Genomic DNA, 217,158 nt, shown 5'->3' on the forward strand with positions numbered 1-217,158 from the left:
GTTGTAGAACTGCTTGAACATTTGTCCAATGTATTTGATTGTCTCCACATCCAAGTGGAAGTATTGAGTTTTAGGCCTGCCCTGTTCACCCATATTTGTTAGTAATTGGAGTGGAGAGCTATAATAATAACAGAATAACAGAGTTGGAGGAGACCTTGGGGTCTTCAAGCAGGAAACTATACCATTTCAGACAAATGGTTGTCCAAACTCTTCATAAAAAACTTCTAGTGTTGGAGCACCCACAAGTTCTGTTGGCAAGTCATTCCACTTATTAATTAGAATCTAACTGTCATAAAATTTCTCCTTGATTAGTTTCCATCCGTTGCTTCTTGTGTTGCCTTCAGGTGCTCTGGAAAATAGGTTGACCCCCTCTTCTTTGTGGCAGCCCCTTAGATATTGGAACCCTGCTGTCATAAAATATATAACTAGGTTAAAAATATAAGTGTCAAATGTGCAAGTGTGTTAAAGATATAAATGATATCAAATTACCATTATTTATTATTTAATAGTATTTATTTTCCTTATATATTTTAGGCTGCAAATGACATCAGAGCCGTGGTGGCACAGTGGTTAGAGTGCAGTACTGCAGGCTACTTCCGCTGGTTGCCAGCAGTTCAGTAGTTTGATCCTGACTGGCTCAGAATTGACTCCACCTTCCATCCTTCCGAGGTGGGTAAAATGAGGACCCAGATTGTTGCTAACTCTGTAAATCGCTTAGTAAAGCACTATGAAGTGAAATATGTCTAAGGGCTCTTGCTATTGCTACTTAAAGGCTTATAACCTTCTTATCCAGCTCCCAGCATATATTATTTTTAAACAATTGTTTTTCATTTTGTTTTTTCGTGTCATTGAACTTAAGTACTTTGAGGACAGTGTCAAGATTAAAAAACTTCTTGAAAAGATGGGATATGGGGCAAATCCCAGCAAGATGAATTTCTACAGAGACATACATGTGCAGACATACATTTCAGTAGGAAAAATCAAAGGCATGAATATAGGCTAAAGGGGAACACACTGAACAATAGACACCATGATTGCAATCTGAATATTTTGGCGGACCATATGGTGAACATGAGCCAACAGGGTGAGGCATCTGCCAAAAGTGTCCTAGTTTGTTTAATTAGGAAAAAAAACCAAGGTTAAGAAAAGTACATTATTTTCTATTCTGCATAAGTCAGAGTAAGACTATTGTATTTAGTTCCATGTTTTAGGAAGCTCGTTGATAAACTGCAGCATGTTCAATGCCTCACCACCCTCCAAGCCTTTCGCATAGCCCTTAAAACCTGGCTGTTCCGACAGGCCTGGGACTAAAGATTCGCTGCCCCTATCTCGAATGGTATGATTGTTGTGCTTTTTAACTATGTATAGTTTTGTGTTCTTGTTAAACTGTTTGTATCCCCCCTTCCCTTTTTGAGTTGTGAGCCGCCCTGAGTCCCCTTAGGGAAAAGGGCGGCATACAAATGAAATAAAACTCTAAACTCTAAACTCAATGGAGAGCAATCAAAATGACAAGAGAGCCAGAAAAACACTGCATGAGAAATGGTTGGATGTATTGGCATGTTTAACCAGAAGAAAAGATTGCAAGGAATTCTGATTGTTCTCTATAGTGGTGGAGGTAGCATCCAGGCTGGGTTGACCTTCATCCACTCATTGCGAGGACTGAGCCTGACAGTTAATTGAAACTACGCCCCTGTCACTAGGCAAAAGCCCACTTCTGACTCAGTCCCTCAATGAGGATGGATGCATCATCGTCTTGTTTCTAGGCTGAGAGGAATAGTTGTGATATTGGTCTTTGTGAGTACAGCGATCATCTTGCTGATTGTGACCCTGGCTGACTAAAGCTCCTCACAGAGCTAAATAGACTTTGTGAGTCGGTGTCTGTGAGTCCTCTTAGGGCGGGACAGCGTTATCGGGCAAGGGCGGTTTAAAGCGTTCCTTTATGGCTTGAAAAGCGAGGTTGGCTTGCATTGCTAATTGCCTGTAAGGCTAGCGCCCTTCCAGCCCACCACTGCTGCGCGTCCCTGCCTTCGCTGCCAGCTCCTCTCCGCTTGCGGTCCGGACCTGTCAGCTTCCCCTTTGAGCTCTGGACATTCTGTCACACCAGGAAACGCTCCACCGCTCCTGATTGCAGTAGAGCGACGAACCGTGGTAGCTTTGATTGATTGATTACCACTTGAGCGTATTTTAGCTATCGCAGAGCGACCCGAGCCTTCAAAAGCGAGGAATTCAACTTGCAGAGTGGCGCGCTGTTAAGAGAAAGATCTTGCTTCAGTGACCGGGACCGTTAGAGAAAAAAGGCGCGAAGTATTTGCACACCTTTTCTCCTGTCATAATGGTGGTCGCCACAGCCTCTGAAGCAACGGACGTTGGCAGGGAATCTACTGCCGAGGCTAGCATTCTCCAGGTGGTGGAAGAACAAGTGGGGACTTCCTCTCCCCACTGCCTCCACCTCTGCCTCCTCTAGCACCACCAGGGGGTGCGAGAAGCCCTTAAAAGCCTCAGCAAGAGCAGGCAAGTCAATCAAATCCTCTAGACCTGCTTCTCGTTATGAGAAGCAGAAAGAAAAAGCGTTAGAACGTATTTACAAGAAAGCTGCTTCCAAGGAGCCTTCCTCCTCCAATACTACTGATCCACCTCAGCTTGCCCAGATGCAGTTAGCCTTACAGCTTTCTCCTGGGAATAGACAGGGCAGTGAGGCTTCCCTTAACCCTCTCTTTCCCATTGATGTGTCAGGCATCAATGCAGGAGATAAATCCAGCTGTGACTCCTGCAGCATCACTGGCCCCTCCCACTTTACAGTATTCCATCTACTTCAGCAGGCATTGGCCAATCCAAGCCCCCCTGCATGGTCAATTTCCAGGACATCATTGCAACTGCCATCTCACAGGGCATTGCAGCAAATGCTGGTTTGCAGCATTTGCTGCAATGCCCTTTTGCAGCAAAGGGATGCTCAATCTAACAAGCAGCCAGCCCAAATGCAGGCAGCTGATAGACCTGCGGTGCCTCCACCTTTGGCAGCAGTGGAGCCTTCGGCCTCAGATGAGGAGGAATCAGACCACTCTTCTGAATCCGAGGAAGGGGAATGTCCAAGGATGAGGGCAGACCAGGAGACCTCTTCTGGCCTTTTTCCACCAACCCTTGTCCCTTCATTACTGTGCAAGGCCAAAATGGCTTCAAATATAGGCACGCAGACGGAAACCACCATTCTCTGCCTGGCAACTGTGTCCACAGACACCCTGTTTTCCAAGCAGGCTCCTCCATCAGAAACGATACCTATCCCAAAAATCTTCGTTGACCTGGTGCAGCGTCAGTGGGAGGCTCCCACCTCGGGCTGTCTCTATTGGCTTCTGACAAGAAATTCTTCAATGTGGCCAATGAATTGGCTCAGTTCCTGTCGATCCCAACCATCGACGCTCCATTGACTGCCCTCTATACTTCAGCCAATATGCTGGGGGCCCCAGAAGATGTCCTTAAGGCAGAGGACAAAAAAGCAGATCTCACTCTGCAGCGTGGCCACCAGGCAGCGGCATGGGCAGTCCAGGCCTCAATCACTGCCTCATTCTTCACCTGTTCCTGTCTTCTCTGGCTGCAGGACCTGCAACAGTGTATCCCCATCGCAGACCTCTATGCACATCAGGATATCGCCAAACTAGTGGCAGCGGTTCAGTTTACATCTGATGCCACCCTCTCATCTGCCAGATTCACCTCCCGAGCCTTGGCATCTTCTGTGGCATCTTGCAGACTGTTGTGGCTTCGCCAATGGGAGGCGGACATGCGCCACAAATGGCGTTTGGCTTCGGCCCCCTTCAAGGGCAAATCTCTCTTTGGGGATGCACTGGATCCTTTTCTCATCAAGAACAAGGAAAAGAGGAAGGTTCTGTCTACCATGCCCAAGAAAGGGTTCTCCCAACCTGCTCCCTATCCCAGGCAGTCTTCCTTTCGGGGCCAAGATGGGGGTTGTCCTTTTGGAACCAAGATTATGGTTCGTCCTTTCGGGGGGCGGACTACAGCAACTGGGGATATAGGCAGCAGGGAGGATATTCTTCTAGGCAGAGGGGGCAGTCAGACCACTACCAGAGGAGTAAGGCCTCCAAGCGCCCCTTTCGCGGGGGGCGGGGGATGTTTTTACCACCAGACCTAATTTACCGGCATCTAGTTGTCCCATTGGAAGCAGGTTGGCTTTTTTCGCTGATCAATGGGATAGAACCACCTCCGATGTTTGGGTTAGATCTACTGTTCGTTCAGGGCTCGCCCTCGAGTTTATCTCCAACCCAGCTAGGCTCTTCAGGGCCTGCCCGTTATCTAACAACCCAGCTCGATGACGCCTTATGCAAGAGGCGATTCAACATCTTCTGGACATAGGGGCAGTCCAGCCAGTGCCGGCGGACCAACACAGCCAAGAATTCAATTCTATACTTTTTGTCGTCCCCAAGGCCTTGGGGGTGGGGGTTGGAGAGCCATCCTTGATCTTAAGAAATTAAACAAGTTTATTTGTTATAAATGTTTCAAGATGCATTCCTTGCAGACTATTTTGAGTAGCATTAGACACAGAGATTTTCTAACATCTATTGATTTAACGGAGGCATACCTCCTGTTGTGGCCCAGCAGGAGCCGTTGGAGCTGCTGCCAGACTCCGACAGCGAGGGGTCTTATGAGTCGGCCTTGGAGGAGGTGGAGGACCCTGGACATGGTGTCGACTCCGAGCAGGGCAAGGAAAGACTGGTTGGCCACCAGGTGGCGGCGGAGCATTGGATCAAAGGGAAGGTTCAGGAAAACATTTGGGAGTTGTTTCAAGATGCATGCAGGCGAATGGCTACTCGAGGAAAGGAACAACTGCATAATTGTAGGAGATGATTGTGCTTAGCTGATGCTGATTAAGATCCTCTCCTGAGTATAAAATAGACTGTTTTTGCCATGCCCTGGTTGCAGGAGTCAACATTCTCATTCACAAATTGAGAGAAACCAACTTGGATAAGTGGTTTGCTGGGAGAAGCCTGTTTGCCGTGCGTGAGTTTATAGGACTTTTTGCCAGAGCGATTATCTATTTGTTTATTTTGGGCTTGCAGCCAACAAGAGTCTGGACTGATTAAAACATTCTTTCGTACATCTGTTTTGGCTTTTGTTCCTGGACGGAGAAGATGGGGTCAGAACACCTCCACATTCCCAATCCTACACCAGCATAGACAATTCTTATGTTTTTCCTATCTTGGACACCATTTTGAATATATAGCATTACCCTTTGGGCTGTCTTCCGCTCCTAGAGTGTTCACCAAGGTGCATGCGGCTCTGGTCGCTGCACTGAGAGAGGTACCTGTCAGGTTACAGGCATATTTAGATGACATTCTCATACAATCTTCATCACCTAGTCAGGCATGAAGGGACCTTGTGACCACTATGCAGGCCCTTCAGATCCATGGGTTTTCAATTAACATACCCAAGAGTCATCTCCATCTGACCACCAGGTTAGTGCACCTTGGTGCCTTAATAGACACAATTGAGTGTAGAATCTTCTTGTCACAGGAGTGCCAGGACTCCCTTAAATCATTGGCAGGCCAAGTGGCTAGGGGACACAGGGACTCCTTAGCCACACTTTCTAAATTGCTGGGCACCATGGTGTCCGCCATAGGGATTGTTCCTTGGACTCGTCTGCATTCCCGCAAGCTCCAATGGTTCCTCTTACCTTTTCAAAGGAGACTCTTAAGCTGTTCCCTGGCCAAGGTGTGTATCCCAGCGGAGGTTTCCAATTTCCTTTGGTGGACGTCTCAGGCCATCATCAAGGGCCGTCTGTTCAAGGATCAGGACTCGCTGACTCTCACCACAGATGCTAGCCTGTTTGGCTGGGGGGCCCACTTCCAAGGACAGATGGCCCAAGGCCAGTGGGACCAGGTGGACCAGACTCACAGTATAAACTGGCTAGAACTATGAGCGGTCCACCTGGCTCTCCGCCACTTCAAAGAAACAGTGGCAGGCAGGCACGTCTTGGTATTGATGGACAATATGTTGGTCAAGGCACATATAAACTGTCGGGGGGGGGGGTAGATCACGTTCCCTGATGGACGAAGCCATGCAGTTGGATCTCTGGGCTGAGAGGAATCTGCTGTCTATCACCGCGGAGCATATTTTGGGGGTGGCGAACTTCCAGGTGGACTGGCTCAGCCGTGGGGTTGTGGACAGTGCCGAATGGTGCCTGCACCTATCAATCTTCTGGGACATTGTGAACAGATTTGGCATGCCGGTGATCGATCTCTTCACCACTCCCCAGAACACCCAGCTCCCTCGGTTTTACTCTCAGTTCCCGGCTCAGCGGTTGGAAGGGGTGGCTGCCCTGAGGTACAGGTGGCCTTCGGGTCTGCTCTATGCCTTTCCCCCTCTTTCTCTCTTGCCTCACGTCATCCAGAAAATCATAGGAGAGAAGGTGGAGATGATCCTGATCACCCTGGCTGCGCAGGCATTGGACGTACGGACTCTTTCGGTGGACAGGCCCTGGAGGATCCCTTGGAACCAAATCTCCCTCAGCCAGGGGTCGCTGGAACACCCCGATCCCCAGTGGTTCCAGTTGACCACCTGGCACTTGAGCGGAGCATCCTGAGGGGGGACAATTTCTCCTCCAGGGTCATCTGGACGATCCAGGCCGCACCTCCACCGAACGAATCTACGATTCCACCTGGAGGTCCTTCTGTTCCTGCTGTGAGGGTAAGACCTTGGACCCCATTAGGGCCACCATCCCGCAAGTCCCGGAATTTCTACAGGACGGTTTAGATAAGGGTTTGGCCATTAACACCATCTGGCGTCATCTGGCAGCCATCTCATCCATTTTGACCTGTGGGGGTTCCCCTTCACTGTCCCAACAACCTATGGTATGTCATTTCCTTAAGGGGGCTTCCAACCTTAAACCGCCAGCGGTGCACAGATATGCCTCATGGGATTTACCCAGGGTCCTGGATGCGCTTACTTCAGCCCCATTTGAGCCCCTTCGAGAAACTTCTCTTAGGTTCTTGACTCTTGAAGGTATCCTTTCCGGTGGCCATTACCTCCACCAGGAGGTTTTCTGAACTACAAGCACTCTCGATCAGAGAAGACCTGTGTGTTTTCCATCCGGACCGGGTGGTACTACAGCTGGATCCCTCCTTCATTCCCAAGGTGTGCTCTTGTTTCCACAGAACACAGGAACTTGTGTTACCCAACTTCTGTCCCTGTCCTGCTCATCCTTTGGAACACAAGTGGCACACCTTGGACATGAGGAGGGCTCTAAGGATCTATTTGAAAAGAACTTGGCCCTTTCGATCCTCAGAATCACTTTTCGTGTCGTTCCAACCGTCCTCCTTGGGCAGAAAGGTATCGTCCGCCACCATAGGCAGGTGGTTACAGGCCTGTATAGCTATGGCATACCAATCCCACTCTGTTCCAATTCCACGTGGATTGACCACACATGCTACAAGGAGTGCTGCTGCTTCGGCGGCCTGGGTGGCCCAGACTTCCTTGGCGGAGATTTGCAGGGCAGCGACTCCATACCCCTTCATCAAAAACTATAAGCTGGACGTTTTTGCATCTGCGGATGCAGCTTTTGGGCGGCAGGTGCTTCAGTCGGTCCACAGGACTGGCAATCAGCAGAACCAGTCATAAGTCACCTGAGGGATGGTTACTGCTTTGGTACGTGCCAGCTTGGATGCTACCTCCACCACTATGGAGAAAGGGCGTTGGTCCTTATCTGAGACGCCTCTTCTCATAGGATGGAGGTAGCATCCAGCCCCTCCCAGGATAGGACTGGTTTCTTTGGTACCTTCTCTTGTTGGGGTTTTTTATCTCATTGCGGTTGTTTTTATGCATCTTCCTTTGTGACTGTTGTTTTAGAATTTACAATAGTACTTACTTGCATCAGATGATGAACATTTGGTGAACTGCTCAGATGATTGGCTTTTGACGGACTGGACCACGGGAGGCAATGATGCATCGAGTCTGACTACCTTCGTCGGAACTGGGCTTTTGCCTAGTGACAGGAGCGTGGTTTCAATTAACTGTCAGGCTCAGTCCTCGCAATGAGTGGATGAAGGTCAACCCAACCTGGATGCTACCTCCACCCTATGAGAAGAGGTGTCTCAGGTAAGGACTAATGCCTTTTTTAGTATATCAGAATGGCCTTCATGTAAAAGATAGGGCAGAATCGTTCAGTTGTTCTAAACCCTGGGAAAGAAACAAGAGAATTTAAATATTTCCCATATTTAAATCTGCAGATAATACAAAATTTGGCAGGGTAACTAATAACCAGTGGTGAGTTCTGGATCCTGTTGCAACCAGTAAGGTGCAACGCGGTCCGGCATCCTCCACATGAACACGTGTAGCACACGGATGCTTTCTTACCTCCTGCGATGCTCCGCGACGCTCCAGCTGCTCGGCAGAGCATCGCGTAGGCGCCGTACGCTGCATGCCCGGAAGCACCAAAGTGCTCAAATAAGTAAGGAGCACGAGCGGGCGGGTGGGCCCTCCGTAGTACCGGAACGGTACCCAGTGCTCCCGGCAGGCACCAGTACACCCTTACTGGGGTGTACCGGTCGTAACCCACCACTGCTAATAACCTAGAAGAGGGAAGTAACACTAAAAGCTATGTTATAGGTTAGAGACATGGGATGAAAATAACTGAATAAAATTTAAGAGAAACATGCAAAGTTCTTCACTTAGGAAATGGACATAAAAGTGGACAGGTAAAAAGCCTGAGTATGTGTGGATACCTGGTTTGGTAATAAGATGTGTGAAAAGAATAAGAGAGTGCAGTTGATCACAAGCTGAACATGAATGAGCTATGGCCCATGGTTGCTAAAATGGCCATTCACAACCAAATCCTGTTCAAACTACATTTCATACAATCTCCACCAGGATAGCTAAATTTATTAGTGGATTATGGGAATTGTTTGGGAAAGACTTTTCTAAAGTTCCTTTTCTCTGCAGTTTGGTTGCATAGATGCAGGATTTTTCTTCTGAGTTAGAATTATTGGATTTTTTTATTAAAGAAGCATTACAATGTTCTTGGTTATACTTTTTATTTTTCAAATCATAAGCATTTTATAGATTGTATTTTGTACTTAATTGTTTTTGTATTATCTTTAATTCAAAAATAATATGTTGCTATCTTCCAAATAGGAACCTTTAATATGGAACAGAATTCTGAACAAAAGAAGGATGCCTCTTTTTCTGATTGCCTGAATTTTCCAAGTTCTCCAGCAAGGTTGCAGCCTAGAAGACACTCAGCCATTTGGACAAACAAAGAGCTAGTCAACTGTGCAGATCAACCCATAACCAACTTAAATGTTATTCAAACAGAATATGCTAAGACTCTGCATTTAAAGAATATTGCTGTGCTTGACAATGATGAAAGGATAAGGTAAGCTTTCATTCTAGATTGAACACAATATCTTCTATGTTTTTTACATTACTCTTTTATCTTTTCTCTCAACATTTAAAAAAACAGTTTAAGGAGGTAGAAACAGAACAGTTTCGCAGTTGTGGATATTCCAGTTTCTTTTGAGAAGTAATATCCAAAATGCTTCAGAATTCTTCAAAATTTAACACCCAAACATCCCTTTTTTCAGTGGGAAACTTTGCACAGTATGTATTGTTTTGTAATATTAATGTGGTGTATAATGTCTTAACATATTGTTGGTTCATTAGGTAAAATCAAATTGATGTAATAAAAGTAGGATGCCAGTAAACTTAAGAAAGCAATTAGATTTTTCTCAAGTGATTATAGCTTGAAAATATACGCATTGATACTTATATTTTTTCAATTATGTTCATATTTCATGTTAATAAAGAGGTAGTCAATCTTTTGGGGTGGTTCTTTGAAATGGCAACCTTGTTTTGCCTTGCTTCCCACAAAATGGCTGCCAAGATGAGCATGGATTAGTCACAAACCTCCCATTAACCAGTGGATAAATTGGTGCAGTTGATCTGTTTCAGCAACCTACAAACACTTTTTTACCAAAATGTAAACCTAAAGCCGTTGAATTGAGTTTGACAGCATCCATGGATTTTTCTTGGTACCATTAAGGAAATGTAATCTAGACTTTGATCCTGTTACTGGGCACCTCTATCAACCATGCTTAGGTCCTTTGCCTGCTGAGACAACTTACTTTAGTAGTTTCTAACTTTCCTTTAAATGAGTTTGCATCCTTGGGTGGGCCTGTAACTGAATATAGTCTAGGCTCCCAATAATCAAGAAAAAGAGAAGAAAAGCAGGGACTTAGCACCTTAAGAAATATTGACCTGGATTTTAATGACTACAGTTATTGCCTACTGTTGAACACTGAAATCAGAGAAAGCTACGTCACTATGGCAGCACAATACAGTAACTTTAAAAAAAAATAGGCATGCCTCCGTTGTTACTATCTTGAATCAGAGTCTAATACCATCTTCCAGAGTACATTTAGAGGAAGCTCAGAGGAAGAAGAGTAAAATGAAATACTGTTCCAAGAAAAGTCAATTCAGGTAACATTAGGTGGTATCCCAGTTCTTTCATTTATAAGCAAGCATGCTCAGTTCCTTGTAAGTTGTTACAATAGTTACCAATCACATTGTAACTTGTTACATATGTATATGTTGTTTGTGAATGACTTGGGAAAATCCACGATAAGTGCATTTTTCTATTTCCTGGTTGCATAGCATACATACCAGGCCTTTAGTGTGAACAGTTCTCTGGTTTTTATTTTCATATCATATATTGCATATTCTAACTTTTCCTTTAGGCCTTTCAGGTTCAACCCTTTTTTATTTCTATTACATCCTCTCAAAATCAGTAGCAAATGATATGTTTTTTTTTAAAAAAAAACATTAAATACTGAATTTCTAAGGAGTCGAATTGAAGTAGGTCAATTTGCATTTTACTGTTTTGAACGTAACACAAATCTTAAGATGCCATGTGAAGTTGCGGCAATATCTGACATACATTGTTTCGAAATTGAGGACAGATGTTCATGACAGATGTCAAGAAATGAACCTGGACTCACTCTAGATTACGAACCATGTGTTCTGTACTCAGTGATGATCCTACCCTGAATTTGGCCCATTTGTGAGTGATTGGAAGATCCTTTTGAATTTGTCATTTTCCATTTCCTTTTTTATGTAGTACTTCTACTGAAAAACAAGAAGGAAAAGTCAACTCTGTGACTGCTAATCTAGATAAAGAAAGAATATTGCATTCCTTTTAAATGAATGGATGTTCTAAGGGCAAACAATAAGAAGGTACAACCTATTAATCTAGTCACAAATAACTGTATTCTTTATTCTAATTGACAATGTTCAGGATTTGTTGTTGTTGAAGAATGAATATTTATGATATAATTCATGATTTGTTGATTTTAGGATATTACTTTTGTTTCCTTGATGTGTTAATATTCTGTAAAGGAATCGGCTCTAGTAGAGGGCTTATGACTGTGATCTTGATCTTTTTTCCAAATGTTTCTCAAATTAAAGAAATTTGAGAGGATAGAAATTGTTCAGCATGTGCCACCATATAATTAAACATTTAGAATAATTTTAGTTGTAGATCAAGACAGATAAGGAATTACACACATATTAATCTGTTTAATCTACATTGATGGGTAGGAGATCCATTGTACATTACTGAATTTTACATTTCAACTGCATTGCAGTCAGTCTGTACAAACTCTTGGAAGTGAATTCATTGCTTAAACCATCCTACGAATTAGTGGTTGTTTACCTGTGTTCCATGTCCCCTGGAGGGCCATGATGGCATCACAGGACCAAGGCTTGAAGGAATCTTATGATTTAAATCTTCACTTGAAATAAGTGTTAGGGGTCTGTGGCCATGGTCCGTGGCCACAAAAGCAATGGTGAAATTGTTTACTACCAGTTCTGTGGGCGTGGCTTGGTGGGTGTGGCAGGGGAAGGATTCTGCAAAATCTCCATCCCCACTCCAGGGAAGGATACTGCAAAATCTCATTTCCATCCCACTCTGGGGCCAGCCAGAAGTGGTATTTGCCAGTTCTCTGAACTATTCAAAATTTCCACTACTGGTTCTCCAGATCCTGTCAGAACCTGCTGAATTTCACCCCTGCACAAAAGGTATTTAAAGGAGCCCCATGGTGAAGAAAAGATTAAGAACCACTGCTGTAAATGAATGATATTTTTTCATAACATTAAGATTTTCAACATATTATTTTTCCAATATATTAGCAGAACTTACTTATCAAAATCTCATTGTAAAATACAATTGAATATCCTCAAATAGGAGAAATCCAGAATGTTTCCTGAGTAGCAGAGGAAAAATATTGGAGAAATTGGGTGAAAATCATGGTTGTGGCTTCAATACTGAAAAATCAGATTGAATTATGTTATTACACAACTTAATTATTTATTATGAAATCATTTAATCAGTTTTGCTTATAGTTCTTTCTTGTTTTAGACCAGACTTCTATATCTAATGGTCTTCAGTGACCATGGAACTATAAACCTCAGGTTTCAAAATCAACATAGTCTTAGGATACTGAACATGAATGCTGGGAGTTGCAGTCCCAACCCCTCTGGTGGAGTAGAGAGCCTTGAAACCATGCTAAATTAAGTTTATTGATTTTAATAGCAGTGATTTAGCAATATTATTGTTCAAAAAGGACATGAGACAAAGACCTTTGGCTGTGCTTCTCAAAAACCTGAATTTCTGAAGCACTTATGACACCACCATGGTAGGTGGGAAAAGGATGGGTGAAAAAGCGCAGTTATCTATGTGGTTCTTGTAAGCTTCCATCTCTTCAGCACCAGAAATGCTTTTTCTGAACTTACTATTCACAATAGAGAATTCATTCAGTTATAAAATGAAGATTACTACCATTCAGAGGTGGTTCCTACCAGTTCGCACCTATTCGGTAGAACCGGTTCGTCAAATCTACCGAACCGGTTAGAAGAGGTTCCACCAGTGGACCCGGAAAGCAGGCACACCTACAGAAGAGGTTCCAAAATTTTTTGAAAACCCACCACTGGTCCTTGGATATGATTATTCTACACTATCATGTTCATATTTATAAAACTCAGTCCCTCTGTGAAAGGTAAGGATGGACTACTGTGTTTGTAGTGCAATCAGAACATTGCGGTGTGTTGAAGTTGTTTTAACGCAAACCAAAGATGCCTTTAAAAAACAAGTTACATCATATTCTTATGCATGCCAGTGCTGTGTCTGAGGTAATTTAAGGTGGTTCTGACAAGTGTTGTCGGCATCTTCATATCCGGTCACATGGGCAGCAAGCCACTCTCACAAAGGAGGCCACACCCACAGAGTAGGTTCAAACAATTTTTGAAAGCCCACCACTGCTACCATTTCATAAATCCTACTCAGTTGTTTATGACTGCAATCTTATACACCATCCCATTCACTTGGAGCACTAGTTTTTCAGCAGACTGCGTAGGAATCATGGCATCGTCATATGTGTCTGGGTCCCAGTATATAGTACTACCACAAAATACTCTTTCAAAATGAGCGATGCTGAGCAAATAACTGTAATTATTGATTTTCTTGGAAACAGAAATTTCTTTTTTTTCTTGTTTCCCATAAGAAATAAGTTTTAACTTCTTTTCTCATATGTATATATTGTAAATTAGGATGTGTCCATGTACTCTACATTTTACATTTGTATTTATATTTCACAATATATTTGTTCAATCTAGCTTCAGGATCAGCTGTTTGAAAAAGACAAGGAATTGAAGACACTAAAGCTGGACTTAGAGCTACAAGAGAGTATAGCAGAAGCCAAGATAGCAGAAAAGGCCTGCAGGTACTGTAGGCAAGCATTGAACAGATGGCAATATGGCTCTTGCATTTCACTTGGTTGCTATATGCATTTGATATATTTACCAAAGGAGGGGTGGCTTAGCTTTTTTTTTTTTTTTAATACGAGGCTGTTTAAAGTTGCTTAGAAAATAGGTGGCTTTAACATCCTGGTACCGGTATTAGTGGGAGCTTTACCTGTATTCATACTGATTTTGGCATTAAATGCATTGTTAACCCATGTCAATCCAATCACAAAAACATTATTGTTTGTTGGAAGTCCTGTACAAACAAGGGAAATAATGATTACCACGGTCACTACCTTTCCAGCAGCAGTTTCAAATATTCATTTATTGTTTTTAGCTCATTCAGAGGGATGTTGCCCCCACACATCTTGTTGGAGATACTCTTATAATCCCCCCAATGGGAGACCTGACCCTCATTTTGGTAGATGGAGAAATGTGATTTTTGATTAATGAAACCCGCTGTTTAAGGATGGTGGAAAAGTGGACGTAGATAAAAAAAAACAGATTATTCAGTTTGATAAAACTCAACTGAATTTTCCAGTGTGTTTCAATGACACCAATGAAAATAGGCTAGACACTGTACCCTTGGGGGAAAATATTATAAATCTATAAATCTATAATCTATAAATATATAGATTTCTTTTGTTTGTTTTTACAACTCTCATCCTAAAACACCTGAATAATAGTTATGTCTGGATTATCAATAAATTAAACAGTGCATGAACTGTTTGAATAAATTCCACAAATAACTGGTTTTTAGGGGCATTGAACAGAATTTTGGCTGTGTGTTTGTAATGGTGAAATGTTTTATTTTGTATTCTTTGTCATTGAATCCATGGAAGCAAACTGTGGATAGGAAATCCACATATTTTGATTCATCAGGCTAAGTTCATGCACAGAATTTAAATCCTGTTCAGATTGTCCTGGTTATTAGGACTTATTAGTGCAAGGTTTCAGAGGCAATCTCATAAAAATACTTTGGAGCTCATGAGAATAGACCTGTAGTGTCAGTTTGCAGACTTTAAAGCAACCATATAGTGTCTGATGTATAGTGAGGGACGTGACAGCTCAGAAGCTAAGACGCTGAGCTTGTCGATCAGAAAGGTTGGCAGTTCAGCAGTTCGAATCCCTAGCACCATGTAACAGAGTGAGCTCCCATTACTTGTCCCAGCTTCTGCCAACCTAGCAGTTCGAAAGCATGTAAAAATGCAAGTAGAAAAATAGAAACTACCTTTGGTGGGAAGGTAAAGTGTTCTGTGCGCCTTCGGCGTTTAGTCATGCCGGCCACATGACCACGGAGACGTCTTTGGACAGCACTGGCTCTTCAGCTTTGAAATGGAGATGAGCACCGCCCCATAGGGTTGGGAATGACTAGCACATATGTCCGAAGAGAACCTTTACCTTTATCTTATAGCGTTTGGGGCAGATGTGGCTGCTTTAAGGTATCCCGCATTCATAGCAACATACAAACATTAATGAAAGGTGCTTTCATTAATGAAAAGTCAGAAAAGGTAAAACATGTTTTGGAAATCAAATCTAGACCACTGCTCAGCCCAATGGGAATTGCTTTACCATATGTGTTTTGTTTCTTTGCTGAAATTTTATATTCATTCTCTGTCACATAAAAAATATCAAAAGTGATTTTAATATAAGAGTCTGGATCCAAATAATTTTATTTAATTTTTCTTTTTAGAAAAACTATCAAATGTTATTGAGATTTTTCTCTTTCTGTTAATTATTGTTCTTTACACATGATGGAAATAGACCAAGTTTCAGCTAGATGATATATGCACAGAAGTTAAGTTACACTGCATTTAAGACTCTGACAACATCACAAGATAATAAAGTGCACATAGACGTTGGGAAAAAATGTCAAAGAATAATAAAGTTTCCATGCTGGAAAGACATTGGTAATAAAAAAATTGACAGCAGAAAAAAAGCAAACTATTGTAGAAGCTGTCTGAGATATGAAGAAATGAAATTAGATTTTTACCTAACATCACTGATGAAGCAGGTTGCATCTGAAATTCGGAAATGTCTTGCCTGCAGTAGAAAGTTAACATTTCCAGCTTGTAGTCAGCTCTGCAGAGCATATGCTTATATCTTTTGCTGATATTTGAGAAGAGGTTAGGAGGAGGAAAGAGTATGGGGGAGCAGATGGAGAAATAAAAACTGCAAAGCAATAGGAAAACATCCCCCTAATATGGATGCCCATCTGTAGTTATCATACAGAGTAAATAGGCATAGATCCGAAGCTCAGAAGAAATGCAGCGAACAGGATGAGATACTTGGACACAGGACTGGTGTTCACACATTATCGAAGAAGCTAGTAATCCGACAGCTTTAAGAAGGAAGGAATTTATTTCTGCATTATTTCTGCAAGGAAATAATGACAAGAATGACTTAAAGGCAGAATAAGTGAAGAGAAGTGTCTTATGAAAAAAAACTGGCTCAAAATTATTATATTGATATACTTATCATGCTTTTATGTAAAGTTAAACTTTTGGGTTGGGTATCTTTGTCTGATTCTGCCTTTTTAGAATTGCTCTGACTTGATTGACTGTAGTCTAGCCAGTTCTCTTAACAGTCTCCGTTTTCTGGCCACTAGAGGGTACTGTTCCATCTTAGTGTTGGATTTTTAGAGGTTACCTCTTCATACTCTTTCCCAGCTTAACTGTGGTTGAAGAAAAAGCAATATATCTAAGGTGGGAAGTGAACTTACTACTACTTAGAGTGGAAAAAGAGGATTAAAACTAGAAAAATACAAACATGGGGGAAACAAGTATTAGTGTCTTTTTATTTTTTGTCAAACACTAGCTTTTCTTTTCTTCCCTTTCTTTATAGACTTTAAATGACTGAGTTAAAGGCTAGACCTTCATTGCCTCTATACAAACCTCTTGTACCCAATATCATACATTTCCTTAATTTAAATTCAATTTGGGGAAGAATCATGGATAAAAATGCAGGTTTGCTATTGCAGTGGGACGGTTTGCAGACATCACAAAAGATTTATCTATTAATTTGGTTACCATTTTGTTATGGTCCCTTGTATTTCCAAGGCAGCCTCAGGAATGGTTAGTAATAATGATGGTTGCAGCAAAACATCACCTGCAGACCAGTGCTGGGTTGCTCTTACCGTCACTACCAGTATGCTGATCGCGATCTGTTCGTACACATGCCAGACATGCGCTGTGCACACGCCTGACATGCACTGCGCACGCATGCGCAATCCACCCACCCCCCTATGACAACCAGCTGCTTGTTGGGGTTTGCACAGGCACTGCACGCTGTGCGCTTGTGCGCACTATGCCGTTTGCCATAAAAACTAGCTAAGAGAACGGGCAAGCAGGTGGGCCAAATGAGCCACCATACCGGTACACTCTCAGCTGCTCCCAGCCACTACACGGTATGGCTGTACCAGGCCGTACCCGCAGCAATCCACCTCTGCTGCAGACACGCAGCTAGAAAGGTTGTTCCAACTCAAAGAGAACCTAGCATGTTCAGAATCATCCCAGGAACAAAAGTGAACTAGATAATTCTTCTCTGAAAAACAATATTTGGAGATAATGTTGCCACCCTTCTTTTGCATCGTTTTCTCATTTTGAGCTCTTCTCTGTGGCCTTTGTTTTTATGCTGGTACTGGCCCCATGAAGGCTGACTGCTATTCTTTCCTAGTCTGCCTAGGAGCTGTTTTTTTCTCGATGCCATTGTTCACAGTCCTCCCTGTTTCTCTAGCCTGTCTCTCAGCAGCTCCATCACTCTGCTCCTGCTTGCTTTCCATTAGCTCCATCTCTATTGTTCCTCGCTCACCTGCTTCTGACATCTCTGCTCTTTGCTAACAGTGGGGGTAACATGCAGGCTTTCATTCTTTCAGCATTGTGCATGCTGTAGACGTTTACACTGGACAGCCAGTAGGACTTTCTGCCTGTCTTTTTTTTTAAGGCTCAAAAACTTGACACCAATTCCACTCAAGCTCTGGATGTAGAAACAACATAATTATGAAGGCACAATGACACAGAGATTATCCCACTTTCTTTTATGGCTTTTGGGCAGCTCTTACTGGATGTAACAGGGAAAATAGACACAAACTGTGTACATCTGAAAAGACCCATGGGCTCTGAATGACCGGGATATGCCGAGAGTTATTTTTTGCAGGCCTCTTCAATAAGATAACTGTACACTGCTTCAATAAATCTTATTAACCACCTTAAAACTCTTTTTAACTTTTTCCACACATACAATAACAGGGCAGGGTGTTCCAGATAAACACTGCCAGTCAGTGAGTTAATATTTGTTGTTTCATTAAAGTCCTTGGCACTTGGCCATGCTGTACTGAGAAAAGATATCGGCTGATTTAAGGGTCTGACAACCGCTACTGTTTGAAACAGAAATTACTATTTGGAGAATAATAAACAACTATCCTTCAAAACACCCCCCCACCACTGTATGTGGGAATATTGCCTCATCTCGCTAAGACCCTTCCGTCGTTATCATCATCATTATAAGCATATGCAACACAATATCAGTCTATAATCTTAAATGATAAGAAATAGAAGAGACTGTGAACCAAATATAAAATTTGACTTATATTCTTGAAGAGTAGATAATTTGCTGCATGGACCTTAGAACTGAAACAAAGCTATCTCAAATTCAAAATATAAAAAAATAGATTCTAAGCTAAATTTGTGTTTATTAATAATACCACTATTTTACATGAGATGAAATTCTGAGAAACTTTTTAAAATGTACAAAAGCTGCAATATGGAAGCAGTTTATTATTTTAAAACTATACAGTGGTTATATTTCATTTATTTAAATAAATGCATTTGCCTAAATATCTTACATTGTTATTTAGCAGTCTGGGCCATTGTGGCCTCACTATCTGGGGCCTTAAGATACTTCCTGTAAGGTAGTATTGGTCTAAATACAGAGAGAATATTCAGATTTATTTTGGCAGAGATGCAGATTCACATCTGTTCTTTGATGAACTTCCATATTGCCCCATTCAAAATTACTAACATTACTCTGCCGCTGTTCCTTTCAGCCCTTCAACTAAAGCATTAAAACTATGAAATAGGACAAATGGTTTGGTTTTTAAAATATTTATGCATCAAATTGAAACAATTTTATTGCAGTAAATAATAAGTTTGTGCTTGGTCCAGTCAGTAACAAGAAACAAATAGTGCTAAAGTTCTTTTAGCATGGATATTTCCTTTTCCCTTTTGTCTCCACTGAAAACAAAACTATATTTTTAGCTCACTTTGGTATTTCTTTTTAGAAGCCATTTATTTTTCCTTCTTGTATGTCATCCATTAAAGATTAGCTGTGGAAGGGTGAAGCATGGAGAGATTATGAATGACAGAACAACTGCCGCAGAATAATAATCAGTTTTTGATATTTAATGCTGTTTGACTTTTGCAGACACATTTCTTATTAACCTTTGCTACAAAGAGAAATCCAGGTTCCCGATACCTCATGGAGAAGATGAATTTAAGATCCTCTTCCAATTAAACTGAAATAAGGCCAATATTGGGCTTTAGCCAAAAGATCAGAATAGTTCCCAACCCTGTGTTTGTAAATCTAAATATCTATGACATTCTATTTTTGAAGTATGTAATATATTGTTTTTTTCCACATAATTCTATTTTTCTACATGCAGAATACACCCAGCCCTAGTTTTATTGTAGGATTGTTGTATTATGGAAATAAACTTTCTAAATCTTTCATTATACTTATCTTGACAAATTCCAAGACCTTTAATAAGCTATAGGTCCTGTTTCATTTCACTAAAATCAGTTGGAGTTTAACTAATGGACTTTAGGGAGAAGAGAATTTTTCTCTAAAGTTGTAAAACTCAATGCATCAGTATATAGGACAGAAATGCACTTTTCAAAAATTAGTATAAGGGGTCAAAAAATTATTTCTTCTGAAAGCTTATTTTGAAAATAAGGGTGTCCTGAAATGTGAATGTCTTTGTGGAATAACAGACATTCACACAGATTGAATAGTGCATTTTGATTGTATGGTGTGATTGATAATATAGCCCTATAGTTTCTCCTCCACATTCCCACCTCTACAAGCTAGCACTAGTCATTGAATGTGCTATTGGTTATTGCTATTGTTTTGTTTTTAACTGTAGGAATAATTGAGACTAGTATTTTAGTAGTAAATATTGTGTGTCGACCTTTCCTATCAGTAAAAAAAGAAAAACAAATCCAGGTGTTCACTGAGAAACAATCCTTTTAAGAGCTATTCGTTTATATACAATTCAGGTAGAATATATTGAGTTTAGTTGTGGAAATTTTAATGGATGTGTACATAGATGACTTTTGTCTTTAACTACTGTTGATAAGTGGTAGCACATAGGCTTTCATGACTACTAAAATGTGTATTTTAAAAGACGCAGCAAGTTTAGAGTTGCAGGGAACTGGTTTTACTAAAAAACTCAGAAATGTAAATACGGTGGAAGGAAACATATACATTCTTAGTTGCATGCCTTCTCTTTCATTTTCCCTCTGAGGATCTAAGTAAACAGGAAAACACCAGAGTGCAAAGTCTTTTCACTTACTTTTACAGGTATTGCTAAACAGTTTGGGTATAATCAATGCATTTATAGGACCAGAAATGTAGGATCAATTGAATGCCTCAAACTAAATATATACAAGGCAATAAAGGTGCTGGCATTTCTATCAGTGTTAATGCACATTGCTTTATCTTCTGAGCCACTTTAAAATGAAAATGATTTGCAGTCTGTAATATCTGGTTTTGTCCTCTTAAAATTGTTCTAATTCTGTTTCATTCATTTCTGCTGTAACACTTCTATATTTTAGTGATTTAATTAATGTCAATATAGTGTTTTATCAAATGGTTTATAGTGTCTGGAAACTACTGACGTTTGGTTATTTCATAAATTCCCAATCTGGAACCTAGATGATATTCCAGATTTGTCAGCGTTTTTCTAATGACATATATAGGTTAATAATTCGATATATAAACAAATAAATACTGTCGCATATTCTAACAATACTTCCACAAAGGCACCATGCACTCTTTTGAGTTGGAGACATTTGCTTAAACCTGTAGAAAAATCAAAATTTGTTCTGAGCTGAACCCATTTCCCTATCAATTTATTTTTTAAATTATGGGAATCTGTGATTCATATAATTCAATTTCAAATAAGCTTTATATTGCATTCTTTCCTGTTTATTTGAAACGGAGACAAAATTGGAAATGTTATTTGTTCAGTCTCAGTTCGTTTACATATTAACTCTCTATAGGTTGCCCTTGAAAATATTTTTCAGATTAGGAATGTTTTATCTTTACTAGGGATAGCTTGAAAATAAAAAGTAGCTCAGTAGTCCTTCATATTGACTCTTGTGGAGAAAGATATCTGTGTGAAGCCATTAAAAGTCTTGTGATCAGTCCTTAACCAGTTCTGAGGAAAATCCTGGGTCACACAGAGTTCAACAGTCCCTAATCTTGAATACTAACTCCAAAATCACAAAACTCTTATGACAATCTGAATGCTATGGCAGTACATTTATTTTTCACTTACCGAAAATACCTATAAGAAATATTGCAGCTAAAATAGAATAGAATAGAATTCTTTATTGGCCAAGTATGATTGGATATACAAGGAATTTGTCTTTGGTGCATATACTCTCGGTGTACATAAATAAAAATAGAATAGAATACATTCTCAATAATAATATCTCATCAAATATGCAAATTAAGGAATAATTATGGGGAAAATGGAAAATTTCTGAATATATAAAAACTCCTTGAAGGGAGATATGGTTATGCTGCCTTTTTATTCCAGAAAAATACAAAATAGTGCATCAGCATATTGACAAAGTATCTACAACAAAAGATTATTTTTTTAGAATTGCATGTTACAGCACAATTCAGAATATAGAATAGTATCTTAATTACCTTGGTTTATTTAGAAATCTTAACTATTGCCTAAAAGGTTAAAGCTGTATTTTTTCCCCTTCATAGCATGTGAGTTTTGCAGTACACTATCTAAAACTCCTAACTATTCCTTCTTTCCAGTATTTACTATTCAGTTTCTATATTTACACAGATGACCTCTAAGAAATCAGCAAACAGACATAGATGCCCTCTCTCTTTGCCTCATCCACCACCCCTTGCAAGTTTCTGTTGTTTGGAGAATCATGAACCAATGTTTATACTAGAATGATTTCTAACACCCTCTCTTGCTACTACTGTATTTTAAAGGTAGCCTGAAAGTGTGGCCAAAAGGTTTGCCAACAGAACTGGGTTTAGCTGAGAAAATATGTACACTGCTTTGACTCAGTAAACTTATACTGCAAATGATTCAGCTTCTTCATATTTGCTTTATCCCATATTAGAAAACAATTAGCTTACTAAACAAATTTGAGCATTTGGGGGTGGGGTAGAAAGATCTACTCTTAAGTTTCTGTAATTTGATTTAGAATTACAAAATATTTGATAAGCTTGTTTAAAAGTGTCCAAATATTATCGTAAACATCCAATGATTTGTTTTACCTGCAATATAAGTATTTTACTTAGTTGGCTTACATAGTAGCTAATAATATTTGTTAATGTAATTTAACTGCTGTGAACCTTTACTGAACAAATATTGAAATTTATACAAGTCAAAGAATAAGGATCTCTAATGACTTTTGTAAAGACTTCCTTTTAATAGTTAAAGAGAAAAGTTTATACAACACAGCCTATGTGATTAACAGCAGCTTTTACATTTAATAAAACAAAGAAATATATGTATTTGCTTTATTCATTCTCGTATAATTTGCATTACTGTTATGGGTATTTAATGAGCAAATTCCAACTAAAATGCTATGTTGATTTTCTAAGTGAACTTTGAAATAGCTATGTACCTTAACTGTTTACAGTTATTATCGATCTTAAAAGTACAAGTGTGTTAGTCTTGATGGATGTAGTACAATTATCTTTCAGGAAGCAAGCCATTTTGTAATCCAGATGTTTGGCTTGGAATGATACTCAAATTTTGATGGTCTGCTACTGCAGCAAGATAAGCTAAATTTACTTTACTAATAAAAATATGGGTTTTTTTCAGTCATCTTAAAATACGATACACAATTGATTTGTTGGGTCTACTTTTACTCCAGCTTACACTGAAAATAATAGATTTCTGCTTTGGCAATGTGACTGAAACCTTATTCCCTCCACATGACATTGAATATGCACATTTATTTCAAGAAGCTTCATATTTCAACTATAATGTCATTTAAAAAAATACTTAAACGAACTTGGTTTGGCTGAAATAGTTTGCCAAGATAAACCTAGGTGTTCCAGGAAATAGCAAAGGTGACTTTGATGCAATAGACCTGAAAATCTTTGCCCATTGTTCCAGTAAAGTCAAATGGATTACCCAGATTTATTTTCTTTTATCAGTGTGATTATTCTTCCCCCTCCCTCCATACAGCAGTTTGATCCAATTTAAAATACACTAGTATCCACTAAGTTACATGACTAACATTTTCCTAAAAATGGTTTGAGATGGACAATTTGATGCAGCAATTAAGGCATTGAATGAAAAACCAGTAACTTTTAGTTCTTGTGATTGTCACTCTTTTACAGCCCAAAACATTTCATGGAATATTTTTTGAGGAAAACATATATGCCACTTTTAGTTGTACAAGAGAAAATCAGGATATAAATCTCATAAAATACTAACTATTTTAATACCTTTTAAATACCTTTTGAAGATGCAGCTTCAGCTAATGCTAGTTGTTCAAAACACAGCTTGCGTGTATAATAATACAGTTTTCTCCAAAATTGTAACAAATTTGTCAGCAGTGTTTTTATCTGTAACCTGCTATATTTTGATTGGTTTTTTTACTTTTTAATTATGTTTATTGTACTTTCATTCCTCATTTTGCTCTAGAATCCTTTGGAGAAGATTTGCATCAATTGTGATTTAAGACTGGGCTATTATTTTCAGACTAAATAAGTACCCCATATTAGATACCATGATGTTAAAGAGGAGAAGGAGGGGGAGGAGGAAGATTAACTCTTCTATGATTTCAGTGATCTTGTCTTTATAATCTCGCATAGTTGCATACTATAACAACTAAATTTTTGCAATATCATTTCTCACTAAAAATCATGTAAAAGTTTGCTAATGGACCAAAAGTTTGGCCAATTTTGCATTTTCCCATCAAAAGTTTCATAGGCAAACATCGGAAAATACAAAATTGGTATGAGTTCAAAAATCTCACAAAAATTTGAGATTTGCATGTAGCTTGTCATGATATTTCAGACATTTTTAAAAAAACATTGTTACTGATTCATTTTAAACACGGGGAGGGGGATACCATCAGATTTATACAGTATTTCTTACCCCTTTACCCTCATATTCAGGCAAATATATAGAACCAAGGCGAAGAACAAATGCAATGAGTCTGCATCATGTCCTTTCTTTTACTAGAACTTTTCCCTAAAAAACGCTCAAGTTGCACTCCATGTGGAAAAAGATTATTCAAGTAGATGAGCCTTTGCTCTGATCCAGCATGGTTCTTTTTACATGGCAGCTTTAGATACAGCTTGGCATCTAGTAGAATCAGCATTTCCTTAAAACAGTGTTTTATAATCTTGACAACTAGCAAGGCTGGGCGGGGGAATTCTGGGAATTGAAATCCACACATCTTGAAGCTGCCAACATTGATAAACAGTGCCTTAAAGGAAAAACAATTCATTGAATGCTTTCATCTCTTTAGCATACTTAAATAACATATCTGCATTAAGTTCAGCAATTCCTTCATTTAATTTAGAAAATTTTAATTGGGTCCTGACTAATATGGGTGTCTGTCTGGAAATGATTAATATGGAAGACATTATAATTAGTTCCCATGGATAAATAAATATCTATTAATTTAGAAAAGTTAAAAACTGCTATAAAATATATAAATTTCCTTTGTGGGTCATACTCATACAATACATCCATTTACTATATTGCAGCTCTGGTAGAAGAAATTCATTCCGCACAACACGCCCATGATGAAGCCATCATGGCTAGGCTGAAGTTGGCCAGTGAGGAGAGGAATGATGCGTGTAAACAAGTAAGGCTACTGGAACAACCTCTCAAAACGTATGTACACATCTTATGCTTTATTCTGGCTGCTGAATGTCCACTGTCTTGTGAGAAAGCTGTATCTATCACACTTTCTTCATATGGCCATTATGCATATATGTATGCTCTACATACCTAATTCCATGCATACAGGCACACATTTATTTATTAGCTCCTAGTTTGCTATACATAGGAGAAAGTAGGAAGTACTTGGTGATATTTTTTTAAGCAATTATATAATGTTTCTAAGCTCTAGTTTGTGAAAGTAGCTTGTGAGGAATCTCTGTGGGCACATTCTCTTAAATTCTTGATTCTCCTCCTTGGAACGATTAGAAAGAGCTACATTTCTACAGGTCTTAAACAGGACACTGGTTTTATTTGCTACAGTTTAGATTAATTCACGTGTGATCTCAATCTTCATCCTGACATAGACAAGGTGATGATTGACTGCATATGTAAGAAAGGGTATTGATTTATGCATGGATAATTAAAGGAAATGTCACATTTCATCCAGGGGTTCAGAGTTTGACTACTAAGTTGTGAATTAGAAGTCTTACTTTATAGGAAGACAATTAGATCTTTTGAGGCCACTTTTCCATCAGAAATAAAGTGAAGCAAAATGAAGTATTTTGTTAATTTGAAATAGAATATTTTTTTCTGTTAAATTTACTTTATCTGGAAACCTTTTTTAAAGATGTTGCAAAATGATCCATTAAGTTGTTAATATGCATTTTTCTATGTTTTTGTTTATGCTATTTTTCAAAATATAGACATTTTGCAGTTTTCCTTAATGTGTATTTTATATTATTATATTATTTTCACAATAGTTACAGATATATTTCTGTAGTCTGATTTTTTTTGCATGTGGGCATGACAAAGTTTGAAAAAAATCTGTAATTTTAAGGTGCACTGAGTTTTCATTTGAAGTGCAAAATTAGATAAGCTTGCATAAAAGCACGAATGGAATGACTCCACCATCCCGTGCTGCAATATTAATAGGTAATTGAGGAATGCTATGCAGTATTTCTACCGCCTGCAGACTCTAGCTTCGTAGAAGCCTCCTAATCCCTGATTTGCATGATATCATAACTTGATTACTTGCTTTACTGATTGGTATAATTCAATTTTACGGAAAGGTTAAAATATATTTACAAGCTTTTCATTCAACCTTTTATAATGTTATATCTCTTTATTCATTACCATTGGTTTGGAAATGAGGTAGAACAAACGTTTTGAGCTAATACCATGCAGTTCTGCAGAAAGGTTTTGACCGAGCTAGTAACAACTGAAAAATGTGTCAGCTGAAGAAAATAGGGGCCCAAGTCTTTGTTCTTATCACATTGTTTCAGTCTGATTGTTTGGGGTTTTAGAGAAAGTTTAATTTCTTAAATTACTGTTAAGAAGTAAAAATCAATAGACTTTGTTCCACAGACTTATGATGGCAATTCCATGCAAATGTTCTTGAAGATTAATTTCATTAAAAACAGTGAGTCTCGGACATAGGTGTTAGGATTGGAGAGCTAGATATTTTTATTTTGCTTTGGACTTTGTTTTTTTCATGAAGGATGTGATAAAATTAAAATATATAATTTCTGCTGGAAGTTTATTTATGTATTTCAGTGGGTGCAGAATTAAATAAATAAAAGGTGCTTCGGTGCCCCTGCCGCTGGGGAACTTTCTTCATCTAAGCACATATGAACAATTGATCCTTGTAGTCATATATAGCAGTAAACATTAATAACTTAACATTCTGAAGTCAGTGCTGAAGATATGGAGCATTATTGAAAGATGGAATCGAGCAGGTGGCACTTTAATATGTTCAGTGTCATGGTTGACTCTAAAGACCAGTAGAATGAAATTACTTGAGGGTTCTAAAGATTTAAAAAGCGAATTCATTTTGCTGCACTAAGGAAATGCTACTGATCAGGCTTTCTGTGTCCTTTTTTCTAGGCTAGAAAATATTAACCCTGAAGAAAATGACATGGTAAGCCATTCTCTGAGGAGATTTCTTGATGTCAGTCTTATATCTTAGAGGCTTAAGTTCAATTGAGTGGGTTTCAGAAACTAAGATGTGGGAAAAAGAAGAATTGACACACTAATAATGTACATCTTTGCTGCAGTATGAAAATTCAATAACTTCACTCAGTCAATTTACAATTCACATGTGCCTATTAATTAAAACCCTATATTAAATAAAGTATATTAAAACTTCTTGTCTGACTAACATAGAATGCTGTTGGTAGACATTACAGGAATTACTGAACAGAATAAACAATGCAGACACCGGTATGGCGATATGGAGGACAGGAACTATAATTGTCGATCGCATATACAGGACCCAGAAACAGAAAAAGAAAATAACAGCTGAAGAAATTAATGCATTGATAGAAGAGCGAGATGCTGCACTGGCTCAAGTAAGTCTATGTTAGTTTATTTGCATCCATTCGCAGATATACCACCTCACCATCATTGGCAAAAATATGGAGGGTTTAATTTTTAAAAAAAATCTTGATAACCCTACAAAAAATATCACAGTGAAATAAGTTGTACACACACAGAGACATAAACGCATTCAATGCTGAATTTTTCAAAGTCATTTTTGAATTAATTTAAAATTATATAAGAAGTGGAAACTTCAAGAATTTTAAACTTTGAAGACTGAATCTAAATTCCAAATGTCATTGGAAATCAAAAGTGGGAACATGTAGAAAGGGGAAAAATACATTTAATAGAAACAGGAATAAAAGGAACAAGAAACTACATACTTATTTTTAAAATGTAAATGCAAGTAGTGAATAAAAGTGATTAAAGCTGTTGAAAAGCAACTCTGAATAGAATATTTATGTTGACCCTTTTTCCCAGAAGATTACTTTCCAGAAGAAGTAGGCTGCAAAGTGGACCCTCTATAGAAATGTGCTATTTCGATAGCGGATTTTTTTCTCTCTAAATTTTGTCTGTCTATTCTTTTTTTAAAATATGGAACACAAAAAGTGTAGGAGGAGACAACAGAAGGAAGGTTTATAATTGATCTATTCCACATTTGATATATTCAATATATCTTTTGCAATACATTTTCCAACATGCCTATAGAAAATTGCTCTGAATTATAAGTTGAAATGGTGCATAACTTCATCAGAAAGTCGGGTCCAAGCTTGTCTTTATAAAAGGCCTTTCTTTGAGCATTTTCTTGGCTCTGAGCTCTTGGCACCTTGAGATATGTACGTCTGTCACTGTAGTATATTGGAGTTTCAAGGAGATAGTGCAGGCCATAAATGCCACTTTTATCTTAAGTATACTGCACTCCAAATATTTGATTCCAAGCAGTACTGTTCTGCTTGATATATTTAAGAGTTAAGCCTATTTTATGGACTTCCCAGTTGTATAGTGCCAGGCAATTAACAATTTTATTACATCGGAACTTTCAAATTTTAGCTTTTAGTTTGTTCCAATAGAAGAGAGCATATGTTGCTCAGGGTTGAACTGTAGAGTCCTTGGTGCTTTCTGAAGTTCGTTATTTGCTTGCAGATATTTCATTACCCAACTAACTAATATAATCTTGCACACAAGTGTGGGGTTTGCTCCCTGTTTATATACAGTAGCTTGCCCTGCCAGTGTTGGTAAGAAAATTTTCTCCTTGATAATGCTTTGATTAAGGTATTATGAACCGTAGTGGTGCAGTGGTTAGAATGCAGTATTGCAGGCTACTTCTGCTGACTGCCCATTGCGAACAGTTTAGCAGTTTGGTTCTCACTGGCGTAAGGTTGACTCAGCTTTTCATTCTTCTGAAGTCGGTAAAATGGGGATCCAGATTGTTGTTGGCGGCAATATTCTGACTCTGTAAATTGCTTAGAGAGGATTGTAAAGCACTGTGAAGCAGTATAGGTCTACATGATATTGCTATGCTATTATACGCTTTTTGTCTGTTGGTGTTAATTCCTAATTCCAGGAAAAGTCGTATGTGGTTTTCCCTTGTGAATTTTATTCCTTTGAAAATGTTAGTCATTCATGTGTCTTCTCTACTTGTTCCTTTTTTTATTATGATGAAGGTGTCACTTGCATACCGAATCAATCAGTCAAAAGATATAATGAAAACTGTGTAATTTCAAAATTTATGGACAGACTCTTTTAACTGGAAAACCATGAGTATCATAAACCATATTAAATACAAAAAAGCTAAGGAATTCATGGAAATTCGGTATTTCCAAATTCCAGAATCAGCCATCAATCATCACATAGATATAAGCCACATTTACACAATGTTCAAAAAAAGCAATAAAAAACTGAAAATAAAACAAAAAGAACAGAATACATTCTCTCCAGCAATCAACACCCAAATAAACAGAAATTAAAACCAGATCAGCAATCAAGCAGAAAATTATACCTCAATTAAATAATTAGTGAGAGGAAAACCACACTTCCACCAATACTGGCAGAGAAAAATACTGTATTTGAACAGAGAACAAATTCCACATAAATAGCATTGATGATGTTACCTAGTCAGGTAATAAAATGTCTGCACACAAGCAACCAAGATCACAGCTCACCAGATATTCTATAGTAGTAGTTGTTTTCATGGTATTTAAGTGCATTTTGAAACTACCTTTAGTTTCTGTTTAGTCCTTATTTTTCTCTGAAGAGAATTTGACATACAGCACAGTATAATATTTATGTTCTCTACTGTTCTTTGTCCCAGACATGATTTGCCAAATAAACGACGGAAGGATTTTTATCTTGATGAAGAAAGGAATTAAGTTGTCCATGATCCTTTATTGTGTTGCTGATGTTGAGACAAATTATTATGAACTAGCTGGACAATTTGTGGATTATTGTCTTTAATAGCAAAAAAAGATTCTTCCATGCACCCCTAGTCCCCACCCCCGTGGTTTAATCCAAACATCAAATTTGGCAAGGTAATATTTATTTCACAGTTGATAGAAAATTAGATTGCTACCAGGCTACAAAAGGCTAAAGGCAGAGAATAGCAGCTGGTATCTTCCAGATGTTTTGGACAAGAATTTCCACATAACCTGGACAGCACACCTGGTCATCAGAAATGTGGGGATTTGTAATCCCCAAACTGGACAATACCAGTTTGAGTATCCCTGGCTGAACTTGTCCCTAGATCTATTCTATATGTATCACAGATAATGTGACTGCCAGATCTTATTTGGAATAAGTTGTTACTGGATATCTTTAGAGAGGACCAGTACTTGAACCTTACATGCTGACATTTATGCAAGTAGGCTATTTAACATTGCTTCTGAATGGATAGCTGTTAATATTGGCAACAGCTGTAGCCCCAGTGGCTCTTGAAGATCATTGATCAGTAAATTAAGGATTGGAGGGATATTTAAGAAAGATTGTGCTGTGGTGACTAACGTTGGGCCTTTGCCTTCAGTTCTAGTCATTTGGTATCAGACAAAAGACATTGCAGCAATCATATACTTTCATTATAGTTTGAGTTCAGCTGGCAAAATTTAATATTCTTTAGTAGCTACTGTAGTTGTTTATAAGTATGCAATTATGCCCTGGGTGATATCTGAACTAGTCTTGTGGGTATTGGCATTCCTGCCTTATATGATGCCAATTAAGTTGTAATTAGCTGATAATGAAGGTGCAAATATGCCCTTAGGAGTCTTAAATTAAAAGTGAAATTGAATGTTTTGAGTGTGGCCAGATACTTATTAAAAAAATGTATGTGTGCTATAGTCATCATAACAGAGTATAGTTTCTTCACAGGATTTAATGATACATGCATATATAATCAGTAATAGTTCACTAGATTACTGTACAAACATACAAATTACTTTTACTATGTGCAAAAACAAATAAAATGGCATAAATTCAAATATTTGATATCACATTCATATATATTTTCAAGTGACTATAAGCAAACAACAAAACTAAACATTGACAGCACTCTTGGTTATTCACTTTGTTTTTTTAGAAGAGAAAAACTGTTGACATTCAGTTGCCAAGTTGTATTTATTAGTGAAGAAGTACTGTGTGATCCCGTGGAATTTCTGTCATGGCTTTGCTCTTTGCAAAGGAAATGAGAAGACTGAGATAACGTGCTTAAATGAAAAAAAATATTTATATATCATTGGCATATATTATTATAAAAGCTAGTCCTTCTTCCCAGACATCTGTACTTCTGCTAATCATAAAAGGTATTGCTTACATAGCCCAAATGGGTAAATTGCTAGATAGCTAAAAGAACGGTAGAAAATAGACTATTATAGATCCTGTTTCTTCCCCCCCCCCCTTCATTTCAGAGTGATCAAAACAATTGGATTGTTTAGGGGGGTGGGAGAGAAAAAGATTTCTAATTAGCTCTTCCTCTCAATGGCTTTGGTTTGAATAAATGCATTTGCCAGTAGTGGGCAGTGTGATGAAATAACTCAAAACAGCTGCTGGCCTTTTGCCATTTACACCTTCTGAACAGGAATGTTTAACATGAGCAACTTGGCAGCCGAGCTGAAACCTGGTAACAGAGGAAGGGCTACTGCTAGTTTTCTCTTACTTGTTTGGGGGCAGAGAAATGGTTATTTTTCCTTTGCAAACAGGGAGTTCAACATTCTGAGCTGGGTGTTATTTTTTTCTTATACTCAGGACCTGTGATTACAGTCTAGCCAAAAGGCCAAAGATATTGAATTTGTTTTGTTGTGGTGGTTGTTAAAAGAAAAAAAACAACAGGTTTTTTTATAGCTGGTATGGCACTATTTGATACTCAGCACTGAAGCAATAACGTAATTGGCAAGCAAACCTGGTTTTCCAGCTCTGAATAGTTTGATCACATCCTGCTTTGCAGGAACATGCTCATGACTTTTCATGAGCAAAATTGGCACTTAACCAGTTCATCTGAAAAGAACTCAAGTCCCTTTCTCTAATCCTGGCATACTGCTTAAGGGGCCTGCAGCTCCTGAGGGAGCAAAGGTTTAAAAGTAGCATAGGTGACTTGCCCACCTTTCTCAGTCCCAGATAGCAGCTGATAAACAATAAGTATCAATAGAACTTGTGTGTTAGCTTTAAAACAACCTTTTCTAAGGGTCAGCTTATCAAAGGGAAGCATAACCGTCTTTTTTTCTTTTATACTTCCAAAGCATTCAAGCATTTTCGCCACAGGCAATTGAGCATTTCTCATAAAAGATCTGTACTATGAGGTACAGTAAGGGATTCCCCCCAGCAGTACATTAAAAGCTTTTAGAACTTGCCTTAAGACGCTTAGAATCAATCTTGAACTATAAGATGGATGGTAAATGAATTTGTTAAATAAGAAAGAAAGAAAGAAATAGAACAGGAATAAAAAGAGGGACCTTCATCTAGATTTAGGAATCTGTGCATTTTACTTTGAAACAGGCAAGTATTTAATGTCATGCTATTATATAGGCTATTTTAAGATATATTGAGAAGAACTTTCCTTATCAAGGACCAAGTGTTAGAATGTTAGATTAGGACTGGGCATATCCAGATTCCAATTGTCATCCAGAAAGTTCAGGACATATTGGTTAACTAGCAGTTAACTGAGTGTAAAGGCTAGATCCGTGATGGCGAACCTATGGCACATGTGCCACAGATGGCACATGGTCACAAAAGCTTAGTTCTGGCACACATGTGTATGCCAGCCAGCTGATTTTCAGGCCTTCTGGGCCTACCAGAAGTTGGGAAACAGGACGCTTTCAGCCTCCGGGGCTTGGGAAATGCCATTTTGGGGAGAGCAAAAAACGGACCTTCCGGTCCGACCAGAAGTTGGCAAACAGGCCATTTTCAGCTTCCGAAGGGCACCCAGGGGGAGGCCTTTTTCACCCTCCCCAGGCTCCTAGAAAGGATCTGTAGCCTGGGGAGAGTGAAAAATGGGTCCACCGTGCCATCGTGTGCCAAAAGTGGGAGGAGCACAGGGGTTTGTGCATGCATGTGCAGGGGGAATTGTGCGCAAATGCACGGGGGGAGAGCACATAGAATTATGACTGTGTGCGCACACACACTTCTCCCCCGCACTCCCCTCGTTTTTGGCACGTGGTGGCAAAAAGGTTAGCCATCACTGGATTAGATGTTTCGAAACATCTTTTCCAGAAGAACTCTTGTGTGTTTACACCATGGTCTCGCCTCCTGCTTTAATCTCCAGGAGACACATGGTTTTTACATCCTGACCCTGATACGTAAGAGAAATAGGACTCTCAAAGTTTTTGCTACTTTTATACCAATTAAAAAGTAAAAATATAACAGATAGATTAATTTCATTAGTGGTCATGTAATGTGAAGACATGTGAGTAAATGATTCAACCTTTCCTTTTCATATATTTGGAAAGAGACCAATCTCACAAGAGATGAAAAAATCATGTTTTATTTGGAAAAAAAAGAGATAACAATAAAATATTTTCCCTTTAAAATAAAATGTGGATAATTAATGTTGATAAAGATAAATGATGGGGCTGTTTAAATTACAGTGATACACTTGCCAACCTAAGAGGATATTTATCAAAAGAATTGCAGTGATCCTAGTTGACCATATATGCCTCTAGTCTGTTACAAATGGTTCATATAGCAATTTAATATTATAGACTGCAAAAATATTGTAAACAAACATGCCCAGCCTGAAAAATTAGTAAAAGATTGAGGTGCTGCTGCCAGCTCAATTTCCCAGAGAAATAAGAACATTGGACTTGACTTAGCACCACACAGAAAAAAGAAAGGGGGACCTAATGCAAATTCCTGGTTTGACTGGCACCTAATTCTATTGAAAATAACAATTTTCCAAACCAATGTCATTCTGCTTTATTTACTGGGACTTTCTCCAAATTTCTGAGGATTCTCCTTGCAATTGTATTCTCATGAGAAGATGGAATACCTCTTCTTCCAAAGCTTCAGTCATCAGCCTTCCTCCCAAGTGCTGTCTCCTGGATTTAAACCAGTTGGGCTCCTCTTTTTCCACCTGAAGTAAGATCTGGAATAAAGTGTGCATAAGCAGAGCATGTCTCTCTCCCTCAAGAAAATGAATAATATTATGTGCCTGAGTTTTCAACTTGTGTGAAAGTGACCTTTAGCCGGTAAGCATCTCTCAAGTATCTTTGGGTTCTCCCAGATTGGTACACTATATCCTAGAGTCTAGACCAAGTTGCATCAATAGTATTTTATGTGCAGAATAATAAACAATACAAAATCCATCAAAAATGAAATTCCATGGAATTCCATGGACCAGGACAATGTCCTTTTTGAAGTGTGCAATATTCTTTCCTATCAAAAGTGATGCTTTTGTGGAACTTTGTCACGAGTTGAGACTTCCTTTTCTCCTTCTTTTACAGCCCACAAATCTATCCTTAAAGGTCTTACAAGCTTCTAGAGTACATTTGCCGAGGCATTATTGAATACACATCATAGTTACAGTCCGGAAAATGCCAGGCTTAGAAACAACATGGATATTGTTTCCTTGTAATTGTCTTTATTTAATTAGCTTTGGTTGTATTGTTAATGTACTTATTCGCTTTGATTTGGTTTATTATAGTTTATTTGCTCTCAAGTTTCTGTTTTTATAATTGCTCTAAACTGTTATGAGTCATGACATTTGGCAGTATATACATTCAATAAATAAATACCTTCAGCAGATATAGGCTGAAATTGTCCAATTTAAAAAAGCAGTTTGAAAATCTAGATGTGATTTTTAAAAAGAAAAGAATGTGGCTTGAATTATATGAGTTGTGGAAGAGATTTGAGTTCAAAGCTGATCTCCGGCAAATATGAGTTTGACCTCTGTAACTAGTTTGTTTGTCTCAGATTTAAAGCTTCAGTAAATCTCATGGGGAGTTTTTCAGGGGAGTGGGAAGGAGCCAAGATTAGCTCAGAGATGCTTTCCCCACTTTGTCTGATAATTCATGAATCATCCCAGCAAGTAAAGTAAATTAATGTAACAATAAAAAATGCACAGTAAAATTAAAGGCTTCTTTGTTAGGATTTAATGTTGAAAGTATTCATTATAAAAAGTGTTTATATAGCTGTGACTGATAAATATGAATTTAAAGAAATGTAAAAAGGACTTGAAATCACAAATTTGGAAGAGGCCATATCAGGCCATCTTCCTGATATGGCCAAGTCTATCCCTCTGCTCAGTGCAGGAATCTATGATGGATGGTGCTTCAATCCTCTGCTAAATGCATCTGATGACAGGGAACCTGCCAACGTCCTGGGAAATTGCTCCCATTCAGTTGGAATCTGCCTTCCACATTATTCTGTATCCTGGAATGACTGAGAATAAACCTTGGTTTTTAAGGTATTTGAAGGGTGCCATCACACCATGTCTAGTTTCTCAAGGCAAAATATCTGTACTACCTTCATTTTCTTTTCATACAATGTCAGTTTCTAGCCTGTTTTCACTCTCATTTCCTTCTTTACTGCAGTCCCAATCCATCTAAAACTAAATAATTTCCAGCTTTGGTCTTGCCCTTCATCTTTCTCTTCACAATTTTCAGATAAAATCACTTGTTGGAGAGTCAGTCCAAAACAGTTGAGGAAATCTTTCTACATTTCCTATTAGTACTTCACCATTACTTTGAACAATTAATTCATTTATTCTTTTTGTTTCCCACTTTAGTTTTCCTAACATATGTGCAATTCTGCATTACTTGTGTGTGCTCTTCCTTGGTGACTTCTCCTTTCTCCATGTATCTTTTTCTTTCTTTCTTTCTTTCTTTCTTTCTTTCTTTCTTTCTTTCTTTCTCTCTTTCTTTCTTCCTTATTTTCTTTCAATGTCCTTAGCCACCTGGAAAACAGTTCTCCAGTACACAATAGTAGAAATAGTGGGTAGTTTTCCTTTCAGTTGGGTTTCAGGCCTGGTTACGGCACCGAAATTGCTTTGGTCGTGCTGATCGATGATCTCTGGCGGGCGAGGGATAGAGAACATTCCTCTATCCTAGTGCTTCTTGACCTCTCAGCGGCCTTCGATACCATCGACCATGGTATCCTTCTGCGACGGTTACAGGCACTGTTCCCTCTAAGGTGCACGGCTGCGCGGCCGCGCACGTGGCAAGAAAACCCCACACAGCAGTTTTTATCTGCCGCGCAGAGATTTCTTTAAAGCAAACGTGGGGAAGTCCTTTGCAGGCGGCTACAACAGACTTGTTTTGAAGAGCATGGCTCTTCAAAGGGGGATTCCTTCCTGTGAGACCCCGTCCAGAAAATGCGGGGAGCGGCAGCGGAGCCCCGGGGCTGCTTCTGCTGCGACCGCTGGACTGTGGGGCTTGGAAGGGGGTGGGAAGAGTGGCAGGGCTGGCGGTGGCCGGCAGTGGCAGGCTGGTTCGCCTCCTCCTCCTCCAAAAGCACTGCCGGATTTCCGCCCAATGCTGCAGGGGCGCCAGCAGGAGCTTTGGCGGCTTCACCTCAGCCGCAGTGCTGGGCAGCAAATGTGTTGGTGCTGTTGGAGGAGGAGGAGGCGGCGGCAGCAATAGCACCTGAGGACAGGACAAGAAGCAATGGAAACTTGTCAGAAGGAGACTCAAGCTGGAAATAAGGAGAAATCTGACAGTAAGAACAATTAAAATCAATGGAATCTTAATTCATTTGCTACAGGTTTTCAAAAGACTGGACGACCATTTGTCTCAGATGATATAAAGACTCCTGCCTTGGACAAGGGGCTGGACTAGAAGACCTCCAGTATCCCTTCTGATTCTATGATTTTAAAAACCACAAGCTTTTTACAGCTCGCTTGCAACTTTACCAAATTTAATTCAGCCATTTCCTTTTGTTATTAAATGGGTATTGCTAATTCAATGCACATGCGCTTCGCTTTTAAGATGCTGAAAAAATCCCCATGACCTGCAACAAAATTCATTCTTCCACTCTTATCTTGCCCTAACTTCTGATAAGTTCCTGAAATATAGATCTATAAAATTTAGTGAAAATATTTCTATCTATTTTAATACAGACTCGTAAAACAGATTGGGACAAATGACATTAGTGCTCTGGGATAATAGCAGGTTTACTCTATTTGGATTTTCAGATAAAAGGTATCGTTTGTGCTAAGTTCTAACAATGTAGTTCTCTAATGTAACTATGAAACAGTCCAAATATATAATTCCCCTCAGGGAGGAATTCTGGGAGTTGAAGTCCACAAGTCTTAAAGCTGTCACGTTTGAAGACCCCTGGGGGTTTTTTTCCCTAAAGGGTTAGGGGTGCAAGGGTCTTGTAACAACAGCTTTAAGACTTGCGTGCTTCAAATGCCAGACTTTCTGAGCCAACATTTTGGTTGCTAAGCAGGAGCGTTGTTAAGTGATACTGATATTATATAACACTTTTAATTAAGCGGGTACCTTGAATAAACATAACTTTGAGTTTCAAATAATACTGATTTCGTTGTTGTCTTAGGTGACATCTGTGAAAAAAATTCAGGTGCTCAGGCATGAAAATATGCCGCTCAAACACTATACTTTTCTGCTCACACTGAAAAAAAATTAGAGGGAACATTGGTTACGGGAGGTGGGAGTGGGAGGCACAGTCTTAAGGTGGTTCTCCTACCTCTCGGACAGGTCGCAGTCGGTATTGGTTGGGGGACAGAAATCGACCCCTAGGCCCCTCAAATATGGGGTGCCGCAGGGTTCGGTCCTGTCCCCCCTCCTATTTAATATCTACATGAAGCCGCTGGGTGAGATCATACACCGGAACGGGATCAAATATCATCAATATGTGGACGATACTCAATTGTATCTGTCCGCCCCGTGCCAACTCAGTGAAGCAGTTGAAGTGATGTGCCAGTGCCTGGAGGCTGTCAGGGTCTGGATGGGAACGAACAAGCTTGCACTCAATCCAGACAAGACCAAGTGGCTATTGATGCTGCCTCCCAAGGATGGTCCAGATATTCCACCTCTTAGCCTGGGGGGTGAAGTTATACACCCCTCGGAGAGGGCCCACAATCTGGGTGTCCTAGATCCACAGCTGACATTAGAACACCATCTGTCAGCTGTGACCAGGAGGGCCTTTGCCAGGTTCCCCTGGTGCACCAATTGTGGCCCTACCTGGACTGGGAGGCACTTCGAATGGTCACTCATGCCCTCATCACCTCAAGACTGGATTACTGTAACACGCTCTACATGGGGCTGCCCCTGAAGAGTGTTTGAAGACTACAGTTGGTTCAGAATGCAGTCACACGAGCGATAATGGGACTACCTAGAACAGTGATGGCGAACCTATGACACGCGTGTCAGTGCTGACACGCGTAGCTATTTGGGGTGACACGCACAGGATTTCATGCGATTCATCCTCGGCTCCTGCACGGCCGCCGAGGATGAAAGAATCTGTGCTGGAGGAACGGGGGGGGCGGGACGTGTGATCTCCCCCGCCCACACTCACTTACTGTATCGCCGCCGCCCCTTTCTGAGCGCAGGGGCTGCTGGTAAGGCGTGCATGCCGTGCGCACACACGTCATCAGCGCGGCGAGGGAGGACCCGCAGGAGAGGAGCGCGGGAACAGTGCGCACCTCTCTCCAGTCAGGCCGACACAGAGAGTCTACTCCTGGTTAGTTAAAGAATTCGCCCTCCCCCTCACTTATCTCAGTTCACGACAGGGCTGTGGAGTCTGCTGCTTCCAGCTCCACGTCCTCATCAACATGCCGCTCCGGCCCGCCCCCGCTATGAATATTCATATTCTTCGCCCTCGCGTCACTAGGAATATTCATAGCAGGGGCGGGCTGGAGCGGCATGTTGATGAGGACGTGGAGCTGGAAGCAGCCGACTCCACAGCCCTGGTTCACGGCACCCCAAACAAGTTCAATAATATCAAGGGCAACATACGAAATCGACTGATGAACAAAGAAGTTACTAAGCAGGTATGTTAAATAATTTGTTTTTGGTTTATTAAATACAATTATATATTGCAATTATACATTTTTGTAGTTTAAACTATAAATTGCGCAAAATTATGTTTTGTCGAAGTGACACACAACGCGAGTTATGCTCGATTTTTTGCCGATTTTTGACACACCACGCCAAAAAGGTTGCCCATCACTGACCTAGAAACACCCATGTTACACCTATCCTCCGCGAGCTGCACTGGCTCCCCATTGGTTTCCGGACGCGCTTCAAGGTGCTAGTCATTACTTTTAAAGCCCTACATGGTATAGGACCTGGCTACCTGAGAGACCGCCTCCTGCCATTCACCTCCCAACGACCAATAAGATCGCACAAGTTAGGCCTCCTCCGGGTGCCGTCAACCGGACAATGCCGGCTGGCGGCCCCCCGAGGGAGGGCCTTCTCTGTAGCTGCACCGGTCCTGTGGAACGATCTACCCGTAGAGATCCGGACCCTTACCACTCTCCCGGCCTTCCGTAAAGCGACCAAGACCTGGCTGTTCCGGCAGGCCTGGGGCTGTTGATTATATCCAGCCCCACTTAGACTGAATGGAGGGTGTATTATTTTAATATTGTATCTTTTCTTAAATTTTTTAAATGCTTTTATCTTGCTTGTGAGCCACCCAGAGTCCCAATGGGAGTGGGCGGCATACAAATTTTATTAAACTAAACTAAACTAGTATCACAAGTCATCTTAAACCAGATATAGTTCTAGGCATGGTCATTTTAACCAATTTTACTTCCATATTTATGGAATAACTCAATAGTTAATTGGTTCAGTGTTTAAATCAAAACAAAACTTACAGCTTTGTGGTTTATCTTAATGCGGTGCATGATCTTAACCAATGATTGTAATATATAACCATGGTTCACTAGATAATTTTTGAATTTGTGGAACTTTTTATGAACTTCAGTACTGGTATTTGTATAATATTCTGAACTTTAGTAAAGTAGAATAGCATCAATTGCTAACATTTCCAGCTATGACAGGAAAGAAAAATTGAAAACTTCAAGAGCCCATGACAGTCTAGAACTAAATAGAACAAGCATTTGAGTTATTGCAAGGTATACTCCCATATTGCTATATGTGAGAAAATATAACAGAGTTCTGTGCATGCATCAGAATCATCCTTGGTCAAGTTGTCATCAGGGAAAACTAAAGAAAAGGCCTTTCACAGCATTGATATCTAGGGCACCTTTAAAATCTTAAGGACTGAATGTAAGATTTTACAAATGGGATTTACAACAAATGGCATGCAAAGCCTTACATGGCTTGGGAACAAATTACATTCAGCTTCATCATCCTATCCACCTTGTGGTCTTAGCTTGTCAAAGGGCATCTTTTACAAATCCCATCATTAGTACAATACATTGCGCTTTTTCTTTGTGGCTGCTCAGCAAGAAGGGGAAAGCTTGTCTTTCTAGAACAGAAAGCAGATAAGTTGTTATCTCATAAATTGGATTAGTGCTTAGAGACAAAATTACTATGAGGAAGGAATAAAGTTAATTAACACCTATCAGGAAGCCTATGGAAAGGTTGATGTCCTACCAAGAGAATTGGATCAATTTGAGCAGAAAGAAAATCATATTAGTATATTAAGTGGGATGTTCGGTTTCTATCTTCAAGCAAGATCATTTCTGGGAATACGAAATTAGCTGGAATATGCAAAATATGCTTGTGATAGATTTTATTATAAAATTAATATATATTATATTATTATAACTGAGCCAATAAATATAAATAATAAATTGTGTTTTGTAAAGGTTGCCTTCCAGCAACTTCAGAAGTGTCTTCTTCTACTTTCTATAGCAATAGCACTTAGATGTGTATACCCCTCCATTGTGCTTTGCAGCCTTCTTTAAGCAGTTTACAGTGTCAGCATATTACTTCCAACAGTCTGGGTCCTCACTTTACTAATCTCAGAATGATGGAAGACTGAGTCAACCTTGAGCCGGTTAGGATCGCTCTCCTAGCTATGAACAGAGTTAGCCTGCAATACTACATTCTAACCACTGCACCATCACATCTCCTTCGATATTGCTTACACTATTCTGATTTTGTGTTTATGTGTCTGTACATGTATATACATATGCTTGCGCATATACATACAGTGTGGAATCCCAGAATTTTTCTCTTCTCCCTGCCTACACTTTATAAGCTTTTTACATAGTGTCACCAACTATCTAAATATGCAGCTATGAATATTTTTGAAGTCATTAGCCTATTTTGTTGAATTCTCCATTTATATTCACAATGTTAGCAAAATTCTGCCTTGGGATGCTAGTTATTTGTTTTATAAAATCACTAGTTGTATCTGTTCAAATAATGGTGTTGTGTGAAAATTGCATTTGTCTAGAGTTTCAGGGTACAATTGAACTATATCTTTAATTACAAACATTAATTACTTTTTAAAGTGTGTGATTCATCTTCTCTCTAATTCCTAAGAACTATTCTACCTTTTAAAAAAAGACTTTAGGAAATATCCCAAATTTGCATGAAAAGCTTGTTGGATTAATTGCTGTTTGACACTTCTATAGTAGTGTTAAGCACTAAGTTCATCAGAGCAAACTCCCTAACCACATTTTGGAAAGAATTCAAATATTTAATTTTGGAACCTTGGGAAGAAACAGGAAATAATTTTGTATTACTTGTAGTTTATATCAGCTTTTTTTTAGAAAGAACTCTGTGTATTTACAAATAGTGTACAGTAATATTACATAGCTCAAAATAAATATGTTTCATTTTCTTAAAGAGAAAAATAGATGGATCCTTTTATTCTTGGATTCCTTCTCTGAGTGATTCCAAAGGAGCAAGTCAGAAGGCACTGGTTTGGGCAACTTGACTAATGAACTATGAACTTTGTCTATTCTTTCTATGCTTAGGGACTCATTTGAAGGGGGAATTGGCCCAGCCTGTGGTTCAGTTTTGATAGAACTATTTGCATATGCAGAAATTTTACCCTATTTATATGAATCAATGATTTTTCCTTTGCTAGGATTGTGACCCCACTCCTAACGTTGTCATAGTGAGAGAAGGAGGAGCGCATTCCACGCATACTTTTGGCTGAAGTCAGATCTCAGATTACTGCAGCAGGCTTGGGAGGGGTTCACCTCATTGGGGAATGTGATTTATGACACAGATTGAGGGGAGGGAAGGAACATGGTTAAAGTTCAGCTATAACTCAAACAAAGCTTAGACCTGACTGCAAAAAGATCTTGCCTATGGTGCTCCTAATAAATGACTAGTTTTATATTGAAACTTGACTCAATACTCATTAATCAATTAGGGCATTTTTAGGAAACCTGACACCTTATCTAAGTCCTACTTTACAGAAAATTGGTAGGGCTACCAAAGAACAATATCATATTTGAAGGACTCTTTAGATAATTTAAACATAAAGAACCAGTAGAAGAAAAGCAGGCCTTTCAAGGTCTATTAGCAGTTCATACTGAAAGAATAGTCAAATAGGGTAGATCAATTTGGCAGCTTTCTGCACCATGGAGAAATGTATTGCTTTTTTATTTACATTATAGTACTGATTTCTAACTGTGTGTATACAGACAAATAAGTGTTCTATCACTTATCTAGTCTTTGGTTGAAGTGGAAGAGGCTAGCCTAAGATTACATGGACATATTTGTTCTGTTGAACAAAAGAACTGTGAAGATTACATGCTGTATTGTTCTAAAACTGAAGGATACCATATGCTATACAACTTTGTATGCTTTGCTTTAAACTCTGGAAAGGAAAATTAGATATAAATGTACTAAATTGATTCAAAACTCAACCAGTGTAAGAAAAATATTTTATTTTGAATCCCAAAAATAAAATGTTTCCTGTAATTCCTTTTTAGTTATTTGAACTTGAGGAAGTAAAATAAAATCTTTTCCCCTCATTTTGTCATTATGAATCGCATTTATGCATTTCCTCTTCTGATGTCATTCAGTTATAGAGAATGTAGAAAAGAGAAAAACTGAAGTAATAAAACAAAGCAGTCATTGAAGTGCTTGATCAGTGAACTTCAGCAATAAGGAAATGTATAAGGAGACCTGAAAGGTGCAAATCTGAGAATGAGGAAAGACAAAAAAGGGTGTGGGGACTCTCCCACACTATGGATTTTTCATGTAGTTTCACTTATGAGTCAATTGAAAGAGCTTTTGCCCATATAGAAAGTCAGTTTGGCTTGGTGAATTGTATCTATTTGTTGTTGTTAATTGTGAAGTTGTGTCCGACCCATCGCGAACCCATGGACAACGTTCTTCCAGGCCTTCCTGTCCTCTACCATCCTCTGGAGCCAATTTAAGCTCAGGCCTACTGCTTCAGTGACTCCATCCAGCCACCTCATTCTCTGTTGTCCCCTTCTTCTTTTGCCCTCAATGTTTCCCAGCATTAGGCTCTTCTCTAGTAAGTAAATCTTCATAGCAGATCCTTAAAGTGATTTGGGCTGAGAGACAGTCAATGGTCTAACAATATCTAATGAGCCTTCTTGGTTATATAATGGCTTCAATTGGTCTGCCCTAATCTAGCCAAACATACCTCATTACATTAGCCTCATATTTATCTAGCGATTTGAGCTTTACATGAAAGTAACTGATACAAGTGAGAAGTATCTTACTCTTTGATATTACTTTGGCATTGTTAATACTGGGAGTTTGTTCTTCTTTTAAGCTTTTAAGATATAAGGCAACAAGAACAAAAACCATAAATCCATACAATTACATCATGCTTCCATATTTGTTTTTCATTCCTTTTAATTCCATGTTCCATGAGGAAAAATTGCTCTGGCATATCCCAAACTGCTTTTAAAAATCTGGGCTGAGACACATGGAGGAAGTGGGAAAGCTGGAGATCTAAAACAAGTTTACATTTAAGGCAATCTTGGATGGATGGATAGACATGATATTCAAGCCCTTGGTACTGATTAATATAGTGATAAGTTGCACTGAAATCAGAAGGCTTTCTTTTGGTAATACATAACTATCATTGTAGTCTAGAATATTAAGAGAGGTCTGGTGGTTAAAAGTCTGGAGAAATTAAATGGTTCAAGAAGACAAAAATATTATGGGTATCAAAAAGAAACATGCTATATCTTAATATAACTCCTCTCAGCCTCAAAGAAATCGTCTGGGACCCTTGGGCAGCTACAGTAAAACTTCTAGTAGACTCCAAAATCCCTAGAGGGAGAAACCTTTTTTGCCTAATTTATGTGATTTCCACAGTTTTAAGAGTGGACACTGGACAATGTATGTATGTTTGCTTTGCACTGCTATTATTTCTAATTTTATTTTGGTATTTTTGCATCAAAACTTTGTACCAGAATCAGTGACTTTGCCACTAAAATTTTGGTGGCCCAGTGTTGGCCCATTGTCCAGGAGATTGGCTTGTTTATTAAGTGGAAATGAGTCTGCTTTACCTTGCAGACATTTGAAGACGCCCTTTCACTCTTGTTTTGATATTTGCACATCCAAAAACATGTAGTTGGAAATTTAGGCATGTCCGTGTGCCCTGGGGGCTGCAGGTATGATCACAGGAAGCTTACAAAGTGTAGTTGTCCCTTCCTATTATGGATAAATGCAATGCAAAGTGCATGGTGAAATAAAAAGTAAATGAGGTAGAACAAAACTAAAATAACTTAATTTTATATGCACCCCATGTAATGCAGAAACATTTTCTAAGTGCTGAAAATCTGATTTTCAATCTGACAAAGAGCCACAACTTACTGATCAGGGGTAAAGAGCAACTATACATTCCCTCAGTTCTGTAGTCTTGCTATATTTTATTTCTAGTTCAGCATTTTCATGAAGATATAATTACCTAGAAAGACTATTAAAAATTGTATGCATGTACCTATTGCTCATACAGCTAGATGATGTCTCTTAATTGACCTTAGATAATCTGGAAAAATTAAGTAGAGCCAGACTTGACTTTACTTGGATGGGAGAACCAGTAAATTCCAAGACTGTAATATAGACAGAGAGGTTAAACCTTGGAAGAACCCAGTGGCAAACAACTACTATGTGGTTGCCAAGAAAATTACATAATTACCAGGAATCAAATTTGATTCAAAAGAGACTTGGCTTTTACCTATTACAGTACAGTATTCGTTTGATGCTAGTCTTTGCTAGAAAATCCCCTACTGGCATAAATGCAAAGGCTTTAGGGACAGATTCTGTCCCTGCCAGCAGGTAATAGAAGTTCCAGTTTAACTTGCAAACATCAGATAAAAAGCTGCATTTATCACATGTATTTTAGTCTTCTGGCGTAATCTCGGAATTCACAGCATTTGCAGATCTTTTTTATTTTTATTTTATAACATCTGAGGTATAACAGTGCTTACTTAAAACACCAAAGCGAAAGTGAAATGCATAGAAAAGCTTTATAAAATTGCCTTGTGGCCAAATAAACAGAGAAAGAATTGCTGGAATGCTGTTTACAGAGCAAGGAGCTTGTAAAGCAGTGATGAGAGAGAGAATAAGGCTGAATGGCCAGCTTCTACCCATGGTTTTTTTTTTCTAGCCACACCCACACTTGAGTCTTCAGTGAATGCCTCCATCCCCTGCAGTCTCAATTCCTACATTGGGATTCCCCCACCCCAGGAAGGACTCTTTTAAGTGGAAAGACCTGTCTTGACATGTCATTAGCCCCAAATACAGTTCTTCGTATCACCATTTAAAATACATTCACTCTATCCAGACTGCCAAAGTTGTTAGCAGATTTGGCAGCTCAGATTTGGCACATCTCAAAGGTTTTTGTTTCTCTTGTTTTTTCATGGAAGCGTATTTGTAATTGGAAGTAACAGATTTCCAACCCAATGTCCAAGGATTCATCATCTCTAGGCAAGCAGACCTGGTTATAAAAGTGTCACCTATCAAGCCAAGGAGTCTTGTCCACTTTTCCTTGCTTGTAGGGGGAAAAAATCCTTAGCTGGCAGATTTGCTTCCCACTGCTAATGAGGAGCCTGGGTTCCACCACAAAACCGCGTTCGACTAAAGGGCGCTCGACGAAACCGCATAGCTGACGTCATCACAGCGCGACAACAGCGCGGAGAAAAAAGCATGCTGTAAACGCTAAACCTAAAATTAACCCCTAAACCTAACCCCCCTAAACCTAATCCTAAACCTAACCCTAAACCAATGATGGCGAACTTATGACACGCGTGTCAGTGCTGACACGCGTAGCCATTTGGGGTGACACGCACAGGATTTCATGCGATTCATCCTCGGCTCCTGCACGGCCGCCGAGGATGAAAGAATCTGTGCTGGAGGAACGGGGGGGCGGGACGTGTGATCTCCCCCGCCCACACTCACTTACTGTATCGTCACCGCCCCTTTCTGAGCGCAGGGGCTGCTGGTAAGGCGTGCGTGCCGTGCGCACACACGTCATCAGCGCGGCGAGGGAGGACCCGCAGAAGAGGAGCGCGGGAACAGTGCGCACCTCTCTCCAGTCAGGCCGACACAGAGAGTCTACTCCTGGTTAGTTAAAGAATTCGCCCTCCCCCTCACTTATCTCAGTTCACGACAGGGCTGTGGAGTCTGCTGCTTCCAGCTCCACGTCCTCATCAACATGCCGCTCCGGCCCGCCCCCGCTATGAATATTCATATTCTTCGCCCTCGCGTCACTAGGAATATTCATAGCAGGGGCGGGCTGGAGCGGCATGTTGATGAGGACGTGGAGCTGGAAGCAGCCGACTCCACAGCCCTGGTTCACGGCACCCCAAACAAGTTCAATAATATCAAGGGCAACATACGAAATCGACTGATGAACAAAGAAGTTACTAAGCAGGTATGTTAAATAATTTGTTTTTGGTTTATTAAATACAATTATATATTGCAATTATACATTTTTGTAGTTTAAACTATAAATTGCGCAAAATTATGTTTTGTCGAAGTGACACACAACGCGAGTTCTGCTCGATTTTTTGCCGATTTTTGACACACCACGCCAAAAAGGTTGCCCATCACTGACCTAAACCTAACCCTTAACATAACCCTAAACCTAACCCTAAACCTAACCCTTAACCTAACGCTAATCCTAACCCTTAACCTAACCCTAAACCTAACCCTAACCCTTAACCTAACCCTAACCCTAACCCTAACCCTTAACCTAACCCTAAACCTAACCCTTACCTTAACTTGAATCGGCTTGCTTTCAAAGCGCTATTTAAAGCGCCCTTCTTTCTCCACGCTCGCTGTTGTCGCCCTGTTGATGACATCAGCGACGCGGTTTAATCGGGCGCGCTTTAGTCGAGCGCGGTTTTGTCGTGCCACGAGGAGCCTGCAGGAGGAAGATTCATCACCCTATGGAGCACCTGCAAATATATGAATATATATATATATTATCAAGAAAATAGTAAATGGTTTAGTGGCTGTGACAAAGTAAGCCATGGTATATATTTCCTAAAGTAACGTTGAGATGTTTTACAAAGGACAAGAACTGTTCTTGTCCTCTTATGCTTAACGGCCAACTTAATATTTAGGCAATATCTTTGTTTGCATATGGATTGCCAGAAAATCCATTGAAGCTTATGTGAAAACCAGCTCATTAGAATGACAGATTGTTTACAGAACTTTATTTTCCTGTCCATCAATTTACCTTGGTGGTGTTCAACTGAGCAACAATTGCAGTTATATGGAAAAGCTGCTTATGTTCACATCAGCTCCCTCTGCATTAATCAAGGATTCTTCTATTTCATTGCTAAGGAATCACAGAACAAGCAACAGATTTAGCCAAATGTTTGCACTGAAATTATTGTCTAGAAAGGAGCAGGATACCTTTTCTGGGCTCAGTTGAACTCCCTCTTTCTCTCATATACATACATGCCCGCAAAAAGCTCTTTTCTCTAATGCTGGATATCGCAGTTCTTATTTCAGGGAAAGACACTTTGCATATGCTTTTATGACTTTCTCTTCATTACTTCAGCCTTCCAGAGTTAAAGCTCAATATTAAAAAAAAATCCAGCTCATCATAATTGCTAGTGAATATATTGCCATTTAATCTGTGAGACCTTTCTTTGTCTACTGTCTGTTGTGAAGGTAAGTTGCCAAAGGTTTGGGGAAGAGACAGGTCTAATCAGATCAATTTTAGTTGGGATAAGTGAGGCTCAGAAAATGTGGCCCAGTGAGTTTGTCGCATAAATTTACACCTGACTGTGTTAATTCACACACATTACCCTACATACCCTGTCATTGAAAAGGTTCATAACTTTAAGGGTTCCGGGTGAATTTGGCAGCATTTGGATAAATTGGCAGAAAGAACAGTGGAATGTTCCCTGGAACATAGATAATAAACATTTTCAATTCCAAAACATGACGTGTGCAAAATACTCTACATGCTAACATCCATGTCAAAAAATTGGTGACAGAATATGGCTTTTGTCATCAGTAATTTTTATAATCAAACCATTACTCTATCAGTATCAGTATCAATTTCTTTTGTTATGTATTGTAAAGAGAATTATTGGGAATGTTCCTAATTTCTAGGACGCACAGCCACATAAAAGCCACTGTAGTGCTCTGGGCACTGTTGTTCAAACAGTTCAAAGCCAGTTCATAGTCTCAGGATTTAGGAAATGTGTTTTATTTGAATGTTATGCCATTATAGAGCTTGAAAATGAAACAATCACAGAATAACAGAGCTGGGAGGGACCTTGGAGAGTTTCTAGTCCAGGGGTATCAAGCTTGTAGCTTCACGGTGGCGTCACGTGGAGTATCGGGTCTTTTTTCCCCTTTGCTAAACTGGGCATGGACATCCAGCCCATGGGCCACAAATTTGATAGCCCTGTTCTCGTCCAATCCCTGCTCAAGTAGGAGACCTATACCAGTGGTCCCCAACCTTTCTGTCTTGGCGGACCAGTGAGGGAGGAGGGGAGGGTTCTGTGCGAGCAGCAGATAGACGCAACTTCATTTGTGCAAGCAGTGAGCACACACACCTGACACTTGTGCGGCCTGGTTCTGAACGAGCCACTGCCCAGTACAGGGCTGCAGCCCAGGGGATGGAGACCTATACCATTCTGGACAAATAGCTGTCCAATCTCTTCTCAAAAACCTCCATTGATAGAGCACCTGCAATTTAGCCATTCCACTGATTAATTATTCTTGCTATCAAGAAATTTCTCCTTACTTCTAGGTTGGATCTCTCCTTAATAAGTTTCGATCTGACTCTGCCTAACTATTTTTTTTTAATTTTGACTGAATTTAGAGAAGCACCGTGAAGCAGGATATAAGTCTAAGTGCTATTGCTGTTCATCGCCATTGCAACTTTGAATACTCACTGAACAAGTAGTTGATAAGTGAGAACTACTTGTGCATTATTTTTATCTATCTATTTTTTATCTGCCCTCTCCAAAGTTATAATGCAAAGGGTAAATGAATATTAAATATGCAAAGCAATATAATAGCAGACAAACTAAGGACCAAATTTCAGAAAGTAATACAATTTAACTTGCTTCTTCAATGGCAGGAGGGTAGGAGATATCCTCATTCCTGTATATAATGTGTTCCAAAGAAAGGAGGCATTGAAAAGACATGTCATCTGTCCTATACCCTATGGAGATAGTGGAGTGGTGGGACCCTCGGTGGGCTCCTGTAAAATTTATATTGGCTGGGCACATTCTATCTTAGCAGGCATTGCCTGATATTACCTGGTACAACACAATGAAAGCTTTAAGATATGACTAGTGATTTGAATTGGGCCCTGTAGCATGCAAATTGACTCCATAGTCCTACATTCAGCCTGTATAGTTCTCTAACTGGAGTGATGATCAGGATGTGAGTGACCAGTGAGGAGCCAGTGGTAGGCTGAAACTGGTTTAACAACCGGTTCAGTGATTGTGCCTAACACACTTGCGCGCAGTGTTCAATATGCAGCAATTTGAAGCTCAGCTGCTTACCATCTAAGGCAGACCCAGTAATTGAACAGCGAAGGCATGGAATCAGCTGTGCTGTGGGAATCAGCTGAGCCAGAAAGAAGGAAATATAGGACAGGATAGGGCAGGGGCCGGGGCGAGCTGATCATTGGAACTATTGGTTCGTCTGAACAGGTCCGAACCGGCAGCATCCTACCACTGGTTGGGGCATAATTGACACAGCAGACAAAGATGAGCAATCATCTTGGCCATAGCGTTCCATCACAGATTCCAAACAGATTTCAAACAGTCTTCTTTCATCCAAATTGTTCAAATCATATATGCAAACATTACCTCCCTTTGTTGTTTGTCCCTGATAATCAGTGGAGAAGCTCAGAACCTCACATCTTTTTAAGCAAAATTTGGATTTGGATCTGTGTAAATTGGCTGAATCTGAAGAGAGTTTTTGGATCAATGTGATCAATTCATACCACTGGTAATCATTCCTTTCCCCTGCTTCTTATGGGGATGGAAGAGAAATGCCACAGTCAAAATAAAAGATCTGCTCATATTCATGCAAATAAAATTATCTGTGGAATTTTGCTCCTAAATGAGAATGGCATCTGAAATTCCTAACTTTCTTGAATGTGCTTTTATATGACTTTTCACAATAATTTTATATTTATTAGAATCAAATATATTAAAATTTCTTGGTTGTCTTGACAGCTTCAATTTCTGACTGGCTAGTAGTAATGAAAAGAAGGATTTCATTAGTTCTGGCTTCTGATTGGTAAAATATTAGAAATGCATCACTTTTTTAACTAAATCAAAATGTTTCTCTTCCTAATCAAATATAAATTTCTAAAAAAAAAGAGCAGATGTTCCTGGGGCCTGACCTTTACCAAAGCTCTTTTTCATTTCTTCTTTTTTTTTCATAGAAATTCAGGAGATTCAATACATCTGAGCACTGAAAAAATAATCAGTTAAACATTCTTGTTGACTGCTTGCCAGAACTATAAAGTTGTTACAATAAAAAAAAATAATTCAGAATTATGACCTAATTAAATAAATCTATGTAGACCCATTATTTAGTAAAGGGGAAAAATCAATTTCTTCAACATGGAAAAGAATAAAATCAATTTAGATAAATATAAGTGCTTCCAAACATCTGCTATTCAAAGTACATAACTCACATTGACACCAAAGGTTGGTTTGTGTTTTGACTGGAAGCGTTTGATATTATTTTTGTCTGCAAAGGAAAGAGTTGTGTAGCATCCAAGTGGTGAGATATTTGCCCTTTAGCCAATCATGGTGGATTTGGGACAAGGAGAAGACTGTGTTTTAAACACACACACACACACACACACACACACACACACACACACACACACACACATACACAGAGTGAAAAATACTTGCTTTCCTTTAGGAATCTTTTGAGGTATGAATTATCTTCATGTGCAAATCTTCCAAAAGAAAATAAAGAGAAGCAGAAGAGAATAATAAAAAATAGCTTAAATCTGTTAGACTCTCTTTTGTTTGACACAGAATTGTAGTCTGTCATGTGTGTTGACTCTCAGTTTGGATGGAAAGACATTTTAAAAATAAATCAACACCATTTAAGAACAAGCATGGTCTGCTTGAGATACAGTATTCAATGCATCTCCACAATATTACTCTTAGCACCATTGTTAATAAGCATCATTAATTTCTTTTGCTAATGGCATGATTTTAAATATGTTTCTTCAAAAAAAAACCTGGGTTCAGTGGGATTTACTGCCATGTTGAAAGGGTAGAATTGTTAGAATAACTGTTAGAAGCAGATTATACAGCCCTTTCCCATATCCATAAGGGCTGCCAATGGCAAAATGATGTGAGCGGCGTAGAAGTTCCATGCACAAAACACAGGTGCCAGAAGATGACGAAAAAGGGAAGTGATGGAGAATTGGATTGGCCCATATGTATATAAGGTGGCGCAGTGGTTAAATGCAGCACTGCAGGCTACTGCTAGATCAGCAGTTCAGCGGTTCAAATCTCACCGGCTCAGGGTTGACTCAGCCTTCCATCCTTCCGAGGTGGGTAAAATGAGGACCCAGATTGTTGGGGGCAATATGCTGCCTCTCTGTAAACCGCTTAGAGAGGGCTGAAAGCCCTATGAAGCGGTATATAAGTCTACTGCTATTGCTATTGCTATATAGAACTTGCATCTTAACTATTTAAAATCCTGTGGGTTTTTTCCCAGATTTGATTTGATTTGATTTTTGATTTTGAGTTGATTTGGTTTGTATGCCACCCCATTCCCGAGGGACTCAGGGCGGCTAACAATAAAAAGGGGAGGGGATACAAAAATAAAATAAAAAACAACAATTTAAAATTCAACAACAGTCGTAACCTCGAATGGGGCTGGATAGTTCAACAGCCTCAGGCCTGCCGGAACAGCCAGGTCTTAGTTGCTTTGCGGAAGGCCGGAAGGGTAGTAAGTGTCCGGATCTCAACGGGGAGATCGTTCCAGAGGGCCGGAGCAGCCACAGAGAAGGCCCTCCCCCGAGGAGTCACCAGCCAACATTGGCTGGCAGATGGAATTCGGAGGAGGCCTAGTCTGTGGGATCTTATAGGTCTTTGGGAGGTGACTGGCAGGAGGCAGTCTTTCAAGTACCCAGGTCTGATACCATGTAGGGCTTTAAAAGTAACAACTAGCACCTTGAAGTGTGTCCGGAGACCAATGGGCAGCCAGTGCAGCTCGCGGAGGATAGGTGTAACGTGGGTGTACCAAGGTGCACCCACGATGGCTCGCGCGGCTGCGTTTTGGACAAGCTGAAGTCTTTGAACACTCTTCAAGGGCAGCCCCATATAGAGCGCGTTACAGTTGATATTGATCAATATCAGTATTAAGGTATTTAAATTGCATATATTTTGGACTTTAATCTTTAATTTTCCCAATATCCAATTGAAGTTTATTTTCTTGTAATTTAAAATAATTGTTTCTTGTCCTGTTTTCTGAACAATTCTAAGAGGTTCTATTCCATCTTCCTGTATCCCTATAGTCTTCTCTTCTGACATTAAACCCAACACATCCAACTATTCCTTCCATTTTTCCTCCCAGATTTCTTACTATCTTGATTCTTTCCCTTATACCATATTTTAGATGCAGCATGAGCAATATGGAATACAGAGGAATAATGACTTACATTGGTCATGACAGCATTTGTTTCTGGTAATGCAACCTAGGATTGCATTTGCTTTGTTTCTCTTTTGTTTGTTTTTGTTGTGCTTTGTTGGGAGTTTTTTGGGGGTTTTAATGGGTTTTTTTTGTAGTTGGTGTTCAGCTTGTGATTATCCTTTAGAAATGTTTAGAAGGCATGGGATTGCCAATAACAAATAAAACAGTTCCTTTTTGATGGCATTGCTGCCTTATATGATCTCCACATTCTTTACTTCATATCTTTGATTTTTCCAACCCAAATATAGTGCATATTTGAAATTCATTCTGCTAATTTCGGCTCAGTGTCCCAGCATAGAGATTCTCCTAAATCTTGATATCATCCAGAGATGGGTTGCTACCAGTTTGGGTGAACCAGTAGTGTAATTGCGACTGGGTTGCCAAACCAGTAGGGACAGCAGTCTCGCCATGCCCCCGAACCGGTTCCCCGGTTGCCACGGCATGTTTTTTTTGATACTTTTAATGTTCTGCGCATGCACAGACCTATTTACAGGCAGCTGTGCATGCACACAAAGCATGCACGCAAATCACGTACACACCGAACTGGCAGTAATGTGGGCAGAAACCACCCCTGATATCATCCTATAATAATAGTACTACCTTTGTATCATCAGCAAATTTGAAAATATTTTTCTAAATCTTTCTTCTAGACATTCATAAATATGTTGAAGAACACAGTACATAGAATGGAATCCAGGTGCTTCTTGATACCTATAACTATTGACATATATTTGTTTTACTTTATTTTATTCAAAATCTGGGTAGTTAACAGTAATTAAAATACTCACTGAGCAGAATTGTTCAACCAGCTCTATATCCATCTAGTGGTAGCATGGTCTAGTTTGTATTTTGTCATCTTTCCCACTAGTATCTAGTTTTATAATTTTAATCAAAGTAGTCAGAACAAGGTTATGTTGGCATAAGAATGTAACAACAGAGCTTTGCTAGTGGGCACACAGTTGTTTGTTTTACCTTTACTACCGCGCCCCTGACTAGTGCAGCTGCTAAACCAACTACCCATGGTATATGGTCTAAATACAGGACATGTGATTGATTCTGGTTATAACTACCCCCCTCCCCCCGCAAAATAGTCAACTGCATACATACAGTACTCATTCTAAATACTGTTCATTCTGGGTGAAATGTTTACTATAAACCAGGGGTCAGCAATTTGCGGTTCTAGAGGTGCATGTGACTCTTTCATCCCTCTGCTGTGATTCCCTGTCGCTGGTCAGTGCCACAATTTTGAGAGGAGCTTCCAGTTGGCTTGCCACGAGGACACTATGGCAAGGGGCGGGTTTTCCAGTCAGTTCCACAATTGATAGGGCTTTTGATTAGGACAGGTAGTGGAAAAAGGATGCCACACTAGGAAGAGACTCTATGGTGGGGGGGGACCAGGCTGTCGGTCTCTCCAGAATTGAACAGGGGGCTTTGGGTTAGGACCTTTGTGGCTATTTGAGTGTTTTAGGTTGCCAATCCCTGCTATAAACAAACCACAGTCAAAAGAAGAAGCTACCAATTCTGTTTGCATTAATCAAGCATCTTAATGGGGAAGCTAGGTCTGTTTAAATAATCTATATTCTGTTTCTTGGGAAACCAATCATAACTTTTTAGTGGATTACTTCCCGCACAATGCTTAGAGTGACATGTAGAGCAACTATTTGTAGAGTTATGTAAAACTTTTCACAGAAAATATTCATTAGGAAGAAAATGAAATGAAGTTGCGCATATGTACATAAAACTGGGTGCAGTTTACAACACTGAGTGCAATTACTCAGGGTTGAACAGTGAAGTCTTTGGTATTCTCTAAGCTTAGTTGTTTGCTTGCAGATGTTTAATTACCTAGCTTGGTAACATCATACATGCTAGTGAATGGGCAGGGGAGGTGTTATTCCCTGTTTATATTCAGTACAATAGCCTGGCTTGTCAGTATTGAGGGAGTATGGTTCTCTCCTTGGTATTTCCTTGATTAGGGTATTGTTTACTTCTTAATTGTTTGTCTGTGTTAATCTCTGCTTATCTGGGCATTATTTGCTGGAAAGGATGTATTCTAATCTTTTTGTTTACTTCTTAAGTTTTTATTCTCTCTTTTGAATGGTGTAAATGTAGTTTATCTCTTCATATCTATTGATGCCAATTTTCTGGTTGCCAAACTTCTAGAAAATCCTTGCATTTTTTGGTTTTAGCTTGGTCACAGTTTCCCAGATGAAAATGTGGTTTAGTCTACCCATGTGTTGTGAATTTAAGAAGTTTCATGGTGTGTTCTATCTGGGTGTTCATGGGTGTATTCTGCTAGTGTTCTGCCTATCTGTCCTACACAGTGGCTGTTTACACCACCACCAGATCTGCAGAGCAGAGGATCAGAAAGTCATCAGGGCTTCCCAGGTGACAATTTCAACCCCATCATTCTTTTCATTCAGTAGGATACCCAGAAATTAGATTTCAATTCGATGGCTGAATGTATCCAATATCTTACACTTTGTCTTAACTGTTTAATTTCTTGGTGCATGCTCTTTATAGTTGCCATCTTAAATGGCATGAGATAATTTGTGTAATGCATAAAATCTGTTTTGTTTTGTTTCGTTTTATTTTAATATGCTAGATAATAATAGTATGTCTTTCCAATTTTTACATTTTACAATAGATATATTTTCTATGCATATACTGATATTGTAAAGTATGTCTCCCTTCTATCATGGACAACAAATTATCCCATTAATTTACATGTTGTGGTAAGCATTACACTTCCATTTTATCCTTCTTGATTGCAAAACTGTCCAGCAAGAGAATGGCCAATAATCATTTGAAGTCTGATTCAGTGCAATATTCCTTAGAATGAATGAGTGTATATCATTATGTGTATGTACACACACACATACTCGCCGTTTCCTTTACTTAATGGGATTCTTTCCTCGTTGCAGTGCAAACGGCTGGAGCAGGAGCTTCATCATATGAAAGAGCAGAACCAGACTTCTGCAAACAACCCTAGACATCTGACTGCTAAAAACAATCAAGAACGTGCTCTGAAGGTAAATCTCCATTCCTTCTAGCAGGCAAATTAAGGTTGTAAGCCCTGGGTGCCAGCTTTCTCTGCTGCATAGATCAGTTGTGTACATTTCAGCAGAAGTGAGCTGTGCTGTTTGCCAACAACCTCTTCTTTAAACACAGATACAGCACCCTTCTGTTATGGTATTATTTTGTGCTTTCTCTCTCTGTCTCTCTCTCTCTCTCTCTGTCTCTCTCTCAATGACAGCAAGTGTGAATGCAAGAAGATAAAGCAATATTTTTTTCAAATTTTGACCAGCTATCTTGTCCTAGCAAACATTAAATTGATACAAATTCTTTATAGCAAGCAGAATTGCAGATCTACCATATTTGGAGAGAAACTCTTGTTTGTCGAGTAGTGACTGTGTTTTTTAAAAGTATCTATCTGCTCTCCATGGCCCAAATATTATATGATGTATTAATAAAATTATTTATTTATTGTATTAGTAACTAAATTGTCGATACTGATGTTTGCAAATAGGTAGTTGATATTTTCCTCTTCCCAGTCCCAGGTTAAAAACAAATCTTATTGTAAAAGATAAAAGGGAGAAGCTCTGTAAAAAGGAGATGGAGCAAGAGATGTATCTTACTTCCTCATTAATGCTCTCAAGGAAGTTGGTAAAAGCCTTTGTTTTTAGGATGAAGTTTCTAAATAGAGTTTTCACTTTAGTATCTTAAAATATTCTTGTAACCAGTTTTTATTTTACATATTAGAGGAAGTTGGTGCTTGTTTGTTTTGATTGTTTGTAGTTAACTTTGGGAATCCTTAGGAGGAAAAGCAGGATCTAAAAATTTTCAGAGACTTTTCAGTCCCAATATTTTACATTTTGTTTTTAAAAAACCGAAAGAGGGAATTCTTAATTCATCTAAACAAGTATAAAGAAAAAAAAATCATTGTCAATAGGCCTATAATTTTTACCTCAATTCCTATCAATTTCTTCTGTTTAACTTTGTTTTCAGTAGACTAGCATACTTGCTATAGGTTTTAGAGGTAAATATAGTGTTACCTCTGTTTTATTTTTGAAATATGAAATAGGTGTCTATTAATAAATGGATTGTACCAACTCATAAAGCTGAGCTTATTCTTCTGACTTACTCTTAAGAGTTGAGCCCAGGCAACTTTCATGAGGCAACAGAGATAAATCTGCTGTCTGCTTGGTTGTCATGGGAATGTTCAAAAACCTCTTAGATGAGAGGGAAATTTAGGCAGCTGTCAGATAAAATGTAGTTCATCACCAATTGTTTCATTTATTTGTAGCTTTAATTCTTTCATTATCAAAATCATGGCTCACTTTTTAATGTTATAAAACTGTATTTGTTACATTGATCTAGCCTTTTTCCATGTTGCTACATTTAGATATTTTAAACCCATGGTGGCATGAGTATCATTACAACTCATCCAATTCATTTTTTTCATTTAAAACTTTAATTTAATTCTATATATTAATATATTTGAATTTATAGTCATTTAACAATGTGGGCAAATGTTTTTTCTACAGTTTAAAGGACCCACTATTTGAACCTACAATTTGAAAAATATTTTGTTTTATTAGTGCTAAAACATTTTGCAATAAATGTGGCAACTTACAATCTGGCTAAACTAAAATAATTAACATCATACTGTTGATCTCTGTAGTATTTCTTCCATGTGCAAGAGTTATAGTTCTTTGAAAAATATTATGTTCATTTTTTCAGCAATGGTAGGTATATGTAAGTCTAATAGCTATGTTTATTACAATACAGACTGGTTAGGATTTTAAAAATTCTCAGGGCAGTTTTTAACAGAATATAAATAAGCTGAAGATTATTTACAATAGGAACAAACAGATTTTGCTTACATTGATTGCTCAAACTATTGCTGCTTCTGAAAACCACTTGTTTCTGACACACATTTTACACAAGTAACACAAATAAACTATTAAGCCAATTGACCTATTTTACTTTTTTTCACTTTCAAGAGGAGAAAGACATCCACAGTGGAATTATGACTCAGCTGTTACTTGCGTGGTGCTTTCTTTTTCTGAATAGTACTATTTACTCATTAGAATTATTAATACTAACTGTATGTTTAAATGTCTGTTTCACTTAAAATTTAAAGTACAATACACATGGTTTAGCTTCTTATTGAATGGATCTTATGGTTAAGGAAATGATTTTATCAAGAAAAATGTATTTCTGAAACCAAAACAGATTATATGAAAGAGTGGTGTTAATCTTAGCAAAACTTTAGGCCTAAAGGGAGGAAATACAGTACAGAGCATTAACTTCTTTATTCATAAAGACAATAAAATTACATATCATAGAAAGGTTTTAGTATTGTTCCTACTTAGCTTTGGTTGTATGTTTCAAAAAAGGCCACATGTATCTAATTTAAATTTATAGACAATCAGAGCAACAGAACTCAATATATATTGGTGACCCATTTTTTATCATTTATTCCAAAATAATATTAAAAGGCTGATGATGACCAAGATAGTATGTCAGTTAAATGAAGTAATACAAGCTGAGGTTGTAGCTAGCAAAGGTTTCTTTTGAATAAGCTTGGAAAATCTAGTTGCTCTATAAGATCACAATATTACCTATCGTAGCCTTATTTGGTCAGATTCTTTTCTGATTTTTATTTAACTATCTCTAATTACATAGCTACCCATCTCACAAAGCAACTATGTGTTACAATTACAACTCATGACTCCTAGCTAGCTTAGTAATTGACAATATTAGCTGGGCTAATATTGATCTGCGATCCCATACATCTGGAGAGCCGCAGATATGTCAGCACTGATAGGGAATTCTGGGGTTTGTAGTCCCTATACAACTGAGGATTTATTGAAATTACAGGGATTGGGTAACAGAGAGGATTCAAATAGATTGCTAAATATGGGGAAAAAGAGGGGAATTTCCTCATTTCAGGCAGACATTGGTGAAGTATAGATGATTTAGGAAAACCCTAGAGAAATGTTCTTGGTTTTAGTGGAAAATACAGTGGAAACGCTGCCCTTCATGTGCTACAGAACTGAAAAAAACCCTGTTGGATAATAGTTAGGAAATATTGAGAAACGATTGAAATAAAATAGCAATTAATTTAAATTTCTTTATTTACCTTGAGTGCATAATGATATATTGTTGTTTGTCCTGCACAAAAAATGCTGTTAAGTGGTTTCCGAAACTCTTTACCCCAAAGGTAAGACATAGGAAGCTCTAAATAGCAAAGGTCTTTTTTTGACCGATCTCTGACCTTCTTATCTGAAATACCATTCCAAGTTAATAGAATCTACTTTCAGTCTCCAGTAGACACTGAGGAGACATAGGTGGGGCTAGTTTTATATAAATATTTTCAAGGTATGGGTTTTTAAAATAAATGGCACCTGAGCCCCTCTACCTGATAAAGTTCAGCTCTTGTGTGTTGTATGCCTTGAAATTTGTAAATGTCATGAATGAGGGTTTTTTTTTTCCTAGCAGGATGGGTCAGTAAAAGGGGAGGTCTTAATGTATTTCCAAAGCTTCAAACTGTCCTTGACAAGGCAGATATCACGTATTTGCATTTACCAAATCTCCTTTCGTTGCATATCACAAAACCAAATTCTAATTCACACAACCCTAACTTGTCCGCCAAATTCTGAAAGCAAAGTTAGCTAGGCAAATCTTATCCTGTGGCTCTCCATGAATAGATTTCATTCATACACTGTCATAATTATATAATTTAAGATGTCTCCCAGAATGTATACGGTAACTGTTTTCCACTGGAAAGTTGAAAAAGTATTAGAATACAAATGGAGCAAGAGTGAGCTGTATAAAGTAAATAACTTGCTACCAAAAAATCTAAAGTTGTATGGATTTTTAACAGAAATAATATTTATAATACTCATCGATGTTTATATTTAGATATAATTTGACTTTTAAAACCCTAAACAGCTGGTATCAAGTTGTTTGACCTCACCATGTAGTGTCTTCTCTGTTATGGCAGATTAATTTAAATGACTTTCCTGCTTGTTGCCTGTTTATGAGTAATGGGAAGCTGTTTTATTCTATGTGGCAAAGTCCAGCCAATGTTTTTACTTTGAAATAACTACCAGATTTTTGCTACTAAACTCATGAATCTGTGGTTTATTAAACTATGATTAAAAAGAAAAAAAGATCATAATATTATTTTAGGTTTTAAGAAATTCTCTCTAAACAATGGGCTGAAATTGTCCTAAATCTAAGCAGCAATGTGGTTTATTTGCTTTTGAATTACCATAAGGCAGGGCTGTCAAACTCCCAGCCTGCCAGTCAGATGCGTCATGTGCTGGCCACGCCCATGTCTGGTTTAGCAAAGGGGGGCAATGTAACATGATGCCGCCATGATAGTGGTGGTCCCAGCATCCTCCATATAAATGCACATGAGCACATGCATGCACACACGCGCAGTGTGCACATGCATCCTACCCACCAGCGATGCCTCTGCGAACCTCCGCAACGCTCCAGCTGCTCTTGCCAGAGCGACATGCTGTTGCTGTACGCATCATGCATGGAAGTGGAAGAACTGAAGAGTTTAAAGACAGGTAAGGAAAATGGGCACGCGGGTGGGCCCTCCGGAGCACCGGAACGGAACAGTACCTAGTGCTCCGGCAGTCACTGGTACGCCCATACCGGGGCGTACCGCCTGCAACCCACCACTGTGCCATGATGACATGAGCTTGATGCCCCTGCCATAAGGCATGGAATTATCATTCTAGCTTAATTACTAAGTAAGATTCATGTCACAGCTGAACAAACCACAATTCTCCAAATTAGGACATTATAGATAATACAGCTAGTTTTAAAGCTGTTGGCTCTTCCTCTAGTATACTAGAGAAAAAGTAGGAAATGAAGAAACATAAGTGTCAGGCATTACTAAATCATGGATGTCAACTCAAATAGTTCCAGAACAACTGACTTTAATCAAAGTTCCTCAAATGATAACAGCTTTTTGGATACACACACACATACACACGCACATTCAGTGCAGGAAGGAAGCCTTTGCACACACAGTTGTATTTTGGTTGGATTTTTACACAAGTCCAGACCTTGTTTCACTAGGCCTTGACTTGCACTGAAGCCAAAGTACAATCTCATAACATGAAGGTTTTCACCCTGTATTTATTTGTGCTAAATGTGTGGATATCAGCAGCATGCTAATATACTTTGAAGGATAGCTAAAGGAGAAAGAGGCATCGGTAAAATCTGGAGGTTTTTTCACAATGATGAAACATATTGTTGTGATATTACAACGCAGGTCACTTTCTTTATGGAAAAGGCATGCAATGCCAAGATGCACATACAAAGAGGTGCGGTCTGCTTTGTGATATAACTTTCCCAGTTTGGCTTTTGCCTTCCCCCATGACCACCCATGGATTCAGAAGTAACAAGAGGATGAGTAATGAAAGAAGACAAGTCCTGTGTTACCTGTAGATCTAGAAACCTCAGGTATAGTTCAAATATACACTACAACTTTTTTCTAAGATGTCAACTTTCTAGTAAGTTTGCTGTAATTCAAATTAGGGTGCACTTTGTAAGGGTACCATCAATTAAAAGTTGATGGTAAGTAGAAGTTCATCAACCATAGTTTTCCAGTCACAGTGGTGCAATTAGAGATTTTAAATGGTTGAATAACAGAAATATTGGCCCAAAATATTTTTTGCCTCCTCCACCTCTTTATGCTCAGCAGTCTCAAGCATCTTGCTGCAAGAGTGAAAGTCCAGGGAATTTGCTTCTATTTATTCTTCATTTGCCTAAATGGCAGGGTTGAATCAGACAAATTCAATTCTGAACACAGATGTATAGCAGGAAAGGGCAAAGGTAGTGTTCATTTAATGGCCTCTCTTTCAGCAACCATTCCAGGTTACGATGGTGGTGAATGAATGGTACTTAAAGTTTTAGCCATCCCAGCAACCCTGTGGTCACTTGGTCACAAGCTGGGTGCTTGGCAACTGGCTGTCACAATTGCAGAGTCCTGCACAAACGAAGGGGAGGTCCACAGAGAAAGGTGCTCTGGTAAACCACATACACCTCCCCTGCCCGGCAGCAGTCACTCATGCAACCAGGTTCTGCAGGGACCATGCAACCTCCGCCCTGGCAGCAGCCAGCCCCAGGCCCATCATGCTTATGCCACATCTCGCACCACATCTTCCCTGCCTGTGACTCGCTTAACGACCTTCAGTCCTTGCTTAACAAATGCAAGTCCTGAGATTGCCATCACTAAGCGATGACAATTGTACTTTACTATAGCATCACTTAGCAACAGAAATTCTGGTCCCAATTACTACCACTAACCAAAGACTATTGGTAATAGTTTTAATTGAAGATGTTGTATAACATGCTATGGAGTAAATATTTGCACAAATGGGAGTTGAATTGTATGAGTGTTGCCTTCCTTTACATCTGGGGGACGTGGAGTGGGGAAAAGTTAAAGTAGCCATTTTTCATTTTCATTTTTAAAAATAAAGCAAGTATGTTATTTTCTGTCACCCATTTATTTTACCCAAAATACTTTCCTAAACTAATTTTTTGGAATATCATCCCGGTCTAACAAGACAGAACCAGCTAAAGCAATAAGGTCCTGCTGGCTTGATTTCCAGTCTGGCACAATTTGTTAAAGCAGCTGGTCACTTTAACCTGTTCATGCTGATCTCCATCAGAGGCCACATCTAGGAGTGTTTTGTCCATATCTGATGAGTTTTGGCATTACACTCCCAACTCATTCTATGTCCATAGGACAAAAAATACCAGACGGGGACAAAATCAGTTGGTTTTTATTGTCAGTAGCTTTGAACTGTGTTGAAACTATTGAAAATAAATACTGCTGGCAATTGTTATTTGTATCAACATTATTGCTCTGTTGGACTGCTAAGTGTTGGCAGCCAAGTGAAAGTCCAATCCAGAGTTATTTGCTTCAGTATATTTCTTGGTATTTGAAGCTATTTCTAGGCATTTCCAGAATCCTTTCCCCACTTGCACCTAGCCACTCCATAAACATGCCTAAAAATGTTCCTGTTCCCTTATGGTTATATCCTCATATTCTTCATAATCCATAAATGGGATAGGTTTCTATTGTCTACAGCTATATGACATCAAAGTAGCATTTTTCTCCCCTATTCTTAATTGTTTAAGTGAGAGTCTTAAGATGTAAAGGACTTATAAAGCCCTTCATGGTATTGGACCTGGGTACTTGAGAGACCGCCTGCTGTCAATTACCTCCCAAAGACCCATTAGATCGCACAGGGTCGGCCTCCTCCGGGTTCCATCCAGCAGCCAATGCCATCTGGCTACGACCCGTAGCCAGGGCCTTCTCTGTCACAGCTCCGGCCCTTTGGAACGAACTCCCCGCGGAGATTCGGACCCTCACCTCTCTCCTGACTTTCCGAAAAGCCGTTAAGGCCTGGCTGTGCCGGCAGGCCTGGGGTTGATGAGCTCCCTTCCCCTCTCGACAGGTGTGGTTGTTGGTTATTTTAAATGTCTATTTTGTATTTGCATGTTCCCCTTCCCGTTGGAGTTGTTCGCCGCCCTGAGTCCCTTTTAGGGAATAGGATGGCATATAAATAAAATAAAACTTCAAACTTCAAACTAAAGTCTCTTAGGGTTTGTGCTCCATTACTGCAGGTGATTTCAGTGATTTCAGAAACAATTGGGAAGGGACAGGAAGGACAGTGGGCACCTAGTATAAACTATAGATCTCTTCAGATTCCAGATTCTTTCACAAAGATTAAGCACAATACCAAATATGACTACTCACAGGCAAGACAAGTAGAATGCAGACCCATTGTGTGGAAGATATTAAAACAGAGCAAATACTTGGAGATATCAGCAGAGGCTATATTAGGATGTGTCGTCCTTGCAGAACCTGATTGCTCAGTCCTTGAGTGTACTTTTATTTTATTGTACTTATACAGAAATGAATTATTCAATAGGAAGCAATAAGCTGAGAGACGTTCTTTCCTCTTATAAGGATAAGAGGAAAGAGTTCAATTTCAGTGCTTTGAATATTCTCTTAACAGTTGCATTTTCAACTTTTACCCTTCATTAGACAAAAAAATGCAAATGAAAAAAGCATGTAGAATCTTCGCCTGAAAGATAAACTAACACATCTCAGTGTAGAAGTAGAATTAACTGAACAAACACCTCTTTCCTAAAAGCTGTCCATCAAGACCCTTTCAGGTAATCCTAGTCCCTTTGCCCTGCAAAATCAAAATGACAATTAAGAAAACCCCAATTCACAAAGCACCTATGTTTAGATTTCTAAGTACAATAGATTGATAGCACAAGTAGGTCTATGTCTGCTCAAAAATAAAGCTCCATGGGTCTCGGTGGGATTTATTTCCATCTATGAAATACATGGAAGTGTATGATTGAAGCCTTATTCTGCTGGTAATTAAAAAATAAATAAATTAAAAATGGAAGAATCTCTGCAAACCAACTGCAAATTGAATATAACATTTTAAAAAGTTTTGATCTTGAAATTGAAATATAGGCACATCTGTGTATAGTGAGTACCAGTTCATAGAGACCCAAATATGAATATGTGTGTCCATGCAGACATGTGTGTCTGCGCCTGTGTGTTTAGCCAGAACCAATTCGCAAAGCAAAATTGGAAGTGGGGAAAAAAACAGAATTAGATTTTGCAAAACACAAATATTTCTACACAAATGGTAAGATTCATTCTTTGGTAAAAATTCTATGTTATTTCTTATATACTTTCTTATCAAGAAAATTACAATTTCCAAAAACCCTTGTATATAACATATATTATCTTCCTTTTATGACTGAGAAACAGAGATTAGAAGCCCAGGGCATACTTAGTATGCAGAAGTCCAAATTTAAATCCATGGTATTTCCAGTGAATTTAGGCCCTCCAAATGTTACTAAGCTACAATTCCCCCTACCCCCAGCCAGCAAAATTAGTGATGAGACATATTTAAAGTAGTAGTTCAGTACTATCTAGAGGGCCACAAGTTTACATCCCTGAACTAAAGTTCCTTAGAATTTGGATATGATTTGGATATGATTACCAGCTTAGTTCTAGGCTGCTCAAATATCAGAATATGAAAACCAATGACTGTAAGCATTGAGTGCCTGTTTTTTCTAGAAATGGGAGTGGAATACATTCTCACCCAAATATAGAAGTGATCGTATTTTGGTGTGTTGCCTGGAATTCATTCTTTTGTTACAGTATTAAACAGATATTGAATTTTATAATTAATGCGGTGCATGGTCTCTCTTGAAATCCCCTTAATTACAGATTGACTCCAAGGATTAGGCAGCATGGATTTTAATTTTAACTGAAACAAAAAAGAAAAAAAAGAAAGCTCCTTAAAAATTATTCTGGCAGATCAATTGTCAAAACACAAAACAATTTAAACATCTTTTGACAATGTGAGCTTGTCAGATTCAAAACACTAAAACAAAGTTAAGTGAACCTTTAAACCTAAATTGTGTCATGTCGTTTTCCAAATGTTTTATTAACTATGACCTTGTAGAGGAATGTCTAGCTCTCTCAAAGTTTTGTTTTTTCAGTTTTTCTTCAGAAAAATAGATCACACTCTTGCTGAGTTTTGTTTATGTTCAAAGGAAAATGACATCAGCTTTCATGTTTTCACAAACTTGCCCAGTGGAATTTAGTAGTAATAGCAGAAGCAGCTTAGATCACATCGTTCCAACTTCCTATATACATAGTTATAAAATGCAAGATAGTATCTTGGCTCTAGTTTACCAGATGTAATTCCAAGATTTTTTTTTCATAAAGTAATGCAGGGCTGTGAAATGTAGATTGGTAGATCAGCTCAGAAATACATGCTAATTGGTTTCATTTACTTATTAACTCATTTACTAGCCTGATTTTCTAAAACAAAAATTTATTTTTATAAATTTTATTTTATATTTTTCTGGTGTTAACATTAATAATCACATTACTAATAGTCTTGTATCTTTGTGCTTGACTCGTATAAACTGACATCAAAAAAACATACTAAAAATTTATGTTAAAAAAAAGATGGAAGGAAGACAGAGAGTACAAGTGCAGTTGTTAGCTAATAAATGAAGAAAGTCAAAGATCTAAATTAAAAATTCTAGAAAAAATATAGTAAATACAATTGGATTATTACAGCACAGAATCTCAAAACGTCAGAATTATTCAGATTAACCCTTGTTGTTGTTGTTGTTGTTACTCCAAGCAACATTAAGCCATTTAATAGAATGTGAACTGGTCGAAAAGTTCATTCTGAACTGAATTTATTTTGTTGAAGTAGATATGTAAGAAACACAGTTTCTTTTCATTTACAGCTGCTTGTCTTCCTCCACAATTGTGGCTCTGAACAGGCTTTCCAAAAAGGCAGGAAACTCTCTTGAGCAGCACAAACTGTGTCACTGGGACTGTAAGAAAAAGGCAATCATCTCAAACTGGACAAGACAAATTAGACAAAGCACTTCCACAGTTGGGAGAAATATTTTCCCCACATTTTGTTTCTCTTTGATAGATCAGATTGTTCCAGGAATCATTGTCCTTAACTATCCAGAGAAGTACCATTAAAATTAAGAAATGAGCTGCAGTTTTACACATCTGGAAAGCTTCTGCTTTACTTATATTAAATATTGTAAATTAGTTTCAGGCACTTTCAGCCCATTAAAATAATGCAATAATGAGAAAATAAAAACTTAATTCTAAACTTTTTAATGCAAATAAGCTAAAATCCCTGATCACAGATAGACTTTCTTTAATATGAAACTAATTAATATCTATTGTAATTGGAAAGGAATTAGGGAATCTCACTGTTCTTACTTTTCTGAAGCCAATGCAAACATTTTAGTTCTCCTTTACATACTTGCTCAGAGAGATTTGTTAGGGTTCCACATAATTTTGTATCAAAAGGATCCCTGTTTTGGTGTTTGGGGCATTCCAGATATTTTACCCACAACAACATCTTGTGATGTGTACAGAAGGAAAGACTCTGCTCATTCAACTGTGTGTTCCTAGGTTTCCATGGCCAGGGTCCTGCATTAACACAATCCTCTCCAGGGAAGTTGACAATATTTGAGGAATTTTGGCAAGAGACAGAATATACTGTAACTAGAGCTTTAAATAACCGTTTTTATGAATTGAGCTAAGGCAGGGACGTCATATGGCTGGCAAGCCACTCCCACCCAGTCACAATGCGGGCAAGGCACTCCCACAAAGCAGGCCACACCTACAGAAGAGGTTCTAAAAAAATTTGAAATCCACCACTGGTATTGAAGCTTAGGATTCTATCTCTAATAGTTTATTGACAGGTTGCTCTCAATTCCAGATAGCCCATAGAGAAAAGCAAGAAAGTTATTTTCATCTTACTTCTGTAACATGTAAAGATAATTTTGCATTTTCTCTTTGTATTCTAGAATTTAAATGATGCTATTCAATTTTGGGTCTGCAAATTTGTTGTGCAAACCTTTAAGCCAAATCATTAATGAAAATATTGAAAAGCATTGTTCCTAGGAAATCCTATGGCATGCCAATAGCACTTAGACTTATATACTGCTTCAGAATGATTTACATCCCTCTCTAAGCAGTTTACAGAGTCAGAATATTACCCTCAACAATCTGGGTCCTCATTCTACCAACCTAGGAAGGATAGAAGGTTGAGTCAACTTTGAGTAGATCGGGAACAAAGGAATTTAAGTCCTGGCAGACAGCTGAAGTAGCCTGCATTTTAACCCCTATGTCACCATAGCGTCTATGGTATCCCACTTAATTTCTCCTTCCAGGTTGATGAGGAGCCATTGATGAGCATTCTTGAGTATGATTTTTTTCAGATATCTGTGCAATTACCTAATAAATGACCAAGGTATCCCACATTTAGGTAGTTTATAGCTTCCTAATCAGAACGCAAAATTAGATATTATTGAGATACTTTGTTAAAAGCTAAGAGGTACCATATCCACAGAATTTTCAGAAGCTATTATTAGAAAATTACTGAATAAAAAATGATATATGTCTGGCAATATTGTTTAAGTCAGTAGGTATCCCCTGAGTTTGTTTCTTTCAAGCTCAAACTGGCATTCTCCTTCTTCGATACTTATTCACTCATTGTCTGGTAGAAGTTGACCTTTCTTTCACCACCAAAGTTGAGGCAGCTCTGCATTTTTTCCTTACTTATCTGTTATTCTTTTGCTATCTTCTCTAAACATCAATTATCCATAGTATCTGCTCGGCTGAGTCACTCTTTCCAGAATTGGCATGCTTTATATTTCTCTGGTAAACAATCTCATTTATTGGGACTCTGGACATGCCCCTTCTATAGCATTTTTGCCCTCTGTAGAATGAGATTCTTCTAAACTTTTAATGGCCCCCATTGTGAAAATTCTGTGGTTGAAGTAGACATGAAGATCTAACTCTTCATCCAGGCCTTTGATGAGAGAATGAGACCATTGGTGAGAGAGAATGAGATCATTGACTTTCTTCAATCAGATTTATCACACTTGCCATCTTTCATCTTATTTTGGTTTTATTGTAATTTCTTTGTTTGTTTGTGAGCCACCCAGATCTGTTGTAAATTGGGCAGCATACAAATTCAATAAATTATTATGATTGCCTTGCACAGTCAGCCAGATGTTTAAATTGGATTTGACATTTTATCCACTTATCAAATATTTTCCAAGGATCCTGGATAGGCAGATGTTGATGTTTGATGGTGTGCCAGCACCGTACTGGTTCACTTCGTGGGCACTTCGTGTTGCTTGTGCATGTTCAGTTCACTGTAAATTGTTCTGTGCATGAGCGAAGACATTAAAAGCTAATAAAAAACATGCCAGCAAAGGCAACGGAGACCTGGGGAACCGGTTGGGGGCCTAGCCAGCCTGAGTGGCTGCTGGTTCTGCGATCTAGGCCAAATTAACACTACCGGTCCGCGCAAACCAGTAGAAACCCACCTCTGATGTAAGCTGTTCTGAATAAAACTGCCTTTTGCAACTGATTGAAGATTTTTGTTAATGCAATGATATTCAAGTATTATTATTACTGTTGCTGTCTGTAGATCTTTTTGCTTTCATCAAATGACTGAGCAGCATTGCTCCATCACATTGTAAGCTCTATCCTGTTTGAACATGAGAGCAATGTCACAATATACATACAAAAGGAATGAGGACTGCATCAATGGCACGCTGCTTTTGACTTTCTGCTCCATTATGCCTCTTCCTGGATGCCACTGAATATTATACTTTTTTCTTAATATATTTTCATAAAACTACCTAGAGTCATTTAGGTGAGATTGGTGTGGAGAAATGTGATAGATAGATAAATAAAATATTTAAATATGCCTTTTGTTCTGTTAACATTTTTAATGTTAATAGATTTTTCATTCTGAGCTTCAGTTGTCCAGACTGGCTCAAGTTATAACTGACTAAGAGATCAGAGTTCATAAAAGAAAAAGAAGGACCCCATTGGGGACAAGGAATTAGCTAGCTAGTTTCCCGGATTGTGGCCTCTCTGCTTACCACATTAGTGCTTTCCAAGAAATTTATCTGCCAAATAAAGTAATTAGTAAAATAAAAATCATGACTAATTTTAACTTGGCTACATCTGAAAAGAAAGTTAGAAAAGGAACTTTTGCAAGAGATTTCCTAGACAATACTTTAAGCTCAGAGTTATTTTGAAGTGTTGAAAGGTGAAACATTGACATTTTCTTGTTAAGCTCTCCTTTTAAAAAGAGAGGGCGGAAAAGAGGCATAGCTACAGTCGAGGGAAGGGTGTTTGTGGTTGTCCATGACAGCGGCTCCAGTTTTAAAACACCTGTGTTTACTTTCCAGCTTTTCTCAATCTGCTGGAAGTGGCCAAAGAATGACACAGACAAACCTGCACCATGGCTGAAGTTGCCATCCAAAAGAAAGAGCAAGCGAGAGACAGATAGCAGGCCTTTAATGTAGCTAATCATTAATAATCCTTTTGACCCTAGTTCAAAATATTGTGAGCCTTTGCTGCATGTCTTTATGCTTATATGCTACCCTCAAGGGTAAAGTATCTATAGAATCTTTCCTGAAAAGGAAAATTAGCGTTGAAATATTTAATCATCTTTGAAAAATATACAGGTCAGCCTTTCAGTGTATATTTTTTTTTGCATTTAAACGAGGTGTCCCTGTGTGTGTAAAATCTTCCAGCTGAATTTGCTCTCAAAATTGGAATCGTGTAACCATAATTTAGTTTTCTCACAGATTTTATTTTTAGATGAATGAAAAGATGAATTAATAAATTATTTTTCTTGGGTTTATCATAAATACTATAATTTATTTGAAAAAGGTATTAAGAATGCCTCACTTTTGCTTTGCAATCTAATCAGTATCTTTTTCCCCAAATTATGTTAAATTAAAGATTTTAGTTAAGTCATACTGAAGTACAGCTTATTTTTTAGTATTACATAATACACCTTTGCTCTTACATGTGTTAACTTCTGATGTTTTTGAAATGCATTAGGAATCTACATAATGGGATCTTATAATAAGTTTCAACATATTGACGTCAAGGCAATCCATGAACGTCAATATTGGCATGTATTTAAAGATATAGATATTAAACTGCCTAAATATTAGAAAATGGCAATCTTTTTAATTTCATCAGAAAAAGGATGGATGAGTAGGGATGTATGTATGTTTGAGCTCTGCTGCTGAATATACATTTTTTATTGTCCTGTATGTTGCCAGTTTTAGAGGTTACTTAGGAGTCACAATTAAATAATTATTAAAACTTCATCATATGGCATTGTACCTGTTTAATTCATCTAAGAAAGCAAGACAGTATTTTTATCCAAGAAGAAAATGATCAAATTAGAAGATTTCATTAAAGGTAGTTTAACAAAATGTTTATCTACAGCAGAGGTGTTCAAACTTGGCAACTTTAAGACTTGTGGACTTCAACTCTAGAGAATTCTAGGAGTGGAAGTCCACAAGTCTTAAGTTGCCAAGATTGGGGACCTCTGAGCTACAGGGATACATGAATATGAAAGAATATGTACTTTCAAAACCAAAATTACAGCAATATCAGAAGTACTGGTCAGGTTTTTTGGTTCATTGGGGCAAAAACTAACATTTCAATAGGATAAACAATTAGAAAGAAAGATAGAAAGTAATTATCAAGATTTCAAATTATCTAGAAATCCTAGATAAATCTAGAAATCTTCAGAGATCCAGAAATGTGGGTCTGTTGCAATACACATATCTTTAGAATTAGAGTTCTGAGTCTATGAGCTAGTTTTGACTACCACAACTAAATTCCTCATCTTTTTCACATTTTCTCCACATTTTGCCACGTTGAGTACTTCCTAATCGAACTGAAAACGATTCAGCATTGCCTTCAATCCAATTCTGATTTAACAAATACTAACTGAAGTCAGACACGTTGAATAGCAATGCAGCCCTCAAAGGAGTGGTGTTCCATGGGCCGAATATCCTGTCATCCCGATATTCATCCCGAATATCATTTACAACTAGTGCAGCTACATTCTGTACCAGCCGAAGCTTCCAAATACTTCTCAAGGGTAGCTCCATGTAGAGCATGTTGCAGTAGTTCAGACAGGAAGTCATGAAGGCATGAATGACATTTCTTGATCCAGGATTGGTGGAACAAATCCAAATCCAAAGGTGTACTCTTAGACACATCTACTATGTGCTCTTTCAATAGGAGAGGACCCTTCTAGATTGCACACCAGATTCATCTAAGGCAGCATCACCCCATAGAAAAACCTTGGCATTGGAAGGCCCAAGCACACAAAGCCATATCTTTCTTGACTGAGCCAAAGCCCATTGTGCCCCATCTAAGCCCCTACAATCTTCAGGCACTGACATAGGATTTTATGAATCTGATACTAATTAGTAAGTCACATTATTTGCATGATGTCACAAGTACATGTTGTCATCTGCCACATTCATTTTCTTTATTTTCCAGCATAATCCACCTCTTCTATCATATTGAAGATGGTTTTTGTTACCCTGCCAACCAGTAAAGACAATCTGCCTGTTCATTTTTGCATTAATGTGAGAATCCATAAACTTGATAAAAAATACCCTTCATATATATTAATCAGCAGGGTCCCAGAGCACACACAGGTTAAGTTCCCACTTGGTAGATGTTCTTCATTTTCTACATGCTGTGAATTAAAAGCAGACTTCTGTACCTGTTTCTTTACTGTCTGGCAGGAAACAGTTTTACTCCAATAATGTGGTAGGGTTATTACTCTAATAAGGAGATAAGGAGCAGCTGCTCACTTGAGCAAATTGAAGGGCTCGAGATACAGATATGTAAAATAGGCTATATCTTGAAACTGTTGATTGTTAAACAGTCATTGGACTTAGAAATCAACTGTAACAAATGTCGGAAAGTGTGGCAAACAAATATTTCTATCTTGATCATAAAATCTTAATCATTAAATAAAGATATCCGTTTTGTGAAACATCTGTTGTTTTGAAAAGTTTCCTTGGAGATAAAGAAAAAGACCAGAAGTAAGAACATATCATTTAGAAAAAAAATGATTGGAAAACACTTCACTGATTTTTTAAAAAGCAACAACCCAATACTTCTTAGTTTTATAGTGTTGCATTCATCCTTAAGAAAGTGTTTTTGTGTGAAGATTTCAGAGGAATAACTTTACATAAAGCTCAGAAATGACTTCAAATAAATTTTAGCTAATCCAGTTTTAATTTTATGTAAAAATTAATTTTTAATTTAATCAACTGATTAAAAACAATCCTGAAATAAAGAAAAAAACTTTCCAAACCCTTTAAATCCCATTTTTAGTTACCAGTTGTAATCCATGAAATCAATGAAATACAAGTTTTCTTTCTTTTTTTTTAATGTTTACAGGTATTATAATCCTACCCTTGACCTCTTTTTCCTATCCTTATTGAAGCTTATGATTCAGCATGACTTATGGTTTCAGTGCCTGCAGCAACAAGTTTTTAAACCTTCATATCTCATCTACATAGATTTAATTGCAAATCACAAATAGCCCCTCTGAACAAAAAAAGCCTTGAATTGACAGTGCTGAGAATAGCATTGCAAAACTCAGTTTTGACCTTAGCACAATTGTTCTAAAGTGTATTCCCAAATATTCATTTCATTCATTTCATTTTATTGGTCTTGTATGCCGCCCACTCCCGAAGGACTCCGGGCGGCTTACAATAAACAAAGGAAGGGGGTAAATAGACAAATAGACAAACAACAATTTAAAATACACAACATTCATAGTTACAGTGGGGCTGGCTATTTCAACAGCCCCCCCAGCCTGCCGGAGCAGCCAGTTCTTGGTGGCTTTGCGGAAGGCCGGGAGAGTAGTAAGGGTCCGGATCTCCACGGGGAGCTCGTTCCAGACGGCTGGAGCTGCTACAGAGAAATTCATGCAGAATTAAAAATCTCATAATATTTATTAACAATTCTTAATGGCAGCTCAATCACATGCATTTTTAAAAAAAATCAGTATTCCTACTTTAATTCAGACTACAAATTACTAAATTAGACTAAAATTATGCCTCAGTTCTTGCCCATCTAGCGGTTCAAAAGTATGCGGATGCAAGTAGATAAATAGGTATCATTTCAGTGAGAAGGTAACAGTCCTCCATGACATCACGCTGGCCACATGACCACAGAAATGTCTTCAGACAACCCTGCCTCAATGGGCTTAAAACAGAGAGCAGCAATGACTAGCGGAGTAAAATCCGCAGGGACTCTTTTTACTAGATTTATGACATGATAATTACAATAAAATATATGAAATGTTTTAATAAAAAGCTCCATATTGAATTAAAAGGAACAAATTTTACTTTTAAAGCACAAGATGGATGCATGTTTATGAAACCAAGACATTCTTCCATACAGTTGTATCATAGTAGATTTTAACCATTAAGATTAATTCTGTAGAAATATTCCACAGTATATATCCTGTGCAAAAAACTTAGGTATCAAATAAAGGGAAATGGCTTGATGACTTACCCAAAAGAGAGTTCATTATTGGAAGTTATTGAATGCAGTTGAGAAAGAAACATAAATAATTACACCTTTAGCTTTATTTCAGAATTTATTTTGAAATGTAGTTTCAGAAGGAGATTGAAATTACCTTATAAGAAAATAGATTTGTAATATTAATGCTATATTCATCAAAAATTTAAATTAAACAATTAATTCTATTTATCTCCTAGAAGTTTTTTTTCACTCATTTTTTTCTGTTAATATGAAATTTTAGTAAATCCCAGCTGAAATCAGAGATATGTGCTTAATGGGATTATTTAATAAATAAATAAATCTTATGAGTATTTAGTTTGAGCTCTGATTCTACCTATTTAAAAAGAAAAAGCAAAATAATAAATCATGAATAAATCAAAATGCATCCTTTGAATAGAATAGAATTCTTTATTGACCAAGTATGATTTTGTTTTTTGTTAGTTACTACTGTTCAACTTAATATTAAAGTAATATGAACATGACACCAGAATCTGTTAAACATTTAGTTATTTTATCAAAGAGAAAAATTGATCCCTTTGGGAAAGTGGAATGAAGGCTCAAAATATTTATAATTAAAAATCAATGTAGAGTAAAACAATCCAGCTTTATAAACAAAAGTACTGCAATTTTAGAAAGCATAATGCTTTCTAAAGAAAGTTTAATGCTGGTTTTGGTTTGCTCTGTGTTTTAATATATTGAACCTTCAAACTGTGAGTTTTACAAACAATGCAGTAGAATACCTGTATCCCTTTGATCCAATTCTACTGTTACAGCTTATACTGCATATTCAAATTAAGCTTTTGTATGCTATGATTCAGTTATTACTTTATTTCTTTAGACATGGTTAACAGTCAATGCTTCAGGTATTCTTCACATCACTTGAGAAAAGAAACACACACTTATTAAGTACTTCATATTTATATTCTAGACCTGAAGTTCAAAATTAGAGCACCAATGTTATCTTTGATATATGATCAATAGGAATAATTTAAATTTTAAATTAAAATTAGCGTGACACTTAATGTAATGACACGCTGATTGATTATTTTTGGGGATAGGTTTATAGAAAACATGTTCTTTGTCCTCTTTATCCCTTGCTCACTATTTCATTCTTTTCATGTCAATTATTAACACTCTGACGTTGCTTGTTGCTGCAGTAACTTTGTTTCAATGCAACTGTTGCCAGGAGAATTTTGTTGTGAGCTTGATTGTAGTGCACATACGCACACACACACATATATACAAGCCAGTATTTTATTAGCTCTGTCAAGACCAAACGTATGGATAGCTTACAGCACTTCTAAGATTTTATTAAAATTTTCCTATTCTGTCTTCAGATGTCCTACAAACATCTTATACTATATGTATGTCCTAGTACCATTTTGAATGATATTTCTGGAAATAGGTATACTTTAGAGAAAAGAGAAAGAAGGGTATAGAGACAGTATTAATGAGATTCATACCCCTTTAAACTGTTTGAAGTCTCCCACTGGACTTCTGCAGTGCAAAATAATAGATTATATGTACTGTAGTTACAAGCAGTGCAAAGTACTGTATATTTCAAGAATGAGTCTCAGTACTCTTCATCTTTATGTGTATATCTATACAACTCTTATCTCAAAGGCCTGAGTGGTATAATTTGTGTACTTGCATCTTCAGGAGTTTTTTTTATTTTAATAGCCAGAAATCCATGAATTAAAATATTTAACCTTCCACTCATATTTGTTTAAGCTAGATTTATTCATACAGTAACTACTGTTAAATCCATTGCTTATAAATTAATGGTTAGAATTATCCTGATTATTGTCCAAACTACTGGTATCCCAGCTCAGGGTTGTCCTCTGGTAAGATGAGCAGTCAGTAAATTTAATAAATAAATAAATGAACTATGTTTCATGTGCAAAAGGAGAGTTCAGATATTCTGTAAATTAATTGATCCAATTATTTACGATACACTTCTAAGTTTCTCTGTTTAACATCCTGCAATAATTTTGATATTATGTTGAAAAGTTAAGTTGCTCAGAGCTATGACTTTATAAAATTGAATTTAGCCTATTTTAGAGCAGCAGCAACATGTTTTGACCTCTCGTAGAACCATTTGAATGGATCTATTATTATAAACTAGAATTGTTTGTATAAATTATATAGACCCTTTATTGATAAATTACATTATTTTATTGTTAAATTCACATGTTAGCATACATTTTCTTAAAATAATGACTGTAAAGAAATACATTTATGATATTATACTATATCTTTAAAAAGACCTCAAATTCCTATGTTTAAACAGCAATTAATACATTTAAACTTAAATTGTTGATTCTGATTTTTGCTCATATTCTTATTCCCTTAATTTTTTAATTAACAAGTATGTGATATTGTCAAGCTTAAAAGTTGTCTGAATAGGTTTTTTATACTAATTCTTCCGGAGACGTTAAAAAAGGACATGAAATGGATGCTTTAATCTTTATTGCAGTAAGACAGTGTATTTAAGTATGGACTATTTAGTTGAAAGATTTGAGTTCCTTTAGAGTACTCCTTTATTGGACTGCTTATATAAAAAGAAAAATTATTTTACAATCTTTCTATTCTTTTCCAAAATAAATGTTCTAGAATTATAATCTTTGCCTCTCAACTTTTAAGCAGACATCACTTGTTTTTGTTCAGGACAAAAACAAAACAAAAATCTGTAATTCATCATTCACATTTCATAACTGATTTAAATCCTGTTACAGTATTATTTCATGAAAGATTGATTTTCTATTTAAAACATTTTTTCTATTTAAGACTTTTTTTTATCTAGCACAATAATATCTAAAACAGGCTTGGTTCACAGAAGCCATGCTTAACCTATTTAGCTAAACTGAACCACAGATAATGTTGAGGTTGGATTGCTGCTACAACCATTTAAAGACTGCTGGCACAAATATTTAAGCGGGGTGGGGAATGAAGATAGAATCTTATTTTTAAACTGAAAACCAATAAAGTAAGTGTATTTTAGTTACTGAAACTCAAAGATAGAAACATTATGACATTTATCACCTGTATTATTAATAGGAGATAATTACTGCAAAACAGCTGGCTGTTGATTTTAGTGAGCATCAATTGTTCTCCTGCCCCAGCTGTGGGATAATAAGGACAGTCAACACATCTGTTTCAACAGCTGGTAATTAACAAAAGCTTAATTGCCACAACTCTTTTAACATCCAATCTGTGAAAAGAGTAAAGGGGGAATATTATTGACTTTGTATTCTGTACTTTCCTTTTTTCCCTCTTTCGTTTCCTTCTTTTCTTTCTTCCTTTTACATTGAACACCACAGCCTTTGTCTGATGCATTGAATGGCAGGATAACACAATATGGTAATCCAAAGCTTAGGATTTTCAGATCTTTGTTGGTGTTTCTTATTGCAACATTTCTTTGCTAAATTGCAAGAGCAAGTAAATTAAAATATTTTGTAGAGTTTCGTGCAATAACCAGAATCAGCAGCACTTGTGACCCATATCAGATGATGAGTGGAAGTTGCAGACTTGTGGCTTGTATATTTGTATCCTTTTCCCAAATAAATAGTGAATAATTTCACTGGCTGTCCCAAGCAATTCACTGCACCTATTTAACTATTTCAGTATAAAATTCCTTGTATAAATTAAATCAATGCCTATAAAGGCGAATTAGCAGCACTTTAGCCAAGGTTTTTGGTTGTCAAGTTTAGCTTACATTGTACTGGAATTGGGAAGCCAAAGTCTTACATAAACTTTAGAAATTTGCAATGGAAATGCATGAGAGAAACAAACCTAACCATACATGTGTTGCCATATTTTCTGTTAGCAATTTTCTTCAAAATGAATATCACTTTCCACTTGGAGCTTTGCAGGCCGGTCTGAAACTGTCTTAGCTAATTTGGCTACAAAGGCTATGGAGGTTATACCTGCCCAGATCTCTCTACAATAAGAATAGATCTAGTAAGAAATGTATGACAGACAGATTAGTAATTCAAACTAGGATTGTGAAAGTGAAAATGCACAAGATAGAACTATTTTTCAGTCATTTACTGGGTCAGCTCAATGCCCAGATGAAAGACTGCATTATTGGAGTATTTTGTCAGCCACTTTAAATTTCAGCTTAGATAAAAGTGAACTGGAAGAATTATTTGAATAATTTGTGATTATTCAAATATTTTTATTTACTTGAACAGCTTATTTGTTGTATCACTAATCCCAAAGGTGCATTTTCTAGAGGCAACTGGATTTTCTTGTTTTTTCTTTTGAAGACGTTTTGCTTTGCATCCAAGAAGCTTCTTCAGCTCTGACAAGCTAGTGGGCAATAGAAGAATATATATGACAATGAGTAAAACAGAGGTGTCAAACTCAAGTTGCCACAGCTGTGTCACATAATATATCAGTACTATTTTCTCCTTCACTAAATCAGGCATGGGCATGGCCAGTGCATGAGGGATCTGGCCTGTGGGCCGAGAGTTTGATATCCCTACTCTAAAAGGATACAGATTGCCAGGTGTCTGCAAAGAATATAAATCCTTCCATTCCCCATTATCCTGTCAGAGCTGAAGAAGTTTCTTGGATGAGAAGCGAAACATCTTCAAAAGAAAAAACAAGACAGTCCAGTTGCCTCCTGAAAAAGCATCCTTGGGACAACCATGACCTTGGATGACTGAGAATCTCTTCAGGTTTATAGCTCTCTAGTGTATTTATTCCACATTAATTTTTAATTATTTTAAACAGGATATGAATATAAGTCATAATCACAATTGCTAGTTTGCATGTTCTATTGTTGTTTACGATTTTATTTCTAGGCATTGTATTTTAATCATTTTTCTTATTTTGTACCGCACTTAGATACTTATAAGGAAATGTTTTATTAAAAATGAAAAAGAAAATAAGCATATGTCTTTAAACCTTTCCTAAAAGATATTTTGATATTGTTCAAATTATTAATCATTTCCTTCAGCAACTTAAGCAGCTAATAGAATATAATGAAAGTTAATTAATAATAAATATTGTTAGGGTTTTTTTCATCAACGTACTTTAATACTATTTAATAATATTGCAGTTGAATCTGATAAATTGTATTTATTGTTTCTTTTCTTTCTCTTATTTCCTTCCGTTCTCTCTTTAACCAAAAATAGTGTCATTCTATGGTATTCAAAAGTATTTGATTAAACTTTCTTCAATAACATTTCAGTTGGCAATTGCTACTGTACAGTCAGTTCCCAAAGTTGATTATGTTGAAAGCTATGGAGGAAATAGTACCCAAGTGCTTGCCATTCATTGAATGGTGATTGCCTAACATTAAAAACGTTTCTGGCATGACAGGTTCGCTTCAGCAGGTATTCAGGTGCTAAACTGTAAGGTAGTCACAGTGACCGCAGATGAAATACTTTGAACAAACAAAAGCAATATTATTGGCAAAGCCTCCAACAACAGAATATAATTGGCAGGTAGGCAAAAATTTTCAGTTTAATTTTAAAAGGGGTTTTATACTAAGATTATCACATCTGCACTGCAAAAATCCAGGTGACAACTAGGTTGCAGGAAAAAGCTATAGAAACGCCTAACTGTAGTTAGATGTTTCCATAACACATGTGGTATAGGCAGTCTTTGACTTATGACCACAATTGACCTCAAAATTTCTGCTTCTATGTGAGACTGTTGCTAAGTGAATTTTGCCCCATTGTACTACCTTACTTACCACTGTTATGTGAACCATTGCAATTAAGTTAGTAACATGGTTGTTAAGTAAATCTCACTTTCCCATTGAAGTTGCTTGTCAGAAGGTTGCAAAATGGATTACATGATCCTGGGGCACTGCAACCATCTTAAATATGAGTTAGTTGCCAAGCATTTGAACTCTTGATCATGTGACCAGAGAGATGTTGCAATAGTTGTAAGTGCGAAAAAGTCATTACTCACTTTTTCATTGCCATTGTAACTTTGAACGGCCATTAAATGAACTGTTGTAAGTTGAGGACTGCCTGTAATCATAAATGGTAACTTAGCCTGTGGTTAATAGCAATAGCACATAGATTTACATACCGCTTTACAGACCCCTCCAAACAGTTTATGGAGTCAGCATATTGCCCCCAACAATTGGGGTCCTCATTTTACCAACCTTGGAAGAGTGGAAGGCTGAGTCAACATTGAGGCGGTCAGGATCAAACCCCTGGCAGTCACTGATTTAGCCTACAATACTGCATTCTAACCACTGCACCACCATGGCTCTTAATGAAATTAGCTACTTGGTGTATTTTTCAAGATCACAACAAAACTACAAAAGGATATAAATATACTGCACAGAGTCTATAGCAACAAATGCTCACGAAGTCTGTTACTATATTTCTTCTGAATTCTACAGAAAAATACATGGAGGTTTTAATGGTCAGAATTTTACGATTTAAGACAGAGAATAACAACATTTTCATCTGATTGTATTTATCAGATATTCAAGCCTTCTACTACCAGGTTCCAAGAAGCTAGAAAAAATCAATACAGCACAAAATGTTATACTAAATCAACACAATCCTTGAGAACAAGTATAAGTGCCTTTGATAACCTATAAACTTGTGTATATAGTCATCATGCTATTCCCTTTTGGATAAATATACAAAATGCAGAAAAGAGTGATGAGCAGCAGACAAAAAGGGGGAGGACAGGGTGGGGGAATAAATCTAAATGTATCAGATTTACATCAACAGCATTCACTATACCTTTGTACCCCCAAGCGCTTTTTCAAAGGCAACTAGATTTTTTTTAATTGTTTTCCCTTGAAGATGTTTTGCTTCTCACCCAAGAAGCTGCATTCAATTTACTGAAGAAACTTCTTGGATGAGAAGCAAAATGTCTTGGAGGGGGTGGGGGGAACCTAGTTGCCTTGAAAAAGCAGCTTTGGGGCAACCATGACTGGCTTACTGAGAATCTCCTAGACATAGATCTTTCTATATCTTCCTATGCTTGTACGCCATACTTGTCTCCATCACATCCATATATCATACATTGACTTTTGTTCTTTAGGAATCTAATCAACTTCATCCAACACAGATTTACATTTTTAAGCCTTAATATACCCCTTGCCATACTATGTTTATTAATTATCTTTATGAAAACCAAACCATCTCAACCTACTTCTTTAATAGAAGTCACTAATTTTGTATTCATCCAGCAAAAATACATTTTTGACCCACCTCTTCCTCAGATGTGCATAATTAAGTATGCTGTTCCCATGCCATGGTATTCTACCAGTTCGCCCCAAACCGGTAGCTCTGACTTCAAGCCGAGAGCAAACTGGTTCTCTGTTTCTGTGAATGTGGGCCACCTGCCTGCCCCTGCACTATACAAAGCTTTATTTCTGTTTCTGAAACCAGCAGATTGAATTGCCACTCCTCAGTTGTTTTCCTTTCTCTTTCGTTGTTTTCAATGCAGAAGTTCTGCATTTTCTCTTAATTGTGCATGCGCACACAACACGCGTCAGACACGTTCTCTCAGCGAACCAGTAGTGAAGCCAGTAGGATCCCACACCTGGCCGTTCCACTGCATTTAACAGTTATATTCTCTTGATAATCCCATACAGCAAAGTAGAAATAAATGGTACCATAGAAAGCCATTTCATTTATTTTGATAACATTGTTGTGGACCACAGGCTACCTACTATATTTTAGAAACATTTGTACATTGTAGCATTTCTGTAGCTATGTAAATTCCTCTATTTGCATTTATTTTTCATTTGCAATCTGATTGCTCAGTGGGCATTACAACAACTTTGCTCTTTGATACATTCATTTTCAAATTTGTACTCCTTATTGCATCATACAATCAACAGAAAATTAAGTGCAAATCATTCAGATTTTCAGCACACAATATAGCATCATCTGCACATTCCAGGCACTATTATAACAGGCGTTTCAAACTCAGTTTCATTGAGCGCCACATCAGGATTGTGGTTGACCTCGAAGGGCCTGATGGGTGTGGCTGGGTGGTCACAGCAACCAGGTGGCATGGTGGGTGTGGCCAGTTTACCGTCGCTCATATCGGGGGTGCCTATGGCAATCCAGGCGAGGTGAAGGAGATCCATTGTCTCCAGCATGTGCCCAGGAGATGGGAGAACAGCCCCTCACTGTGTCCGGGGTTCCCCCCCCCCATATCTAAGGCTGGCCACGTTCTGGTCCAGATGGCCACCGCCAAATTTTAGATCAGCACTCAGCCAGCCTGGGCCAGGGTCAATGTGCAGGGGCCAGTCCTTTGCTGTTTCAGGGCAGCCCCACAGGCCAGATCTAACCACATCGTGAGCCAGATCTGGCCTGTGGGTCTTGAGTTTAACACCCAGGATCTATATAGTGGCGAAGTTTGTCTCTGGGACTATGATTATTGCCTATATCCCAAACTTGGAATTTTCTTTTTCCATTTTAATGCTTGCTACTATGTGCTTTTTTATCTATTCCATATCAACTTCCATCTTAGAATAGCATCAATATAAAGTGAAAAGCCTTCCAGCAGTGGTGCCACATTTCGGTTAAAAAAAAGAAGAAGACTGCTTCTGTTGCAAGAAGCTGAACCAGATTGTAAAAGCTGTTGGTATAACTTGCTTGTACATCATATTTGCCAGAAAAATATCTATGTGAATGCATGAATGTCCAACAAAAACAAGCTTTTCTACTTTTGTGGCTTTCTGACTAAGATATGTGAAAGCCTTCTTTTCTGAGCTCAGCATGGGAAATTCACACTTCCCTTTCTTCATGGCTAAGACTAAAAAGCAAGTAAGCTGTTGCAACAGCAGCAGCAACAACAACACAACTTTCTCACTCACGTGGATGGAATTCCTTGTCATTTCTGGCTCCAAATGTGCAAAATTGGGATAAGTGCCTTCTAAAGAGAGTCGTGTCAAAAGATAACCTTAATATATAAAAAGGTCTAAGATAGAATATCATTTTCAAGGCAACTATAATATATATGAGTTTTATATTGTTAATTTCCACTACGAATGCCTAACAGATTTCATGACTAAAATTGTAATGTTGAAAGCAGTTCTAATTTTTTTAAAAGCTGGAGCTTATTTATTTTCTTCCTGAAACTAACATGACATTGTAACTAATGAAAATTAAAAGTTATTTTTCATTGAAATATCACTTTAGTCATAATCCTGTTCAGTTTATATCAGAAGCCCCTATCTCAGTTCTCTAGTGCTATACCATCACCCTGTTTCTGGCTGTGTCATTACCATTATAATGATGGTTATCAACCAACAGGTGGAATTAAGGTGGAAAAATTGCACATCATACTCCTCTTTCTTCCAAGTAAGCCCAGAATCAAAGCGAAACCACTTCTATCCACCTACATCTCTGTTTTCAGTCTAGAAATCAGACTGAAGTACAGATACTTTTATGAAGGCTTCATTCTCGAGGTTTAGAAGAAAGGAGATTATGGGAACAAAGCAGTTTTCAAACACTGCTATAAAGAAGATGGAAAGCAATAGTTATTTATTGCAGTGAGAGTGGAGTGAAAGACAGCAGAGTTTTGAGTAAGTAATTTAAATAAACATTAAACAAAGGTTTCTAACAGAAAGATTAAGTCATAGAAACTTGTCAATGGACATTTTAAAGGAGGCCACAGATAAGCAATTGTTGGGGATTTTGAAGTACAATGATTTCTGTTTTAGTGCAGGAGAGCTGTACTGGATAATCCTTGAGATTCTTTCCAGCACGGCAATTCTAGGTAAACAATACTGCCCTTTAGCTTTCCTAAATACCATATTCAGTAAAACATCTCTCACTAAATTGTTCCATAATATAGTTAACACTAAAAAAATCTTTCAGTTATCACAGGCATCATCTCGCTTCAAAATTACTGTTCAACAATTTAATATAATATGTATCCCATACAAATAGTATTTCATTGTGTGAGTAATGCATGCTTCTAATCTTGCAAGCCTCTGCTTTCCAACTCAAATTCAGTATTTGTATGAAAATAGCACACAGATACCTTGGGATCTACAATAGGTCCATTTGGTATGATCAGATACAACCAAGATCTGATTCATGACTAGCTAATTAGTAAGTAGAAAGTAACCTAGATAAAAGTATAGATAGTCTTGGAGCATTTTAATTCCATAATGTTCTGACATTATGGCAAAATACACTATGCTATATTAAACTAAACAATGTCTGTATTTGCATTTGGTTTCTCATTGGCTAACTGATGCCTATGGGAAGTCCCAAGGACATGAATGTACATTAGCATGCATCCTATCCTATTCCCCCCAAACTCATTTTGAACTCTGAATGATATACTGAAACTGATATAGACCTGCAACGTTGCTGTAGTGAAATTTAGTGTCATCTGAAATTTTTTCATGTCCTTTAACCATATCATCATCATTATCATACGAGCCATGGTGGTGCAGTGGTTAGAATGCAGTACTGCAGGCTAACTCACTACTTACTCCAGGAGTTCAATTCTGAACGGCTCAAGATTGAGTCAACCTTCCATTCTTCCAAGATTGGTAAAATGAGGACCCAGATTTGCAATATGCTGATTCTGTAAATAGTTTAGAAAGGGCTGTAAAGCACTGGAAGCGGTATATAGGTCTAAGAGATATTGCTACCTAATGGTTTATAACCTTCTTACCCAGCTCCCAGCATGTATTATTTTTAAACAATTGTTTTCATTTGGTTTTTCAAGTCATTGAACATAAGCTCAAATCTCAAAATCTCTTTTGCGTGCCAAATTGATGAAAATTTATGTTCTTCTTTGAGTCTTCTTTGCACACATTCCCATTTCCTGAAGGGAGCTTTTTCACTCTGTAACAGTATCTTTGAAAAGGAACATTAATCATGCAAGTAACCATAGATTTGATGTTAACTTTCATATCATAGTATGCATTCTTGTTGATTTTCAATTATGGTGTTGTTGAGTATCCTTTAAAAATTTAGTTCTCTGAAATTTCCAGCTTAACTTACTTTTAAGTCTTCATTTTATAGAAATTTTCGGATTGAAAATTTTTTTTTAAAAATCCCTAGCAATTTGTGTTTACTATAAATTAAACTCAATAGCATTGTGGTAACTGTTTCTAATTAGCTCAATGGTATTCTATCTCACATTACATTTGGAGTTCTATATAACATTATGTCACACCTCTTTTTATTTATTTATTTAGTTTGGATGCCACCCAACTCCAACGGACCCTGGTGGCTCACAATAGAGAAACATTACATCACCAGCTGCGTCTAAGGCAGAATATTAAAAATGTTATAACTTCATCATGACCAAGACATGCTTGTACCCGGTAGATATAAACGTAGGTGAGGGTTCCCATAACTATAGCCACTTCTGGAGGTAGTGTTTTGCTCAAGGTATGTCCCAAGTACAAACTATTTTGGAACTTGGTATTTTAATCTATACAATCTCTATAAAGAAATCAGGTTCTGTTGAAGTTTTTTTGTCATACACTGTGATCTCTTAGATGTATAGAAAAGCACAATTACAGGTCTTTTTTTACAGCATTTAGATGATAGGATACTATATCCCTTTCATTATCTCCATTCTAATTCATTCAGCACTAGGACAGAAATGTATTGACAGTCACTTTGTGGTCATTATGAGGATTACGTATGTTGATGTCTGCACAATCACACTCCCAAATGCATGGGACAGAATTCATTTTGTACTTTTTATTATCTTATTTGACTATTGTATGAATTTTGTTACCTTAAGGTTGTAGCATTTTTAACATTTTAAAAAATCTGCAATGATTTTATATGATTTTTTAAAGGCTTAGGAGAGAAGGGGAAGCAGTAGGAGGGAACAGAAAAGGAAAGTTGAGAAGGATCAGATGGGGGAAATCAGGGAATACTGTAGAAGGCCTATAAGAATGTATAACTGTGTCAGGCCGTGGAAGAAGAATAACTTTACAGAGAAGAAGCAAAGGATGACAGGTATTAAATGCATGGTCCTATGGCAAGGCAAAAAGATATATTTGCTTGCAGGATATACCTGGCTCCCACCTGCTTTCTTAAGTACAAGCTTTGTTGGTTCTCTTTTGAGTTTGGGCAAGAATGTTGCATACTTGAAATGATTCACAGTTTTTGCCTATGTTGCACTTTTGCTAACAAGGGCAGTGCCATCTGAAGGGCATATGGCACTCTAGGCAACATTGACTAATGCTGCCACTTCCCATTGATACAAAGACTCGGATTTTAGAATGATTCAGAAGGAGGGGTGGAGTTGGCATCCACTCAGTTTTGTAGCCCTATACCAATGCCTAAGCTGGCCCTGAATCAGGGCAATAAATTTAATGTTGCTAATTGGGTTAACTTGGTCATGTATTTGACCGAAGTAAAAAGTATATAAAGGCACCCTGACCTATTTTTATGATGATACACTGACAGGATTATAGAAGCTATTTTATGATGATAACACTGACAGGGTTATGGAAGCTATGAAGATGATACAAAACTTTTCTGTGATGAGGAAACCTGCTGCATGCTTAGATAGATATGACTACGGGAATCATGGATGTACAGTAGGTAATCTTACCTACCTGAAGAATTAAATGATTCTCATTAATACTTGTACATAATCTGTTATCTGTAAATAAATGTTGCCGTAACTTGCTGAATATAGTTCATCATATATTTGCTCTGTTTCTGCCTTTTTATATTATATAACAATAATATATATTTCATTTATAATACCTAACCTAATGTACTTGTCTTTTTATAGCATCATCTCCTTTTCTCACTGTTATATTGGTTGAAGTTATTATTTTCACAGTTATTGCTATTAGATAATTAAGATATATATTACATATTTATTATGTAGGGTAAGATTATTGCTGCTTTTGAATACTGAAAAAATGTATATCTTTTGTATACTGTAAGGTTGAGAGAAATGTAAACGTAATATAGTTCTTCCCTTAAAAACAGTGGGTGACATGTTTATATTTTAGCTTTGCGGAAGATGGAAAAATTCTTTGTAGTGGTTATTGCTTGTGTGTCTGAACTGAGACCTTGTAAAGATCCCTACCCAGACTATTTATTTTATCTACCTTTTAAACTAAATAAGGATCCTATACTGCTAATATATTTATACGGATACATAAGAAAATAACTGCATGTGTAGCATTTTTGTCAGGCCATAGAAAGCTGTAATTCCAATTCTAAAACCTCTTAAGTCAAACTGGTGTTGAAATTTCTTTCAGATGTCTATATTTTTACATATAGATTATTCAGAAATTATTCTCTGATAAATTCCACTATAGTTTCCTTGAATCTCTCTTAGTTGCCCAGACAACAACTAAGAAGAATTTGTATCTTAAGTTTCACCAATTCAAGGGAAAGTAATACTCTCACAAAAATGAATTAAATCAAATTCTCCTTGAAAATGTAAAAGAGAAGCGTTCTAGTCTGTCTTGTTTACTAATATCTAATTTTCTCTATATTCCCTAATTCAGCATATTTATCCTGCAGTTGTAAGAAGCTTGACTGCTTTAATATGATCTAGACTTCTCTTACTAATATCATGCGCCTATCTCCTAGATTGGAAAGTTTCTTGCTTTTTCTGTTTCACTCAATGCTTCACTCCTATGTTGAAAAGATTACAGCAAGTTTAGGATTCCCCCCCCCCCTTCTGTATTGTTATGCTTCAATCAATTTACCCCAATTCTTTTCTCTCTTCTGTTGCTGTAATCTGGGAACTATTCTTCTGAAGTATTGCCAGGTCAGTAAGTGTATACTGTAAACTAAAAGAGGGTCAGAATTTATGTCTCCTGACCTTTATCCTAAAAGGGTATCAGGTGTGATACCTCTCTAAAGAATCTTGCTGGTAATCTCTTGTTGAGTGGGAGTGTCTGCCACAAACATTTCTCCCAGTCTAGCTTTCACTGGCACTTCACAGTACACTGAAAATTATCAGGGATGGTTAATTATGGCCTCTTGGAACAACCCACCCACTTTGATTCAGGCATGCTTTCCCCAATATTTAAGAAGGTTATTTAGCAACGTACAGTATAATTACGAAAATAGTTTGGGTTGGTTAACATTTTCATGTTTTGTATGTTTGGTTTACGAGTCTAAAAGCAGCTTCAGGTTCAAACTTTAAACGGCTCAGCATATGAGCAGAATTTTAACTGCTGAATGCCAGGAATCAAGATTGCCTGTTAGAACTCTGGAAGAATTGTATCACCGAAACTCATCAATAAAGGAACTTGTGATAGCAAGTTGGTGCCAGTACATTTAGAGCTGAGGTGGCCAATTAATTTTCCTAAAGGGCCACATGAGAAACCAGGACTGTTGTGGAGGACCAAGCCAATAGGGCTGTGAAGGTGCATAGGCCCACACTCACATACCTATGCATTTTTTTAAAAAAAATAGCAGTCACCTCCAAAATAAAATAATGCAGTTGTATTGCATGCATGGCATACACTTATTTACATTTCAGAGGTGGGTTCCTACCAGTTCGCACCTATTCGTAGAACCGGTTTGTCAAATCTACTGAACCGGTTAGAAGAGGTCCTACCAGTGGACCCGGAAAGCAGGCCACACCTACAGAAGAGGTTCCAGAAATTTTTGAAACCACCACTGTTACATTTGATTTCTAATTCTGATTGACCTCATATGGGCTGGACAGGGACAGCCCAAAGGGATGGATGGATGTGACTTAGGGTCCATAAAATACCCAGGTTTGATTTAGAGTGAATATTTTCTTACACATACATACTCCAATTCCCAACCTACTTATACCTGTATTTAATCACACGTACCTAAATATATTCTGTATTGTAAATAAATCTGAGGACTAGGACAAGATGACCATGCTAAAGGGAGAAAGAATCAAATGCTTTGGCTGTAATATGTTTTTTCATAATATTATTATACTGTTCCAGATAGAGTCTAGCAGCTTATTAGAAGTTATACTGTAGGTACCAGCTACCTTTGAAAACTTCAAGCAACCACAAAATGAAACTCCCTTGATATTGATAAAGTTGATTATTTTGTCAGAGATCTTATATTGATTTTAAACCTTCACTATTCATTGGTGTCTGAAATCTCCTGAAGATGGCTTTAAAGGCTATGTAATTTCAGTGCCAGATACTTGAAGGTTTGTTTTTCCACATTTGTGTTTAACTGTAAATTAAGCTTTTTCTCAGGGACCTGATCCATTTGTCCAGTTTATTTATTTTGTGGAGGGTTGCATACGATAGGATCAAGTGGTGGGATCAGTGATGGGTTTCAAACTTTTTTTAGAACCTCTTCTGTAGGTGTGGCCTACTATGTGGGAGTGGCTTGCTGGCCATGTGATTGGATGGGAGTGGCTTGCTGGCCAAGTAACTGGGCCAACTTGTAAAATGTGATGAAACTCACTTAACAACGCTCTTGCTTAGCAACCAAATGTTGGCTCAGAAACTCTGGCATTTGAAGCATACAAGTCTTAAAGCTGTCAAGTTTCAAGACCCCTAACCCTTTGGCAAAAAAAACCCAGGGGTGTTCAAACTTGACAGCTTTAAGACTTGTGGACTTCAACTCCCAGAATTCCTCCTCTTGTTTTTCACCTTGATGATGTGCTGATGGGCTGGGGAGGGAGCTGGAACCTGTTCTAAATGGTACGTAGATTTGTGGAACCTCTTCTATAGAAGAGGTTAGAACTAGCAGGAACCACCCCTGGGTGGGATTCACTTACCTTCACTACCAGTTCACAAATGTGAGCGCACAGAAGGTTGCGCATTACATCGGGGTGAGTGGCTGGAGCCTCCACCAGCTGCCGCTACTGATTAGAACCAGTAAGAACTGGTGGAATAACACCAATCTTATGGAACTCCTACCCTGCCCACCTTCCTCTCCACCTTAGACGGGTTAGAAAATTCTACAAAAATTTGAATCTACAATACATGGATTTCTGTTCAATATGTGTTGCTTTTCTAACTTTCTATATCCTGTTATAGAATATCATGCACTTTTGTTTGTTTATTTACTAGATTTGCCTCATGTGTTGCTCCAAGAGCCCAAGGCAATATATGGGGCAGGTGGAAGCGGGGGTTGGGGGTGGAACTCCTTTAATTTATCTGTACTGCAGCAACTTTATGAATGACTAGTCCCAATTCATATCCATGGCTAAGAATGCAATTTCAATATGTCCTGGTCCAATACCTAATTACATACTGCACTCATTTCTTGTGACTGATTATATATTTTCAATTCTTCTGAGATCTTATATAACTGCTTAAGTTATACAAAAGAATAATGGAAACAAATTATTCTGGAATAGCTAGAGTTTCTGAGTGGCTAGTAGCAATGTATACAAAGACTTTGACTATGCACAGCCTCTAGATTGTTGAACAGAATCAGTGAGAAAGATTTGTTATGTGATATCCTATTCACCGGTTCCTTAGGGGTACATGGTTGATTACTAATGGATTTGGGACATGTATAACATAACTTTTTACATTTGACTCCCAATGCACAATTACCTATGATTCCACTATACTAAAGTTACATTTATTTATCAGAAAATCTCTAAGATTTTCTATTCTCTATGCTGCCTGAAATGAAACACTCTGCCCGGAGTCCTCCGGGATTGGGCGGTCTATAAATCGATTTAATAAATAAATAAATAAATAAATAAACATAGTGCCATCTGTTGTAAAATGGTACTTTTTTCCATGTTTAAAATACACCTTCTTGTTCTATTTCTGCTCTTTCATAGGAAAAATTGCTTGTTATGCAACAAGAGAGAGAAGCTGCTATCATCAGTCTAAAAATCTAGAAGAGAACTGCAGACTCTTCGTATTTATTACAGGTAATGCCATTTCTTATATATATATAATTTTATTAAATTTATATGCAGCCCATCTCACTATCCAAAGCGACTCTGGGCAGTTACAGTACAATTGTAAATGTGGAAAAATAATGCAATATTATTCCTAAAGATTACAAATATGCAACAAAAATGAATTAATATTCCAGAATTCCAGTCCACATCCATATTTCTTTTTAATATCATTTCAGCTGACAAAGCTGTATCTTCAAATCTATATGGATGGCACTTTTCAAGCCTATTGTATTCCAAATGCCAGTGAACAAAGTGCCAAAGAACAGGAAGCATTTCTGATGTAACATAATTCTTGGACTGGAGGTTAATTTTGGGGGACCTCTGGTTTGCAGATCTTAGATTGCAGGTTGCCAAAGTCAGTCAGCATCAGGGCTGTTACTTAACATACGATATAGCAGACTCAAATATCTTCCCCTTTTCAGTTTTCAAATTTTCTCAGCTTATGCCTGCTGTTTAAGAACAAAATGAGAAAGAAAAAATATTTCATTTTCTTACCTAGAAAACTTTTTGAAAATATATAAAGAACCACTGACGTTTTATCCCCACAGTTACATTGCGAATATATAGCTTGCCTTTGACAAAATAGTTAGTTAAATCAAAAGTGAGTTTCATGAATATTAGCTTTTAGCTACATACATACATACATACATACACACACACACACACACACACACACACACACATACATACATGTCGGGCTTGTTATCCATTCCAATTCAAATTCCAATTGGTCTATTTTTCTGGGATATGGCGGAGATTTTATTGACAATAAGTCAAAATGCAATATAATAACAACAGCTAACATTTTAATTTACCATCAAAAGGCATTGCTTCAAATCTATAACAATTAAAGAAAGCTTCCAAAGAGATGGCAACTTGCCTTGATTACAAATTGTTTGCAAGAGCATCAATTAATATGTTGGTTTACAGGCAATGGACATAGACATAAACCATAACCATAACTATTCTTTCTTCTAACTTAAATCTATTCATAGATTTCAGAAAGTGCTTTTTTAAATGTTTGGTATGTTAAGAATCAAAACATCATCGATTTAAGTCACTTGGTCCAATTCTCTGCTCAATATTGGTATACAAATTATAGAGGAAACAGAGTACTACAAGCTATGGAACAGGTGGTATAACTGGCTCAAAAAGAGATGTAAAATCAATGCATAAGGAACACATTGCAAACACAATGAAAAGAGATGGCATATACTTAGAAAACAATAGAGATGGAAATATTGTATATAGGTGTATATATTGTAAAAATGAGAAAGGATGAAACAAAGAAGATATGTATGAGATAATAGAATGGAAAATGGAAACCCGAAATCAGAAAATGAACTACCGATAAGAAGCTGTAAAAGGTAATTGTGATTTTAATGTTTGGAAAAATGCCTCTTCCAAGTCATTCTAATGTTGAGCTGCTCTTATTGTAATGAACCTTTTCCATGACTCAACTGGAATTTGCCTCCCTGTAATATAAGCCCATGATTCCATGTGCTAGACTTTGGGACATAAATAACAAGTCTTGGCCTTTCTGTATGTGACATCCTTAAGCTCTATCTTTGAGCTCTATTTGCACATAATGTGAAGGTGTATGGGACAGGTTTTCAGCACAATTTGGCAACAGCAGGAATTATTCTGGAGCAGCTGCCAGAGATAGAATGCCATTACTACCTTCCTTAGGAACTCTAAGCATAATTTTGAAAGAAATGTGGGATATGTACAATACTCATGCAGCCGGGTCCTGTGAACTGTCCTTTAAATTCTCATCATCATTTCAGAAAGGCAGTACTTCACTGGCATTGTGGATAATAGATTAGGTACCCATTCAACTCTTAACAAAATGCTGTTTCTGTTTCTGTTAGAATAATGATTTAGAGCAGAATCACTTAAATTTTTATGGTAGACTTTGCCAAATTCTAGTTAAAGCATAGGATATACATCAAGCTTTAAATATACAAATCAGATATATTCTTTGCTCGTGTCTGTCCACTGACCAAATTAAACTTGCTATCATCAAGAACATTTTGACAATTTATGACAGGAAAGCCAGAATATGTAATTCTAAATTTAAATTTAATTTTTTTAAAAAATAGGACTTCTAAAAAAATTAATACAATCTCTTTTGTGTAAGAAGAAAAGTAGTAGTATAAAACAGTGCAAAAGAGGGGCTACCCAAATTCTGTGAAAATTGAGTCTTAATGAATGCATTCTGTTTAGTATTAATCATGAAAAGATTTTATTATCCTGATTCAATAATGGAGAACTATTCCTAAAAAAATACTTTGCATAACTGCCATAAACTATATATTGCCAGTTAAATATTCTAATTTTCTAACTGCTGTATTTCTTGGCAATGATTAATGCAAATAATAAAAACTGGATAGACAGGTAAATTATAATCCGTCTTCCTGTCAAAGGGAACAAAAATGAAACCAACAAAATCATAAAATATTGCAAAAATAATATATATTGTAGGCTTTAAAAAAAAAAGAATGATTAATCCCATAGAATGTGGGGTTATTCTTTTTATCTAAAATAATACAAAACCTTTGAGAGAGGTGTTTTGTAATGCACAGGAGAATGTAAGAAGCCCTCTCTTTTGGATTATTAAAGCAGCCATGTCTTTTGCAAGGCTCATGCAATTGCTTTGGAGCTGTTCTGTGTGCATGTGACAAATCAGGGCAGCTTTGCTTTAAACAATGATTTAATAATTCATTGTTTTAACATATCAGTCCTTTAACAAGTTGAAAATAGGGGCTTTGTATGTGTCCTTCTTCTTTCAAAGACTGCACTCTTCTGTTGGTTAAAGTCAGTCCCCAACTAGATAGTCCACCCATGTAGTTAATTTCATAGGAAGGCTAAAACTACTTTTAAGATTGGCTGTAAGAATAAAATCTGATTTGGGCTGTACTTTCCCCTGCTTCCTATAGTCCAGTGAATTAGGGAGATGTCTGTTTGAGCTACTTTTGAACATTATCATAACAGTCTGGACTTTAAAAATGATTTAGCCATTGAAATGACCACATGCACAAGTCTCAGCAAGTTGCTCACTTAATTTACCAGCCAATTCCCTGGACTATGCCCTTTTTCATTACATCTTTTGATACATGCCCAGAAAATATCTATTCACAGATTACTTAATTTTCAAAATGATGGTTTAAGAAAAATACCATGCTTTACTACTATTTCTTGGGAAAGAAATAAACAAGTTGCTATTCCTGCAAGAACAACATAGAACAATCTAGCCAAATTCAGTTCCCTCTGGAATGAACTCCCTGAAGAGATTCGGACCCATCACTCTCTCCAGGCCTTCCGAAAAGCCGTTAAAACCTGGCTGTGTCGGCAGGCCTGTGGTTGATGAGTTCCCTTCCCCTCTCGATTTGTGTGTCTGTTGGTTATTTTAAATGCTTGTATTTGTAGTTTTTGTGTTTCCCTTCCCCCTTGGGTTTGTGAGCCGCCCTGAGTCCCGCTGGGAATAGGGCGGCATATAAATAAAACGAAACCCCTAAACCCCTTATTTGCTCTCACCCTATAGACAGAATCTTGCCAGACTAAACCTATTTTACTACAAAGTTTAATCTATTCTCATTCACAGTACTCTGGGTAGTTCGTAGTCTGGAAATCGACATTCTAACAGAAGCTAAATATGCATTGAGCTATTGAAGGGATCTAACTATAGCAAAGAACTGATGATAATGTCTTCCATATCCAAATTGCATACCCTTTACTCAGAGAAAATGATCATCTTGTAGTCACCTACATGAGTACTGTGGTCCGCCAGCAGCCGGCAGAAGCTGGTAGCAGAGTCGGACAGCAAGGAGGTTGGGGAGGAACATGGGCCAGTCCTGGGAGTCTGGGGAAGGCTGGACGAGGGCTCTGGGTCAGAGGCAGAGCGGGGGCAGGGCCATCTAGGAGTTATGTGCTGCCTCCGGAGCCTCCAGAGTCAGACAGCAGCGAAGCAAAGGAACAGGCTACCCCGTTCCCAGTGCATGCACATGTAGAGCTGCTAGAAGCCAAGAACAGTTAGACAGAAGGGACAACTTGGGAGTAAGGCTTGCAGGTGGTTGGCCCCTCCCACAGGACATAAAGGAGGAGCAAAAGCACATGAGCCTTTGCAGGAAACAACTTGGTTCATGCTGCTCAGTTTACCTTCTGAAGCTCCATTTTGATTCTTTGCTCCATGTGGCCTTACTAAGCTAATTGCCAATTAAGTGTTTGGCAGCATTTCAAGGAAGATAAAGGTGGGTGCTTATCAGCCCTTATCTTGAAAGGCTTTGGCAGCCTACTGTAGGACTCTTTACAACTATTTGAGACTCATTACGGGCTGTGAATGAAGATAATTCACAACCTTGAAATAAAAAGAGGGTTTTGGGGACTAAGCATGTGCTTTTTACTGTATCAGGAAGCCTAGGTCAAAACTGGGACATGCCTATGATTACTAAGAAAGCTATGAATTCCTGAGTCTTTTCAGATCCTATCAACAGTTTCCCTAATTTGTCTCCACAGCCCAATTTATACCAGTCATCTGTGGAGTCAAATATGTCATAGCTGCAAACTCTCATGCAGGATTATTGCAACTCCATCCCTGGCCTGGAAACAATAGCTGCTAAAGTAGTCAAAACCCTGAAGGCTAAACCTTGAGATGCTCCCCAATAGGGAACATCCCCATCCTTGTCTTTAGTAGCCATGATGGCACAGTGGTTAGAATGCAGTACTGCAGGCTAACTCTTCCCCCAGCCAGGAGTTCAATCCTCATCGGCTCAAAGTTCACTCAGCCTTCCAGTGTTCCAAGGTCGGTAAAATGTGGACCATATTGTTGGGGGCAACATGCTGAAATTTGTAAAGTGCTTGGAGAGTTTACAGAAGCACCATGGAGCTATATAGAAGTCTAACTGCGTGGCTATTCAGCAAAGGGATGGGGTCATACAAACTAGAAAATTTGCTTACACTGAATGAATGTGTCAATATGGCTATTTAGTACTGTTCTCTTTACTCTATCTGTATGTGTGTCTATCTTCATACCATTTTGGAGATCACTTTGTAGAATAAGGATGAAAATTATTTACTGCACAAGCATACATAGATTAAAGAAAAAGTATTATATACAGTAGAAATGGTGTTTGGACTTGACAGTCTCATTTTATTCTTTAGAATGTTCCACAAAGACCCTTCACACTTATACAAGGTGGGAGGCTAAACACTGGGAAGGAATAATCTTTTCTCCTTTCCCATTAAGAGGAGGTCTTTGTTAACAACTCTCTACTGTGGGACACAATGTGATATGTCTCATTCTGTTAATATGAAAGAATGTAACCTAGTGCAACTTGATACAGCACAACTGAAATGGTGCGAAGAAAAAATAAGGTAGTGCTAAGTGTTAAATTATATCTTAATACGATGTATTTTAAAAAACAGTGTTCACAATGCCCTTTTTATGTAGTTTAATCTTAGGACGTTTCCGATCATGTTTGAAAAAGACTGGGAAGATCTCAACAGTCAGTTATTCTATTCATTTACTAACATTGCATGCACTAAATTCTAGATTAGGTATATGGCATGCAAAATGCACATTAAACTAAGATGCAAGCTATTGTATGGTTACAAAAAGGGACAGAAAAATTGAAAGCTTACTTGACTCGTGACCTCTGAAGACAAGTGTTTTTATTACAACAGGCTTTTCAGTGTTTGTTTTTGTATTGGTTAGGTTAGACATAGAAATTCCAAAAAGAACATGGGGTCCCAAGTCTGTGTTTCCCTTGTAATTGTTACTGCAGAGATTGGAAGTGACTTGCCGAGGAGAATCAGCAGGAAGAGGGACAACCCTTTCCGTGGTCCATAGATTTTCTCTTCCAAATGCCTCCCAACAGTTTCAATAGCTTTTTTTTTTATTCCTCTTCAACAGCTGGACTCCAAAATCTCAGAGTTCAGCTTCCTGAAGTATGCTAGATGTGGGGGAAGACATATTCAGAATGAATAATCATTGGAGGTGTTATAAAGCCCCTCTTTCCATCTTTGTTCCAAAGGTGCTTTTTCATGGACAACCATGACCTGGGTGACTGAGAATCTCTACAGTCTTTCCATCTTCTTTTCCAATAAGTCCCTGAATTTCCAATATCTGCATGACTATGTTATGCCTATGAATCTGTTATTGGCTTTATTAAGCTGTTCTTCTAGCAGTTTTCCACTATTCTTAATTATTAACTTGTTAACAGTATCATAGTATTTAAGCAGAAAAAAAGTAACAATAGTAATTGCACTTTCCTAGGAGTAGTTTACGATGAAGTAAATGAGTCTTATGTCTGAATAGGCATTAATAGGGGACACGGTGGCTCAGTGGCTAAGACGCTGAGCTTGTTGATCAGAAAGGTTGACAGTTCGGCGGTTCGAATCCTAACGCTGCATAACGGAGTGAGCTCCCACTACTTGTCCAGCTTCTGCCAACCTAGCAGTTTGAAAGCATGTAAAATGCAAGTAGAAAAATAGGATCACCTTTGGAGGGAAGGTAATTCCGTGCGCCTTTGGCATTTAGTCATGCTGGCCACCTGACCATGGAGATGTCTTTGGACAAGACTGGCTCTTCGGCTTTGAAATGGAGATGAGTACCTCTCCCTAGAGTCTGGAACGACGTGTGAGGTGAACCTTTACCTAGGAGTAGTTCACTATGAATTCAATGAGTCTTATGTCTGAGTAGGCGTAAATAGTTAGTGTCAGGGGATAACTTGATCTTTTCCATCTGCAGTGAGATTTCAGGTTTTTTTCAATGCTATCCAACAAATCAAGTCATGGGATTGTGATCCAAAGCATCTGGAGACACCAATAAGCAGGTGCATCAGCGGGATACACCTGCTGACAAAAGATCAGTTTGGAATCTATGTCAAGATTGAAACTCTGCCACTTTTTTAAATGCATCACATGCCAAGCATACAAAAATAATCTCATATAGCCACTATCTTGACTTTTTTGAACTTCCGACATGTCTGCCCCTGCATATCAGTAAGATATGTTTTCAGTTTAGTCATTCAACAGATGGATCAAATATCCCATTTTGGATAAGAATTAATTTTTAGTTGTATACACATTTCTCCAAATAAGTAATCACTTGTGATACTATATGTCATTGAAATTGAATATTTTGATAGAGATATCAGTAGTTAGATATCCAGTTAATATAACATTGCCATCAGTTTTACAGAGAGAGAGAGCGAGAGAGAGAGAGGGATGAGAGAGAGAGAGAGAGGAGAGAGAGAGAGAGAGAGAGATATTTTATTCTACTGTATGTATAATTTTATACTATGTGGGATTTTATTTTTTTAAAAACTGATTTCCTCAGCGGTTTGGCATGAATATTTCTACCCAGGAGCCCTTATCACTAGAGGAGGTGTATTGACTTTGAAATTTCTCAGTTTGACTATTTGTTTGTACATTGTAAAATCTTACCCACCTTTAAGTAAGGTTTTCTTAGTGCCTTCATAGAAACCTACAAGTTCTCGATATTCCAATTCCATTCCTATTATCTAGTACACTCTGTCTCCTCCATCAAATAATTCAAAGCAGCATCCCCAAAGCTTATCACCTGGGCACTGCTCCGCATCATCAAGTTATATCCCAGATTCATTCCCTTTTATTCATTTAATTAGATTTTTATCATATTTCATGGCCACTAACCATTCTAGTGGCTTGATTTTTCCCAATAGAAATGCCAAGTCTAAAAGTCTGAACTGCATCTATCTTTTCTTAGAACATTAGAATACCCCAAGGATATTGATCAGAGAATATTCATGTCTATCTCAGGACATAAAAAAATGTAGGCAAACCTGAGGTTCCAAAACTACCCAGAACTTGCCAAAGCCTTGTGTGTGACTCCCAGAACATCTCCAAAAGTGACTACTTAATAAATTTTTAACTTAACAAAAAGGAGAAAATACTAAATTGTTGTGGCCCAGCAGGATTTGGTTGAGCTGCTGATGGACTTGGATAGTGAGGAACCATATGAGTCTGCCAGGGAAGATGTGGAGGACCCTGGGCAGGGTTCAGACTCAGAGCAGGGACCAGAGAGGCTGGTTGGCCACCAGGAGGCGCCTGATGGATGGAGCAGTGGGGAGGATTCAAGGCAGTTTGTCCCTGACGCAAGACTAAGAAGGGTGGAGAAACGGAAGCAGCAGCTCCGGAGGTAGAGACGATTAAGCCCAGGTGGTTGTGGCCTGGCCCCTCCCAAGAGAGTATATAAGTGGAGAAGTTGGGAGGGGTCATTTGCAGGACACCACCGTTTGAAACAGTATTGGAAAACTCTGTCTGTCTTGTATCTGTGCCTGTTGGATTTTGGGTTGCTGCCAACTATTCTTGCATGTGAGTCTTGTCTGGGCCTTCAGCCAAGGAGTCGATAACTCCGTGATTAAAAAGTGGCAAACAGCCAATCCTGTGTCTGGGTGATTCGCAGGCCAGAGGAGGGGGGGGGGGGTCAGAACACTAAATACATAAAAATAATTTTTTTACTAAAGCTCCCATATAATATTTTGCAGTCTTCAATTGGGCAAAATGCTGAATCACAAAACAAAACTTTGTCAACAAAGATATCTCAATGAACTATCTTACAGATAGTTCTGGTACTCATTACTCCTAGGGGGTTTTTTTTGTTTTTGTTTTGCCATTTCATCATCTTTGCACTGAGTCTGCTCAGCACCGCCACCATACCGCTACTGTCAGTATGTAATTCTCATTTTCAACATTCCCTGACAGGCTTCCCACAAATTAATGGGAATGACTGCCAGCACTCCTTGCGACTTCCCAAAGTCTTTCCTTGAGAGAAGTTTTCAAGGAGAAAGTCAATGGCGCCAGCCATTCATCAGGATAGCAATAGCAATAGCACTTAGATTTAGGTACTACCCCTGGGAAGCACACTCTGGGAAGTTTACAATGTTTTTGCCCCTAACAATCTGGGTCCCCATTTTACTGATCTCTGAAAGATGGAAAGCTGAATCAATCTGAAACATCTCAGGATTGAACTCCAAACTGCAGACAGTGTTTGCATGCAATACTGCATTCTAACCACTGTACTAGGGTTCCTCATATATTCCCTAAGTCCATCCTCTACTCTGCAGTAGCCACTTACCTGCCTGCAACAGAGAAGGGAGGGGAGAGATTTTCAACATTCACTGCCAGTTTCCCACTACAAAACCCAATAGAGAAGCTAACCGAAGTAACGAAGTTGCTTCTGTTCCCACTGATTTTTTTACCTGCCCATGGTCGTATATTCTGGAGGTATAGCCCCCAACCTTATGCTCAAAGATCAAGACCATTCATTGGCCGAAATAAGATTGCCCACATGGCTGTGAAATGTGATTGTGAATATTGAAAGTCCTTAGGCACATTTGCAGAGGATTGCATTTCATTTTTAAATCAGTCATCTTGCCATCCAAGCTTCTTTCCTCAATTGCCCAGGCATCACACTTATCTTCTGGTCAGAGCTGAGAGAGGATGTACAAGGGCCAATACATAGCATCTCCAAAGGATTTGCATGACTTCACAAAGGCCATGCTTGTGTAAATAAATGTATAGCAATAGCAGTGGACTTATATACCGCTCATAGGCCTTTCAGGCCTCTCTAAGCGGTTTACAGAGAGTCAGCATATTGCCCCCAACAATCTGGGTCCTCATTTTACCCACCTCGGAAGGATGGAAGGCTGAGTCAACCCTGAGCCGGTGAGATTTGAAACCGCTGACCTGCTGATCTAGCAGTAGCCTGCAGTGCTGCATTTAACCACTGCGCCACCTTGGCTCTATGAAAATGGAAGCAGGAATATAAGCAACATAAGATATGCTAATGGGTGGTTTGTTCATTCCAACAAGGGCCATTCAATATGAAAACTTTCTATGCTCAGTTGAAGATGCTTTTATCAACTATAACTCTTGAATGACACTTTTACTTGAAGTCTTTAACTGATGTGAAATTTGTGTCATTTCTTATCTTGTTACAAGGCTTATGATCATTCTGTGAATTCTATTGCCCACCCACCCCAAAGCAAGATTATTCACTATGTTAGTTTCTACATTGCTGTAAATGAGGAATCTGTTGCTAACAGATTGTGAAATTGAAAGAAACTCAGATTTGTTCATATTGGTTTTATGTTGCTTCAGAAAAAGCTGCTTTAAATTCTTCAGCAATTCTTTGAGAGTATAATAGTAAAAAAGAAAAGCAGGGTTTAGAAGGAGGCCAGTGTGGAATCACAATAGTATGCCCACTGTTACAAGGCAGAAGGTAACAATAGTATCACAAAAGCTAATCTATACTGGTATTAAAACTAATGATGTTATAGATAATAGAAGTTCATCTGATCTTTAGGTTTCCAGGGTGCAGTTCTCTGACCCTAAGTTATTACTGAATAACTTCTCTAAAGTTGCCCCACCACCACACATACAAAAACATGCAACTTTAACAACTTTAGCTAGATGTATAATTTTATAATTTTTTAAGTATTTGAAAGTTTTTGGTTTCTATATTTTAATAATGGGAAGAAATGTGGTAATAGTACAATTAAAGAACTAGCAGAAATATTTTCGAAGATTTACATGCAAATTTCATGCTAATTTGTTCAGCTAAATTAGCTTATCCAGTAAGTTTTTTATCATATGTGGTATTGTTGTTTCTGAACTAAGCTCCGAATATATATTTATTATAGAAGTTTAATTCCTTAGAGAAGCAAAAGGATTAAAATTACCTCACATTGTGAATCTTAACTGAAATATAAAACATATTTTGTTGTTTTTTAAATTGCTATCTAATCAGGAAAAGAGGCCTATTTGTTTCTTTCAGTACTGGATATCATTGGACAGCAATCCAATGTGGTGCAATCTTAATCCCAATAGATTGTTTTTTTTAAATTTTCCTATCCAAAGAAAAGAGATCTGAGGGGAAATTGCATTATTGAGACCACTAATTTCAAATAAATATTGGGGAGAAACTAATCTGCAATCCCTTCCTGGACATAGCATGAGCAAGATCATTTCTGGCATTTTATTTCATGTAAGAATCATTGGGGCTTCTATCCCAATCTGACTTTCTCATCATTGGAAGTTTTGTTTCAGCAAAACTGATAACTCCCAAACAAATTAAAGGTATGATTTTATTTCCCCTGAAATCAGTTGGATATGTTTCACCTGAGAACTACTAAAATACATCGTATTAATGTAATGAATACTGGCAGACATGGATTATGAAACATTAAATTATGAATCTGTTGTTCTTAAATTGGTGGTTAGAACAGCAGGCATGCAAGCTGTTTGGTAGGTTGTGCTTTCTGAAAATCAAAATGATAACATAAATGGGAAATTCTAACAGTTTTTCCAGAACCCGTTGGCATCATACTTCCATATATTTACTTTCTTGGTTTATATACTGTAATCCCAAATAACATCCGAAATGGGTGGGAATCAATAGATATAGCATTCTGGAAAAAGAGGGTTTTTAAAGACAATTTATAAATTCCTAAAACTACTCTGGACAGTATGCAAAGATTAAAACAAGGACAGTAGTATTTCTCAACCTTTAAGATGTGTAGATTTCAACTCCCAGAATTCCCTAACCAACCATGCCAGCTGGGGAAGCCTGGGATTTGAAATCCATGCATCTTAAAGTTGCCAAGGTTGAGAAACACAGTTTTAACAAAACCCTAACAATCGAGACCACAAACACAATCCAAACTATAAGGGACAACATCAAACAACATTACCAGCAGAACATGACTAATCAAACAGAGCAAACACCTGGGAGGACAACTGGGTCTTTAATGCCTTAATGAAGGCTAACAGGAACAGGGCGTCCCTAATCTCTGAAGGATTGCTATTCCATGGGCCTTTTTTTTAACCTGCACTGAACTCAGACCTTCAGTTATTAGCACTCTGGGAGTTCCAGGCCAACAAGACAACATGCAGGCTCTATTCTGGCCACAGTATTATGCAGTGCCCAGTAATGAATTTGTTCCACAAAACTGGGTTATATTTACACACTGTTTCACTTCAGAACATGCTGCAACACTACTAGTGTTGTGTGTTGAGGGAAGGTTAAAGGGTTTTTTGGTAGCATCTTCACGGTACATGTATTGAACTTCACACTTAAATAGTCATCAAAGAAACTTATGCTAGAAAAGTTAGCTGAGAATGTAATAAAGGACTTGGCTCCAGTATGCATGTCAGTGCTATTCTTTTCAGCAACATGTGTTTAAGGGAGTTTGCTTTATGCCTTACATCTTTTAAAAGTATGTGGATGTGTTTTAACTGCCGCAAAATTCTCCAAGCCAGTCATGGCCGACTGACAGTGAATATACAAATAAAAGAAATGACCTTAAAATAACATTAGCAGTTTGACATATGCCTACAGAAGCTAGGCAAGTCAGAGTGATCCCATTAGCTCAATGTGATCCCATTAGTTGAATTGTTCTGTCTGTCTCTTTTCATCTAAGGAACAGTTCTCACATTCCATTTGTCAGTACTTGATGAGGCAGGCTGCTGAAATTCTTCTCCACTGGATAGTTGTTCACTCTTAGAAGTTTGAACTTTTCTCCTTGGGTGCCCCTGAGATCATCTTTAAAGTGCCCCAGAAAAAAATTTGAGGAAGAATGGTTTCATTTCAAGACAGAATTATGTGATATGCTTTAATTTTTGAGTGCACTTTTCTATGTTCCGGAAAATTACAGCACATTTAAGTCTCTTGTAAATCGCACAGCTTGGACAAAGAACGCCTTTCATTCCAAAAAGATAGTTTCTAGGATTGACAGCTTTTATTGTCTATTCACTTTTAATCACGAGCTTTCAGAACAATTTTGTTAGAATTATTCATTCTCAGAAGCATTACCGTATTTTTTGGAGTATAAGACGCACCCTTTTCCCCCCAAAAGAGAATGGAAATCTGGGTGCATCTTATACACTGAATACAGCATTTTGGCCTCCTGAAAGCTTGCCCCTTCACCAAAAGGGATGTGCAGAGGGTTTGGGAGGCCTGCAAAGTGCTCCTGGAGGCTGGGGAAAGCAAAAACCAGGCCATTTTTTGCTCTTTCTCCCCCCTCCAGCCCCCAGGAGCACTCTACAAGCCTCCTAAAGCTCTTTTTTTTTGTGCAAAAATGCCCTTTTTTTGGCAAAAATGCCCTTTTTTGGCAAAAAATGGGGCCATTTCATGAAAAACATGCTATTTTTTGCTCGTTTGGTGGGAAACAATCCCCAGGAGCACTTTGCAGGCCTCTCAAACTCTCTGCATGCTCTGTTTTTCACAAAAATTGAGGCATGCAGAGGGTTTTGGAGGTCTGCAGAGTGCAAAAACGTTTTTTTAAATTTACCTCTTCAAAATCTTGGTGCGTCTTATACTTTGAAAAATATGGTAGGTATTTTATAGGTGGAAGAGCTTATGTAAAAGTCATAATGACACAGTCTTGGTTCTTTCTAAAACATTTGTTTATAATCAAATTGTGAAGAAAATACACTACATTCTACATTAGCATTTGAATTGATTGGAATACATATACACCCACACATTCACACTCTCTCTCACTCAGACATAGTCTGCTTTCAATTCAGTCTCAACTGGTGATGATTGTGCTGGACAACTTCCTGCAGTTTTCTTGGCAAAGTTTCGTAAGTGGTTTGCCATTGCCTCTTTCATACTGCTGAGAAAGAATGACTGACCCAAAGTTGCCCAGATGTCTTTGCACCTAAGGTAGGATTAGAACTCACAGTCTCCCAATTTCTAGCCTGGTGCTTTAACCACCACACCAAATTGATTATCTGATAACATTTACGGTGAATCTATTGTTATTATGACTGGAAAGATGTTGAATTAGATTTAGGAAACAACCTGTTTTTTCATATAATTTAAAATAGGTGCTTCTAGACTTAATACATAATTAGTGGTTATGCCTAAGTAAGCCTGAAAATCTGTTTTGCTTAAAAATGGATATTAATGTTCTCCCAATCAACAGTATTTATTTCAGAGAATCTGGAATTATTCTTTGTTTTAATTTTGCTGAGAACTTTTGTTCTACTTATATCCTTATGCTGAGGGCACATATCTCTTTCTTAGGAAAGTGTATGTTTATACTGGTATATTGGTAGATGCGCTATAAGGAAATACACTTGTAATTGAGCAAACTCTGGCTGGTAACTTTCACCTTTTTGCAGGATATTATAATTAACATTAGCATTAACATACTGCAGAATTTATTTGAGTGTTAAAACATAAGGGGCAGGAGCAATTCCTTCACCAAATGACCTATACAATATTCATCTTGGGCTTGGGCTCTATTCCTTATCATATCATAACCATCAGTCTACTAGTGTTTATATGCACTAATGCCCTGTTCAATCACATTTGCTACCACTGGTAGCACCTAGATATTTAATTGTCTCTTTTACAAATGAGGAAGTGCGCCCTTTGGGGACATGTTTTATGCAAGAGATAAACCCAAACTTTGGAATACATTTTCCCATGCTCAAAAAGTAGAAATTAAAGCACTCTTCAAAATGTGCCTGAAATTCAGGGGAATCTTTGTCCTTGATTCTGTCCAAAACTCATATGTTAATTTACCTCTTTAGTTAGGTACTTATTTAAATGAAGAAAGCCACAGAAACTAAAGAAAATATCATTAGCCATGTAGCTGTAGCACTTTCAAATAAGTAAATATATAGATTCTGAATTATTAAAATAAGAACAGAATCCATCAATATGAGAGGATGCTTATCTAAAAAACCAACCAAGTGTAAACCAAATTACAGGTAATAATAACTGTTGACTTACAACAGTTTAGTGACCATTTAAAGTTACAGCACCACTGAAAAAACTGACAAGTTTTTCACACTATGACCGTTGTATCATCCTGATGGTCATGTGATCAAAATTCAGATACCTGGCAACTGACTCATATTTATGAAGGTTGCAGTGTCCCAGGGTCATGTGATCACCTTTTGTGACCTTCTGACAAGCAAAGCAAATGGGGAAGCCAGCCATGTCACTAACGTAATAATTTTCACTTAACAACTGTGGTAAGAAAGACCGTAAAATGAAGCAAAACTTACCTAACAAATATCTCACTTGGCAACATAAATTTTGGGCTCAATTATGGTCATAAGTCGAGGACTACCTGTATGTTATTAGAGTTACCTACTAAAAACAAAGGACATGGTGGCTCAGTCACTAAGATACTGAACTTGTCGATCAGAAAGGTTGGCAATTCAGAGGTTCATATCCCTAGCGCCGTGTAATGGAGTGAGCTCCCATTACTTGTCCCAGCTTTTGCCAACATAGCAATTTGAAAGCTTGTAAAAATGCAAGTAGAGAAATAGGAACCACCTTTGGTGGGAAGGTAACAGTGTTCCATGCACACAACGTTCTGGCCACATGACTACAGAGGCGTCTTTGGACAATGCTGGCTCCTCGGCTTTGAAATGGAGATGAGCACTGCCCTCCCCCCGAGTCGGGAATGACTAGGACAAATGTGCGTGGGGAACCTTTACCTTACTGAAAACAAGTAACTAGCTATAAAGCTTTGTAACTTTTCATGTAACACTGTTGCATTTTAAAATATAAAAATATGAACATTGGCATTTTTATTAATAGTATTATTCAGAAAAATGAAACAGTAGAACTTATCTAGACAAATGGAGATAGAGATAAAATTGCTGTTCTTTGTAAAATAATACCTGGTGAAAGGAGTGAATTATGTTGACACCATTTTTTATTTTTGTTTCAATGAAATCAGTGTAGACAATAGATTACACTTGTCTATTGGTAGCAAACAAAAGCTAACCTAATTAGCTTTTGCTAAGCTGTTATTTTGTTAAGTCTAAGGAAATAAGTTAAATTGTACATTGTATTAGTTTAGCTATTTATTCATCATACAATTAAAAGTACGAGCAAAAGTAGCGTTCTTCTGGGATATCATACACATTTCTGAATCAAGCTTTTGTCCTCCAAACAGACTTAGCGTTACAACAGCTTTTAGTGCAAGTTATTACAATTCTTTTTGCATAAAACAGGTCATTCAGAGTTCATCTGTAGGTGGAGCAGGGAAGGTGGATTGGGGGACAGTTCTAATAGATCTATTTCAATAATTAAGTCATGCATTTTTTTTCCTCAACAAAACCTGTAAGTCGGGTTTAGCCAGGTGGGAACTAGGTTTTTTTAATGGCTGTTATCTTTGTCAAAAGGAATATTATGAAAATAAGGAATTGCTGTGAATATTTTAACACTTGACTAAACAGAGGAATAATTCTACAATTTGTGAAACATACTTAGTTACCCACACCCTAAATTTAATGCAGTTTGTATTGATTATTCCTTTATTAAGCCCATTCAGTATCTTTGAAATTATTTAGTAAGTAGAATTAATGAGGTTAGCAGTAAACTAGTAGTACCACCTTTCTTGTGTATTATTATATTAATACTGTAATACTGGCATCAGTGGTGGGTTGCAGGCGGTACGCCCCGGTATGGGCGTACTGGAGCCTGCCCAGAGCACCGGGTACCATTCTGGTATAGTGCTCCGGAGGGCCAACCCGCCTGCCCGAGCTCCTTACCTGTTCTTTAAGCCTTTGGTGCTTCTGCACATGTATATGGCACCTGCGCAATGCTCTGCTGAGCAGCTGGAGCATCGCAGAGGCTTGCAGAAGCGTTGCAGGCACGTAACACACATCCGCGCATGCCCGCATCTATGTGGGCGACGCTGGGGCCATTCCAACCTTAGAGGTTGGAACGGAATCCGGAACCCACCACTGACTGGCATGTACTTGAATGAATCCATATTTCTTAAATCCATATTTTGGAAAAGGTGAACCACAAACCCACTTTAACTTTAGAAATTATGTCAGGAATATTTTCAAACCAGAATACTACACGGAACAATAGTAACATTATTCTTCTGTAGAATAAAAGATTTTATCATCTTTTATCCAGAGGAATGAAATAAAGAAGCTGCATTGGAAATAGTGGGTTCTGAACAATGTCCCCTGTGTTATTTTCATAGGGTAAATTTTATTAAGCTAATTAATGGCAAACCACTTCTGAAAAAAAATTGCTGAGGAAATTGCAGGGACTTGTCCAGACAATCTTCAAAAATTGGATAAGATTAAATGAAGAAAAAGATATCTCATAGATATTCACACATATTGAGTTATCAGAGTTCTTTAATATGAATGCAGAAGAGGCAACTAAAGATTAAGAGAATTGTTTTAATTAAAAATGATTGTAAACTTCTTTACAATAAACATTATGAAAAAAACCCAGAGTATTATGGCGCAGCATAAAACACACACAGTTTATATCACATTCTAAATGGGCAAATTCTGTCCATAAACACAAGCTCTCATTGTTAAGTAGAAAGCTGCAGATTCCCACCCCCTCCCAAAAAAATCCTCTACATTTATACCAGGGGTGGGTTCCTCCCGGTTCACACCGGTTCGCACGAACCGGTTCGTCGGTGAACCTGGAAGTAATTAACTTCTGGGAACGCCGGTACCTGTCCTGGCCCCTGTCGCTGCAAAGCGCCCTTTTGCCAGCGCGTCGCAGCTCACTTGCTAATTCCCCCGCCCATCCGCAGCTCGCTCCCCCGCCCATCCGCACTAAGCCCAGCCTGCCGCTCACTGATTGGCTGGAGGCCAGCCAATCAGTGAGCGGGCTGGAGGCGAAGCAAAGCTTTTTTCGCGCTTGACCTCCATTTGAAAATTCCCTTCGGCCTTCGCTTGCTACTTCCCCCACAGGTAAGCAACAAAGCCCAGCAGCGGGACTCGGGAGGCTTCGGGTGGGTGGCGGCAGCCCAGCTTTAGTGAGGGAAGGCCTCCAGGCCTTCGCTCACAAAAGCTGCGGGCTCGCGTGCACTACGCGGCCGAAGCTGGGAGGGGCGGTGGCGGCGGCGGCGTTAGTGGCGGTGGTGTTAGCGGCGGTAGCAGCAGTAGCGGCTGAAGTGGGGGGCAGCAGCTTAGCTTTCGCGAGGGAAGGCCTCCTGCACTACGCAGCCGAAGGCGGGGGTGGCGTTAGCGGCGGTGGCATTAGTGGCGGTGGCGTTAGCAGCAGTAGCGGCTGAAGTGGGGGCGGCGGCCTAGCTTTTGCGAGGAAAGGCCTCCAGGCCTTCCCTTGCAAAAGCCGCGGGCTCGCGTACACTACGCAGCCAAAGGCGGGGGGCGGTAGCAGCGGCGATAGCGGCGGCATTAGCAAGCCACTTTCATCCGGTCACATGGGTGGCAAGCCACACCCACAAAGGAGGCCACGCCCACCAAGTAGGTTCGAACAATTTTGAAACCCACCCCTGATTTATACGCAATATATAATTGAACTATGCATGTTGCTATAGCAAGCTGTCTAAAGTAAGGGCAAAAACATAGGATTCCTCAACTTTTTTTGAGCTAAAAAAACAATTCTGGAGACCGCAGACTTTTTTCAGAGAAATAGTAATACAAAATCATAATCATAATGTAGTTATTGCTATTACCATGGAAAAACAAAGAAAATGACTGCCATCGTGGCCAGTCAAAAAATATCCATTTGGTTTAACTGATGAGGCTATTCCTTGCTACCCTCTCTAACTTCCCACGATGCCCATGGCCCTTAAAAAACTTACTTTATCTGTTTACAACTTTTTAAAAAAATATAATGGATTTGGAGACATGGTGGCTGCCCAAGAAGTTACTATGATGTTATGTTGGTAATTCCAGCAGATAAATGTCTATGTTACCACATGCTAATGACTTTCTTCTGAATATACTACGGACCACCACCAAAAGACCATGTTTTCCTTTAAACTTTAACTAGGGTATCTGCTTTTTAGTTAAGTCCAGTCAATCTGACTCCAAGGACATGAACGTTTGATATTAATTGAAAGAAGAATAATGTAGTGGCCTGTTTCAAAAATTTTATTCTTGAGCCGTTAACATGATCAAAAAGATCCACTGATGAAAAGATTTCTCACTGTTCTAAAATGTGCAGCCAGATTGGTTACTTGTCTTGCATATGCCATGCCTGCCTGAACCTGGTGGACAAGGGGAATATTTTAAGCATTGTAGGTTTCCAGAGTAGCTGTGGGGTTGGGTAGCTTCAAAATCAAAATAATAAATAAATGAACAAATAAACACATACCAATCAGTAGATCAATTCCTGTGTTACCTAGATTGCTAATTATGTAGTATAAGCGGCTGAGGCGAATTTAACCTCAGTTGAAAACATTATTTTGGTTGCAACAAAGTTTAATACAGGTTTTTTGATCACTAAAATCTTTTCTCACTCAAAATCTGTATTCAGCATTGTACTTTTCAGTGTTTAAAAACTCCACCCTCCCAACTGCTTTCAGACAAATATGAAGTATATAAAGAGATGCTACTCTTTTTCATGCATTCCTGGATGGGGAGAGGGGCGGGGAATAGTATTTGGCCCAGCTGTTTCCATCTCATTTCCAATCACATATTTCTATTGAATTTTATGTGTTGAAGTTATCCTTCTTCAGTGACAAACTCCTAAATTTGTGTAGACTCCATACACAATTGAAAATCCTGCAATAACACCTGACTTAGCTATATGAGCTGGAATACCAATGAGATCATTTCCATTCTGCCCAAATTGCAACATGGTGGATGCATTAATATAATTATCTTCTCTGGGTCACATTTCTAGGCAATACTATTTTTTGTGAGATGGGCAGCTATAAATTTGATTGATAAATAATATAAGGATTGAACAAGAGTGTGCGCATTCTAAATATATGCCTAGGTTACCAATGAAAAATATAGTTTCCAAAATTTCTTCCATATCAAAAACATCTTTATCTTCCCTATTCCAAGAATTTTGCTTGAGGAAAATCTGTGCTGCACACAGGGGATTGGCTCCAAAGTTTTATTTATACTATTTAAAAGGTCTAATCCAATGACCAAGTACAGGAAGAAATAAATTAAATCAAAGAAATAAATTAAACAGTTTTAATACATAAGAAGAAAAAGAAAGTTAATAAATAAATCTGCAGTTAAGGAAAACAATTTGAGGACTAAAAAGTCTCAGATTTGAACTCAGTTCATGCCATTTTCTTGGCAGGAATATGGATGTGGTTTCCTATTGCCTTTGAGGGCTATTTTTGTAAACTCAGTCTGGTTTCAGCATGTAATTGGACTGTTTAATTGAACAAGAACAGGGATAGGCAAACTGATCTCACTTTTTCTCCAGATAGTTATCTAAGGAAGACTGTAGTTATAGCCCAAAATTCCTTGTGGCACAACATAGCCTATGTCTGATCCCCTAATTCAGTTTAAAACAATTAATTGCAACACTCCGAGCTTCAATCCAGCTTATTATTTACCCTCATGTTTTCAAAACAAAGCTCAGGTTTTGGAAGGCATTTTTTTTTAACAAAAGTCTTTTTAAAGTAGAGGATTTTCACTGATAGGTACAGAGGGCAGTTGAATATCCTTTATCCAAAGTCAGCTGAAATAAAAAAGCATTTTGTATCAGGGCCATATAATGACTGAACAAATTCTGAAAAGAGAAGGAAGATAAAAGTTCTTTTAAGAGTTCTTTAAGGTATCAGTTTGATAACAACCAAAACACCTTTACTGCCATTAAATATTTACCAAGACTTGGCTTTCAGGAGAGGGGCAGTTTAGAGTAGTGTGCTTGGCTCCATGCATTGGTATTGATTAGCTATCAGAAGGACATGGTTAATGAATAACTTTGGGTATCACTGAGCACTCAACATTGTTGTCAAGACTGCTCTTTTTTTCCTCTTCTCTTACCTGAAAATGACCTAAATTAAAGTCAGTTGGAATTGACACTAACCCTGCCACAGATTGCTCAAGAATCTTAGGGAATAAACAAAAGACTCTGGAAAATAAGTTGATTGATGCTTAAGCAATCCATTCTAGTGGCCCTTGTCATCCCTACTGGACTTTAGAACTAAACATGTTTACATTTAATTAGAAAGAACACACACTTTACATCACATGGAAGCTATCAATATCGAATTGGAATTGATTTCCACTTTGTCTCGCTAGTGAATCACTATTTCCTTCAAACTGTTTTTTATTTTCAAAACATCAGCTTGCAAAATGAGCTGTATAAATTTTAAAGCAGAATAAACCTATTACGTAGAGATGATAATGAAAGTAAACGGCAACTAGTACAGCTACAAATTGAGCTACTTTTTTTAGAGATGTTTCAACTGCTTGACGTGAATTGTAGTGCGAAGGAAACGGCACTGTTGGTTCCATAAATCTCCAAGATTTGGAGACCTTACTAAGATATTGCTGTTGAAACATTTAACTGAATGGGCCCTTCACCACCTTCTTCTTGGTGTGCTGTAAATTGGTAGAGCTATTAATTGAAATATATATTTTAAAGGGTGGACTCAAATGATACGTTGTTAGAATGTTTCTGCAGAGTTTAGATTTTACTTTTTTACCCTTTGTATCAAATTTGAATTATCATGTTTAGCTTTCCTAGTTGCGAACGTCATGCAGACATCTATTTAACATGCCGCCCACATGACCACGGAAAGTGTCTTCGGACAATGTTAGGACTTCAGCTGTGAATCGGAGATCAGTATCACTCTCTTAACGTTGAACACAACTGGCAAGGGGGACCTTTACCTTTTTTATAGTTGGGTATATAGCTTCATCCTATGAATCCTTTTGTAAATGCAAATCTCCACATGTAGCATTAAAAAATGAAATCTAAATTCTAGACTTCCATGAAATGCTTCTTTGATGTGATATGATAAATTTATGGAAGATAAAATGATCAGTGGCTATTAGTCTGAATGACCATATTGTGTCTATAGACTTTAAAGCAACATGTCCTGAACACCAATTATTAGGAACAAGTTTGTGAGCTTCTGTGATGCACCTGGATGGATATCTCAAATGTATTTTTTGAAAAAGCAACTGGACTGATTTTTTTCCTCATAAAAAAGTCAGTCCAGTTGCCTTTAAAAAAAAAAAACACCCCACCTTTGAGACAACTATAACCTGGATGACTGAGACACTTCTTAAACAACTGCATGATTATTCTGTAAGTTAGCTAGATTCACATGTTGTGTTGTTACATGATAAACATTATATGCCTTAGATGCATACCCAATCAGTTTGGTTTACCAACAAAAATGTTATGTGTATTCAGTCACAGAATGCTACCCTAAAATGGGCTTTGGTCTCTAATCCAATAAGATTCTTCTTTTAAAAAATTTAATATTTGAAAGTAGCATGCTTATTTCTTCAGCTTGTAGCTCAGGATACTACTTTGAAATGCTTTTTCTTTTTCACTTATGGCAAAATCATGTTTAATATATTTTATCTGTTATTCTTCTAGCTACTTTTTATTTCTTTATACATTATTTATAATTTCAAAATGTCCTTATTTAATTGAATAGATACTTCACATCATTTTCAAACAACCTCAGGTGGTAAGTGTAATGACATGCCAATTCCTTGACCTTTAACTTTTAGATTCCCATTAAATCAGCTGTATTTCACTTATGCATTCCTGGTGAGTTTTAATTTCTATATGAAATAGCAATCTGGTTGTGCTTCTTTTTTTGTTCAGAAATAAAAGGACATAGCCAATAAACTTAATACAGGATTTGTTTGTTCTTCTTGCTTTTCAGTAGAAAAAATAGTTTTTATTTCATTTTACACTTACACAGTAATTTAGATAAGTTCAGTCTATATACCCAATGTTTGTAAATGAACAAGCTTCTAACAAAACAGTGTACGATAAAAAATAACACTTATTTTGAAGAAAACATTTGTTTATAAATTTACTTTTGTTTTGGCTACGGTAATTAAAAACAATTCCAAAATTAGATATAAAAATTTCCATCCTAAGTTAATACAGGATTCCTGTTCAGTCATTAAAATGGGAGAAATCTGTAAACCACTTTCCTATTTCATAAAAATATTCCAAGAAAGAAATACTGAGGAATAACCCCAACTAATCTTCCCTGGGAAAATTTTAGGAAGGGTGAAATAAAATATATATAAAACCCAAAGGAGCTTTTGCAAGAGGCAACCTATATATACACATACATACATACATACATACATACATACATACATACATACATACATACATACATACATAGGTCTTGGCGTATTCGGGTCTTTTCCCGTGTAAGATTGACAATATCTTTGCAACGTTTCGACGAGGTCCCACTTGCCATCTTCAGGCTGGTGCCTTCAGCTTCGTGCTTGTGCGAGCAGAGCGTGATCGGAGCTGCCTTCTTTCTATAAATATTGGTGGGGGTGTGTGTGGAGTGTTGGCTTTGTTGCTGTAAGCGGGTTGGTTGGCTGTGTTGTTACATCTTGATTAGTTGATGGAATTGATGTATGCAGATTAGTCGGCTGTTTCATAACATCCTGTGTGGCTGAGGTACTAGCTGTGTGCCCATTAGTCTAACTAAAATTCCATTCTAAAACCTCAGCCCCCGAAAGGATCCTGAAAAGAACTGAATTAGTCCTAATCAGAAACGAACTCTACAGGAAAAGATACCTGTACCCGTGAAAATCTACATATATATATGTGTGTGTGTGTGTGTTTTCTGAGGTTTTCGCGGGTGTTAGTATGTACGTCTCTAGTTATTCGGGTTTTCTCCCACGTAAAATTGGAGATGTCTTGGCGACGTTTTGACGAAGTCTCATTCGTCATCTTCAGGCTCGGTGCTTCCAGGAGCAATGTGAGATCTCGGCTGTTTCTTCCTTTTAACCGCCAGTGGGGGTTTGAACTGATTGGGTGGGAGCTTAGCTGTGTCCTGATTGGGTGGAGGTGTGCCCTGATTGGGTGGAGGTGTGTTCTGATTGGTTGGGTGTTTGTGTTTCATGTAAGGATAGGAGGGGTTAAAAGAGGCTAATTGTGCATTTGCAGTCTGGCTTCTGGTCCTTGGTCGTGCCTCCTCATCAGTGTGGGTTTTTGTCTGCTTTCTTTGTGGATGTTTGGTGGTGATATCCTGTGTGGCTCTTGTGAGTGTGGGCCTGGTGTCATTCATCATGTTAGGGACGAGAGACCATCCAGACAGAACCCAATATTTTTTTTTAGTGTTGCCTTTTTGTTACATTTGTTATATTTGTGCTGATAAATAAATAAAGGGAGACTAGTATAGATCTATTTCAAGCTATTTAGCTCTCATCAGCTAGCCATACCCTTACTGGGAATCGAGCCTGTGCTGTATTGCCTCTAAGGCAGATGTGTTAACCATTCAGCCACAGAGCTCGACTCCTTATCAGCCATCCAGGGTGAAAGGTATCTATTTAGATTTTACAACCCCCAGTATGCCCAAATATGGGAGGAAGATCACTACTTCCATTCTCTGTCCTTCGGCTCGTCACAAGAGACCATCCAGACAGAACCCAATATTTTTTTTCGATTTACGGTTGCCTTTTTGTTACATTTGTTATATTTGTGCTGATAAATAAATAAAGGGAGACTAGTATAGATCTATTTCAAACTATTTAGCTCTCATCAGCTAGCCATACCCTTACTGGGAATCGAGCCTGTGCTGTACTGCCTCTAAGGCAGATGTGTTAACCATTGAGCCACAGAGCTCGACTCCTTATCAGCCAGCCAGGGTGAAAGGTATCTATTTAGATTTTACAATCCCCGGTATGCCCAAATATGGGAGGAAGATCACTCCTTCCATTCTCTGTCCTTCAGCTCGTCACAAGAGACCATCCCGACAGAACCCAATATTTTTTTTACTGTTGCCTTTTTGTTACATTTGTTATATTTGTGCTGATAAATAATATAAATATAAATAATACTACATATATGTGTGTGTGTGTGTGTGTGTGTATATAAGATTTTTTTTATTTTTTTATTTTTTGTTATATTTGTTATATTTGTGCTGATAAATAATATAAATATAAATAATACTACATATATATGTGTGTGTGTGTGTGTGTGTGTATAAGATTTTTTTTATTTTTTTTATTTTTTTACAACCCCTGGTAAGCCCCAATTATGGGAGGAAGCTAACTGCTTCCTTCAGCTGTCTATCGGCTCGTCACAAGAGTCCATCACGACAGAAACCCAATATTTTTACTGTTGCCTTTGTTATATTTGTGTTTTTTTTAAAATTTGTGCTTATAAATAAATAAAGGGAGACTAGTATAGATCTATTTCAAGCTATTTAGCTCTCATCAGCTAGCCATACCCTTACTGGGATTTGAACCTGGGCTATATTACATCCTAGGCAAACTTCTTAGCCATTAGGCCACAGGCTCTTATCCGTTATCAGCGAAGCCAGGGTGAAAGGTATCTATTAGATTTTTTTTTATTTTTTTATTTTTTTTTACAACCCCTGGTAAGCCCCAATTATGGGAGGAAGCTAACTGCTTCCATCATCTGTCTATCGGCTCATCACAAGAGTCCATCACGACAGAAACCCAATATTTTTACTGTTGCCTTTGTTATATTTGTGTTTTTTTTTAAATTTGTGCTGATAAATAAATAAAGGGAGACTAGTATAGATCTATTTCAAGCTATTTAGCTCTCATCAGCTAGCCATACCCTTACTGGGATTTGAACCTGGGCTATATTACATCCTAGGCAAACTTCTTAGCCATTAGGCCACAGGCTCTTATCCGTTATCAGCGAAGCCAGGGTGAAAGGTATCTATTAGATTTTTTTTTATTTTTTTATTTTTACAACCCCTGGTAAGCCCCAATTATGGGAGGAAGCTAACTGCTTCCATCATCTGTCTATCGGCTCGTCACAAGAGTCCATCACGACAGAAACCCAATATTTTTACTGTTGCCTTTGTTATATTTGTGTTTTTTTTTAATTTGTGCTAATAAATAAATAAAGGGAGACTAGTATAGATCTATTTCAAGCTATTTAGCTCTCATCAGCTAGCCATACCCTTACTGGGATTCGAACCTGTGCTGTATTGCTTCTTAGGCAAATGTCTTAGCCATTAAGCCACAGGTCTCCTCCTTATCAGCTGAAGCCAGGGAAGAAGGTATATATTTAGAGTCACAACCCCTGGTAAGCCCCAATTATGGGAAGAAGCTAACTGCTTCCATCATCTGTCAATCGGCTCGTCACAAGAGTCCATCACGACAGAAACCCAATATTTTTACTGTTGCCTTTGTTATATTTGTGTTTTTTTATTTGTGCTGATAAATAAATAAAGGGAGACTAGTATAGATCTATTTCAAGCTATTTAGCTCTCATCAGCTAGCCATACCCTTACTGGGATTCGAACCTGTGCTGTATTGCTTCTTAGGCAAATGTCTTAGCCATTAGCTTCAGCTGATAAGGAGGGGACCTGTGGCTTAATGGCTAAGACATTTGCCTAAGAAGCAATACAGCACAGGTTCGAATCCCAGTAAGGGTATGGCTAGCTGATGAGAGCTAAATAGCTTGAAATAGATCTATACTAGTCTCCCTTTATTTATTTATCAGCAGAAATTTAAAAAAAACCACAAATATAACAAAGGCAACAGTAAAAATATTGAGTTTCTGTCGTGATGGACTCTTGTGACGAGCCGATAGACAGATGATGGAAGCAGTTAGCTTCCTCCCATAATTGGGGCTTACCAGGGGTTGTAAAAAAAAATCTAATAGATACCTTTCACCCTGGCTTCGCTGATAACAGATAAGAGCCTGTGGCCTAATGGCTAAGAAGTTTGCCTAGGATGTAATATAGCCCAGGTTCAAATCCCAGTAAGGGTATGGCTAGCTGATGAGAGCTAAATAGCTTGAAATAGATCTATACTAGTCTCCCTTTATTTATTTATCAGCACAAATTAAATATATAATATATATATATTTATAATATATAAATATAAATATAAATATATAAATAAATAAATAAATAAAGTAAGTCACAACCCCTGGTATGGCCAAATATGGGAGGAAGTTCACTACTTCCATTCTCTGTCCATCGGCTCGTCATAAGAGACATCCAGACAGAAACCCAATATTTTTACTGTTGCCTTTGTTACAATTTGTGTTTCTGTCTGGATGGTCTCTTATGACGAGCCGATGGACAGAGAATGGAAGTAGTGAACTTCCTCCCACATTTGGGCATACCAGGGGTTGTGACTTTAAATATATACCTTTCTCCCTGGCTCAGCTGATAAGGGAGGACAGCCTGTGGCTTAGTGGTTAATACATCTTCCTAATATGTAATACAGCCCAGGTTTGATTCCCAGTAAGGGTATGGCTAGCTGATGAGAGCTAAATAGCTTGAAATAGATCTATACTAGTCTCCCTTTATTTATTTATCAGCACAAACACAACACACACACACACACACACACACACACACACACACACACACACACACACACATATATATATATATATATATATATATATATATATATATATATAGTTATTCGGGTTTTCTCCCGCGTAAAATTGGAGATGTCTTGGCGACGTTTCGACGAAGTCTCATTCGTCATCCTCAGGCCACTTCAGGCTTGGTGCCTCCAGGAGGATGGAGGATGACGAATGAGACTTCGTCGAAACGTCACCAAGACATCTCCAATTTTACGCAGGAGAAAACCCGAATAACTAGAGACCTACATACTAACACCCGTGAAAACCTCAGAAAACATACATACATACATACATTTTTATATATATATATATATATATATATATATATATATATATATATATATATACATACACACACACACACACACATACATACATATACATACATATATATACATATATACATATATATACATATATATATACATATACATACATATATATATACATATACATACATACATACATACATACATACATACATACATACATATATATATATATAGGCTTCCTGGGAGGAGCCTACTGGTGGAAGCAGCAAAAAATCAGCTGCCTCCGAATTCCTGGCTACGTACCTGATTAGAGGATCTTCCATCTGACGTCTTATCAGGTTTTCTTATCCTTCAGGCAAGAGGGAAAGAAGAAACTGTTTTGCTGGCAAATGCTCTTCGATTTTTGCAGCTTTTGTGCTTGCAAGGAAAGGGGGGCTAGCCCAAGGCAGAACGGCTGTCCGTGCTGGGAACTTCCAACTGCCTTGTGCAGGACAAAGTAGGTCTCTCCCACTCTGCTCTAAGTTTTGTTTGATTTAATCTTATCACGAGCTGAATCCGTTTACTGCGAGGACAATAATTGCTTATCAATATTTTAGCTTCTTCTCTTTTTCTCCTCCGAAAAATTATTTACTCAGAGGCTTTTAAAATGGCGCCGAGCAGGCTGGTTTCTCCGGTAATAACGAACACTTTTTGCTAATTCTCACAAGACTTCAAAAGAATTCAAAACAAAAGAGATAGCTTATCACATGTTTTGGTTTCACAATAGAAGAATTTTACTCCTTCATTAACTTTGCTTATTTGGAAGTTAAATGGTGATGAATCTGTTGAACGGTTTTGTTACAATGTTTACTCACTGAAACTTTTGCCAAGCCTTAAATTTCAAAATAAAAGCCTCTTTACTTAAAGCTGCATATTTAGGCAATAGAGTTTTATTAACTGCAGGCAGACAAATTTTGAAATGGCCTCAAAACCAAATATTAACTTGAAGACGTCACCCTCTACTTTCAGGGGCACATCCTCAGTGCCTGGTACAAAGCTGCAGCCTCCGCTTCCTACGCCCCCTGCTGGGGATGTGTTAACGAAAGAATTTTTTCTGAGTAATCTAAGCGAGGCTTTTAATGCACAGACAATTAAAATGGAAGATAAATTTAGAGATAATAGAGAGGAGAGAAAAGAGGAAATAAAAGAAATGAAAGAAGAAATTAAAAGTGAAATTAAAAGTGAAATAAAAGGACTTAAACAGGAGTTGTATGAGAAATTTGAGGCTAAGGTTGATAAAATTAGAGACGACATGCTGAGTCTTGTAACTGTATTAACAGAACATATTTCTGGAGTGGAAGATACTCTAGAGGTTCTTAATGATGCCAATGCTAACTTGACATTGAAAACAGAGGTGGTGGAACAAAAAGTGGAAAATGCTGAAAAAGAAATTATTATGATACAGTACCGACAAATGGAGTTCGCATTAAGAGTAAGGGGGCTGCGTGAGGAGAAACAGGAGAACCTGAAACAGATCCTATCGGAAGCTTTTGACCGCCTGATGGGAAGACCAGGGACCAACCAAGGCTGGCAAATTGACAAAGCTTACCGCGTTAACTCCTGGCTGGCAAAGCAGAAGCAGCTTCCTCGAGACATCGTTATATATTTTACTACAAGAGAGTTCAGAAATATGGTACTGCAAGCGTCTTATAACACTAAGCTTCAAATTGGCGGTCAAGACCTGGCTGTTTTGAAAGAGATACCACCTCAAATGTTAAGAGCCAGAAAAGACTACGCTTTTTTGGTCGAAGAACTCAGAAATCGTCAGATACAGTATAGATGGGATGCACCATTTGGCATCATATTTACATTTGATAAGCAAAGGTACCGCCTCAACTCTGTATGGAAAGCCCGAGATTTTTATTATAATATATTGAAGGCCGGACACCCTGCACCATCTGGACCTAGAGAAAGACCACAAGAAGGACAGGATAGACAGCAAACTACACAACCACCAGACAAGATGGAGCATCTCTCTTCTCTAGAAGTGCAAGGTGCTATGGAACCAAGACCTAGCCGCATGACTACTAGACGTATGGAGAAACAAGCTAAGAGGCAACAGCATCAACAATCATCGGCCATCGATCAAGGAACTACAACAACAAATCTGGAAGCAGTGGGAGGAGCTAGACCTAAGGTTAAACAGGCCGTGCAGGAAGCTCTAAAAATGCTTCAACCAACCAAAGATGACAACTAAGATTTTAACATGGAATGTCAACGGACTGAACTCTCCACAGAAGAGGAAGAAAATATTTCATTATCTTAAACAGTTTAAGAACGATGTAATTTGTTTGCAAGAAACTCATATCAAGTCAACTGATCAAAAATATTTGATCAACTCAAAACTTGGTCAACATTTTGCAGCTTCTGCTATGGAAAAGAAGAATGGTATAGTTGTATACTTAAGAAAAGATATGAAAGCTGAATTAATAGAAGCAGATCCCTTCGGAAGATATATTGCTTTAGACTTAATCTTAGAAGGGAAAAAGACATTACTTTTGGGAATTTATGCTCCCAATCAACAGCAAGATAGATTCTATAGAAATCTTCATGCTAAATTAGTACAGTGGGACTATAGTTCCTGTATACTATTGGGTGACTGGAATGGAGTGATAGATACTAAGAGAGATAAGAAGATTTCCCGCCTAAATACCAAGATGCGAGCAAAGTTACCCAAATCTTTCTTTGACATTATGGATGATTTTGAATTGAGAGATATCTGGCGAGAAAGAAATGCAGAGGAATATGACTTCACTTTCTTCTCGGACAGGCATCAATCCCTTTCAAGGATCGATTTTATTCTAACCACTAATGATTTGCTTCCTAGGGTCAAGAAAACAAAGATTGCAGCTAGAGTCCTTTCGGACCATAACCCAGTTTGGATGGAGTTGGGAAGGGTAGTGCAGGCAAGAAGGTCTTGGAGACTGAATGAAAATTTATTTAGATATGAAAACTATATTAATGATTGTAAAAAATTACTATCTGAATATTTTGTTTTGAATATGAATAAGGGTACATCTATGGAATTTGTATGGGATGCAAGCAAAGCGTATATGAGAGGAGTTTTGATGAATATAAATAAAACACATAGAAATAAGCAAGGGCTAAAACGAACAGAACTGGAAGAGGAAATTAAGAGAAAAGAGCTGGAGTTAACAAGGAAACCAGACGATACAAAGGTTAAGGAAGCTATTAACATATTAAAATCTCAATTTGACATGTTGATCTCTGACCAGGTAGCTACTAATTTATTATATGCAAAACACAATACTTTTTGTAATGCAAACAAACCTGGCAGATGGTTAGCTTATCAGATTAGGAAAAAAAGGAAAACTCGAAATATATCTAAACTGATTTACAGAGGGAAGGAGGTGTTCCAACAGGAAGAGATTCAAAAGGCTTTCTGGGAATTTTTTACAGAACTGTATAAAGGGGATAAAATTAATGGTTTAGACATAGACAAATATTTAGACAAGGAGAAAATACCTTCAGTTAGAGAAGAACACAGGCAAAAATTGAATCAACCAATAACCTCGGGGGAAATCCTGCAGGTAATTAAGCAATTAAAGCCAGGGAAAGCACCAGGTACAGATGGCTTGACAGCGGTTTACTACAAAAATTTACAGTTAGAAATGGTAGAACCTCTTAGAGAATTATTTAATATGATTCAAACGGAAGGTAAAGTCCCTCCATCTTGGAAGACAGCGTTTATATCTTTGATACCCAAAGAAGATCAAGATACTACTCAACCCAAAAATTATAGACCCATTTCATTACTGAATGTAGATTATAAAATTTTTACTAAAATATTAGCAAATAGGTTAATGTTGGTCATTCAACAATTGATACATACGGACCAAACAGGTTTTATACAAGGGAGACAGATGAAAAGTAATGTCAGATTAATTATTAATGCATTAGAATATTTGGGAAAGAACAACCAGATCCCTGCTGCGTTTATATTTTTGGATGCTGAGAAGGCCTTTGATCGAGTTAACTGGCAATTTCTGCTGAAGATATTGCAAAAAATGCAGATAGGAGATAATTTTTTACAGTCAATTAAAGCAATATACCAACAGCAAACAGCACAAATCATAGTCAATGGAAGTTTAACAGACTCTTTTCAAATTGGAAAAGGTACAAGACAGGGTTGTCCTTTGTCCCCATTATTGTTTATTATAACTTTGGAAGTATTGTTGAATAAAATACGGGGCTTGGATGGTTTAAAAGGGATCAAGATTAGGCAGCAAGAATATAGAGTCCGCGCTTTTGCGGATGATTTGGTCATAATATTGGAACAACCGCAGGAATCCAGTATGGTTTTAATGAATACGATTAATCAATATGGTCAAGTGTCTGGCTTTAAAATAAACTTAGGAAAAACCAAAATATTAGCTATAAATATGAATATTAAACAAAAGGAAGAATTAGGAGTGATGCTAGGATGTGAGGTAGTTAAAAAAGTCAAATATCTTGGAGTTAACATTTTAACTTCAAATGGGAAATTATATAAGCATAATTATGAACCACTTTGGCATAGCATACAGACAGAGATGAAAAAATGGGAGAAATTGCACTTATCTTTGCTGGGCAGGATAGCGGCAGTGAAAATGAACATTTTACCAAAATTTTTATTTCTTTTCCAAATGTTACCTATACTTAAAAAAGATGCGAACCTTTTAGAATGGCAGAAGGGTATCAACAAATTTGTGTGGGCAGGAAAGAAGCCGAGGGTAAAGATGAAAATAATGCAAGATGTACGTGAGAGAGGAGGATTGAAACTACCTAATTTAAAACTATATTATGATGCAGTGGCATTATCTGTAATTAGTGATTGGATTCATTTAACCAATGATAGAATATTGAACATTGAGGGACACGATCTGGTATTTGGTTGGCATGCTTACCTGTTATTCAACAAAAAATTGGATAAGAACTTTAAAAGTCATATTTTGAGAAATGCTTTATTGCGGGTTTGGAAGAAATACCAATATAAATTAAATGACAAGATACCCATGTGGGCAATTCCTAGACATGCAATTGAAAATATGAATACAGCACAAAAACAGGATAGATTTACTTACAGACAGCTTCTTACCTCGGAAAGGGGGGTATTACAATTAAAATCTTTAGAGGTATTAAAAGAGGAGAAGGTAGTTCAAACATGGTTCCAGTATGGGCAATTACAGGCTAGGTGGAAAATAGATCAAAAAATTGGCTTTATTCAAGTTGAGGATAATCTGTTTAAACAAATAAGAGATCAAAGCTTAATGCATATAAAGAGGATATATAATGTATTAATACAGATGGATTCGGAAACAGAATTAGTTAAAGATTGTATGATAAAATGGGCTCAAAATATTGAGGAACCAATAATGTTGGATACATGGGAAAGAATTTGGGTAAGAAATGTGAAATTTACACAAGCTCAAAATCTGAGAGAAAATTTTTACAAGATGTTTTATAGATGGCATTTAGATCCTAAAAAGTTGGCTTCTATGTATCCGAATGTACAGCCTAAATGTTGGAGGTGTGGTTCTCTCGATGCTACATATTATCATATATGGTGGACCTGTCAAAAGGTTAAGGCATTTTGGATAAAAATATGGTGGGTCATGCAAAATGTTTTTAAAAAAAGGATAAAGTTTATTCCTCAGTTATTTTTACTAGGTATATGTACTGATTTTACAGTGGTAGAGACCAATTTGATTCTGCACCTGATAACTGCAGCAAGACTGTTGGTGGCGCAATATTGGAAGAAGGAAGACTTGCCTACAATCCAAGAATGGACATTGAAAGTAACAAACTTAGCTGAAATGGCTAAAATATCGGCATATCTTAAAGATCATTCAAATGAGAGATATAAACGAGACTGGAAAAAATGGATTGACTATATACAAAATAAATACGGGACTAAGAAATTCCAGTTAGCCTATGCTTAAGATCAGAAATGATTTAAACTGTTAAAAGTTAGTTCAGTAAGAAGAAGCTAAGTTCAATCTAGAATGTCATTAATTTCTTTATTTCTTTTTTCTCAATAGATTTTAGACTGTGTTAGTTAAAAATCCATACCGTGTACGGGTTCTGGGAAGTCGGGGGGGGAAGGAGGAGGGGGGATGGGGGGGTGGAGGGAGGGAGGGGTACACACAACAAAAAAATTGTATTTCAATGTCTTAATGATTGACAAATGATGATATATTTGTGTTTGTTTTTTTTTTTAAAGAAAAATAAAAAAAGATTACATTTATATATATATATATATATATATATATATATATATATATATATATATATATATATATATATATATATATATATATATATATATATATATATATATATATATATGGGGGGGTTATGTTTAACAGCTGTTTTAAACATTTCTGTTTTTTATAATAACTAATTGTGATCAAAACTGAAGTCAGACTTTCACACATTGAAGTGTGCACATACTCAAGTGCAGTCACAGTCATATTCCTGATACCAGCAGTTAAATTGATTTCCTGGACAAAAGGGAAAAGGCTCAGGAACCTAGAAAGCTTGAGCACCTAGTCATGGAATAGCCAAGTAGCCTCCCGGTTCCTCCCACCTGATGTCTCTCCTGATTTCCATTCATCGATCCAGGCACTGATTAGTTTCCTGTACAACTATGCTCTCCAGGAGTCTACTGAAAACTGCTTAGTGGGCTATTGGTGGCAGTAACCACTGCTAGATGAGGATGTGGGCTGTTGGCTTCTTGTAAGACAGGTAGAAATAATAGAATGCAGCATCAGTTTCAAATCTTGCTCTTACAAATGGAAATCCCTAAATTTAGATCTACACTGTTCTGCTCAGTACAGATTATTTTGTATGTAGTGTATGTAGTGAGAATATGAAAGTAGAATGTAGTCATATGAATACAGGAACCTGGTTATAGTATGAACCAACTCATTCTGAAATTGTTGCCTTTATTTTTTCATTCAGATATAGCCTGTGAGGTTGAACCTCAGAAATAAATTTCTGCAATTGTCTGTCTGTCTGTCTGTCTGTCTGTCTGTCTGACTATCTATCTATCTATCTATCTATCTATCTATCTATCTATCTATCTATCTATCTATCTATCTATCTATCTAATCTATCTTCTTAAAGATGCCCTGTTTCCCCCAAAATAAGACTTAACCAGAAAATAAGTCCTAGCATGATTTTTCAGGATGTTTCTTAATATCAGCCCTACCACCAAAATAAACCCCAGTTAAGATTGTCAGTCAGATGGATACATTTAGTATTTTCCCAAAAAATAAGACCTAACCAGTAAATAAGCCCTAATGCATCTTTTGGAGCAAAAATTAATATAAGACCCAGTCTTATTTCAGGAAATACGGTAATCAGTATCATTTCATTGAAGTTTCTCCCTGAGAAAGAATTATTATGTTGACAAAGGCAAGAGATTTGGGATTTATTGTACAAATCAGAAGTTAACTAAACAGGCTATTGTGCCTTTTTTCCATGGCATAAAAAACACAATAAAAAGACTTTCTTATAATGCATTAAAGCAATTTAATAGACTTTATAGCAATTTATTTTAAAGTTTTTGGCATTGTATAATCTTCAAAGGTTTGTTTGTAACCAATATAGAATAGTTGCAAAATTTGCAAGGAGGGAGGAAGCAACTTGTACCTATAAATACCGGGAAACTCCTGAATAATATCTGATTCTACTTATAGAAGAAAAGAAAGAAAAATAGTCAAAATGCTCTAAAGAATTAAGCTGCTAAATTAGCTCTATGTTAATTTAAATGTATTGTAAAACTATCATGAATGACACAGCAGGTTTTCTTGTGTCACTTTATATACTTAATAAATAAATGAATGTGTATGCACATATTTATACCCCTTTAATTGATATGTTTAAATTTGCATTGCATTGATCACCACTGATGTACATATTTTTTGTTTCACCAGTTTGCATCAAGCTCTCTCCCAAGAAGCAAATCTCAAGGATCAGTTCAACTCCACACTTATAACATATGAAAAAGCTTTGAAAAATAAAGATGATATTGTCTCCATGCTCTTTCTTCACAATGAGGAGCTGGTCACCCAACTCCAGCAAATGGCAGCAGAGAAAACAAGTGTAGAATTACAATTTCAGCAAACTTCAGATGCTTTGCAGGAGACTACTGAAAAACTTCAAAAGTAAGTATATTGCTGTCATTTACAAAAATGCAATTTGTTAACTAATAGCAATAGCAGTAGACTTATATACCGCTTCATAGGCCTTTCAGGCCTCTCTAAGCGGTTTTACAGAGAGTCAGCATATTGCCCCCAACAATCTGGGTCCTCATTTTACCCACCTCGGAAGGATGGAAGGCTGAGTCAACCCTGAGCCGGTGAGATTTGAACCGCTGACCTGCTGCTCTAGCTGTAGCCTGCAGTGCTGCATTTAACCACTGCGCCACCTTGGCTCTTGGTAACTAAACAGGCTATTGTGCCTTTTTTCCATGGCATAAAAAACACAATAAAAAGACTTTCTTATAATGCATTAAAGCAATTTAATAGACTTTATAGCAATTTATTTTAAAGTTTTTGGCATTGTATAATCTTCAAAGGTTTGTTTGTAACCAATATAGAATAGTTGCAAAATTTGCAAGGAGGGAGGAAACACACAGACACGACATAAACACGCAGCAAGAGTTTATATTCAATATTTTATTAAAGATAGCTTTACATAGAGATTGGATTAGTTGTTATGGCTAGGGACCAAAACAGTTTCAACACAAGTTTGTGAATATTCTTACATATTCATACCTGACATGAGTTAATTCTGATCCACTTGAAACTGAAAATTTGAAGAAGGCGCTATTTGATTCAAGTTTGCACATTGAAACTGTGGGTGAATGAATGAATTGTGAGTCAGTAAATATTTCATTGGAATGACTAATATAGCCAATTTGATCTGTGCCAGTTTGAATTTGGAGGAAATACTCATTGACTGTTTCTTCAATTGTTTTTATGGTAAATGTATACTGTATGTTGCCTACTTTTCCAATTCTAAACATCTTTACAACATATGAGTTACACTGATAGAAACACCCATAAAACAAATAACAATTATAATATTTGAACATACTATTCACATTATAAATAGATATATAGCTGTCATCCAACAATCTCAAATAGTCCCTTAGAGGATTGTTTCCAACACCTTCTGAAACATCAAAGTAAAGATACCTATTTAACAAGTTGTGCCAAAGGGAGGGGCTACCACTGGAGAAATCAAGTCTCTAATCTCAGGCTTCCTTCTTCCACATTTATTTTGGGCATCATCAGAAAAATATCTATTTCAGCTTTTGACATAATTAGAAGATGATAATAGTAGATTGTTTAAATTGTAGTGATTGAACCAGTGCAGAAAATCTCTTTCTCCAACTTAAACATTATCCTTTCCAAAACTCTAAAAAGTATATTCGTTTTGTTTGTTTTTGGCGGGTGCCAGGCTTGGCATTACACTGAAGAATGCCCATTGACTTGTCCTTATGAGTTCTACTACCTCTGATCGCTGGGTTTTCTAGGATGCCAGAAGATTGGCACAACTGATTGGCAAGCTTGGCCATCCCTGTAAATAGCTCTGTTATCATTAGTTTTTGAGATATATCCAGCTGGCCCAAGCATGTTAGTAAGGCTTGGCTTCTTCTGAGCAGGGATAAAAAGAATAACCATTAATTTAACCCTTAAGGAATGATGGGCATTTGCTGTTTCTGATTACTGGATTTTATTAGGATGCCAGGAAGGTTGCTGTATTTGGTTGGTAAGATTGGCCTCTTCTGCAAGGGACTCTCCCCCCCTCATTATCATCCTCAGTAAGTTGCTAGACAATGCAAGGCACAGTGGCAACTTTCATTTCATCTGGCTAGGTCAGGGCTACAACTTAATGGCAATTTTCCATGTCAATTAGCAAAGGCAGCAAAAACAGCCTGGTACAATGAGATACAGTGCCCAAGAGATAGACAAGGGCATAGAAAAATAAGCTGGTGCAGAAAAAGTCACATTGTATGCTGGCAGTATTCTATTCTCAGAAAAAGTAGACTCTTGACCAAATACTACCCTGGCATCCATTCATTCATTATTGAGCGACAAAATACACCCCTAATCTGTAGAATGTAATAGGAAGATTTAATCCAAGAACTGAGTTGGACAGAGTTGTTACCTAGCGCATTAGCACAATTAAGGCAGGCCATTATTTGCTAATGTCAGGAGTGAATCAGGACTTGATTAGGTCAGAAAAATGAACATAGACCAGAAATTTAAAAATGAGAATCAAATGACTTCAGGGAAAAAAGAATTAGTACAAATACTTTTATCTTCTTATAATAGCTAAATTCTTCATTTTACTAATCTTGTAATATACATGTCTTCAAAGTTGTCATGAATATTTGCTTAACATATATTCCAGTTGAAATATATACGTATTATCTTGTATATTCTCATTGTGTTTATTTAGCTATTCTCAAGTTGTATATTATGTATATGTTACTTGTGAGTATATGTCCATAACTCACTTTCATGCTCCAAAAAAAGAATAAAGATTGAGCGTCTCAGATCCCCCTGTGTTTTAATTTCCCTTTAGCTAAATGAAAATGGCTTTGGATTTTCAGAAGACCAGTGGACAAGTATTAGTCCATCAATCTCTTTATTCCTCTAATAAAGACTGCAATTCCCTTTTAAGACCATCAAATTAATGATTATTGTCAATCTCGTAATAGTGAATTCTGTAGTTTGACAATGCTGAGTGCCAAGTGCTTTTTTTGCCCTTTTCAAATCAGTCTTCTTAACTGGAGTATCATGGGTTCTGGTATTATGGAAGAGAAAGAAAGTGTTCTTCCTATCCAGGTTCTTTAATGCATATCAAAGAGTCATATCCACAATTCTCTACACATTTCTCATGCCTTCTTATCCTTTTGTTTGCCTTTTCCCTAAATCAAAAAGCCTTAAATCTTTTAGCCTAACTTCACAACTGCCCTTATCTCGGACAGTTCATCCAAACATTGATTGTTGTTAATGCCCTTTGCTGAATCGTTTCCATTTTACAAAGATATATTCGTGCATTTGTAATACTTTGCAATAACTATTACAAATGAGTTATGTCATATATTTTGATCAAAGCTTTGACATTATGATATTAACTGTTTTATTTTAAATTCCTTTCTTAATATTTCTGGCCCTAAATTATCCGTCTTCAAAGCAATCATGTTCAACTGCTCTGTTGAACTCTGAGGACCTATTCCTATTCAGTTGCCATCATTTTAGTTATTTATACGTGAATTTAGGCATTCCTGTCCCGGTTTGCATCACTACTTAGGTGGTATTGCATTCACCATGTTTATGTTCTTTTCCTCTGTTTAAAGAGAGCTTTTTAGACCACTGTCCCTTCTTGTTTTAATCACCTTAAATAAATGGGTAGCATTCACTAGTTTGAGCTACTTACTCCTAACCTGAACAAAAATAGTTTTTATCGGATAGTCCATTTACAGAGCTCCCTTTGCTAATAGTATGTACTACATATTGCTATTCCTTATATTCTTTTTTTAAAATCAGTTTCAATCCAAAGAGGACCCTTTCTTTCTTCATATCCATGAGCAAGGAGCTGCTTGAGAGTCTTTCATTAAGAATATTATCAAAAGCCTTTTGAATATCCAAATAAATACTGCTGTTAAAACTCCATGTTTTAATATACATGAAGCTCTTCTTGGCTTAGCCCCTAGGATGCTATGAATGCAGTCACTATAAGCAGTTTGTCTAGGTCTTAACAAAAGAAATGGGATTATTAATTGTGGAAAAACATCTTGCTTTCTAACTGCATCCATTCAAAAGCATTTTTATTAGGTAAGGGATAAAACTATTTTATTCTGTTGGGTTTTGGTTGGGTTTTAAATCTGGATTAATTTGTCTTCTGGCTTTGTTCCCTTCTGTTTTAAGTTGTTGGCTTTATTCTTTTTGTATGAGAATATTTTGAAATTATGTATTATTCTAAAGGCTTTCTGGGAAGGAAAATATGTGCATAAACATTTTAATAAATAACATAAATGAATTAAATGTGCTGGTGTCATAATGTAATCATACATTATCTCAATAGATATTATGTAGCTTTTCTTTAATCTCATCCACACTCCCATTTCCCTTTAGACTTTGGGATATCACCTAAATGATTTTTAACTTTAGCTTGGGCTTTTCTTGGAAGAATTAATTCAATTTGACATACTTAACTACTTGGGAAAATGTCTACCAGGTCAGTTAATGCTACAGTCAGCTTCCCAGGCCTGTAGCAAAATTAAACAGCTGAGCAAAATCTTTTGACAACAACAACAGCATGTCCTTTCTGTTAAAAAAATACAAAACATGGAAATGCTCACTGCTACTTCCCAGCACCCACAGTCACCCATTCTATCTTATAATTCAACCTGCAAACAGATTAAGCAGCTGAGTTTGAGGGAAGTATGTTTACTTTGAGCTAAGAATTCAGTGACACCTCCGAGAGAGCCACACAGACGGTCCTACTCAGCAGCAGCAAAACCAAATTAAGAATTCACAATATCTTTGTAATATCAGCCACATCATACAGTCAAGTATTTTGCCATTTAGAAAAAAACTATGTTTGATAGTCTTCATTAAGAGAGAGAATGACGGGAAGGGAAAGTATGCTTCATTTTTTTGGAAGGAATTAACTGATCCTTGTCTTGAAAGTTTCCCAGCAGGTTTTGTTTAGAGTTTCATTGCAACCCTCCATACTTGTTTCATTGCAACCCTCCATAATTGTTCAAAGAAAAGGGGTAACCCTTCCCTGTCACTTGGTTTTCTACATTGTTTATGTGTTCCACTTCCTGTAACCATCCCTGAGACCATAGCAATGGTGATGATTTCACATTTAAATAAGAATTATATGTATGGGCTTTTTCAATGGTAGTGTGTGCTTTGTGTCCATGGTAGAACAATGTTACTCTTACACATATTATGTTTAAGAAAACCTTGCTTCCTTTGTTGCATTTCTCTTGGTGAGAATGATTAGGAACTAAACGGAAGTATTAAAAAACAAAATTCTATGTGTATTTTATATGTGTGATGGCTCTTGGGGAAAAAATACCATTTTGGACAGCTTGCTCTGTGTTAGAATCTTTGTGTCTGAAAAAAAAAGTTGCCATCTGCACCCAGGAATTGTGTGCATTTCACACCAATATCCAAGACATTCTCCAATGCACACTGGAAGAGATCATTTTTCCCAGAATATCTAAGCAGCATAGTTCAAGAACAAAAATGACTCTCTGAATAACTGCACCACAATGTGAGACAGGGGACTAATCACTTACCCCTATGGGTCGGGGAAAGATATTATGAAGTCCATTTTTCCCCTAACATGACTATGAAAAGAATGTGGCTAAGACTCGGGGGGGGGGGGGTCTAGATGATAGTGAGCGAAGGAAACCATGAGGAGAAGGGAATTTAGCACATGGGTGTAAGAGTGTCAGCTCCATGGCTTCTGTCTGAGGGGAATGCCTGGATGACTGGAAGAATCGACCTTGGCAATGGAAACACAAAGCTCTTTTCATCAATTCAAGCTTGGAGTCTAAAGCTGCAGATGGTTACCTCCAGCACTGCCTATTCAGGGTGAGGGTTTATAAAACGGCACTTTGCTGAATACTAATGGATCAAAACAAAGATTTAATTACATAAAGATGGCTTGTTCATTTTTAAATCAGGATCCAGGTCAGTGTCTCAGAAAAGAACTGTGTGACTATCTTTTATATTTAGGTCTAAAGTCTGAGGTTTTTAGCTGCAAACATAAACATTAAAGTACAGATTGGTGTCTATAGCGCACAACCGTCTGTTAAATTGGAGACTGCTTCAAAGCTGGACTTGCTAATATTTATACGCTTTCATTTCTTCTTTTGGTCTGGTTAGAAGGAGCCTTCCTGAAAATCTGAATGCTTAGAAGGTGTAAATTTAGCTTGTCCCCTCTTTCTTTTTTCAAATTCAGAATGGGCTGGGTTAATAAAATAGTAAGTAGGAACAATATAGTAATGTTCATTTTGAGGTGAGTGTATTTGCTTTATCCAAGCATTTTTTCCTTTTTAAAATTATATTCTGCTCATTTAATAGTTTCAATTAATATTTGTTTTAATACATTATTTTATTAAGAATCTTTTGGTTTTTTTACTTAAATTTAGTTTTTAAAGCTAGTTTCTCAATAACTAGTTAAAAGAATATTCTGAATGCATCACTGAAGTTTTATTTTTCATATTGAGGTTCTGCCTAGAAATATTTTGATATCATCTTAAGGTAGTAATAGATTTTTGTTTCACAGAATTATGATTTTTAATGAAAAGATCACATTTCCAGATTCCTCCTTCCATTTCCTAATCGATTAACTATGATGTTGAAAAGACAAAAATTAACTGTATCGTAAAATAGAGCATGTATTATGTTGTACAGGTAGTCCTCAACTTACAACCATTCATTTAATGACTGTTTGAAGTTACAACGGCACTGAAAAAGTCACATGATCATTTTTCACACAACTGCTGCAGCATCACCATGGTTACATGATCAAAATTCAGATGCTTGAAATCTGACTAAAATTTATGACAGTTGCAGTGTCCTGTGGTCCTTCTGACAAACAAAGTCAATAGGGAAGCCAGATTCATTTAACAACTGTGGCAAGAAGGATTGTAAAATGGGGTAAAACTCACTTAAGGCATGTCTCACTTAGCAACAGAAATTTTGGGCTCAATTGTTGTCGTAAGTCAAGGACTACCTTAATGGAAGTTTTCAACTTATTTCACTTTGAAACCAATGGATGATTATCAGCCAGTTTGTTGTAGCAGTTGAAGGCATTGGGCTAGAAACCAGGAGATCTGAATTCTAGTTCGGCTTTAGGCATGAAGTCAGCTGGGTGACTTTGGACTGGTCACTCACTCTCAATCCTAGAAAAAAGGGAGTGGCAAACAGCTTATGAAAATCCTGCCAGTAAAATTACAGGGATTTATCCAGGCAATCATCAGGAGTCAAGCTTAACTTGAAGGAACACAGACAAAGAGAAAAGATGATTAAAGTTGGCTGTAAGGGATTTTGTTTTCTTGTCCCAGTTAACGGGGTTTTTTTTTCATTCTCTCCGCCTATAATTTCAGTAAGGTACAAGCAGTATGTTGATGAAAGTTTCATCTCCTTTAGAAACCCTGAGAACATGCAATATAAGAGACTGTATCACTTGTGATTTTTTTTTCATTTCTATATAAGGGCTCTGCAGTATTTGCATTTGAATTTGAAAGAATATGGAGGCACAAATATAGCATCTGTCCACAACTCCTTAAAACAGCTGCTTCTTTTCCAGAATCACTGATGTAATTGCTTTTTGCAGCTGCTGCTTCATCCAGGAAATGACATAGTTGCTTTAAGACTTGCAGACTGGTGCTGTATTTATGCATGTGCCTTGAAGCACCTGTACAAAATAGTAGCAGAAACTCTACACCTTTCCTCTTCAGCAAACAATGGCACTCAAGTTACCAGTAAGAGAGAAAAAAACATTTAAAACATATTTTATTAGAAATGTAACTAATTTACCACTATAAATAACCAGGCATCAACTTCCCACTTTATCTGAGAAACCAAGAGCTTATATGTCAATAGTCTTCCTGAATAAAATATCTAAGAAATAAAAGTAATGTGATTGCTCTTTTCAGAGAATTAGAAAGAATATAGGGTTCTCATCCAAAGTCTGATGCAATACCACATAAGAACACTGACACTGCACAACATAATTGCAATCTTGCAAGATTTGGGCAGATTTTTAATATTTTTTATTTTAGAATTAGTATTTTATTGTGGGATCTCCCAGGTGCTGTTGGGAAGGCCCCATGCCCCATGATTCCCATGCCACACATTAGCACTGGTTTGACAGGTCTAGCTGTCATGATACGCTTCCAAAACTGTAAATGATACAGTAGTTCTCTGTATTTTTAAAAAGCATGTTACATTACACTGCATCACAAACATTCCGTTCTTTTTATACTTCTTCTTTTTATTGAATGAGAAAATCAGCCAAATGAACTAAATACTTGATTTTTTCCTCCATTGGAATGAACATTAACGGTTTGCCCTACATTTTAGTTTATTTGACAAACTTGTCTTTAAACGCAAATAAATTGTTGCATACAATTATTTGAGACAATGATTTTCAAAATTAACTGGGAAGAAGCAGTGACTGTTGGTTTAAATCTTATTTATAACCTATAGATGATAAATGTTCCCACTTGCTTGTTCTTATACATCTAAGGAGATCTTCCTAAGCAAATCACTATAGCGTCTAACTCCATCATTCTGCTCCCAAACATATATCTGAAGAATTGTATAAGTCATGCAAACCTTCCTAGAACAGGAACAGAAGGAGGTCTGAAAATGAAGAAAGCAGGTTCACAATACACACTATGATGAGAGTCCCTTTAATTGACATATGAATTATGGAATAAGTGAATAAAGGGCACAGGAAAGTCACTAGATTTTATGACAGTGGGTATGCAAACGAGGTCTGCTTTAGGGATTAAGGTTTGTGTAGAATTAAGACTAATACCAATGTATAAAGGAGGTTGTGTGTGATTCAGCTGAGAACTTACAAAGTTTGTTTAGGTATTTAAGATTGATTGCAGACATCACAGTTGTTTTAAACCCTTCAATAATTCCAGTTATTACTTCGTTTGGAACATTCATTTGCAGGGAAGCAGCCGACATGTATGGTATAGTTAAAGGTTTGAAAGAGAATCATCCACATACTTTATCAATTACCATTCAGGTATAATTAAGGCCATATGCAAAGAACCATTTTTAAAAGGAAGTCCAATAGTTTAAAGGCAAAACATAACTACAGAAGATTTTAAGTACTGTCTACTATCATTGTCCCAACACAGAAAATTCTCAGAATACTCATAACAGTGAGCATATTAAAACAAAAGAACTGTACAAATAAACTGACAAAATATTATTTTGACAAAAACAAACCGATATGTAATAACCTTAAATATTTTATTATTTATAAATATTTTATAAATATTTAATAAAACAAGTTATGAAATTGCCTTGCTGGATTTTAATCTCATATTGTCTAGGGCAGGGGTGTCAAACTGAAGGCCCGGGGCCCAGATCCTGCCCAGATCCTGGAGTTCTTAAATCTGGCCACAGGGACACCCTGAAAACAGTGACGCATCGGCCCGCCATGCTCTGGCAGCGAAAACAGGCTCCCGAGCTCTGTTTCCAGCTGCAACATCCTCCTGCAACCCCCTGCCAGTAAAAATGGAGCTCTGTTTTTGCAGGCAGAGGGTTGCAGGAAGGCTTTACAGCTGGAAACGGAGCTCAGAAGCCTGTTTTTGCTGGCAGAGTGCCCGGACTGCCACAGGCACCCCAATATTGAGCAGGCCATGCCTACTCTGGCCACTCCCACCCCCCAAGGTCAAACACAACCCTGATACGGCCCTCAATGAAATCGAGTTTGACACCCTGGTTTAGGGTAACTGAAAATGATTCAAGAAATGGTGATCTAGAGCATGAGTTTCTAACTGGGCATCTTTAAGACTTGTGGACTTCAACTCCCAGAATTCTTACGTCAGTCATGTGCTTTGTTTCCAAGTTGTGGATCCTTGTCTTTTAAGAGGGCTAACAGAAAAAATACTACGTCACTGACACTTTCATGTGAAATGTGAAAATTTTGCTAAAACATAGCTGGAAAGGCATTCCAGGGAATTGTTCATTATAACCTCAGTGAATATATTTCTACTCGGGGGGGGGATAGAAAAATCTGATGAAAAGGTTGTTCTACATTTGGACATACTAAAAGGCATTGAAGACACTGTTGCTGTAGTTGTTTTTTTTTAAAGACCCAGTGTCTTTAAATATCTTTTAATATTTGATATTTACATTGATGGTGACTTGATATGTATTTTATCTAAGCCTTTTTTTTTTTTGCTTTAGGGAGGGAGGGTTGTTGGGTTGATTATGTTACGTTAGTTTTATGTTTATTATGTAAACCACCATGAATCATTTGAGTGGTCTGAATAAAAATAAAACTGTAGTACCATCCAAATAATGCAAATAAGTACATAAAGATATATTCATAAATTGAATATTCATAAGCCTATGTATTTGCTAGAATGAAGCCATAAAAAGACCAGCTCCAATTTTAGCTGCACTATTGTAGAATTGTAGATAAATCCTGCTAGCAAACTATTTCTATTACATTATTCATGCATAAAATTGGATAAGATTATACCTCAGATGAAAAAGTGCTCAGTTAAGTTTAACAAGAATTGATTAGGAAGACTATCATGTTACAGTGTCTGTCTGTCTGTTTGTTTGTGAAATATGTAAGCCCACCTATCTATTCAATGAGACTCTAGGCTGTGAACATGCCATATAAATTATCAGCAAGAATAAAATAAAAATAACTACAAAAACATGGGCTGAGGCACCCTTGTTAAAATACAAAACTCCTACAACATCCATAATGGACCTCCCAAACTAACAGCCTGCCCTGGGGAAAGATCCAGGTCTTCACAGCTTACAGAAAAAAGTTAGAAAATCCAGTAATATTAGATTGTCCTTACATCTGAGGGGAATCTGTTCCATAGGGCAGGAAGGAAGAAGTGAAGAACAATCCTTCCACTCCCAACCTTCTCACCTGGCCCAGAACAATTCCATGATTGGTGGTATGATCATAAAAAGCCAGGATGGATACACATTCATCCTGCTGCATTCTAAGCACCCCAGAGATCATCCACAAGCTTAATCAATTCTGCATCAATGTTATTTGCCTGCCTGAACCCACATTACAATTATCCATTAGAATAAAAATGGAGAACTTTTGACCCTTCAAGTGTTAGTGAACCCCAAAATCACCATCAGGTCTAAATACAGTGCTTTACTAGGATGATTTTATTACTTTGATGTACAAAAATAATATTTCTAATGTTATGTGATATTTGATTGGAAAATAAGTAAACTACATTTGCATGTTTCTCTTTTAAATCTCCATTGGGTTACAATCAGAATTCTAACAGCCATAGACCAGAGACCAAAACAAATAGAAACACTCAATAAATATACAATTAAAAATTCTAGAATAAAATAATAAATAACAGATAAAATCTATGATAAAATCCAGTCTGTCAATTGAGTTAGTATATATGAAACTCTGCCACAATGATAGCACAGGTCATTTTTACTGCTACCATCTGTCCAAAGGCTATTATAAGCTTCTTTATATTTGATTTTACTCTATTGCACCTATTTAATATCTCTGGCAGCAGTTACCATAGATACAATGATTTCAATTGCTTTCTGCTCTGTTAAGAGACTTTTTAAAATGTATTTCAAAATTCCACACACCAGTGCACCAGGTAGCCCTTTGCCAAGTTTTCAGTGTTCAGACATGTTTTAAATTCAGCTATATAAGCTACATAGACTCTCCCTCTTTCTGTGTGCAGTACAAAAATAGAAATATTCTGCATCCAATAATAGTTTTGGTGTCAAGTGTTTCTGCATTATATTTGTTTTGCAAAGCTGAATTGTGTGGGGTTTTGTGGAACACTTAAGCTGCTTTAATAAAGTGTGTTTTGCCACCAATAACACTGAGGAAAATAAGAATTTTTTTCCAGCAATCATCTAATTTGCCTTAAAAATGTTCAAGCACCTGTATATATAAACATTGAGTCATCTTTGACCCTTTCCAAGAAATTAATCTTCTTAACAAAGCTATCCATCTTGTTGTGTTTTCTTTCCCTCCATCTGTATTGACTGCAGTTCAGTGTTATTCTTCTCTGTTTTGTTGCCCTTTCACCTCATGCAAGGATAAGGTGAGGCATTTTTAATAATTTCAACTTTATCATTTCTGTTGTATCTTTTCTAGCAATCCAAACAAAAAAAAACTTGAAATATGTTTTCCTGCTATTTGCTTCTCTGAGACTTCTAGAAGAATTAATTCTAAAAACAAGGATGTACTGGGCTAGCTTACCAGCCAATTGAAGAATTTATTAACAAGGAAGCAACAGAAAATATATGGAACAATTAAATGGGTTAAATTTGGGTGGGGGAAAATTGTACCAAAGTCATTTTTGTTACCATTTTTATTTAGCTTATATGCAAAAATGGATTATTAAAATGCTTAGCCAGAATAAATAGAAATTGGGATTGAATTTCCTTGGAAATCAATAACCTTAGATATGCTGATGATAACTTTTTACAGCATAAAGTGAGAACAAGCGAAGTAATCTCTTGTTGAAGGTAAAAGAAGATAGTGTAAAAGCCAATCTGCAATAAGTATTGGGGGGGAGAAAAACCTAATGTTATTTAAATAACACAATCCATGCAATCATTGAAATGAGGGAATAAATGGTGAACTCATCAAATTTGCAGATGAGACCAAGCTGGCAGGAATAGCCAATTCTCCAGAAGAGAGGCTTAAGATACAGAAGGATCTTGACAAACTTGAACATTGGGCACTATCTAATAAAATGAAATTCAATGGTGAAAAGAGTAAGGTTCTACATTTAGGAAAGAAAAACAAAATGCACAGGTACAGTATAGGTGGTACCTTGCTCAATAGTAGTAGTTTTAGTTTAGTTTAGTTTTTAGTTTTATTATTATTTATAGGCCGCCCTTTTCCCTGAGGGGACTCAGGGCGGCTTACAAAATATAGGGAAGGGGGTACAAAACAGTAAACATGAAACAATACATGAGTAAAAATAGTACACAACATTCATTCATCATTCGGGTGGGGACAGATTACGATCTTTATCCCCAGGCCTGACGGGATAGCCAGGACTTGAGGGCTGTGCGGAAGGTCTGGACGGTGGTGAGGGTACGAATCTCCACGGGGAGATCGTTCCAAAGGGTCGGAGCTACTACTGAAAAGGCTCTCCTCCGTGTGGTTGCCAGTCGACACTGACTGGCAGATGGAACTCGGAGGAGGCCTAATCTATGCGATCTAATAGGTCGCAGGGAGGTAATTGGCAGGAGGCGGTCTCTCAAGTACGCAGATCCACTACCATGAAGGGCTTTATGGGTGGTAAGTAGCACCTTGAAGCGCACCCGGAGATCAACAGGTAGCCAGCGCAGCTCGCGGAGGATAGGTGTTATGTGGGCGAACCGAGGTGCACCCACAATCACTCGCGCGGCCGCATTCTGGACTAGCTGAAGTCGCCGGATGCTCTTCAAGGGCAGCCCCATGTAGAGCACATTGCAGTATTCCAGCCTAGAGGTCACAAGGGCCCGAGTGACTGTTGTGAGGGCCTCCCGGTTCAGGTAGGGTCGCAACTGGCGCACCAGGCGAACCTGGGCAAATGCCCCCCTGGTCACAGCTGTCAGATGATGGTCGAAGGTCAGCTGTGGGTCCAGGAGGACTCCTAAGTTGCGAACCCTGTCTGAGGGGTGTAGAATTTGACCCTGAGTGTTGGAATACTAGCCGAATTATTGGGAGGGAAACACAACAGCCACTCGGTCTTCTCCGGGTTGAGTACAAGCTTGTTAGCCCTCATCCAGTCCCTAACGGTTTCAAGACCCCAGTTCATCACGTCCACCGCTTCATTGAGTTGGCACGGGGCGGACAGATACAACTGGGTATCGTCCGCATATTGATGGTATCTTATCCCGTGCCTCCGAATGATCTCGCCCAGCAGTTTCATGTAGATGTTAAATAGTAGGGGGGATAAGACCGAACCCTGCGGCACCCCGTATGTTAGGGGCCTAGGGGTCGATCTCTGCCCCCCAACTAACACCGACTGCGACCTGTCCGAGAGGTAGGAGGAGAACCACTGCAAAACAGTGCCTCCCACCCCCACCTCCCGCAGTCGTCGCAGAAGGATACCATGGTCGATGGTATCGAAAGCCGCTGTGACAGCTGTGAGAGTGATCTTGGAGTCCTAGTGGACAACCATTTAAATATAAGCCAGCCGTGTGCAGCAGCTGCCAAAAAAATCAACACAGTCCTAGGCATAAAACAGTTCAGGCATAAACAGAGGGATAGAATCAAGATCATGTAAATTGTTAATACCACTTTATAATGCCTTGGTAAGGCCACACTTGGAATACTACATTCAGTTTTGGTCACCACAATGTAGAAAAGATGTGGACACTCTAGAAAGAGAAGAGCAACAAAGATGATTAGAGGACTGGAGACTAAAACATATGAAGAACAGTTGCAGGAAATGGGTATGTCTAGTTTAATAGAAAGAAGGTCTAGGGGAGTCATGATAGCAGTGTTCCAATATCTCAGGGGTTGCCACAAAGAAGAGGGAGACAAACGATTCTCCAAGGCACCTGAGGGCAGAACAAGAAGCAATGGGTGGAAACCAGTGGTGGGTTTCAAAAATTGTTCGAACCTACTCTGTGGGTGTGGCCTCCTTTGTGGGAGTGGCTTGCTGCCCATGTGACCGGATGGGAGTGGCTTGCCGCCCATATGACCGGATATGAAGATGCCAACGACACTTGTCAGAACCACCTTAAATTACCTCACACACAGCACTGGCATGCATAAGAATATGATGTAAACTTGCTTTTTAAAAGGCATCTTTGGTTTGCGTTAAAACAACTTCAACACACGCAATGCTCTGATTGCACCACAAACGCAGTAGTCATCCTTACCTTTCACAGAGGCACTGAGTTTTATAAATATGAGCATGATAGTGTAGAATAATCATATCCAAGGACCAGTGGTGGGTTTCAAAAATTTTGGAACCTCTTCTGTAGGTGAGGCCTGCTTTCCGGGTCCACTGGTGGAACCTCTTCTAACCAGTTCAGTAGATTTGACGAACCGGTTCTACCGAATAGGTGCGAACTGATAGGAACCCACCTCTGGTGGAAACTGTTAAAGGGGAAAAGCAACATAGAACTGAGGAAAAATTTCCTGACAGTTAGAACAATTAATCAGTGGAACAGCTTGCCTCCAGAAGTTGTGAATGCCCCAACACTGGAAGTCTTTAAGATGTTAGCTAGCCATTTGTCTGAAACGGTATAGGGTTTCCTGCCTAAGCAGGGGGTTGGACTAGAAGACCTCCAAGGTCTCTTCCAACTCTGGTATTGTATTGTATTGTATTGTATAGTAACTCAGTATCTGTTACTGAGACGAAAGACCATAAAAAAAATCTAGCAAAATATTAAAATGCAGAGACGACACGGAGACAGAGGTTGCTGGGCTCTACTTCTGGTTTTATCGTCGTTAGGACTAAATGAAGAAAAGATTATTCATTTGAATTGTGGTGCTGGAGAAAATTGTTAAGAATATTTGGATCAATAAGAACAAAACATCATTCAATATGACATGAAGTCAAATAAGATTGTTCACTGGGAACACAAATTCAAAACTTAGATATTTCAGAGACACACAGTAAGGGAAAGATCCACTGGAGAAAAGTGCAATGTTTGGAGTTGAATGATAGTTGAGAAAAATAGCCAGATTACTGCATTATTCTTGTAATAGTAGAAAAGTAAATGTTGACATAAATTGTGTAGTCAGCTTATTCTCACTTTATTGGGCCACAGCCGCAAAACCAGGCAATGTTGCTGCCTTTACATAATTTATTGTGATGCACTTTTAGGGCATAATTAATTCTCTAACATCCTTTCATCTCCCACTTTTTTTTTTCACAAGGAGATTGGTGTCAAAAAATCCAAATCTATTCATTAATCTATTGTCAGATATTTTTCTGTATGTTATTATATACTGTTTTATATAAAGATACTGTGGTTGATTGTGTCACCATGTTTATTCCTTAGGGTAAAGTTGCAAATTGTGCAAGGATGGATTTTTCTGAATGTTTAGTTTGCTTATGGTTTCTCTCCTATCCGTTGTGCAGTTTCAGTACTATTGGCTAGTTTTTCTTATTGTTATAACTGACAAGAAAAAGAAGAAATGTTGAGAGCTTCATTTGAACATTCTGAAATTATTTTATCCCTATTTATTGGGGGTAGGGAATGTCTAATATACCTTCATAACTAACAGTTGATTAAATTTGTCAAAACCCTCTAATACCTTTTTTCCCTTAATCGTGGTTTGTAGAGATTGTATAGCTTTCTGCTTTCTTCTTCACAAATTTACCATCTCTAGAGTCACTAATACCCCAAATAAGCCTTACTCATTTGTTGAATGCTCATGTGACACGTATGAACAAAGCCCCCCCCCTTTTTTTTCAGAGCCAGAGTATCTTTCCATGCAGAATTCAAACTATTCATTTTAATCTGCAGGGCTTTTGGTTGCTTAGGGCGCACTAATATATTTACACATTTTGCAAGTAGTGAATGTTTACTAAGTTAACTATATATATATATATATATATATATATATATATATATATATATATATATATATATATATATATATATATATATAGCAGCATACTTGAGCCTATAGGTGAAAGTTTAGAAACGTGATTTCCAAACTTGACAATTTTAAGAAGTCAAGTTCTATGAGTTGAAGTCCTTCCCTCTTAAAGATGCCAAACTTGAAAAACACTGGTTTGGAGGTCCAAACTTCTTCCAGAAGCTCTCTGAATCTATAGATACCATTGCTTCTCTTCTTTTTTCAGTGCAGCAACTTATTAATTCCTGTTGCTACCACATACCATCCAAAGGAGGTACTTCACCTACTATCTTACTCTGATTCCCAACATGTGAAAGGGGTTGAAACAGAATTGTATTCTGTATGTGGAGCAAGCCATTCCTCTTGTGAATGATGAATAATATTATGACATCTATCAATACCTTAAATAACAATTTAATCAGGTTTAAATACTATGGACACAGAAAAATATTTTAAATGGCCCACTATGATGCTTTGTCCCTTCAGCAGTTACTTAACCCCAAATTTAGGAATCATTTCATAATATTTATTTGAGCTGGACTAGAACCATTGGAGGCACCAGTAATTCTTCATATTTTATTTGTTATGAGTCAGTTTGTGCAATTTCCATGTATTTTATCTCTTTCCTATTTTGAGATCCAACAATCTAGAAGTGTTACTAACAAAGCTATAAAATTTCATCTTAATTTGTTTTTTAAAACATACACACACACACACATTTCACGTTTTAAACAGAATCATTGTGTCAAGTCAAGAAATGAGCAACATAATGAAAATATTACTTTTTAAAAGTTCTATCTGGATGAGTTTTCCAGTTTATGTGAACAATGAAAAGACAAAGCAGGCATGTTCTCATATTTCTTTAAAAAAAAAATTTCAGTTGCTATTAAGTACTTGAAGAGGTCAAGAAAGAATAATCCTTCCAGATGTAGTGATTAATCACATTACTGGCTTAAAATATCAAAACAGGGCCTATGGTTATCATGGATTTTCACACTGCATCTAAAGGAAAAAACACAGATGGAGAAAGGAGTAAGAAATTAAGCAAATCCAACATCATTAATGACAACTTGGCATTAGTTATCTAATTATTATTTTACTTTATTTTAGTAAATGTTATACGTATAATATGTTATGATGAGTTTTTTTAAAGCAGTCTAATAAAACAGAAAGTGCTGAATTACAGAAGTAATTTCCAAAGTTTTAAGCCAATGATTAACAGTTTACTCTGTCTTTGAATAATGTAGAAGATCATTCTGGAATTTTCTAAGGATCATAGAAATAAAAAGTTATATTGACTCAATGCCCCACATAATCCTTTTACTTGAAGCCATTTCTCTATCCTCACTGATATCACCTAAATCGGCGGTTCTCAGCCTGTGGGTTGGGACCCCTTTGGGGGTCGAATGAGCCTTTCACAGGGGTCACCTAAGACCATCGGAAAATTGCAAAATTACAGTTATGAAGTAGCAACGAAAATAATTTTATGGTTGGGGGTCACCACAACATGAGGAACTGTATTAAAGGGTCGTAGTATTGGGAAGGTTGAGAACCACTGACCTAAATAGTTGTATTTGGAAGAAAAAGCCTTTATACTGTAGCCTGTTTCTTGTTCTAAACAACTTTTAATAACATAGTGGACATACAGTATTTGTAATAAGTGATCCTCGTAAACCTGAGTAGCTTTCAGATTCCACATAATCCGGAAATTTTACTTATTATTCATTTCATTTATAGTGGATATCTATATCATCTATATCTATATCTATTTCTATATCTCTGTCTGTCTGCCTGTCTGTCTGTCTATCTATCCATCTATCTATCTACCCACACAGTACATACACATACATACATACATACATACATACATACATATGTTTATATGTCAGTAACAGACTATACTAAGAATACTCAACAAACAGATTTGTTGTTCCATCATTGTGAAAGATTTTAAAGTAGTCCCAAGTATTGCCATCACAAAGTTAAACGATATAAACTACTAATCCAGTAGAATTTAAACAAGACATGGTAATGTGAAGTTTAGTTTAGAGCCATATAATTTGTTCAGTGCTAAGAAGCATAATAGCCTTTTTTTTTAAAAAAAATCCATAATATGTTAAATAGCACAATTAAATTATCTTTTCTAAAGCAGTTTTAACTACTTGAATAATGGCTATGGAAATCAACATATAAGGAGTTAACTTTTACATTATGAAAGAGACAGATATTCCTGCCAATTAATGTTTACCTAAATTCTTTTTCCCCAGATATAACAAATCCATACTATTTTAGTATTTTTATGTTTTTCATTCCTTTTAGAAATAATTCCATAGCAATACAAAAACTTGGCTTAAAAATGAAATAGAACTGTTAAAATGTTTGAAAAAATATACAAAAAGGCCACTTTGAATATGATAGTAAGATAAAAATCATGACAATTTTTTAAAAATGTGTTTGAATTAATTCTGCCAAATGTCTAGTCTGGACCATAGGATCGGAATATTTATTTGATTGTTTCAAATAAAATAATTTCTATATGAAAATAATTTAATATTTTACAATCCATAAAATCTAGCTGTAGTCTAATTATCTCTGGCAGCAAATTTGTCTGACAAATTTGTGCTTATGTTTTATTTTTATAAATGAATAAAATTTATGATGTTCATTTTAGTCATTTTAAATATATTCAGTGTTACAATGACAGCAATGGAAGATTTATCCTTTGGGCGAATTGTGAAACTTTGATTTCTAAAAGTTTATAATTCTTTAGTAAACTACAGGTTTGTTTATTAGAAAATCAAAATACCTGCTAAAAAAATGAGGGGGGGAAAAAACACCCAAAACTCAGTTCAGCTAAATCTATTGAGAAGTTTGTAAAATCCTCAAGACTTGGTATAGGGACTGCATATATTGCAAAGACAAAACAGGAGAGCATGGCATTCCCTTAAGATGCAATAGAATATTTGATCAAAATATCTAGAGACCAGAATATGGCATTATAAGCAATATTCAAATGTTAACCATTTGGTATGTTTGAAAAATCATATTCTCCTTGCACTTCACTGCAGCACACACCTATGGCTATATATTTGGGGTTTTTTTTCTTTTTGTATGAACGTCATGCAAGTCCAGAAAAAATTGTGATGGCACCATAGCCTGGCATAAAGTTGGAAAGGAAGAAGGAATTACAATTTGCTTTGGAAATAATTTCCTAAGCGTGTAGCTAAAGTCTTCTCCTATGCTGTGGCCATGCTCTGGAATATACTCTCTTGGAATTCTTTCTTCAGGCAGGCAAAAAACATCATGAATTAGACAGTGGAACAATAGAATAGGGGAAGAATGATCAGCCTGGAATCCTTGAAGAAAGTTATAGTGACACCTTGAGCTAGAGAATGGGGAGGGAGCAATAGGGATAGTGTCAGGATAGGTCAGTTCTACCAATTGTAAATCCCCCCCCCCTCTTCTCTTCAAATGGAATTTACATGTAGTTAGAGGCTATATAGCATTTGAGATTCATCTTATTTTGATAATCTGCTTCTAATTTGGGTTCGTTGTTTTTTTTTAAAGTTAGCCCTCAAAAATATGCATGCCTGTTTCCAAATAAAACAAAAAGCAAAGTGGCCTTGCATTCCTTATATTTGGTGTGGGCTACCTTATTCTGATTATAGCCGTCATCATTCATTTAAAGAGCAAGAGCCATGATTGTTAGGCCTCATTATTTTCAATGAGGCCTGACAGTTTCAAAGTTACAGAAGACAGCAACTTTCATCCAATGGGTATTTCTTTTCAAACATAGACAACTCTATTCTGCCTTGTCAACTCTACGGTTCCTCAAGCCTTCCTATTTATGTTTTAGGTTCTTGGATTAAGTTATTGTATTCCTTATATTCTAATAGATGTGTAATTCGAATAGTATTGAAATTCATTTCCAAATATTACTAAAGTTAGGCTTCATGCAGAATCGATGGCCTTCCTTCTGATGGAATGAAGATAGTTTTGTACATATATGCTAGTGATGAAAACAACAAGGGACAGAAAGAGTGCTGACTTCATGAGAAGATAGGGATTAAGTAAGACATAAATCCCAAAATAGTTACATAGTTAGTCTAATATTAATGACTTGGATAATCCTTCAGATCCTAGATGTCTGTTAATTGTTATCAGATGCCTTTTGTATGTACCAGAGCTATGATGGCGAACCTATGGCATGTGGGCCACAGGTGGCACGTGGAGCTCTCTTTGTGGGCACACAAGTCATCACTCCAGCTCAACTCCACCATGCCTTCACGCGCCTCCCACCAGCCAGCTGATTTTTCGATCTCTGCTGCGCATGCAGGAGACATGTGCATGCATGGGGGACAGTGTGTACCCCCATGCCCCGTTTTTTGTTCCAGGAGGCTACAGGGAGCCCTGATAGGCCCAAAACGGGTCACAAAGGGGGAACGTGTGCATGCGCTGTTGCGCACACATGCTTTCATCACACAAGGATGAAAAGGTTAGTGATCACTGCACTATGGTGTCCAGGATTTTGCCAAAGTAAGCGCATAGCACTGAGGAAAAGTACTAATTATCATTAGGTGCCTGCTGTACAAGAACGATGCACCCTAAACTATCAAAAGCAAATATAAAGCAAATATTTTTATAGAAGTTGAGAACGATAAGGCAGGAAATCCTAGACATCTGATTGGCAGACCAGTTTGGGCAAGCTAGGTAGGTCCTTGGCAATGTATATGAGTTGAGTTCTACAGTTACAAAAGTGAGCCTTTCAGGATGGCAGCAAAACTAAAGAAGCCCTGTTAAGGAGATGGAATGTTGGACTCATCAGCTGATAGATGATGTCAGATTGGAGTTTTTCTGGGTTGCATTCTTTTTAACTCCTTGGGCTATAGTACTGTGAGCTGATAAGGGCTTCTATTCTTTGGTTGAGGTAGGATTGCAAGGGGGCTTTGTTGAGGGCATAGAAAGTCAATTTGCATTTGATGGAATTAGGCAAAGAGAGGGACTAGGTTTTTCCTTTGAAATATCTGAAGGATGGGGAGGGGCACAATTTCCATTTTTAGGTTTAGTGCAGTGTTTTTCAACCACTGTGCCGCGGCACACTAGTGTGCCGTGACATAGTGTAAGGTGTGCCGTGGGAAAAACACTTTATATATAGTCAATATAGGCACAGTTAAATTTTTTTAACATTTTCTAATGGTGGTGTGTCTCGTGATTTTTTTCATGAAAAAAGTGTGCCTTTGCACAAAAAAGGTTGAAAAACACTGGTTTAGTGTTTTACCTCACTGAGGCCCATAGAGTATTTTTTGAAAGCTCCAAGTTGATGGAAGCCAATTTCAACAGCAAATCAACAAGGTTTTTTTTTACCAAACTTATTATTTTTAGAATAGATTACTTTAAAAATAACCAATTAAACAAATAACTTGGAAAATTTAGAAGAAGAAAAAAGACCCAGACATATATGTATCTGTCCTGTCACCTTGGTTGCTTCCTCAAAAGAGGGGAGAGGGAATAGATGTGGCCATTGACAAGCATAATATTGCTCATCTATGCTTTCACCAGGAATGCTCAAAATTAAATAAATATAAGCACAGTCTCACCTTTGTGACCTTCTTCTACCCCTGTAATTCTTTGAGTCCAGGCAGTGATCTTCAGCAATATAGAGAATATGAAAAATATAATTAAATACATATCTGGCATCATATTCTGTTACTCAAAAACTCTCTTACATTTTCTGCTGTCTTTCCTCTACAATTATTTTTTTGGTTAGTATATTTATACACAACTGTATGAAAAGCTGAAGGTTTTTTTAAAAAATAATGCTATAAAAAGCTTGTATTTCTTGAAGAAAAAGTTACAGTTTCCGTATTTATTGTTCCAGCTTGCATCATGAAAATTAGTATGAACTATAGTATCTTTTTTAGGGATAATTGTTGTAGATCTCTAGTTCTCATCCATTAGTCCTTAAAAGCTCTTTGTGCAGAGAGAGTGGAATTCCTTTTCATATTACATTAATGTTTCTGCTTAACTTCCAGGAAATCACAAAAAGTGTTGGGTATTTAATTTCCTATATACTGATGGATTCATGCTCATTTTTGTTCATGGGTATTTTTATGCCACATGTTTATGTGAAAAACCTATCTTTACAAAAAGTTGTACAACACAGAAAAAGGAATACATAACTATTAAAATATCAACCAAAATACGTTCAGTTCATAGAAGTAGATCAATTTTCCAATATGATTTGTTCCAGAGATATTTGGACTACAAATCCAAGCATTTCCAATTATCATAGTATCGAAGTGTAGAAACCTGACATCATCCATCAATTTACTGCTATTCAGAATGAAATAACAAGTTTGACGAAGATCAGATATATTATTTGAAATGTGACTAAAATGTTGCTCTATTGTTTTCACTTTTCTGAACCATGCTACTTCTTCTGATAGGTTTTCCTAGAAGGGTTATAACAAAATTAACGTAGTTAATCTTCATCTCAGACAAATCAGCACCAGATACCAGTTGCTGTTGTGTTTTTCTAAATATAACAACAGAGTTCTCTATAATTCAATATTTCAAAGTGCCCATTTAAACATATATTTTGAGAGGGGGAACACTTTAAATCTGCATTAGAACACATTCCAGGTTTTTTCCCATCATAGACTAATAGAAAAATAGATAATGTGTGCAAATATCAGCATGAACTGACAGTATATTGCTTCAGCTTTGCTCTTTCCCTCAACCCTACTCAGTATATGAAACAGGAAAATTCAGAGTTGCAAAACATTCTTATCCTACTTTCTCCATCCTTTGCTATGCCTGCTAAAGACATCAAGCATGTAGTCATTTCAGGTGAAATAGTTGGAAAATCCTTCTAACAGAGAGATCATGACGAGCCATTGTCTGCTGATGCATCAAAAAGTAGATAAATGCTAAAGAGTTGACTCATGTCCCAAAGGTGATTTTTATCAAAAGGCAACTGGATTTATTTGTTTTTCCTTTAAGACATTTCACTTTTTATTCAAGGAGCTTCTTGAATAAAGCTTCAGCTTGAATATTCAGGCTTCTTGAATAAAGCTTCAGTTCTGAACTGAAGAAGCTTCTTGGATGAGAAGTGAAGCATCTGCAAGGAAAAACAAAGTCCAGTTGTCTTTTGAAAAAAGCACCTTTGGGACAACCATGACCTGAATGACTGAGAATCTCATAGACCAGTAGGTTTTGTGCTTGTATCATTTCCATATTCTCCATCACTGTGCAAAAATACTCATGTATATCATAATATAGGCAAGAGAGATTATGCAAAGGTTCTTGAAGAAACTGAGGTAGCAACAGTGACATACTATAGATCTGAATCATCAAATGAAAACCATGTATGTTCTTAAAAATAATTGGTTTGTACTGCATTTGGGAATAAGGGAATCTGCAAGGAAAAATGCTGAAATATGTATCATAAATTCCTCAAAGGATGGGACACAATTAGTTTTGTGTCTGTTTTCATCAGATGTGAGATACATAGAATTCCAATCCAAGGCAGCAGAGTATATACTTATATATTCCCCTCCACATACAAATACCATGGATTTTGACGTTGTTACTTGTGTAAAGGCATCTCTACAAGAAGCTTCACACAAAGTGTCAGAATACTGTGTAAACCTGGAGACATGAGAGCCTGAGATATTGTGTTTGTCACAGAGTGGAAGATGAATTAACACCCTCTTCTGACTGTGACAAGGCTGAATTGTAGGTGAAAAGTTTCTTACAAATTGTCTGCATTCTGCCTTGGGAGCCTGTCTCGGTTACAGTAATGCTTTGTTTCTTCTATGACCACCCCTGGGTTATATTGGTCCAGAGCAAACACTGTCTCTTTTCAGTCAGGACATTCCTAATATTAGTTTCCTTTTCTTCCTCCCCACTCTCCCCCTTCCTCCATTCCAGATTGCAAAGACTGGTGGACGTCCTAAGGAAGAAGATTGGAGCAGGGTCCATTAGGATGGTGATCTGATAGAAAGCACCAGTCTAGGGAAGCATTCACATCTGGAGACCAGGCTGCTTCATTCAGTGCTATGTAAACATTAAAGCTTTAACTTAGCAAACAGTTGTTAGAAGTGGGACACTCCAACGACATTCCAAGCCTAGATAAAATCAAATCATAAATGTTTAACCACTTGGCTGCTGAGATCTGAGATTTATCCAAAGGTATTTGGTCAATTTTGCTTTTGTAGCAGATCTATTTTGGTACATTTAGTGAACCTGTGGTTGTCTACGGGAGTCTCTGTTTAATGGTCAATTGTTCTTTATGGAATTCTTGCTTTTTATTTGAAATGTAAGGTTCAAAATACTGTAGAGTGTTCCTAAACTCTTACATTCTCTGAATTGAATAGAAAATTTTAAGATTGGCAAAAGATGCTGAAATGTAAGGTGCTTCTAATGAAAAAAGGGAAACCCAGAGGAAAAAAATATCTATTGCTAATATGCTGTCAACTGTCATATTACTCCAAAGGTATATTGATTTTTTATGAGTGCCCTGTTGGTGAATGAGAATATTCACCTGCCAGATAGTGGCATATATGCTGGGTTGTGTGTTCATGTTGAATATTTTATATGATTGTTGTTTGCCTAAATAAAGAGATAAAATAAAATAAATTGGTTGAGCCAATACTTAATTATACTTAAAGTTGATGGATGAAAATCAATGACACATATATGTATACCCTACACTATTTCAGGCACTATCATAAATTTTAAGAAATACAAATTGGTCCAAAAGGTACAATAAAACATTTATTCCACCAAATGATGTGGAACACATAAAGGTGTAAAATATTCATGACTGTTCTATGCATTGTACAGACTAGCATGGTTAGTAGGAGAAATAGAAACAATCTGTTAAAAATTCCATTTTCAACTCTCACTTTTATTGTAAAATGTACTTTATATAATCTTCTCCACATTTATTAATTTTTAAGATCTATGCCTAGCCAACTCAAACAGTGTAACTCTGGACAGAGTAAAGCATTAAAAAAACTAACATGTTAAAAAGAAACAAAAATACCAAATATACAAAATATAAATTATAATATAGTGACCAAATATGCAAGAAAAAAACTCTCACTCTATTGGATCCTAATGCCGTGGGAATTACGCTCTAATATCAAAGGATATAGGTTGCTTATTGATTGAATAAATACATGTTTTACTTTCCCAGGTGCCCAGGTAAAGTTAATAGCAGCAGGGATCTTTAATCCGATGGCTTTTTGCTATATGAGTAAGCACATTGAACTCACTTGGACTTGAAGGACTCTAACAATTTTGGAGGTAAAAACTTGCCTGAGCAGGACTTCCTGGCTTTTATGTACCTGTCATTTCTACTAAAGGAGGAATGATCCGTACTAGAGGAACAAAATAATATCCACTTTTCTCATTTCAGTAACACATGTTAAGGTTCTACAACAAGATGGTTTGAGAAGGTAAGAGGTAAGTCATATTACTTACAGCATACAACTCAATCTTTTAATAGAGATAAAGCCAGCTAACTTTTTTCCTTGATTCTGCCTTTACACCAGCAGTCCTCAACCTTTCTTGCTTCCCTGATTAGTTAACATGTTAAGTTGGAAATCCATACTGTTTTAAAGGACAAAATAATGAGGGAAATTGTTCAGAAATGTGAAATATAAATAAAATAATAAAGATTATAAAATAAATAATAATGTATTACATGGCCAGTACATTATTTAAAAATAGCAAGCAAGGCATATAATACCTGGCAATGTCTAAGAGCAGGAAAATTGAAGAAAGAGACAGAGGAGCTAATTTTGGCTGCACAAGATCAAGATCAAATGCATACAAATTCAGAATTGAGAAGACAGCAACAGACAGCAAAGGCCACCTCCACAAAGAAGCTGAGTAAATCACCAGTGAAGGAACAGTGAACCACCTAGTTAGCTGCCACAAGATTGTGCAGACTGACTACAAATAACAGCACAACAATGGAACACTGAAATATCTGCAAGAAATACTGTTACTATTGCAAGAAGAACTAATGGAACCATAAAATATCGAATAGAAGCAAAAGTGCTCTGGAACTTTACTATTCAAATTGATAAGAACCATCCACATAACACCCCAGACTTAACGCTTATCAATAAGAAAGACAAAGAGTCTGGATAGGAGACAAGGCTGTACCTAGAGACAGCAGAAGAGAAGAGAAAGAACTAGAGAAAATCACAAAATACAAAACTTGCAAATAGAAGTGGAATGATGTGGCAAATGAAAGCAAAGATAATACCAATAGTAATAAGTGGAATCACTGAACACCCTCAACATTGACAAAATCGCTATCGGTCAATTGCAAAAGGCAGCTTTATTTGGAACAGCAGACATCCTGTGACAATAACACCATCAAACAACATCTACATCTCTCAGGTCCTTGGGAAGGACTTGATAGGTGGATAAAATACCAAATCCAGTCTGAACATCTGGCTGACTCTGCGACGAACCATAATATAAAATGAATAGTATTTTTAAACATTTTTGGTTTATTTTAAGAGGAAAAGAAGAACTGAAAGAAGTTGGAAGCAATATTATAGATATGGTTAGACTTGAGAGCCAAAATCCAGGAGGTTCTAATGGCCAGCCAAAGAGTAAGTTCATTACTGTCCCATTGCATGCAAGGTCTAATCCTAGCTACACCATGTTTCCAGTCTCTTGGAAATAACTGCCTACAACTCCTACAATGAGGAAACAACTTCACTCTGTAATAGATGTAGCACTGGTTCCTCTGCTGTGACGTATAACTGATTTAGCTCCTCATTCTCTCACACAATTTCTTATAGCTATAGCATGATAACACTGAGCTCAAACTTTGACTTATGTTGGCTGCTTTGTAGAGAGTTTGTGAGACTATGTCTAATTTTGCACTGAAAATGACTTACCCTTTCTCAAAGTTCAAAGGCAGATACTTTTTCTATCATCACCATCCCACTGGCAAAGATAACAAATTTAACTACCACTGTGAGTAGTGTTACTATTACTTCAGTGCTACATAGAGATATTGTGTATTTTTCTGTGGGATTCCACAGTGATCTGTGAGCCATCCATGGTCATGTCATGGTAAAATATGTAAATAGCATCACGTTTCAGAGTAAGAATATTATTAAAGCTTTTCAGCACTGTAATTAGATTCATGATAAGCCTTCCCTAAGCCCTTACTAATTAACTGTATTGCAACAAGTCAACTTGAACAGAGAACAACTGAGGACCTTTACCCGTTCAACAATGTTTCCTATGCAGCCCCAAATCATTATGTGACCATGATAATTTGTACAATAAAACCCCTATCTCTCGATCCTGATGTCCTCTTACATCTTCAAGGAGAGCTCTGGGTGTACAGCATATCAAATGGCTTACTCAACCTAAACTTATAGGGTCTTGGATTACTCTCTGAAATTAGTATTGTCTAATCATTCTAAATGCTTTTATCTGCTGCTGAAACCAGGCTGTATCCAATCTGGAATGTCCTTTAGATCAACTTTTCCAATGTGGTATTTCCCCAGATTTTTTGAACCTCAACTCAGAGATTGAACACTTGGAGCCGTGGTAGCATAGTGGTTAGAATGCAGTATTGCAGGCTCTAATTCCACCAACTACCAGTAGTTCGATTTTGCCTGGCTCAAGGTTGAGTCAGCCTTCCATCCTTCCACGGTCAGTAAAATGAAGACCCAGATTGTTGGTGGCAATATGCTGAGGGCTGTAAGCACTATGTAGTGGTATATAAGTCTAAGTGATATTGCTATTGCTAACTCCCATAATGCTGGTTAAGGGGTTGAATGAACTGATGCAATGAATTAGGGAAGCTCTCATAGATAGTAGTGCTTTCTCCACTAATTGTGGCACAGTTACCACAATGTTATGCAAGTTGAGCAATATGAACTGTGGCTCTGAATCAGCTTAATGCTTATATTATTGGGGCTGATCAGGCACCAATTTTTTTTTAGGCAAAGGACAAGAAAATCTGCTTCATTGTGAAAGTCCACAGTTCAGTATACTACCAATAAAATAATATTTTATAATGTAACTGAACAAAGAATATCATTCCAAGAGATATAGGGGAACATAATCAAAACTACTTTGAAAATATGGGGCTTGCTTAGTATATGTTATTGCTTTGGTCCTTAATAAATGAAGTGATAATTGGAGAATTTCAGAAATGGCCTTTATTGGGATAGATGCAGTGGTGGCATTCAGCCAGTTCGCACCACTTCGGGAGAACCAGTTGTTAACTTTCTGAGCAATTTGGTGACCTGGTTGTTGGAAGAAATCATTAGGGCAAAGAACTGGTTGTTAAATTATTTGAATCCCACCACTGGATAGATGCCTCATTTCTCTTTATCAGCTTCAGTGGAAAAGCTGGTAATCATGGCTCTGAAGGTGGACGAGGAAACATAGTGTGAATTGAAGTTCAATCTGCAAATAGGGAATTCTCCTTTGTTATCTGGTCCACATCTTGAGTTCAAATCCAAAATCAATTAGGAGACTCACACCTAATCCATGTATAACTTATAGATATGTAGCAACCAGATGGTGATGCAGTTTAGACTTTTAATAGCTCCTAACTATTATAGACTGTTCCAGCAAGAAGCATTTTTGTATTCATATATATAAAATAGTATACACACAAATATATGTACATCACTTTTCTAAACTAAAGATTTATGACATAAAGCTATTCAATGTATATGTGTTTGTATCGGTAAATATACTCACACTTTATTTATAATGTTCTAATGAATACTCAAAAACCTCTGACCTGCCTTACTTTGGAAGTCAGTTTGTAGTTTTGAACAGTCTAGACTTTTCATTCTTCAGTTTTGTTGAAGCTGCACGTGTTCTATGAGGCTTTTAAACAAATAGTTGGAATGGTTGAATGATTTACATTGCCAATGCCTAGCTAAATATGTAGTCTTTAGAAAAGATGTGGTTTATTTTGGCAGGATTTAAAAAACTCAAATATTTTAAACATTTGTTAAGTTCAAGCCTGCACATTTGAACCAGGAGTATTTGTTCCAAAATTGAATCTCGGGTTACCTGTCTCTTACCTTTTTGTAGATAGTAATCCTTTTATTAAAATAGTCTTTGAAAAGGTGGCTTTAAAAAACAATTCAATGTAAAGGATTGTCACCGCATAAAGGAGAATCAGTATTAACTATATAAATTAGAAATGAGGGAATTTAAATCCTATATTGCTGGTCTAGATTTCTTTTTCTCTAAGAATGTACTGGTCTATTCTTTCTTCCTCCAAACATTAGAGCCATTTACACATCAGCAAAAGAGAAGAAATATACCAAAGAAGACAAAAGAATACATGTTGGAATAATATACATAGGAGGAAAAACCCTAAAATATAAATACTATTATAGAAATAGAGATAAAATATTCTACAGTACAATGGTCAGAATTATGACCAGTTATCCAGGTATTAAATCAAAATTTATGCTCTCTTATGGTACTTTATTTTTATCTGGGTAACCCTTCAAACTGTTGAGTATTTATGTCTTTTTTTCACATCCCCCTCTTTATAAGTAAATAATTTATACAGCACTTAAGTAGAATATGTATACATTTTGATATCTTTAATTGATACTTGTTCTAATGTTTCTACTAATAATCCTTCTGGACTATTTCTGGACAGAAATTGAAAATGTCTTTGATTATGTCAAAGAATTTCTTCTGATTCTGTTTAGAACCAATAGCATCACAGGAAGTTCTGTAATATCACTTCAGCTTATAGTCCCTATTATTGTAGACCAGTGTTTCTCAACTTTGGCGACTTTAATTTTACTTTATATTGTAATTTGATGTAAATTTTACAGATTTACTCTGTAATTCTTCCCTTTGCTATGCTGTAACTATTTCTTTAACAATTTTCATCCATTTTATCATACAGTTTTTTTGTTTAATCTGTTATTGTATCATAGTAAAGTAAAAAGTTTATATGTGTTGGTTGATATGAACATTTCATTTTTTTTCCTTAATACCACTCCTTCCCTTTTGAAATCTGATGTTTTGTTGTAGAGATTGTCAAGAGCCTTTCAACTGCTAGGTTAAAAAATAATAATTAATCAATCAATTAATTATCTGATAGCTGCTCAGTAATGGTGCAATTGTCCTTCTAGCCTAGTGCTGACTTTCCATGATCTAACAGCGCAGTAACACTCACATTTTCTTTTTTTAGCATATAGCAGAGGTTAGTTGCCAAATTGTGGATCTTTAATATCCCATCATTCTGCACAGGAATTCAGCTTCACTTCTGACACCATCTGTTGTTCATTTGGGAGGCAGTAATGATACAAAGGGTGAATTACATATATTAAGATTAACTTTGACTCAGTTCTGATCTGAAACAAAAAGAAAACTTAACATATTGCACAGAATATACCATTAGCTCCCACATCATGAATAAATAGTAACTTCCTCACGTTTTGGTTTCTCTAGAATATATAATATGTCCAAATGCCAAATATGTGCCAGTTGCATTGGATATTAGTACACTTTCAGTTGCCTTTTAAATCTTTGGGCATTTCACTAATGTAACCCTATCTATACGCTAAGATTTTTTCAGACTTCTTTTTAAAATGCTGCCTTCTATTAAAGTTGGTAAGGCTGTTGAACAGTAGTGATAGAGCTTTGGGTTAGCAAAAAGTGAGGCAAAACAATATAATTTTTATTTATTTAATACTTATTTATTCAGCCTATATCCTGAATACATATTGCAGGTTCCATTGGAAGGAGATGGTGTGGGTTTTTAAAACTGTAAGAAAAGACATCTATCTGTTCTATCCCAATGACACTACTCTGCTACACTACCCGAAAATGCAAATGATTCAGAAATGAGAGTCAAGCAGAACAGTGAAAAAATAAGACTATGATTAAAAATAAAGAAAGGCAAACAAATGTCAACAGGGACAACAGGCAGCCTTAAAATTAACAATAAAGAGTGTGGTTTAGGAACAAATAGTAAGGAAACCAACCATCAGGAATACACCACAGACTTGAAAGATATTCAGATGCCATGACAATATCTGCACCTAAAAAGATAAAAATGGTGCAAGCGATTGTTTTCCTGTGACACTCTAGAAAGTGAAGTTGAACTTTGAAGCAGCAGGATCCAAAGCGTATGGATGCTTTTGAACTCAGGGGTTGGACAATCTCCTGAGAATACCATGGGTAAGTAGGAAAACCAACATATGAATTATAGGACAAATCAATCCAGAATTCTCATTCAAGACACAAAGGACCAGGTGCAAATTACCATATTTAGGACATGTTATATGAAGATGGATGTCTTTTGAGAAGCCTATAATGCCAGGAAAAGTGGAGGGGGGAGACAGATCATCCCGGAGAAAGTCCATCTATGTGATTGCTGAGTGCTGACCTTGTAGGTAAGTAGATAAATAGGTAGGCACAACACCGCTCCAAGTACTGGTCCCTACTCTTTCGTGAAAGTTTCACTTTCATCAAAAGTTAAATCCAGGTAATTAGATCTCTTGCTTGGAGACAAAAATAAGACCCCTGCAGCTGCAATATTTTGGCAAGGTTGCCATAAACAGATGTCCCTAACATTAATTACTGAGGCTATATTGCATGGACTATTTGCAGACATGAAAATCTAGGCATGGGCTTCATTTTGCTCAGTTTTATTTAGTACTAGATAGCCTGTGGCTTGTTGGATCACCCTTTGAGAGAAAGATAATGCACTCTGATGTGACCAGAATGAACATTACATTTTCCTGGATGGCATTGCTTTGAGCAGGAGCATCTTCTGAATTTCTGCTAGCTTTGCCTCTTACTTTGCTTGTGGGAAACTGGCAGGGAATGTGATAAATCATGATGTTATGATTACAGGAATTCTACAACAACCAAACTTTGCAAAAGCAATAGTCTCATCATCATGAAAATTTGAATTCCACAGGAACAATGACTCCTGGATTTTTTTAATGCATTCTTTAAGTTAACGGATTTGAGATATATTGATTCAGAAATTATTCCAGTGTAATGCACCATTTGAGCTGATTAGAATATACAAAAAGACAAATACAGTGAGAGTTTTAGTGGTTTATGCATGCATGTGTATTTTACATGTGCGTATATGTGTCATCTTCCTTCAGGGGTATAGGTCCTGGTGCTCATTGTACAACAAGATCACAATATATCTTTTTTTTGGTCCTTAGAAAATTCCTAAATAATTACTTAAATTTACAGATTTTTCATCTCTTCTTTTTTTAGTCTCTGGAGTTACATCAGTGTTTTTATCCATCCAAACAAATGTTTGGCAAATTACGAACACAATGAATTCCTGACTCGGCTCCATTGAGATTTTTTGCTTCATTTTGTTTTTGCTATGGCATCTGTCAAAAAATACAGATGTACAAATATACATTCCTGGATTCAAGAAAAAATAAATAAAACCTTTGACCTACAGAACTCAGATAGTGGAGAGCATATTTCTAGAGCATTTGGTTGGAAATGAGATGTGTTGACCAATATTTTCCAAAACAAAACAACTGAAAGAGAATTCCAAAAATTAAGATACATGATACAAAACTGTCTGGGAACTGCTGAAACATGTATGTCTGGAGGTCTACAGCTTTGTTCTCCAGTATTTGACTTTCACAGATGTTGTTTTATTGTTTCACAAGTTCTTTCTGTAGCATGGTAGGCGTGTTCTCACTCTACTATTTATAAAAATCACCCTCTGAAATATGAGGCCATGAACAAGCAGGATTTTGAGAGTTTCAATAGGTTAGAAGAATCCCCCACACGCATTTTTTCTCCCCTCCTGCAAATAAAATTAGCAATTCTTAACAGGGTCATTCAGGTTACTTGGCAAGAGCAGTTTGCTCGGCATCACTTAGCAAATAAGCTGCCTGCCTGCTTGTGTATAACTTCAAACGCCACACAAATAATTTCATAGCCAAAAGTTGAAAGGTTGTATCAATCCTAGGTTTGTTTATTTGATTATCTGTTCTCATGCGTTTTCTGAGAAATCATTCGGGTGGTGAATCTACGATGAATAATGCAGAGTAATGCAATAAAATGGGGATCAACTTGGCGCTCCAGCCTGGGAAAACTCAGAGGATCACCGTTATCCTACAATTGACCAGTCAATCTGCTTTTAGGGATTTGAAGTGCTGACGTTCTTTCCCAGTAAATCACTAATAAAAGTCTTTCTTAAGAGAAAGTTGTCATTGAACAAGTAACTACAATTTTTTAAAAAAATCTTGCAGTTGAAAAAGTACCAAGGTTTACATATGATGCTAAGCCATGGTTTAATCAATAAATAAACCACGGTTGAATAGATTCTCACATACGGAGTCATAAACCTTGGCTGACAAATCACAATGGCTAACATTAATCATAGCCTGTTTATGTGGGAATAAATTCATTGTACTTTTATTTATTTTTTACTTTTTGAACATGTTTAGTAATGCATTGTAATTATCCTATGTGCATTAGAAAATAAATCAACTTGAACCAAGAAGGATCAGAAATACTACAAAATTAGGCTTTTATGATTTTTTCGCAAATGCCCTGCCTCATTGATACCATTTTATTAAGAGTTTGGGAATCAGAGCTTTTCATTTTGTTAACAATCGCTTGTTTTTGTTTTCCTATCAGTTTCTTCATTATTTTTTTAACCAGATAAAGAGATGTAAGAAATAGTAGCTGCACTGTCTTTTTTTTTTAACTTCTCACACTAATTGCCCTTAGTCTGGAAGTCCTAATAAATGCACATAAGAAGAATTGAAAATAATACCTGGCTAGATATTGCAAATTATCTCAAAAAATAATATTTTAAATCAAGATATCCATAGGGTAGGTTTTTTTTCTTTCTCCCTGCCAAGGGAGTTGCAGCATATTTCCATGATGGTATCCTTCTGCGACGGTTGCGGGAGGTGGGAGTGGGAGGCACCGTTCTTTGGTGGTTCTCCTCCTACCTCTCGGACAGGTCACAGTTGGTGTTGGTCGGAGGGCAGAGATCGACCCCTAGGCCCCTCAATTATGGGGTGCCGCAGGGTTCGGTCCTGTCCCCCCTCCTATTTAACATCTACATGAAGCCACTGGGTGAGATCATACGCTGGCACGGGATTAAACATCATCAATATGCGGACGATACACAATTGTATCTGTCCACCCCGTGCCAACTCAGTGAAGCAGTAGAGGTGATGTGCCAGTGCCTGGAGGCTGTCAGGGTCTGGATGGGAACGAACAAGCTGGCACTCAATCCCGACAAGACTGAGTGGCTATTGATGCTCCCTCCCAAGGATGGTCCAACTATTCCATCTCTTAGCCTGGGGGGTGAAATTATATGCCCCTCAGAGAGGGCTCGCAATTTGGGAGTCCTCCTGGATCCGCAGCTGACACTAGAACATCACCTGTCGGCTGTGACCAGGGGGGCCTTTGCCCAGGTTCGCCTGGTGCACCAATTGCGACCCTATCTGGACCGGGAGGCCCTTCGGATAGTCACTCACGCCCTCGTCACCTCAAGACTGGATTACTGTAACGCGCTCTACATGGGGCTGCCCCTGAAGAGTGTTCGAAGACTTCAGCTAGTCCAGAATGCAGCCACGCGAGCAATTACGGGTGCGCCTAGGTACACCCACGTTACACCTATCCTCCACGAGCTGCACTGGCTTCCCATTGATCTCCAGACATGCTTCAAGGTGCTAGTCGTTACTTTTAAAGCCCTACATGGTATCGGACCTGGCTACCTGAGAGATCACCTCCTGCCAGTTACCTCCCAGAGACCTATTAGATCGCACAGACTAGGCCTCCTCCAGATTCCATCTGCCGGTCAATGTCGGCTGGTGACCCCCTGGGGAAGGGCCTTCTCTGTACCTGCTCCAGCCCTATGGAACGATCTCCCCGTTGAGATCCGGACCCTTACTACCCTTCCAGCCTTCCGCAAAGCAACCAAGACCTGGCTGTTCCGGCAGGCTTGGGGCTGTTGAATCATCCAGCCCCATCCTAAGTTGTGAATGTTGTTGAATTTTTAATTGTTTTTTATTTTTATATCCCGCCCTTCCTTTTTTATTTGTAAGCCGCCCTGAGTCTTCCGAGAGTGGGCGGCATACAAGATAGATAAATAAATAAATAAATAAATAAATAAATAATTGCATAATCAAAATTGAGACACTTGGCAATTTGACTCATATTTATGACGGCTGCAATGCCTCAGGGTCATACGATCCCCTTTCTAGAGCTTCTGACAAGCAAAGTTAAAGAGGAGGCCAGATTTACTTAACAACCATGTTACTAACTTAACAGCAATGATTCGCTTAACACCTGTGGCAGGAAAGGTTGTAAAATAGGGGGAAAGTCACTTATCAACTGTCTTGCTTTGCAAAAGCAATTCTGAGGTGTATTGTAGTCGTAGGTTGAGGACTATCTGTATCTGCAGCACGAATCTAGTGCTGTGTGTATGGGGGGGGGGGGTTTCCAACCTGGTCTGGCAGATCCCTTAAACCAGCCTTGGTTCTTGGCTCACAAGTGTCAGTCGTGATATTTAGTGCAGATGTTAGCTGGAAAATGAGGTCACATATCGAGTATTGACAAATAACCATACACAATAAAACTGCTGTTAATAGTATACTGCCTGTTGTGAAACACAAATGCCACAGTGGGATGACACAATTGTAGACACAATTTGTCTACAAAAACAGACTCATCAATGATTACACCAAAAGAGAAGAGAAAGAATATGACAGTGTAAATTTTCTAGGGGTTTAATCTCACAAAAACAAACCAACATTTGGGATGAGGGCTCCGAGGACCATCAGCCTGTTTAAGCGACCTGTGTGAGAAAGGGAAACTTTGAGAACTGTTGGTCTTCTAAGCATAACTTTCTTGTCATAAGCCTAGTTTAGCCCTTGTCTAATTAAATTATTCCTTTTACAGAGCTTATTTTCATGAAAATGCACAGGCTGGCTGCAAGCCTACTCCGCACAGCCAATGGCAAGCAATGTGGCCAGACCTCCTCTTTTTCAATAATCATGTTATGTCTGCACTGCTCCAGTCATTAACTGTCTGTCAAAAGAACAGCTCTCATCAGGCTGAATATTTCTCATTTATAGCTTCACACATAGAAGTCTCATTTCCTTTTAAATGTCATAAGGTATGACATCAGGCTAACCTCTTTTTCCTTCCCCTCCCTTCTCTTAATGAGTGTCAAATCTCTTCACAGCCATTTCAGGTTTTGTACAGATATTATCTAAATCCTCCCTGAGCGACATATTTCGGGCAAAAAAACTGGTCATGTAGATGTTCCTGTTACTTAACTTGGTTATATCCTTTTCTTAAGTAAATTTTGGTATAAAGTTCATTTCAAGGTTTAGAAAAGGCCACCATTTTTTCCATGTCTTCCAGCCAAAGTACACATTTAGAAATTGTCTCAGACTTATCCCATCCAAGGCTATGTAATTGACCACAAGAATACATCTATCTCCATACATTTATAAACATCATAATCCTGAAGATCTAACATGTCAGTGGGAAACTTTCCATTTTGTCTTCCTGCAGGTGCATTAGTTTTTTTCCTTTTATCTGACTTACTTTTTAATGTACTTTTATTACATTATTTTTAGTGTTTTTAAAAGTTTTTTTTAAATGTTTTTAATGTTTTAAAAATGTTTTTAATGTTTTAAAAATATTTTAAAGTTTTTTTAAAAGAAGGCAAAAACTAAAACTAATATAAAAGAAGAAAAGAAAGAAAAAGATATCAGATACCAGATACCAGAAAGCTGATAGCGCAAGAAAGAAAACAAAGAAAAGAAGAAGAAATATAAAGAACTGGCTTCCTGTCTTTACAGCAGTCATTACAATTATAAATTCGCCTATTTGTCTATGGTTCCATGATTCTCTTCTTTCTATAGTGTATTCTGTCTGATTATAAGAAACATAAATCATAAATTCACTTACAACGTTTATGCAAATAGTCCATTAGGGGTTTCCAGGCAATAATAAATGTAGATATTGTCTTTCCTCTGATCAAATAAGTCAACTTAGCCTTCTAAGCAAGTTTAGTTATTCCTCCATTGTAGTTATCGCAAAATCTTTTCACCTTTTCACATTCCCTAATCTCGTTGCAATTATCATTTACAAAACAAAAGCTTTGTAACTTTTTTCAATTGTTTGTCCATTAATCTCATCACAATCCTCTGCTCTTCATTTTATGTTTAGTTTTAAAATCCTCTGAATTAGTGTATGTATTTGAATCCACATTTTCTGGCTTTTTTACATATCCACCAAGTGTGATAAAATATCCCTTCTTGTTGTTCATATTTCCACCATAAACATGAAGGCCCTTTGTAGTTTGTAAACAATTTTTCTGACATTATACCATTTTATATCATTTCACAAAAGATAGGTTGTTTTTTCATGACAAAAATATTTGTGGGAGAGGACTTCAAAACAAATATTTTCCCCCACTAACAAACTTGAAACAGTTTAGATCTGAAGAGACTGTGCTATCTGTTAATCCTTTTGAGTGGGGGGGAGGGATCCCATTAACAACCTTGATTACATTTCTCACAGCTCATCACTAATTTTGTTGTTGTTGTTATTCTCAAACTTGACCATAGAATTGCTCAAGCAGTTCTTATGCTAGTTCATACAATGGGGGCTTCCATACAAAGCCAGCATCTTATGAAGAAGGAGGAATCTTAAAGAAAATTATACAGTTCTATACTTTATAACTCTATCAAAGGTTGTTAGGAAGGTGGGTTTAGGTCCCAGATAATTTCAGATTTTGCTGGCTTATGTTCTTTCAGAAAAATGTCAAATTAAAAAGACAGTTAAAACAAACTATCAAAAGTAATTTAGAAACAGGAAGTCCAGGCTGACACATAGAAAGTCTTTTGTGTGAATGTGTGAGTCAGCTTAAAGTTAGATAACTGGAGGAAAAGCTATTCACACTTTCAAATCCTTTTCTACCTTGACAGTGAAGCAGAATTCATAATTCTGTCCATCAAAAAGTAGAAGAGGTGAGAGGCAGAGTAAGTAACGATTATTTTGGTGTCCACTTTCTTTTCTTGCTCTGGCTACCCATAGTAAGATTCTCTAGCTTTGTTTCTCATTCCATCAGGGTTAGCTGCAGGTAGGAAAATCCATTACCAATTGTTCTGGGATGGTGGGGGGGGGGGGCTTAAATGAATGACAAGATCCCAGGATGGGGGGGGGAGGCTTTAGCCATCTTTCAAATTGCCCAACTGAGAAGCAAAAGTGCTCCAAGCTGATTCACTGACACATGGTTTGTTTCTGAACACAGGTCTAAGATCATCTTACCAACCAGGCAAGCTTCATAACTTGCCTATTCTTCTTCTTTAGGACTGGTAATCCTCTGTTTAAAAACAGTCCAGTGGACAGGGCAGTGGAGTCATGATATGTAAACACCTGAACTTCCTCCATTTCATTAACCTAGGGGTTGGAAACCTTAAACACTCAAAGAGCCATTTGGACCCATTTCCCACAGAAAAGAAAACACCAGGAGCCACAAAGATCCTAACCATTCAATTCTGGAGCCAACCAGAAGTCCAGTTCCCCCACCTTAGAGTCACCTCCTCCTAGCGCAGCATCCTTTTTCCTCTACCTATCCTAACCAAAAGCCCTATCAATTGTGGAGCCGACTGGAAAACCCACCCCTTGCCATAGAGTCTCCTCCTAGTGCACCATGCTCCCACCCCTCAACTGAAAGCTGCTCTCAAAATTGTAGCACCAACCAGCGACAGGGAACCGCAGCAAAGGGATGAAAGAGCCACATGCAGCTCCAGAGCCATGGATTGTCAACCCCTGCATTAACCTGTCAGGTAGCTTCTTCAGAAAAGCAAAAAGGCCAAAGGAAAAAAAAAGTTCAATTGTCATGATTCAACTCTACCAGGATGACGGAGAATCTTCATTGGCTTTTTGGACAGATGTTTACACATACTGAAGACAGAGAGATGTATTGCTCTTTCTGTCAGGCTAGAAAAGAAAATTGGGAGAACTCTGATACTTATTTAACAAAATGTCTTTACGTGCTCTAATTCTGAAGGACACTGGATGATAAAGATAAAAAATTAATATTGCAGGATTCAATATAAACAGGCAAAGAGCTAATCATTACCTATGATCCCCTGTGAGAATGCCCTCACCCATCAGCTCAGGCTATAGTTCCCAGTGTTGCAAAGGAATGCTGGCAGCAAGTGGAAAACAGCATCCAGGAGTATCCCAGGAAGATGGCAAAATAGCATAGCCTTGCTGCATTAACAAAGAGGGAGCAGAGATAAAAGCAGCGGCCACCTCATCCATGCACTGTTGCTGAAATTCTTGAAGTATTGAGCAGTACCGAGGGCCTTGCTCATCCATAAATTGGTGTGAATTGCAGTACATTAAACTGGTGGATATCCTGCTGCTGCAGGAGACCTATGAAGTCCAAGGTATGCCTACCCAAGCAAAATACACCCAGGCTTTACATTGAAAGGTGCTTTCTGAAAATGAACTACAGTGAAATATCAATGGACACCAGCTCCAGTGATCCGGGGGGGGGGGGGGGTGCATGCCAACAATTGCATATACTGGCTATTTTAAGGCATTATAGAAAAAAAGTCGTGTTAGTGTGTGCTAGCAATAGATCAAGTAAGACTTTGTCGACAAACATACTGTATATTACAAGGCGGAAACTGCAGCTAACAAAAATATATGCCTCTTAGTAAAAAATGTTAGTGGGAAAAGTTGCTACCAGATTCCAGGATGTTAGCTAATTTCAGTAGAAGCATTGCCTACAATGAACTGAATGCCACAGACAGACTGCATAGCTCTCTTTGTGCTGGCAGTAATCAGAAAACATGCCTTTTCTAAGGAACTACTTGTTCCTCAGGTACTTCCTGATCCTCGGGTACTTCCTAAGGAACTACCTGTTCCTACCTGAGGAACTCTCTTCTGAGGAATTACAGAAACTACTAACCAGGCGAACAATCGCACCGTATAAAGAACAGCCTAATCAAGGAACTACCAGGGAGAAAACAATGCCCCCCCCAAATACAGATAGGGCAAACTACTGTACATAAACAAAGAGCAAAGCCCATTCCCTTCTAGCAACTAAAGATGCTACTTATTCTGAAAACAAAACATCTGCAAGTTAACAAGCAAGCTCAGAGAGGAGTGCCAAGGACGCCACCTACCACTTTTAATGTGCATCAAGAAAAGGTAGAACAACGCTGCCCTTGCAGTGGACCAAGGGGGTTATGCATTTATCTCCTCAACAAACAGCATGGCATCTACATGGCATAGAGTCTAGTTCAGTGGTAGTCAACCTGGTCCCTACTGCCCACTAGCTTCCAGCTTTCATGGGGGCGGTAGGGGTTTGCTGTAACTCTATTTTATAAAGTAAAATTACTTCCCTACTTTATAAATCACCATTACTGTGGAACCGGTGGGCGGTTAGAAATTTTTACTACTAACAGGTATAAAAAGGTTGACTACCCTTGGTCTAGTTATTTGGGGGATCACCTGTCTCCCATAACATTTGCCTGGTTAATCTCGTCCTACAGGGTTGGCACACTCCAGGTTCCTTCAATTAAACAATTGAAGTCATTTCTCGGGACACTAAAAGTGCATCTTCTCTACAGTAATGGCTGCCCTCTGGAACAAGAAGAACCTTCTTGAGATCTGGATATGTCTCACTCTGCTGTTGCTTAGAAGAGCAGTGAATACCTGGCTCTTCACCCAGGCCTTTTATCTTTATTTTTTTACTGGTTTTATTAGAATTTGCTTGGTTGTTATGAGCTTCCCAGAATCATTGAAAGTCAGGTGGCATAACAATGTGAAACACAGTTGCCAGTTCTTTAGCTTGTGTTGGCCTTCATATGTATTGAGTTCTTCCAAGGGACCTAGGTTGTTGTAATATATCAGTATAATATATGAGCAGATCCAAGCAGTGTAGCCTTTTGCAATTGACAGATGGAAATTTTGTAAATATTATCATTTGTATTGGCACAAGCAGGCTATGCAGATGAGCCCTAAGCCTAGACAGCCAACCATGAGAGCTGAACTTAATTGATATATGCCAGATATCATCCTAAGTTCACGAAATACAGTCATATGGAAGCTTTTTCATTTCATATAAATGGGCTTAAAAGCTCCCCAGTTAGATAGACTGGGGTTTCAAGATGTTGAGTCAGGCTGGTGTCAACCCAGCAGAATTATTTTCTTTTTCTAAGGACAGTTAGAAAAAGAGGCTGCTGGGAAGTCTCAATTTGTAATAACTAACTAATGAACTTTGTGCCCAGATGGACATTAAAATATGAACTTCTCACATGATAAATCAATGTTTTGGAAAATGTGATTCCTTTATTTTTCTCTTTTCTTTAGCAGCAGATGGTAGGGATAATAGGGATAGTAGGCTGGAATGTCCTTTTGAGGCTTAGAACCACAGGTATGTTCTAATGAATTCTAGGAGTGGTTAGAGTCGTATGTTAGAGCAATGTTTGTCAATTCAACAATTTAGGTTGCATGGACTTCAACTCCCAGAATTCTGGCATGGTTCCTGGGGAATTCGGGGAGCCGAAGTCCATTCATCCTAAAGTTGCTGAAGTTAGGAAACACTGCTTTAGAGTATTATTGTGAGAATAAATTAAACATACCATTTCAATATTCAGATTGAAGTATTGATGGCACTGATGATAAATATTAGAGCTTCTTTGGGGTTCTGGGATGCTAAGGGGAATTAAAAAGCTACCAGAACTAGCTGTCTAGCTACCTGTCCCAAAGAATAATAATGTAAGAAGACAAAACAGGAAGGCTCAAAGGTCTACCCTATAAAAGGAAAGTAGTTAATCTTGTTAGTTCTGTATTCTGATGGTTTTAATTATACTGTAACATGAGCTAAATCAAAGGATTACCAAGTGCCATAAGAGCAATGGCTGGGTGGTTCTTGGTGGAATGCTAGTTGTGAACAGCTGAGTTCTTAGCAGAAATCTGACGGGAGGACAGGGGGAGGAGGCTGTTGCCTGCCACCTTAGAACAAATGGAAGGAAAACTGTTCCAGGACTATAAGAAGAACATCAAAATCTGCATGATGAGAGAGAAGACAAGAGTTAGTTTTCTATGTATAAAGTGAGGGAAAAATATTGACAGCTAGGCTATTGCACAATGCTTCAGATTTATCACCAAGCAGCACAAAGCATCAGAACAAGTGGGCACATGCATATAATCTTTGATTTACAACCATTTGTTTAGGAACTGTTCAAAGTTACAACAGCACTGAAAAAAGTGACTTATAACCAGTCCTCGCACATATGACCAATCCAGCGTCCCCTTGTGATCAAAATTTGGACACTTGGAAACTGACATGTATTTATGACTGCTGTAGCATCCCAGGGTTGGGCGGTCGTCCTTTTCAATCTTCTCAGCTGGCTTCTGATGGGAAAGCCAGATTTTCTTAACATGATTCAGTTAAAAATTACAAAAATAGTTGTAAAACTGAGTGTGACTCACTTAACAACTGCCTTGCTAAGCAACAGGAATTCTGATCCCAATGGTGATCATAAGTCCAGGACTGCCTTTGGTGCTGTTTTCAGTGCTGCTTCAGGTAAGAGAAGATGTACTCACATTAAGAATTTGGCAACAGAAAAGCGGGGACATCTTTACATAACCACAGAAAATGTCTTTTCTTCTCTTTTCTTCCTTTATATTCTCATATTTCTGCCAGATACTCTTTACAAAAAATGTTTTGCCAAAATATTACACCAGGAAGGAGAACGAGACTTCTTCAAAAGCACACCCAGTATTTTATTTCTACAATGGCTGGTTCATTTCTGTACCACTGACGTCACCCAGTGAAAGATAGCAGGACATTTGAATTAGGACTTCCTTGTCTTCTGAATTACAGAGATGAAATGGATGATCAGCGTTCTTGGAACTGAAAAGAAATATATACACATTTTTGGGCAAATATACTTGGACCAGTTTAACTAATCGCAAGGATGGTAGAGAATAGAAACTTGATGTCAGGGTAATTATAGCCTGCAGAGGCCACCTACATTTCTTGGTTGGAGGTTCCAAGTATCCATTCAATCCATCCAAAGCCTTGAGCTTAATCGGATCCTTTCATACCTGCCATGCTTCTGAAGCCAGACTTGCTTCTTCAAAGGGGTGAGTACCCAGGAGCCAGGTTCATGTCACTCTAAATCTTAAACCTGGATTAACCAAATACAGTTCTTATGCTTCATTGAATAAAATGAACCATCCAAATAAATAAAGCTAATTATGGATTAATGTGTTGGCTTGGTGCACACAACATGATAAGATAATGGTTGTGTTCCCACAGCTATATTAACCACTACAACTACAAGCCCAATTTAATCTAATCTAACATTGTACGAATCCAAGCAATATTTGGATACAGGTTAATTCCTGTAATGTTGATCTGAAGGAAGCGCCAGATTAATACTTTGCAGAATTTGTGCATCATTAATACAAAACATTAAGAAGTTGTGCATCAAACTAACAAAATATTCAGGTTTCCTGTGCCTTCTTAAGTAATCTCCAAAATTAAAAAAAAAAGTCCTTTAAATTTATTCTTTTGTGTGCTAGGTGCTCACCTCTTCTTGGAATTTAACCTTCTTTTGAACCATGGTTGCTGAAAGAAAGGCACTTCAATGTATTGTTCACTTGCTCCACCCATTCAAACTCTTATCTAACAAGAGTCATTACTGCCTGTAGCTTTCTAACTTTGGCAGAATAAAACTCAACTTTTAAGAAGTAAACTCTTATACACCAGCCCTGCCTTCTGTGGGTAATGTATTTGATTTCTTAGCTCTGGAAACAAATGATCAAGCTCTTTCTAGGCAACAACATTTGTATAATTCATTGTGTTGAAAAATATTGTTCAATTCAACTACAATTATTTCTAAAAATCACATTGCAAATTCTAGTTGCAATAATCAGCATAAGCCCTTCCTAAATGGTCATCTGAGAATGTTTGTGTGTGGGTATGTATGAGAGAGAGTATATACCCAAACCAGGAACAAACAAAGCTTTTTAGCTGGACTGTTGCTGGTAGTGAGGGAGACCTATGTTTTTAGAATGACACAGAAATGTAGACCGAAGTCTCAAAATTAATTCTACCTGGAAAACATTGTTCAAACAGTTTTCAAATAGTCAGTGGCTTCACAATAGTGGGAATATGTAAGATGATTAGATCTGTGGAAGTTATCTAAAAAAAACTTTATAGATACCATCTGATCCATTTTCATGAACAAATGTAATAGAATAACAGAATTAGAAGGGACCTTGGAGGTCTTTTGGTCCAACCTCCTGCTCATGCAGAAAACCCTGCACTATCTCAGACAAATGGTTGTCCAATCTCTTATTTAAAACCTCCAGTGGTGGAGCATCCTCAACTTCTGGAGGCAAGTTGTTCCACTGATTAATTGTTCTAACTGTTGGAAACTTTCTCCTCAGTTCTAAGTTCCTTTTCTCCTTTATTAGTTTCCATCCATTGTTTCTTGTCCTGCCTTCAGGTGCTTTGGATAATAGATAGACTCCCTCTTCTTTATGGCAACCCCTTAGCTATTGGAACACCACTATCATGTCACCCCTTGTCCTTCTTTTCATTGAATTAACATACCCAATTCTAACAATCATTCTTTATAGGTTTTAGCCTCCAGACCCTTAATCTTCTTTGTTGCTCTTCTCTGTACTCTTTCTAGAGTGTCAACATCTTTTTTACATCATGGCAACCAAAGCTGGATGCAGTATTCCAAGTATAGTCAAGATATTATAAAGTGGTATTAACACTTCAAGTGATCTTGATTCTATCCCTCTGTTCATGCAGCCTAGAATTGTGTTGGCTTTTTTGGCAGCTGCAGCTCACTACTGGTTCGTATTTAAATGCTTGACCACTAGGACTCCAAGATCCCACCCACAATTACTACTATTAAGCCAGATATCACTTATCTTATACCTGTGCATTGGGGGTGGGGTTTGCCTTAAAAAGAACCTTATTTTTTTCACCATTGAATTTTGTTTTGTTAGATAGGGCCCACTGTTCAAGATCCTTCTGTATCTCAAGCTTATCTTCTGGAATGTTGGCTATTCCTGCCAACTTGGTGTCATCTGAAAATTTGATGAGTTCCCCATTTATCGCCTTATCTAAATTACTGATGAAGACTTTGAAAAATACTGGGCCTAAACCAGAGCTTTGGGGTACGCCAAGCATTGGATGTTGATCTTGTGACCATAGGGATGCTGCAAAAGTAATAAGTGTGAAAAACTGTCATGTCACTTTTTTCAGGATCGTTGTAACTTCAAACTCTCGCTAAACTTCAAGCAGTCACTAAACAAATTGTTGTAAGTCGAGGACTACCTGTACATTAGCTTCAGTCCTTGCTCATCCATCAATTACTCCTTACTTTGAAACTGAATGTAGCCTTGTCCTTCCTAAATAAATATCTTTCTGGGAAGGGAGGGAGGGAGGGAGGGAGGAAGGAAGGAAGGAAAAAAGGAAGGCTTTTCTGCTAAATTCCTGCAAAGAAACTCAGTGGGGAAGCCTGCAGGAAATTGGAAGTTGCTCCTGCTCCCACTGTTGTTGTTTTTTGCCCACCTGTGTTCATTTTGTTTCTCTATGTAGGTAAAGAAAGATCTCTGAAGCTATGATCTAGGAGGGCATGGACTGTCTAGTCACTATTAAATAGCTGACACAATTTTATTTTGAATTGAAATAGAAAGCATTTTTATGTGTTTCTAAAGCATACACAACTACTGTACAATAACTTGTATTCATTGAAACTCATCTCATTCTTCACTGCATGAATCACTATTCTGGAGCTACAGGAAAGGTATTAAATCAAGTGATACTCATATGAGAAGATTTTCAGTGACCCACTCCATTTTTTTTTAATGGAGTGTGTCTGTCTTTTGTTCAGTATGAGTCATTAACTGATTTTTTTGTGGCCTGTGCCATGCCTTTTTACATACATTTTATCCTTGTATATATAAGATGACTAATTTAATTCACAATGTACATGACATTTATGGAATACAAACAGCTTTCTTAGAATAAGAACAGCTTCTTATCCCACTGAGATTATAGGTGGGGAAACAGAAGTGAGGTGAATATCAGTGTCACCCTCAGGACTGAACAATGTTATTTTAATTGATAACTTTCTTTTAGCCAAACACATTCCAAATAGTATGGGTCTAAAATTAAGAGATCTCCTTGTAAACAACCTTGAGTTCACAAAGAAACACGGGGTGAATGGCAAAGATTATGATAGCCAGATTTAGAAGCCAGAGCTGTCATTCAGTTCTCCTAATTATCTTCTTTATCCTACTAAAATCACATGTGTACAATATGTCTAAGGATCCTATTCTTGATTTTTCTTGAGTACCCCTTTCTTGATGCCTTGCAACATCTTGGGGTGATGCTGCCTATCAAATTTGATGATTTTAATAGTTGGACTATAATAATGCCAGCCAATATGATTAATGTATAAAGGAATTGTTTCAATTCAGGGAATTGCATAATTGTATAAGTGTGTTGTGTAATGCTAGTCAAAGCCAGTGTGATCAATGGCACAGTATATTTGCGGGTAGGTGGGTAAGGGAATCAGATGAATAGAAACAAAGGAAAAAGACTGTGATAATGCATAAAGTCTTTTAAAGATCCTGAAAAAGAATTTTGCAAACAGTAAATAGTCTTTCAAGAAAAGCTGTTCCTTCTCCTATTCACATTATTATCAAACAAAAGAATAATCTGGGAGGAACTAACCACTCACCATAAGCTGCCAAAAAAAGAGTACCATTCTGGCTTCTAACCCAATCAGTGCATGCAAATCTACCGTATGTGTATATCCCTCAAAATCTGTGTTTGTAAAGGTTTACTCCCTAATAAGTGTCCATAGCTGAATCTTGTTAAATTCTATTCAGACTTGTCTTAAAGATTAGTTAATAAAAATGGGAAAAAAATAAGTTGCTTTTAAACTCCCCTTATTTTATCACCAGTTTTGTTATACAAAAAAGAAACCAGTAATAATTAAGTAAAGTTTAGATAGATGATTTTGCACTGCTCAGTTCTTTAAAATAATAGCCTAAATTTTGTTCCACCTTTGCTTCATTTCATTCAGTTTGAGAAGCTATTTCTCTTTATTCTTTCTGCTGTATAACTAATAAACAATATCCAAAAGAAATTGTCAGCATATGTTGTATCTTATGGTTTATGATTGTATTTTATGATCATGATCATGATTTATCACTCATTGCCTGTATGTACACTGAGAGCTTATACACCGGAGACAAACTCCTTATGTGTCCAATCACATGTGGCCAACAAAGAATTCTATTCTATTAAGAAATATCTCAAGGCATTAGAAAGTAACCAATTAATTTTCACATTTATTAATAGCCAAGTCCAATATCTGTTTATACACAAGTATATCCCATGGAATTAAATAGAATTTACTCTTAAGTCAGACTGTATATCGAAGACTGTACCTTAATTGTTGAAGCTTAAAATGTAGCAGTTATGTGTCACATCCTGCAGAGACATTCAATGTAGTTTGACAATGCTGGCCATAGAGATTGCTTGGGAGGAAATGAGAGTCTGCCACATTAGCAGCAGTATGACCTGAAAATCACCAGTAGTGACTGCACATCCTAGAAATTACATTTGGAATCTGTCATCTTTGATTGGTTTCACAAAAACCCATAAAGAAGAGAGCAACTGTTTCCTGTCAGGAATCAGGCTCATTAGCAACTTCTGTTTTGGAGTTGTTAATTGTTATGTCCTGAGGTTATCGGTACTGATAAACAACTGCTACTTCTCAACATCAGGAAAACATGGTGTTGTCTTATCGGAGACGATGATATAAATCATGCCTTCCTCATGCTGCTGCATTGGGGAAGGTGGATGCCAACTTCTACAATTCAAGGAGTTTGGTTAAATTCCAAACCAGAACATCAATAGACATGATTTAGGTTGCAATATTTTATCTCCCTACCTACTTTGAAATAATCTCTATTGAATGTAGGCTTACTTCTGAGTTGACCTACATAAGAGTATTCTGTTGAGTTTCTTTAGCCCAATATAATGTTTGCTTTGTAGGAAGAAAAGTTAAGAGCAGAGGAAGAGCAAGTTTTCAACTGCTAATGAACTTCCATCAGAAGAATCCAAGAAATATGTTTTTTTTTAAATAAAAGAGATCTATTTTGAGTTACATTTTACCAATCCTTACTAATATAACTAACATAACACTTCCATTTAAAGGGTAATCATTTAAGGGAAAATTCAGCTATCTCTTCTGGTAGTGATGGGAGCAAAGTGCTGCCCCTTCAGGCTCTGGTTGCCCAATAAGAAAGTGGGCTAAAAGTTCAAATCTGGAAGATGCATCAGCCTGAAGAGAGAGAGAGAGTCCTTATTTTAATTCCTCCCCTCCATCTGATTTTGTTTTAAAAGCCCGCCTGAGGAAAAGTTCTGAAGAAGTCAAATACTTGTTCCCAAAGTTGTAATGTTTTAGTTGGTACTAAAAAGCTTTTGTCTTACTATTGGATATTTTTCTTCTTTGAATGAGCCAATACAATCACTATTGTTTTTTCTGGCTGGGTTTCTCTTCAGAAAGACTGCAGCTTTCTCTTCCACTCACCTCCTTTTTATCCTTTCCTAAATTGCAAGATACCCCTAGAAATTGGGAAAGCTTGCTCAATATCTTAGGACATTAGTTTATTATAATAAACATACTTCATATATCTGATATGCTCTGATTGATGATCTTAAGTATGAAAGGTTTCCTGTGAACTGTAATAAAAATGAAAATACTTGCAACCCTGTGTCTGACATACAAGCAAACTGGCTCAAGCTTAACAAAGTAGTTCTTAGCATTTGATTTTCTGAAAGTATTTGTTAGGTGTCTTCAATTCATTTTCAGAATTTCCTTTCAAAGTAAATTTTGAAAAAGTAACGGTATTAGGCAAAATTATTAACTTTTGAGATACTAAGGGCCTGGTATAGAGCCAGACTAAACGTATTCTGCATGCCCAAAATGTAATCCGGAAAGGTTTAGGAGTTATATATTTTCTGTAGCTCCCCTCTACTCAACTAATACAACTTTTTGTATATATTAATCTCATTGCATTTGAAGAATTTCAGACAGATAGTTGTCCTTCCCCCAAGAGAGCTCAACAACTTGGAGCAACCTTTAGCATTTTGGCTGATCTTAAAGTAATCTCATTTCCAACAACAAAACATTTTTCCTGTGTCAGACCCTGGAAGTGGATTGTGCAAAAGTTCTAGATAAAACCTGGCATCATGACTGCATGCAAGACAGTAAATGCTTGTCAGATGTTAGAAACTGCATGAAATGCACAATCCAAAAGAGAAAAGTCTCTCACATTTTGATTTAGGAATTTTATATCACGATCCTGTTATGGCTGTGAGACAGCAATAGTTCTTTGTTGATGGCAATAGCAAATATATTCTGCACATACTCAGCATATACCATGCAATGTAATTTTTGACATTAACATTGGGCTTTTGCAAATCTAGTCAGAGTTTAAAGGAGATTCATTTGTGGCTCTTTAACATCCCCTGCCTTCAGTCACACTAACTTGATCTCAGTTGGTACAATCTCAGACACTGGCTGGACAACTAAAAAGCAGAACTGGGATTGTCTCATTCAACCCATTCTAATAACAGAAGGTACAAAATCAATCTATCTTAATATAATATCCTATTGTGCCCAGTTAGGGAAGATGGGAATTGTAATTCAAGACCTCTGGAGAATGCCAAATCAAATAAGGCTAAATTATGCAAATAAACAGTGCCAGACAGTAATGTTCTTAGAATATCACTTAGATCTTACTTTTCTTCACTCTTATCTTTCAATTTCCACCCTTATCCAAGCTCCTCATGTCAAGGTTATTCTCTGGATTTTTTTTTTTTGGCTTTCCTCTTCACATGAAATCCCTGAAACTTCCAGTAGAGGCATCAAAGAACAGGAAAAACTTCCATTGCTAACACTTCCATTTAAAAGTAAGTATGGAATTTTAAGCACTAAACCTTTGTCACTTGTTTAAAATTGCACTTCTGCCTGTGGGTGAAGGAGCTGTCATTTATTGCAAAATAGTTATACCTTGTCTTTCTAGTGCTACAAATGCAGATCAGGCACTGCGTTTAGCTTATAAGCATGTACCAAATAAAAATAATGTAGCATTTGTCTGCAGATTTGCATTCATTCACTCGAATAAAAATTCCAAACTGCCATAAATGATTTTGAAAAGAAATCAACGTGGCAACCATAATTTTTAAACTGCAGTTCAGACAGTTCTCCAGCCAGAATGGACTTGCTGGCTAGGGTGACAGTGTGGTAATCCAATATGTGTTAGAAAAACTGTAAATTGTTCTCTGCTAAATACTTTGGCTGCCTTTTATGTCTGCACAATTTGGGTGGCTGAAAAACTTCAGGATTCTTCTAATATATTTCCTACGGGGTCTTTTTTGTTTGTTTTTCCTTAAAACCTTTTTAGAGACTGCAAGCAGAGCAGGAGTTGGTATTTTCTCTTGATTTATTAAACTGACTGAGGACAAGCAACTAACACTTAAATAATTGTCTGGAAGCCTTTTCAAAAATCAGACATGTTTGCTTTAAGTAATCACTTGTTTTCCACAGCAAAAGAAAAGGAAGACCATCAGGACTGGCTAACAGTTCGCTGCAAAACTGACCATCGATGTTTTATCCTCGTGAAAACCGACAGGGAGGTGGGGGGGGCGTCACAACACCAGCAGTCGCGTTTGCCAGGGACCTTAAAGCTGGTGGAGAAACACCCCTCCCCATTTTCGTGGAGGCCAAGCCAACAGGCCCAAGGCTTCGAGCCCAAACGATGGCTCTAAAAGACGCCGCCGACGGAGACGCATTTCCCACAACCCCCTCTTAAGCCCAGCTCGCAAACCAGCGCGACCACTCCCGAAATTGCAAGCAAGACTGTTGGCCGCCTCCTGGGGCAAAAGCTTCTTAAACACCCCTTATAGTTGCAGGTCAGGCTGGAAATTCGCCTCGGGCACACAATCCCATTTCCTGGACCGCCTGAAAGCGCCCCGTGCTTACTAGAGAAGCGTGCCTTTCCCAAGGCCTTTCAGAGGGGCCTAACTCGGCCTACTCCCCAGCAAGTTCCGAGCGACCGACTCCCCACTTCCCGCTTTCTGCCCAGTGGGGCGTCACTGGGTGTGGAGGACGCACCGAGGATGACAGCTGCTCCACCACCACCACCACCCCCGAACCACCTTCCAGCTACTTCTGGCCATAACTGGAAGCTAAAAGCCCAACTGGACATTCATTACTTCATAGGGTATCATTGATTTGGATGAGTATGTCCTTGTGCCTACATCACTTTCAAACTAAGGAAATTGTAATCCCACTCACCTAGAGGTCAGCCAGGAAAGATGTTAAGGGGAAGATGATGGGAGTTGCAGTCAAGCATATCTGGAAAGAGCATTACTAGGTATGATTTTTTAAAAGTTTTATTGGATTATAGATTAAAATACAAAAGCACAAATAGGAAGATATGGGGGGAGGGGAAAGAAAAGGGAGGGAGGGAGAAAAGAAAAAAAATGTTGACTTCTGACTCCCTCTGTTGCAGTAGAATAAAGCATTAACTTTGAACCTCAACTTTTTACTTTTCCATAATATAAACTAGCCATCTCTATAACAGCAAATCAATCAGTAAAACCCAAAAATCAAAGTTTCTTTTTCCCCTCCACCTCAATCACCAGAAGTGGTTGGTCTCCATGTAGCAACAAAAGTACTTGCATTCCTTTCTTTTGATCAAAATGGTCAATTTTAGCCATTTCTGCCAACTCTGTAGCTATTCGTCCATGTTGGGAATCGAAATCCTTCCATTTTTTTAGCCTTACTATGTATGGTTGATCAATTTCTCATAGAACAAGACAGTGATGGTTGTTTCCACAAAGTTTGGGATAAGCTCAAGTACAGACCAAATCTGTTTAAATCACTTCAGAGACCAAATTTCAGCTTCCTCTAAGCCAGCTTCCTCTAGCTGACTCTTATGGAAGCTAGGTTGGCACACAGTTTGTGTCATACCACGTTGTATGACATGGGTTTGGTAAGTAACCTATCACTAGTTGTCTTTGTATCTGTCATAATATACACACCACTGTGACTGGGCTTACAAAACACAGTTTCAGGCAAACCTCTTACATTATGGCTGTATTTGTAGCACATGCATACCTATGAAAAACTGAACCATGGTTTTCCTTAAACAAACTGAGTTACAGGGTGCATTGAACTATAAGCCAGACTCTGGAATAGCAAAACACAACACGTTAGTCCAGTGCAAATAATGATCCCAGCCTTCCCTTCACAAGGCCTAGAAGGCCAAAATAGTGCCAGGCTCACTAACTGCTCTAGGAGTTCCCAGAAGTAAATGAAACTGTTCACTTGCTTGCTGAATTGTGTTTTTGTTCCTCTTTAGATATATCATCTCAGGGTGATGTTTGTTCCTTCACAGCATCCCCATGACATTTACAGTCAACAAGAATTTCTGTAAGATCCAAAAAAGGCAACTGCCCATGATCAAGAACAAAACCTTAATCACATGGTTTTGGTCACTATCTTGACTTTTTTTGACCCCCACAAATTATCACTGTCAATAAACATCAGGGCTAAGTAAGAATTTGTAAGCCCGGTTTCTGTTTCTAGCTTGAATCAGGTAGATGCCCTGCCTTTAAAGAATAATCCAGAAAGTTTACTAACCCAGCAGAAACCTTTCCTTCCTTGGTGTGTTTTTCTCCCATTAGGAAAAGAGTGGGTTGAATTTACACATCTTGCTAAGACAAAAGGAAATAAAGCCTATTATGATTTAGCTCCATATGCAAGCCCAGGTTTTTTTCCAGCAAACTCTGGTGAAATCAAACTGGCTTAGGTTGATGGGTAAACTCAGACAAAGACTTGGGCTAGATGGCTAAACTATTCTGACCTATAAAACATCCAAACCCCATTTCCATTATAGGGTGTTATGCCTGCAAAGCATCAAAACTACCTCCTTCAGCCACATTAATTTTCCAGGGTCAGATGGGATCTGGTCCAGGCATTTCCTTTTTGTTTGTGCCAGGCAGGTGTCTTCTCTGCCCAGCCTTCTGGCCCCCCTTCTGTTCCCTTCTTCCAAGCAAATGTGATTATAGAAGCGAGCTGGGGGCGAGGCATAAGTCCTCGGCCGGGAAAAGGAAATGTCAAGACCTCGGCCTTGTTCGCCTCGACTTGGCCGGCAAAGGCAGGAATGCGCAGTCAGAGACCACCAACGTGCCTTGATCCTTGCAACGGCCCACTTCATACACTTCTGGGCATTAAACTGGGGGACCCCCTTCGCCTCGCTGATTGTCCGGCTAGGTGTTTTCTCATTTTTCGCTCCTGCCCCCTTTGAAATGGCCCCTTCGTCCCTTTTCTTCTGAGCCCCTCGCTCTAATTCTAGATGAGTATTACTTTGCTCTTTTCGTTGGCCAAGCACAATTGTGTTATTGGAGATAATGAATTCAATCCCCATCAAAGCGTATTAGCAGCGCCCTGGCCGTGTTGTAAGGGCTCCCCCCTCCCCTTTCTCTCTCTCTTCAAGCGGGGAATGAAAGGCAGGCAGGAAAATGCGTCGGGGAGCCTCTCTGATAGTGGCTTTTGAAATTAAGGGGGCCGAGGGTTGCCCTTTGGGTTTTTTTGGCTGAAGAAAGACTAGCCGCTTTTGATGCGAAGCCGAGAACTACCTCGGAAGTGACACGAGTTAGATCAGCGGCGTTTGGCTGAGTTGCCGCTGACTTAGATCGAGATTTTTCCTCCAGGACTATAAAGCCAAAGGACCACTGATGCTATTTTGGAGAACGCGCAAGATGTTCGAGCATCGCTTCACACATGCGCTTAAAGTAGTTTTATTTTACTGGAGAGATCTGGCAGCCGCAGTTAATTAAAGCCGGCTACACTGGCAGGCTTACTTCTTAATGGTGACAAACTCAAGCGATGACCTGCGCAAGTGAATGGGTTGGCAAAGTTGTAAGAGAACAAGCCCGAGTGTTGTGACAGCTTAAAACTAAAAACAACGCTCGACATAAATAAGCTAATTTGTTTAGAGGAAACCAGCGTGGGGATACCTAGACAGCCACAGCTGTATCTCTTTGCTGGAAAACTCCATGATTTAAGGACCGCTGACTAAATTCTCACGTATCTTTTTTCTTAATCTTTGCTCACAGAAAGCTCCTCTTGGCTTGCAGTTTATTAGGAGAAGTTGCTATACAGATGGTACCTTCTTTACCAAAGGAAGATTCCCTTCACTTGCCTCCATTAGCATATTTTCAGCATGTTTGTGGCACCTATTCAAGCTATTGGGGAAGGGGGGCTACTTCTCTTCCTTGGATGTATTTCCCCTAATGTTTTTAAGAATCTCCAAGTCCCATCCAAATTTGATGATTGGTTGTTGCTTATCTCCCCCCCCCCCCCGTGTGAGTTCTGAATGCTACACTAAACCCTTAGCTAACCAATGGCTTGGCTAAGATGGCTGGTTAGGATGCAGTTCAGTCTGTTGCTGGAACAGCTATTGAAAGATTTAAGGCTTAATTATCTTGTCTTATATGGAGTTCAGCAGAACCAGGCACAACAGAGGTCTCCTTAAAAGGAAGTGCCCCCTCTTTCATTGAGTTAATTCCTATAGAATTGCACTCTCCAAAGTGCTTATAGTGCCACTGGGCAGAAACAAGAGCAGGGGCTGCTTATTTGAAAATTAAATGAAGGCACCCTCTGTCATTTCAGCTCACTAGGTTTCTGAGACATCCTGACTGTCCACATCGATTTTTTCCTCCCTAACTGCACATTTTTGCACCCCAGACTCTAATTGATTAACTTGTAATAAAGACCATTGTGTGTGGGGAGGGGGACCCAAAGAGTTCCTGGCCTTCACTAGACTCCCCTATCCTGTCTCCCCACCCCAGCAATCTGTCCCTTCCCCAGGCTCAGGACTCTCGCCCCTCGGCTCCTATTTTCATGCTAAGATCTCTATGGAGAGAGGGGTATGAAGCCCTCTCTCCATAGAGATCTTAGCCCTTCCTCCTGCCCTAGTTACCAATCTGTTGACATTTCCATCTGCAGAAGGAAATCTTCCTCTGCCTGGAAGCCTGACTGGTCAATGCACAGAGGCTGGGAAAGTCAGCTTAGACTTGGATGCTACTCCACTCCAGCTTCAAGATGCAAGATCCTTTAGCTTGGATTCCAGAGAGCCAAAGTAGTCTTGGCTCAAGCCAGCAAATGCGTTTCTGCTACTCCAAAGAAGTGGAAGAGAGAACCAGACTTGGCAACAAAGGGGCAGTAGGCCACAGAGTGTAGGCGAGTCTTTGGCACTTAGGTAGGAGGACCACAAGTCCAGGTGGCAAGTTTGTTTTTTTGACAGAGAATCAGGGTCCATGAGTTGGTTTATGGGCCAACTTTGCACCTTCCAGAGAGACTGGGAAGGTCAAAGTTCTATGGGTAAAACTATGCATTTTTAATGTGGAGAACTGTCACTTGCACATATGTGATATTGCTTTCTTATTTACTGTTTTACCTTTGCTACTCCTATGGAGTGTCTGCTACTTGGAGTTGGCAGTGACTGAATTGCTTTTTAAGACTGAGTGAAGGAAAGAAAGAATTTCGTACACACAGTACATAAATTCCTTACTGTTGTTCTGAAGTATGGATAGGATGGCTTCATCTCAGCCAGGGGAAAGCTGTTCAAATAGACCAAGGTTCTTCCATGCTTCCACACTGCAACTCCCTTAGTTTCTAAAATCTTTAGTTGGACATCCTGAACATGGTTCAGAATATTTAGCCATGATGCACCTGTTTCTGAACATGTGCAAGAGTAACTTCCATTCGCCCTGGGTGTCTACTGATATTGTCTATTGACTGGATTTAGATCCACCATATTCAATCATGATTAGATTTTTCTGTTCTGTTCAGTTGTCTCTACCATCTAACAGTTTTGATAGTGGTAGCCCATTATTTTGGGAGGACACCATATTGGAAAAGGCAGTTCTCATAATGTGGACAATTGCATATTGTTTATATTGATTGTCTTGTGAATTTCCTATTCTGAATTTGGGGATCTGTAGTCCTCATATTATTGGACTCCAACATCTATCAATCCCAGCCAGCCAGTTGTTAGGGGAGATGGGAATTGTAGTCCAGCAATAACTTGAAGGTCATAAATTCAACCATCCAGTATTAAAAGTTAATAAGTAGTTGCTATTATAGACCATGAGAGGTGCTACAGAGAGATTCCTATTGATATGAAAAAGCGGGGAAAGAATTAAGCAGTGAACATTGAAGCAGAATAATTCAGTTGATAACATTTGGAATAGCTGCGATTTACATAATTTATATAAGACACATTACCTTTTCCTGAAAGCAGAACATTGCTAAAAAGGATTTTGAGATGGGGTTAACTCTAAGTGTCTTAGGTTCATTTCCCCTAGCTGTGTGTTTTCACCCTCCTCTTACTTCAATTGGAGCTGCAGCACATGATGTGTTTAGGCTGGAATGTGTGGATTTGTTGACATTCAAATACTTGGCCTTAGCCAGTTTCTTAGAGAGGTGACAGCTGAATTCATTTCATTTAAGCACAAAGCTAGCAGGTCTGTACACACTTTCTGGAAACTCTGTTCAGTGGGACTTACTTCCAAGTAACTTCATGGACTCCTGCTGTAAGATGACTCCAGCATCAGATTTAAAGTTAAGAGAGTTGGATTTGTTGTATAAATTTGTAGTGGAAAAATCAAGTAGAAATGGATGTCATGTTGCTAATCTCCACTAATGATCCTGGAATAGTGTTCAGGCACTAAATACAGAAGCATAAATTAAGTAGTAAATCCCACCTACCTATAATTGGTCACTCAGTCACATTGTGTGCAGAAGAAAAGATTTGCCTATTAAGAACATGTTGCATCTGTAATGAACTGGTTTTGAATGGTCTTTGGAAGTTAATGTGCCCTTACATAGAAATCTGTCAGTTTTAGTGGCACCTACCTCCAAATAACCAGCACATTTCAGTCAACAGGATGATCTGAATGTTATGTACTTTTTTGGGGATTTCTTAATTTTTAACAAGTATCTTGAGAATTGCTGCAAACGTACTGTGATCCAGCGTAGACATGAAGATGCTGTAAAGCCCATCTTCATTATTGTAATATCAGAACAACCATGGTTGGATGGTGTAAATTATTAGTGAGAAAGAAGGCAGAATCCAGAGTTGGTTCCTGATCATTGGACAAGTGTGCTGTCTTCCTTCTGGGTGAAGGAATATCAAGTCTCAAGAGTAAGCAAAAGTTCAGACTGTTTAACACTTTAAAAAAATTTCCCCCCATCTCCCCAACTTAAAACTGAGTTGTAGCGGTGGGTCTTTCCTGCTTGGTAATGTTCAAAAGTGAAGCAGTTTAAAATACCATTGACAATTTAAAATGGCAATTAATTGGGCTGTGCAATATTGAAATCATTCTTGCTTTACAGTAGGAACAACCGTTAGCTGAAACTAGATACTTTGCTAGATATCTATATCCATATATATAATATGTAGGTCTTACTCTCACATAAATATACACAAGATTATAATCTTAATTGCTGTGATCTCAGCTTTCAGTCCCACCCTACTTGCAATGCACTTTGCTTGATCTCCAGCTGTTGCACCGTTTGTCTTTTGCTCGGTTTCCAGTAGAAACGCCAAAGAGGTTGCAAAGCATTCCATGTGGCTATTGGAATATATTCTTTGCCATTCTTTTTTCCCCCTCCGCCCCCCCCCTCTTTCCATGGGGAATGAAAACGAAATCAAAGTGCAAGCCTACATTGGGATGCGCTGTAAGTGAGCTTCAGTAAATGAGATCTTTACTTTGGGTTGCAAACCTATACACACACCCTTGGGAGTGAGTTTGATTTAATTCAATGGGTTTTTGTTTCTGACTAGACATGTATAGGATTTCATGGCTAATATACTTTGGTAATTAATCAGAGGGGGCGGGGGTCTTCTTTCCAAGTCAATGCAGTGTTTGCCTATTTGCATTTTGCTCCTACACTTGAACTGTACGGTGCTCTAATATATTGTACTTGGTACATTTTTCTCTATTCTAACAGTAACAATGCAGTCCTAGTTGTTTCTAAAGGGAGGAAAGAGGCTGAATTTCTTTTAAGTTTGTAATTTGATCAGAAAGAACTTTTGCCAACATCTTCACCTTGAGATAAATAGTTCAATGAGAAAATCTAAAATCAACTATGTAATTATTTCTGCTGCCCCCTATTTTAAACAGATAAATAAATGTTTGTCAAATCAGTGGAAAGAATATGATCTTTGATTCGAAAATAATACAACATTCCTAGAGTTCTAAACTTTAAACTGAACTTTAAAGAAAAAGCTATCACAGCTACGAGTCTCTTGTATCTTCGTTTCTAAACGGGCTAGGCTAATAATGCAGACCCTCATGAAACAAATGGACTGGTACCCGAATTATTCGGTTTTAGTGTGTGAGACATGAACCTGCCTTAAATGAGTCTCTTATCTTGAAACTAGAAAGGAATCTCGGTTCGACTCACTACTTCGCCTATTTAATATCCGGATAGAAACAGCTGGTCTATTAAGTGGAATGGACTATTTCAACATTCAAGATCGCAGCCCATCAATTCCATCCCCAGACTACTTCAGCTGAAATACTTGGACGTAATATTAAATAAAGTTATCTAGGAATAATCAACGGTGATCTTAAATGGATTGATTTCTGAGTAGATATGCCTGTCTTGAATTGGGTTAGGGTTTAGTTACGTAACTGGACTTAACAAGAAATGGGAAGGAAAGGGACCTGTTTTTCCCCGGACAGAGCAGCTTTGAAGGACTTTTGCACGCAATACAAAACCTGCACGTTGGCTCTCAGGTCCCCTGTCAGTCTTGAGTTCCTTTCCGGTTAAGGTTGCAGCAGGCTTTGATAGGGACACACAGGGAGGGGGGTACCTGGCAGCAGGCGTTCCCCTTTTTTTTCAGGGCAACCTGTTTCCCCAAAGAGTTGATGGAGAAGAAATTCAGCTTCCTGGGGAAAATATCTGTGACGAGCCTGGGGGATTTGGAATCTGGGACGCAAAGCCGAGTAATTCAGCCGCACCAACACGTTTGGGAAGTGTCAGGAAGCAGGAAGGGGGTTTGCCATTCCGACTGAAATGCGCAACACCAGAGAGCTGGGTAGTTTGTTCTGTCCAAAGTTCAAAACGTGGAATTCACGCCCAGGTTGTCTTTCAGGCGCTCGCGCGCACACATGCGTCAAGGGAGGAGAGGGTCTCGCAGGCTTGGGACCAAAATGGCACTTCCCGGGAAATAGAAACGTTGCTTTCGGATAATCTGACCTTAACTATCACAGGCTGCAGAATAATGTTGGGAGGGGGGAGAGAAAGAGAGCCTTCGGAGAGAACAAAGGCGGCTTTCCATTTCGTCGTTCTTCTTTCTTCCCTTGGCTTTCCATTGCTGGCCTGCCGGGAAAAACGGCGGCCGATTTGTAGTTTCGTCAGAGTGGAGGAATTGCGCTCCTTCTACTTTTCCGAGTGGTTTCTTGAGCAGTTTGTGGTACAGTAGGAAACCCAGCAATTAAAAAAAAAAACCCTTAAGGTCGGAGGAAGGGACCCTGCCCTCTACAGTAATCCTTAAAATAGCTGCTTAGAAGTTAAATCCCACCGAATGGGAGACCACTTTCTTCCAAGAAGAAGGGCACCGCAATGCAACCGGTATCTCCTAGGAAGAACCCAACTCCTCCCCCCACCTAAATGCAGCTGTTTGGTAGGCAACCTAGTTCCAAAGGTTGCATATTACTTTAGTTGAGGAAAGCTTCCAACTCTCTCTGCCTTCTGCCCGAAAGGGCTATTCTACCGAAATCATCTGTATTTTGAGATTATAAACTTGGTCTACACGGGCAAGATCCTGGAGCCAAGCTGCACAATATTCGACTTTGGTTTAACATCATAGCTCTCCAGTATTGATGAGGGAATCACATTGTACACTTCGCATTTTGCGTTAAGGCTGGTGGGGAAATCAATTCATTACTGGATGTGGGTATTAAAGAGTCCTCGTTTTTGGCACAGGACCTTGTTTTCACTGCAAACAATTCAGTCCTGCTCAATGTAAAGGCACACACGTTTAAATACCGAGTACATTCCCTCAATGCAATGCAAATCCATTCAAATCTGGAAAAGGTTCTTTTCCTGACTTCTATAGGATGTGGATGGAACCCACAGTGGACCAACTTTAAGAATTTGTGCTAAAGTGATGTTTAAAAACAGGTTGTGCTGTCTACATAACGCATATTGGAAGGGGAAAAGGCAAAAGGATTTTCCAGCAATCTCAAAAAAGGTTCAAGTGTAGTTAAACTGGTATTGATGAAGTAGTCACTATTTAAAGAATCTTCCATTCAAAACTATTCTCCAGCTCATTTTTTATAAATAAAAAATACACTGTTGTATGCCTTTGTATGCTTATATATATCATAATATACTGGTGTCCAAATTAAAAATGGTTTGTCCTGCTGATTTAAATCATGCTTCTTCCAAATCGGTGGCTTTGGATCATATTCTTGGAGGACATGTTCAGTAAATTAACATCAAATATCACCTTGTAACTCAGGTATCCAAAATTCTGAAATATTTCCCGCAACATATTCCTTTAAATTAAGTTGGTTTAGAAATAAGTTAAAATGTAAGAATTTGTAATAATTGTAAATACACTTGTTTTAGCATCTTTCTTTAATCCTGTGTATTCGTCCTGAAACCATTGGATGCACTTAAAAAAAAATACAAGCTTAATATTAATTTGATGAGCCAATGCAATTTGTGGATTATTCAGCCCTTTTCTCAAATCAAGTTTAAATTAAATTTGAGTATTACAGCTTGAAGAACGAATTACATTATGGGTTTTTCTTTCAAGGAAGAATATTTAATTTACTTTATTCATTCATTTACACGTTCATTTATAATTTTAAAAGATGTTTCTATATAACCAGGTTTGGGGCTTGACTCAATTATCTTCTGTTAACTTTTTTTAAAAGAAAAAGAAACTGTAAATGTGTCTGATGAGTAAATCTGGAAAGGATTTTAAAAAGTGGGATATTTTCTGGTGCATGTGATTTATTTTAGAATTTCAAAGTTACTAATTACCTGGGGAAAAGGCTCCCAAAACATATCTCCTGGTCTGAACCCGAAATGTTATAAACGTTCCCTTCGCCTGCCTGCCTGCCTCTCCTCGCCCCCCCCTTGATTGTTTGGGTTCTTTACACCAGCCAAAATCCAGTTAGCTCTCTTAAAGGCTTCAGTAATATGCTGAATTACTCCCTGCTTGAGTTTAATGGAGTTAAATGAGCCTGAATGATGGCAACAGTTTTAGCTGTCTAGCACGTGCCTTATTAAAGACGGTAATTGCATTTGAAAAGGAAAGACATTTCCTGGATCCGCAGGAAGAAAGTCAAAGAGCTTCTGCCCTGAAACTGGAATCTACCTAGCTTTTTGGCGTTCTGTGGGACCCTGTAGATCAACATCCCCCCCCACAAAAAAAATGAAATTGGCCTTGATTGACATTGCTGGGAAAAGTAGATATCCACCTTTAAATTGACCACAAATGAGATTTTTAAACTAGAGAATGGCCCTTGCAAGAACACCTTTTCCTTTTGTCTTCTAAATAAAAAATGTTTTAGAGAGCGAGGGTGATAACTGAAAGTTTGTCCACCGAAAAAGTTTTGTTTTCCTTCTGCTGGCTTGACGTGACATAAAAATATATGCAAGAATGGCTTTAGGAGTGAAACGCTACAAACAAAAATAAAACTGTAAACTCTACCCAGCAGTGAATTAACTCTCATCTTCCATGCACCCCTGTTTTGACTTAGATATAATTTCCTCTTTATATTCACTATTTCTGTGCTAAGTTGGTGGGTGGGGGATGTTTATATTTTAGGCTTTCTAACAATTTTTCATCTTTCACAAACTACCTTAAATATATCCCCATGGCAATCAGTCTCCTTAACTGATCTGGGGATATCGATCCACTAAAAATCAAGAAACCACATTCCCTGGCAATTAGAAAAAAGCAAATAAAACCGTAGTCCATAAAATATGCAGGTGCGCGTGGCTGTAAAGATACTTATAGGCGCATGCATCTACTTATTCTCCAACTCCTTTGATTAAGAGTAAAGGTCACATATGGATTGATTTTTTTTCTCCTCCTCTTGAAACGCTAGGCATTAGCCAATAGAAGTTTCTGCTCTTCTCCGTATGCTTTGCAATAATAAGGGAGAAATGAAGCCGTACAGCCTTTTTTTATATTATTATTAGTCAGGCTCCTAGCATGTCTTCCAACTAAGCTGCATAAGCTATATTCTAGGCTGAAGGTTGAACCCCCAACACTCACCTTTTTAGTTCCTTAATTTTTTTGTAAAAAGAGGGGAGGGAAGAGATTCACTAAGGTAAATAATAAGCTAAGGTGAATGGGGGGGGAAGTGTGAATGGTCAGAATTAAGTCACCAGGTTGCCTGGCCTGTTTTTCTTGGTCGCTCCATCTAGAAAGGTTGGGCATTGTTGAAAGAATTGAGTTTCATCATCAGAAAGTGGGTTCTTTAAGGAGCAATCCTCTTTTCACTTCCTACACTTCAAACGTGCTGGATTCTCAAGTCTCATTTTTCTCAGCTGGCTGGAGATTATGGTTGTTGGGAGCCTCGAGGACATTTGATGGAGAAGAACTGAAGTGGGTAACGCTTTTGCAACAACTAACTCCCCAATGTTTTGCAAAGCAGATAAAAATGTCTCTGAGAAGGACAACTATGCCATTTATTTTTCAAGGTCCAAGCCAAGTTGGTACTGTCCTTGAGACCCGCGGTCTAAATCATCTGAAGCCAGCGGCCTTGAATTAAAAACATTCACTTTAAATTATTTTATTGTATTATAATAAAGTATTCTTAGGATGCGATCTTAAGACAATGCCCAGCAGAAAATGCCTGATTAAATAACGCTTTACTCAAAAAGTAGCCAAATCGGTTAGTTACAATTCCTGAATCTTGCCATTAACTTTTGAGAAGGCCTGCCACAAAGTTAGTCCTAGATGCGATTCTTAAGTACTTCCCGAAAGAAAGCAGGTTACGGCCCATTCCCCGTTGACTCGGAAGGGGGATCGACCGCGTCTCGAGAAAAGCCCCCCCCTTCCCCCTAAAAGTAAATTAATGCTGGTTCCCTTCTTTCCACTGGAAGTCGGTCGCCGCTGGAGTGGGAGAAGAGTCTTGGTGAAGATGAAGCGTCTTTTCCAAATCCATTCCCGATCCTGAAGCCTCTTTGCTCCGACCAGGCTCAGCCCCATCCCTCGTGTCGTGTCGGATCGAAGAGCTTCCGGGTCTTCCCCGACTGGTTGCGGGAGGGTGGGTCGGTGGGGGAAGCACCAAGGCCCAGTGGAGCGAAAGCCCGCGACTTGGCGAGAGTTGGGCTGATCAAAGCCAGGCGCGAGCTCCAGCTGAGATCTCCTGTCCCTCGACTGTGCAGGATCACACGCAGCCCGGCAAAGATGGGAGGGATCGAGAGAACGGGAGCACGCATTGGAAGACCCCATTTTTACCACGGTTGCCAAGCCAGTCAAAGTAAAAAAAAAAAGGCAAAAGAGAGAGAGAGAGAGAGGAAGAGAGAAGGGGGAGAGCGAGGAGAGGGAGAAGAACGGCACCGGTCTCCTTATGGTGACCAGATAATGCTATGCTGACCTTTTGGTTTTCGGTCTTTATTTCTTCCATCTTGCCTGCAAATCCTGCGTGAATTCCTCTTGCAATCAAACTTTTCTTGAACGTAACAGGGCTTACCTTTGAGTAAACACAGACGAGGGGCTGTGCTGCCGAATTGGGGGATCTGGTGCAAGTAAATGGCTTTGTGGACCCTCGCCATTCTTCCTTTCCAAAATCCCCTCCCCTTCTATGACTATTGTTGTATGTACATTGAGAGCTTACCCACCGGAAACAAATTCACACGCCAATAAAGAATTCTATACCTGAGGACAACTGAAGAAGAGGAGTTGGATCCAAGCCCCATAAATAAGAACCTCTGGGGTGGCTGCATTCTAGGGCGAAGAGACTTACCTTCTGCCCCAACGGCAGCAGCAGCAGCAACTACACTTATAATACAATATTTTTTTATCAGGTTTTCAATTGATTTAGAAAGAGGAGAAAAACTCGTTGGGCCCAATGCCGGTTAGCAGCTTAAACCTCTATTGTGTACAATAGGGCTTATGTGTAAGTAAACTGGCATATGGTCTCTACTGTTGTGCCAAACTTAATAGGACTACTTCTCTGGAAAGGAATAGGATTGCAGTATTGTGTGCATGCAAGAGACACAAATGTGTGTATGTGTGTGGGCAGGTGTACGCATAATACCGTAGTGGCAACAACTGACAAAATTCTGTTCTTTATCCCAACACACCTGAATGGGTCTTTCTTTCTTTCTTTCTTTAGTTCTAAGGGGAAATATTTAAACATTAAGGATGTAGACCTGTGCATGCATGGGATACATGGAATTCACTGAGATTTATTTGCCAAGGAAGATGTCCTGGTGTTGAGTTCCAATAGTAAAGGCAAATACATTTTTCAATGGAAATAAACTCATTAAATGGGATTGCAGCATAGCATGAATACAGATTAAGCTCCACCAAACAGAGGCCTGCTTTCTGCACCATCAACACTCATGGCAGGATAAATACATCAGTGCTTATTTTTTTACTCCATGAGTTTAGTTCAGCATTATAACCTCAATATAAACATATACAGTCCTGAACCACAAATGTACAAAAAGCATGACCACATGCTAAACAGCGGGTCCAATAAAAGCACTGCATGCGCTGGGAAACATATGAATACCCCTGTTTCCATAAGAGTTAATTTCCTAAATATATTGTGAGTACTTCATTTCAAGGGAGATATAAATTGCACTAGAAACAGGATTTAAACTGTTTTCCTATTGCCCCACTAACATGGCGAGTTACATTCCATTAGTAGTAAACCTCCTAAGAAATGTACTCACAACCTTTTGCGTCAAATGCGGCAGATTGTATTTGTGCAGAATTGTTTGCAAGGCTAATAGCCATTATCCACTAAGGTGTTAGCCTTCAGAACTATACAATTAGATTAGGTTCAGAATAAACAGCATTCTGTTCTTTGGGATTGGGGGTGTAAAAAATCACCAAGAATCCCTTTCTAGAATTTACTTCTAGATTGAAAAAAGCCCCAGTCCATTGAAGAAAGTCAAAGTAACATCCCCCCTTTTTTTTAAATATTATAGACAGTGATTATGATTCCAGAACTCACTCAACACATTTCATTTTCCAGTAAAATCAATACAAATATTCCCATTGATACAACCATTACAGGTATTTTTCATGCCAAGTTTTCATTCTAGTAATGAAATTGCTAGAATTTAATTCCTAAATAACAGAAAGGAATCAGTTAGGAAGGGAAGGAGACTTTCCTCTTAAAACTGCGCTTGCTAAAGATCAGTTTATTCTATAAGTCTTTGCCTTCAAACTGAAATAAACTTTGGTGTGCTTGAAGAAAATAAGATATATTGTACAGAAATCCCTAATTCAGTTTTTTTTAATTAAAGCAAATATTTTAGTTTGTGACATTTATAGTAGAATTTGTCTGATATTCAATAAGTTTAATAAATACTTACTACACATCTAACAAGGTGACTCTTTGGAATAAGGTGACAGAAGTCACGGTTCTGTCATTGTTCTCCTAATATATTGCCTTGCCTGGAGAGGGGGGAAAACTGCCAACAATTCCTTTTGTTTACCCCTGTCTTCCTCTTTGAACTCTAGGTTCATTTTTAACTGGCCTAGAAGTAAATATTCTTTCAATAATGGAATAAAGTAAAAGAAAAACCAAAATCCATTCATTGATAATATTTGATTTATTTAAAGTCCTTAACTGGAAATGATAAAAAAAAATTAAAAGGAGAGGGGGGAAAAACATGCTCCATGGCTTATATTTTCATAAAAAAACCGCAAAAGAATCAAAACATTTTTTTTTCAATTACAATCACATTTATTATAAAATTAAGATTTTTTTCTATTTTCTTTAAAATGGTGTGTCATTTTAAAACCGTTTATTTAAAGCACTTTCAAGCTGTCAAGAAGAAAGTATAAACCGTGCAAATAAATTAAGAATATTGTAAAGGCAAATGGAGGGGGGGGGAGGACGGGAACCAAAAAGGGGAAGGGGAGAAACCCGTCTGGCTACGCTGAAACATCATGTAAAAACTGAAGAAAGTGCATTAACACTGGATGAACGTGCTAACAAACTGTAGGATAGAATTAAGCGACCTCAAAAAAAAAAAATTCAGGAAGGTGGTGAATGATCTGATGAAAGCAGCCTCGGAGCATCTCCCAGTTCAGAATATTCTTCCACGCAGGACTCGAACAATAATAGTCCTAGAGTTCTGGAACCCACGGAGGGGGTGGGGTGGGGTGGGGTGGGGGAAGCTCCGAGATTAAATAACCAAGTCATCCATGTAGTCAAGGGATTTCCTGATGCTGAAGGAGACTCCTTAGTAGCAGCTTGTGGGAAGTGGAGGGAGGGGAGGGGAGCTGAAATAATAGTAACATGCCTTAAAAGGCTGTGTGACCTGTACAGTTCTGTATCCTATCCAGATCCCATTGGAAATGCAGGAGACCCCTTTTCTCTCTTCCACTTGCCATCTGTGCTCTGTCCCTTTACAAGGCAAGGGGGGGAGGGGTGTTCGGGACCTGTCACCCGTGCTTCCTTGGGGTCAGTGTGTCTGCGGGGGAGGGGATGGGGCAAGTCCAGCAGCGCGTGAAACGAACGCCCTTTCCCTAAGTCTCAAAACGGGGGCAAGTTCTCCCTCTCTGCGCTGCATCCTTCAAAGGGCCGGATTCCTAACCTAATGTCAACTCTCCACCTCTTGACCGGGAAGAGCTACACGCAGGCCAGTAAGTCCGGGCTCAACTTCGACTTACTGCATCCATTCTCGGGGCTGGGAAATACCCCCACTCTCCCCCAACGCAGAGGCTTCCCAGAAGCCACCCACGCCCGGAGGAGAGCGGCGCGGGCTTCCAGGGTCCAGATTCGGCTTTTCCCAAGCAACCCTTTTCCTATTGAAAAATCCCCCGCCCCACCCAATTTTGGCAAGATTGCTTCCAAGGAGGGGAAACGCAACCAATTATGAGTTTCAAAATGGAAGCCTCGCTTGCTTGGTTCAATGGTCAAGCAAGGGAGGTATGTATAGATACATATACATATACATATACATATACATATACATATACATATACATATACATATACATATACATATACATATACATATATACATATACAGGGCTCGTCTAGGAGAGCCGGGCTGGGATCTGCTGGACTGGTCAAGCCGAAACCGGAGAAACGGGACGCACGGGCGGCGTGCCTTATCCGAGCCGCCCCGGGAATAAAGTAACAGTCCTTTCGCTTACTGTGTGATTCGTTTGCCTTTCGGTTTTCCGTGGCACGGATCGCGGGCTGGAGGGGGGGGGGAGGCAAGCGGACGGCCAGTTTGGGCAGAGATCTAAGGAGAGACGCAGACGAGGGCGGGAGGGAGGGAGGATTCCGCTCGCTTGACCCTCCAGTCCCACCCGGCCGGCTAAGAGGTGTTCAGCACCGGTCTGGAATACACACCTTGGTAGTAGGAGGGCTCCAGGGCCGAGGGCTCAATGGCTCCCCTCCCGCCCATGGAAGCGCTGCTGAGGGGCAACCCGCCAGGCAGGCAGGCCCCGTAGGAGGAATATTGCAGCGCTTGCTCGTAGGCTTTGAAGTCCAGCTTGTGCTGCTGTTCGGAGGAGGACATGAGGTTGTTGATGGAGAAGGGGTGGTTGAAAGAATAGTGGGGGTCGCCCTTCAGGTGCAGCTGCGGCTCGTGGGGTCCCAGCGCGTGGCCCGGGTGACTCAAGGGGGCCAAGGCGGGCCCGCCGGGGACCGAGGCTGCTACTGCAGCCGCCGCCGCGGCCACGGAGGGCTTCAGCTCGGCTCCGTTCCCGTTTTGGTCCAGGGCTTGCGGGCTGCCGGCGCTGTGGCTGGACGGGGCGGCCTCCAGCTGCCCTCCTTTGCCTTGGCCTCGGTGCAAGGGAGAGCTGGCCCCGCCCGGGTCTTTCCTTCCCTCGCCTCCGCCCGAGCCGCCCTTGGCCCCGGCTTGCTTTTCGCACTTGAAGCGCTTCTGGCGCCGGAGGTAGCAGCCGTTCTCGAACATGTTGCCCGAGTCCGGGTGCAGCGTCCAGTAAGAGCCTTTGCCCGGCTTGTCCGGCGAGCGGGCGACCTTGACGAAGCAGTCGTTGAAGGAAAGCGAGTGGCGGATCGAGTTCTGCCAGCGCTGCTGGTTTTGGCGGTAGTAAGGGAAGAGGTCCATGATCCACTGGTAGATCTCGCTCAGCGTCAGCATCTTGCTGGGCGCCTGCTGGATGGCCATGGTGATGAGCGAGATGTACGAGTAGGGCGGCTTGGCGTGCGGGTAGCTGCGCTTGAAGCTCTTGGCGTCGCGGCCGCGGCTCAGGTTGGAGGAGGCGTAGCCCATGGGGCTCATGCAGGGTCCCATGGCCCCGTAGGCGCCCAGTCCGTTCAGCGAAGCCTGCGGGCCGCCCATGGCGTTCATGCCCCCGGGACTCAGGGCCGACCCCATGGCTGACATACTGTTCATGCTGGCTCCGGTTCCGCCGGGGCTCAAGCCGGCCCCCAGGCTCGGGTTGGCATAGGACATATTGAAGGAACCCGACGTCATATTGCCGCTGGTGGTCATGGCGTTCATGCTCATGTAGCTGTTCATGGAATTCATGGAGCCCAGGCCGGAATTCATGTTGCTCACTGGCACCGTCGAATAGGCCTGCGGAGGGAGCACAGGTTAAAAACGGGCTCTTCTGACCCTGCCGCCCTGCCCTGCCATATGGTCCCGCGTTCCCACCATGTGGCCCCCGAATTTCCCCTTGGAGAATGTATTCCCCATGCTGCCGACCTTTCCAGCTCATCCTTGTGTTGCAAGGAGAAAAGGTGAGCGAACCCAGCCTTCTGAAGCGCGAGATTCCGCAGAAAAGCAATGCCCAGCTTTTATCCCCACGCTTTCCAAATGGATACTAGTTTCCGCACTGTCGGTTGCTAAGAAAACCGGGGAAGTGGCAGAAAACATACATGCGTATTATTCACTGTAAGAATGGCACGCATCCGAAATACTTAGGCCAATATAATAATAATGATATAAACATTTTGGCTGCATTGGCTGCGTTGATTAGGGAGCTGAGGGTACTATAAACATATATTATGCAGTACAGATGGGTGGCTTCACAGGCACCCACAAGCCCAGGTTCCCTTTTCAGAAAGGAAAGTAAGTTTTGCCCAGAGCCAGATTTGCAGAGCTGGGATCCCCCTTGCACAAATTGCGACCTGAGATTTTAAAGAGGGGTTCGACTAAGCGCCCAGGTTAAAGATCTGGAGAGATGTGGAAAACATCCGCCCAAATTCCCAAGGCGGAAGCAGATTGGAAACGAGAAACCTGCAAGGCCCAAATTTTCACCGCCTTTTGGGCCAAACAGCTAACTTTCCTGGAATCCAGTCCCCAAATCGGAGGGAGCCTCCAAACACGTTTCCCACCTGGGAAACGTGGCTTCATTGAAGACCCACTCAGTTTTTTTTCTTTTCAAAATCTGAGGGCAGTGAAGATTTCACTGGAGTCGCCTCTGAAGAGAACGAGGCAAACCCTTTTCACGCCCAGGCGGCCCACTGGGCCAGCCCCACTCACCGCGCAGGACCCCGGACAAGGGAAATGGTAGAGGGCAAGCGGCCTAAACCACACAAGCCGGATTTTCCCAGCTCCCCACCGTCCCCGAGGGCGCCCAAGAGAAGCCGAGGCCTTCTTATCCGCCAGGGAACCTCGAAGCCAAGAAAGCGAGATCGCCGCTTTTTCTCAGCCCCGAACCCCCCTCGCGCTCCTTCGCTTGCTGCCTCTAGGCTTCTCCTTCGGGGGGGGGGCGTTGGGGAAACGGTATGGACGGTAACTTCGGAGCAGGGGACCGGGGAATGTCCAAAATCAAACAAATGATCCTGTTATTAGGGCCAACGTTCTTCTCTTTGCCTTGCAGCCTAGAAGTTTTGATTAAGTGATAAAGGGCAGTCGAAATGCCGACGTTTTTCGAGGTTTTAAATTAAAGACCCTGCCGTAAGGCGCTGTAACAATAATCCTTGGAAAGGCTTAAAGTTTCCCCTTAAAATAATCCAATTACTAAAACATTGATTTACTTTATCACCCCATATTGAAAACTGTGCGGGAAAGATTACGCCTTATAAACTGGTCGCTTAATTAGCTTTGTAAACATCGCCTATATTTGAGCTATATTCTGCGGACTACACCGTCCCACACTATTATGATTATAGTTTTGTATTAGCGGAAATATGTCAAGGAATGGTGATAATTGAATGATAGGCTATGTCCACAATAGAGCTTGCCTAGGCGGAAATGTCAATGCGGGTGGGGGAAGATGCCTGCTTTTTCTCAAATTCTAGGAATCAAACCCAGCCAGAAAATCAGTATCGTCTACCATGAATTGGGGGGAAATGTCTTCCTAAGCACATGCAGTTTTTTACGCGCGTTTTGAACTGAATACGGAAGTAATAGGAATGTGCCAAATTCCTTTCAGTCTAAAAATACTTCCGTATAAAGCAGGATTTAAGTTGAGGGAGAGCTGGCAAATTCTTGTTTGCCGATCTAAGACTCTATATTCGCCTAGGGTGGTCCTCGTTCTATTTTCTCTCCCACCCCACTGGAATACGGGTGAGGCGGGAAGACGCATCCAATGATTTCTGAGCCCCCTTTGACCTTCCTAGCATTAAATCAGAAACCGCTCTAAAAAGGGGCGATGCCAAATGGGACCGGTGGGCTCCTGGCCGCATTGGCCGCGCAGCAAACCCGGATGCTAATTCCGGCCAAGCCGCGCAAAGCAACCCCGTTCCTTGCAACGCGCTTCGGACTGTTTTAACGTCTCATCTCGTCGCTTTCTTTTTCTCCCCCTGTAGGGCTACGTTTCCTGGGTTGCAGCTTTTTAATTTTACGTTCCGCCTTTATTCACCAAAAGGCTCCATTTATCCCCCGGTTAGGGGGTTCACAGGTTCCTCCACCCTCATTGTCCCTTTGCCCGCTTTTGATCCTTTTTTTCCCCAGTCCTTTGGGAGCATATTGTAAAATAAGGAACGTGGACATGAATGGACAATGAAAGTTAGGCTCCTGGTTACGGATCGTATTCTCGACAGCGCCACCCGCCGGGCTCCGGGAGAATTGATTTCTGTTTTATTTTTAATCTCTACCCTTCCACCCCCACCCCACAACTCCGTGAAAGAAGCGTGCGGCAAAGTACACACACACACACACACACAAACACAAAAATGATTATTTTGCCTAGTTAAAGAACAATACTGGCACAGGTGAGGAGTGGGAAGGGGACCAACAAAACGTGAACTGCTGCCCAAGGGGGATGGCGCGGGGGGGTGGGTCCTGATGATTGTTCCCTCCCGGCACGTACACAGAGGCCCTCAATGGAGGGACTCTGGCGCGGTTGGGAGGACCTGGGATTTAGAACTCCGCCGTGTTTCGACGCGTAATCCGAGGAGGTGATCAATAACGTCTACCTCTCCCACCCACCCCGTCGGCTCGATTGCCACTGATCTCCCCCCAGCCCGCATTTCCGCCCGCCCCCTCCCTTGCCCCGTGAGACGATTGGAAATTGTGTAGATTCCTTCCCGGGCTTTGCAGCCAGCTGTAACGCTGGAGAAAGCAGATTTAGTAATGCCGTCGGGAACTGGCGCTTAGGCTCGATTCCCGGGAGTGGAAAGACCCCCTTCTTGGCTGAAGTCCTCCCGGCCACTTCTCGGATCCCACCCCACCCCTCATCCCCCACCCCTGGGTCCGCTCACCTCCTGGGTCTCGGCGTAGTAACTGTTCCACTCGCTTGCGTCGTGCCCTTCCATTTTCACAGTCCCTAACATCCTGGAGGTCAACGTGCGCGGTGTAACCATTCAGTCCCCTCTTGGCGAGCGCGAGGGAGGTCAGGAAAACGGAGCCCCCCCGAGTCTAGCAGAAGCCGGCCCCCGGGGAGGGCTCAGTCAAGCAGGGACGTTGGGTGGCGGCGAGCCACTCGAGAAAGTGAGGAAGTGCCGGCTGGGATGTGAGCGGAGTTGAGCTGAGGTGGATCTTACGTTGCACCAGCCGCCGCCGCCGCTGCCGCCGCCAAAGCAGCGCCCACCTCCTTCTCCTCCTCCTCCTCTTCCTCCTCCTCCTCCCCTCCCCATTTGTCCGCCGCACAAAGACGTTCGCACCTACCAAGCCGCAGATGCACCTGCAAAGCAGGCAGTTCCACTCGGCTTGCAACTCCCCTGGGGCGTCTCTTTATTTGCAAAGCGGTGTAATTGGTTTATGCGGGACGGCGGTGGGGGGGGGGGGAGAAAAGGACAGCGAGCGCCGAGGAGATAAAAAAAAGAATTGGGGCGGGAGAGAGAGAGCGCGCACGCGGGGGGGGGGAGAAACAAACCCAGAGAAAAAGAGGGGGAGGCAGGAAGGAGAGGAGGAGGACAAGCCTTTGGGTTTTAACCCCTCCTCTCCGCCCGCTGCCGCTTGTGAGGGCGGGGGCAATTCCAGGGAAAGGCGGCACTCCTGTCTGTGTTCAAAGAGCATAGCGAGAAGGCGGACGCACGACCCTGCGTAGGAGCTGCCTCTTGGCTCGGACACTTCTTTCCAGAAGGGGAGCAGGGCGGGTGGCTGGCTGCCGTTAAAACCAAGCCAAGAGCCCCGGGTCATATTCTGGACGGCTTCTCCTTTAGAGTTAGGCGCAAATGGCTGCTGTATTAGGCTGCCGTTCTTTAGCAAGAGCGGTTCATCTTGAACTTTGGCAGCGGCGGCTGCTGTTGGGACAGCACAGCAAGCAGCAGCAGAATCAAACTGGGTGCCCAGCATTGCCACCCCCCCCCCCGGTCCTTCCAATGGTGAATAAAAGAAACGGGGCTTTCTCCTGCCCGAGTCGAAGCGCAAGAGGCGGCTTTGGGCACTCAACAAAATCAAGCGCCCCTCCTTGCAAAAGGGAAACTCCAGACACTAAACGCAGCCTTTCATAGACATTATAGCTCTCCTCCCTTTTTCTCCCAGTGGTACCCGCAAAAACATAATAAAATAGACAGTTCCATCTGACCGGGAAAATCTTACCATGGAGGAAAGTTTCAGCATCCCCCCCCCCCCGCTTCCTTTGGGCATTATATTCTCCCTTCGAGCAAAAGGCACCGGCTGGATACACGAGTCACTACTGTGACGTTCAGCCAGTCCAGGCCCAGCGCATTGAGGTCTGAACGGTGGATCCCTTTTGGCCTGAAACCTGCGCTTGGCAAGGGGCCCAGGTGAGTCATTCCCGACCATTTGCATGGCTTTATCCCCTGAGCTCAACCTCCCGCTCCAGCCCCGCGCCTTGCCTGGAAATCGTCACTTAGGAACCGCCCGGGCGAGTCAATAACAGGTGATTGCCACGGGAGATTTGGCGACTAGAGCCAGAAATGGCTGTGGGGCACAAATCTTCGGCTGTCCTCCTGCCGAGGCTTCAGACTAGGTGGCGATTTTCCCTTGCACATTTACTCCCCCTGTCCAGAGTGTTCTACTCTCCTTGATCGGTGGCACTTCACAAAGTATTGGATTTATGGAGGCCTACCAGCATCAAAGAATTACCAAAATGAGTAGTCTTGCTTGCTCTCCCCAGCGCTGGTGGCAAGCAAATGGCCTGGAAAGTAATTTCATGGGAATTAAAGCAAGCGACCCAGGAGAATTTATTCCCAATGTCCCCATGATTTGAAAGTGGGTCTTGGAAGACCACACGATTTTCTGTGGGTTGAATCCAAGCTGAAGTATGTTTTCCTGAATATTTGGCCTCCCTCTCACTGACTTTAGTAGTATAAAATAATTTAACCGGAATCAAAGCCAGGCAATTACAGTAGAGTACTATCAAGTGGGCATTTCCTCGGAGTAGCTACTTTATTTATTTTTCTCATTTCTGAACCCATCTACCTCAAGGACAACCATTTTTCTCAGAATTGAAGGATAAGTGTGCATTAGATGCCGCACAGGAGATGATGGTTTATCAACTCAGCCCACTTCTTGTCCTTTTTACCTTTAAATGCCCCCCTCCCTAATGGCAGTCCTAATTAACATTAGGCTTCAGTGTAAGCCACTTGGAGAAAATAAGGTTCACTGAACTGAACTCCAGATATGCATCGGTTCCAGTAAGAGTTCCTTGGCTCAAGGGATGCGGGTGAGGTTGCCAGTTAATTTCCAGAGGCGTAAAATTGGCGGAAGCCAAGCATTTAATTCTGCCAGGGTTGAGCGGATGCTATTCTTCCCAACCTGGGTCCTTTTCACTAGAATCCACGTTGTGTGTTTGTGTTTACGTGGATATACCGAAAGAGGTGAGAGTCTGGCGTTCCCTAATTTGAGCATCTTTTTCAATACAGACCAAGGAAAAAAGTGGCACGGGAGCAGTATGGAGCAGGATTTCTCCCAGATGGGGCAGACAGGCAGCGCCAACCACGGTGCTAGGAAAGGACATTCTCCTTGCGTGGAAGATGCCTTCTGGGTCAACTCGAATGCAGGCGCTGCAGCTGGAATCCGGATCACCCTTAGGAGAATTTTCCCCGGCTGGTGTTAAAGAATTTGAATCCAGAACACTATTTCCGGTTTACTTGGGATGGCAAACCGAGCTGTGGTTTCTCTTTGCATTCCTGCGATTTTCTTGAATTCTCCATCAAGCTAAGCTTTGTCCTTATTGATTGACACCGCTATGTAGTTCTAGTCATAAATATCGATGAAACCAAAGCAAAAGGTTTTTTTCCCCAAGTAGTGACACCCATGTTTTTTTTAAACAACGTTTTAACCTGCTAACAATAAGTCCTTCTTCTTTTGTTCCCTGCTGCCAAACCCCTTCTTAAATCTGGCAATAGAATGAAGTTAAATCCTGCTTCGAGCGAAGATCTCAAATCAGCAGGAAAGAACAAGACAAGAAAAGTATGCTATTATAAAAGTAAAAGCGAAACCCATTCTTGGGTAGGTCCAATGTAGGTACATCATTTTTGCACCAGATTGCATTGTAAAATGAAAGGCCTTGGAATAAAATGCTTCGGAAACAGGTTTGCCATGGAAGAACTTTTATACTGTATAGCCAATAACTACCATGCATAATACACTGATACGAACTTTGTGATCCTAAATGCATCATCTGGCATAAAATATTATTATACAAACACTGTAAGGCTACAGCAATTAAGATTGGTAAGGCTAATTAAGTCCATTGGAATGTGGACTTGGCAACAAACTTGATAGAAATCTAGAACATAAAAATCTCAGTCCAATATGATCCAGAGCAATCCGTAATTTAAATTTGAATTTGCAATCCTTTGGATATCAGCCAATAAAGAGGATTGGTATCTAATCTAAACTTGAATATTCATAAGACCCTTGCAGAGTTCCTAGGGACGGGTCTGCGGGGTGACAATGGGAAGGAAGGAGTGAAGTGTGAACTACAGATACAGAAGAGAAATGATTCTCCCAGATTATGCCTTGGTTTCCCTCACCCATTAATTCAACAAAACAGTATCATTCTGCTGCAAATATAATCAGTTATAGTGATGACGGTCGTCGTGAAAAAGCTATTGGGATCATGAGGGTTTTTGATATGGGGCCAAAGGGTAAGAAATCACAGCAAACTAAATGCCAGGCGACAAGAAATCGATTGACAATTTGAGCAATGAAAAAGACAACGCTTTTATACTCTTGCCTTTTCCCAAAGATTTTAACCTTGCGCGTTAAGATGGCATCCCGAGGGCACCGTGGTCCTCGCCATTTGGGAAGGAAGGAATTCTGACATACCACACCCGGGAGATGAACCTCAGCCAGCGGGGAGCCGGTGGAAGAAAAGGAAGGAAAAGGCCGGCGGGCAGCCGGCTCTGCTTCTGCAAACGCGCAGCGCCTCCTGTTGTTGGCTGCGCGCCAAGCGCGCACGCAAAGGGCAACAGGGCGAGCAAGACGATGCCTTTTTCGCCTTTCCGACGGCTGGCTCTGAATAACGACGTTCAACGCCCAGCCTGGCCAAGTAGTCTTTGGTAACTGACCTTCCTTGGGTCAAGGAAAGGATGCACCCGATGGGGGGTGGGTGGTTCATTCCGAGCTTCTGGCCATGGGTGGACCTATTGTTGGGACTCTGAAGCCTCTTGCCACAACTTTTAAAAGGAGCCCGCGAAGGAAGACGAAGAGCCAGAAACGGGCTGCTAGTGTTGGCGGTGGCGGGGGTGGGGGGTAGGGGGCTCAAGAGCCTTCTGGCTCAGCGCTTCCCGAAGAGTGGGCGTGCTACTGTGGGGTAGTGACGGGGTCTCTAAAGAGCCCGGTGTTGTCTCCCCACCTCCATTGTCAGCGCTGGGGCGGGGGGAGGCTCCTCCTCTACCTGCCGTTTCCTCCAGAGGATAATTTATAGTTGCAAATGGGGCCGTGGCGGGGCGGGGCTGTGTGCGTCAGAGAGAACTCCAGGAGAATCGGAGGGTTTGGAGTTTTTTGTTTTTAAGAAACTGGGAGGGAAGGAAAAGAGGGAGAGAGCCCCGAAGACAGAAAATGCGAAGGAAAAGCCTGATTGGAAGCCGAAGCAATGAACACGCAAGAGAGAAGGTTGCTTCGATCAGGTGATGGGCCCAAGCGGGAAGAAGCCGATTTAAGTTCTCCCGAGACCAGAAATGCTCCCCAACCGCCGTCTGCGCTGCCCTTCTTGGGCCAAGCAGCGCCACTCTGCCGGGATCAAGAGCTTAATTTTCATCTCTGCTATAAAGTCCTCGGCATGGTACTTGGTTGCTTGACGCAGTCAACGGGGGCGGAAAAAACCCGATCCGAATATGGTTGGAGCATCTCACGGCGGTACCCAGCCAAGCACTACTTACCTCAAAACAGCTAAACCGGATTGGATGGCTTAAGGCTTTGTTAGGCGATCCAGGGCAGCCCAAGACTGTAATGGTTAGAGGGAGAAGTCGAAAAAGTCTCCCTGGAAAAGGCAGGGGAGGGAGGCCAACAAGGGCAGGGCTAGAGCCAAGAAAACAACCTAGATGTGCCCACGTGGCGTTCAACTCAATCCTGGTCTTCGCTTTCTGAGCGACTGAAGCTCTGCTTCGGGTTAACTCTTGAACTTGATCCACTCCTTGGGATCCCCTTTCTCTCTCTGACGGAAAAGCGCCCCCCTCTTTTCCCCCGGGGCACTTAAGAGCCCAATCCAGTCTTTCTCCTCTCCACCACACTTAGTTGCACTGTAATGTGGGAAGCGGCGGTCTGAGAGGACGGGAGGAGATGGGACCGCCGCACTTTGCTAACGCGCCATTCACCAACCCTTTATTTGAACGGCGAATTGAAGCCGGACCTTTGGCGCAGCAAATGTATTGGGGAAGAGAATCCCTACTAAACCCAGTAGGACTATTGTTAAAGGAAAAACATGAGACAATAAATCACCTAATAGAAGGTACTTTCCTTTTATTGTTAAAAACCAACAACAACACATTTCCAGTATTAGTTTTAGATTGGAAAGTCCAGTGGCAAGCAACTATTCGACACACGGAAGGAAGGAAGGAAGGAAGGAGATAGATTTCAGTTTCTCTTGGACTTGGCTGGTTTTGAACATTTTAAAGCTGCCTTCTCATCATCCTGTACCCAGGTTATTCACATCCAGCTGTTCCAGATGTCTGACTGGGAGGATAGCTCTACTCTTCCAAAAAGCAGGAGGGGGTTCAGCCTTTTCTGCCTTTTGGGAGAAGGGGATGGTAGGAGTGCATTTGGTAGCTATAGTTATAGGTGTTGGGAAGTAGGAATCGTCATTAGATGGTAGGATGGTAGGATGGTAGGAGGGGAATGTATTTTAACCTTACTAATGGAGTTCTGGGATTTGCGTCTGAGCCTTGTGAAACAGAGTCCCCAGCGGGACAGCCTTGGTTCTGTCTTTCTCAGTTGTCTAAAAGGGCAGTAAGATGGCACAGACAGCAGGCAGATGCCTAGCCTAGTCGGCTTCTACCGTTTTCCCCAAATATCCCTTCATTCGGAGGGCATGGCAACCCTTGAAATCCATGAAGTGAATTCCATTCTCCGGATCTTTATTTAGGGAAAGGGAATCTGGACAGGACCAGAGTTTTTGCCAAAACTGAGATTATAGACAGTTACGGACAGAATCTCTATGCCCGGGGCTAATTTAATAGCGGTTTGGAGGGTTACTTGGCTGAGATAGAGGGCGGGGGATGAATGCTCTTGAATAGCTGCTGCACTCTTAAAATAGATGTCATCTATTCTTCAGACCTCAGTTGGTCTCAGCAAAGATCCCGCCCCCAGCTCATCATTTCCAGCAAACCGTTTCCTTAATTAGGAATCGCATATTCACCTGCAAGCCTATTCAGATTTAACCAAATACCAGCTCAATTATCCGAAAAGCCGAATTTCAGAACCGCGTGGTTTAATTTGGGTCTTATCACCCTTTCTATTTAAGAACGCTTTTCTGGTGTCCCCCACATCATCCAGGTTATCTGTCCCAGTTTATTGTCATTGGAAACTGTTTATCATTTTGCTGATTCTGAGGCTCCAACATTATTTCCTTCCATTCTGGGCTTACCTATTGGTTTATTCCACCTCCCATCAAATTTCAATGGTAACCCAATCAAAATCCCACGTCTTTCATAGATCAGGATCTGCAGGAGCTGTTGCTCCGTTTTGTGATTTTTTTAAAAAAGAGCGCTACTGCATCGACTCATTCATTCAACAAGAAGGACCGAGAATCATAATAAAGTATAGATTGAAACAGATTTTCCAACATATTCTTATGCTATGTACACCCAATACACACTAGAAACGAAGTGTGTGTGGGAGGTGTGATCTAACAGGTCCTGGGTGACAGAAGATTACTGCTCACCTTTCAGTTCGGGTCACTTTTCAGGACAGAAGCAATAAAACTGCTTGATCTTTCCATTAGACTTCTCTTTCGAATTTCGAAGGCCTTCTGAGATTTTGGAAACAATTCCCGGTTGATACCGTTTGTGTATTTTGCAAATGCACAGCCCCTTCTAACGAGTTTGCACCGACGCAAGTCCGGTGCGCTTCAAGCCCCAAGATGCTTTAAGACCTTCGGTGCCCAGATAGCTTCAGGGTAGCGGCTTAAATCAATTTTGCTAAAACTGATAACATCGGGATGTAGTACCTACCAGGGAAGTGTTACTTATTGAGGAAAAGCTGTGCTTTGAACAAAATTTGCTTCCCTTCAATTTTTTGTTAGCGCTCTTCACTGTCAAATTATGAATCTCAGGGATATACATCGAAGAAATGGTAACAATGCTAGGACTACATTCGCTGTAAATTTTAATCCCTATTAGTCAGAGGGTGTGGCCAAAATCTGATCAGATGTTATGACCTGTTCTAAATGATTCGCTTGGGCTAGGATTTATCAACGCTGTCAGAGAATGCGAATGATGGCCATTTAATCTGCCTAGGGAAGGGTTTCTCAACCTTGGCAACTTTTAAGCTATGTGGACTTCAGCTCCCCAAATCCCCCAGCCAGCATGGGCTGAGGAATTTTGAAAGTTGAAATCTACACATCTTAATGTATTGGTCCAGTTAGTATATAACTTCCTCTAAGGATACCTTCGTTTATTCTGATAACCTTGAAAGGCAGTTTAGGGGAGGGGTTCATTCACTCTGTGTCATAAAGCTTACAGGTGTGGTTGGGATCTGAACGGCAGTTCGGCATGCTTAAAGCTGATACTTTAGGATTATCGTGCCAATTTAAATGTCCTATTTTCCCCTGAATGCAACCAGTATATCCCCATCCAGATGATGGGGGTTATATTGTGCATCAACTCTAAGCCATCAGATTTCCTGTTCTATGCTATAGTTTCACACGACTTTTAAGCAGGAAGAATGCATAGGGATTCGTTCCACTCATGCAATAGTGGCTCGGGTGTAGGATGAGAGTAGAGGTTCGTTCTCCGAGCTTGGAAAACTACAAAGCTGGGAGAAGGAACCTCCACTCTCAGTCCTAGATTCATTCTATTAGGTAAATATGATCGATTGTTTCCTTCTTACAGATGGGCAACTTGCCCGAATACAAACGAAAAGGTTTTCTAGTAGTCTAGGAAGTCGTGAGACTTTTATCCAGAGGCTGGCAACACGTAGTTACTGGGAGGATGGGGCAGAGAAGCCAGGGAAGAACTTCGACCCCCGTGGCGGAATCCTTTCGTTATCCTGATTTGTTTGCCCCCCACCCCCTTTCTCCATAGCTGCGTCTGTTTTCTCGTCCGCGAGAAACTAAATGACAAAAGGTCTCTTGGTCCTCCATGTCAGGTGGAGAACAGGATCTGATCCGACCTGGAGCGTATAATCTCTCCTCCTCCCTCGCATGTGTCAAAATATTTACCTCTGGTGCCCCTTCTAAATCCCGGAGCAGCGCCTGGTACAGCGGTTAGGACACATGCAAAGGAATCCGGTGATCGGAACAGTTTTAATAGTGATCTCAGCCCCAAAGGCAGAAGCCGGGCTGAACAGGACATCCCGCAGTCCGCACAATCCTGCCCCCCCCCGTTGTTTCTGCTGTTTAAAATCTGGGTAGGCTGTCTTTCTGCCCAATCTTTCTTCCTGATGGGCTTGGAATATGTAGGGGAGCGTTTCCCAACTTTGCTGGGGCTGCAACTCCGGGCAGAGAGTAGGAGTAGAGTAGAGAGTAGTCAGTAGAGTAGAGAGAGTATAGCGTAGAGAGAGTAGAGGAGTTAGTAGAGAGTTAGAGAGTAGAGAGAGTAGAGAGTAGAGAGTAGAGAGTAGAGAGTAGAGAGTAGAGAGTAGAGAGTAGAGAAGAGTAGAGTAGAGTAGAGTAGAGTAGAGTAGAGTAGAGTAGAGTAGAGTAGAGTAGAGTAGAATTCTTTATTGGCCAAATGTGATTGGACATACAAGGAATTTGTCTTGGTGCATATGCTCTCAGTGTACATAAAAGAATAGCTACATTTGTCAAGAACCATAAGATACAACAATTAATGATAGTCATGGGGTACAAAAAAGCAATCAAATTATTTTAGGAAACAATCAATATAAATCATAAGGATACAAGCAACAAAGTTACAGTCTTACAGTCATAAGCAGAGGGTCTTGGATTGGGGAAATCTTACCAGTGCATTGGGGGGGGGGGAGTCAGCAGCTTCCCTAGACCTAAATCGTCTTCATGCTGATGCCCCTTTCCCCTTACCCCTTTCCCCACTCATTGATGCCATCAGAAGGATGCCTATGGAGATTCTCAATCATCCAAGTCATGGTTGTCCCCAAAAGTGCTTTTTCAAGAGGCAACAGGATTTTCTGGTTTTTCTTTGAAGAGGTTTCACTTCTCATCCAAAAGCTTCTTCAGCTCTGCCGATGATGGGGAATGGAAGGATTTATACTCCTTGACTTTTCCTTGAGTGCAAATCCTTCTGTTCCTCACTATCCAGCCAGAACTGAAGAAGTCTCTTGGGTGAGAAGCAAAATGTCTTCAAAGAAAAACCAGAAAGTCCAGTTGCCTCCTGAAAAAAGCACCTTTGGGACATTGGAAGGAAGGTGTTGTTAAGGAGCTAAACAAGCTTCCCCCTGGGCTCCCTCTTTAAGTAGGGAATGCTACTTAAGAGAAGAAAAGAAGGACAATACAAAGCAGGTAGCCTGAGAGCTATTTAGAGGGAGCTCTTGGCAATGGTCTTCCTGTTCATCTGCTTTCTGCTGCAGGTATGGATTGACCTGTGAGCACAGCTGGCTAGCCAGTGATGCTGTGTAAACAGGACTTTCCTGGTCCAGTCCCGGAAAGACCTCCTGAGAGATATTGTGCCAGTGTCACCTCTGATCCCTTTGTCTGTGAAAGGAAAATGCTGGTGGGGTTGAGGCCAAGATTGTGACAGCCGACCTCTTCAGTTTAGGGGATGCAGTACTGTAAGTGCAAAGGTAGAGGACCATGGCCTCAGAAGATTTAAGGAATAATCCCTGACCTGGTTTGAAATCCAATTTCCAATCCAGTCCAGTTGAAAACAACATGGCAAGAGAAGGAGGGAACCAACAGTCTGAGGCTCCCTGCAGCAGCGCTGGGTCTTCCCCATCATCATTTCTCCAGGTGATGCTTTCCAAATAAATGAATCTCTTATTTATGGACATCTTCCTGAAAATTAAGGTTCTGCCCTCCCCCCCCCTCACACACACACTGCATTGTAATCTAGTGGCCTTCTCCAAAGCCAAGAAGATCTGGCTCTTCCCCAGGTGGTGGGATAGGAATGCTGGCCATGGGACTGTGCCAAGGGTGTAAGTGATCAGTGGTTTTTTGCTTTTACAGTTTTAATAACTTTATTTGCTTTTATCTTATTTGCTCCCCAAAGTTTCTTGGGTAGACAATGGCCATATAAATTGGATAAATAAATAAATAAATAGTTCTCCAAAATGGAACACCTAACTGAAGTTATTTGTGAATCTCTCAAAAATTCATGATGTAATAGTTTGGCATTGATAGGTGTTATTTAGAGCTCTTCATTCAAATCTCTATATTCATCAATAAATAAATTCTCCTCTCTACACTTTTCTATATTACTCTACTAGACAATTGATGACCCAGGGTCATCCTTTGAGATACATTTCCTTAGTTAAATACAGAATGCAAAGACCAAATCTACTGCAATGCTTTGCCCATCAGGCACAGCTTTATGGTCCATATTGATTTTCTCCCTGCAAGCTTCCTAGGCTCTCCACTGACTTGTGGGAAGATGCCTGGGAAAAGTTATAAATAGAGATCATGCGACATGACAATACAGTTGCATGGCAGCATTAAACAGCAGTAGTGCAACAGCCCTGAAGCAGCAAGGACTTTCCAAAGTTTTGCTTCCATGGGAGTAATCGGTCCTGGCATTCTCTAAGTTAGCCCATCTGAGATACCTTGGTTGAAAAGGTTTTGCCCTATGATGCACCGGTTCACCCAGTTAAAAGTACAGACATGAGAGTCAGGTCTCTATTGTGGGTCCCGTAGATACATAGCGCTCTCTATCTCTATCTATCATTTCTGCCAAGTATTTGTGGCTCTCCCATTTTGTATTTATGTTTTCTAACAAACTTGTGACACAGAATACCCAAAGAGTGAATGGCTAGTCCACAATCAGCTTCTGAAGACTGCAACTAAACATTTTTGAATGCAGCATTGACTGGGCCTGACTGAATGCACAAGGATGGAGAAGACTGCATTAAGCAAACAATTCCTTGAGACTAATATTCCTATAAATAAAGGATAGAATAACTTTGCATACTCCCTTGCAGTAAGCTTGCCCTTAACTTAATAAACCCATGGTCAGCATTTATTTTGGGCTATAACTTCAGGAATTCCAGATCTTGCGTTATGTGAAATGAATAATTAGCCTGCTTTCCTTCTGCTAGTATGGTATATAAGTGAATTATTGTCTTCAGAGATTCACTATGGAAGACCAGGTAGTATGATGAAGGTTTTATGGTTACCACAAAGACCCACCAATTTCTGGATGGCATGGCACATTTACTTTGGTTTTACCCTTAGGATCATTCCTATTTTCCAAACAGTAATACTGTGATCCATATGTATTCAACATTGTTTCATATCTAACATTAAATTGAAAATAAATCACACATATTAAATATTTGTGAACATTTTGAAGAGGGATGTTAAAAGCAGCAGTCTAGAAGATTGTAAGGAAGTCAAGAATAAGGAAAACTGTATTTAGGTTCTAAGTCTACAAGACTTAGTTTGTCAAAATTTGACTGTAAGTTTGTAGAATGACATCATTCTATACAAAACTCACATGTAAGTAAAATATTTTGAATCCTTCCTTAATTCAGATATATGTCATGAAAAACAAACCAGCAGAAATAACCGTTTCCTCCTATATATGGGATTTTGGTATGGGAAATACAGAATATTAGAAACATAATGATTGTTAGTATAATCCTTTGCATGTTTTACTGAAAGTTTAAGTCCCATATGATCAGAATGGCTTACAAACAGCTCCTATGCATGTAGCAAACATACTTACTGAGTAACAGGTTTAAGAATACCACATCTATAATACTACACCATGAATCTCCTATGCATTTTGCTTAGGAACAAGTCCTGTTCAAATCAATTAAATTTATTTCTCAATCTATTGGGATAGGTTTAGCTACAATTGGTAAACCCTTCGGTATGAATTCATCTCACAAACACAGCAAGATTTTCACCTTTCTAAAGAAGATGACCAAAATTATCAATGTGCAAAAGCATCCAATGGTAAGATAGCATATTTTAAGGATAGACAACAGCTACTAAAAGAAGATATGGAGATTTATGAAATCATGTGAACCCAGTTTTCATCTATTGAAGTGCAATATGTATGAATAATCAGTTTACTCAGCACACAAACAATAGGCTTTCCCTTTCAGAGGCAGTGATAGCCACAGATTAAAATGCCTTATTAAAGAAGTTAGACTTCTCCCATTGAGTACAGGACTATTGACTGCTATTCATCTTGACAGCTGTATTCTATTGTGTCAGATTACAAGCTAAGTAGAACCTGTTTGTTTTTGGATGCAAGACCTCTGGGAAATGCCAGGGCAGTAAGCTAGACCAGTAATTATCAACCTTTTCTTCACCATGGACCCCTTTTAAATAACTTTTGTGGCTATGCACCATGGCCATGGGCCCAAAGACTTAAGTCAAGATTTAAATAATATTTCTTCAAGCCTTCACGGACCCCCTGTGATGACCTCGTGCACCATCCATAGTTGAGAACCACTGAGCTATACTCAAAATCAAGAAACCACTTGGAAAACCAGTGGTCAGTTACATGGACATAACTATGAAGATACCAGAAACTATGTTTGAGTTTGAATTAAGGGAGGTGTTATATTTTACTTTCAGAACTAATGCTACCCACAAATCAAACTAAAGCAAGCAGTCAAATATAAGATGCTAGGGACCTGCTGTGGAAGAGAATGATTGTCCTATTTGCCTCCGAGTCCTACTGCCTCTGAGTACCTCTAGTGAAACAACATAGTATTGGATTAGATTGGATTAGATGGTCCACAACCTGAATCAGCAGGGAACTCTTCACTAAAAATGCATGCATGTCCTTACTGACTGCAGTAAGATGAGAAATGAAACTTACAGAAAACTTTCAGAAAAGTTATCACTACACAGTTGTGCCAAATTTTTCTTGCTTTGCTACATCTAGCTGCCTTATGGTTTCGGTGTTTTGCTTATGGTCTCTTTAATAAAATTAATTGCAAAAAATTAAGGAATAAGAAGCATTTATTGAAAGATGGAATGTTTGCTTATTTATTAATCAAATTTCTGCTCTGCTGCAATCAAATAACATTCAGCAACTTCCATAGTGTATAAAATTAAAAAATTAAGTCATTTTCAATCAGTAACAATTGCAACAAAACCTGTTCGTATGTTGTGTACCATACAGCATTAATGTTCATTCCATCTTGAACATTTGTGCAGAAAAAGTTAAAGCAAAGAGAAGCTCCATTCTTCTGCCAATTTATTATCTGAGATGTCTGTAACAACAACTGCAGTAACAAGATCAAATCACAAACCAAACGCTGTCTTGAACTTCATGACATAACCAGTTCTGTGATTAAATTGAATAGCAAATTAAATAAATATATATGCCTAGGTGTTGTGATATTTGGAAAACTTATCTGGATATTGGCAAATACATTTATAACATACCACAAGAAATTCAATGGTAACTTTTATTTAATAAGCTGAGCAAAATTTCCCCTATAAATATGTTGATCAAGACATCAAAATCACTGACAGTTTTATTGACTTTAAATAAATGTTTTAGTTTGGGCTGTTAAGGAAATGTCTGTGTTTAAACTGGCAAAGAAATAAAGCAAATGTTAGGAACTTAGAAGGAAAAGACATTTGACTACAAAACTATTTGTATGAGTCTAAAATTGGCAAATGAGCAGAAAAGCCACAATGTGAAAGCATTTGTTTCAAGCTGTCCCTAGGTAAAATTTTTGGCCTTTTTCAAGCTACTATAAATCTATGAGGAAGGGACAGTCTTGCCTCATGTGATTTATTGCAAATGTGATTTTTTTGTCTTGTTTTGGGTTCTCTAGCTTTTAACTATTGCAAAAGATAGACAAACTAATTGATTGAACCAGGGCAAAATCTTCACAACATTAAAAGTTCTACATAAGTTCTTTGTGCTTTTCCTCAGTTTTTGAGTTGGTACAAAACAATCATGGCACAATATTTGCTCTCCATTAACAATTCCTAATGCCTCAATTACATCTCCTCTGAGTCACTGCCAGGTTGGATTGTCCTGATTTATGAGGGTCCCATTCATTACAGGCAAACTAGTTGGTTTTCCCTCTTGGCTCTTCTGCCATTTTCTTTTAGCAGCCACTAGACAGCAGGAAAAACACACTTCAATCAAGGCATGCAGCAGGAATGGGTTGGGTCAGAGTTTAGGACTCTGTTAGGTTCCTTACCCTAGCTTGGCTGCCTCTTTTCTCATTCTACATTTGGTAGAGTGGGTACTAGACCTAGGCACCAGATCTTAGAGGATGCCAAGATTGAAAAAACTTCTAAAATACACAATGCGAGTATAAAATCTGATCTTTAAAAAAATAATTTTATTGAGCATTACAATTATATGGGTGAAAGCTACAAAGATGGCAAGTGCAGAAAAATAATAATATAAAAGGAAGAATAGGAAAGAAACAATAAGAATGTAAAATAATATAACAAAGAAAGACAAGAAAATATAAAGAACAGTCATATTTTTTTAACAACATGCTACTTTCTGTCAGGTAACAGGAACCAAAAAAGGCATGAAGAGTTACTCAGAGTAGATTTGTTTTATTGTTACTTGCCTGTAGACAGGAATCTTGCCAGAATAAAACATGTCTGCTTAACTATTACATATACCCCGTGAAGAGTGGGGCATGAGGGTGGGTGGGTGGAAATCCATTCTGATTCTTTTCTTGCATACCAAGGATTTCAGGCTAATATGATTCTTAGATCTTTGGGAAAGACCTCCTCCTCTGAACCACGTTCCACCATGCTTTCTGTCAAAATTGAACAAATGCTATCTTCATACCATATCACATACCCTATCTATTGACAAATCCTTAAAACTATGTCATTCAGTCTTAGTCATCAAAAATCCTTTAAAGATTACCAGTGATAACATATCTATTTTAAACTTGATCAAATACATCAATTTTATCTCTTCCCTTTATTATTTAAACAATCCTGCTCTTTAATCTCTTCAAACATTGTCTTAAAATTTGACTTCTTTTCTTTTTCGTTGTCTTTCTCACCAAGTCTTTCAAAACTTTAGCAGGTATCTTTTGTAAATCTAATATAGGAAAGCTATCCAGATCATTCTCCTGATTTATATTTGTATGTCCCCTTTAAAACAACATTGGGTTTCATTTATATAGCCAGTATTTCATCTTTTTCCAGATCCTTCTTGTAGCCAGTCATTTTAAAATCCATGTGCAAGTCTATTTTCATCTTATATGGTAAAATCTGTTCCTGTTTGTAACATCATCATTCACACACAGTCAATATGTAATGACTTTCTTAATATTAATTATTGAATTCATTGTTCACAAATATTCTTCAATACGTTCAATGTGTAGCTATTTTCTCTATCCTGAGTTCACAGCTCAAATAGATGCTCTTATCCTTTAATTATAGTCTTTATAATTCCTTCTCCCTAGTGTCCAGCCTTCAAAATTACATTTATCATATTTTTTTCCTGGAATTAAAACATCAGCACCAATCATTTCCCAAGGGAAGGATTCTTTCAATTAATGTTGAGATCCATCTTAGTCTTTTTATAACTTTCCAAAATTTTCCAAAAACAATACTCTAATCATACTTTTGCCATTTAGTCCCTTTTGCCACTTATTAAAATTGCTAAGTTCTTACATTTGTTTAAAGACTTCTTTCACTGAGGACTGAAGGAAATTCATTGAATGAATGCCACCAGACTTGCCATCCCAAAAGTTCTTAGTATTTGAAAAATAGTAAATAGCTAACTCTAAAGATGATTAAGAAATGACTACGGTACATATACGTAGCTTACATTACAACTGTGGGCATAGTTGGAATCCCTCTCTTCTCAGCCACTTCTCTCAACAGTTGACCAAAAAACCCTGGTTCTTACATTCTTACATTCTATTTGTGAGGAGTAGCATGATACCACCATTTTTTTTAATTTTTCCAGAGAGATTTTGTCAGCAAAATCCATTCTGTGTCCTCCAATTTCAGTTATAATACTGTCCCTGCTTCTTCAGAATATCTAGCTTCCCAGATCCTCACTGACAGTTCCCTGAAATTCTGATCATCTTTTCTTGTTTCTCAGAAAACTTGGATTTCCAGAAATTTGTAATATTTTAGAAGCAAGACAAAGATCTGACAGGAAGGTACTGAGTGAGTGAGTTGTGTGAATATCAGCTTATTAAAGTTGCATCTAGAAAAGCAGTAAGGGTACACTCTGTGCACCAGCACACCTGTGCAAGTGTGAAATAAATTTTGCAGAATTGTAGATATATGACAATAATAGGAGCTGTAGTAATTAAAATTATTTACTGTGATTCATTGATTCACAGCAAATAGGGTGAAAATATATGAGAAGAGAAAACAAATTGTCCTGGTTTTAAAATCATAAGCGTAAAGCTTAAAAACTTGAAGGAAAAAAGAAACAAGAAATTCCTAACAAATTTGGATGATGAGCAAAATCATAGGGGGAAGAGTCTTCAAATAAAGTTGGTCTTCTTTTCACTAAATCAGTTTGTACAGATTGCATAAAGAACAATCCTAACTGAAAAAAATAATTCTAAAATGAGTGTAACTGATGTTATGAAGAGGAACCTATTCTACGGGGTAAGAGATTTATGAAATCACATAATCATATAAATCTAGCAATGAATCAGTCATATTCTCTTTAGCAGATTATCCTCTGCTTCAGATAGATGGTCATATACACTATTTTGACAAAAGTATTCATTCACCCATCCAAATAATCAGAATCAGGTGTTCCAATCACTTCCATGGCCACAGGTGTATAAATCAAGTACCTAGGCATGCAGACTGTTTTTACAAACATTTGTGAAAGAATGGGTCGCTCTCAGGAACTCAGTGAATTCCAGTGTGGAACTGTGATATGATGCCACCTGTACAACAAATCCAATCGTGAAATTTCCTCGCTGCTAAATATTCCACAGTCAACTGTCAGCTGTATTATAAGAATGTGGAAGGGTTTGGGAACGACAGCAACTCAGCCACGAAGTGGTAGGCCACGTAAACTCGTCCAACATCAGTGTGTGACCTCACAAATGCGCTGCTGGAAGAATGGTCAAAAATTCCCATAACCACACTCCTAAACCTTGTGGTCAGCCTTCCCAAAAGAGTTGAAGCTGTTATAGCTGCAAAGGGTGGACCGACATCATATTGAACCCTATGGATTAGGAATGGGATGTCACTTACAGTAAGTTCATATGTGAGTAAAGGTAGGTGAGCGAATACTTCTGGCAATATAGTGTAATTCAGCCTGTAGTGTAACACACACGTTATCAACAATCTGTATAATTAAAAGTACTATCACATCATACTGGTCTTAATGATTTACTTACATGTGGCTCACTGCTCATGAGAAAATAGCAAAAAGTAAAATAATTAGTACCTATGTAGATTTATAGTGACTCTGGATTTTTTTATTCTAATCAAACACTAAATATTACATAATAATTAGGATGTAAAATTATCTCTGTGTATATAGGTATCTGTGTGCATACACACAGATATGATATTTCTGATAAATAACAGAAGTTTCATTGCATAAAAGATTTTTAAACATAGTTTACATACAGTAAATCAAGGTTTTCTTTTCTATCTGATTGTTTTGAGGTTCAGATCAAGGACTTATGGAACCCAAACAGGAAGGAAGAAGGTTTTCAGGGTGGAGTGCAAATCTATCCCTACTGAGGTTAAAAACAGCATTCCTATTAATTTCAAAGTAATTAGGATCAAAACCCCTCCTGTTGTGCCCATGAATGGTTTTGAATTCACAATTCTTCCAAGAAAAACAGACAATGCCAATTTCTCTGAAACTTTCTCCTCCACTCTACCAGAATCACAACGTAGAAAGAAGCTATTGTGACTCAGACTAATATGGCTAGCCATCTGCCTGCCTGCTGGCCTACTGTGAGCTTTCATTGGCATCCTGATGCAAATATGATCCATTCACCACCTTCTTCCTGAGCTTTCCTGATGCTAAAACCTCTTGACATTCATTGCCATGTCATCCAGCTCCTGCTGTGATTCTTCCTGGAAGGTGTCCTGCCAGACTAAAATGGTAATTGCTGCCCTATTTACTATTAGTTGTGGATTAATTTGTTCTCTAAA

General features: G+C 38.7%; 2 protein-coding genes across 3 annotated transcripts; one reads left to right on the forward strand and one right to left on the reverse strand.

Moving 5' to 3' along the window:
* Positions 1 to 627: 627 nt before the first annotated feature.
* MIPOL1 (mirror-image polydactyly 1) lies at positions 628 to 151,035 on the forward strand. The gene is given in 12 exon segments (XM_032232614.1): positions 628 to 669; positions 9,136 to 9,376; positions 11,117 to 11,232; positions 13,669 to 13,769; positions 24,776 to 24,910; positions 26,843 to 26,876; positions 27,136 to 27,306; positions 55,707 to 55,814; positions 90,497 to 90,546; positions 90,548 to 90,589; positions 126,172 to 126,402; positions 150,527 to 151,035. Coding segments are annotated over 10 exon segments (969 nt in total). The 5' UTR covers positions 628 to 669; positions 9,136 to 9,376; positions 11,117 to 11,202; the 3' UTR covers positions 150,594 to 151,035.
* Positions 151,036 to 192,766: 41,731 nt separating this feature from the next.
* FOXA1 (forkhead box A1) lies at positions 192,767 to 199,122 on the reverse strand. Of its 2 annotated transcripts, XM_032231024.1 has the most exons (3): positions 198,608 to 199,122; positions 195,663 to 195,802; positions 192,767 to 195,533 (listed from the first exon to the last, which is right to left on the reverse strand). In XM_032231024.1, the coding sequence occupies exon 3, from the start codon at positions 195,504 to 195,506 to the stop codon at positions 194,304 to 194,306; it is 1,203 nt and encodes a 400-aa protein (XP_032086915.1). In that variant the 5' UTR covers positions 195,507 to 195,533; positions 195,663 to 195,802; positions 198,608 to 199,122; the 3' UTR covers positions 192,767 to 194,303. The 2 variants fall into 2 exon arrangements, with proteins under 2 accessions (XP_032086915.1, XP_032086907.1); XM_032231016.1 differs by lacking the exon at positions 195,663 to 195,802 and having other exon boundaries at positions 198,608 to 199,120.
* Positions 199,123 to 217,158: the final 18,036 nt, after the last annotated feature.

Source organism: Thamnophis elegans, chromosome 1 (genome assembly GCF_009769535.1).
Source record: "Thamnophis elegans isolate rThaEle1 chromosome 1, rThaEle1.pri, whole genome shotgun sequence".
Classification (NCBI taxonomy): domain Eukaryota; kingdom Metazoa; phylum Chordata; class Lepidosauria; order Squamata; family Colubridae; genus Thamnophis; species Thamnophis elegans.

Excerpts from the sequence above, each read along its gene's own strand:
- FOXA1 (XM_032231016.1), bottom strand. The coding sequence starts at position 198,709 with ATGGTTACACCGCGCACGTTGACCTCCAGGATGTTAGGGACTGTGAAA. Across the intron at positions 195,534-198,607 it reads ACTACGCCGAGACCCAGGAG|GCCTATTCGACGGTGCCAGT; the intron begins GTGAGCGGACCC and ends CTCCCTCCGCAG.